Source organism: Thermobia domestica, chromosome 13, assembly GCF_964235325.1.
Source record: "Thermobia domestica chromosome 13, izTheDome1.hap1.1, whole genome shotgun sequence".
Classification (NCBI taxonomy): domain Eukaryota; kingdom Metazoa; phylum Arthropoda; class Insecta; order Zygentoma; family Lepismatidae; genus Thermobia; species Thermobia domestica.
The window spans coordinates 137,749,671-137,979,136 of NC_137466.1; the positions used below are offsets into that span (position 1 = coordinate 137,749,671).

General features: G+C 35.4%; 7 protein-coding genes across 11 annotated transcripts in view; 4 read left to right on the top strand and 3 right to left on the bottom strand.

The window, feature by feature from the left end:
* LOC145668560 (cytochrome P450 6k1-like) overlaps nt 1-338 on the top strand; it is a 27,036-nt gene extending 26,698 nt beyond the window's left edge. For both annotated transcript variants that reach the window (XM_081736549.1, XM_081736548.1), the window contains exon 5: nt 1-338. This exon is cut by the window's left edge and continues 100 nt beyond it. In XM_081736549.1, coding sequence (XP_081592675.1) covers nt 1-76 — 76 coding nt within the window. In that variant the 3' untranslated portion in view covers nt 77-338.
* Nucleotides 339-9,912: 9,574 nt separating this feature from the next.
* LOC145667773 (protein GVQW3-like) lies at nt 9,913-10,371 on the bottom strand. Its single transcript, XM_081735212.1, has one exon. It carries the CDS (start codon nt 10,369-10,371, stop codon nt 9,913-9,915), a length of 459 nt encoding a protein of 152 aa, XP_081591338.1.
* A 12,233-nt stretch (nt 10,372-22,604) lies between these two features.
* On the top strand, nt 22,605-31,682 carry LOC145667774 (cytochrome P450 6k1-like). Its single transcript, XM_081735213.1, has 4 exons — nt 22,605-23,292; nt 25,536-25,760; nt 29,762-30,013; nt 31,480-31,682. The coding sequence occupies exons 1-4, from the start codon at nt 22,605-22,607 to the stop codon at nt 31,653-31,655; spliced, it is 1,341 nt and encodes a 446-aa protein (XP_081591339.1). The 3' UTR covers nt 31,656-31,682.
* A 10,105-nt stretch (nt 31,683-41,787) lies between these two features.
* On the top strand, nt 41,788-64,348 carry LOC145668561 (cytochrome P450 6k1-like). Its single transcript, XM_081736550.1, has 5 exons — nt 41,788-42,268; nt 48,118-49,088; nt 54,475-54,699; nt 57,845-58,096; nt 61,920-64,348. Exons 2-5 carry the CDS (start codon nt 48,164-48,166, stop codon nt 62,093-62,095), a joined length of 1,578 nt encoding a protein of 525 aa, XP_081592676.1. The 5' UTR covers nt 41,788-42,268; nt 48,118-48,163; the 3' UTR covers nt 62,096-64,348.
* Nucleotides 64,349-84,871: 20,523 nt separating this feature from the next.
* Nucleotides 84,872-116,698, bottom strand: LOC145668562 (cytochrome P450 6k1-like). Of its 2 annotated transcripts, XM_081736551.1 has the most exons (5): nt 116,477-116,686; nt 100,342-101,300; nt 97,691-97,915; nt 95,792-96,043; nt 85,349-86,708 (listed from the first exon to the last, which is right to left on the bottom strand). In XM_081736551.1, exons 2-5 carry the CDS (start codon nt 101,273-101,275, stop codon nt 86,536-86,538), a joined length of 1,584 nt encoding a protein of 527 aa, XP_081592677.1. In that variant the 5' UTR covers nt 101,276-101,300; nt 116,477-116,686; the 3' UTR covers nt 85,349-86,535. The 2 variants fall into 2 exon arrangements, with proteins under 2 accessions (XP_081592678.1, XP_081592677.1); XM_081736552.1 differs by lacking the exon at nt 95,792-96,043 and having other exon boundaries at nt 84,872-86,708; nt 116,477-116,698.
* A 1,574-nt stretch (nt 116,699-118,272) lies between these two features.
* LOC145668564 (cytochrome P450 6k1-like) lies at nt 118,273-147,760 on the top strand. 2 transcript variants are annotated; one of them, XM_081736555.1, is made up of 5 exons: nt 118,273-118,459; nt 130,224-131,187; nt 133,841-134,065; nt 137,528-137,779; nt 145,145-147,760. In XM_081736555.1, the coding sequence occupies exons 2-5, from the start codon at nt 130,266-130,268 to the stop codon at nt 145,312-145,314; spliced, it is 1,569 nt and encodes a 522-aa protein (XP_081592681.1). In that variant the 5' UTR covers nt 118,273-118,459; nt 130,224-130,265; the 3' UTR covers nt 145,315-147,760. The 2 variants fall into 2 exon arrangements, with proteins under 2 accessions (XP_081592681.1, XP_081592682.1); XM_081736556.1 differs by having other exon boundaries at nt 137,648-137,779.
* Nucleotides 147,761-149,791: 2,031 nt separating this feature from the next.
* LOC145668563 (cytochrome P450 6j1-like) lies at nt 149,792-206,631 on the bottom strand. Of its 2 annotated transcripts, none has more exons than XM_081736554.1 (5): nt 205,986-206,631; nt 198,901-199,564; nt 164,509-164,733; nt 157,092-157,343; nt 149,792-151,677 (listed from the first exon to the last, which is right to left on the bottom strand). In XM_081736554.1, exons 2-5 carry the CDS (start codon nt 199,541-199,543, stop codon nt 151,508-151,510), a joined length of 1,290 nt encoding a protein of 429 aa, XP_081592680.1. In that variant the 5' UTR covers nt 199,544-199,564; nt 205,986-206,631; the 3' UTR covers nt 149,792-151,507. The 2 variants fall into 2 exon arrangements, with proteins under 2 accessions (XP_081592680.1, XP_081592679.1); XM_081736553.1 differs by having other exon boundaries at nt 198,616-199,564; nt 205,986-206,621.
* Nucleotides 206,632-229,466: the final 22,835 nt, after the last annotated feature.

Below are 229,466 nucleotides of genomic sequence, written 5' to 3' on the forward strand. Positions count from 1 at the left end.
TGATCCCAAAAATTTTCTGACAAGTATGAAAGGAGGAACATGGGTGAAATTCGTCCATAGGAACACTAACAAATGAGCTGACATTCTCTTCATATTATTAAATGTTTATTTATTTATACTTTTGTGCATTTTATTTTATTTTGGAGACGTTGAAATAGTACAAGGAATGTGATAACTATTTGCAATAATCGTAGGTGTTGTTATAGAGTGCGCGTTATTGCTTGAGCACACCCACCTCATTTTGTAAAGCCTGTAATAGCAATGAATAAAGACTTGAGAAGAAAATCATGTATTTGTCTCAAACAATAATTTTTATGAAATAAATATCATGCATTCTTGATGTGGCATTTTATTAATGGGTCATTATTACATCCAATGACTTACTAATTACTTCAGTGTAATACTTATTTGACACTACTTATCTGAATGCTTTGAGGATACCTTTATCAACGGATGAAACTGTGTCTATGGCAATAATTTGCTTATAAAATTTCTTGAGGATTTTTCTGATTGCAGTGCTGACTTAAGCTAACTCCACAATATTATTGACTTATAAAAATGTTTAAAAGTGACATACTCAATAAATAGATCTCATTAAGCTAAACAGAAGTACAATGTGTGTTCTAAAAAAGACTGAACCTTTTAAATAGCGGGCCAATTTCTGCGTGTGTAATGCTCCGGCTACCATGTGAACATAGCGATATACCTTGGTAAAAGATCGTTGTTTATTAGGTTCCGATCTTTACATTAGTTGTCAAGTAACAACACGTTGAGAGACGTCATGCATAAGCTGCTGGTAAATCTTTCACAGAAAATTCCAAATGCTTAACCATGAGAAGAATGACTGAGCCGAAAACACTACTATGGTTTAAGCGTTTTACTATGGGCAGAAGTTTGGTTCCCGAAGTCCGGTTGCATGAGCGATCTACACCTAAGTCATTCTGGCGCAGTCTTCATTTAGAATATGTTTTCTGCCTACTTCATTAATCTTTCATGCAACATTAATCTTTCATGTTATATCATTGCTTTGAAATTACCTGTACATAAAAATACAATGTAAACATTTCATGTTTCAATAACAAAGTAAACAATAAATTATTAAGCACTTTAAACGGTGAACATAGATGCTCAAAAAATCCAGAGGACAATTGATACTCTATATAAATGATATCTATACACAATATTACGTGCTAAAATAATCAAATTAGAAAGAGAAATAGCAGTTGACTTTTTAGAGTTAAAATAGCCTGCTATGAGTTGATTGCTAGGTATTTCATTTACGTCCAATACTTTACAGATTAAAGTGCTTACAAATTTCCAAACTGGCTGAACAAAATCGCATTGATAAATTATATGTAATCCTGTAAGCGGGGCAAAAAACACACTTCGGACCATCTAATTTCCTTCATTGATACAATCTTTTAAGGGGTTGGTAGACGATCTTGAAAAAACCTCCATAAATTCTGAACATCATATCCAGTTGAGGGAAATCGGGATATTTCAGTCCATGGAATCCTTTCATTCGTCCAACGACACTGATTTGTAACTAGGTTACGAGATAATAATCGAACAAGTACTCATCGATATACTATCATTTTTAATGTTGTTGGGAATTGTATAGTATCGTAGTATCGTTTGTTCCAAACCACAAAAATGTATATTCAATCTTATTTGATATAGATATATATAGATATAGATATAGATATATATATATAAATATAAATATAAATATAAATATAAATATAAATATAAATATAAATATAAATATAAATAAAGATATATTAATAGGCTTCCGAGAATCCAACATGCATATAATTATTTATTAACATCTCTTTTATGTATTCTCATTTATTAAATTCTTTAGTTCTCTCCAAACAGAACTTTTAAATTCTTCCGTAGACTAAGTTTTAAATTTATGCATAATATTACATCTTCCATAAATATTGTTCTCTCATCTTTTGCATTCATATGCAAATTTCCTGCTTACAAATTGAGTCGTCATTGTAAGTAATGTATCCTCTAATATAAACATCAAAGAACGTTCATATAGGCTTACGAAAAGAACAGCGTGAACATGCAAATTTTCTTTTTCTAAAACTGTGATTAACTGGTTGCCAACTAATATCTAACAATATTATCATTTGATGTATTTTCACATTTTAAATAAATAATTTATTGGAAAACAAGCATTGAAAATAATATTTAAATTTATTTTCTTACCGGAATTTCCTAATTATATGATGGTCTATTACAGAGTAAAGTAAAAAATATGAGGCATTGCACTAAACTTCCTCTCTCCAAATTTTTAAACTAAAACACGTTGTGCTGCAGTTATTACTGAAACATTTATTTGTGTATTTCAAATAAAACTATGAGGCGTATTTGGGAAACCTTATGGCAAGAATACACACCTAAAAGTAAACTAACCATTGTAAATATTCTTATAAGTAATTTGCGTAACATTATAGCTAATTAATGGCATATTTATTTATGAAATAGAATGAGAATCATTTGAATCGGATTTTGAGAAAAACTTCTGAAAAATTCACCCCAAGAATTAAGTACTTTTGTGAATTTTCTAGGGATGCGCACGAGACGAGTCGAGACTGGATTTTCCTGACAAAATTCGAGTCGAGACGGAGCTTTTGAATAGAAAAATATGCAGTTTTCGAGTCGAGACATCACTTTTACAGCACATTTTCGAGACGAGACAGCCACAAATCTTGTCTCGTGCGCATCCCTAGAATTTTCTCGTTAAAAATGAACTATCCCTTATTGCGAGCTTATTAGTGAAACATTTATCAGATGTGAACAAAATCAACTGAAACGTTTTAAAGAAAATCGCATTAAAATAATTCATCCCCAACAGTAAAGTACCCGTTGCGTTTCTTTTTAGTACAAACGAGTTATGCCATATTGAAGGTTATTAATGTAATGTTTATTTAGGAAATATGAACAAAATATCAGGTCAATGATATATTTATTTATGAAGTGCGAAGGAAATTAACTATATTGTTTGTGAAAATCGTCTGGAGAATCTCCCACTGAAGAGTAAACTGGATCGAAGGGAAGTCTCTAGATGCAAGGGCTATCTGCGTAAATATTGAATATGCAATCGCAGACAGACGACTAGGGTAGTCCTATAGCTAGAGGTTTGGCATGAAGATAACAACCTCATCCCATAAAAAGGACATTCAGAAACGTTCACAGAAGCCACAGATTAGGACTCATAGCTTGGCACGATCACAGCAAAGTAAAAATGAATACGAGATTTGGAACATGGAATATAAAAAGTCTTTATAGGTCAGGCACATTCAAATGCGTAGGAAATGAGTTGGAGAAATATAACATGAACCCGGTAGGAAGTTAGGTAGGAAGGAAAAGGGGTGATGCAGACCAAATACTTTTCTTTCCTTTTACATGCCCTATGCCCCAACAGAAGATAAGGAGGAGATATGAAGGACAGTTTTTACGAAGAAGTAGAACGTGTATTTGAGCAACTCGTGCGATGTAATATGAACATGCTATTAAGAGATTTTAAATGCGAAGAGGGACGAAAGGGTATCCTCAAATTGGTTATAGAGAACGAAAGTCTACACTAGGAAATTATGATATTAGTGTTAGACTCGTGTTTTTTTCAACGTCTAAAAGCCTTGCCTGATTCGATCCCAGGTTACGTTAAGGGTCTTTCTGGCATACAAACACCATGTCTGTGATTTTCTTACTGTCCTCCCGTTTCCTCCCACTTTCTTCATTCCACCATTTCATACATTCTCATTATCACATTCTTGAGCGACGCGATATTAAAACGGAAATATGTCAACTTTTCTTAGTTGACACGAAATATTTTCATTTTGGAATCACTTTAGAAATGGCTGCTTGTAGCCCAATTACTTGAGATGCATGGATATCATTGTTTTCAAAATTCAGCAAACTTTCCACTAATATGATAGGCATGTGTTACGGTCCAGAGATTTGGTGGAATTCAGGAAACTTTTTCGCAACTTTCTTGATAATTTTCCGGAAATTTCCCTGAAAAAAAGATATATTTAAAAAATCTCGTCCCTAGCGATGCTTCGGGATTAGGCCCCTTCACGAAAGGAACCCCAAACATTTTACGTATCTGAGAATACATATGTACCAAGTTTCATAGAAATATGATTAATAATTATGAAATTATAAAAGGTTTTCTAACCAAAGACAGCAGTTTTTGTAGTAAATATTGCTATTGATGAAGAGTGGGAAATAAGGGGTGGAAGGAAAGAGATATGGGGAGAGAATATTTTAGTGTAAATGATATAGCCTTTAAACTTATGAATAAAATGAATGGCAGAGCATGAAATAACAGCGTAATTAAAAGTACATGTTAATACCAGTCAAATGACATCGATTAGTATTGACCATGAGACGAGACGAAACGTGAAATAAGAATACCTCCACGAAATTATTTTATTATGAACCATCTAGCACGAAAACAGTATCTGAATATAAGACTTGGGTAAACTAGTGTTACCCGCTTTACTCTAGAACTTATCGTTTTGCCCCGATTCTCGTCTCATTTTGTGACGAGAATTCTAATGTTTCTAGTCTCGATACTAACATCTGTTCATAATCCAAAGATTTTTAGAAAGGGAAATTGCATTAGATAATTTAGAATTTAGAAAGTTCCGTTGCAGATCTGCTGTACTGTAAAGAGATACAGACATAAACCTGACATTATCACATTGATAGGCATTGAAGTTTGAATAGTAACACACAAAGATCATATATTTTATACTTAGCGTGGTACATTCTATCCGTCTGTATATCATATAGGTCGTTTGAATTCTTTCTTTACCGAACCCTGTCGACAAGAAACAGCATGTGAGATTTATTGTAGCTTCAGACTTAGCAACATACTTAGCAACACTGATATATTCTAGCATGCGCAAAGCGTACTGTAGCTTCTGAAGGAGTTCTTCGGAGCTGCTTCTATCTCTCTCTTCTGTGTTTGAACATCCGTTTCTGAAGGCTGAGTTGTATATCAAAAATAACATGAAATAGTGAATTCTTCGAATCTGGTCGTACTTAAAGAGAAGAAACGTCTGATAAGATTACATATATAATAAGTGAATGGGTTAGATTAAGTGATTTTTTGTTGCAAAAAAAAAAAAAATGCTATCAAGTGAGTTTTATCTCTTATATACATCCTGGATATGAAATTGAAATCTTTGTGACATTTTATTGAAGTTTAGTACCATTAATTTCTATTTCTAAAGAAAAATCAAGGGATATTGTTGCTTCAGAACTCCATATTGTGAGTATTTCCATATTCTAAAATATTTTATATTAGAAATCAACTGCTAATATCATAATACTAAATAGCTCTTCTTGCTAGTCTTTTAGTGACTATCGCGCGTGGGGGTGTCTGTGGTGTACGTGGTTGCGGGTTAGATTCCGTCCCTGGTGCGAAGAATACATTTAGTCTCCGACACTTAAGTCACTCCTAAAGCCGCATGTGATGGAAATACTCTACAACTTCCTGCTTCAATATTGATCTACATAAAGCAAATACCCGGCAGGCATTGTGGCTCAGTGGTCGAGCTCTTACCTCTAGTCCTTGGTTCGATCCCCGGCCAAGTAAGTTTGTGTGGACGACATCATGCCCATGAATTTTCTCGGGGTATTCCCGTTTCCTCCCACTTTCTCATTCCACCAATTCTTTCATAATCATCATCATCATTCACTTGCTTTAATCTTCGTCTCCCTTAGCCTAACGGGCATAATCGTGGAACGTTAATTTCAAAGGTTTCATTTCATTTCATTTTCATTTTTAAAGCAAAACCGGTAACAAATAGTTGAAAACAGTTTCTTTAATCGATTTGGCGTTCTAAGAGTATGTGAAAACTTTAACTTTTCTCTTAACTTGTATTCCAACCGGAAGAGCGAGAAATCAACCACTTTCGGTTTTAACGTTAAACACTATAGACTAAAAATGATAATATATAGTGAGAAGCTGTTTGTTTCAATCAATTGAGCGTCCCAAGAGCACATTTCAATATCACTCTAATCTCCCCACTAAAACCAAAAGTATTAAAAATCTCTACCACTTATGGTTTCACTATTAAGTGAGAAAATAACACAGCATACAAACTAAATTCCATCACGCGTGAATTGATACTGAATAGAATTGCTGGTGAATTGAAATTATAAGTCACTGCTGCCTGTTTAAAATAGAAAGCTTCCTTCGTCGTAGCCCACGAAGTGTTATGCTGATACAGGATCAGTTCAACTCCTAGGGCACTATTTCTGGCTGTCTAGACCGGGAGACGCTATCTCTTAGTTGAAGTAGCTCTGTGATTGTCTAATGATAAGGGCAAAACAAGAGATGCTGCACAGAAATCTAAGTTTGAACTACGCATCTTTTGTATATACGCAGACAATCTTATCTATCTATCTATATATCTATATCTATATCTATCTATCTATCTATCTATCTATCTATCTATCTATCTATATATATATATATATATATATATATATATATATATATATATATATATATATATATATATATATATATATATATATATATATATATATATTGTGGTTTCAAAATTTAAAGATGTTGTTTCACATATTGTGAGAATCACGGACTTAAACTGGTTAGATAATCATATTTGGTAATTTGGTTTGCTTTGAACTCTAGCGTCTCTTTCAATAGTAAGGCTATATGAGACCGTGGACCTACAGCATAACATGAAATCCAAACCACATGAGCTCCTACCAGAATCGAACTCGTGTCTCCAACGGCAAAGACACGTACACGTTCGGTTATTCATGTAGATGGTTGTTGAAGAGAGATGTTTATAATAGATCCCATCGTTTAAGAATTCTGCCCGCAAAACTGTCCCATATACTAACATAAAGAAGTTGAATAAATTTTCGTTACTTCCTGGTTGATCTGGTCTAGGGGTTTCATTCAGTTCAGCTTTCACTGAAATTGCGAAACCTAATGCAATGAAAAGTTTTGCAAAATATCCAAAAATAAATTATAACTACTATGGATATTATTGGAAACTAAAATGCAGATTTTTCGTTGCATTGACGCAAAGCCTACAGTATGAACCCCAGAACAGTTTGAACCGCATTGAGCAAATTTCCATGATGTTAGCGTCAGGTTGGATTTGTTTACTCAGTTTAATTTTGCATCCTAAATGCATTTATCAAGTATATTAAAATAAAGTTGCACCCACTCATACACCCCACATATATTTATGTATAAAGGTCCATATTCACAAAATAAACACATACATTATCCAGACACAAATAGATTAGGCCATTTTCAATAAAGGGATTTTCTTTATTAGTTAATCACTAGACTGTGCTATGTTACTTGACTCAACATCATGTATTGTTGGTTATTCGAATCTGCTAATTCAAGTAATGTCACTCAAAAAACTGCAACCTTGTATAAAGTCATATTGAATCGTATATAATATGATTACTTTAAGTTAAAAAATAAAGATTTATTTTAATAACATGTATTACAGTTTCGGCAATATATCAGTGCTTTCATCAGACACATTATGACGTTACAATCGATGGCTCTCAAGCAATCTTTGATGAGGACAATGATAGTTATCGAAACAGTAACACAGGTAATGAATATAAATATTGGTCAAATTTCATTGTTTTCTAAGTTATACGTACATAGTTCAAGATTAAAATGATCAGCACCCTTAATATTCAATTTTAGATTTAGGGAAACGATGAAAAATTCAAATAAGCGAAAACAAAATGGTAGCCAAAAAATTGAAAACTCAATGAACCGAAGGAACCCCAAAATAAGGAAAGAGTGTCCTTAAGAAAACCTACAAAATAGGTTATTAACAAAATATCTCGTAGAACAAAGATAAGAAAACTTCAATAAGAAGACTGTGTGAAAGTCTGTTAGACTGGAAGCCAGCACGAAATTTCTTACATCATAAATATTAACATTTTTCACCTATCCATCAGTAAATAGACAAACGAAAGAGAAGAAAATAGTAAATAAATAACTTTATGTTATTGGTCAGACAGGAAGCTTGAACCAATTACGTGGTGAGCTTTGACTCCCAAATAAAAAAAAATACGTCATAAGATATATGACTAGATTTGTGGCATTGGATGCGAAAGTCATTTCAGAATGCTTCTTATTTCTTTACCTTATAGTTGATATTTTATCACTACAGACACAATGTAACATTTTACAGTTAATTTTATCCTTATATCTTGTGACGTAAATTGTGGTGAAATTTTACGAGATAGGGAGGGTGCTTTATTCACAGATCTTCTCATTATTTGGTCTTATTCGTTACTGCAGTGATCAACAACAATTTCATCATCCAAGTATCACAAACGTGGTCATATATCTTATCGCTTTTTTTCTTTTTTGCCGAATTGAGGTTCACAGAATAGCACAATCGGTTAAATGTTTGTGTTTGTCAATAAGGTAAAGTTAGTTTCCTCACTTTCTTTTGTCAACTTACTGCTGGATAAGTAGCAAAAGTTTTTATACTTATGACGTAAGAAGTTTCGTGCTAGCTGCTGCTTTAAGTACTCAAGGATGGGCTCGAACCGGTAGTTCTCTCATTTTTTGTCCCTTTTAAACCAGAACGTTGTAGAGGTCCAGTTTATAAAAGAGAAACATGATACAACATCACGCTAATTTCTAACAGTAGTCTCGCAAATAGATGTCACGGTTGCGCTGCCTGCCTGTCTGCCGCAATAGATGTTGATTCCGAGTAGGACGTTTGCAGCTTTAAAACTATTGTGATCAGTTAATTCCACCTTAAAAAACTAGTGTGTCAATTTAATTCTAACAAAAATTATTATGAGCATTTAATTCAAAGTTAGATATTATTTTGAACATTTAATTCCAACTTAAAAACTATTGAAACCATTTAATTCAACTATAAAACTATTGTTATCATTTAGTTCTAACCTAAAACTAATGTGACCATTTAATATCAAATTTAAATTCATTGTGACTATTTAATTCTGACTTAAAATGACTATTTAATTCCAACTTGAAAAGTATTGTGACCATCTAATTTCAACTTGAAAACTATTTCGACCATTTAATTCCAACTTAAAAACTCAATTGTTTCAATGTAATTAATTCAAGAGAAGACATCAGCATATTTACATTTGAGTATTGTTTTTTTGTGTGTATTTCTACAAGAATATATTGTGGGAATTTAATTTGACAATTTAAAAACTACGTTGTTCCTATCTAATTGTTTGAAAATTTATAGTAATGGTATTGTGGTTTGCTGTTTCTTGTTAAGAGAAGGACCGTAAATACAGGAGGATTAAAAACTAATGAGCCTTCGTTCAAAAAGACAGATTTATTGAGCTGATCAGTACAGCTGACTAATAGTCTTCAAAATAGTCACCTTCTGCATCAATGAACTTCTGTAGGTGGCTTCTCCATGACTCAAAGGCTTCCCCGAAGGCCTGTTCCGGGATGGCTGCAAGGTCTGTCTTGACATTTGCTTTGATGTCCCCGATTAAGTCGAAACGTTTTCCTTTCAGCGCTGATTTTAAGCGCGGAAACAATAAGTCAGGAGGCGACAAGTCCGGACTGTAGAGAGGCTGGGGTACCACAGGAACGTTGACTCGGACCAGGTAGTCGGTGACAATTTAAGGCGGTGTGGCTGGGGGCGTTATCGTGGTGAAGCTTCCAGCTCTCCTTGATGTCCCTGCGCTTGCGCGCGACGCTTCTTTTCAGCCTTTTCAGGACTTCCTAGTAGTTGCAGCGTTCACAGTCTGTCCGGGCGGGACAAACTCGTAGTGGACGATACCCGTCTTTCCGAAAAAGGCGATGAGCATGGTCCGTCTTCAATTTGCTCATCCACGCTTTCTTGGGACGGGGTGAGTTTGAGTTTGCTACTCAGCGCTTTGTAATTTCGTTTCTGGATCGTACTGAAAAGTCCAAGTTTCGTCCCCGGTTATCACTTTTTCTAGAAAGGCAGGAACGCCTTCGCACAATTGCAGCAGTTCTTCGCATCGGAGCACTCGGTTCCGTTTCTTTTCTCCAGTCAAAACTCTCGGCACAAGTTTCGCGCAGACTTTCTGCACGTGCAAGTCCTCGTCAACAATGCGTTGCACCGTTGTCTCCGATAAGTTCAGGGCTTCTGCTACTTGGTAGAGACTCAAACGCCTGTCCGTGTTCAAAAGCTCACGCACTCGCTGCAGATTCACGTCAGTACGGGCCGACGACGGGCGTCCAGACAGGGCTTCCCGGCCATCGTCAGTCATCCCTTCCCGGCCATCACGAAAAGTCTTGTGGCACTTTTTGACTTGAGAATAGGGCAGACACTCAGTTCCAAACGCCTGTTGAAGCATGGCGAATGTTTTGGAAGGAGACTTACCCATCTGGAAGCAAACTTTGATAGCGTAGCGTTACTCTAACGAACTTTCCATATCGCCGTGTCACTCACCACCGTATAAGGGCTACTGTTAAGGCCGATGCTAGACCCGCATTGCGCTGTGAAACCAACCTCCACCACCACCTTCGCTATCAAGCGGAGCGCGCTGCATGGTGCGCACGCGTCAGTATAAAGTGAGGCTCATTACTTCTGAATCCTACCCTGTATGTTTAGTTTCGAGCATAATATTTGTCTAATATTTGTTTTATTTCTTCCTTATGACGTTCTAACTCTCTTTCTAACGTGGTATATATGTTCCATATTCATATTCATATTCTAATTATTATTCTCTTGATTGTTCTTTTCCTCTACCTACCTTCCCCAACTTAATATTTTTTAGTCCCAATAATTCTTCCTGACAACCCTAAAATCTGAATGGAAAGTCAGAATTTTATCTTATCATTCAAAATAATGTTTTACTATAGGAAAATATGCAATAACTTCTACTATCATTATGTTAGAGTATTGTCTATTAATTTCACATTACTTAAATAGTATTAATCAGAAGGAAAATAAATATGATTTTGATGGTACGACCGTTTAAAGTAAAAGCAAACGTAATGTTTAATAATTTCATACAGCGTTCTCAGAATAAGTTGCATTTTCAATATAGTTATAATTTCTTTCTCTCTTTTAAAAAATACAGTAGTACTCTTTTAGAGTTGATCTTTTTAAGCTGGATTTTTTGATCAAATGATCCACTATATTTCAGTCAAAAATTTTCTTGTAGAGAACTTTCATATAGCGTAGCCAAACCCAAAATATCACTTAACTCAGTATCATGTTGTTATTCGGTAAAAAATACGAAAACTCGATCTAGGAGCCAACGAAAAAGTTTGTGGCCCCTGATCCAATTTTGGGTCAAAAGATCCATTATATTTCAATCAAAAATTTTCTTGTAGGCCTTACATGTGGAGAGCTACATATAATGTAGCCAATCCCAAACTATCACTTAACTCAGTATGATATGCATACGATTCCGTAAAAAATAAGGAAATTCGATTTAGGGACCGTTCAAAACTTTTGTGGCCTCTGATCCAAAAACTAATTATTGGCAAAGATCGCAATCTTTGATCCATTTTTGGATCATTCCTAAAATTCTTGTTAAACTATAAATATTTACGCACATGAAATTCCGTTAAGAAATTGACCTACTATTTACTATTTTTTCTCATTCATCTGATTAACATGACATGAAGTTATTATATGCTAACTGTTCTGAATTTGATAATACTCTTTCTTTTTCTCTAGAGAGTGGATAATATCAACATTCAACAATCAAGGCATATCGCAATTTTAAATTTCTTTTAGAGACAGCAAATTCATACACAAAATGCTATATTACTTAATGTTTTCCATCACTACAGCTCTCATAATTATCGCAAGTAGTTTCTACATATACCGATACAAATATAGTTATTGGAAAAACAAAAATGTACCGTATTTGGAACCATCTTTTGTGTTTGGTAATATGAAGAACGTCGTTTTACAACGCGTAACCATAAATATGGAAATGTCGAAAGTTTACAATGCTTTTGAAAATCATAAATTTGTAGGAATGTATCCTCGTCGCCATAAGTGCCTTTACATCGCAGTGACGGGTATGTGACCGCGCAGTACTCCAAGGAAGGGATGGTTGTATAAGAATGTTTGATTAATTTTGAAGAGTTTTTATTTTGACTAGGGAATTAACATAGGTATAGGGAGTAAAGACACAGATTTGAAGCATCAGTGCACGAAAAGATTCGTATTCTCAGTTTTTCTATTTATTGTTTTATATGTTAAACACCACAATATGTATCACTGATATCGCAGATCGTATTATTTTGTAAAATCGTGTCTGTAACCTATTGTCAAAACATTCATCTCAAGACATGATGTAGAGAAAAGAGAAAGAGATAAGACATCTGTAATATATGTATAATTACTCAATAAGTAATTAGAAGTAAATTAGACTCAATAAGTAATTGTAGAAATTAGTTAAAGGACACGTAAGAGAGCGAAAAGGAGGTCTAGAAGTCTGAACTTTTTAGAAACGTCCTAGATAGGTGAAAATATAGTTAAAAATTTCAAAAGGTATCATGTAATTTATCTTTCTTTTCTTATATCCTAGTATACTTTTTTCTTTCACATCCAAACATCTCTATTCAGAATTACGAGATGTTTGTGAAGAGAGGTGAAGAGAGAAACATTTCCATCTCAAGAATTATATTAGAAAAAAATCTTTTGACTTAGGCGAGATTCGAACTCGTAACCCTTGAATCCATAAGTCTGCGCTCTACCGATTGAGCTAACAATTGCTGTTGCAAAAGCCTGATTTCTACAACTATCGGTTGCTAAATGGTGTGTATTAACGAAATTGGCCGAGATAATTGCTTCATATAGCTATTGCAATAATAATAATAATAATAATAATAATAATAATAATAATAATAATAATAATAATAATAAAGAAAATGAACAGAATTTAAAAAGTCGCATTGTTAAAAGTTTGGTGTGCGAAGTTAGTCCTAATATGAGATTTTATTAATTATATATAATAAATGTAAGCGTGGTTTATTCGTGCGTGCTACTCAAACTGCGCAACTCATAAGGGTTGTACGCGTATGGTACAGTAGTCTTGCGTCCTCCAACCGTGAAGAAAGATTCGGTTTTGAACCTATGCGTGTCCTAAGAGGAAGGAAGAGATTCAAAGAAAGAAAAATGGTTTAGAAATTATGCAAAAATAGAATATCTCACGAGGTGAGGTGATATAGAGTTCAGCGTGTCTTTCAGCTGTGACTCTATACAAGATATGCATCTATGACGTAACGTGGAACCCGAACCACATGACTCCTGCCGGGAATCGAAACACATATCACCTCTAGCTCTATCATGGGAGACACAGGGACATGTAAAAATAATCGAAAATAAACGATATTAATGTTAAATCCATAGTTTTCGAGGTCCTAAAAATTCCTAATTGAAAGATATGAGTGTCTATTCAATAGTTTTCGGGGTCGCTGAAGTGAATAATGACACTCCCGATACCATAAAAGCCCAAGTTTTTATTCTTCGTTAGCGGCAAGTTAATTAATTTGCTCCTGCTGGAAATGGATCCGTACTATTTCATTCCGATTCAAATATGTATTCTACTGGGAAAACTAATCTCAAATATATCTTTGAAATATAAACCTATTCTTCCCGTGCAACGCCGGGTATTTCAATTAGTAAATAAATAATTTAAGAAAGAATGAATATATTTAATGGAAACAGACATATGTATTTTTGAATGTTGTATATGAATTGCTAATTCATACTTTATCTAGTAGAAAATGATGCATCCATTATATATTCTGAAGCAATAGGGAGAACTATTGGAGGTGTATTTTATTTATCTACTGTCGAATTTAGTGTGGAATAATTTCAAATAATTTATTTCGAAACTATCGAGACGAGACTGAGACCGCTATTTGTCGGTTGAAAGGAGACTAATACTGTAAATAGTCTCGTATTGTCTCGTTTTGATACCAGTCCTACTTTGGGGTTTGTTCTCTAGTAACTGGTTGCGTAGTGCACCTACAGTATATAAGACGTCGTATATTTAAATGTTAGAACTTACCCCACCTCCACTTGACGGATCGTTCTAACTAAAACTACCAGACCGTTTATGTAATTTTGCGTTTAAGTACAGGTCCTATCCTTATGTCAATTATTTTCTTGCAACAGAGAATGAAAAATGTAACAGTTATAATGTTGATCGCGCATAATCCTGTATAGATAAAAGGCACTTTATAGAGTGTCGAACTCCGTGGTGTAAATACAGTAGTTATTGGCTTGGTAAGTTCATCACTGAACGCGTTTCCGTCATATCGTGCAATGACGTCACCTTTGACACATGCTCGGGACAGGACCACAGCAGGAGTAACGCTGTTGTTTGCTTACTCGGTGCTGTTTATTCTCTTTGGAACCTGATGTGAAATTACTGCTTTCTCCTTACTTTCAGCTGTTTTTGCTATTTCTAATTTTGATGTCTATTATATTAGTGGAATTTTATTCCATCATGGAAATATATTTTATTTCTTTTTAAATGTAAATAAAAAGAAAAGTCTATTTGGACAAGTTTCCCCACAACTCTAGAGGTATTGTCTTGGGTGCGCTTTTATTTTCTTTTCGTTTAGGGCCGCGGTCGCTCAGTGGCAGAGCTTTCACCTCTAGTGCTTGGGGCCTCGGATTCGATCCCAGCCCCCGCCAATTGAACTTTGTGGCGGACGAACACCGTGTGCGTCGGTTTCCTCGGGGTTCTCCTATTACCTCCCACTCTCTTCATTTCATTCATTACTCATCATCACCGTCTCCTTTAGCCTAACCGGCACAACCGTGGGACGTAAAACTTAAAGATTTCATTTCATTTCTTCAACACAAATGCAATTAAAACCTGACTCTGAGAGCGCAACAATGTTATCTTGTTCGAAGGGTCAGTGATTTTGTGTCGAAGGTAATGTTACGCGAAGAGACAGGCTGCGCGTGGGCTTACCTCGTCTTACGTTTGGCAACATTGGTCTTGGTCAAGTGGCCTATTGCTTATGCCTTTAGGTATTTGCCCTAAAGCCATACAACGAGCTGTGTGCGTTCTGTTACTCCCTCCCTGCCCCTCGCGGTGTTTGCGAAAATATTATTTGCTTTTCATGCATTGAGATAAGGGGTAAGACATACCTTGGGACAGGAAGGGAGTCGAGGTCGCTGAGATGATTAGGCGTAAAGCTATCAGCTATTTTCTGTTAGTGGTTTCTTCATATACGTCTACCAAGTTAACGAACCTTGACTTATCCGCGTACAGTAGTTGGTTAGTGTGTCCTCGATGGCTATTTTTACTTTTTCCATGATCATCCCATACCATACAGTATTTTTTATGTTTTGAAAAAGCTTGATTTTATCAATTCGTTAAACAACAATGTTTCTTTTTTTCTTACCATGTTTCTTAGTATTATCCTCTTCATTCTAACTAATTTAAATATTTTCAATAATTCAGAATTTTGACTAAAAAATGTTACAATGATCAAGATTTGTATAAGAAGAGGAGCCTTTATTTCTAATCATTGTCATAAACGGAAGGGAAAACTTATAAAAAATTGAAATAACTTAGTAGACGTAGAAAATCGATAGAAACAATGAACATCAACTATTAGTTGACTCTTAGAAGTATAGTAGATATAGTTCTCAACCCAAGTAGAAGATGCACTCTTTGCTTCATGAAAATAATAAACATTTTTGAAAAATAATTACAGAAAAGTAATTTGAAGACATTTACTGAGCGAACGAAGGTTACTGGTTAGTGTTGACGCTTCGTAATTGAGAGTCTCCCGGTTCAAATTTCGATACGAGGCATCCTGACTAGTGATTTTGCAGTACCACTGGGCGAATACCAGGGTACCTTTAATACATAAGCTTTGGCAAATTTTCTTGAAATCTTTGTTCTTATGTTGTTAATGTTTCAGTGTGAAATGGCATTTTGCTGCATGGAAAATATTTTTAGTAAACAAAATATAGTAGATTAATGGTTAGTGCAAGGAACTCCTACTTGTATGTCTTAGATTCAAATCCCGACTGTTCTTATTGATTTTTTCTTTTAGCTACGCTCATATGTTGCACTCCAGAAGTTCAATTTTGAATTAAATGTAGTCGCAGCTAGTTTAAACTGAAATTATTTTCAAAACTATTTGCTATTACATGTTTTTGTTTTACTTGCGATGTTTCAACTTTGATATTAGATCTTAGAACCCTAATGTAACTCATTTCCCTACGTCATATGATGAATGCTTTCACAACAACGATAGTCGGGCGGTAATACAGAATTTCATTGTTACTGCAGGGCCGGATCTTGAAGCCTGCGAACTACGCGTTCGCAGGAGGCGCCAGGTGAACAGGGAGCCAAATTAGAAAAATGAATTTTGTTTAAATGTAAATATTTATTTAAATAAATGTTATGATGAAAAATTTTCCTCATATAGCTTCAAATAAATATTGTACAGACTGAGATACAGACAAAATACATCAAAAGGACAATAAAGTCGAATCTTTGCGTGGTTGGCTGTAAAACACCCTTTACAAATGAAATGGACTCGTACATCAATTGATGCCAATACCACACGCACAAGTGATGCCAGTTTGAGGAAAATTTCCACGGCACAGGATAGACTTTTTAAAGAGGGAAAAGGGATATTTTACGAATATGAGGTAAAATGAAGGTAAATTTAGCTTTCCAATAGATGTTGTATTAAACACTATGACCGTAGAGCTAAAGACAGTGGTATAGTTTCCACAATCCCACCATATGCACAAAATACAAATATAACAGACTCTTCATTCCTTCCTCAACAATCCTTCCGACACCTTGCAAGAGAATATCATTGCCAAATATGTCTTTAAAATCCGAATGGATCAACAAACCTAAGGAATTCAACGCAAGTATTGTTTATGGATTGGGTGGCATTATCACAGTAGAAAGAAATGTCTCCAAGGGTGCTCCTCCATCTTGTCTTAAACAGTGTTTTCGCATAGTACTTTGGTTCAATGACCTCAGTTAAGGGTTGAGAAAGATCACCGTAAATGAAATTCACATTATAAAAGTTGAAGCAAGCATGGGCGCCCAAAAGGGGACGAGGGGGCCGGGCCCTACCTGGCTTACGACAAGTATAATATATATGTATAATTTCTTAAGATTTTCTTAATACAAATAAAAATACCAAACGTAATATACCAACCAGGAAGATGACCCCTCTAAAAAATTCTTCGGGCCCCCATGGAAGCAAGTAGGCTTTTCTTGTCCATTCGCCCAGGGAGTGGAGCGAATACTAAGAAAACACGGGCGGTACAAATGGAATTTTTTAAAATCATTTCTGAGGGTAATTTTAACTTAAGTTTCTAATGGCTCAAATCGCTGTCCACTGCTTAATGCTCACTTGGTTTAGTATCTATTAGTTCATTTGTCGTTCGTCAAGATTTTCATTTCTATCCTAAGTCATTTCGTTTTTGTTTTATTTTTTAAATTTATAATGATGTGTGCTTTCACTTTTTAATAGTACTTTGTTTTTCATATAATAATAATGAGCAACGATATAAAACCAAGTGAGCATTTTATCGAAAAAAAAAAAAAAGCTACAAAACATGAAAGAAGATAAGAGGCAACCGAAGGCTCTAAAAGGTTTCTTTCGCGTTCTGGACAAAATCATACAAATGTTGAGGTGGGGAGTTGTCAATACCAGTCACTGTTAACGAAGCATTTGCAGGTCGACATTCTTTTGAAACTGTAAGGTTATTTTACCTGATTGCAGTAGTTTAATTGTTGAATTAAAATGGGACGATACGGTCATTTCTGTTACGGGTCTGAATTAAATTTCATGTATTTCAAAATATGTTTGAATACAATTAGTTTTCACGCGGCATATAAGTATATAACTTGAAAGGATATAATCGAAAGCGATGAAAGGTCATTTGGATGACAAGTAGTTTTTTTTCAGTACTCTCACTTTCAATCACAGCAGCATATACAGATGCTTGTTTTATTATAACAGTATAACAATAATTATTAATCCATTCTCTGTTATTAAAGTTAGATGGAGCGATATTTTAAATTAGTAATAATTCTAATGCAAAGTAGAGTTTTTATTATTAGTTACTTGTGTTCAGGGATGCACCGACATAGGTGCTAGGGATGCGCACGAGACGAATCGAGACAGGATTTTCCAGACAAAATTCGAGTCGAGACACGGTTCTTCCAATAGAGAAATATACATTTTTCGAGTCGAGACATCACTTTTACAACACATTTTCGAGACGAGACAGCTACACATCTTGTCTCGTGGGCATCCCTAATAGGTGCAGTGTTTCTTTCAGAAAAAAATCTTCCGGGGGGGTACACTTAGTATTCAGAGGGCCACTGCTGCTACTCTTTTATTTGTTATGATATTACAGACGTATTATTTTGATCTCCTCCCGGGGGAAAGTGGCCCCCTAAAAATATGTGTGGACGAAACACTGCACAGGTAGTCTGAGAGTCTGGATCCTTCAATTAGCACAATTTCAGGGGCAGATACACAAAATTATTTGCATTTGTAGGCTATTCCGAAAAATCTTCGAACCCGAAAGAAAAATCTTGGGTGCATCTTTGCTTGTGTTTACATTGTGTTACTGCCTGATTTCGTACGTTTATGTTGGAAAGAAACATGAAAGAATTGAATTGTTCTATAGGCCTAAAGGGCCCTGAAAAGAATTTTTGCAAAGGAACCTTATTTTAAAGTGCTGCCACTGGATCGAGGACAAATTAAATATCAATTAAGACACACACTTTTGTCATTTGTTGTGTATTGAACTAGTTTAACTAAAATTAATAAAGAATTATTTGAAATCAAGTATATCTCAAGAACGATTAAATGGACTAGCTTTGATGGCCATTGAAAATTACATTCTGAATGAAAGTGATATTGATGCAGTAATAAGAGATTTTGCCAAATTGAAAGCCAGAAAAGTGTCTTTATAACATGAACTTTACAGTAAAAAAGGAAAACGAGAAATTAAGCTAACTACCATATTTATATCACTGGAAAACACTATTTAAATATGCTTTTAATGAAGTGTAAGAGCATATCTCTTTGTCAAAATCAAACCTGTGATAATGTTAAACTTAAAGCTCATTAGTTTTATTCTATTTCGACTTTTATGTTTCAACTGTATTTGTCAAAATACATCTTAGGTATACATTTTAGTTGTTTCCTGTGCTTATTTAATAAAAAAAATATAAAATTATTAAAACTGGAACTTTGGTCATGTTTCATCCACAGTTAATTAGGTTTAATTTCGCCATTTTCCTTTAATACTCACAGGAAGACTGAATTATTATATATTGAAGAAATTTGTAATTGTAACAATTATCTGAAGAATTTTTGTCCATTACAGCATTCTATTCTTTTATTATCATTTAGGCGGGGGCGACTAAATATTGTTTATTTACACTTACAAAATGTCTACAACCGACCCTGTTACTGTTTTATATATATTCATTCAAAGCATATTCATTAAAAGCATATTTAAATAGTGTTTTCCAGTGATATAAATATGGTAGTTAGCTTAATTTCTCGTTTTCTTTGTTACTGTAAAGTTCATGTTATAAAGACACTTTTCTGGCTTTCAATTTGGCAAAAACTCTTATTACTGCATCAATATCACTTTCATTCAGAATGTAATTTTCAATGGCCATCAAAGCTAGTCCATTTAATCGTTCTTGAGATATACTTGATATATATATATATATATATATATATATATATATATATATATATATATATATATATATATAGAGAGAGAGAGAGAGAGAGAGAGAGAGAGAAAGTTTTGATTCAAAAAAAGTACAGTTGAACGTACGATGCAACATGAGGAACATAAGGAACTGTTCTGAAATCTTCACCGGTTCTCTCCTCTGAAACCGCATGCGAATGGGGCCAACCTTGGTCATATACCACATCTGGAATATTACCGTTTATGTCAGAGATCCCGAAAAATATATATTCGACAAAAATAAAGGATGTTTTCGATTTTATTTTATTTTATTTATTTGCCTGTCACCCTCCCACTCTGACCTCCATGCCAACCAAGGCTTAACTTGAACTTAAGCAACATCGACAGCGTCACTATTCATCTGCGATCACGAAATCTAATACCATAACGATTTCGATATTAATATTGTTCATATTGAGTACTTTTACATGCCACTTGCCCCCTTATTACGGATGGCTTCAGTGTCTCGCCCCCACAACTATGGAGCAATTTCAACAATCTTACGTATAGCTATAAACCACCACCTGTAAAATAAATGTGCGGGTGACCTTTTTCGGGGAGGAATTCATTAGCTACTTTTCCAATATCAATATGGTGGCTTTTTTCTCTTTCCATGCTAAAGATTGCCGAAGAGCTCAACTGCATTTGCACCACTGTCCTATGAATATAGATTTTAATGGCATTTACTTTACTAAGTGCTTGCTTAGGTGTTACAGGAAAAGTGAGATTCTGTTATAAATGAGTAGGGGTCTAAACAAATACGGAAAACTATTAGCAATGACACTACTCGAAATGAGTTTTCGCAATATAATGGAACAGTATTTTATTCGAATGTGAAGGAAATCATTGCATAAATTGGCCCTTCCCCTCCTTAGAAGTCTAAGCTAAAATACGTATCTAATAATTTTGAATTAGAAAAATATGCATCGAGTTTCATATCCTTAACTTTAAGGTCTCCTGAGTTAAGTAAATGAATAACCTTCCTGCTAACGAAAGAGTAAAGCTTTGGGCTTTAATGGTATCTGGAGTGTAATTATTAATTTCAGCAACCCCGAAAACTATTGAATAGACACTCATATCTTTCAATTAAGAATTATTAAATTTTCACCCCTCCCATTAAACCTCCATGCCGATAATGCTAAACTTTGATGTGAACGATATAGAAGGTTTCATAATTCATGTACTCAAAAGCTATGGATTTAACATTAATATCCTTTATTTTCGATTATTTTTGCATGTCCCTGTGTCTCCAGGGGCGCCCATTAAGGGAGTAAGACGGAGCGATTGCCCCCTCTAGAGGAAATTATACTTTGCAAGATCGAAAACCCAAAAATTGTTTGAATATTTACCCCAAAATTTGGAACTATATTTCAAATGTCGCTTATACTTGCCCCCTTTGAAAACCACAATATGGGCGCCCTTGTGTGTCTCTCATGATAGAGCTAGAGATAATATGGGTTTCGATTCCCGGCAGGAGTCGTGTGGTTCGGGTTCCACGTTAAGTCGTAGATGCACATCTTGTATAGAGTCACAGCTGAAAGACACGCTGAACTCTATATCACCTCACCTCGTGAGATATTCTATTTTTGCATAATTTCTAAACCACTTTTCTTTCTTTGAATCTTCTCCTTCCTCTTAGGACACGCATAGGTTCAAAACCGAATCTTTCTTCACGGTTGGAGGACGCAAGACTACTGTACCATACGCGTACAACCCTTATGAGTTGCGCAGTTTGAATAGCACGCACGAATAAACCACGCTTACATTTATTATATATAATTAATAAAATCTCATATTAGGACTAACTTCGCACACCAAACTTTTAACAATGCGACTTTTTAAATTCTGTTCATTTTCTTTATTATTATTATTATTATTATTATTATTATTATTATTATTATTATTATTATTATTATTATTATTGTTGTTGTTATTGTTATTATTATTATTATTATTATTATTATTATTATTATTATTATTATTATTATTATTATTATTATTGCAATAGCTATATGAAGCAATTATCTTGGCCAATTTCGTTAATACACACCATTTAGCAACCGATAGTTGTAGAAATCAGGCTTTTGCAACAGCAATTGTTAGCTCAATCGGTAGAGCGCAGACTTATGGATTCAAGGGTTACGAGTTCGAATCTCGCCTAAGTCAAAAGATTTTTTTCTGATATAATTCTTGAGATGGAAATGTTTCTCTCTTCACCTCTCTTCACAAACATCTCGTAATTCTGAATAGAGATGTTTGGATGTGAAAGAAAAAAGTATACTAGGATATAAGAAAAGAAAGATAAATTACATGATACCTTTTGAAATTTTTAACTATATTTTCACCTATCTAGGACGTTTCTAAAAAGTTCAGACTTCTAGACCTCCTTTTCGCTCTCTTACGTGTCCTTTAACTAATTTCTACAATTACTTATTGAGTCTAATTTACTTCTAATTACTTATTGAGTAATTATACATATATTACAGATGTCTTATCTCTTTCTCTTTTCTCTACATCATGTCTTGAGATGAATGTTTTGACAATAGGTTACAGACACGATTTTACAAAATAATACGATCTGCGATATCAGTGATACATATTGTGGTGTTTAACTTAACATATAAAACAATAAATAGAAAAACTGAGAATACGAATCTTTTCGTGCACTGATGCTTCAAATCTGTGTCTTTACTCCCTATACCTATGTTAATTCCCTAGTCAAAATAAAAACTCTTCAAAATTAATCAAAAATTCTTATACAACCATTCCTTCCTTGGAGTACTGCGCGGTCACATACCCGTCACTGCGATGTAAAGGCACTTATGGCGACGAGGATACATGTTCCAAAAGCCTGCTTTAATGGTACGAGATCCCGATCTCATTAGAACTATATTAATAAAACACTTTCATAACTTCGAAGATCATATCGAGGTTGGAAGCGAAGAAACTGCTCCACTTAATAACAAAGGTTTGTTCCGTTTAACTGGCCAGAAATGGAAACACATGAGAATTAAACTAACACCAACTTTTACATCTGGAAAGATGAGAAAGATGTTCCAGTTTGTTTGTGAGTGTGCCCAACATTTGCAAGACTTCTTATCAAAGCCTGCCGCCGCGGAAGAAGACATTGAGCTGAAGGATTTACTTGCACGGTTTACAATTGATGTTATTGCTTCTTGTGCCTTTGGGATCCAAATTAATTCTGTACAGAATCCCGATGAAGAATTTAGAAGAATGGGGAAAGAAATGATGGATCCTCCAAATTTTATCAAAGCATTGAAAATATTTCTGACATTTGCCTTTCCATGGATTACTAAAATATTTGATATGGCATTCACACCAAAAATTGTAGAGGACTTCATAAATGCTATTAAGGGCAATATGGACTATCGAGAAAAGAATAATATTATTAGAAACGACTTTTTACAGTTGTTAATGGAGTTGAAGAAAAAGGGAAAAGTAGAAGATGATGAGCTTGATATTGAACAAGAATATAAACTTCAGACTGACACAGTTAGACCTACAGGTAAGAAAATTATAACTTATTTACTTACATACCTTCTCATTATTTAAGGAGATAGTACAAGGTGGCCTAAAAGTAGGTATACAGTCTCGTACTCATCAGCTCACTGTATTTTATATCGTATCTTATTGTTATCAAACAAGTAGACCTAGTTTCTTTATTGTTTGTTCTCAACGTCTTCTTACTTATAACTTCTTCTTAACGTCTTCTTACTTAAATCCATAAACTAGAATGTTATACTTGATCAATGCAGGGTATGTATACCTAGTTTTTTTGCTACCCTATAAATAGGATATTACCTTTCTACATAACTGTTCACATCTTCGTGATGTTTCTTACTGTCCACTTGGAACAGTCCTAACTTCTGTGTTGTTACAAGGTTAAAATTCTTGGACAGAAAGTGTTATATTTAAATGTAATAGCCGTATTCAATTAAGTCTAACTGTATAATTCATAATGCAATGTTTTTCTAGTTAATTTTTGGATGAATTAATGTATTATTTATTTCTTTTCAATCATAGAATGTTGTGCAGATGTTATGTTTGTTGTTGTTAAGACTAATAAGAAATTTACAATCTTTTATCTCAAGTAAGTTTAGATCAGTTCCACTATGGAGAACTTTTGATGTTTTGTATATGCAAAAGCATTTCTGTATGCTTTCTGTATTCATCTACTAACTAAAATGTCCGTTCTTTGCGCGGGAAGGATATAAGCTTTATGCAACATATTCGAAGTAAAGAAATGGGTGAAACTAATAAATAAGTACATACATACCAAAAATGTTATAAAATAGAGAAGTTGCCTATACAATAAAATCGTTGCCTATACAATTCACCTAACACTAATACAAATAATAGCAATGATAAGTATCTCCTTTAATCAAAATAATCTGAATCGCACAGAAACCTCTTCGATGTAAACGATAGCTCGCCACCGTCACTCTGCCCGCTCCGCCCACTGAGATCGCAGTGTTTTGAGCGAACATTCATGGCAGAAACGAGAGTAGTCAGTCAGACGTGCCGATGCTCAGTTGTTTTTTGGTTTCATTAAATTAATAGGATGGGCAGATTCTCGATTTTATAACATCCTTGATACATACATACATAAGGAAGGAAAGATAGAAGAGCACACACAGCCTTCGGCATTTAAGCTGTCAATTCTCGGGTCATCTGACATGTCCTTCTAGCCTAACTTTGGGCCTAAATGTCATCTGAACTGTCACCGATCAGCTTAACAATCTCGAAAGCTATGGATTCAACACTAATATCGTTCATTTACGATTATTTTTATCTCATTCCCTCTGCGTGGAGTTAAAGCCTGTAAATAATAAGGTAGTAGATTTTATTTCTCTCTATTTCTCTGTATTCCCTTTTTTTCTTTTTTTTTTAGGGTTCATGATAACTTCTGCAAAATTCGTTTGATATTTTGTATTTTATGTATACGTTTTTAAACATTATTTTCAGTAATCCTCAGTGATTGGGATTCAAATAGATCGAGATTGAGATATGAACTACTCCTCGTGTGAAATGGATTACTCCTCTCTTCAGCGCGCCCGGATTAAAAAAAAAGAAATATTATCCATGGCATATTTCTTCAAGATATTACATTCCATGTAATATAGCGGACATTCCTTAAGGCTTTACAATCGTTCCCAGTACTTGCATTTAATTTAGTGAAAACGAATGAGTAGACGTATCTCCACCTCCCGCGGGTTTAAAAAAAAATACGTTGTATGATAGATTTTAAGACAATCTGGTATGCGTTTACCGAGGTTATCACAGAATATTCTATAACTTGGAGTTGAAATCATTCAAATACGAGGACTCAATTACTCGCCTCTTTCCCTCAGATTAAAAAAAAAAAGTTTTATGATATATTTTTTGAATTGTTTTTGATCGAATATGGTATAATTTTTACTGTGAATTTCCAACCGCCTGCTTTGCTTAGAGTTGAAATGGTAAAATAATGAGAAAGAGAGCTTTCTCTAATTTTGTAGAACATATTTCAGGCGGGTATTCATTTAAAACACTCATATTGTTTATAGAACATAATATGTACTTTGAGATTATAGATTGTACTCTTAGATATACTTGTATAGTTTTGGAGTTGTAATTAGTTGGAAGAACAAGTACTAGCTTTAGCAATGCATATCATTACTAGTTAGTCATGTTATCTGAAGTGGTAGCTTATTGTTTCGTGCAATTTACTTATTAATCATTTACTTTACTTAACGTTTCTTTCTCAAGAACTTAGTGATGACGATCTGGTTGCCCAAGCTTTGTTTTTCTTCAATGCTGGCTTCGATACCACTTCAACCTTACTTAGCTTTGCTTTGTATGAGCTCGCTTTGAATCCAGAGGTTCAGGAACGTTTACAAAACGAGATTGACGAGGTACTGGAGAAGTATGAGGGTAAAATGACATATCAAGGTGTGGTTCAAGATATGACATACCTCGACAAAGTCATTTCAGGTAAATACTGAACATAATGTTTGGAAAATGTCATGCCTTCATTACTGTCATATAAACTATTTGTTGAGGAAATAAGTTAAGGAAGTATAGGGCCATAAGTTTTCCTATTAAATGTATGTTGAAGAGTTTTCCAAGTAATAAACTACCTGAAAATTTGGAATTATAAACTTAACGTTATCTAGTCTGCGAATTTTTCGATGAGTCAAGTACAGTACAAAGAATTAATGAATAACTGGTATAGTCTTTATAGAGGAACTCACACCACTTCATGGCCGACTAACTAGCGTGTGGTCTTGTATTTGATTCTTGATGAAATTGTTCTTTGCCTCGGAAGAAGAAGAAACGAGTAGTGGTTTGGTTTCCAATTAAGCACTGTACTGTAAAGAAATGTTACTCCCAAAATCAGTCAATAATTAAATGTTAGTCTTTAAGGATCATGTTGTAATTGTATAACGGATTTTATAAGTTGAGGAGAGAGGCTGCAACATGATCCACTTCAGACATGATTTTTCTTCTTTTTCAGTAGGCAAAATCTGAGTTATTTTTCGGTTATGAATTTCAAATATTTATAGTATTACTTGTATCCATATGTTTTATGCAACTGCAGTGTTTAGAAGTTATGCAACCATCAGAGTTGTTTCCTTAAAAAGAAATGAAAAAATGAAATGAAATGTTTGAGTTTTACGTCCCACGGTTATGCCGGTTAGGCTAAAGGAGACGGTGATGATGAGTGATGAAATGGTGAAATGAAGAAAGTGAGAGGAAAAGGGAGAACCCCGAGAAAACTCACGCACACGGTGTTCGTACACCACAAAGTTCACTTGGCGGGGCTGGGATCGAACCCGGGACCCCAAGCACCAGAGGTGAACGCTCTACCACTGAGCCACCGCGGCCCCTTCCTTAAAAAGAGAACCAATAATAGGTTTAGTATTTTCACCATGTTAAAATATAATTTTGTGATGATAGAGATATAGTACTTTAAGAGTGTTTTGTATTCAAGTCAAAATAACGAAGAATGGGGATTCTATTTGTAAAACAATAATTTTAATTAAGTTTGTATTTTAATAGGAACAATACAGAAAAACTAATTTCTTGACTGATAGAAGCTCAAACTTTGAACTTAGTTTTATAGTATGGTTACTCTAGCAATAAACCATATATAGCAATTACTTCTCCAGTATTTTCCTACCCACTACTATCGTCTGAAAATAAAATATTTTAAATTTTGGACAAAATGATCCGTACATTTCACTTCTTCATGCAAATAATTATTTTTATTCAAAGCTTAATAACGATACATAATTTTAGCATGTTTACAGATCAGTGGATTATCTATACAAATTATATACGTACTGAAACTATGCAGTTATTGAAGAATAAAAATTTGACTGACAAAATCAGGAAACTTTTTCCTTGCTGACTATATCTCTCATAACTTAATTGTAATACATACATTCGAGATACGGGAGAAATTCAGTGCAGTGAACCAATGTATTGATCTTATTCGAGGACTATTTCTGCAACCTCCGTTAAGCTATCAGTGAACAGCAAGTCTGTCTGTTAGTATGTGAGATAGGCAACTTTGAATGAACAGCTTTGTATTAGCTATCTCCATTTCGTTATCTCACATGACTTTCCTCTGGTGGCTTAACGGAGGTTGTAAAAATAACCCTCTTATATATACAGCATGTATCAAAAAGGACTTTACAAATTTGAAAATCGATTTATTTATTTATTTAGCTTACAGACATGGCTCTTGTATCATTTTGCAGCAAAATACATGAACTACTTTACCTTATACCTAAAGAGGTTCAAAGTCTCACTTGCTCTACAACGTCTTCAGACGTACGAAGACGACCGGAAGATTTCTTGTGTCTTACTGAACATCCAGTTTCAATAAAACACTTATGCCACTGATAAATAGTAGGCCTACTGGGAGGATCTTTACCACACTTTGTACGAAAATTACGTTGCACGGTTGTCGCAGACTTGGATTCTTCAAACTAAAACACACAGCTAGCACGCTCAGAACCAGTAAAGGCAGAAATAGTCCTCGAAATAGTCCTGCCATCTTTGCTGCAACTGCCGCTAGCGCTTGCGGTGGCTGGTTTCTGAACTAGTGTACTACCTGAGTCAAAAGTTGATGTACAGGGTGGCTCAAAAGTAGGTATACAAATCAGCATCGATCAAGTATGACATTTTAAATTACTTATATAATGAATTCATTTGCTTTAGTTTGTTCCGAGCTTAAGATATAAGTAAAAATAAATTAAGAAAAGATAAGGAAGAAACTAAGTCAATACCTGTATGGATAACAATAAGTAAATGAAATATAATGTCATGACCGATCAGTACGGGACTGTATACCTACTTTTCGGCCACTCTGTTTTGCTACAAAATGACACCAAACCGATGTTTGTAACATAAACGAATCAATCAATATGACTTTTCAAAGTTGCAAAGTCTTTTCTGATACACCCTGTACATTTTAAAATAGTATCATATCAAATATTCGTTATATTCACTTATTGTTAGTCAAGTAGAATTCTTTTATTCTTCCAATTCTTTCAATTGAAGCGCCTAGTATCAAAATCCTCCACATCCACTTCGCTTAGTTTCGAGTAATCTTGTAAAACGTGCAGTGAAACTCCATATACACGCGTATGAAGACGCATATTTGAACTAGTTTTTTTTTTTTTTTTTTGTTATGAAATATTAAGCTTTTAAACAAAATTCTGTTTCCATGGAATTCCTTTAGTCAAACATATAACAAGTGATATATAATTCAATTTCGGTTAAAAAAAAAAAGGATTTGGTGGCTTTTGAACAAATTTTAAATTTCGAATCCCTTGTTAAGCTGTAGAAACCGTCTCGTGCAGTGCCAGTGTTGAGACGTAAAACTCCCATAATAATATCATCTCATACATATATATTTTTTTTTATTTTTTGATTATTAGCAAATTTACTTTTACTGCACTAGTGTAGAGTTTTTAACCTACTTAAAAAAAGAGGATCTCAGTTTGACCTGTACGTGTATATGTGCATATGTTCGCAATTACATCGGGAACCATTGGCCATATTACGATGTAAATTTCACGAATCAAATAAGCTATTTCCAAGAAAGTATAAACCATCTGACAACTACTAACAATTAATTTATTTATTATTAAGAATAATTAAATAATTCCTGCAACGCCTGATAAAAACAACTTATCCTGAAACATTAGACAAACAGTTAATCAGCATAGTAAAGTGGGTTGCATATAACCAAGGGGCAAAGAACAGAGTTGTAGTAAGCTTTTCCCAAATGATTTAGTATTGTTTGATGATAGATCTTTTTAAGTCATTCGCATGCTAGTTTAGCTTGACTTTTGCCCGAATATCACCCAGTTTTTTTTATGACTGGTCACGCATTACGTAAAGCATTTTAGACATCCAAAGTGAAAATGAAACAATTTGTTTTTAAATATTGATTTCTAAAACGCACTGAAAAGCAGAAATTTAAACTTTTAGAAAGAATTGATAGCATAACTTTATAATAATAATAATAATAATAATAATAATAATAATAATAATAATAATAATAATAATAATAATAATAATAAAGTGATTAAAAGCAGAAAATAAGTTATTAATAGGTTATTATCTATAAAATAATTTAAGTCGTGTCGAGACCTAACAAATTAATGCCTCATAAAACCATCATTGAAACAATTTTATATTAGACATTAATTTGTTCGACTTGGAACAATTTCAAAAATTTTTTTGTAGATAATTGCAATCAATCATGTTCTACTTTTAAGCATTTTATTATTATTTTATGTTTTTACCGCTTTTATTATTTTCTGTTTTTAGTGCGTTTACTAATTTTTAGAAGTTTTATTTTCTTTCTACTAATGTGTAGAGCCTGAATAGTATTAAGTATTTAATTGACCACTTTCTTTAGATATCATCTGTGAATTTCATGCGCTAAATATACTATTATCTACCGACATTTATAGAAACTCTAAGGAAATACCCACCACTTGGATTTCTGGATCATGTTTGCAAGAACCCATATACTATACCAGACACAGATGTCACCATAGATGCTGGAACAATTATTTGGATTCCTGTTTACCCCATTCAACATGATTCAAAGCATTATCCAGACCCAGTAAAGTCTGATCCTGAGAGATTCAGTGGTGATAGTAGACAGCAGAAATCTGGTAGTACTTTTCTCCCCTTTGGAGATGGTCCTAGAATGTGTATTGGTAAGTTATTGTTTGTTTATTATATTGTAAAATTGTTAAAGATACGACTAGTAATTTAGATTGAATCGACATAGAGCAATACGTAATAAATTCAATAAAAATTACCTTCTTGGAAATATAAATGTTTCAATCCTTACTTTAATCTATTTATGTCGGCCTATTAAAAAAACACCAAATTTTTACTTTTCTGTAAAATTATTTTAAAATGGACTAGTATTTGAAGCGTATATTCTCTTTCGTAATTTTCAACATATCACTGATCTTCATATTGATTTAATGTAGCCGCGATTACTCTCTCTTTTCTTTATTTTTAGATATCGCTTACTTAAATATTCCTGACGATTCAACAGGGTAAATTGTAGATGGATGCCAGTGATATTCCTCACTTCTCCGAAACAACCAAAAAAAATTACAATGATTATATTCTTCTTTCCATAGGCGGGCAATGTGTGAATCCACCAGAATCTAAATTACATAGAATTAGACTTGGATGATATCTAGGATAAATTGGTCGGTTTGCACATTGATAGAAAGCACAAATTCTTTGCGTTTCTTACTAACTCACTGAAACTTAATTAGAATCACTTCAAAGTGGCTATAGGATTGTTATATAGTGGATATTAATAAAGCAAAAATGATGACTCTCCTTCCATATCATGCAACTTTCAAAATTCCCTTTCATACTACTTTGCAATATTCCAGTACTACGTGTTTCGAACGAAATACTCAATAAAGACTAATTAAATAATCTAACGTTTTAGCTGTCACATCAGGCAAAATACGTAATGTTCACAGTAATAAATCAAACTAACGTTCCACACAAATAAATATGTACTTATGGTGAAAGACATCCAGGCTAAACAGGGTTTACACACAATTTACGAATGACATTTAGTGGAACAACTAATTCTAGCAGACTTGACGGGCAAAACATGACATGACCCAGTGAGTGAGCTTTTACAGGTAGACAAAAACGCAGAAAGCAAGTTTTTGATTAGGTTTGTAACGTTAGATGACCAAAATTACTATTTCCATTTTTTCGAATTGACGAAGAACGCAGTTCTTGGACTTGGAAAAGAAAAGTAGAGGGTAACAAAATAATGTTTACAATTCCACGCACAAAAATTAGTAATGTCTATAGAAGAAACAAAATTGAAAGTTGCCTTATATATATGTAGCCTCAAAATTAACAGTTCCGTTATTACAAGCGTTATAAAAATAACAATTTAACCAATTACCTTTCATAATGTCTGCTGATTGTGACAATGAATCTCAGGCACATTCTCCAGCCAGAAACTTGACCGTGTACTTCTAGGAGAAACGTATCATAGTATGTAACTTTCGATTGGTTTAACATAATTTCATTTCATTGAATATTTATGTTTGTAGAATAATATATAAATATTGATAATTTTAAAAGATGTTGATATATAATTCCAAATAAAAATGCACTTGTTCTGTTTCAGGTCAACGTTTTGCATTGATGCAAGCTAAAGTTGGACTTGTCGCAATGCTTTCCAAGTTTAAAGTACAGCCTTGTAAGAAGACTTTAATTTCGTTAGAATTCGATCCCAAGAATTTTATGACAGGCGTAAAAGGAGGAACGTGGGTGAAATTTGTGCCAATAAATACTAACAAATAAAGTAATATTCTCTTTGTACTAAAAGCATTTATTTACTCATTATATATTTTGATTAAATCATTCAGAGGACTTGAAGACAGGAGGGGCTATAGATGTGTGATGATGCCTTCAAATTTTACAAACACCGGCACTTTGTGACAATATTACAACTCATTCGCAAATCTACAATAACGAGTTGGTTTAATTGATTATTTCAGAAATACAATTGTACAAATTAGAAGTAACCTCAGTCGAAATCTATAGTACTTTTTCAAACCACCAGCTAGTGTAATGCAGTTTAACTATGTTTCTTTCAATGTCCCCGACAGAGAATAAAATAGGTATACTTTATTGTGTTCTAACTAGTAGTTGACAATATTGATTTTCCATTCGTATTTTAATTTGATGCAGATCCACTACTCTATTGCTCTGTAATTCTAAATTCGAGTTTTGCTGCATTCACATCTATTCAGTATTGTGCAGCACTCAATTGTATGGCCCAGTACATTTATAATTGCTCACTTACATATAAGATATCCAGGATGTATCGTGGATGTGACAGCTATTCTAGATATATAGTAATGGCTTGATACTTTCCAGATACACAGTCGCCGTGAGTTTCCTTACAGTACTCCCAGTTTCTCGCACATTATCAATCCATAAATTACGTCATCATTAATATATTCACTTCCATTAATAATACTTCCTTTTTTTCCTAAGCAACATAAAACTAGAAATTTCCTTTTTCTCTTCGGATACATATATTGATTGATTGATGTCCCAGTATTATTCAAACATCATTGAAAGATACAAGACTGAATAAGACATGATTGATTTGCTAAATTAACATGCAAATTGCTACTTTGAGGAAAACATCCCGCTTGGAGATCGTACTGGGAACATGCACAAGTAAAACATGCGTGGTTTCGGATAACCATTTAGCCGCTGAGATAATCCGAGCTTTCTAGGCAGAGATGGTGCTTAATTGATCTGATCAACATGTATAATAATTCACGTTGTGTGGTTATTGCGTTCCAGAACATTCTGCTTCGAGGTCTTTCATTGTATCTTTGTTATTTGAAGATTTAAGATTACGAGTTCAATCATGCTGCCCGCATAACCTCAAGCCACAAGCAGAAACGCCACGGTAGCACAGCTGCAACAGCATCAGCATGTACTTAGCCCCTCTCATTTTATTTTTTGTAAATAACTGTCAATGTTGGATCGTCGTTTGATCGAATTGTTATCAACCATAACCTTTGATCGACCTTATGAACAGAAATATAGACTTTTTTTTTTGGTAAGAGAGGCCTAACTACACGCTAGCTTTTTCTTACATCAGCTTCAAACATTCTTGTTATCAATTGTTACCAGATCTGATTAACTACTTTCAACATTTTATCTCCATTGGAACATGAGATATAAAGCATTGATAGGAAAATAGCCACCTACACTCGGATTCAACATTTCATCACTTCAATCGTTAGAATGTTGTTTGTTCAGATTTGATCAACCATATCCTTCGTTTGATCGGTATTGAAACTAAGATATAAAGCGTTGAAAAGGTGAGCAGCAATCTGTACAACTTGGATTCAACATTTCATCACACCATCCGTTAATTAAACGTTTGATCAAATATGATCAAAAATTTCAAACGTTTGATCGACTTTACTTACATAAATATAAATTATTTTCAGTGCGAGGCTTGTGTGCAGCTAACCATTTTATACCAGTTTCAAAAGTTCTCGATGTAAATCGTCTCATCAGATGTCATCAACAATTTTCAAAGGTTGGTTGGCTTTTGAACACGAGATGCAAAGCGTAGGGAAGATTTGCTCTTTCCCTTACGCATCGAATTTAACACTGTACATCTTGATATGAGTCGTTTAATGATATTTGGTTACCACTTTTTAGTGATTGGCTAGTAAAAATACATATATAGTTTTTTAATAGGAAGGGACTTAGTGGTGTTAAATTGGACTTTTAACCACTATACCGTTACAGATAACTGAAAAATTACTATTACATTACACCATACTTAACTTCAGGCTCATATAAATGAAAAGTTTATCAATGTTGATATTGAATTCAGTATATAGTTTACGTTTTTTTAATGAAAAAATGAATCTAAAATTAAAATTGATCCCTTAGATTGTTTAAGTAGTCACTAGTGTGTTCTTAGTGATTAATTTTTATAAAGTGAAATCTGGACGCATTTTGATAAAAGAAAATAAATTTAAAGGGAAATAATTGTTTACATCATTAATATAAGTTAGTATATAGCTTAAACTACAAATTTATTTGGATCGGTTAGTCAGCTTTTGGTTGGGAATGTATCGTTCACGTTGAATCCTAGTATCCTGCTCCACAAAATTCTCACAGTTTTATGAAAGGTAGAACGAACTACTTAAGCTGGATTATGATGGGAAGTATTTCAGTGAAACATATACCACAATTCTACAGATCGGCAATATGACAGGCATGAGTACACTAGAGTCTGTTGAAAACCATTTCTGCATACTCATGAACTTTCTTTTCGCAGAATAAAGAAATGTTTAACGCTAGAAAAGCGAAATCTAGTACTATAGGAGACTTGTTAGAGTACCTTTTCCTCGAAGGAGAATAATAGATTTATTAAAAGTATTTGAACTTCGTTTCATCTCCCTTTAGGATACGTATTTGAATCGAAAAGAAATTTTTAAAAATCCAGCTCCAGGTAAATGCTAAGTGTGTGCAAAATTACATTTGGAACGGTGCATCATTTACGCTTTGCGAAAACTTTTACCCTTCCTTGTTTCGAATAATAGATTTAAATCGAAGTGTAATGATTAAAACTATGGTCCACTAGAGATTAAACTATATTCAAAATGTCATTTTAAACGTTTCATAAGGTTCTTCACTTTCACTACCAACGAAAAGTGAAAATTTAAAATAATTTAGAAATTGTCCCCTTTCCTCTGTAGTAGCAGAATTTTCGAGAACACTGGTGTCATGTTTTAACATGTTTTTCATAAGAAGTTTACTTTCAGAGTTTCACCCCCTAAAGTTTGAGGGACTCATAAGGGAAATTCTATTTTTACATAAATTTGGAACCCCTCCCCAACTCAAGACACATATTTTAATGAAAGTTAAACGTTAAGGTGTATCACCACTCGTAAGTCAATACATATTTTAGCTCATTCCTTTAATTACTGCGTAATGAAACGCTACGTATTATAAATATCGTGCTCTAAGGTAGAGTTATGTTTCAGCTACAACACAAGATGATGATTCATTTCTTTGTGTTTTCTGATATCGAAAAAGATAACAAATAAAACAAAATATTTGATTAGTTGTACAATGAGCACCCAAGATGGCACTCGCTATTAGATCTTGCTAGAAGTGCTCAGTTTTATGAAGTGTTTATTTGTGTGTGTAAAGTATTTAAAAGTAATGATCTTATTACGAAATAGACGACCGTTTTTCGTGTTATGTTTCACATTTTATTTAAATATTAATTTACATTTAAGGAAATAGATTTTGATAAGAAACTTGCGCAGTACGCCATAATGCGTTGTTGCCAAATTTGAACGTGTACTGTCGTATTCACAAAAAGAAAATTCCTGGATTGCAATTTGAGAAGCGGAACTTAGCTGTGAATTGCGGTAAAGGTTGAAAACTAATTTCTCCAGGAATTATCCAAGCAGAATTCCATCATTACTTTCTTTATTATCTGGCGTCAGTAACACTCTACACTATCTGGTAATACTTCACTATTCAAGCAGCCTTTTAGCATAGCACCGAGAACACCTAGTGATCCACCTTAAGAATCCAGTTTGAGTTGTTTGTTATTATGTTAAAAATACATTTCAAAGTGTTCAACCGTTTTCCAGTGATGTGGCCGCAAACAAGATCTTAATTTTAATTATATAGAGATCTTGAAACATATAACGCGCAAACATCATTTGACAGACCTAAATTTGTATGCGAGTTTTCAGGAGCGAGTAGTCGTGTGATTTTTTTGTTATATTAATACGCATTTTAGAAATATTTTGCAAGATCTTAAATTTTATTTAGTGGAGCCAAGTATACATTCAAACTAGTCTATAGTTTTGCTGTGTTGAAAACTGTAGATCAAATATGATAAAACAATGATCTCGATTGGCATCAAGAAATTTCAAAACTGTTGCGATGCTGACTACCTGGAATTCCATTGCTAAACAAACTCTATATCCATCTTATCATCTCTATCTTTCTTAGCTTCGGTGCGTAGTCGTGGGATATTAAATTTTAAAAAGTCTATGTTTCTGTTAGTAACACCAATCAAACGCTGGAAATGATTGATCAAATCTGATCACACGACGACGTAACGATTGGCATCGAGAAATTGTGCGTTCAAAGCACAAGGGAATCAAGTCTTTTTTTTTTTTTTTTAAATCTTTGTATAGGTATATTTCAACGTTATGATCTTCATCTGAAACTCCTTTCAAAGCTTAAAAGAATGGTATTATAGATAGAAGTGCAAGAAAATCGGCTTTTGGCATGAAGGTTAAATTTTCTCCCGTAAAAAGCTAGTTTTAGGATAAAAATAGGAAATGTTCGCTCTTGTTTTTGAATATTTTTTACAGTTTTCTGATTCAAGTGTCACTTTTTATTTCCTGTAGTGGATCATACAAATAAACAGATACATGTACAACATTTACTATGTACAGTCCTGAACTGGCTATCTTTATTGTTTTTCGAAATGGCATTACATTGGCAGCCAGCAACCGTATGTTATGCAACACACCACATCACAAAGGTTATGTTGGTTGTTTAAGCACCTTATAAAGTTCCTGAAACTTATCTATTGTCAAGTGAGTTGTATGGGTTGCCTAAATTCAAAGTGCCAGACAACAAAATATGTATATGTTTTGGTATGTAATTTTGCTTACGTCTTGTTCTTCGTTCGGTGAACACTTTGTTGTGAAATTCAGATACTGTAAAGCTTAAAACAACTTATTTTGGTTTGACGTTAGCTGGACGGTAGTAAACTTTCATTTACAGAATTTATTTTTACTTTCTTTCTTTCATTATGTTAATAAATGTGAGATAAGAATTTTGGTTATGGCGTTTTTAACGTTCTCCCACTCGAATCTTAAGCGGCTTCAATAGATCTATGTATGTAGATAGATCCACTGGTTCCGCATAACCTCCTGCATACGAGGGCTATTGGATAAGTTTCTGCAACCCGCTACTAATAGTGGTGCTAGTGATCCTCTGTTATGAAATTCTGAAGAATAAATATTTCAATATTTAAATTATCTTTATTTGTTTAAGTCTATTCGTTTACCTGTATTTTTCACAACAGTTTGAGGAAGTACCTCAGAAATCACTGTTCGGAATGCCTCAAGAGCTGATTCAGATGATACAAATTAGGGAACATGTAACTTATTTTTCGTGTGTGAAAACAAAACGAAGTAAACGAAGTCATTAGATGTTAAATCAAGTGAATACGGGTAATAAACCAGTAATTTGACACATTTACTTGCAAAAATAAACAGTTTAATGTGCCAAGTGGGATTTGGCGTTGTGTAGGTTCCATAAAGAATGATGCGAAACTTTGGGGTTGTTTTACATAATTCATTAATAACCTCTGGCAAACAAACTGAATGAACAAGTTTAGTTAGTTTAGGCTTATTTATAAACACTCAAATAATGGATTGCTGCTTAGTTTCAAGTTTGTAAGAATAGATCAGAGTTTGGTTTCCTCTAACGATGTAGTACTCCAAATTTGACCTACCTTAGTTGAGTGTATGAGCATTTTTTTTTTTTACACCAATTAACACGAACCTGATTTTGAGCTTCAGCCCATGTCAATGTTCAAAGATGCCTGAATCTTACAATATGCCACATGCCGATCTCATTCAACTATTGCACGCATAGCATCAGCATCACTAGCAACAACGGACGTAGATTGATAACGATCACCTTGTAATTCGAAAAATCACTTGTACACAGTCCTATTCGATCGTACTACATCCCCTAAACCAAAATGAGGTCTCTTATTGCATTGTTTTTGGTGTGAAATAGCATTTTAAATAATAAGAAAGTCATTGGCCGAAAGTATTCACGATAAATTCTCATTTCTCACACACTACTTTTTTCAAACTGCTGTGGAAAATAAAGGAATAACTTTAAATAAACAATCAAAGCTAATTTAAACATAGAAAGGACTACCCTTCCGAATTTTATAATAGTGAAACAGTAGCATAAACGGTAGTAGTAGTTTGCACAGACTTTAGTTTGTAGAAAAATGTATTTTAAATAATATACAGTTTTAGTTTATGCATTGATTCGAAATGGTACCTTTATTTCACAAAGTGTAACTACTACATTTTCAGAACAGTTTTGTAGCTAACACTATTGAACTATCACTGAAACATTTTTTTACGTACAACATTACTCTAATCGATACACAAACAATTTATTCGAACAGGATAATACACTACGCCCACCGATTTGCCCTTTTCCCTTTCTATTGAGTGGTCGACTATCCTTGGTTATTTGACTATTTTTAATGTTTTATTTTTCTTCTGAATGTAGTAATTAAATGTTTTTTCCAATTTATAACGAAAACAAAAAGATATAAGGTACTGTTATTTTCTTCTTTTAAATTAAATTCCAAAAGTTACAAGGCAAAAATTCCGTGAAAATAAACAAATTTGCTCAATTAATAAACTCGGTCGAGATATTACTCTCTGTTGCAAGAAACAAATTTTAAAAATTTGCTTACATGTATTGGATATGAACTGCAGATAGCTGGCATTTATGGGATATGGGATACACATAACCACCATTAGAAGTTTCTGACTGTTAACAAATTGATTCCACTAATAAGCTCGGCCGATATAATCACGCTAGTTACGTATAGAAAAAAAATCAAAAGTTTGATTGCATTTATGTGATATAAACTGTAGATAGCTACCGATAATGTAACCGCTACCGTTAATACATTAAAGGATTTACTTCATTAACGAGATAATCGTTCAAGTTATATGTTTAATGTATTTTTTTTAAATGCTTATATTTATGGGATAGAGTCACTATTGAAGTCTCCGTTATCTACTAATATGGTAACGGATTGACGTCATGAACAAATTTGGTCTAGTGGCCCCGAGTAGCGTAGTCGCTAACGCTCTCGCCTTCGGTGCGAGCGGTCCCGGGTTCGATTCCCGGTGGAGCCACTCGGTCGAAAAAGTGTAATACGCTTTTTCAGGCCAGCCACCCTGAGTGAGGTTTTCCTGTGTTTTTTCCTCATTCACACCAAGCAAATGCCGGGGTGGTACCTAACTTATAGGTCCCAGGCCGCTTCCTTCCTTCCCCAATCCTTTCTTCCTTCCCTTTCCCCGGGTTGTGTGCTCGCCGAGGGAGTGACGGGCTAAATTGTCATAAATATCGAAAGCCCAGAAATCTAAAATCCTAAATCCTAACAAATTTGGTCTAGATAATTGCTTTTGCTATCTGTCTAAAAACATAATTCAAATATTCGTTTATATGTATCAGATATGGGCTATATGCAGGCATCGATAATATCGCTATTATCCACTAATATGTTAATGGATTGACTTCATTAACGAATTTGGTCGAGGTAATCGCTCTAGCTACGTTTCGCAAACAACAGAATTAAAATATACACTTCCATTTACGTGGTATGCGGTATTGGTATCGGTATCGGTAAACGAATTGATTTGATTCATATATTCAATCTAGATAATTACTCTGGTATCTATTACAAAGGATAACATTCAGTAATTCAAGGACATGAGCTATAAATGAGCACCGTTAAACAGAAACCTTTATGTAGAAACTTTTCCGTCTGCCCTCGTATATAGGGAGTTACGCGCTTTATCTGTTAATCCGTTAACAAATTTACTTCATTAACGAACCCAGACAAGATAATCACTCTTGCTATCTATTACAAAAAACATAATTTTAAAAAATCGCATTCATTCAAGAGTTGAGTTGATTTTGTGTGTAACGTAGGCTATTTGAAACGGAACCTACTGATTAATGTGCAATCCGAACCACATGAGGTAGCGCAGGGAATCGAACCCGGGTTTCTCACGCCAAAGGCGCGTACGCTAACCAGTTAGTCACGAAAGAGATCCTATTCATTCAAGAATTTTCGTGTGGGGTAAGGGACGGACAATGAACGTACTAACAATCAGTAGCGGATCGTAGTCTGTACAAGCACCGGTTGCAATGTTGCAATATCAAAGGTATGTAGGTACGCGCAAGTGTTCCCCTCCCCCCTCCAAATATTCAGGAAATATGAAGAGGAAAGTCTTTTAAGCTCTATTTGTATATTATTGATTAAATTGTTTCTCTAATATTGATTTAATATATAAGCTATTTCCTTTTTTTCAAACAACCACTATCAAGGTACACTCATGTCCAAAATTATTGTCGCAAGTCTATACATACGTCGTTGTAGGAATATAATTGGATAACGAATTCGCCCGGTATTTCTTATAATGTTAGCATGTGTATAATCGGCAAAGACATGAACGTGACAAATTTCATGTCAAAAGAGCAGTAAACAACAACAATAAAACGAAAATAAAACTTTCTTGTCCATTTAGCAACATTTTGTTTTACTCATTCTAATTTTCGTGTTTATAATTCTTTTCCTATGAAATTTACCACAAATATACATTTCCCGATTATACTCATAGCATCAGTATTAGAAGTACCCTGTAAAATAATTATCATATTATATTCTTCCTAAAAGACAGTTATAGATATGCGACAATCATTTTGGACATGAGTGTACATTTGAACACTATTTATATACAAAACCTCTACACTCATGTTATTGAACACGAGATAAATCGAATATATAGTATGTGCTGTAAGCCATGAATGATTGCCTTAATCCGAAAAGAAGAAAAAAAAAGCAAGACAATTGCATGCACGCAGTTAAATAAAATTATTTAATTATATAAACTATGCATTATATTAGAATGGAAGGTCTTTCTTCGATCTTTTGGGCTTCAAATTTTTCTATGACTATTGAAATCTGAAATGCTGCTCGCCAAGTTTCTCTGAATAGAAAGCATCGCTACCGCAAATATTTTCTTTAGAGTCCAGAAACACCTCTCTCCGACAATATGCATTTTGTTAGCATTTCTTTGTATAAATATACGGTACAAAAAGTCCATTTTCAGAAACCACGTATTTTTGTCTGTAAAGAAGCATGAAATCTAAGATGTTTTCCTTCGAAAATGAAAAAAAAAATAGTTTAATATTCCAGCAAATTAGGCTAAAGAAGACAGATGAGTATTTGAAGTGAATGATTTGATATTAATTTATGCTCTCCGCCGGAAATCGAACACGAAATCATGTGCACGAAAGACACAGAGCTAGGAATTAGACCAGTAGTAAGACATTTTCTTCTTCGAGACTCGATCGTCCTCCCCCCTTCCCCAAAATAGTTTTTTTTTTTAAATAAATCTTATCCCAAGAATTTTCACTTTTGTATTATAAATGTTAAATAAAATCTATTGACTTCGAACGACCGCCCCCCAAACTTTCAGCTTGGATCCCACCCTGCTACCACCAAACTTATATTTGTTCTTTGCGAGTTTATGTTTTGTGAATAACTTCTTTCTTCCAAGCGTCTGTATCTCCCTCACCCTATCAATTGAGTCAAGCGCTGCTAAGCGGAGGAATTCGTAACTATTACAGAAGCTGACCAGTTGCGGAAGAAAGGCAACCGCATGAAGGCTATACGGGAAGATAGGAGCGATGCAAGAATAAATCCACTTCCACATGTTAAGAGATAGGAGCTTGCTGCCATATGCTCAATGTTACTGCTTCCAGTGGCAACGTTCGCTGCCACCGGAAATGTAAATCTCTCTCTTTCTTTCCGTTTTTTAATTGACATTTTTCAGAAATGCATCAATACTGTTTTGCGCTCAAGAGCAGTGGTTTATTTTTTACTGATACACTACTTTAATACTTAAAGATAGTTTTAGTATTAAAAAAATATCCGGTTGCACAGCCATGCAACATATAGTACCAGCCGCCGCTGCTAACAATACAATATCATACATCTCTACGTGACCCTTAAAAAAAAAAAAAAAAACATTTCAGAGTCACTGTGGACAAGGGAGTGGAAAGGGAATACAAGGAAAACAAGAAGGAAAAAGAAGTGTTGTTAAGGTTTACGTGTATAATACACAAGTTTTGCAACTCTGATTCAGCACTGTGTACGCAAGAGGAAACCTCATTATCTAATCATTGGACATTCTCTCTGCTTTTGTGTCCGTACGTCTACGTTTAAACAAACTTTTTTCAAGGCCACTGATGGAAACCATGCAAAATCGAGTGAAAGGATGGGTGGTTGTTGTCAAATACGGCTGGGAGAGGCAGTATTCAGTGAACTGTTGATAAGATTACATCTTTCATTACATGATTGTGTTTAAAGCTACATTATTTTTTAAGAAAAAAAAACTGTTATCATGCGAGTTAATTCATATCTTCTTGAAATCTGAAGAGGAATACGAATGTTTGAGACATCGTAACTCCCTTTGTGCCATTAAACTCTGAGTAAGAAGCATATAAACTTCTTTAAAATCGACTGTTTATTGTTGAAGGATATCACATTGTACGTAAGTATTGCATACAAATGTTTTATATAATAATCTTAATAGAGTATGTTTCTATATGTATGTTTGCGCGTATGTTTTTTTCATAACATTAAGAGCTAAGAATCAAATTATCTATATATTAAAAATACTAGGTTTATATGTATATCTCCAAAGAAAAATTTATATGTTTGTTTTCAATCCGTTCGACAATGAGATCTCGAAAACCACAAGTGCTAGAAACGTGTCGGTTTCGCTGGTCGATTCCAAATTTTGTGCATATTTGAAATTTTAATTGGGCAGAATTGTTCAAATTTTAATTGAATATTTAAAAAAATGTGGCCATTTTTTCTTTATTACATCTTTTAGGGTACACTGGAATGGTTGAAATTTTAAAAAATAAAGCATCGTATCCTACGAGTTATACATTCCAACACAATACAGTTGTATACAGGGGTTGCATATCTCTCAGGCGTTTGTTTTATGACCAAATGATAATAAAAATGAAGGATAACCCTTTCTCCTGACTGAGATGTATCTTTATTGTTTAAAGTCTTTTGCCCAATGAACGTCATATATCAATGACATTATAATTAATCATGTGTGTAATGTATTTGCTTATTACATACTGCATGCAAGACGAAGTAAAACATTGATCATACATGAATTAGAAACTCCAACCGGAAGTAGGCTTAATCTTGAAAACGGTACGATATATTGAAAAAAAGTCTCCCCTTTATGGTATCCCTTGCCGATTTTTATCAACACGTTTTTTCACTTGTGTCTGTACAGTAGCGTAACGTAAGACTATACGAAGAAAATTGTGATGCACAGCTATTTTTGTTTCGAATTTCCATTGGTCGGGTTGCGGAAAAGTTGCCTCGAGTTAGTGATAGTCTACACAGAAAATTTGGATTGTTTTGGTCATCCCCTTCCTTTGCCTCATGGGACTTGAATATTTTATAGTTGCAGCTAATCAACCTGCACGACACTACGAAGAAAATTGTGCTGCACAGCTATAACCTTTGGTTCTTTTTCACACTGAAGCATTCTGAGGCTGAATCTAAAACGCAAGATAAAAGTGAGATGCACTATTGTTCTTATGTAGTTAAAAATTATAATCACTTAGACGAAGAAATTGTATTGATGTTTTCAAAACACATTATGACTATAGGTCATGAAAAATTGTTGATAACCTTGTATCCCTTAGCTCGTCTTGGCACATACACTCCGAAACTCCCCAGAACCCACCACGAGAAGGTGGCTGCAAATTGAGTATAACCCACCCACCCACTTGCTTCCGTGTTTTGACTCATTTACATTTGATAGTCCTGCTGGGAGTTCAATTTTTGCATTTTTCCTTCGAGACTCTAATTTTGCTATAGCCGTCTCTTGGATCCGCTCCACACACTAATGCTGATGCTTCTGTAACTAGGTTTATCATCCTCCCCATCGCTTGCGCATGGCACGGTAAACATCTAACTTCAGTGACGGCTAATGTTAGTGTTGCAACGTTGCGCAACGACCAAAGTATTTCAAGGAAAAAAATAGTATTATCAATAGTAGTAAAGAATAGAAAAATTACTTTTTAATACTTGCATATACAGTATATACACTTTAAATAACATACTTTTTACTTCTCTAACTGTCCGTTCCTTTAATCCGTTTTAAAAAGAGAAAAATTCTCTAATTTATATTCTCCGTCACAGATTCTCTAATTTATATTGTGTTGCAGCGAGCATACAACGACCAGATTCCTTCAGCGCGGCAATTGGAGCAAATGTTAAGTCTCCTTTCCCCTATCTCAGAAGTTAAGGGACTGGTCGTTGCAGTGCTTCTGCAACACAGCACGGCTTCCAGTGAACGAGAAGATTTTTCACGTTAAATAAGATTTCTGATTTTCCTTTCACTAGCAATTAACAAATGGAATTTGTTTTTATGCATTCATATTTTTAAATTACAGGGCCATACTGAAGCAAATCAATATAATGAAAATTTTAAAAAGTGGAATTTGTTTTTGTGCATTCATATTTTTAAATTACAGGACCATACTGAAGCAAATCAATATAATGACAATTTAAAAAAAAGTGATTGCAGAATTACAAAATAAGAAAGAAAATATCTAGTAGAGGAGAAAACAAATGAAAGTAGACCCGCATTTACAAGTTAATTCTTAGCTTATATTGATAATGAAGGCTCCTTCTACAATAATTTGTGAATCAAATATTAATAAGTCAGTATGTAGAATCGCTCCCCTCCCCCTTCTGTGGATAGTATTTTAGTATAAACATATTTCTTTTATAAAATAAGTATATTTTATGCTTTTGATAATTTCCACGTAAAACTGTATGGTGGGGAACGCCACATTGAATTTGGGACTAGTTAGCAATGCTCAGCGGCGTAGCCACAAGGAGGGTCCACCGGGTCCGGACCTCCCAAAAATTTCGAAACTTGACTAACATTTGTAGACTTTCTTAACGAACTATACTTGTTTAACAGAGAAATGATTGATGTAGGCTAAATATTTTATTTTACGCCTCATCATTTACTCTTCTTTTGTTATAAAAATAATCGTTCTATCATTTTTTGTAAAAATATAGATGACAGTAAGTAAGAATTACTTATCGTTTTTTTCGGGTGCAGAATAAGACAGGTTCCATAATATGTAGACGTATTGGACCTCCCTCAAATACTTTGGACCCTCCCAGTTAACATTTCTGGGTGTAGAACTGGCAGTGCTGTTTGTTTTTATGTTCTTTGATTTTTGGCTTCTGTTACATGCTGATCCTTCATCTGGCGGGTTTCGAGGTTTCCTTTCCAGAACATATCACATTGGTAAGCATTGTTTCGCCTCATGTGGAAGTATATTGTGTTCATCGTGCATTGCGTAACAACCAAGACGGATGATTTGGAATGTAGTTTTTTCTTTTACGCACATGTGTGTGTGTGTTGATGCATGAATATGTGACATTCGAAATTCATATACCAGTACCTCTTTTGTATCAGCTGTTTTGTTTTTTAATTATTAGGTTTAATTTTAGTGTGTGTGCTTTAATTCTGTAAATAACCTACAAATTCTGAATGAATTGTATACCATGACTTCTGTAAATAACTTACCAAAAATATTGACCAGCTTTCAACTGAGGAAAAATTTGCAATTAAGGCTTAGACAAAAACAAGCAAAGGGCAATTCAGGAGAGTGTTCGAAAAAGAAATCCAGTTTAAATTTACAGGATATCTTATTTCAGTAGTGTTGTTTGCACCAGATACATTTCCTCAATTTATTTTAAATTTTCCTGGATAAACTGTGAATAAAGTGTGTTCAATGCACATTTTTTTTAATAACACTAATCTCTGCTACGAACTCTCTTCAATCAACGCTGAAGAGGAATTCGGATCACTGTCAGGAACTGAGTTTGCTAGAATGAATCGTTCACAATAATCTAGAAAAAACATTTAGTGAATCTACAAAACTTCTGAAATTAATATTAAGTGTACCTATGGCGTCAGCAAAAGACGAAAAGTTTTTTTCCACATGAGAAAGAATTGACACTTTCAAGGAATTGAATGTCCCAAGAAAGGTTATCACCATTGGTTATGCTTTCCATCGAAAGAGACCTGACAATAAGAATACCAGAGTTCAACCAGCATGTATTAGACAGATTTGCTCCAATCAAAGAGAGGAGAATGAACTTACTAATTAATTAAGGTGATTAATCGGATAAAATGTTCTGCATTTTTTAATTTTTTTTAAAAAAAAACAGAATTTTATTTAATTTAACATGTCACATAGCATTTGCATCTAAAGTTATGCTGATTAGTCAATGAGTCAACTTTATATCTTCTGTCTCTTATCGTTCGTACTGCAACACCCGAAACCACAATCCACCAGCCGCCACTGTCTAACTTCCTCAGAAGCTGTAGTCAGCGTTATAATATTTTCTTCTATCTGGCTCGAAGAAAATTCTCTTGTTAATGGTGGCTTGGTGATATCCGTAGAGAAACAATCGATCATCTCATGATATTTACTTGCGTTAGTTTACGTAGACTTGATCTCTTTTTTTGTCAATACTTTTCTTTATTCTTCTTCATCCAAAAACTTGGAGGTTCTGGTTCCTGTCGGTGATTATTGCCAACAATAAGTTTTCCGGATGGGCAAAGTAAGCGCTGCAGCTAATCACAATATATAGGATTCTTCTTAATTCATCTGGAAGAAAGGATGCAGATCTAGCGAGTAGCCACAAGGGTCGCGTCCCGTTGGTCACAGAAAGAAGAATTTCGCTTTATTTCAAACCAAACTTATGTAAATACTTTGCTGACATACTATGCAAGCTAACGAAATGCTTCTTCGGGATCTTCTGTGCAAATAGATAATCGGAAAATGCGAGAAGCTGTCATCAACCATCGGGACATGACAATTGGTCAAGGCTTTTCCTTCAGAAGGTCTGGCAGACACAACCTTCTGAAACGGTTCGACAAATGTCCAAAAGGTATTGCTGATCACTACCCAAATCTTTTAACACCATTTTGTCAGGCCGCTATACTGTGTATAACATAATAATGTTTCCGACTTATTATAAAACAATGCTTTACGTATTATTACTATAGTCGTGTACAACGTTGTAGGTAATATATTTTCTATTATAGCACAACCGATTTCAAAATTACTTGATATCAGATTACTTGTTTAAAATTTTCTTTATAATATAAACAGGTCTAAAAGAAATTGTTCACGATATACATTGTTCACGATTGGAAAAAGCTGAAATGTAAGGTTGACAACATATTTTTCACGCTGTATATGAAGAACATGAATTGAAACATAAAAATACAATTTTTCATCTAATTGATTATAATTTGTAACCACGTAGGAACAATATTGCATCTCACTTTTATCTTGCGTTTCAAATTCAGCTTCAGAATGCTTCAGTGTGAAAAAGAACCAAAGATTATAACGCTCCCTTTGCTGCACAATTTTCTTAGTAGTGTCGTGCGAGTTGCATACCTGCAGCTACAAAATATTCAAGTCCCATGAGGCAAAGGAAGGGAATGACCACAAAAATCCAAATTTTCTGTGTAGACTATCACTAACACGAGGCAACGTTTCCGCAATCCGGCCAATCGAAAATTAAAACAAAAATAGTTGTGCAGCACAATTTTCTTGGTAGTGTCGTGCGGGTTGCATAGCCGCAGCTATAAAAATGTTCAAGTTCGATGAGGCAAAGGAAGGGGTTCACGAAAAAAAATCCAAATTTTGTGTATTGACTACCACTAACACGAGGCAACTTTTCCGCAACCCGGCCAATCGAAATTCCAAAAAAAAAAGTTTTTTTCGGCTCACCCTAGTGCCCATGTTCACGCGTGAAGACAGTGTCCCCCTTTTGCAAAACCAACCCGGTCACATATTTTCTTTATTCCATAATTCAACCGTAATGAAATGATACCGCATCAGTATGCACTTCTTACCAGCCACAAACTGTCATAAATAACACACAATACTCACATTCGCGTACATACAAGCATGTTACTATTCCAGGACACTTTTCACAAAGCCCCTAAAATGACCATACTTTTTAATATTTTGTCAGGGTGCTTATCTCATTTTCAAGTTCTAACGTTATTTATGGTAAACCTTATATTTATTATCCATTCTCATTCTGCCAGAAATCTTTAGGGATGTTCTTTGCAGATGTTATACTACCATCATTGGTATAAAACGGGACAATATCCATAAATAAATTTGCAAATATTCTAAACCTCACATTATGGCCTTTTAGTTTTCTAAAGATTTCTAAAGAATTTTTCTGAAAGTTTACAGATACCTTCTTTTTTATTTAAACGTCATTGTTAAAGATATTCGTACCTTTTTACAGATGGTTGGAGATTCCAAGAGGACAGAACTCGTTTAGATTAGGCAAAATGCTATACTATTTATTGGTTTTCATCGTGACAGTTCTAGTGAGTGTAGGAACTATTTTCTACATATATGCCACGCACAAGTATAATTATTGGAAACGAAAAAATGTTCCTTATGTAGAACCATCACTTCTTTTTGGCAATATTAAAGAGTCTATTTTGCAAAGAATGAATATAAATGTAGAAATAACAAAAATTTACAATGCTATGGACGGTCATGATTTTTTTGGGTTTTATACTTTACAAACGCCCACTTTAATGATCAGAGATCCCGATCTCATTAGAACGATCATGATAAAAGACTTTCATAATTTCGAAAATCATGTTGAATTTGGTAGCGAAGAGTCTGATCCACTTAACAGCAAGAATTTGCTCCGTTTAACTGGCCAAAGATGGAGACACATGAGAAACAAATTATCACCAACTTTTACGTCGGGAAAGATGAAGAAAATGTTTCAATTTGTGTGTGAATGTGCTGAAGAGTTACAGAACTTCTTATCAAAACCTGCAGCCATAGAGGAAGACATTGAAGTAAAAGATGTACTGGCGAGATTCACGACAGATGTTATTGCTTCTTGTGCTTTTGGAGTTCAAATCAATTCACTAAAAAATCCCGAAGAAGAATTTAGGAGAATGGGAAGAAAAATGGTGGAGCCTCCAAATACAATTACATCAATAAAGATTTTCTTTATGGTTGCCTTTCCATGGCTTTCTAAAATACTGAAGCTAACGTTCACACCAAAGGTTGTAGAGAACTTCTTCAGAAGCACTGTAAAAGGTAACATGGACTATCGAGAGAAGAATAATATTGTTAGGAACGATTTTTTGCAGTTACTAATGGAGCTTAAGAAGAAGGGAAAAGTTGAAGAAGATGAACCAGATGCAGATTATGAATACAACGTAGAGGAGGACTCGGTCAAGCCTACAGGTAAGAGACAATGTGACGAACTGTAAGTTCATTTAACTGTATATATATTTAACTGTTATAGTTATCGTAGCAAGTTTAAGCAAGTAGTTTAGATCCAAATTAAACTACTCGCTGAGTAAAACAATATGTTTATTTTAAAAATTATTAACATTTAATAGTTTTTACTTGGTTTATTCACTTGGTTTCTTCAGACATTATATCAGTCTGATGTGTCTGATATATGTATCTTGGCTTGATATAGAGTCTGATGAAGCGAAGTAGATAGTTGGCGAAACTGTTACACGTTAATAATTTGTTGCAATAAACGTATTGTTTTGCTCAGTGAATAGAGATTTAAATCTACTAAAACAAAGCTTCTACAACGAAAAATATTAAAGTAATTTAGACTTCTTTAAATACGCTCCTTAAAATAAGCATAACATCTGGTACTTTTTGTATTAAATTCAACGCTTTAATTTGAAAGTTCCATCGTAAAAAGTCATAGTATTGACATTTTTTACACATCAAAGAACTGTAAGCAGTAGCGTATGCAAGAGTTTATCACGGGATTCAAACTCCCAAGTTCATATTATTCAGAGTACGGTAAATGTTTACTTTTTATAATTCAAGAGTGAGGTTAAAGCCCTCTTCTTGCATACGACAGTACATGGAAGTGAAATATAAGGAATTATGTTATTAGGAAACTATGAAAATGTTGATAAGAAATGGACAGAGAATAAGACTCAAATCTATGTTGTTTTAGCAGTGGCGTACGCAAGGGAGATTTGGGGTTTAAACATCTCCTTGAGGAAAACATTATGTAACGGTAAGCATTTAACATATCTCCCAACATTTAGCATTTAACAGTTCTGAAAATATATGAACTTGGGAGGTTGAACCCCCCTTTGACGAAATTCTGCTTACGTTACTGGCTTTAACTAAACATCACTCGCTCAATTATCTTCTTTATTATATGTAATCAATGCACTAATTCTATTTTCTTTTCTACCTCCTACATTAAGGTAATGTAATAAGTTGCACATCATATTTAGCTTTCAACCAACAATGTAAGACTCACTATATCCCTAATCCTATAATGAATTAACACAATAACAAACTTCTCACAGCTATCTTAACATACTCTTTCATCCACATTACCAGTAACTGACACTAATGCTTTCATAGTAGTTACCCAGAAACTCTATGTGGCCTAAGTTAAAAAAAAAAAAGTGTCAGAAGTCTCGCAATATTCCTGGTTGGACTGTGCAGCCATTTTCATGCCAGTTCCTCGATTTCACTTCGATACCACGTCTTGCACTTAGAGGCAAAGAAATCAGTCATTACTGTTTCCTGCTCCTGTGGTTGTGAAGCATCATGATTTCAGGAAGTGCGTCATAAACCTGAACAGGTAGCAATCCGAAGGGGAAAATCAGGATTATATCCCGAGTATGACATCAGTTTGTTGCCATGAAGATCCTGAATTTTTTGTTGCATTTTTTATCCGAGTTTGGTTTTTTGTTGCAACAGAGTGCCCTTTCGGATATTTCAAGTGCGTATTCAACAATGCAGGATATTTCTATCGTAATGCAGCATACATCCAGCCAAACTGCTCGAAATAAAGGTCGCATAATAGAACGACCGTAGGAACGAATTCAAAGTAAATGACTGCCTCATAGCTCCACCACACACTTTATGCTTGAAACGAGCTTGTTTGACGACCGGTATTAGAAGTTGGCCATTGCTCAACCTCTGTTTTTGCACATTTGGAACTAGGAGGAACACCAAGTTGTCGTCGCATGTGACAATTCGTTTTAGGAAATGCACATCTCGCGGATTTTGCACCTGTTCTTGACACACATTCACTCTAATCCTCAGCTGGACTCAATTTATATGTTACAATGCGGTAGCTTCTAGTAGTTTTTTTCGAGTTCATAAGTGTAACAGATTACAGTGGACTGGAGCATGTCGAGTTGGTTTGATATTCTTCGTGTCTCTTGGATGACTTTTTCTTAATGACGTGCACTATGACCTCAGAATCTGTTACCCTATGGTGGCCAGACGTTGGCTGATTTTCGACATTTTTACAATATGCGAAATTTCTAGAGCTTCTGTGGTTAACTGCACCTTTCCCTATCGCATGACAAATGTTTCGTATTGCTGCCGTAACATTATGCTCGAATTCTAACTCAGATTGTAACAGTCCACTTTGACACGTTGTTGAGCACTACTCGTCACTGCCACTAAAAGCTGACTGAAGATACTAAGAGAGTGACGGTCTCCGTGTTAAATATTCCGGTTGACACAGACCTCTTGGGCAAGCTTAGTCTTGACCTTACTTTATCACAGTGTCTGCTGTTTGGGTTGCGTAAATGTTGCAAAACTAATGACTCATATCTCTATGCTTTATACTTTATACTATATGCTTTGTATTTAAATGTTATGCAGGAATAAATATCGCTGTAATTGGACAATACAAGCATGTTGTGTTCTTTTATAACAAATAAATAAGTACAAGATGTGGAATTAAGATACAGAACTTTAAAGAAAACTAATTATCATATAAGTAAGATTAAAACCCGCAATGCATAATGTATTTCGTTGTTTGTATTTCAGTCATTTTCGAATACAAAACGGCAAACATGAGTAAAAACGTAAATTGTATTGTAATATTTAATAAAATATATTTAGTAACATTCTAAATAGAACTGAAAGCATTACGGTAAAAGAGGATTAGATTTATACGTTTTAAAGATAATAAAGTTCAAGTAGCGTATTATGAATGAAGGTTTTCTAGGATGATTTGAAGTGTGAAATAGAATTTCGAAGAATATAAGGGAAGTAACTCCTGATTGGAAAGAGTAGACCTATATCAACTATAAAAGTAGAAAGTAAACTTCCTTGTGTCTTAAATATGGTAAGTGTATTTTAATTCGACGCAGGAGGCCCGGATCTATTCCTGGAGAGGGGATACAGACAAAATCTCGCGGCCGAAACATCGCCGCCCAAAATCTCGCGTGGCCAAAACCTCGCCGCTCAACACCTCGTGGGACAAAATCTCGCCGGACCAAAACCTCGCGTGGCCAAAACCTCACCGCCCAAAACCTCGCGGTACAAAATCTCGCAGGGCCAAAACCTCGCCACCCGAAACATCGCGTGGCCAAAACCTCGCCGCCAAAATTCAGAGTAGTATAACAATATCTGCTGCTTTTCTTATAAGTAAAAAGATAAAAAAAAAAAGGAAGGAAGAGCTTGGTGTGGTAAGCGTAGGGGCGCCGAATTCTACTTCGCTCCGGGAGCCGAAATCTCTAGCTACGGCTTTGTATATATATATATATATATATATATATATATATATATATATATATATCCCCCTCCCCCTCCCTTTTGTTGTGCCGACAAAGTGAAATTATAAAAGACATCCTAGGCTAGAACCTCACCTATGTTGAAAATTTGATTGAGATCGGTAGGATGGCTCAAGAGGTATAATGTAACAAACATAGTCATTTATTTTATATATATATAGATTTCCAAAGCATGTATTAGAATTTTTCTTGTCATTATTTTAATGTAATTATGTGTTATTACTAAATATATACATATAGTAATATATAGAACATTCTACATTGAAGAAATCGTCGTGAAGAAGTTTTATCCTGACGACATTTCTTCCCAGGCCACACTATGTTTCGCTTAATTTAGACCAGGCGAGATTCTGTGTCGCGAGATCATTAAAACGAGGTTTTGGTCAGGCGAGATTTTGGGTATGGCGATATTTTGGGGCGCGAGGTTTTGGAAGACAAGGTTTTGGCAAGGCGAGGTTTTGGCCTGGCGAGATTTTGGCCTGCGAGGTTTTGGGCGGCGAGGTTTTGGCCAGGCGAGATTTTGTCCCGCGAGATTTTGGCAGGCGAGGTTTTGGTCCGCGAGATTGTCGCCGCGAGGTTTTGTACCCAAACCCCTGGAGAGAGTTCAAGTGGTTCAGGCTAGCTGTAGATCCACTTCTCATATTTCCTCGATGCTGAACAGGATTCTAATCTCTAAATCAACCAATCAACCAGAAAAGTGAGCTGATACTTGATAGGATAGGTATATGACTAGTTTCAAGTCCCAGATTGAGCTATTAAATAATTAAGATATAAAAATGTAAACTCGAAATGAAAACAAGACTTGAAATGACAAAAGAAGCCTACAGGAAAAGGAAATCTTATTGTGTGTAAGCAGATAGCTTGTCAAATACGTGTGAAGTATAATCCACTATACTGGAGAAAAACACCATGCAAAAATAATTTAAAACAACTAAATTTTTCGAATTGCAAATAAAAAGTAGAGTGCAGAAAATTACCTGGGTCGAATGAAAAATTGTTGGAAAAGTGTCAGGAAAAGGGAAGAAATGAAAAAGATATAATTAGAAAGAAAAAGTAGAAGTATTCTGAAGAACATACTAAAATGATATGGTGGAGGAAAGCAAGGGAGAAAATATTTGCGTTGGTGGACAAATACAAATATTGAACTCGTTGGTATAATAAACAGAACTAATCTTATAGCTTTCTTATTCTTCATAATGTTTATGAGAGTTACATTTATGAATGTTATTTGACTTTGAAGTTCTAACAGTTTAGTTGACTTTAACACATATAGTATTAATCCTGAATTTTCATACCGAAAATTTGTATCAGATTCCAATTAATTTATCAATCAATGATGTTTATAAAGATTGAATATTGGAAAAATATGAGCAATTATTCATGGTTCCCACACCCTATTCAACAAACTGTTGAGAGTAATCCATTTTATTCCATATATAAAGTTTATTGTATTTATTTTATTTATCAATAGACGCAAACTTCTAAGTTTTGGCTTCTGTGTCTTGTTTCAAATAAATGTAAACATGTTGACTTAAAATTAAGCTTTTGTATGTATAGGGTATCTCAAAAGTCCCCTGACTTATTGTAACTCTGTTATTATCAGAATTACAATAAAATATAACGAGCTGTTTGGGCTGTACACTCTTTATGCGCCCAAAATTAAATAAAAATGCAACTTAGGCATTTACCTGAACCCACAACATAAATGAATGAATTTACTGTCTTTTAAGCTAACATGTCGATGATCAGCCCCCATTACAAACATTAACTTCATTCAATTTATGTTGTGAGTCCAGGTAAATGGCAACGTAGCATTTTCATTTAACATTGGACGCATAAAGAGCGTACAGCCCAAACGATTCATCCGATTTAAAAAGTTCCTTCACTTTAGATTGAAAACATCATGTTTGGAGATGGTTTCCCTCTGTTGTAACTCTGATAATAACAGAGCTACCCAATGTCAGGAGACTTTTGAGACACCCTGTATATTGGTATTTCCAGAATTCCATTCAATGGAATACATTTCTCTCTTTATTTTCTTTAAGAATTGACTGATGATGACTTGACCGCACAAGCTTTGATTTTCTTCCTTGGTGGTTTTGAAACATCTTCAACATTACTTAGTTTCGTTCTGTATGAACTCGCTTTAAATCCAGAAATCCAGAAGCGTTTACAAGACGAGATCGATCAGGTACTGGAAAAACATGGCGGTAAAATGACATATCAAGGTGTTATTCAAGATATGGTATATCTCGACAACGTTATTTCAGGTAAGTATAAATACAGATTCCATTAGTTTAAATCTATAATAACTGACTTCATACCGTACTTAATTGTACTTATCAACAGTAAAAGTTTGGGGAAAATGTGTATTAAATTCATTCTAGTAACAAATAGCTTGCTTTTAAATTTAGTAATTTTGACATTTAATAAGAAAAATAATACATTTTCAAATTCACGTATATACAGGTATAATAATCAGAAATAGTGTTGATTTCAGATACTTTAAACTCTGGAAAATACAAATTCCTGTATATAACTAGTTCATTGTCTAAGTTTTCTTCCGGTAGTTTGAAGCGATAAAGGCTTAACCCATATATGCCCAGAATATTTTTTTGGCACGAAATTAAGTAATATTGTAAACATTAGTAATAGGGGTATGTAAGAACCAGAATTTATAATAAAAAACATTTTACGTATTTGCACAACTTAACGAAAAATGCCTGTTGCGAAAACGCAACACCGAGATCGTTATGTTGCGAAAACGCAACTTTGGGCATATATGGGTTAATTGTTACCGACGTAATTTTCCTCAAGCGCCCCCTCTAATTAGGAGATATATTTCTATCATTTGTGCTATTTCTTCATGCTTTATTTGCTTAAGATACTACATCTGTCAAGTACACTGAGTATAATAATAATGATAAAAACTGGTGATACGTAAGTAAAATGCTAATATGTGCCATAGATATTTGATAATTTAACATTTCTCTAATAAATTACATGTAAATTGATCATGTAAATAAAATCTTCAATTTTCATTTCTTTTGTGACAAATTATATAAAACTACCCAAATAAGTATGATAGATTATTAATAATAATAATAATAATAATAATAATAATAATAATAATAATAATAATAATAATTATAATAATAATAATAATAATAATAATCATCATCATCATCATCATCATCAACATCATCATCATTATAGGTATTCTGCGTTTATTGGCAGGTCACTTGCCGCAGCTGAGAAGCTTCCATGCTCCATGGTCCTCCGCTAACCTCTTCCTCTTCGCGTATGATCTTTCTGTTTTAATATCATCCATTAATTGTAGTCTCTTTCGCTCCCTCCCTCTCTTTCCCGCCACCATACCTTCTAGGACGTCCCTCATGATACAATCTCTTCTTAGGCAATGTCCCAACCAGTTTCTCTTTCTCTTCCTAATACTATCTAAAAGTGTTCTTTTCTCACCCACCATTTCTAACACTCTCTCATTCGTTTTCCGCTCGACCCAACTAATTCTTTCCATTCTTCTCCACACCCACATTTCGAAGGTTTCCAGTCGATTTTCGTCACCTTTACGTAATGTCCACGTTTCCGCCCCATACAGTACAACACTCCACACGAAGCATGTTATGAGTCTTTTTCTCAACTCTTTATTCAAGGTCAGACTTTTCTTCCTCCTAAAGGCTTCTATCCTTGCTTTTATTTCACGTTCGCACTTCATGTCATTACTAAGAATACTACCCAGGTATCGAAAACTATTCACTTGTTCTATTTTCTCCCCTCCTACTTTTATATTTGACACAGACCCCTTCGTTCCAATCACCATGGCTTTTGTCTTTCTAACATTTATTTTCATTCCATATTCTTCAAAGCCCTTTCTCATTTTTTCTAACATTTTATTGATTTTCTTTTCAGATTCTGGAAGAAGCGCCATATCGTCTGCAAATCTTATACATCTAATCATTCTACCTCCTACCGAAATGCCATCATCATCATGTAGACTCTTTTTCACTATCTCTTCTAGATAGACATTAAATAGTGTTGGCGAGAGGCAGCATCCTTGTCGAACTCTCCTGCCAATTGCGCTCTCTTCCGTCATTTCTTCCCCTATACTCACACTTACTTGTTGGTTCATGTATAAGTTTCTTATAATAATAATAATAATAATAATAATAATAATAATAATAATAATAATAATAATAATAATAATAATAATAATAATAATAATAATAATAAGTGTATATTAAAATTGTGTAAGTTAAATAACTCATTTTAGGAAAGCATAATATGCTTTCTAGACAATTGATTTTGACGAAACAGAGATTTATAGAAACGACATCGAGTTAGAAGTAGATTGAGTAAACTGAAACTGCATGCATTTTATTTTTATCTGTAGTTCCAACATAAATCGGTGTAAAAAGAGAATCAATGACGCTAATATAAAATAACATCATCATTAATCTTTTCTCAAAATAAGAACTGTAGTATTATGCCTAGAAGGCAATCGTAAACGTAAATAAGATAAGATAAACAATATTTCAAAATGCAAATAATAAATGATGAGGCACAGACAAAAAAATGATCTTAGGTTTAAAACTGAGGTGATTAATTCTTTGCCAGAAATTCTTTAGTACTCCGCATTTTTGTTTTTTTTTTTTCATTTTGAGGGGGGGGGAGATAAACGTTTCACAACTATGCAAGGAGGCTAAGGGAGAGGGTGATGGTAAGATAGATGATAATAGTCAAATGACAAAACGAAAGAATCCTCGCACACAGTGATTGTCCACCACAAAGCCCACTGGCGGAACTCGTGGGTTCTGGGATCAAACCAGGGACTTCATACGCTGGACGTGAGCTCTCTATCACTGAGCCACTTTCGTTTGTTGATGTATCACATGAAAGACTAATGACTGCATTTATAATAAGGAACTAAATAGTAATGACATGCATACACAAAGATGAATGCAAAATATACGATTAACAGCAGTTTCGTTAGTACACAATCTATCTACTTCGTTTCCCTTGATATACAAAGCAGATTAACAACTTTACACTGTTGAAATAATTTCGAATTCTTTGCTACTGTGGATCTTTAATATCATAATATACGAAAACATATAAAGCGTTCAGTGTACAAGAGAATGAAGTCCTCTTTTGGTCATCTTAAACATACTTCATACTTAAGATCACAGTCTGAAACTCCTTCCAGAGCTTAAGAGATTTATCTCCATATATTGTAAATAACTCTTATTTTGTCTCTGTTTCTCACAACTTTGGTAATGAACTTGATTCCATTGTGTTCTGAATGATTCATCCAGTATATAGCATTAGTTTGTTTGCCTCCTTTCAAATAACACCTACGTATTAAGTTTCTTAAACATACCTTTGTCTTGCTCTTAATAGAAACTCTACGGAAATATCCACCACTTGGAGCTACGGATCGTGTTTGCAAGAACCCATACACAATACCTGGTTCAAACGTAATTATAGACGCTGGAATAGTTCTCAACATTCCTATTTACTCCATTCAACATGATCCAAAGTATTACCCAGATCCAGAAAAGTTTGATCCTGACAGATTTCAGGGAGATACTGGACGACAGAAATCTGGTCGCACTTTCTTACCGTTTGGAGATGGACCTAGAATGTGCATTGGTAAGATTTTTATCAACATTTGTTACCTTATATATATATATATATATATATATATATATATATATATATATATATATATATATATATATGGGCTTATAACCCGTAGTTTCGATTTGTAGCCAGGAAGTCGTAAGTTCGAATTCAGCAATAGAATTTCTGACTATAGTTTCCTCAGGTTCTTTCAATTTCACTAGGAAATGGTGGGATAGTACTTGATATAAGCTTCAAAATATTATTTTTGAAATTTTCCTAGAAGTTTAATCTCGTGATGTTTCTAGTTTTAAGTAAATGCATTGTTAGATATACAATTATAAAATATGATCATGATTGAAGTTATGAGTGAACTAAATGTGTAATGATCACATCTCAAATTACACTATCTAAATTTACAATTAAAATTTGATCTTACTGAACATTTGAAATCACGTAGAAAGAATTTTATATTGGTTTAAACTTTCTAGATATATTATTTTGTTTGAATGTTATATTGTATTATTCAGAACAAATAGATATTAATATACTGCAATAGTTGTATAATTGATTCAAACATTCTTATGATGATATTTTAAAATAGAGAAATACAAAATAAACTATTTAGTTTATCTAGTGTAAGAAAGTTCTCGAAACCATCCGTTACGTCTTAGGCAATGTAATCATTAGTGACGAAATTATGCCAAAAAAGTTACTTAGGATATTTTAACCTAAAAAACACAATTCCGTAATTCTGAATTAAGCATACTGTTTCATTCATAAAAACCGAATACTATCTATTGTTGATTGATACATTGCGTCTATTGTTATATTTTTTTTAATTAAGTAGCATATTACTGTTTTTTTAAATATTTTACTGAATGTCAAATATTATAATGCTTTGTAAGTTTAGAGTTTTTTTTTTTTTTACGTTTTCAAGTATCATTAATCAAATTTTAAATATGAAAGTCTTTTTCTATTTTAGATTTTTGCTTTTTCTGTAGCTTGCTTAATACACTGATTTCATAGCGTGAAATTGATATTAATCAAATGTATTCTTAAAACAACACTTAATACTCTAGTTTTAAATTGAGGTGTCTCGTGGCTAAGCGGTTAGCGTACACGACTTTGGCGTGAAAGACACGGGTTCGATTCTCGGCTGTAGCTCATGTGATGAGGATCCTACGTTAAACTATAAGTCCACGTCTCATATAGCATTGCTGCTGAACAGGACGCTAAACTCACAAATGAAAATCAAATCTAGTTTTAAATTAAATTGTTAATTACATGACATTCGTTGTTATTTGGTGAACAAGCTAAGTAGACATGAAAAATCAGGTAAAACTTGCCATCACATTTAATTATTTGGATATATATTTTAATATATTTTGTATTCAGTATAATATCTTCTCGATTGATATATAGTTCACTTTGTTGTAAGTTATTAAATAATTTTAGTATATTTTTGAATATTATTATGAGTATATATTTCATTAGCACAACAAGAATTTTAGGAAACAAAAATGGATCTAAAGATTACGATCTTAGCCAATAATTAGTTTTTGTATCAGGAGCCACAAAATTTTTGAACGGCCTCTAAATCGAGTTTTTGTATTTTGTACGGAATAAGCACATCATACTGAGTTAACTGATAGTTTGGGTTTGGCTACATTATATGTAGTTCTCCAGATATAAGGCCTACAAGAATACTTTTGATTGAAATATATTTGGATCTTTTGACCCAATTGGATCAAGGCCCACAACATTTTAGAACGGTTCCTAAATCGAGTTTTCGTATTTTCTACGGAATAAACACATCATATGAATTAACTTATAGTTTGGGTTCAGCTACACTATATGTATTCTCCAGATATAAGACCTACAAGAAAATTTTTATTGCAATATAGTGGATCTTTCGATCCAATAATTTTCTACAATGTACTGTACATAAAAATATTTTTGTATTTACTTACGCAAAAATATAGGTAAAACCGAATATATATCAAGAAATATTCCCATTTAGAAACCTACAATAATTTGAAACATGTTAAAAACAAAACACTTGGTTTGATTCATACTAGAGCATAGATTTTGTTCAATATTAGTTATTTATTTTACTCATTAGTAGCGGATGTATTTAGTCCAGACTATATACGTATGTTTCATCCATCCGGGTATTTAAGTGTTTTATGGGAAAATATCTCCTTTATCTTTTCTGTAGCATTTTCAATATACAATAATGTAATGAATTGAGTTGAAATTTGGTCCTTGTACAAACATCCGAAATTATTAAGAAACAAGGATCCAACATTACTACACTATTATGCACCGTATCTTTTAGAAATAAAGGATACATCTCAGTTTAGAAAATTGGTTACAGAAACTTATTCTTAATGGAAGTCTATAATGGCAACGAATAAGTGTTTGTGTACTTACTATGAAACAATTGTTGCAATAACGTGCATGAATGATGACAACTGCAAACAAAAAAATCTCCTCTGCCACCGTCATATGTACTGGAGTAAATGCGATGTAGCAGTGCAAGTACTTCCAACCGTTACCTCCTTGGAAGGTTTTAGAAATATTGACTGTTTTGAACACTATCAGCATTAACTTCATATCTGAATTTTCAATAATTTCACGGTAGAACATGTTAAACGAAACTGAATTTGACGGGTTTATAAAAATTGAAGCATTTCATATTTTATAAACATACAAATGGCAATTTATAGCAGCAAAAACTTCGTACATTTTAAACTTTATATATTAACTGAACTTCGCTCATATTAATGCCACTTACTTTTTCTTAGTTTAACATCCTACTATTATGCTCCGATGATAAAGCATGACAAAGTGGGAGGAAACGGGAGAACTTTCAGAATATTCACGCACACAGTGCTTGTCTACCACAAAGCCCACTTTGGACAGACTTGGATTAAACTAAGAAAGGATTTACTAAACAAACGTGCTGTCATTCTATTGTTAAATTGTAAGGATGTTTTAAATTATACTGGAAAAACAGTTCGTGTTGAAATGTTAATTATCATTAATGAAATAATTATAATAAGAAACAACCACTATTCACGATTATTTCTTATTTTAATAACAGCAATATACCTATTACACATAGTTGTAAAATAACAAGTATAAAATGACAACACAACTGTCAAACATAATTTGTAATTTTATTTAGACGTCTTAGAGTGAATAGCCATTATGGGCGGGGAACCTACTTTGTATGTGATCATGTCAGTTCTATCTTCACTTCAAAGCGTAAATCATACCACACTTTCTGCCGCATGCACATCTTACTTACAGCATCATCTCTCCATGCTTTACATTATTATGCTAATTTGATGTGGTGATTTACCAAGTGACAAGCTTATATACAAAACGTCTATTTTGGAAAATCAGAAAAAAAAACAGTTAATTGTGAGAAAACTTCTCTCGTAGCCGAAATGCGATATTTGATGTGAAATAAAATAAAACTTTATCAGTCCGCTAAAATAATTTAAAAAATCACATTATCAATATTTTTTCTGATTTCCCATTAATGCTGTAAGATGAGCAACAGATGTTTTGAAAATAAGTTCGTCAAATGATTATTTTCGGTGATATAATATTTTAAGAGGTAATAATAATAATAATAAATTCCTGACAGAGATTCTGATCATTTTGTTTTCCAGTAGTTCACTCTTGATAAATTCAAAATTTTCATCATCCTTCCTTGATCCTTTATTTTCAACTTGCTCATAACTACTTAACAAAAATTGAAGAGGTTACGAAAATGTTGAGCCTGACCCATCTTGAAAGGTACCAAATCTTTATTTCTTTCTTCTTCTTTATCTTGCAGGACAGCGATTCGCATTGATGCAAGCTAAAGTTGGAGTTGTGGCAATTCTTTCAAAGTATGAAGTTCGACCTTGTAAGAAGACATTAGTTCCATTGGAGTTTGACCCTAAAAGTTTCTTCACAAGTATTAAAGGAGGAACATGGGTGAAATTGCTGCAAAGAAGCTCTAACAATTAACATTATTATGTTCTTTTGTGCTAAATGCGAATTTACCACAAATAAATCTTATTTTTTATTTCATCTTATTTTACAGACAGTGCTGCATGATAATGTAGCCAGTTATAGTTTCATAATGTGTATACGAGGTTTAAAAAGATATCACATTTCTCTCCCAAAATTACTGGAAGGTTTTTGATGTTATAAAGACATATTGACAGAGTTTGGCCTGAGTTGGTTTAAAACCCCAGCTAAAACTTTTTACGCAATCAACAATATTTTTGTCTTATTTTATAGTATTAATGAACTTCTTCTATAAACAGCGAGATCAGCAATTTCCAATCTTTTATACGTACATTGAGTAAAGTATTTTTTCATAGATTTTACTTACACTAGGTGAACTATCTTTATTTAACAGTTATCCCTATGTGTAATATCACAAAGTAAACATTTCTAAATAAATATTATAAAACCAATTCTAGTAGTGAGACACTTTACATAAGTGAGACAGTAGTGAGACAGTGTATTTTGTATGGTTTACATAAGAAGAAAGTACTTTTTTTTACAGTGGGCGCATCCCACTCTCCTGATGTGTTACATGGGGGTGACATGTCTACGCACAATCAATGTCGAGAGACAAATTTTGATGGTGCACTATGTGCACGAGGACAAATGTCCAAGATAAAGAAATAACAGGTAGGGTGGTTAACGATACCGGCCCATAAATTAAGCCAAAAGGCCGCAGCTAGTCGCGGTGTGACGACTGAAACGTGGCCGTAGACCGCTCTCTATCTAATGTTGGCAGATACCTTTCGGGTGTTTATAATCACCATACATAGAAATTCAATAGTCAGTGGAAATTTGATACAAATCTTGTTACAAAATATGTTCAATATGAATGTACTTGTCAATGCGTTAACTTTCTCAGCTACGTTAATGAATTGTAGGACAGGAATTTGGAAACATGAATTAAAAATACATCATTTAAACAATAAACATCAATAAACGTCCATAATCAAGTTGCCGAGGTTATTAATTTGAAAGATTAAATAATTATTGAATATATATATATATATATATATATATATGTGTGTGTGTGTGTGTGTGTGTGTGTGTGTGTGTGTGTGTTGAGATATTAATATGTGTGGAGTATGTATACGTTATTGAAGTAAAATGTATAAATATTGTATTGAGTAGATAAGTATTTGTAAAGGGTCTTAGTACCTATAAAATAAAACGGTTCCTGGTTGCCATAGTTACGAAATATCCGATAAATGTCCAATGTAAATGTTAGAAAATACCGCCGCATGTTAGATATTCTCTTCAAACCGTGTAAGGTTATTAAGTAATATATGTAACAACTAACATCATCTGTAATATATTAACTGCATGTAGCATGGAATTTTGGCAGGTCATCGTAACCTTAATGTGTCCTTAAATCAACCCTCACATTAGTAAACTAAAATCCTTCTGTAGAACTACAATTCGATTTCCATTTCTCCCATACGAATCCTCAAACTTCACCAGTGTTTCCACCTTACTAGCTGTGTTTACAATAACAACGAAAGTCCTTCTGAACTTGTAAAATTCTCGTGCATACATATACATAGTGGAAATCTAACGAAAAATGTGTGTAACTAGTAATACAAAGCGGTAATTTTTTTTTAAGATAGTGAGTATTCTAGTAAGGAAATGACAGAATACGTAACATAGTCATCGTGTCACGAGTGACGAGACTTTGATCTCTTAACCCCCGAAATGGGAGAAGTGTATTGATGAATACTTTTATAAACTGGGTATGTGTTGATTGTGATTAACACATATACAGTCTCATGTGCGAATATAAGAAATGCAAAAAAAGTGAAACGTGTGGACACCAGAAAGCATATTATGCATATTATTATAGCTACTCTGAAAGTACGAGAAAGGACTCGTTTTAATTACTTTCAAAATGCTCATAAATGAAATAATGACTCATTACCAACCCTCATTTTAATATTTTTTTTCTTTCCATTCATCATTTTGTATATTAAACTTATTCACGAATCTATATCATTTTTACCAAAAGCTAAATAAAATATATTTTTTCTTTCTTTTAAGCTGTCTATTAATATATATATATATATATATATATATATATATATATATATATATGTGTGTGTGTGTGTGTGTGTGTGTGTGTGTGTGTACTATTACATTACTAGTATTCACTTTCATGTACGAATTGATACGTTTATATGTACACTTACTTCATGTTTATAAAATTCTGTGTTTTAATTTTCTCAGTAAATGTAATAAATGTTCACTAAATTGTAGTTAGATGGTTTCTCTTAAAACTACTTGTATTATCACCCATGCCAATACGCTGTCCTGTATGTATGTGAGAGTGTATGTATGAATGATAATTTTAGTTTTAAGTGGTAGCATTTAATATTGATTTGCTGTGATAGTGTTCATAATAAGTGTATAATAGCATATTATATATATATATATATATATATATATATATATATATATATATATATATATATATATATATATATATATAAGTGTATGACGGAGGTCAGGAAAGATAACCAATTCTAAAGTAGTTTAAATCGGCTCTGGGAGAAAGGCCAAAATAACAGGATGAGCCAGAATAACGACAGTCTTCTCAGAAGTATCAAATATCTATTAGTGAAAAATGTACACTTTGAATTTTTTAGGGGGCTGATTCAAGTGTGTCCGATCTCCATTACAAAAATGCAATTACTGGATACAGGTCATTTAACATTTCGAAATAATAGACAAACAATTAAATTAAAACTTCTCGTCACCTGGGCTGGGTTAAGGTAACTCCCACTTGTGCAGTTGCCTGGATCCAGGTCGGGATAGTATGAGAGAACATGTGTCTTTACGGGATCACTTCAGAATTGATCCTCAAGTAATAACTTTCAAATATGAATCACCTTTTTTAATAACGATTCAGGTTTATTTACAATATTTCCATAATTATTCAGTAATCCTTTATCTCTAGTTCCTTCTTCCTTTCTCCTACCTTTTTTTCTTCCTTCTCACTTTTTCTTTCCCTCTTTCTAATACAACTGAAGAGGGGTTGTGACTGGAAGTTGTCGCTATAGACACGGTCATTAAATTGTTTTGATGTTTTTCTTTGGAAGTCCGATATGAATTAGTTAATCCTAAAACGTATATAAGAATTTTCAAGAATTCATTAATTTATTTTAATTACATATTTGACTAAATTATTAAAATTGCAAGAAATTACAGTTCAAAAAATAGCGTCTTCCCACTCACGATTGCTTATTTCAACGTTACTTCCCTATAGGCTCATTGGAACAAAATAATGATTTAGTAATATTAGAAAACAAAGTGAGCAAGTGGGTATCGTTTCACATTGTGAATCTAACACTTCCAAACTATGCGAATTCAATACTCAAACTTGAAGTAGTGCTTCTATAACTACTAGTTGCAATAGAAAAATAAAATCAAAGATAGAAACTGTTCCTCGAACATCGATTCTATATCAAAAAGCCATTATTCGCTATCGCTACAGTTTTTGTTCGATGACGATAAAGGTTGAAACGAAAAATCGTTTATTTCAATCACTTCCGGTTTGAATAGATGGATAAGGGACAAAGCAGAGCCTATTCTTGGGCCACTGGTCGATCGCATAAAGCTGTTGCTCTACGTAAATCAGTTTTGAAACCGAAAAAAATAGTAAATTTGAACTACTTCTGGTTTTGGTAGTCTTATGAATAGTCATAATGTGTTCTTCTTAGACCTAAATTGTTTTAAAAAACGCTTCTCGCTATCTATTACCGTCTTTGTTATGTGGCGATAAACGTACAAACCGAAAATGGCTAATTTTAAACTTCTGGTTTGAATAGAGCTTCAACGGAGAAGATGAAACCTATTCTTTGGACGCTAAATAGATTGCAGAAAACCACATATTGATAATATTTACCTTTTTTGCTCTACGTAAATCAGCATTGAAACCGGAAGTAATAGTAAATTTGAGTCAATTTCGGTTTCGGTAGAGTGTCTTGGATAGTCGTGATATGTTGTTTTGAGACGCAAAATCGTTTATAAAAAGCAGCTTCATGACATCTGTTACCGTTTTCCTTCTATAACGATAAACATAAAAACCGAAAATAATAGTAAATTTGAACCACGTCCCGTTTCCATAGAGTGTTGTGGATAGTCATGATATGATGTCTTGAGACGCTGAATCGCTTGCAAAAAGCCGCGACACTTCTTGTTGTCTGTTACCATTTTCGTTTTAAGCACTGCCTGTTTGAATAGAAAATTACCGGGGAGATGGAACCTATTTTTAAGATGCTGAATCGATTGCAAAAAACAGCATCTCGATATTTCTTATCGTTCTTAATCTGATACCTCTCGACAGATGGACGGAAAAAGCCGATCTACAAGACTTCCGACACTTATGCATAGCATAATTTAGAAGTCTAATAATCTCCATGTTTAATACAGGGCTGTTACAAAGTCCTTGCTATGAAATAAATACTTATAACCTTTTTCAAAGTAATGATATTGTACCTAGGTAGTGAAATAAATGTTAAGATCTTGATTCAGACTTACATTTTGTATCATCATCCATAAATACACTGCTTCCATCATCACCACTCCTCCAGCTGGGATCCGTTGACATCCATACATTCCTGCAACCTGCGGAGAAATCCGTGAATCTTATTCAGTTTGGTGTCGTCAGAAATGTAATTGATCACTTCACTAATCTTAGCTTTCAGGTCCTGCAATTCCTTTGTTTTTTTCACATACACCTGTGTCTTAACGTGACCCCATAAAGCAAAATCACTGGCTGTTAAATCGGAGGACCTGGGAGGCCAAGGGGTGAGGCCTCTGTACCCAATCCACCTGCCGGTTAAGGTAACCAATTTGGGCATTAGGAAATTTTTAAACATTTGAAGGTACGTCTACCTGTCACAGTGTTTTCGTTAAAAAAAAAAAGCCTATGAGACGGTTCATTGATACGGCACACCACGAATTAGCTATTGGGCTGTCCCTTTCGTGCATTTCATATGCATGAGGCTTTTCAGTTCCCAAACAAGACAGTTGTGCCTGTTTTCCCTCCCTGAAAAACATGGTATTTTGATCTTGATCTTGATCGTGTCTTGATCTTCTTCTGTCAGTTCAGGCACAAATTTAATCTTGTACTATTTGGCTTTCAAATGTTTACGTATTATCTTGTTCATTGTTGACTCATTGAGCGATCGCCGCGGAATCAATTTTCTTGGGCTTCTCTAAAGGCTGTCTGCAACCCTTCACACCGTGTTTGGGCTCATTGGCAGCCAATCCCTTCTTTACATATCACAAACACTCCCGTTAGCCATAAACTTGCTGCGCCAACTCTTTATACTCCTAACATCAGGAGGTACGTTTTGTACACTCATCTGAAGGTTCGCCAAAGCAACACACCTGATTTCAATTATGAATTTTCAATACACACACACTGTGCATTCTCTTGTACCGTCGCCATTTTGATGAACTTTGTTGTCAGCAGTGTTGCCAACCTCATCAGGGACCCCACCGAAAGGATGTAAGCGCTCTACCACTGATCCCTTATTGCCTCCAAACCCCCAAGCCTTCTGTCCAAGGTGAGTCTTCCACTTTTAAAGCGAGAACTGTAGCCATTTATTTACGACCGAGGAACATCATCTCGCTGGCAAATGCAATGAAAGCCGCTAAGGGTCGATTTTTTCTCTGGATGTGTTTCCTTGACGTAGTAAAAAAAAAAAAAAAAAAAAAAAAAAAAAAAAAAAAAAACTTCAGTTTAACGTCCCATGATTATGCCCTTTAGACTAAGGGAGACGGATGATTAAGGTAAGTGGATGATAAATTAAGAATTGATGGAATGGAATGTGGGAGGAAACGGGAGTATCCCGAGAAAACTCACGGACACAATGTTGTCTGCCACAAACTTACTTGGCCGGTTATGGAACCAGGGCCCCACACCGGATGTCAGACTCTAGCACTGAGCCGGAGCCCCCGTGAATAAGAAAGAGAGACAATTTAGGAGAAAACAAATCAAAGTTTTCAATGAGGATTGCATCCAGACTTATCAAAATACGAAACTCGAACGCATTCACTTCTTCAATCATCCAAGAAAACAACAGCTTTATCACTTCATATCATTCGTTAACTAGATATATTTTCTCTTGTTAACACACTTTATAACTAGTCGAAGAAGCTAGTTCTTTGATATTGTACATGACAAACCCAAAGAAAAACATAGAAAACAAACATTTTCGAAACCACAACCAGAGTCGAAGAGGAAAGAAGGACACACACAGCTAGTTTATATAGCCTAACAGGAAGGCAAATGCAGAAAGATACAAGCAATACATGACCCTCTCTTGCATATCTTCTGAAGCTCTTACTCTTGGGAGCATACAATATTCCCAAACGTATTTTGAGATGAAACATCTATTTTTTCGAGTGTAGAATAACTATTTTATTATCACCAAGATTCAAAACAAAGTATTTGACTTCGAAAGAAACTCTAAATATATCGTAGAATTTTACGTCGATTAAAAGTTATTGTTTCATTTTTCTTTATGTGACACGATCATAAACCCATATTGCCAATAGTTCTGAGCGTAATTTATGTTGCAGACACAGAACATGTTTTCAAATATTTCCTAACATATGAATATCCCATAAACGTCAAAGCAGTAATGTAAACTTGAAATTACATTAAAAGTTAGAGCATAAATAATAAACAAAATAAAGAATAAAATTTAGGAATAAACAGTAAATTCATCTGAAACATCAATAAAATCTGTAATGCACTGCAATAAGACATTACACTTATGACTCAGTATGTCTACTAGCCGCCTCTCAGAGACCTTCGTAAAATACCGTGTGTGCTGTGCTGTATTCCTTTTCGAGTAATTAATTTTAGCAAAAGCCAGGAAATGTGATTATACCCTCAGGTTGGCATCACTGACTGGAGAAAAATAAAAACAGAAGAAGAAAAACACTTAAAATGGGCTTCGCAACATTCTGGCTTGCACGCGCAACAGGAAGCATGCTTCTATAATCATTGGTCTCTGTCATGTCAGCTTTTGTGTTTCAACCCTAAACAACTGTTTCTCAAGGTCAATATTGGGAACCGTTTACATGAAAAGTGAAGGTGTTAGTTGTTGTTGTAAACATAACCGGAAGAGAACATTCAACTGGTGATAATGGTTGTATGTTACAGATTTATTTGATTTTTTTCTTCTATTAAAATTGTCATGCGAGTTTTATTAGTGTCTTATTAAAACCTGAAGTGGAATCTAAAATTGGAGACTTTTTCAACCTTGTGGCATTTGACTGTATTTTAGAAGCGTCATTAACATTTAAAAATCCATTGTTTATCATTGTAGGTAATCACATTGTACGTATCAGTGCATTTATTCTTTTTTTGCTGTATTTAGCACTTAAATGACTTGAATAAAGCGACATCCACTGGAAGCGATCAGTGGTTATCCACTGATAACCACTATCTGCCAGAGAGATATAATCGCAGACATTAATGTTAATAGTGCTACCTCGATATGCCAACTAGCTAATCATAATACTGCACGAAACACATGATAATCGATAAATACCGGTAATACCAACCTCAAGGTGACCAGAATTTTTACTTGCGAAAACGGGACGCATACGAATCGGCTACGGGGGGGAGGGGATATCGGACTTCCAGATTGCAGTTTGGGACTCAGCAGTGTTCTCAATTTACAAAATACACAGGTAAGAGTGATAAGACACCGTTTCTATCATTACGTACACCGCACAACAAATAATGGTTCACGATTGCAAGTTCTACCCACCAATTCTTTTAACTAGTTGAACACTCAGAATTCCCACTCAATTCCCACTTGAACCACGAACACAGAATTCCCATTTGAAAATTCAGAAGTTCTAGACACGGCTGAACCTTGGCAACAAGTGTTGGTACGGAAGAGAGTATAATTTGCATTGAAGATTTATGTTTTGAATAATAATTACGGGACACCTAGGCCATTTTTACTTTAAAACGGGACATTTAGGCGTCCCGTTCGAGAATCAGAAAAAACGGGACAACGGTGGGTAAAAAAGGGACTGTCCCGGCTAAAACGGGACGTCTGGTCACCTTGACCAACCTACAAAATAACAGGTTCTGTGTGGGGTGTTCATCGTTTGATCCATGTCAGTTTGAGGTAGATAACGTCGTTTCCGTAGATTTTCTCGATATTCTTCTGTTTTCCGCCATATTCTTGTTCCATCAATTGGCACCGGGAGGTCATGAAGAGCTAGACCCGTCATTTGAGTGTAAGAGGTTAAAGACTAATTATAGAATCAGTTGTTTTAATACTCATCATAGAACAGATTATATTAAACGATTTGAATGACATGCTTTAAGTAGGTTTGAAAATAAATATATGTGCAAGACTGAGTGATGGTGTCCCCCACAGCAAGAGTGGGGTTTGAGGGTATAGAATACCCCCAAGCAAAAGCGGGTGAGTTGTGAGTCTACGCTGGATTTTTTTTTAAAAAAATAACACTTTAAATTGGTAAATCAGATAGGCTAAATTATAACCTAAATACTAAAGTGAAATAACACATTAAAATTTCATATTTCGTGGACTATTTCTTCCTCCATATTCAAGTACAAAATAACTGCTATTTAATCTTTTGAACTACATTTTTAATTAACACTGCAATAAACTAAGTGACCTACGTTACATCCTCATTTACTATTAATATTTTGTTAAGAACTGTTTAACATACTATAATCAAACCTTAAAATTCTGTCACAGCTCACGTAACACATATCGTATTGAAGTAATAACTAACACTTCTGACCAGAGTATATACATTTATTTCTTAAAACTAAATTACAGGAATAAAATACAGTTTCCACACTTAACATTACCTTCATCAGACACTAACAGAGTTAGTATCTGATAAAGATAACGTTAAGTTGTCGAAACCGTTACACTGAATCGTATTGAAAACAAAGTAAACAAATAATTCACCATTGTAATGTTCTACAAATTTGCCATGGTTGAAAATAAGATTGCCAACATCTTCTAATACAACATAACACTACTATGTAAAGTAACTTAATTATGCAAAATATAGATTAAATATTTTTGAAGATAGGATCGTATCTATTATTTATATTAGTTTAAGGGGTAGTAACAACGATGTATGTAGTTACTTCAGTAAATAGCAGACTTGAAAGCAGAGAACATTTACAAAACTGTAGTAAATTAGAGAACATTATGTGGGTTTGCTCTCAAAATTATACAAAATAATTAATTTCATTGCATTTTTTTAGCCATTACCGTTTTTTTCCGCCCTTCACCAAAACGCTCACGTATGTGGTTGTACACGTCGTGTATGTTTCAGGCCGATCCTGGTGTAACCTCTCATTTACGGACAAATAATCGTGTCACATTGATGTCTGTTTTTCAGCAGATGTACAGTTTAATCATAATTTTTCACTATTATTATTATTATTATTTCCTGTAGTATTAGATGTTAAGCTACTGATTTGTAACCCCTATGCTTTCTTGTATCTCCGAGGAATGTAAGTCGATACAGCGACATTTCTAGCATATATATATTTTTTTTTTTTGTATATTTAAAAAAAAATATTTTCACGTTTCAGAATTTTAATCAAATATACGTAACATCCCTTGTCCTTATGTTTTCTTTAAGAGTTTACTGATGACGACTTGGTTGCACAAGCTCTAATTTTCTTCCTTGGTTGTTTCGAAACATCTTCAACATTACTTAGTTTTGCTCTGTATAAACTCTCTTTGAATCGTGAAATAAAGAAACGATTACAGCAAAAGATTGATAAGATACTGGAGAAGCAAGAGGGTAAAATGACATATCAAGATGTGATTCAAGATATGGTGTATTTCGACAGTGTTGTTACAGGTAAATATCAATACAGAATTTACATATTATCATTTTATTAATTGAGATCTATAGTTACTGACTTGATATGGCTAATCCTAAATTTCATTTAACAACAGAAAAAGTTTGAGAACATTAAGTGTATAATATACATTCCACTAGCACTGAAAGTTTGCATTCAATAATATTAATAATTGTGAGCTTTCATAATTTTGAAAACTATTATTTTTTTAAATGTTGATTAAATAACCTTCCAGACTAGACTAATACATTTATTTCTTAAAACTGAAATAATGTGCAACAGCTTAAACAACTTGACGTTCTCTTCCTCAGACCTCAAATTAAAAACAAGAGAGAAGGAAAAAAGAAACATGATAGGAACCCAGATATATAAACAAGCAAAAGTGAAAATGAAGGTCCAGCGTCTACTGGTTTGTCTGGAAGACCACCTATTCTTTACAGGTTCCCTGGCAACAACCTGTAAAACTATGCCTCTCTTTCCAATGTATTTCAGGGCTAAAACTTAGGGAAAGAATAAAACAAAATAGAGACTATGTAGGGCTGAAGAGAGAGAACAATGCTAAAGAGACGGAACATGAAATAAATTCTGAAGGAATTCAAGGACCAGAAAGGGTGAGCAGTACAATGATGAGAAAATGGAATGAAGCATTATGGTTAAAAAGAGCAGAAAATGATACAATAATGAATTGGACAAATGGACTGGTGATAAAAGAACTAGAAGTTAGGTGCTGGAATGAATAGAAAGAAGTAACAAAGAATAATACTTATTTGTAGAAACTTTATATATTGATATTACAGTACTTTTGTTATCTAGGCCTGTATTTAGTAACGTTAGGGAGGTGAGGCACAGATTTTCTGATTCACTGCAGATGTGCAGTTTTACAAGTGGTACCGGGGAAGGTTGTAATGTGACCCTATTTCATAGCTGTACCGAAAGCATCACAGGTTAGTATTATCTTGTTTTTTATTCATTATTTTGTTATTTATTCATTCATTTTTAATTCTGCGATATCAGTTAATTCTACACTGAACAGAATTCCGGAAGTTTGTAAAGTTTCGTTGACTTAGGTGACGTAGGTGGCTTTACTTTGGACCTCAACATTTTGATCGAAAAAAGAAAAAGTTTTAAAATTCTTGAATCAAAACATACACTGATACAAAAGAATTCTATAATTCAAAGTGTGTTCTAAACAGTATTTTCGATTGTTTTTACCATGATTCCTAAAGAATACTACCTGTCAGAAGTCGGAAAGAGAAATTGCAGCAACAGCTAAAATAAAGATAGAGAATTAAGTATTTGTTATTGTGGCAGAAACAGTAACTAACTATGATTGCTAATTTCAAACACTAATTCAGGACTCACTCTCCCTCACCCCCTCTCTACTCTGGATTCATCTGCCACCGTAAATCCGTTAATTCTATAAAATTAAGTAAACTGGAATATAAAATATAAAGAAACTCATCAAAATTTCATCTTTCGTCAAACTCCAAAATTCTATGAATTAAGTATGTCAAATTGGGATTAAACCAGATAACATTTTCAACATGTCCCCAAAGATAGAAATTAGGTGACATGAGATCTGGTGATCGGGTAAGTCATTCAACTGGTCCACACCGAGCAATCAATGTCCCAGGGAATTGTTCATCCAAGTAGTAACACATTACGATGCCACAATGGAGGGTGTGGCCACAGGACTACCATCGTGTTCGGACTTCGCAGATGGAAGTATCTGCTACTGTAACACCACAAAGTATCGTTTCGCAGTTACATTTCCTGAAATTTAAAAGGGATTGATTATTCGTGTTTCCCATATGCCTGCGCACACCATAATCGTCTCCGTACTGATCATTTTGGAGGGATCTGTTCAGGCAGGCCTGCTGTAGCTGTTGTTTCCTCCTTATCTGTCTGCGATCATCCGTCCGCGGTCTCCTCAAATTCAGTTAGTAACTGACACTGCAACATGTTACACAGGATCATGTTGTGGATGACTGGTTAAAATCGGCAGCTGCTGCACAGACACTCCTACCCCATAGTTTGATTATCCGGATGCATTCTTCACGTGGTAACAGCATGAAAATGAAATTGAATCTTTAAGTTTAACGTCCCACGGTTATGCCGGTTAGGCTAAAGGAAACGGTGATAATGAGAAATGAGTGAAATGGTGGAATGAAGAAAGTGGGAGGAAACGGGGGAACCCCGAGAAAACCCACGAGCACGGTGTTTGTCCACCACAAAGTCCACACCGCACGAGCTGGGATCGAACCAGGAACCCCAAGCACCGGAGGTGAACGCTCTACCACTGAGCCACTGCGATATGCATATCTTGGTGTGATATGCATCAAAGTTAAGCATATGTAATATAAGAAAAATGTTTCATGTAATCTTCCGGAGGAAATTTTAGTCTTGCTGGAGAATTATGCAATCCATTCCATATTCTCAAGCCACCATTTACGGATTCTTCACTAAGCGGAAAGTAAATAAACAGTATAAAACCAGTAATCTTACAAACACTTAAAATTATTTGGTTCATCATCTCCTTTGCATTATACTTTCTGGGTACGGAAATTATTGATCAATTTTCACATATTATTTCCTCATGCTAGTAAACCTTATTCTCTGAAACCGCGAAATGACTAATATTATTTTGTTATAATTGTTGATTTAATTTACACACATTTTAATACATTGATGTTTTCATGTTAGATGTATCGTCTGAACTCTAATTTAGTTTACCATACGTAAATTATTATTATATGGTATGTTTTAAATACACACCACTTATTGAAATCAATACAATAAAACATTTATCGCATATGCAATGGAAAACACATCATATAAATATTTAGTCACATTTATATTACAAGTTCATATGATATTCATGTATCAGTACATCAGTAAGTGGACAACAGACTATTACTGAATGTATTTTGAAGTCCATGCTGTTAGGTATCTTCATACTACACCACTTCACCCAAAAGCTTTCCTTATGCATTCTATCTATATTCGTTGATCGACGTGTTTTCATAAATGAATAGTATTTATCGGCAAATAAGGCACTGAGGTTTAGTGTTAGAACACACATTTCTAGTCTTTCGGAGTTAGGATTTAGATTTCTGGGCTTTCGGCATCTATGGCCATGTTAGCCCGTCACGTGTGAGAGATGACATCCTCGGCGAGCACACTATCCGGGGAAAGGAAAGGAAGACAGGACTGCGAAAGAAAGGAAGTGATCTGGAACCTGAATGTTAGGTACCATCCCCGAAATTTACCTGGTGTGCATCAGGAAAACCCGGGAAAACCTCACTCAGAATGACTAGCCTGAAAAAGCTTTTTACACTTTTGCGACTGAGCGCCTCCACCGGGAATCGAACCCGGGTCTGCTCTTACCAAAGGCGAGAGCATGGTGCAAGAGCGAGCTACGCAGGGCCACATCTCTAGTCTTTGATTGGATCTCAAAAAGTGTGAATTTGTGGAGAACAACATCGTGTTCCTTGGCTTTCTCGGATTCTCCTGCTTCCTCCGGAATTTTCAATCCACCAATTCCTTTACAATCATTCACTTTGATTAATTCTTCATGATCTTTAACTTACAAATCATAATAGTGCGACGTAAAACCAGAAACTTCACACCATTCATTAACCAATGGCGGACATTGGATATCAAAATGTGATGCTTGCTGTGTATCTTCTGCTTGTGAATAGTTACTATTTAGAGCAGTAGTTAGTTTTGTGTCTCAAGTCTGTTAACTATCTAGAACTTAATTATAGCGACCCTGTATAAATTTTACTTAAATTTCATGGAAAATCTTCTAAAATTATATTATTATTAGTAGTAGTAGTATTTACAGTAAGTTATGTATAATTTTTACATAACAGATAATTGTTGTGACTTAAATATTTAATAACGGTATTAAATTCTCCCGTGGCTATATGGTTAGCACTCGAGCTTTCGGCACGGGAAATCCGGGTTCGATTCATGATGGGAGCTCATGTGTTTCGGATGCCACGTGAATCCATGCCTCATTTAGCCTCAGTGCTAAATGAATATTAAACTCCAAATCAACTAATTGGTAACGGAATTATGTATTACATTTATGATGAATTTTACATTGTTTCATTAATAATGAACCATTTTTTTTTAAATAACGTGTATTAAGTTTCTCTGTTAAACTAGACACAACCAGATACTCGCGCTCGATGATGTTCATTGTCTTGATGTGGAGTAAAATTTGTGTTGACTCAACTCCAATAACAACTTCATAGTAGGTCCACAAATTATATCGAGTGGTCCCCCTCCTCCAATATTTATATAAGTGGTTTGAGTACCATAAATTTGTCTACTATGATCCAGATTTTTTTCTGAAAAAGTTAGATTGCGGGCAGGTAATCAGTAAAATGTTATATGCGAGTAATAAGCACATAGAATACACATAGTACTCATGGATGGCATTGCACGTTGCCAGAAAATCAAGAGGCTTGAAGCGGGCAAAATCAGGGATAGATGCTTCTAGGTTTAAATATTGTTGATTCCTTTATTTGGCTATGTGAAATAATTCCAAGAGAGCAGAAAAGTGCAGCAAGAGATCCACAATGCAATATACAGTCCTATCACACAGTTTCATCACCAGCTCGTCTTAATCTAGGGGCTGTTGGATTTCAGTACGGTAGGATAGTGTGCTGTTCATGAATGAGTCTCACCAGGGATGATATCAAAACTGCACCTTGAATTGGGAGACATTCTATACATTTCCTGATAGGACATCTCGAGCAAGTTCCGAAACAGGTGTTCGTTTCTTGCCCGGAAGTGACCCCGCCTTTGCAGGGGCTAAAGGGCTAAAATATATAGAACATTTTGACCTATTTTCTATAGCAGGTGTACATAAAGTACGTTGCTACCCCTAAAAGTTGAAACCTATGCTAAAACGCCAAAACACCTGTTTCATCATTGTAAAATAATAATTTAACGAAGTGAAAATATTTGCCCCAGGGTCTCCGCAGGGTCCCAGGTGGGGTCCAACTCAAAATTTGCAATTGAAAAGAGGGGCAAGTAGCATATCGTTTGAAAGCTAGTGTTAAAAGAAAAACGACAACAGAAGTCTCACAGCTCTAATCAAACTCTGTGCGAAATGGCGGAAGATTCAAAATTTGAAAACAGACTGCAGCTAACAGTGCATGGCCACCACTAGAATTCCAAAACTGTGATACAGGTGTCAAAATTCTAAAACATGTGTTTCATTATGTGAAAAGGTCTATTTATCGAAATGATAATGTTTACTCCAGGGTCCCCGAAGGGTCCCAGGTGGGGTCCAACTCAAACTTTGCAATTGAAAAGAGAGGCAAGTAGCATATCGTTTGAAAGCTAGTGTTAAAAGAAAAACGACAACAGAAGTTTCGCAGCTCAATGCGAACTCTGTGTGAAATGGCGGAAGATTCAAAATTTGAAAACAGTCTGCAGCTAACAGTGCATGGCCACCACTAGAATTCCAAAACTGTGATATAGGTGTCAAAATTCTAAAACATGTGTTACAGTATTTAAAACCTGCAATTTATCTAAATGAAAATGTTTGCCCCAGGGCCCTCGTAGGGTTCCACGCAGAGTCTACCTCGAAGTTTTCATTTGGAAAGGCTTCAAAAAGTATATCGTTTATAAGCTATCGTTCTTCAACTTTCCGACGACGCGTCTGGTAGAAGCAGTCTAGAAGACATGGCTCCGTCGAATATTGCGGCCAGGGTTGCTGTATTTCTAAATTCGTCATTGCAAACGTTCAATGTATAGAAATGAAAACGTATGTACTGGAGTTCCTATATGCGGGCAGCGGCCAAACTACACATTTTCAAATGGGTTAAATAGTATTTTCTTTCAAAGTTTCTCTAAACAGACAGCGTATGGAACCAATCTTTCGTCTCTACGCCAATCCTGTGTGTTTACACTACGTCTACATGCTGAATCTTAAAGTTCATGACCACCCCTTACACCTGAAGCTTTGAAACAAATTTCGAACTATTTGGTTCTTCACATCAAAACGACACTTGTAAATGCAAAACAGCCACGTGGTCTAGAGGTTTCTAGATCGCTTCTACCAGACGGGCTCTCGGTAAGTTTTAGCGGGATAGCTTTCATACGATATGCTACGTGCCCCTCTTTTCAATTGCCAATTTTGAGTTTGACCCCACCTGGGACCCTGCGGGGGCCCTGGGGTAAACACTATCATTTCGATAAATAGAACTTTTCAAATAATGAAACACGTGTTTTAGAATTTTGGCACGTGTTTCACTGTTTTGGAATTCTAGTGGTGGCCATGCACTGTTAGCTGCAGTCTGTTTTCAAATTTTGAATCTTCCGCCATTTCGCACAGAGTTTGATTAGAGCTGTGAGACTTCTGTTGTCGTTTTTCTTTTAACACTAGCTTTCAAACGATATGCTACTTGCCCCTCTTTTCAATTGCAAATTTTGAGTTGGACCCCACCTGGGACCCTGCGGAGACCCTGGGGCAAATATTTTCACTTCGTTAAATTATGCTTTTACAATAATGAAACGGGTGTTTTGGCGTTTTAGCATAGGTTTCAACTTTTAGGGGTAGCAACGTACTTTATGTACACCTGCTATAGAAAATAGGTCAAAATGTTCTATATATTTTAGCCCCTGCAAAGGCGGGGTCACTTCCGGGCAAGAAACGAACACCTGTTTTGGAACTTGCTCGAGCTGTCCTATCAGGAAATGTATAGAATGTCTCCCAATTCAAGGTGCAGTTTCGATATCATCCCTGGTCAGTATAGCTTGAAGAGTTTTGTGTGATGGATAATAATATATGAACAAACCAGACTCACCAGCTACAGGAATATGTCAAGCATGAGAATATCACACATCTCCAGTGGTCTCCAATTTATTGTCAATGTTCTAGTGATATGCATTCGGTAGTGAGTAAAAAGATTTAAACTTGTGCTTTGCTCAAGTTGTTTCAGAAGAGTTTTTTTATTTTTTATTATTATTATTATTATTATTTTACTGGCAAAAGTATGACTTTGGAGCACACGTTTACGATCAGAGGAAAGAGAACATATTGAGCAAAGGAGAGGAGAATACGATGCACTAGAAATGAAAGAAGCAAATATTGCAGTCTAGTCGTAGAACCACGAGTGACAGAATATTGCCTGCAAAACTATTGATTACGTTATTTTTCTCAAAGCCATCATATCTGCCTTCTTCTCTCTGTGTGGTTTACTGTGAAGGAGAACAGCAAACTGTGTCCTCACAGAGTATTCTGTTGGAAATGTCTGGTATAAATATGTGAAGAAGATGTATCAAGTGGTACAGTAGATGGATACGGTAGGTATATGAATGTACGAGTAAAAAATATTCGGGAGATATAGCGATAAAGTATCACAGGCACTGCTAAAACTTGTCAGGAGCAGGAAAAGATAATATGTTCATATTATAAATCGGACTATAAAAGTCTTATATTCTCAAAATAGTGCTGACACTTTGATCCAATCTACCTGTTAGCGTTTACATCTCGATGCGGGTTCAGTATTGAAACAGGTTGACTGCCAAGGTGATTTGAGGGTACTGCTCCCAGGAGGCCATAAATTTCTTCTTACCTTTGGCTGAATTATGGATAGTCATGTCACATTTTTCTCGCTATATTTTGCTTCTCCCGAAAATGTACCAATGGGAGCCGAGCACCATATGTCATGCTCATGGTCTCACAGTAATTTATAACAATGAGCATCATATATGATGCTCAAGACCCTGAATAGGTTAGTAATTTGTGATATCGAGCATGAGCATCATATATGGTGCTCATGGCCCCACAGAAAAATAAGGTGAGCACTACATATGATGCTCATGACAGTCAACCTGTTAAATGAAATGAAATGAAATCTTTGAGTTTTACGTCCCACGATTATGCCTGTTAGGCTAAAGGAGACGGTGATGATGAGAAATGAATGAAATGGTGAAATGAAGAAAGTGGGAGGAAACGTGCACCCCGTGCACCCCGAGAAAACCCACGAGCACGGTGTTTGTCCACCACGAAGTCCACACGGTGCGAGCTAGGATCGATTTTCTTCCTTCTTATGAAGATTTTCAGTAAGATATTTCTTCAGTTGGCAATAATGACAGTAAATATTTACAGTATAATATAATTCTATGAATTACACTGACCTCTAATGTTATCAATATTATTTCCTTCCTAATTCTCCTATAATCTTAAATGACCTACGGGCACTAGTATGATTGCAATAATATTATGATGGATAATTCTCCCATTTGGCACAGATTTTGTTGCGGCTGGAATAATCTCCTAAGATATCTGCGAATATCAGTGTCTAGTCGTAGTAAGTTACATAAGCAATTTAAATATATACATAATCCAGTCTTTACTAGTTTTAAAAATTAAAAAAAAAACAAAAAAAAAACTGACCTATGGAACAAAACTGTAGAATTTATTTTATAAAATTATTTCAGTGTCAAGGATATTAAGTAAATATATTATTATGAGTAGAAGGGAGGTATCTTTCTCTGTCGTTAAAATAAGGAAAATAAGGAAAAGGTAAATATATAACAATGTTTTTCTTTATTTCCTTTATTGTAACTTCTCGTAATTACTAGCAACTCAGTCCTCGCAAATTGAGAATCTTCAAGTCTTCTTTGAATGAAATGAAATGAAATCTTTCCGTTTAACGTCCCATGATTGTGTCATTTAGGCTAATGGAGACGGACAGTGGCGTATTTACAATTTTGTTTCGGGGGACTTCGCTAATTTTATTCCTGGAAATGTGAAAATTCTGCACGGTATTCAATTTACTTTCAAATGGTTTATTGAATTTCGTGGGGTTGGCTTAAGCATGGAAGTCCCCCCTTAAATACGCCACTGGAGATGGATGATTAAGGCAAGTGAATGAGAATGGAAGAGTTGGTGGGATGAGCATGTGGGAGGAAGAGGTAGTACCCTGAAAAAACTCACGGTTACGATGTCTCCACTGCAAACTTACTTGAACGCGGATCGAACCAGGAACCCACATACCGGAGTTAAGCGCTTTACCACTGGATCTTCGTGCCTCCCAGCCTTCTTTCAGTTGACGTAAACATTATCATTTTTAAATATTTTTTTTAATCTTTCGTATTCTACCTTCTACATCTTTTATCGTCAATTGTAATGCGATTTCCTATAAAACATCCAAACCAATTTCATTTTCTCTTTTTAATATTTCCACTAGTTACGTATTTCTAAAATTAACAGAATGTCAAATATTTCTTCTATTTATTATGAACATTAAATAGTACATGAGTTACATGTAGAACAATTTGAAATATCATTTCAATTAGCATTTGAATTAACATTTAATCTTAAGCACAGGAGGATAATCGGACTTTATGCGACCTATTTCCAAAGCATATTCACTCTAAAGTGGTACCACTACCACCTGTTATTTTCTATCAGATAATCAGCGTTATTGATCATCATCTGACATCACAATCTTCACTACAATAAATTACACTGGAACATTCGCATAAAAACTTATTTCCACCCCTCTCTGCAGATCAGAGAGCCCAAGGTGTAAATGCTGGTTTAACAGTTCAAGTTATTAGAAATCCATTGGGCTGGTTCCAGGATATTTTGCAGAAAATGGTTTCCTGCTTCATGTCATGATAAACCAGAAAGTTGGATCCACGTCTGTTTCTTGTTGGCTCTCTACAAACGAGGAATGTCTTCCTGATAATTCAGGGTCTTAATAAGTTCTTCAAAGTAACCAGGATTCATCTTCACATTTTTGTCTACGTTCCTTCAACTTTCCGCGTAACCGTATCCAGTGACTATCATAATTCTCTCTGAAAAACTTTATCTGCACTGACAGTAAAACTCAGTATGTCTCTTACGAGGAGTGTCACGGTAGGAAATTGTTCGAAAGTTACCATTACGTGTGTGATAAATGTATGTCTTATCCAAAATGACAACCATCTTTAATTTTTATGAGGCCCTCCCAAAATGTATAGTTTGTGGGAGTTTGACATGACGTGACTGACTGTGTAATGCACCAGATTTAAATTTAGGCCATGTCACGTTTGAGTGGTGGATGCTCTTGGCCTGTCAGTCGGCGAATTCCATTTCGAAACACATCAGACTACACTTTCGCTTCTAACCTCGAACGGATCTCTTTTGTAGTCGAATGTTTCTGCATGAACAACATTTGTCTTTGACTAGTCATCATAATATTGGCTGCAGTAACTGTAATAACTAAAATATTTTCTCGGCGCTGTTTCATTATTCGGTTGTACGAAAAATGTGCGTGTAAAAGAGCCATGATGGATCTTTCTCAATAACAGTTTACTTTCAGCGAAGTTTTCAGTAGCTCTAAAATAACATTCTGGAATTTTCAAGTGGACATACCACACTGAAAACGACGCACGTGTCGTAATGCTCACATAACAGTAACGTTGAAAAATCGGTCGGATCTAAATAGCCTGTACTGATCATTTGTACATTTTTATTTCATAATTTATGCCAAAATACTTTTTTAAAAGTGAAAACTGTATATTTTGTAGGCTCACAGCAATGTAGGATGTAGAATTTTAGATTCCTGGACTTTTGGCATCTATGGCCATTCTGCCCGTCACGTTTGAGGAATGACTTCCCTCGGTGAGCACACTATCCAGGAAAAGGGAAGGAAGGAAGCGGCTTGTTAGGTACCATCCCGGCATTTGCCTGGTGTGAATGAGGAAAACCCAGTAAAACCTCATTCAGGGTGCCTGGCTTTACACCTTTACACTTTTTAGACCGAGTGCCCCCACCGGCTCACAGCAATGAAAAGAAGCACTCTTTTAACGGTAACTAGATCAAGAAACTGAACTCGAAACCTTTGTTGGAATGTTGATTATTTGCAATAATTTTACCGGCCTTTCTTTTGGTGGTTTTACAATGGATCTCTTCTGGAAGTTACAATTGCAGGTTGAGTACTTTTCTGAGCAGGTTGGACATAGTAGACAAATCCATTACAATAAGAATCAGGTAATAAGATTGCCTGCACTCTAGAGCTGTATTTCGATCTGTTCGAGAACACATATGATATTGATTGTAAGACTGTCAACTTTCACGCCAAATTGGTATCTAAACTGGTGATAATAATGGCTCAACTTTATGGCATGGCTGTAAATGCGTTCCCCATTGCGAAGCAGGAGATCAATAACACATTAATTAAAAGTAAGAATTTGCATTAAATTAGTGGATCCATTGTTGATATTGTTGTATGAATTTGCATATCTTTTAGCTAATACCTGTAGTGTTCGTAATTTGTTCTGTACCTCTTGGATTCTAATTTGGGTCTACAAGCTTCAATGCAACTGAAAAGTATAATACATGCTTAACTCGTCGTTAATTGCTCAAATACTTTTCCTAAGAAGCTCAGTAGAATGATCTATTAGTCAGTGATCACAGGGTCATTCTTCAATGTTTTGTTACCGAAATGTCACAAACTAACGGTCTCTGATACATTTATCTCTCCTCCTGGCCTATTTTTTCGCTGCTAGATATGCAGAATTTCTCAGTTTAAAGTTGTAAAGGAAAGTAACTCGCGAGAGTTATTTTAAGGTGCAATTTTATCCGACATGTTAAACAACATGCTGCCTTCTAGGCACACCAGAGTGTTCCCTGAACATGCACAGAGTTTGTGATGTCAAGCGCATGACCTTGGTCCATCCACTAATTGCATTACAAAGGGTGGTTTCCCACCAAACTCTGAAGAAGGCATTTGAAGGAACGAAGTGACTGTAATGGGGCTGTTGGACGAGTAACTTGAACCAGTATCATAATAGCTTTGGGATCAAAGATTTTATAGTTAGTTTGGTTATGAACGAGCCTGTGAACCATTCTAAGTTTTGCTCATTAGGCGTATAGATCACACAGTTAAGTATGCATATAGTGTCGGAACTTCTAAGACAGAAATGTAACTTTAAAACATAATTTGTTTGCTTTTTAGCATTTGCTCTAAATGTGCACCAATAGGAAATGGTAAACTTGATTTCCAGGAACTTTGTTTTGATATGGTAGTAGTCAAAATTCATAGTATCGTTTCTTAATAGTTTCTGTGATGATCAGTAAGTTATCGTACTCTCTTCATCACCCCCTCATAGATGCTAGGCCTCATCTTCTTTTCCTGACTTCCTGCAGTTGAGATGGTAACCTTTGTGGGTGTTAAGACTCTCTTTCGATGACGGCGCATTTTGTTTCATATCTTGCGATTTTCTCTGGACATTATGCAAGTCAATTAAATTTGTGTTAGTTCTTTTATTTTAAATTCACAAGCGCAATTAAACGAGGGTTAATTGTATTGGCGATTGCAGAAAGAACCTGAATCCATTTCTTACGAGTTTGTTTTATGGATAACTTCCGATTTTCCAGGGACATACGCAGCTTCCTATATAGAAAAGACTACAGTTGAAGGCTTAACCATATTGCAAACGAAGCACTGAGTTATATGTGGGTAGAATGCAGAAACGTGACCACTGAAGAGATTTAAATACTTTTTTTTTCAATATCTCAAAAACTGTTCTAAATGGATTCAAGTCTTTTCTGCAATCACCGATTTAATTATTATTATTACTAGTTTTCTTTGTCAGTTTTCTAACGAAATTTATAATGCATTTTTTTTTTAAGAAAATAGAATCATAGCTTTAAACTCTTCGCCGCTATGACAGGGCCATACACAAGGAAACTGCTAATTCATCTTCCGTGAATAGTAATGCAGGTAGCAAGGAAGATAACCTAAAACAAAGTTCTAACAATGATTTTTGTAATCATAATCGTGGGTTTGCAGTTAAAACCATATCATTTATTAATTTTTCTGTAAATACTTTCATAAAATGTATATAAAATATATTTGTATTAAAATTGAATTTAAATATGTAGGCTAATGTGTATGTATCTCACCCAATAGCTCTGTTAATGGACATATGGCTAATATATGCGGTTTCACTACGGGTCATGTGGCTGGGATACCACGTTGAGCTATGAGGAAAGTTCGCACAGTCCACTATAGCCTTAGTGTATGAATTGAATGATACAGTGAAAACCACAGAATTAAAAAATAACTAAAGTACCTGGGTGCTCAAGTTCAGGCGTAAGACAGTATTTTACAATTTATTGAAATTCTGAAGTCCCACAAAACCCTGTACGAAACATAATATAATACAATCTGTAACGAATCCAAAAACAATGACAATTTTAATATTTAGAATAATTAAGATGGTTTCGGTGGTGAAACACTAAACCTGATACTATTTATTAAATATATATACCTCCCCCCTAGCTGTACTACACTATAATTACACTAAATTTTAATTTATGTGCGTACAGACCTAACACAACTGTAGCAGTAAAAATGTTCTCAGGTTCAATGTTGAAACTATGAAGTCTCATACAGTTGTATCAATGTTGAAATTCTGAAGTCTCATACAGCTGTATCAATGTTGAAATTTTGAAGTCTCATACAGTTATACGAATGTTGAAATTCTGAAGTCTCATACAGTTGTGTCAATGTTGAAATTCTGAAGTCTCATATAGTTTTATCATTATCATAAAAATTTTAGAATTAATGATTTTATTTAACTTTATTACGAAGGAATCCATATTTTTAAAAGGGTCAAATATCATGGTGAATCCATGAGGTCCTTTTATTAAATATATCAAGAATAGACGCCTTTGCAGTACGGTAACACTTCCAAATAAAAACTGAATTCCTACTAAGGAGAAATATGGTAATAAATTCTATATTTTTGGAAGCATATCGACCATTCCTCAGTAATGAATTAAATAAAGTGTATATGTGTGGCAACATTTAACTTATTTCTTGATCAACTTCTAATTTTTAAGGGAAGAACTGACAGTATCTTTACAGGAAAAATAATAGAAACATCTTTTATTTCCTTTTTTGTATTTCTACAGTATACTTGATCCTTCTTTGTACTACATAGTAAATGACAATTTCTTCATGCGATGAGCATATTGGTAATATTTTCAACGGTCTATTTGATTCGTCTTTACAGTACATAGTAAATAATAATTCGTAGAGCTTGAATCGTAGAGCATATTGGTAAGATTTAACGGTATCCTCGTAAATATAATACATCCTGCTAATTTCATCGTAGTTCCGACACAACTTGCTGAGTCATTATTGACTTCGTGTAAAGAACACAACAACTTACCAGGAGTCTACTTCTAAGGTCTAGCGTTTCGCAACAGCATATATATATATATATATATATAGATAGATAGATAGATATAGATATAGATAGATAGATAGATAGATAGATAGATAGATAGATAGATAGATAGATAGATAGATAGATAGATAGATAGATAGATAGATAGATAGATAGATAGATAGATAGATAGATAGATAGATATTTCATGTGAACAGCTTCGTAAGACAATCATAAGTTAGTTACAGAAGATCAATTCCTACTGTATACCTTAGTATATTGTACTTGACCCAACGATATAATAATTATTTTATACATCAGTCCTGTTGATAATTTTCAACCATGTTCCATGCTTGCTACAAGTCATAAATGCTGCCGGATCTTGTTCGTATGGAATTGTAGTCTTCTCACACAGATGGAATTCATACTTTGACATTAAAGATGCTAAGCACACTTTTGCCTGCATAAGACCAAACCTTTGTCCTAAAGAAATAAAGTTACAATTATATTAGTAATTTATCACATATTGATTTAGAAATTATAATTACAGATAACTATAATAATGTGATTTGCAATAATTGACGAAAATGACATTGTATGATATGGAATATGTTGTCTCTGTCATAAAATGAACCGTAAAAATGAAATGAAATCATTCAGTTTATCATCCCACGATTATTCTTTAGGCTAAGGGAAACGGTTGATTAAGGTAAAGGAATGAGAGAATAATTGGTGGAATAATAACGTGGGAGGAAATGAGAGTATCCTAGAAAACCCAGGGACATGATGCTGTCCACCACAAACTTACTTGACTGAGGATCAACCTAGGGACCCCACGCACCAAAGATAAGCGCTCTAACACTGAGTCACTGTATCCTCATAAACTGAACAGGAAGGCTATGTATATCATAAGAGTATATACACTTCCTCGTGCACACTAACAACTTGTTCATGAAACAATTACTACTTATATTCATAATGAAGTGCTCATATTGTACCCCAGAATGAGACTGGCGTAACTTAAAATAAGTTTTAATTGTTATCAATTTTTAATGTGCAATAATTGCACATGTACTTTGTAGGTATTGAAGAAAAAAATCTCTATAATAATTAAGTATATACATATTGAGAAACGTTACAATTCTCAAAAACAAAAATGATAATCAAGTTTCTTCAGATCATTTTTTCGGGGGGGGGGGGGGTAGTGAAGATGGGAGGTCATCCTGTAAAATTGGATTTTTTCAGTTGCAACAGCCTTATTCTGGGACTGCGATATGTTGCCAAGTAACTAACACTGTGGTAAACGTGTTTCAGGGTTCGATTCCGTAAAGTGCACAACATTTTGATTTTTGTCTGAGCTTCACGTGACAATTGAGGATCCATTTAAGTCAAGGAGTTTAAACCGCAAACCATAGTAATACAAGCTCATGTTTTCATCACAATTTACCACATTAAATTTACTGTTCCAAATTTCCTGTTAGAGCTTTCATAAGGTGCAAAGCCAACTATTTTTTTATAACTATTACAAACTTGGTGCTCACATAGACGTCTGAAAAACTCAAGTGAACATTTAGAAATGTAGACACAATTTCATTAATTACAATAAACTTTTAATAGGAATTGGTATTATAAGAATTTTGTAAAATATACCATTATTGATAAATTATATTGGCCCTCCTAAAGTTTTTTTCTATTTTCTTTGGCCCTCCGAGAGAACGTTCACTTCACTGATTTAGATTATGTATTAATTACACTAGTTAACAAAGGTTTTGTTACATAAAAGGAAATACCTGTTCTTAAAGGAACTTTTTGCGCTGAATTCGAATATGCACTCGGTTTCTCTCCATCACGTACGATTTTCCCGTAACAGAGGGATTTTCGGGAAAATCCCTCAAAAATTTCCCTTTTCGTTTATTTTACACCCCAAGATCTTGTCCCCTTGCATATACTAACATAGAAATTATACCTAAGTATACTTTGATTCATATTTAACAAACCCTCCAAGTTTCGTAATAATCGCTTTATTCTTTCTAGAGAAATAAATATGTTTGTATGTATACTGTGTGTACTGTTTATTGGACCTTATAGTAATGCTTTCAGATCTCTTAAGTTGAGGTAAAACGTTTTGCTTTATTACCACAAACACATATATAAAATATAATACAATATAATTTGCAAGTGTGACAATTTACAATAAACAATAATACAAATGTACCAAAAGGTCATGAAAAGACAATCAAAACTATCACAATATATGAAACTTCCATTGGGTTACAAAAACGTACACTACTTCCTTCTTTTGTAAGAAATGTTGCATTCTCTAAGAAGACCCCAACAATAGTCCTCCATCATTGAAGGATCCCATCGTCCCTGGTACCTTTTCTCCATTGCCATTATATCTTGGTGGAATCTTTCCCCCTGTTCGTCGCTGAGAGCACCTAGGTTAGCAGGAAAGAAGCTGAGGTGGGAGTGCAAAAAGTGGATTTTTAAAGACATCCTACAACCCAACTCTTTGTATTTCTGTATCATGTCCTGTACGATTTCTGTGTAACTCAGCTTTGTTATTGCCCAGAAAGTTGCGCACAACACACTTAAATGCTGTCCAGGCAGCTAGCTCAGCACTGTTTAACTTGCTGTCAAAGCTATCATCAAGCATTAATTCCTAATTTGGGGACCAATAAACACTCCCGCTGAAATCTTAGCATCACTCAGGTTAGGGAACTTATCTCGCAAATACTTGAAACCTTCACCAGATGTGTCCCTGGCTTTGACAAAGTTTTTCATAAGTCCTAACTTGATATGAAGTGGCGGTAGTAATATCTTATTAGGATCTACCAAAGGAGCGTATTTGACGTTGCATTCTCCAGGTACGTAATTCACTCTAGGTTCCCATTCCTTCACTTCATAATGTTTGTCATCAGCTCGGCTATCCCATAAACATAAAAAACATTGGTACTTCGTGTAACCGCACTGCAGTCCTAATAAAATACCAACTACCTTGAGATCACAACATATTTGCCAACAATGGTATTTGTAATTTATAAGATTTAGCAAAGTTGACATGGTGTCATAGGATTCCTTAATTTTCACTGAGTGTGCAAGTGGTATAGAAGGTTTTTTATTTCCATTATGTAAAAGGACAGCTTTAAGGCTGACCTTTGACGCGTCGATAAATAACCTCCATTCTTCTGGAACGTAAGGAATTCCTAGCTCCGCCATCAACCCATTTATATCCGTACATACGCACACATTATCTTGCATTGAGAAATAGCTTGAAAATTGAACATGCCTTTTCCTGTACACTGATATGTTCGTTTCTGCATCCAATAAGTTCCACTGCTGGAGCCTTGATCCCAGAAGTTCCGCCTCTTGTTTTGTCAGGTGCAAATCACGGACTAGGTCATTAAGTTCACATTGCCGGATGAAATGTGGCTCGCGAACACAGACAGGGATGAACGTTGGATCCTTGGATGTACATGTTGATGTCGATGGTTCATCAAGGTCATGATCATCATCAGAGTCTTTTGGCCATATCTCTTCCCAATTGGTAGGGGGCTCGGGAAGTGGAAGTTCTTTTGCATTCTGTTACATTTGATAACAAATATTGATAACCATTTCATGAACAAAACGAAAAAACTTGGAGAATTGTATATATATGAGATGCGCTTTGACTAGATTTAACTTAACTTCCAATCCTGTATGGAAGTTTCCAATCCTATACGGAAGTAGCCACTTTTGAAATGTACTTTGTACTATGTTTTAATATATATATTTTGATTTGCCTGGGTCGCCACCACGCGTTCTGACGTGGAAAAGTCTTCACAGAAGATTCAGGTAAGTGTGGAGATACTAAGTGTAACAGCAACCTGGAAACAATCACATCGCGCGGGCACTGAACACCGCGACTTCGCTATTTTCTGTGGATTATATATGTATTGATTTAATTAAACGTTTTTTTTTTTTACATGGAATCAAATTTATGTTCTAATGGAATTACAATAGCTTCTTGTAGGTGAAACAATACACATAGAACTGAATAAGTTGAAGCAGCATAGACAAAATTACACATAACTGAATTTATATATATATCACATCATCCTGAACGCTATGATAATCCAACGTAGTAATTAGGTTAATTTTACAGAATCAATATTTATCTTCGGAAGGAATGGACTATGTGTAACGAAGTTAGCTTAATGACTCCTGGACATGACAGTTTACTTGTAGAATGTCGGCCATATAATGGATTTGTTCCTTATCTCTGGATTAGGCTACAACTTCATGCACAAGCACTAACTGATATGTATTTAGTGTTATTTTTATTCTTCCTCAGCTTTAGATTCGCTTTCATACTAACCACATTGTAAGAATCCGACAGTCCGGCAGAAGACAACTGTATATATATTCCCTATATTAAACTTCATATTAAATACATTATTTCAATTACTCTTAACACATTAAATTGTATAATTCAATATCCTTATTATATAATTATGTATTTTTATCTTAATAAACCTTCGCCTATGTCGTAATTACTCTTACTTTGCCGTAAATTATACAATGCATAACTTCATAACTTCGTAATGCTGCATTAACTGGCTAATCTTGAGTTACTCAACTCCTATAAATCATATTAGGTGCTGTGCTACTGAATACCATTATCGACATTTTTCATAAAATATTTGGCCATTAACATATTAGCTTCACTAACAATGAAGGTCACACCAATAGCATATATCATATCAGATTGTATATCCTTCCGAAGACATTCAATTTTAGAGAAATTGTCATTGCGAAATACTAAAATTTTGTTTGCTTTGTATTTGTTAAACCATATTTTAACTAAATCATATTTATCTGGTGCCACGGCGATACAGAAGAATAAGGGCCTAAGCCCCCAGAAGAGATTATTTAGCTACTCATGTTGGTTATTTTCAGGTCCACCATTATAAAATATCTTCAATATTCTAATAATTTATCTAATTTTCTGTTATTTCAAACATTAATAATTCTTCTTTTTCTACATCATATATTTTTCTTCTTTTTTTAAAACATTTTTAAAGTACAAAAATCTTTTTTTCTCTTCTTCTTCTCGCAATATATACTTCACATTCACTAATTAGTGTATTAAATAGGTAAATAGTAATTTTGGTGCAGGTAAATAATAAAGTAGCCAATTAAATACAGTAGAAAATTATGACCTTAGAAAATTAAACAAACGACAACTATTACGAATTGCATAACATAAACACATTAACTTATAAACTAAGTCTGTGAATAAAATAAACTAAGTTACAAGTAACAAATAAAAACAGAACTGTTAATGCCAGTAGTGGGGCATAACAGTTTTCCCCCCTGCTGACAAAAAAAAAATTTGGTCAATTTTTTTTTTTTTTTTTTTTTTTTTTTTTTTTTTTTACACTTCACATTCATTATTTTCCTATGATTCATGTGGATGTATCCTGTAAAACGACGAAGAACACCATTACTCCACAACTTTATAACTAAATAGGAGCCAACTAAGTGTGAACATCTATATGTAATTTCAAACAAAATCAACTTCTTTATATTTTCATAGTCTTTTCTTCCTGATAGCAACTTTCTTCTTGTTCTTTTCAAACTATTAAAAGTTATTTAAATTTCACAATTAGATATCATAACAATTTAAATTAAATTTTGAAATAGCATTTTTTTCAGAATTTTGTTCTTATATTGGAATGTGAGTATGTAGTTGACAATTTATTAAAAATAACAAACAATGGAACAATAATAACGAAAATGGAACAATAGTAACAAAGCAACAAGAAAACAAATATGAAACGTCATCTATATCTCACCGTTTTTTTCGCCTCTTTCTACGCCAACTGAATCTTACTTTGTATGTCTTCTGTCTTTCTTTCCTTCTCTTTCGATTTCTTCCAATTATGCCTTTCTTCACCTTTTGTTCTTTCCTCCTATGATGTTTCCACATCTTATTGTATTGTGCATTCTTTACTTTACTTTTTCGACTTTTCCACAGTTTTCTTCCTTCGGGACCTTTCCTTGTTTTCGTTTTGTTTGCACCGATCAAAATTGTCATAAATTTCAATTTTCTTCTCTTCCAATGCATTAACTTGCTCTTTCGGTTTCCTCGTTCCTTTCGTTTTTTTTTTTTTCTTTCTCCAAATCATATTCTTCTGATGATTAGTACTGCTATCTGTTTCTAGCGCATAAACCCCTTTCACATTCATTGCTCTCAATTTCATGCAAAATTTTAATTTTTTACTTCTCTTATATTTCTTCTTTCTTTTCCTCCAACTCCTATCTTTCCAAATTGTCATACCTCTTTTGTTGCACAACTGTCGAGATTTCGCTAAAGGCTTAAGGAATCTTTCAGGTTGCCCATTCGGAGTTCTCGCTCTTTTACATGCTAAAACTTCATCCTGTATTCTTTCATCAAATTTATCCGTATCTTTGATATCATTGGTTGTCCTCTCAGTAGTGTTCTTCATACTTTCTTCTTTCCGCTTGTGTATTCCTTTAATCTCTTTACTCACATCTTCAACGGCAGAATTTAAATCTTTCTTTATTTCTTCCTTTAATTCTTTTTTGAAATTTTCCATGCGATTAGATAGCGTGTTAATACTATTAATTATCTCAGACTTACATTCCGACAGTTGCTGGATTATCATTATTAACATTTGGTGATTCCTCAATTCGGTTGTTGTATTAGTTGATTCTTCGGAGTCACAAATTGCTACGGATTCCATTAACACACAAATACCCTTTTCCGTCTCCTTATCGGGACAGTCTTCTCTTAACGGTGAATCGTCTTCACGTATTTCAATTGTTTCTTCTTTTTCATCCTTTTCTTTCTTTTTATTTGCTTTTTTGGTTATCGTAATTAATTTATTCACCGTTTCCTTATTAGCCATTGCTATATCATTTCTCCAGGGACTAAGCACCTTTCCTCTTATCGCAGCACACCAGTATACATTTACACCAAATTCATAACACTTCGATAAACAGCTTACTGAAACACAATTATTCACAATTACTTAAAACAGTTTACATCCACAGACTAACTGATATTTGGTGCAATTACATCTTATTATCTCCAACATTAAAATCCTGGCCTGGTTACGCCAAATTTGAGATGCGCTTTGACTAGATTTAACTTAACTTCCAATCCTGTATGGAAGTTTCCAATCCTATACGGAAGTAGCCACTTTTGAAATGTACTTTGTACTATGTTTTAATATATATATTTTGATTTGCCTGGGTCGCCACCACGCGTTCTGACGTGGAAAAGTCTTCACAGAAGATTCAGGTAAGTGTGGAGATACTAAGTGTAACAGCAACCTGGAAACAATCACATCGCGCGGGCACTGAACACCGCGACTTCGCTATTTTCTGTGGATTATATATGTATTGATTTAATTAAACGTTTTTTTTTTTTTTACATGGAATCAAATTTATGTTCTAATGGAATTACAATAACTTCTTGTAGGTGAAACAATACACATAGAACTGAATAAGTTGAAGCAGCATAGACAAAATTACACATAACTGAATTTATATATATATCACATCATCCTGAACGCTATGATAATCCAACGTAGTAATTAGGTTAATTTTACAGAATCAATATTTATCTTCGGAAGGAATGGACTATGTGTAACGAAGTTAGCTTAATGACTCCTGGACATGACAGTTTACTTGTAGAATGTCGGCCATATAATGGATTTGTTCCTTATCTCTGGATTAGGCTACAACTTCATGCACAAGCACTAACTGATATGTATTTAGTGTTATTTTTATTCTTCCTCAGCTTTAGATTCGCTTTCATACTAACCACATTGTAAGAATCCGACAGTCCGGCAGAAGACAACTGTATATATATTCCCTATATTAAACTTCATATTAAATACATTATTTCAATTACTCTTAACACATTAAATTGTATAATTCAATATCCTTATTATATAATTATGTATTTTTATCTTAATAAACCTTCGCCTATGTCGTAATTACTCTTACTTTGCCGTAAATTATACAATGCATAACTTCATAACTTCGTAATGCTGCATTAACTGGCTAATCTTGAGTTACTCAACTCCTATAAATCATATTAGGTGCTGTGCTACTGAATACCATTATCGACATTTTTCATAAAATATTTGGCCATTAACATATTAGCTTCACTAACAATGAAGGTCACACCAATAGCATATATCATATCAGATTGTATATCCTTCCGAAGACATTCAATTTTAGAGAAATTGTCATTGCGAAATACTAAAATTTTGTTTGCTTTGTATTTGTTAAACCATATTTTAACTAAATCATATTTATCTGGTGCCACGGCGATACAGAAGAATAAGGGCCTAAGCCCCCAGAAGAGATTATTTAGCTACTCATGTTGGTTATTTTCAGGTCCACCATTATAAAATATCTTCAATATTCTAATAATTTATCTAATTTTCTGTTATTTCAAACATTAATAATTCTTCTTTTTCTACATCATATATTTTTCTTCTTTTTTTAAAACATTTTTAAAGTACAAAAATCTTTTTTTCTCTTCTTCTTCTCGCAATATATACTTCACATTCACTAATTAGTGTATTAAATAGGTAAATAGTAATTTTGGTGCAGGTAAATAATAAAGTAGCCAATTAAATACAGTAGAAAATTATGACCTTAGAAAATTAAACAAACGACAACTATTACGAATTGCATAACATAAACACATTAACTTATAAACTAAGTCTGTGAATAAAATAAACTAAGTTACAAGTAACAAATAAAAACAGAACTGTTAATGCCAGTAGTGGGGCATAACATATATGTATTAAGATATACATATACTGTACGTTTAAAAAAAAATATACGTTGGAAGTACATTCTATTTTTATACACGTTTCTAATTTACAGAGAGCAATACAAGTGTGTTGTTGACTATTCTAAATATTCATTTTTATGTCTGTGTTTGTAGTAATAAAGCAAATCGTTTTTACCCCAACTCAGGAGATCTGAAAGCATTACTATCAGGTGCAATAAACAGTGCACACAATATACATACAAATATATTTATTTCTCTAGAAAGAACAAACCGATTTTTACGAAACTTTTAGGGTTTATTAAATATAAATCAAGGTATACTTAGGTATAATTTCTATGTTACTATATGTAAGGGGACAGGAGCTAGGGGAATAAAATATCTGAAAAAGGGAAATTTTTGAGGGAATTTCCCGAAAATCCCTCTGTTACGGGAAAACTGTACGTGATGGAGAGAAACCGAGTGCATATTCGAATTCAGCGCAAAAAGTTCCTTTAAGATCAGGTGATTTTTCTCATGTAACAAACAAAAAGTTTAAATTTGTTAACTAGTGTTATCATCACAAGTTTTAGTTTGAAGTAATGTTACAACTTTGTTATCGTAATATTCAAGAGAAATCTTCGAATAGCTACATAAATACATTTTCTAATAATTTCTTCGTGTGACTCAAATATACATTTTACAGAACAAGAAACGTAATATGATCATTGAGTAATGTTGTATAGCCTATCTTAAGCTTAGATCTTACCTATGCACATTCTTGGTCCTTCACCAAACGGTAGATAAACGTAGTTGGACCTCTTTGCCTTTTCCTCTTCAGTAAATCTTTCGGGATCAAACTTCTCAGGTTCTGGGAAATATTTTGGATCATAGTGAAGACCAAGAATTGATACGTTTACAATAAATCCTGGTTCCAATGTGATATCAGTGTTTGGAAGCGTGTATGTTTTAGAACAAATTCGATCTATCACAGGCAGAGGAGGATATTTCCGAAGAGTTTCTGAAACATCGAAAAATCAAAATTTAGTAAAGATCACTATCCCCGTTATGAACATTATTTCACTTGATGAATATATTTCTGACACAACCACCACCATTAAAATATACTAAGAATTTCATGTAATTACATTGGTATTTCAAAACCTATTCCTTTAATGCATTGTTCTAAATTAAAAGTTCGAGTTTCATGTTCCACGATTATGATTTGTAGGCTAAGGGAAACGGATTGCTAATAAAAGTGAATGATTGTGAAGGAATTGGTGTAATGAAAAGATGAGAAGAAACTAGATAACCTGAGAAAAATTGAGGACATGATGTTCTCCTTCGCAAACTCACATGGTCTGGGATCAAACCCGACTCCCCTTACACTAGACAAGTTTTCTCTACCATTGAGCCACCTAAATCTTCCATATGTTCCTTCCATTCGCCTCTCATCCAGTCCTTTACTCTTATTTTCAACGGCGTTTAGGAACGGCGGTTCACATGCTACTCATTTTTCTGGATTTCTCCCTCTTCTCACTTAGTTCTGTAGCGTATTCACTGAGTTTCTGTCAGTTTCCTTTCGTAATTCATTAGCTAACTTCCGTTTTCTTCTATTTTTAAGTGTTACTATGCTTTCATAGCCTTCTTTCCTACATTTTCATCCAAATCACTACTGTCGCTCAGAGATATTATCTCTATTTTCACCGTGACACTTTATATCTTCTTAGGCTGTTGAATGCAAAGTTTGACCTACTTCACCTCCTTTCGGTCCCTGTTTCTCAATTTATGCATTCCTCTTCAAAGTTGGAGGTCAAGCGCCATAAGGAGGCTAGGGCTCTGCTCCAGTATGTAAACAATTTATCAGCTTATTTTCTAACATTTATTTTGAAGCATACAACTTTAAATATGAATATCCATTTTTGCTACCGCACTCTAAGACAAACAAAAGTCTTGCATGTACATCACATAAAGGAGCTTGGTTTCTATGGTTTGATATTTTCACAGTTAATAATATTGAAATCGGAAGTTGATTTCTACCATTTCTTCCGGTTTAGTAGAAAGGTTAGAGTGGACGCTTAACTGATTGCAGAAAACCGCTTTTCGCTATCTATTACCGTTTTCACTCTATGGTGAACAAAATGTTCAGACCGGAAGTGGTTGATTTCTGCTCTTCCGTTTTGAATAAAGTGTTAAGAGAGAATATAGTACGTATTCTTAAAACGATAAATCGATTATAAGACACTGCTCCTGGCTATCTCTTATCATTTTTGCTCTATGTTCGAGTAGATCAATTCCGAAACCGGAAGTTGAAGTGGATTTCTGTCACTTTCGGTTTTAGTATAGAGTTAAGAATGGAGATTGACACTTAATCGATTGCAGAAAACTGCTTCTCGTTATCTGTTATCATTTTCTCTGTAGTTATCAATGTTAAAACCAGAAATGGTTGATTTCTACCGTTTCCGGTTTCAATATGAGCTTAATCAACGAACTATTATTCTATTTTTTGATACTGTACATCCTAGCTAAAATTGATGGTGATCCAGTAAGTAGTTCTTGAGAATTTTTGTTACCTGTACGAACGGACACATACACACATGAAGAGACAGACTAAAGGATTTTGGTAAACCAAACCAATTAACAAATAAAACAAAATAAAATACCTCACCTGCCACAACTCTGTCCAGATAAGTCATGTCATGAATAACACCTTGGTATGTCAATTTTCCTTCATATCTCTCTAAAGTCTGATCTACTTCCTCTCGCAGCTTTTGCTGTACGTCCTGATTGATGGCCAGCTCATACAGAGCAAAACTAACCAAAGTAGATGATGTTTCAAAACCTCCAACAAAGAATACAAACGCCTGAGCCGCTAAATCGTCTTGAGAGAGCTCTGCAATATAAAACATTTAGGAAATTATAAATACGAAGGTGTTTCTCCAAATAGATCAATATATCCAACCAGTGACATCTTTACAGTATTACAACACGAAAGTCACATTGGTAATGGCGTGAAACTGTTGCAAAATCATCCGCGGCTTTACTTTAACGGACTTATTTTTTAAGGCATTTTTAAAATTCTGATATTAGCTAGAAATATCACAGGAAAAATTTGTCACTGTATAACCATTTTCTATAGGGTTATGGCGTACATATAGACTTATCTAACTTAACTTCACATGCTTTATTCAGTATAAAGAAATCAAGCTATTCAAGAAGTGAAAAACAATAGGTGTTGCCAATACTAATTAACCTATTTTATCAATTGAATATTCTCAATCAATACTATAAATGAAATGAAATTTCTACCTTTCCGTCCCTAAATGAAACGAGTGAATTGATGAAACTGAATAATCTAATATTTGATGGATTAAAAATGTGGAAGGAAACGAGAGAACTCTGAGAATATGTGCGGACACAATGGTATCCTCCACAAATTCATGTGGTCGGTTATCAAACCAGGAACGCCTGGCAATAGAAATGATCGCTCTACCACTGCCCCTTCCAATCTTTCAATCAATTCTGTAAAATTCATTCCGTTACATATCCATTAACATGTACCGAAAAGTGAAATTGGAAACGGATACAAAAACTAAGTAATAGTGAAAATTTAATTATGTTCGATTCCCGTATATTTATATTTATTAATTTCTAGACTATTTATCAATGAAACTTCTGTGGTTTCTGTTAAAGAATTGTGACAGGTATTTTTCGCAAGACTCATTTCAAACTAATTAAACACTATTCAGCATGTTCTGCAGAGACCGAAACAAATAATATTTATTAATTTCTAGACCGAGCGGCCATGTTCTTAACACAATAACAGAAAGAAAATGGAGTATCAAACATCAAACTCTCATTATTACAGAAACATTATATAACCTTATAGGTCTAATATGAAAGGGCAGAAGGTAGTACGCACCTAGCTAATAGAAATATGAGAAGTTGCTGATAATTTTTGACTTTCCTCTTATGTTAATATTTTAGTTACTTTAAGTATTCATTAAAGAGTAATTATCGTATAGTTACTTCAGATAAAATGTCAGTTTCATTCCTTAGGCAGAACTTCCTTATTTCCGCTCAACATGCCAAAGATTTGGAAACTCGGATAGATTCCCGCTATTTTGAGACCGGATTATCCTAAGTTCACTGAGTAAGTTGGTAAGTAAGCAGTTGGCTTATAGATAAATATCAAAGTCTATCCTCCAATCTCAATAGTGCAACTGAATCGTAAAAATGAAAGAGATTCGAATATTCATTATCACATTATCACATTACATCATCTTTCATTTTGTGCTTAAGTGAAATCAAGACATCCAGTTCAGTAAACACGAGATCTTCGTCTTACAGCGATAAACTACTATAAATGTCCAACCATGGAAATCGAATACATAAACTGGAGGCGATAGGCCTACAATTTTTGATTTCAGCAGAGAGATAAGATGAATGTGAAACCTGAAGTGACAATTTTACCACTTCTGGTTTCAACAAAAGGAGAAGGATGGACAGGAATTTTATTCTTGGAATCCTGAATCCATATTTTAAAAACCCATTTTCCTCTGTTGATTATTCTGTCTTTACCCTACGGGAACCCAATAGTAAAACCCTAAAGTGTGTATCTAACACTTCTGCACACATGAGTAATTACTGTAGTTTTTGGACTTAACGTTCAACAAACGTATAACTGAAAACCCATGTTTTATAATACTCTCCGTATAAGTGTTCCATCTAGGAATATAGTGCTTTCCGTATGAAACAATATAGACGGTCAGGTTCTCGCATGCAAATGGACGTATATAACACATAGCTGAGGAAAGTAACATAAGTATATGCATGTGATATACGGAAAATTGTTAGATGTTAGACATCCCGCATGATGTAACATCTAAGGGCAGTGAATATGTAGCATACGGATAACGTATATTCCATACTGATTTATGTAATTAACAAGAAGATACCGTATATTTGTACAATATACCGATGTCCGGAGAATGGGTTTTTGTCAATGTGATCTTAATAGAAACCTAAAGGGGAATATGATGCCCATTGTTGAGACGTTGAATTTATTGACCGCTGAACTTTATTAACCGTAGAATCCAAAATCCATTAAGTCATGAATTTTTTATGTACGAGTTAAACTTTCAAGAATACAGTACTCTGTATATAATGTCTAATATTAGACAAAATGGTATTACCAAAAATTATCAGTTCCTAACGAGATTATCTCTGATATATGTGTACATGGTTCAAACAACAGTTTTAGCCATAACTTAAAACACGAAATGCGGTTTCCTTTAAATAAAAAAGTAAATAGATTACCTTGAATAGTATCTGTTTCCTTGGCATGCCCATTCCTTCCTTCTTCATTGTCATCATCATCATCGATTTTACCTTTCTTTTTCAACTGAAGAAGCAAATCTAAGAAGTCATTTCTAACAATACCATTAGTTTCTCGATAATCCATCGCTTCCTTCACAACGTTACTGAAGAACTTTGTAACTTCAGGACTAGTAAAAGTAACTTTCAAATATTTAGAAATTTCTGCGTTTGCGGCTATCAGGAACATTTTCAAGCCTTGTAGAGCAGTTGGAGGATCCATTATTTTTCTACCCATTCTGCGAAATTCTGCATCCGGGTCCTTTAGTGAATTTACCTGAATACCGAAAGCACATGAAGCAATAACATCTGTAGTGTATTTAGCAATTACGTCCTTCATTTCCAAAATTTCTCCCTTGCTTGCAGGCTGTTGCAGGTAATTATTAAGTTCATCTGCACATTCGCATACAAGATGGAACATATTCTTCATTTTACCAGAAGTGAATGTTGGAGTCAATTTAATACGCATGTGTCTCCAACGTTGATCTCTAAGACTGAATAAATTTTTGGCCTGAAGTGGATCGTTCTTTTCTTCAACAATAATATTATGGTTCTCAAAGTGGTGAAAATCTTTCACGAGAATAGTTTTGATCAGTTCTGGATCTCGTACTAGTAAAACTGGACGTTGAAAGAAAAACACACCACCATATTTATGTCCTTCGAGTTGCTTGTAAAGTGTCTTGGCATTATCACCAAAGAAGGCCTTCCTTAATGTAGCGTCTTTGAAATTGCCAAATATTATTGAAGGTTTCACATAAGGGACTCCTTTGGTTTTCCAATATTGTTGTTTCCTGACAGCGTACAAATAAAATATACTAATGATGCCCACAATAACAGTTGCAGCATATGCAAATAAGTAAACGAAGATGGGAGTCATGGTTGATCACACGGCGACGTATTTCCTACAAGAAAAGAAATTAAGAAATATAAATATATGTTATTACTAAAGTGCGGCTTCTTGCATATTTGAATGTTCTTCTGATATGTTATCGATATGCTTACATAGTTAATGTTTGTTTTAGATGCCAAGAGTTCTATACGCGAAGTTTCAGAGCACATATAATTGTATATTTTTTTTAAAAAATGAATAGTGCATATTGAAGACATTATTGCATATACTGTAAGTGCTTATTTGAGAGAGATGATTATTATATGATTATTTGACTGGAAAATTTCATACTTAATATGTAATTTTCAGTCTTCTGGCAATGATTGGAAAACTAGAAAGAAGTGAAAAACTTCTTTTCGGTTTAAACATCAGTGAGGAATTTCCAAGGATGGGCAAATAAAGCGATTGTCCTCTCCTGGATTTATCTCCTTCGAGATAAATAAATCACTGCAATTGCAGTAATATTTAAATATCATCCATTGGACCATCATAGTTCTTTGGAAAGTTGTTTAGTAGTGTCGAAGAATAAGGATGCCGAAGGAGAAAATCTGGACGATTTGCAGTCTTAGGCAATGGGATAAAAGATATTCAAGCTTGTCTACAGATAAAAAGATTATGCTTTGCAAAACATATATCAAAAAGGTAAGCATTATTTTTAGTGTACTTGATGTATTTTCAAAGAAAAAGAAAATAAACACAATTTCTTCTTGTAGTTTTTAAGTAATTAAACGTAAAATTCGGTAGGTTCTTGTAAAAAAAAAAAAAGTTACAAATCTCCTGTAGATCACAAAGAGGAGGAGAAGGATTTTCTTAAAAACATTAATCGACTATTAGGATTGGGAACATGAAACATATTACTGCACATTTTTTAGGTTGTGTGATACTATAATATCAGCCTGTCGTTACGTTGGCTATTCGGGTAGTTTAGTGTTAGCGAGAAGGGATTCCCAGTAATGGATTATGTGCATTTGGGGCTCTATGCAGAATGTGAGAAAGGATGTGCAAGTTACACAAAGACAAAACACAAATTGTTTGTGAAATATAGTTGCATGCGCAGTACGTTTTAAACTAATTGTTCGTTCCATACTTAAGATACATATATACACACATCAGTAAAGGGGTGGAAATCTCTTAAAGAGAAAAGCTTACAAAAAATCAGAATTATTGTGAAATATAGTTGCATGCGCAGTACGTTTTAAACTAATTGTTCGTTCCATACTTAAGATACATATATATACGCATCAGTAAAGGGGTGGAAATCTCTTAAAGAGAAAAACTTACAAAAAATCAGAGGTAACTTCAGAGGTAGGCGTGGAATCAAAATAAATATGGATAGATGTTAATACTAAGAGATATAGAAGCTTTAGAAAATGTTAACAATTATGGTGAAGTATTCGGCATTAACGCTCTTTGCATCAACAAGGGCGAATAGATAGGGTTGACCTTACAGTTTTACATGGTATCCGAACCACAAAGGTGTCGTCTATGGAAAGTTTCAGCTTCTACGGAAACCGAATGTGTAACCAAGGAACTTCTGCACTAAGGATAAGTATACCACCGAACCGACTCCAGATCTTTAAGAAGTAGTAGGGAGATTGAGACTCCATACAGTCTTTTTCTACAGAGTCAAAAAATATTCGTTCTAGATATCACCATCATCATCACACGTATTCTGCCCTTATTGGCAGGTCACTTGCCGCAGCTGAGAAGCTTCCATGTTCCACGGTCCTCTGCTAACCTCTTCGTCTTCACGTATGATCTTTCTATTTTTATATCATTCATTAATTGTAGTCTCCTTCGCCCTCTCCCTCTCTTTCTCGCCACCATACCTCTAGGAGTCGCTCATGATACAATTTCTGCTTAGGCAATGTCCCAACTAGTTTCTCTTCCTCTACTTAATACTATCTAAAAGTGTTCTATTCTCCCCCACCATTTCTAACACTCTCTCATTCGTTTTCCGCTCGACCCAACTAATTCTTTCCATTCTTCTCCATACCCACATTTCGAATGCTTCCAGTCGGTTTTCATTACTTTTACGTAATGTCCACTTTTCGGCCCATACAGTACAGCACTCCACACGAAGCATTTTACGAGTCTCTTTCTCAACTCTTTATTCAAGGTCCCACATAATAGATTTTTCTTCCTCCTAAAGGCTTCTTTCGCCATTCCTATCCTTGCTTTTATTTCACGTTCGCACTTCATGTCATTACTAAGAAAACTCCGCAGATATCGAAAACTATCCACTTGTTCTATTTTCTCCCCTCCCACTTTTATTTTTCATACAGACCCCTTCGTTCCAATCACCATGACTTTTGTCTTTCTAACACTTATTTTCATCCATATTCTTCGAAGCATTTTCTCATTTTTTCTAACATCTTATTGATTTTCTTTTCAGATTCTGCAACAAGCGCCATATCGTCTGTAAATGTTATGCATGTAATCATTCGACCTCCTACGGAAATACCGTCATCATCATATTGGCTCTTTTTCACTAACTCTTCTAGATAGACATTAAATAGTGTTGGCGAGAGGCAGCATCCTTGTCGAACTCCCCTTCAAATTGTACTCTCTTCCGTCAGTTCTTCCCCTATCCTAACACTTACTTGTTGGTTCATATATAAGTTTCTTATGAGTCTTCTATCTTTCCATTCCATTAGAACTCCAACAACAATTCCGAATTCAAGCGGTCAAAAGCCTTTTCTAAATCAATAAATACAACATACAGCTCTTTTTTCTATTTATATAAATCTTTCGCCGATCGCCCTTAATAATCCAATTTCATCTCTTGTGCCTTTGCCTCTTCTGAACTCGAACTGCTCTTCCTCAACGTCTTCATTTGTTTTTCCATATAACCTTCTGTTCAGTATTCGGAGCAGAATTTTAGCTGCATGAGATATGCGACTAATATTTCTATAATCCTCACATCTCTCTGGGTTCGATTTCTTAGCCATCGGTATCATGATCATCTTAGATATGATACCAACGTATTGTTCGGTGTAGAACTGTTTAGAAAATAACCATATATACTTTTATTTTTAATGCAAATGTATTTAGGTGTGAATGCAGAAAATAAATACTTGTGGAATTAACTAAATTGTTATGGTTTCAAATACGCTGTGGGAAAAAAAGTTTCAAGTTAGGCAACAAATTAAGACAGATACATATACTGTACATGTAAAAATTTAAAACTGATACATTTAGGCAACAAACAATAGAGAAATCATTTAGTACAGTGTTTCTCAAAGTTTGTGTATCAATGGGTCGCGGGCCGTTTTTTGGTGGGTCACGAGGAGTTTTTCCTTTTAATTATGAAAATTTTATTTCGATGCAGAAACATATAGTGTAAAGTAAGTACCATTCAGAAAATGAAAATTGGAAGCGTTTCTTAATGAGGTGAAGAGTAAGTGGTTACTCAGAGCCTTGCCCTGTTGTACAGTCAGTAGAGATGCTGGGTTAGGAGGAAAGAGAATGGATAAGTCAAAATCTCTCATGGAGTAGAGCACTGCGTGTTAGCTCTGTGTTACTTTTCTATATATAAAAAAACTAGAAATATGAATCACAGAATTTAATTGATTTGAAATAAATCACAATTACGTAGAACGACAATGTGTATTTGAATAAAAGTAGGTGGGTCATAGAATACATTTTATATTTAATATGGGTCGCGGTAACAACAAGTTTGAGAACCACTGATTTAGTAGATATATCATTGAGGAATAACACGAATAACCATTTCTCATGTTTGTGTGACTCCAAGGACAGTCATCAACTCATTACTTCAAGAGTTTCTTACATTATATTTTCAAAACCAAAATCCCGATTAATCAACACTAAGGAAGAATTATACTGACGAACTAAGTTTTCATTGTATGTAGTGCACATCACACGTAACATCAGATGTTTTTGGTCCTTTAATCTTACTTTCACATTGATTGGTCGTTGACTTCTCACATTACTATTAACACGTGTTAATAACTATATTAATTTGTTGTGGTTGATTGTTTTACTGATTTGATTGCATACTAAGTTTTCGTTTTACGTATTTCTCACGAAGATTAATACTCTTTACATTGTATACTTCTCCGAAATATACTTGCGCGCCTGAAGTTCTCTAAGTCCCTTAAAATAGAAAGTTTGGCAACAGCCCTTCGAAGAAGGAAGAGTCGAAGTAATGAAGGATTCCCAACACACTTCGATGTTTCCCGTACAAAATATTCGCCTTTTATTTTGTTACTTAATGCAATTTTACTTTCGGAACAAAATAGTACCTTAGCACATGCAGAAAACTTCGTTGTAGTTAAACAAAACACACACGCATTTCGATCAAAAACAAAAACAAAATAATCATGAAAGACAAGGAGAGTTGCTAAGGAGTTTCTTTGCTATCAGTACAACTGCAAGCTAGTTTTACAGTTGTTAGAATAGTGTGCCTTCTTTGTGTTACGATTTAAAATTTTTGAACATGGTTCGAATTCCACTGAGAGATTTTATTTATCTATTTTTTAATTTTTCGCTGTCCTTGGCTTACAGTTTCTGATTTTATGATTCATTTCCTTCTTCTTCAGGAGAACACACGGTTTAGAAAGTCGACAACATTGATCACCGTTTGTATCTAACAAATTCCCGAACACCAAGTAAACGATTAAACTGAGCACTTTTCTTTTTCCTTTTTAAGTGTACATAGATGCTACTAAATTATATTGAAGGGTGAATTTTTCCCAGTGTATGGATTGACGGGGGATACTAGGGATTCTCCCCTTGACAAAAATTATGCCTCCTTGAAGAAGAAAATTTTCATTCCTGGCTAGAATAACTTTTCCCCCGCTAGAAATTTTCGATTGTTCATGATGATAGAAACAGGTATTAACTTTTATTTTGTAAACAAAGGAACTACAATTAGCCCTTTAACGCATGCCGTGCCATATATGGCACATTCTCTTTTTTCACTTTAGCTTTTTTTGTGACTTAGCAAAGGCAACAAATGACTGTTTTGTCTGCTGTGTGAGATATTGATGTGTATGAATAAAAGATTTTGGTATCATCTGGCATGTTGTTTGTGAATTGTAACTGTGCCATATATGGCACTTACTTATTTCTCGTCGGAATTAAGTGAAAAATCTAAAATTCAAGTTTTAATTCATTTTTCAAGTTCCCATATGAGGATTTCCAATACTGATTTTTCTTTTCTTTGCTAAAAGAAAAAAAAATCATGCAGAAAGGGGTTAGGAATATATATATATATATTTGTTAAGGAGATTGGTTTACCAAAATTTCGCTATATGTGTACTCTGTTCTGTGTGTCCGTCCATCCGTGAGACGAAACAATCTCATGGATTACTTGGTGGATCACTACCAAATTTAGTCAGAATGTCGAGGGTAGATACTGTAGCTAGGAATCGAGTTCCCTTGCGGAGGCAATATTCAAACCGGAAGTGATATAAATAAACCATTATCAATTTTTATGTTGATCAAGATCCAGCAAAAATGGTAATAAATATCGAGAAGTGCTTTTCTGTAGTCGATTAAGCGTCCCAACAGTACATTTCATCTATATCATTTACTCTCTACTAAAACTGAAAGCGGTAGAAATGTACAATTTTCGGTTTCAATATTGATCTACACATATAAAAACTAGCCAGAGGTAGCGAGAATCCTTTTCTTAAAATCGATTTAATGTTCTAAGAAAAGGCAGTATCCTGTATCTTAAACCTCTATTGAAACAAAACGTTTCGGATTTAAATCTCTTTCTAGTTTAACGTTGATCGCCATAGAATGAAAAACATTAATAGATAGCGAGAAATAGTTTCCTGTAGCAGAAAATCGAGGACTTCCGGTTTTAACTTTGATCACTATAGAGTAAAAACAGCAGTAGATACCAAGACGTGGCTTTCTGTACTCAGTTCAGTGTTCCAAGATTATATTCATCTTCACATTAATCCCTCTGTTACCACCGGAACTGGTAGAAATCTACTACCATTTTCGGTTTCAATACTGAGAAAATAACACGCTATACAAACCACTCATTGATGTTGTATACGCGTGCTACTTTATATAGATCGAAGAAGTAATTGCATGATGTTCAACATGTAGGCCTACCGTTAAAAAATTTAACTTCTGCATTTCTATTGGCATGTTAGATCATTTATTTGAAAAAGCTGTTATACAGAATCATGTACTCCTTATAAAATGCTGTTAATTGTTTGTGAAGTCTGGTTAAATTGCATGATTGTTTGTCAAACTCAGTAGCACCACACATTATAAAACAAATAGCTGTGACATGTGTACACCACGCTAAGGAATGCTTTCTGATGCCATATATACATAATGTGTGATGGTTGGATACATATATGGATGAATTTATTCCACCTGGGAAAAATATTCAATTAGCATACTGATTCTTCGTCAATTTTAAATACCCTAAAGTTATACCAAATAGTTGAACTTATAGCGAATGCTTCATCTTTATCTCAATCTTTTTCACGTTTCAGTCCCACAGTCATTGCTGCTGCCTTAGTTCGTGAACTTTGTGTCGCTATTCCTTGGTGCTACTTGACAAGTTTGAATAGGCTCAGGGGCAGTGACGTATTTAGGATTTTGTTTCGGGGGCGCTATGGACAACACGTGAATAAGAACTTATATTTTTCCTTTTGGGTATCGACAAATTTTAATGTAGTCTTGCATATAATAAATTTATTTTGGGGGGCTTGAGCCCGATAGCCACCCCCCTAAATACGCTACAAGGGTTTAGCAGTGTTTACTAGCCTAATGAAGAATGCCAACATACATACATATAACGCTTATAACAAACATACACATGGGCGCCAGTAGTGGATAACGTGTAAATAAAATACATGCGCATGGCGTTAAAAGTGCTAATACACTATACGATGACCAGAGGAGAGAAAAATAGGGGGAAAAACTTTGATAAGAACCGCAAATAAGAAGCGTCAAAGAAAAATAATCAGTATACATAAGAAACCATCTTCATTTTTCTCTCCTCCCGCCTAAAAAGTAACGAATGAATGAAGAGAGTAAACCCCTTTGGGATAGTTGTTGAGAGATCAGACAAAAATGGGTTCAGTGGAGTGTGCCAATAATGGTGGTGTGAGTAGTTTTCGAATGAACAACAAACATAAACCTAATGTAATTTACAATTATAAATGCTTCTCTTACCTGATATTTACTCTTATCCAAAGGAGTTTGCATTCGACTGGTTTGCTTACAAATATTTAATGATTTTATTTTCCTATGAAATGTACAGTCTTGTTCAAAAATCTTGACCACCTTCTCTGCTTTAGATCCAAATAAAGATGGAAATTGACCAAAGAGAGTCAACATTTGTTTGATTTAATTCCAACTGAGGGACAGTTAATCTCAGAGTGGATAGGGAGACGTGGGATCCAAACCACATGAGCTTCAATCGGAGATCGAAGCCAGGTTTCTCCAGCTAAATGTGTGTACGCTAACCCCCTAAAGACACATTCCTTACGTATCAATTAAATAAAAAATTGTCCTTCACCTCAAGTAGAATATTATTATTATTAAATATAAGTTCTTCGAGGGCGCCTTAGCCGTTAGCATGGGATAATTAAAATATCAGGATACTATTACATGTGTGTATATAATACATTTTAATCTTATATACCAATGTAACAAACGAAATATACTTAAAGTGAGATCCGAACTACGTGATACATCGGAGTTTGAATCTAACCCATTTAGGGATTCAACTTCAGATAGCGCTTAGTAACAATATGTTAGCTGTTAGACTAGGATTAAGCTAGCCATAAAGTTGCAAGAAGCTTGAGTTATAAACCGTTAATTAAACTCGGAAAAGTATAAAGGCAATAATAAGACATTTCCTCTATTTTAAATATAAGTACCGTATGATAGCATTGTATAAATATTGTCTACCTCCAATATTTGTTAAGATATTGTTTGCGTGATTCTCTGTGCTGAACGCAACAGTCAGTAAATAATGTAATGGATAATAATAAATGCAAAATCGTAAAATTTGCATTACTATTCAATTAAATAAGTCTGGTATGTGGTATTGAATAACACTGATTTAACAGGAAGGAAATAAACTAGTAAGGGAGACTGTTGTTCCTTGAACATAGTGTACCTTGAAACATTCCCTTTTTATCTCAAGTGCTTCAACTTAGGAACCCTGCGTTCAGCCCCGTGGAAGATCGTTGTTAGCAAAGTCGCCAGTTTGAACAACAGTGTGTCTGAGTGAAGTGGGTTCGTGTCATACGTGAAGGTGTAGTTAGATACTCCCAAACATTATTTTTGTGTTCCAAGAGAAAGATGGAAGAGTTTATGTGTTCATGACAACTTAATTTGGATTAATTCACAATCGAAGCTCTGTTGTTCGGTAATCATAAGCACATCTTGCTTTTAATTGCAATTTATGGTAGGGTAGGGGGATGGTTATATTTAGTGCAGTAGCACACCTTGTGTATCTTGGAATATACATTAGGCCTGTAAGTTGCATCAATGATTTCCGTTTTGTTGATTTACAGTAACCCTACACCATGCCTAGGAGCACAGATAGATACAAAAGAAATAAAATCGACTCTACAGTGATAAAGGAGTCCTTGGATGCAGTTCACACAGTAGATCAGAACAAGAAAATGTCATATAGACAAGCTACGAAAATGTATAATATAAGCTTGGCTACATCGTCAAGAGAAGCAAAGAAATATAAAACCAGCGGGGCAAAAAACTATCAATATATGGTGAACTACGCAGTGAACAACAATCCAGTGAGTCTGAAGAACCTGCTTTGGTGAACTATATACGAAATATATCCAGAATGCAATACAGTTTAACGAAGCAAAACGTAAGAAAGTTAACATATCAAACATATCAATGTGACATTGTTTTAAAAAAAATCCAAATCAAACAACTACCAACCCTTCATTTATTAGTAATTCATGTTGTTAGTTACCGTTTTCTTTGTCAGAGTAGGCCTATATTTTGCTCATTATCTGTAGTAATTTTTGTGTTTTATGTTTCTTTCTTTCGTTTCTTTTCGTTTGAACATTAATATCTACTTTGTAGATTGATCTTATAATACACAATTGCAGAAACTAGGCTTGTTTTATTTTAAAATACCCCTAGAATTTACTATGTTCCAAGATACAAGAGCACGTTGTACCTTGGAACATCTTGAGTAATTACGAAAATAACTGTTCTTATAAATGTTCCACGTACTTAATGCAACGTAGGTATTAAGGATGCAGCACCTACCTTTCAATTCCAAACAACCCATTTCTCTCCAACATATTTAATTACCACTTTTACGGTATTTTCGGAAAAGTGCTCCTAGGTACAACGGCTTTTCCTATTGAAATTCAGCGTTTTCCAATCATTCTGAAGTCACAGATGGATTGTAGCAACTATTAAATCTCCGTTGGACTCGATGAAATCAAAAATGATTTTGTAAAAATATGCATTACATATAAAAATTAAGTGATAATTACTACGAGATGTGTTATTAATGACAATGCAATACTGTTGTAAACGAAGATATTCGAAAAAGTACGATCCTACAATTGGGCCTAATGTTATGAATTCAACATTAATTTATCACATGGGTGATGCCATTTTCAGGACACCAACTTTTGTATATTTGAAGCAAAACTAAATAATTTCAGACGTAGATCTGTGATAGATATGTTCCTGTGTTTGTTTTTCATATGTACCAGATGAGAAAATATCTCACACAGATATATTGTGGCAAATGCAGCAGATATCTTAGGGGTCTTTTTAGCAAATACAACAGAGTCCTTTTAGGGAATTTTAGGATAAATAATCTTCGATTGATACCAAAATTCTAGTAACGATAACGAAGCATTTTGAACGTCAAATCACAAGACAGGTCGATAAATTGTTCTTCTTCGACAAAAGGAAGTTCATATTCCGAACCTAGAAAAGGATTCTATTCTAATCATTCCATAAGAACAAAACGAAAAATCCAGGTTTACTTGAGATGTCGATGATCAATCATAGTTTCAAGAACATTACTAGAAAAAAAAAAATCACTGAACTTAATGAAGTCGCTAGGTATGTTAAAGGAATCACATTTTCCTTTCTCCAAACGGATAAGTTAAACATTTGGTAAACAATTGATTGTTGCATGTACTTTGTCTTACACAGAAAATACACTGACAGATATACCTTGAAGAGTCAAATTAAAAATGTTCAAGATGATAAAGTTGTCAGTCAAATAAGAATAGACGAGAGGCATGTGAAATCGTTAAAATTGGGTGTTACTCAATTTTAGAATTAATGAGGAACAACCATGTTAGAACCTTACCCCGAGGCAGATAGTGAATTTCTGTGTATAATAATAAGAGTTTCTGATCACTTTCTTCATCATTACAAAGAATAGAGAATAATAGGCAATAATAAAAAAGGATCACCACGCGTACGGACGTAATATGGAGTTAACCTGTTAATGGTGCACCCTTTGGAAATTTGGGAGGGGCACCTTGACCCACCCCTTTAATTTTGGAAATCGTCGAATTTAAAAATCCGGTATAGTAGTATAGGACCCTAATAAACAACACTATACATTTGGATAGTCCGTTTCGTTTCCTTTCATGGTTAAAAAATTGCCAAGAAATCAAATTTTATAAGTTATTGATCCAATTTATTACCTTTGATACGGTTTTATTACTTTATTTGATGATATGGGCATATACAGGGGTTCATTCTCGTTTATAAGACATGGGGGGTTCATTTTCTTCTATAAGATATGACTTTAATGAGTCTTTTATAAGACTCATCCAATTCCGATAAAATTTGGTTACATCGGGGTTAAAACGTTAACCTCTTAACCCCGTATGTAATTAATTTTGTTACGTTAATACGCGTGACGATCAAACGATAAATGTTAGTGATCAAACGCGAACAAACGACGATGAAACGATCTGACACAATTACGATCAAATTCGGTTGCATAGGGGCTAACAGTTTAACCTGTTAGCCCCCTTTACATTATTACTTGTAATACGTCAATACGCGTGGCGATCAAACGATAATTGTTGGCGATCAAACGCGATCAAACGACGATCAAACGATCTGACCTGATTCCGATCAAATTTGGTTGCATGGGGGCTAACAGGTTAACCTGTTAGCCTCCCCTATATAATTTCTTGTATTGCATCAGTACGCATGGCGATCAAACGATAATTGTTAGCGATCAAACGTGATCAAACGACGATGGAACGATCTGATCCGATTCCGATTAAATTTGAATACATGAGAGGCTAACAGGTTAACCAGTTAGCCACCTTAAATAATTATTTGTATTTCGTCAATACGCGTGGCGATCAAACGATAATTGTTGGTGATCAAACGCGATCAAACTACAATGGAACAATCTGACCCAAATCCGATAAAATTTGGTTACATGGGGGGCTAACACGTTAACCTGTTAACCGCCTCCATAATTACTTGTATTACGTTAATACGCATGGCGATCAAACAATTATTGTTGGCGATCAAACGCGATCAAAGGACGATGAAACGATCTGACCCAATTCCGATAAAATTTGGTTACATGGGGGGCTAACAGGTCACCGGTCCATATTTACAGGCATTTAAAAGACTAAAAGTTCTATATACAGAGTATGACTTAAGAAACAAATGTCCTGTTGCCAGGAAATACCAAATCAAGAAACTAAAATTTTGAAAAAAAAAAGTGAGGTGAGTATAAATAGTTGGGTAGATAAATTATATATAAATAATGAAGTAACATGATATATAAAAACAACGACAATTATATGGGCGTAAGCTTGTTACATGATAATAATATTTCGAACGGTACCTAAGGCATATACTTCGATCTTTCCCCACAGGTTAGGCCTTGGTTTTACATGCAAACTCATATAATCGTTAAAGATGTAAAGGTATTTGGGAGCATCATTTTAAGAAGTCATAAAAGCATTACAATACACTGAAACAGGTAAAACCAAATACGACTGCTTCTTGAATAAGAAACCGTGATGACCAGTAAGCCCGTTCTGGCATTCGACATTTAATTTCTTCGTGGATATGGCTTTGCTCTGTTAATATTGATCCTAGATATTTGAAATTATCTACTTTGTTGAAACTATTATTTGATATTTCAACGCTTCCATAATTTGTAGTATTAGGATCCCAACGAATTTCCATGTATGATTTTATCGGTATTTACTCCTAAAATCATGTCCCTGCAGGCGTTTAATAAAATTGTTCTCGAATTATCCCCTTTTAGGTTGACATTATCAGCATAAACCATAATTTCGTAAGTGCATTCAGCTTTAGGCCCTGGGTGTTACCATTTTTCCTCAGTGTATTCGAGAACAAAATACGATAATAACGGGGACAATGTATCTCCTCGTTTCAGGCTGTTGTCGACGTGAAGGCTTGTGACCAAATATTTCACTACTTGGGCCTTATCTCGGGTTTCATTTAAAAACTCTTTATTAATCTATTTTTTTTATGTGTACCACAAAAGAAGAAATGCTTCGATAATTATTATAATCAGTTTTGTTGTCTTCCTTGTGAATTGAAACCAGGCTTGTAGCCAGTCTAAAAATGTAGGGAGGGCTGAAGCTAGGGGGGTCCTATCCAACCATATTATAGTTTATCATCGTATTATAGTTCATTTGCAAGCCTACCGTGAAAACTTTAGGAGAGACAGCGAAAATTTAGGGGGGCCCCGGCCCCCTAGGCCCCCATGGATACGGGCCTGATCGAAACTATGATTGAATCTTCCCACTTTTGTAGCAAATTCCTTCTTGTTCCATATTAATTGAATGAGTTTGTCCATCTCTTTTCACAATTTTACACTTCCATCTAAAACTAACTCAGCGGGGATTTTGTTTTTAGCCGAAGATTTGCGATTCTTTAATTTCTTTATAGCAATTTATATTTCCGATCGGTTAACCACTTGAATATACAATTCTTCTGTATGAATTGCACTTACACCACAAACATTGTTTTTTGGCTACGCGCGTAGCGAATTCTCAAAGAAATCTTTCCACCTATTTAAAATACTCTCCGTGTTCGAGAGATCTGTACCGCCGACTTTCTTTAATAAATAAGTACGAGGTTGATAACCTTTCTTAAAATCGCCAATGCCTTTATAGCTACATGTTTCCAATACCTTTCTTTCTCATGCTATCTTAAAGTTCAGTAACTTTAGGTTTCAAAAAATCACGTTTCTTTGTTCTATAAGTGTTGGACGCTTCCCGCCTGATGTCAATGAAATTTTGTGCAGTACTATCGCTCAGATTTTGTAGCCAACGCAGTTTTGCCTGTTTTCTCTTCTCTAATAGTATAATGTATTCCTGGTCAAACTACCATTTATTCCTATATATTTCCGCGTGCTCCAGTTTTTACGGATCTTTGAAATCTTTGAGTTTTACGTCCCACGGTTATGCCAGTTAGACTAAAGGAGACGGTGATTATGAGAAATGAATGAAATTGTGGAATGAAGAAAGTGGGAGGAAACGGGAGAACCCCGAGAAAACCCACGATCACGGTGTTTGTCCACCACAAAGTCCACACGGCGCGAGCTGGGATCGAACCAGGGACCCCAAGCACCGGAGGTGAACGCTCTACCACTGAGCCACCGCGTCTCCGACCAGTTTTTACGGAGTTTTATACCATCTTTAATTTTAACTCATTTAACAACTTTAGAACATAACACATACCATTTCAAGGTGAAAAATCAGTAAGGAATAAAACTACTTTAGTCTTTGGAGTTTCGGAAATGCCTATTATATTTTTGGATCGAAAAATCCATTATATTTCAGCCTACGGTGTGAGCGGTCTCGGGTTCGATTCCCGGTGGGGCCACTCGGTCGAAAGAGTGTAAAACTATTTTCCAGGACATCCACCCTGAATGAGGTTTTTCTGGGTTTTCCTCATTCACACCAGGCAAATGCCCGGGTGATACCTAACTTATAGGTCCCAGGGCGCTTCCTTCCTTCCCCAATCCTTTCTTCTTTCCCTTTCCCCGGATAGTGTATTCGTCGCGGGACGCCGTCCGTCAACCGTGACGGGATAAAATCGCCATCGATACCGAAAGCCCAGAAATCTAAATCCTATCCATTATATTTCTGGAAAAAAATTTCTTGTAGGCCTTATGTCTGGAGAAATACATATAGGATAGCCAAACCCAAACTATCATTTAACTCTGTATGATGTGCTTACTCCCTAAAAAATTACGAAAACTTGATTTAGGTGTCATTCAAAAATTTTGTACCCCCTGATCCAATTTTGGATCAAAAGATCCATTATATTTTAGTCAAAAATTTTCTTGTAGGCCTTAGCCTATATCTGGAGAACTACATATAGTGTAGCCAAACCCAAACTATCACTTCACTCAGTATGATGTTCTTATTTCGTAAAAGATACGAAAACTCAATTTAGGGGCCGTTCAAAAATGTTGTGGTCCTTGATCCAAAAACTAATTATTGACCAAGATCGCAATCTTTTGATGCATTTTTGAATCATTCCTAAAATTCTTAGCCAAGATCTCAATTTTTTGATACATTTTGTTTATCATTCCTGAAATTCTTATTGTTTATATTTTAAAAATAAATGTTTAGTAAGAACTGCAACATGATTTGGATTAATTTAATAAATTGGAACAAAAAAAGTTTAGTGCAGTGGTCTGTAACTTTCATTTCTTTTTAAATAGCTTCCTCACATTTACCTTGGTTAAAGGTTAAAGGTCAGGTTAAAGGAAGAATAGTTTAACATTTGGTGCGAAAGAAATTGTGGTAAAAAAAAAAAAAAAAAAAAGAGGTTGGTAAACAAAATTAATAGTTCCGTTACACTACTACTATAAAAGAGGCTGAACTAACAATATACATGCCTACCTACTTCAATAAAGAGAAACCATTATAGGAAGCTTCTCAAACATCCAATGGGACTGTTTAGTCTATGTTCATATCACACAGTATGAATAATGGATTTAAAAAGTTTGTAAAATATTCTACATTATCCTACATAAGTTCCATAAGGAAACAGAACCCGGATTTATTGTAAGACGGCCCAATGGCTATCCACTAACCATATATTTAAATATCGCACTATTCACACTGAAAATGAAGTTAACACAGATACGTCACTAAGTTTTCGATACTTACATGTACTATTTGCATATTTTTATAAAGTACTTACCGCCGGAAATAGTATAAAAACGTACTTCCCCCCACCACTGATAGCACATAAATAGTAGTTACTACGCAGAAGCGATAGGGAAATTGTAAACAGTGACACACTTTTCTCTCTACAAGCAGGCTGTTATCGGTCAAACGCTGTGAGACAAGCACTGTATTAGCACTGAGCAGCTTGTGCAATTAATAACGTCTTGCTCCAATCTTGCTTAGAAAGGAAGACCTTGGAAACGTTGTAGCACAATACAATATTTGGTGAAGTACGACTGATTTGAAAAGCTATGGAAAAGCTTGTATTACAGTAACTTTACCAAGAAAAACTACTTTACTACTACTACTTGTATTCCCACATTGCTTTGTGCAATAATTAATTTGTTTCAAGATCAGCTGTCTTAAATTACACACCACTTCTGTATATTGTGCTGACAAGGACATCAACCAGTTCTCATGTGTAGAGAAATCCCCCTAGTGAGGAATAACGCCATTTCAGCAAGTTTACCCAGTGATTTTCTATTCTGTTTATACTTAACAGGGATGTTTCAATGTCTCAAAAGTCAATTGAGATACTTCATACTAAAGATGTTTTATTTTAGATATTGCTAAGAGACTTGATTATAGGACAGAAATGATACAGAAAAATCTTTCTCGTCACATTACCCAGCATCTTGTTCATAAGTTGAATATAGCAATGGAGATAAAATACGAGCAGAATTTAAACTGGACTTGTGTTAGTCAGTTATAAGGACGTTAAGAGGTAGAAAATTTTTGTCAGAAGATGGCAAAATTGGCGTGCAGACAGATTTTCCTAGGTTTTCGTCATCCATCATGCAAATATTGGGATAGTACCTAACCAATAGTCCCAGGTCGCTTCCTTCATTCCCCATTGCTCTCCACTTCCCCGGGCATTGTGACCTCCGAGAGACGTCATCCCTCATACGTCACAGGCTCACATGGTCTTAGATGCCGAAAGCTCAGAAATAAAAATGAAATCTTTAATAATTTTTACGTCCTACGGTTATGCCGGCTAGGCTAAAGGAGACGGTGATGGCGAACGAAATAGTGTAATGAATAGAGTGGGAGGAAACGGGAAACCCCCAAGGAAACCTACGTACATGGTGTTTGTCCACCACAAGGCTAACATAGCACGAACTGGGATCGACCCAAGGACCCCATGCACCAGAGGTGAACGCTCTACCACCGTGGCCCCGCCCAAAAGCCCAGAAATCTAATTCCTGACCTCACCTTGAACACATAGCTACAGCAAACTCAAGAGAACCTCTTTCATGGACAAATTAGTACTGATTCATACAAAGATCTACATTGATCGAAGCATTATATTGATTATTAGGAACTCCAAAACATTCTATTAATTATTACGACAGATATTGTTACGTTTCATTCGGGTATTCTACCAGGGGCGGATCCAGGACGGACTTGGGGGGGTTGGTTATAATACTGCTACTTAGAGCTACTTTTAAGTGTTCCAAACCCTGGGATGGGTTTTGTTTATATATTTAAAATAAGAAAGTTCCCTCTTCTGGGGGGAGGGGCAATCGCCCCGATCGCCCCCTGGATCCACCTCTCTATTCTACACAATAATAAGAGAGGCGAATTCACGATTTACCAAACATGTAAGAACCGGTAGTGTCTATCAACCTCATTCCTTAGTAGCAACTAAGGTTTTTCTGAAGTAGATCTTCAAGGAAAGTGAGTGTAGTGTTGTAAGTGTTGCAAGATTTTTGTCAGATATTTCATTCACGTTGTTGCTTCAACCGCCTCAAGGATATGGGAACGTTCGCCTGTAAATAAAAGCACGACCGGAACGACTCCCTACAATTTGTATTCTTTAGCTTGTGACTGCGCAAGAAAGTGTTTACTTCTAAGCGGAAGTCCCGTGACATTTATCAGATGATTCAATTAATTTGTTTTATTTGATTAATTACATCCAGTGTGGTCCTGATAATTAGTATATCCTTATCATTACCAAGTAAGTCAAAACTATATTATTTCTATTTATTATTACTTTCAAGTAGATTTTAGCTTTATTCATTTATTTATTTCTAAACAGCACTGCGTTCTTCCACTTTCTTTCTCACTCTTTGTAATGTAAACAAAACCGAGCTGGCCAAGGCCGGTGGATGCCACTGGCAATAGTGGAGTAGCAAGTTTCACGATGGCTCAGTGATACAGTGTTCATCTGGTACGTGAGGTCTCTAGCTCGGTGGGTAAAAACGATATTCGTGGGTTTTCTCGACACTCACCCGGTTTTCTCCCACTTTCTAATTCTGTAATTTTATTCATTACTATGGCGGATGGCGGTGAGTGTAGTCTGAGTGGTCTAAGGTGCTAAGCTGTCGATCGTGAGTTGAAACCCATTAGGGGTTCGATAGCATGGTCGGATCTTTAGTTGTCCACAATGTTCCTATGTTCATGTCCCTGTCGATTCTACTAGTCTTGGAAATAAAATCAGGAAGACTTTACAAAAATAAATAAATAAATAAAAATTAAAATAAAAAATAAAAAAAACATAAAGAAAAGAAGAAAAAAAAAGGAAGTGATCTCGGGGGTCCAGCTTCGGATCCCGAAGGGCAATCTATTGTGGGTTCGAGTCTCACTTATAAGCAAGGACGCTCGCAGAATTTCGTTTTTCCAAAGTGGGAAAAGGCCGACATTCAAGCACAGTCGAGAATATACTCTACACATATCTTAATGCACACATGTAGTAATACGTAATTAAAAGAATAATTATTATTAACCATAATAAAAAATGTTAGTTAAAACATATTAAATACTATTGATTGTGAGTATGCAAATCTAATATGTTTTGACATATATGTCCGTAATCTGAAGGGTTTTTTTTTTTTTTTTAACTCCATGTGTGGGCAATTGCTCAACCCTGCGGGTGGAAACGCTCAAGAACATGAGTGTATATAACTATTCTCCAACTTTCTGCATCTGTGTCTCGATAATAGGTGTATAATTGGGCGAGGAACTGAATAAGAGTAATTATAAGACTATAGACATCAATATCCATTTTCATCCAACCAAAAATTTCCTACTTCTCCTTCTCTCCGTGTTGTTTACTAGAAAAGGAACAATAAACTGTTACATCAAAGAGCATGCAGTTTTAGAAATGATCGTTATAAAAGATTCATGATATACCGTTGTTAGCTCTATTAAGTGAGTTTTGAACCAGTATCGAAGTTGATTTTCGAGGCACTGGGGTTTGAAACTATGCCCTAGCACATGAAATGAAAACACTTTCGTTACAAGGAAGCTCATCTTCGAGTTGTTTTAGTTCACTGTGTATATTATAGTTAATTACTGCTTACAGTAAGTTAGTTTTAGACTTAAAGAATTGAAAGCTGAATTCAAAGTCGAGAATATTTTCATTCAATCGATTATAGGAATTCATCGAAACTGTTTTTCTAAGGGAAAGACTATGTGATTCCACTGTTTTCTCAACAAATTTCAAAATTACTGCAAAACAATAGGCAATATTATCATAAAACTTACCCATAGTTCAAATCGCTCTAGCAGCTAGAACGAGCTCTATTGTTTTTTTTTTTTTTTGTTTTTTTTAATTGCGACTATTTTTGAGACGTTTTTAACAATTTCTTTACTGCATAGTTTGAAAAAATGAAATCTTTAAGTTTTACGTCCCACGGTTATGCCGGTTAGGCTAAAGGAGACGGTGATGATGAGAGATGAGTGAAATGGTGGAATGAAGAAAGTGGGAGGAAACGGGAGAGCCCCGAGAAAACCCACGAGCACGGTGTTTGTCCACCACAAAGTTCACTTGGCGGAGGCTGGGATCGAACCCGAGACCCCAAGCACCAGAGGTGAACGCTCTACCACTGAGCCACCGCGCCTCCTGCATAGTTTGACCTCCTACTATATAGTAAAACTACTTTATTTTATGGATCTTTCTACTTAATAAATTACTTTGAAGTCCAAATTAAGTTGATGTCCTTTATTCGGAAATAACTTTGAAACTTGTGAGAAGAACGCATGCAAACTTTCACGAAATGTTCATAAGCGTTTATATGTACGTCTATGACTAAGTATTTTGGTTGAGGCCAGGTTCTAGTCCACTTATGAAAACGAACCTGAATAGGGAAACTAGCTATTGTAGTACAGCAGAAGCAGAGAGAACAATCTTTCCTCTGTCGTTCGAAAACAGTTTGTGTAAACCGGAAATTAACAGGTGCATTAAATGAATAGCTTGTGAAATAGGTTGAGAGATAGGTACGTTACCGATATAAAATCTGCATTTATGACTTCATTATATAGAAGTGATTTATTCCTCAGATAGAAAGCAATATTATATATTAAATGGTGCGTTCTTTACATAGGCTATCCCAAATAAATAATATAGGTAGCATAATAATGCATTCAGAAATACACTACACGAATATTATTGGGTTTTTACATATAAAATTGGTTTATTATTGGGTTGCCACATTGAATTTGGCATTATTCGCAACATGTTCCACACAAAAGCACTCTATTACAAAACTGACCCAAACTTGCTTCTCCATTCGTACAAACATTGTTAGCTTCACATGATCGTCCTTTATTTTTTATTCTTCGACTAGCTGAAATACCTGGTCTTCGCAGGGGAGGATAAGGTTAATACAATGTATCATATTTAAAAGTAAAAAATGAAATAAATAAATAAATAAATAAATAAATAAAGATCAAGCCTCTGTCAATACCAGTGAAATGAAATGAAATTTTGAGTTTTACGTCCCAGAGTTATGCCGGTTGGACTAAAGGAGACGGTGAAATGAGAAATGAGTGAAACGGTGGAATGAAAAAAGTGGGAGGAAACGGGAGAACCCCGAGGAAACCCAGGCACACGGTGTTTGTCCACCACAAAGTTTACTTGGCGCGTAGATTAAATAAATAATGATTCCCCAAAATTATGGAATTGACACATCGACCATTTTGAACATGTTAATTTTCACATACCTCCGCATGACGATGGGAGCACTCCCAAAAGCTATGGATTTGACACTAATATTTGCCGGAAGTTCTCTCATACTTACATGTTTAACGGGCGCACTTATAGCGTGGGAGACCTGGGTTCGATTCCCTGGAGTAGCACATGTAATTCGGATCCCGGGCTAAAGAGTAAATTCGTGTCTTATATAGCCTCTTTGCTGAAAGGGAAGCCAAACTCGAATCCACCACCACTAATGACAGTTGTTCCGAGTATTTATTTATTTTTATTTTTTTGTTTTATGCATACATATCCACACACTCAAAATTCGACTTTTTTTTTAGCCGAAAATCGAAAAAAGGGGTTTAGTAGACGATTAGATCTGCTGAAGATCCTGTCTGTGTAGAAAATTTGGTGACTCCAGATGACTAATTTGTATCAGAAAAGCTAATGATAGATACACTAACACACTATTTTATTATTAACCCTACAACCACACCGTGCTTTTATTAGGACATGTATCACACCGTGGGGTCATATACGACCCTAGTCTGGAGAGTCGTTTTATTAGGCTAGCTACTGTTATATTATGTTAGATTAGATAATATTAGGTTAGGTTAACTTAGGGTAGATAGTATGTGGTTTGTTAGATTATATATGTTTATGTAGGTTATGTATATATGTGTATATATGTTAGATTATATCTATATGTATGAGATTAGGTAAAGTAAGGCTAAATGAGGTGAGGTTAGGTTAGGTTCATTAGGTTATATAATCTTTTACATTTCACGTATCACATTTTATATATGTTGAAATAATTCGTTTCTTTACCGATTATCCAATTTGTCTAAAATACACGAGTTCTACATTATAACAACATTAAATTTTTTCATTGGGTTTCAATTGTTTGATATTTCATTGTTTTACATGGAGATAAATGAAGTAGTTTCTATTGTTTACCATTGTTTACATTTTGCAATGCTCGCAAATGTTGTGTCGGTGTTCAGCACACACACTTCTCTTACACAAGTAACACACTGCTACTCCTTTTCTGTCTTTCTTCCGGCTACAGAAATCAGAATAACTTTAATCCCATATTTATCGGGCTTGCTGGGAATGTACATTTTGAAAGGGCATCTACCCCTGAACCCCAATAATTGTTCATCTATCGTGACATATTCTGAAGGAATATAATATTCAGAGCAGTGACGCACTAAGATATCCCACACTTCACGGATGGCAGCGTATTTGTCTATAGATTTCCTTTGGTCCCTTGTAGCTTTATCGTCAAAGCGCAAGCAGTTTATGAGAAATTCAAATCTATTTCTTGACATAGTGCTCCTAAATGCAGGTGGACCAAACGCTTCAGACCACATATCACTTACTGTCAGGTGAATTTTTTTTAGAACACTGGCTAGATAAAGCAAACCAAATAAGGCACACAATTCAATTTTGTCAGTGGGGGATAGATAACTCTGATCTGATTTGAAGACACACTTTTGTCTTTCTATTTCTTCATTGGTAAAAATCACAATTGTGTTCAAAATGTCATCTGAAAAAAACAGTAGTCAAATGTCCTTTGCATCGGTTCTTTGTTTCGCTTTCTTCCTGGACCCTGGGAGATGAATAACAATGTTTCTTTTAACGTTCTAGTGGATTTTTGATGGAAGGGTTTAGTGTACCACTTTCTGCCATTCTTCCCATAAATGACTTTACGTTGTAATAAGTCGACAATATCATCGTTATCAACATCAGCTTCAAATTCATCCACCGATTGATCATCCTGCCCCTCATTATCCTCATTTTCACTTAACAGTTCATCAGCATCGGACAGATCATCATCTGATTCTTCTAAAATGCGTACAACATCTTCCTGGTTAGTAAACTTCCTTGCTGCCGCCATTCGTAAAAAAAAAAAAAAAAAAAAAAAAAAAATCGCCAACTTGCAAATGATTTGTTATATGGCTATTCAAAACAAACTATGTTTCATTTATCACACCGTGGGGTCATATATGACCCGAGCACTCAAAATAACACAGAACTTTCCGCACCAACACAACAATGCAACGTCCAGTGTCAACGGCATGCTCCGAACTGAAGCTAGACGAATTGTTGTGTTTCCCCCTCACAACGGCGCTGTCGCAGAACGCATTTTATATGCACTGGGGTCGCCGGTGACCCCACGGTGTGATTGTAGGGTTAATAAAGATGCACCTTAATAAAAGTCTATTCCTTTCTACTGAAAAATTTAATAATAATTGCCATTTCTTTACAAATCTAAAACGTTGTATTCTATCTTACCAATTAGTTGGTTAGTTGATTTGCAATTTAGCGTCCCGTTCAGCACCGAGGCTGTATGGGACATGGGCCTACAGGCTAACGTAGGGTCTCAATAACACGAGCTTCGATCGGGAATAGAACCCAGATCTCCTGTGCCGAAGACCCATACGTTACCCATATAATCACGAAGTAACTTTTATACAAGTGTTATCGTATATCTTATGAGTTATGTTTTGGAACTATAATCACAGTATTTTTTCTGTGTATATTTGTATACAACGCGCTCCATTTTTAAGGTCTATTTTAAGGGTACATATTTATAACTTATATACAAGAAAATACGATGTATTCTTAGTTTTAACGTCCCATAATATCATGTATGCTAAAGAGAACCGATGATTAATGAAAATGATTAAATGAAGAACTGATAAAATAAAAGAAGAAAACCCATGAATAAGATATAGTATTATTAACCATAATCTTACTTGAAATTGTATTGATTGATCGATTGATTTGTATTCATATCCTCTGTCAACAGCGAAGGTATATAGTGCGAGCCATAGTAATGCGTTCGATGCCCTTCTACCGGGAATCGAACCCAGGAGGTCACCAAACGGACACACGTTGGTGGACGTTGAACACTTTTACTAAACTCTTACATTCTTATCTAATGTCGGATCTCTTATCACCATCTTGCGGTATTTTAGTGCATAATCCAAATATGTTTGCAACTTAAATTTACGTATTTGTTTATTTATATATATATTTCTGTGCACTATCAGCAACTATGGCCTTAAACCTGTTACGTATGAGTGAGCATACTATCTGAGGAAGTGAAAAAGGAAGGAATCGCCGTGGGACATGTACATAGGTACCATCCTGCCATTTGCTTGGTGTAAACTAGAAAAATCCATTAAAAATCTTCCTCAAGATATCTGTCACCTGTTTTTCTACCGACAGGAATTGAACCCAAGACTGTTTTTATTAAAGCCGAGAGTTTTAGGGGCCACTGGAACTTTGATCAAGTGAATTGTTTTTTGCAACGTAATCCACTTCATTGTTACACTAAATTGAAGGCTGAGAATCTTGCGATGAAATTATTTTTACACTAAATGATACTTTATAGTTCATTTCGTCCACTACATAAAATAAAACTACAGTCTCTCTTTTCTCTCTCTCCTGCACAACACATGCAGTCATATATAAGTATGATAGTGCTAATACTATCACTCACACTGTGATATCACTTACGCTGGCTGCAAACTTCACATAACATGAATGGAACAATATACGTATTTAATGGAAAGCAGCACATAAAATGAGCAATGCTCGTAAAATCTTTAATTGAGATTACGCTACAGCTATAGCAGATACATTTATCGTCAATCATGAATTTATGAATGAAAAGACTATCTACAACTAACAAAAGGAAGAATGCAAATTACTAATACTGTTATAAATAGATCAAAACTCTTCTAAATGAATTATGCATACAAGTGTAAGGCTTTGTGTATATATACCTTTTAAATGAATAATGCATATAAGTGTATACATACACGGAAGATGCAGCAATTACTTGTGTACTGTACTGTATTCTATAAGCAAGAAGTCAAGCAAGAAACTGCACTTTTGCTGTACATTTTCATTAAGTTGCCTTTCACCTTGTTAGTTTGTAGTTACAAATACGATTAACTTACCGTGATGTAATGTGTCCAATATACACTTGTGAAGTTAAACTACTATGCTTTGAAATATCAATAGCAGAATCCAAGAAGATGTTGAGTGATAACCTATTTATACGGGAAAACTAACAAAAATTGATTGATACGTCATGTGATATCAGTAATGATAATCTAATTCTGTAGAGATTTGATTTGGTAATTTGCGTTCAATGACCTATTATTATTACTACTTTATCAGTATTAGAAAAGAGAATATATAATACATGCTACTTAAGTTTATTATGTAAAAATATAGAGGGTCATTGACCTTCGTAATATTGAGTAAACATTTAATTTCACGAGAAAAATGAAAGGTAATGACCTCAAATATCATTATCAGGTTATGTTTTGGACGTCTAGCATGTTCGGATCTCTCCGGAAGTCCATTGAACTCAAACTCACACTGACAGAGAGAGAAATTTCTGGATTACTTGAAATCGAACCAAGGAACATTTCTCGCTTACAGATTAAAGTCCGAAATTAATATTTGATTTATCTTCAATTGCAAATATTCTTGTTACGGTAGAACAAAGACACACCTGCGCCCTTAAGTGTTGTAAAACTGTACAGAATTGCTATCGAACGTTCACCCTTCAACAAATTGAACACTTCAACACTATTCTTGTTTCTAAGTCTGAAATGACGGAATAACTCAGCTATGTGATCTTTTTGGCCACCTCCTTAATGACAATGCTTCAACACGTTTATACCCATATCCTCAGATGCTGCTAGGGATTTCTGAGACGTTTCATAAACACATAACCTCATACTGTATATCTACATCTACCTCCAGATGCTTCCTAACCTGTTTATTGCGCATTGAAGATTTTTTACTTCATTTCCGTCGTTGATTAGACTTCCAACCTATCCTTTGTATAAGTGACGGAAGTCTTATAGAACGACTTTGTCTGTTTGTTGGTTTTTCAACTTGTATCAGAGCAAAAAGGGTAAGATATATCGAGGTGTGGCTTTTTGCAATCGGTTCAACTGGTTCATCATACCAAGAATACGTAGATTACATCTCCTCCGTTAATTCTCAATTCAAACAGGCAGTGGTTCAAATTATTTATTTTCGGTTTCAACGTTTATCTTCATTGAACGAAAACGGTAATAGATAGCGAGAAGCGATATTCTGCAAACAATTCACCATCTCAATACAACGAACTCTAACCTGCTTGAATACTCTAACAAAACCGGAAGTGGTTCAAATTTAATATTACTTCGGGTTTGAATACGGATTTCCACAGAGGAAAAATGGTAAGATATATCGAGATGTGTTGTTTTGAAATCTATTCATTGTCCCAGGAATAGGTCTCATCTTCTTCATTAACCTTCTATTCAAATTGGAAATGGTTCAAATGAGCCACTTCTGGTTTCAACACTTGTCACCATAGAACAAAAATGGTAATAGACATTGTTTTCTTTTTCAATCTATTCAGTGTCTCAAGAGAGAATATCGTCACAATCCGCAACACTCTATCAAAACAGGAAATGGTTAAACTTTAGTGCTACTTCCGGTTTCAATACTGATTTCCGTAGAGCATATACGGTGAGAACTATCGAGATAGAGTTTTTCAATCGATTCTACTTCAAAACAGTAAGTTCTATCTTCCCACTTAACCATCTATTTAATCCGGAATTGGTTCAAATTAACGATTTTTGGTTTCACTCTTTAACATCATGGAACCGAAACAGTAAGACACAGCGAGTAATGGCTTTTTGATATGGATTCAGTGTTCGAGGAAAAGACTCTATCTTTGATTTTATTACTCTATTGTAGCCAGTACTTATAAATGCACTACTTCAAGTCTCAGCATTGAATTGGCATAGTTTGGAAATTTACCGTAGTTTCACCTTGTGAAACGAAACTCATTTGTTTCAGAGTGACCTATATGGAAAAACGGTATTGACACGAATACCTTATACAGTCATCTCTCATTCTAACGGTCTTAAAGGTGTCAATAGCGATCTGATGTCGATTCTCCGTTAGTTCCGACACTAATGCTGCTGTGGCTAGTATGCTTAATTACTAGGAAAGAAAAAGAAATGATACAGTGCTCTATTTTTAATCAAGCACATTAGCTTATTTGGTAGTCCAAAATACCTGGGGCACTGTAAATTTTAGGGATGGCCGAAACATTCCGGAATCCGGAAATTTTATTTTCCAGAATCCTGAAAATTTCGTATTTTGGAAAAAAATTTGGAATTCGGAAAATGTTAGATTGCAGGAAAATTCTGGAATTCGGGAAAACCGGATTTGGAAGATATTCCAGTATTCGGGAAAAAGTGCTGTTTTATGAACACCGAATATAGAACCATAAAGTTACTTTTCGACATGTCTGGACGAAAGATAACACAAAGACTGGTTGTATAAGGAGAGATCAATGAAGAGATTTTAGAATTGCTCATATGGATAACATTACTAGCACGTCTCGATCCAGCACACACATTGGCTTGTATAAATCATTTTGGAAACCCTAAATAATTACTTATCATTTTAAAGATTTATACGAGTATATGCCTGATCCTATATCGATCATTCCATTCAAAATCCCGTAACTTCAAAAAATATCCATGAAGTCATGTATCCGATTTATATATTTTTTTTTCGTCGATAGGCATCTATCTATGTGGTAAACAGAAATTATGCTTTTAAGATACAGTTTTAACATTTAGGCTATAATACAAGTCTAAAATTATTTATTCATGTTCTCGAAAAGTAATGCACCTGCGGCATTATTATGCAGAATACGTGAAAAAAAGAAGAAAAGATACATATAGATAAGCCGAACGTTCTTGATATATATAAGCATGACAGGATAATGTAAGCAATATGAAATTAAATTTAAGGTGTTAATCCGTCGCTAAAATGTATTCATACCAGTGATGGGACAGGCCAGAAAGTTCATGACCCGTAACGCGGAGAAAATCGGACCCATAAACCACTAGACCCGCTCACTTAGACAGACACATGACCCAGAGTGACTCGGTATTCCGAATAGACTCGTTGTTATCTGGACAAACACAGTGTGAGACGCAAACGACGTAATATTGTCATATACATGAGGAATATGTGCTGCTAATGTAATTCCAACAAATAAGATTCTCTCGCCCCCCTCTCTCTGTGTTTTCTTACTAAATTCATAATTTTATTTTTTGTGTACATCTCTCTCTCTCTCTCTCTTTCCGTATGTGTGTGTGTCTGTGTTGTGTATGACTATATATCCAAGCATTGCACTGAAAGCTAACTACAAGTTTTATCAGAGCACAAACTCGTGAGAAACACAGAAACGATATATGTTTCACTTATTAAGGATCATCCAAGTTTAATCGAGTGAACCTATAAAACTGTAAGGGAAGGGCAAAGGGGAGTTGACCAGAACCAAGTCATCACCAGTATTATTACAGTGATACTGAAAACTGATTACGGTTGCATGTTGTATATTCCAATCGGGATCTCCAGTTATGCGAAGTTTTTTTTTTTTTTTTTTTTAATATTATAAGAAGAAAAAGAAGATTTCAGTGATTTCAACAAACTTACTTCTCAGAAGTTCTATCTTTAATTCTTCATAAGATTTCATCAAATAGTTACGTTCTAGAACTCTTCCCGTTATCATACGTAGGTGTTCAAATATTAATGAGCTTTTGCTTAGCTGGATTTTTAGCCCTCACAACTTTGGTATGCGTGGTCTCTAGTTGTATTCCCGGTGGAAGCACTGAAATTTTCTGGTGTTGAGGCAATTGAATTACTATCTGAATTAAAAGATATTGAACTTCTGTCCATAAAGCCAGAAATAGTGGCATCTGGGAACAGATGCACTGAACATACATATATGCCAACTGGCAGGCAATTGCCCTTCATGGACTGTAGCGCCAGGGAGTTTAGTACTTCTTTACATCTGTTAACTAGTTTCATCAGTATTTCAATGTCGTATAAAGAAAGGAAACTGAAAAGAATTTGACTTATTTATTATTTGTCTCTCCTGCATTCGACCTCACCTCTGTACACTCAAATAAAATACTAAAAAGTATAGCGCACGTTTCAGCTTTAGTACCGACGTCATATTTCTGACCTTTTCTGGTCATTATGCAGGTACAGTGTCAAATAATGTCAGAAAGTCATAGAAATGCGATGCAAATGAAAACTTGGATGGGGAAATACGATCTATAATTATAATTTATTACCGAAAAGAGCTACTTTCTGCCACAAAACATCTTTTCCTTCATAATAGTAGATTTCTGTATTAATCTGAATCTAGTTATGATAAGTATCCCCCTCGTAAACTCAGTTTAACTGTTATAGTCTCTTACATTAACAATAACACAAATCAATGTGCTATGGACCACACATCTTATTATATGGAGGCTATGCGCAGAATTAACGACAAAGATTCCATGTGTACTTCAACATTTTACAGTATTGGAAATAAAGCATTTCAATGGGCTCTCGAATTGCAAGATTTCAGTTTACCTTTCGGAAATTAGGTTACTAGCAACAAAAACAAGAAACAAGAAGGTAATGCGACGTTGCAGAGTGGTAAAAAGGCGCACACACACTATAACGTAAATAGATGAGCAGGTGTCAGATAAATTGGCTTGAATGTTTACGAAGATGTGGGAACACCGCAGCCCTCTCATTTGCTAACAGCGTTTAAAGGGAAGTCGGAACCCCGGTTTCAAACGTCACAAACATCTCCCTCGGCATACTAGTGAATATTAAGTCGACTGTATCATAATTAGAATAATAATTTCGATTCATTTTTGTCTTCTTATTCTTATTATTTATTTATTTTTGTAATTTACAGGTAAATTTTAAACGAACAAGAAAAGGACCAGTAGAACCTAAAATGATCTACGATCTACTAGTAATCGTCCTTAATATAATTATCAGTGTTGGGACTCTTTTCTACATTTACGCCACCTATAAGTACAACTACTGGAGGAAACTTGGTGTACCTTATGTCAAACCTTCATTATTATTTGGTAATGTGAAGAATTCAACTTTACAATACCAGAATATAACTTGCGATATAACGGACATTTACAATGCTCTTGATGGTCATAGATTTGGTGGATTTTACATATTTCAAAAACCAATCTTGATACTTAGAGACCCTGAACTAATAAGGACAATACTTATAAAAAATTTCCATCATTTTGAGAATCATGCTGAGTTTGGGAGTGAGGAAACAGACCCTTTAAATGCCAGAACATTGCTGAGACTGAGAGATCAGAAGTGGAAACACATGCGAATGAAACTTACACCCACTTTCACATCAGGAAAAATGAAGAAAATGTTTGAATTTGTTTGTGATTGTGCTCAAGAGCTACAAGTTTATCTCTCTAAAGCGGCATCTGCTCATAAAGACATTGAAATAAAGGACATTTTGTCGAAGTTTACAACAGACGTCATTGGCAGTTGCGCTTTCGGAATTAAGATAAATTCACTGAATAATCCTGATGCGGAATTTAGACGAATGGGGAAGAAATTAATGGAAGCCCCCACCTTTCTTCAAAGTCTCAAAATACTTATAATGGTGTCCTCTCCGTGGCTATCCAAAGTTTTGAATATAACTTTTACACCGAAAGACGTTGAAGATTTCTTTAGACGTACTGTGAAAGAAACTATGGAATATCGAGAAAATAATAATATTCAAAGAAATGACTTTTTGCAGTTGCTTATTGAACTGAAGAAGAAGGGCAAAATTGAAGGTGATGTGGATACAGAACACAACTACAATTTTGAACATGATGACAGCAAAGATATAGGTAAGTATATCTTTATACAGTTTATAGGAAAAGTATATAGTTTGATACCAAATAGATTCACATCTACGTAAAGAATGTCTTTTTACATAGCCAGTATTCCCTGTAAGCTACGCAAATAATGACTTAAATGGGCACCTAATTATTAAATAAATTTTAAAAAACACTTTAATTTTAAACTAACTTCTTTAGATCTTCCCTACTTACCTACTACCTGATATTAATTTTACAAATTTTTGAAATATTTAATTTTAACAAGAGAAATTGAAGATACAGATCACTCGTTTATGAAGAAATCAAAATACAAACACTAAAATGATGTATATTTAAAGATGAAAATGTATTTTTTAAGTTTATATTTAAGTAAATTCTCCTCATTATTTTATCCAGTGATCGTATATTCAACCAATTTAACAGTTAGTTCGCAATAGGGTGCACCAAATGGAAGAGGTTAAGGTATGTCATGGATAAGTCTGAATCAATTTACAATGAGAAGTAAAACGGAAAGTAGGTCCCATCTTCACCAGGAAACAAAGCCAAGCCCTTTAGTTGGTTTGTAGTTCTTACCAATTACTCCATTACATGCACACATTACACCTGTCTCTTGCATTACATTACAGAAAAGACTATCATGGAAGTTATTATTGTGAAACATTATAACACTTTCAGCATTTACATATGCAATCACATTTTACGCATGTATTTTATTGCTTTATTAAAATCTCACAGTTAAAAATTATTGATTGATACATCTCCTGCGTATATCTTTATTTTAGTGGTATATTTGTCTTTTAATTTCATTAAAAAGAATTACCGTATTTGACTTTACTTGATTAATTTGCAGTTCACCTTACCATTCAGTTCCGATATTATATGTACACTGAGAAAAAAATCTATGTGGCGTACGTAAAAAAGTAGGTGACATGTGTAAATCCTGTATTTTTTGGACTTAGCATACAGCAAACGTATAACTGAAGAAGTATATTTTATACGTACTTTCCGCATAAGTGTTCCGAATAAGCGTACTTTCCGTACAAACGAAAGAACTGTATATAGGTGATCAGGATCTCAAATACAGATGGACGTATGTAACATATAGCTGACGTATGTAACATACGTATATGTATGTAATATCCGAAAGACTGTTAGATTTCAGACATCCTACAACGATATGATATAACATCTAAGGACAGTACATATCTAGGATATGGATGATCTATTATCCGTACTGATTTCTGTAGTAAACATAAGGATTATGTATATTTGTACAATATACCGCTGCCCGGATAACGGATTTTTCCCAGGGTGACATAAATAGTTTAACCCCTTTAGGACCATAAGAATTGTAAGGAAGAAGAAAAAATATTTTTTGAAGTATTTAGGTTAGAGCTGACGTATATGTTCCAAAAACAGTTATCGCAAGTTGATCTCTTGAACAGTTATTTAGTTCTGGTTTCGAAAAACATATGTCTGAATGGTCAATAAGGGATTACTTATAAACAAATGCGCGTAAGTATTAGAAGTTACAATGTTTATGTATGCCAGTAATAGTGTTTCCTATATATACTACTTCATAGATCCATAAGTAACAAAAGAAACACTGACCAAAGGTTTAACACATACTGTATTTTAAACTATAATGTGTAACGGTTTCGGATATCTAACATATCCTTCATCATAGTGTCTGATGAAGGACATGTTAGATATCCGAAACCGTTACACATTATAGTTTAAAATACAGTATGTGTTGAAGCTTTGGTAAGTGTTTATTTTGTTTCAATATCCAATCCAAAGCCATGGATAGCCTTGTTATCCATAAGTAGAAGGTAAAAGTTATACAAAATCACGAAAAAGGATGATTACAAAACTATCAAAGAGTAATTTTGTATTTGTATTAATTTATATTCCAGCTTATTTCAGTAGTTCCTGTATCTAACACGCAATACACGAAAACTGAAACCTTTTAAATAATCCAATACAATTTCAGAACAATTTAAAGAAAGGGATAAACATGCCTTTTGGTCGTGAAAGGCTTAACGGTAAGATTCGAATCTCATGAGCTCTCACTGAGAATAGTACACAAGTCATATAACCATAAGAAGGTTCTATAAAAATGTAAAGTAAACAGCAGTGGAAATATAACCTTGCAAAACTGAATGATTAATGCCAAAATTATCAGAATTGAACTTTCATAATGGGGCAGATTTAATAATAATAATAATAATAATAATAATAATAATAATAATAATAATAATAATAATAATAATAATAATAATAATAATAATAATAATAATAATAATAATAATAAAAGGAGTTCCTGTTTTATAGTAGTTGTAAAATAATTCTTAATACACCATATGCACCATGTGTGTATATGATAGGTGTGGAATGACATAACTATTTCAGCATTTTTTAAAGGTGAATTTGACAATACATTTAGCTTTTTAAGGCCTCAATTATTTAATTTATGAGCTTTTTTAGTGTTATTTTTTTAAATACTTAAATAAATATATACTCTACATTCCATTACTTATATTATAGAAAATTCTTGTAAATTTTAACATAATGTTTGTAACATTTCTTAAGCATATAAAGTAATAAGAATTGAGATCGTCTAATTAACTCTGACATATTTGAAACATTAAACTATTTCCAGAATTGAGTGACGATGACTTAACAGCCCAAGCCTTGGTATTCTTTGCTGGAGGTTTTGAGACTTCATCAACATTGCTTAGTTTTGTTTTGTACGAACTGGCCCTCAACCCTGAGATCCAGCAGTGTTTACAGAAAGAGATTGATGAGATTTTGAAGAAAAATGATGGTAAACTTACCTACCAGGTTGTTATGCAAGAAATGGTCTATCTTGATAAGGTTGTTTGTGGTAAGTAGTTGCCTTTTTTTTTAAAAAAAAATGTTGTTTTAATATAAAGGCTCTCAAAGTGAGAGATATGAAAAACCAGCAAGATGGGTGCAACTTGATAAAATAGTGTGGACCTACTGTATAGGCTAAAGCATATGATGTTAAATAGTTAAATGCGAGTCCATCTGGCAGTAGCGTACCCAGGAATTTATTTCGGGGGGGGTTCAAACTAAATATGAAGCTATTTTATATTAAAATTGCTAAAATTGCCCCTAAAATTAGGCTAAATTTTTAAAAAGTCGAAATTTCGGGGGGGGTCCGGACCCCCGTGTCCCCCCCCTTCCGTACGTCCCTGCCATCTGGAATATTATTTATAATCACAGGCATGAGAGGCATAAGCGTATATTAACTCAACTAACGAGGTGAGTTGTAAGATTTGGAGTTAAGGCGGCTCTATAATGTAATCACGAAGTCACATTCTTTCAGAATTAATACGAAGTAAAATAAGTAAGTAGAAATATGCAATTTTTTTCCTATATACGAATGAAGAAAAAATAACTATTTTAATATGGAGTTTGCAACCCTGATTAATATCTATGATAGATTTGGCAGCATAGTGTAAGCCACGACGCTTTATGTTACTCACTATCCACGTGTTCTGACTTGGCTTTCTCTAGCGATAAACTGCCTAACAGACCAACCCTTTAAACGCTTGCCGTTACGTAGAATGTAATCACATATTTTTTGTGACTGAAAAAACTGAATCTGTTTCGGTCGCCACAGGAGAAGAGAAATAAGGCGGAGATTAAGGCTTGTGGCTGTGCTGACACATTCAACCCGAGTGAAGTGATATTTTTTTCTCTTCTTGCACACACATAAAATAATGACTCATAGTGTACCAAGATGCGAATAATCCAGAGTAGAATTTAGTATCATTGTCTGCAACGCTTATACTCACATTATTATGAAGGTTCTTAGTGTACTTTACAATTTCGGAGTTTAATAACACCTGATATTTACGTAACTTTTATTGCAAGCATTTATGAAGCTAATGAACTTTCTTCAACTATTTTAAATTGATTTACCACTAGACTATTACTGTCAAAGCAAAGATGCAAAGCAACAGACAAATATATAAGTGCTATACACTTGTAATTAAAAATTGTAAAATAACAATAAATTGAGAATAGTCAATTGTCAAGTCATGTAGAGTAGGTTTATGGCGGACAACACTCACGGGGAAGAGGTCAGTAAATTCGGTCCCATGAAGACTTGCGGAGCTTCGTTTATATTTTGAAGCTTTCTCCTACGGATATGGTTTGCAAACGCAACTTTCGGATGGTATACCACGGATCGATTCTCATTAGGAACACACGGATCCAAAGTCTACTTTAAACAGTTGGTCTACGACTTGGTGCTGAAAATAATAGTCGAATAAATTACTCATTTAGTTTAGAAATGATCCAAGTTGAATGTATACTTATTTCAATGCGTCATGAAAATATGATCGTGTCTCTTTCAGGTAAACAAAGGTAGATAATGTTTTACTATTACTTAATTCAAACATAAGCAGCGGCGCAAATCTGTCTGCAACATGGGGGGCGGGTAAGATCATTCCCATATTATTTTTAAGCCATGTTCAAAATATTTATGAAGCTGAGAAGCAGTGCTGTGGAGGATCAGGGGAGCAGAGTTATCTTCAACATTGGGAGGTGGGCAGATTTGAGGCTTATTCTAGGGGACATCAATTTTCTCTCACTTTCTTTGGTAGCAATTGGACACAAATCATCACATTTCTCCCCAAAAGCACATTTCAAATCGGATTATTGGGAGGAACAGTTCCCCCCCCCCAGTTCCAAGATTGGAGAGGACATGTTTCCCTCATCCCTCCCGGGATTTACGCCAGTGAACATAAGCATATATGTTGATGCGTAATTATATGATCAAATGACTTTCACAGAATCGATTTAGATGGGACACGGTGACTCAGTGGTAGAATGATTATCTTAGGTGCGAGGGGATCCTAGGTTGATCCCTCCCACAAAAGTTCGTGGTGGACAACATCATGAACATGAGTTTCCTCCGGGTTCTCCCTTTCCTCTTACATTTTCATTTCACTAATTATTTCATAATTCACTTTCATAGATTCATCCGTCTTTCTCAACCCAAAGAGCAGTATCAGGAAATGTAATTTATTTACAGAATTGATTGAGAAAATTCAATTGATGAAATAGGTTAAATAGTGCTGACAACACCAATTGTTTTCACTTCTTGAATAGCTTGACTTCTTTGTGCTTAATAAAGTTTGTAAAGTTAAGTTAGATAAGTCTATATGTAGGGCATAACCCTATATTGGATATATGGTCATGCAGTGGAAAACATTTCCTGTAATATTTGTAGCTAATATCAGAATTTAAAGAATGCCTTCAAAGTAAAACATCACTGAAGACCCCAATGCTATGGGCATTATTGAATCAGGGGAACTTGGTGCAAAATAATGTTTAACACGTTACAGAAAACAACAATAATTTGTATTAAACATATTAAAGGATTATGAAAATCAATAACCAAAAATCTGTAAGCAAATCGGGGCAGTCAGCTTTATACTTCCAAACTATGCTATGAATAAGTGTCGGAAGTCTTTATAGTATGGCTTCGACATGACGGCGTTATTAGTTACCGATTATTGACCTCAACACGCTGAGGCCAAATTGACTTAACCAATAATTAATATATCTGATCTCTTAAAATTTATTTGGAGGAAAATTGGTTCAGTGAATTAAACCGCTATGCTATAGTTGAGACGTCTGAGGCTTTTTGACTATCGTGAGGAAAAGCCTCTCTGAAAAGCATGGACGTTTTTAAATATCCCTGATATTCTACGTTCGTGTGGGATTCTACGTTCGTGTACCTGTCGGGTGTAAGTAGTCGGGTACTTATGAAAAGTGTCAGACAGCGAAATTAAAAGGCAGAATGAGTTTTAGAAGAAAGAAAAGAGGAAGAAATGGTAGAATGCTAACTTCTAATATGGCGCGAGGGATTACTGATTCGATTTCAGTCCATGTGTTTGTGGTGTACAACATCATGTCCGTGAGTTTTTTCAAGATTCTCCCATTTCCTCCCAGATTCTCATTCCACCAATTATTACTCTGCACGGTTATAAGTATAGGACGCAAAGCTATAAATTTAATTTCTTTTCTTTTCTTAAAATTTCATATCGTAATTTGAAATATTAAAGTGAATTACTACTGCTGTTTTTTTTTCTTTTAATTTACTATAATAATGTATATATTCTTAAATATTCTTAAATAAAATCCTTCAAATTATTATATAGACACTTTTGGAAATATAGTTTTAAAAAACAACAAGGAATTGAACAGATAATACGTGAAAATAAACTTTTAAAACTTAATTTTTTTTATTTTTTATTTTTTTTATTTATTTTTTATTTATTTATTTATTTTTTTTTTTTGCAATTTTCAGAAACTTTACGGAAATTCCCGCCGCTTGGATTAACAGATCGAGAATGCAAAAAAGCGTTCAAGATTCCAGATTCCGATGTTACAATTGAACCTGGAATAATAGTGCATATACCAATTTTAGGTATTCATCGTGATCCCAAATACTATCCAGAACCAGAAAAATTTGATCCTGAAAGGTTTAACGAGGACGAGAAACGACAGAGATTTGGACGCACTTTTCTACCTTTCGGAGATGGACCACGAATGTGCATTGGTAAGAAATTTGTATATATATATATATATATATATATATATATATATATATATATATATATATATATATATATATATATATATATATATATATATATATATATATATAACAAAATTAATGTTAATCAGCGTCTCTTATTTTCTTTTCTATTAGTTAAACATAAATTTCAAGACACCATTATAGCCTTTCGAATGTCAGTGTAAAACAAAAGTAAGATAAGGAATAGTGTGAGATAATCATATTCAGGAAGAAGAAATTAACTGTCTATTTTGCGGATTTTTGAGTAAAGAATTTTAAAAAAATGGACAATGAAAGGTTTTGTGTCCAGTGTCATATTTTGTTGGTCGGAAATATGGACGCTATGCGAAAGTGACAAAAGGGGGAAAAAAAGAAAGACTGAAGTTTTTATAAACGAGGAGCAGTCAAAATGTTCCCGATTATAAGTACATATTTACTTAATCGCCATCAAAGAAGTTACCTTCGGAATACACACATTTGCGCCACTGCTCCTGCCACTACTGAAAACACCAACGGAAGTCCTGTTTTGATCCTTTCTCATTAGTTTCGATCTCTTCCACGGAGACGAAACCGGTACAGCTCACAGATGACGAGAAGAACCCTAGCAGAAGTAGTGTGACGTAAGTATGGGCTCGCCCACTTTTCGCAAGGGGGTTTCAAATGACACTACGGAATAGCACACATATAACTTTACCCGAAGTAGCAGACGACATCTAAGTTTAGACCACACCTCAAAAACCAAAAATGGACTTGACCGTGTCGTTGACCTTTCCTCGCTATCCCCGTTTTAGGGTTGTTCTCGTCATCTGTGAGCTGTACGTTTGAGGGTCATTTCTAGCTTCGAAAAGAGACAAAAATCCGATGATGCTAAACTGATGTTAAGGCTATCAAAGTCTCGGAAGAAGATTTTCCCAATTTCAACATTAACTTGATGTTTCCACGTTGCTCGAATTTCGACATTGCACCGACTGATTACCATACACTCCTCTGATCAGCCACACTGCTCATACCCTCCCTGTTATGACCTACTCACACTTGTTAAATTCATAATTAAACAACCTAAGGATTGTACTGTACAAGATTCATTCTTATTGCATCACAAATGTCAAAAGTACAACAACATACCGGGAAGTTTTTTGAATGCCCCTCGTATACTATACTAGATATGGAGAAGAAAGGAGAAAATGAGCTGAATCGAACAGAAACCAATTACACATGTTAGAAATAGAAGAGGAGGAAACAACACACAATATTAGATACAATTAAAAAGAGGAAGGTAAACTTATTGAGACGTTATCTGAAATCGAAATGTATATTGAGGGATTTAATTGAATATATAGTAGAAGGAAAAAGAGGGAGGTGGGTACGTTAAAGACGAACAGATTCACTGAGAACTGTGCTGCATTGAAGCTTCTCCGTTTGCAGAACTGGCTCGCCAGTAATGGCAAAATAGGTACGATGATGACAGTGATTATAGTCACCAGTGACTTACTCGACAGACTTATTTTACATCCAAATTCACGCTAGACAATGGAAATCTTTGCCCTTCATATAATCTTAGAAAAAGAGGACAATAAATCTGGACCAGTGTTAGACTAGTATTTGTTCATGGCTCCGATCAACCGTCAAGAAGATACTGATTTCAGGAAAAGATAGCAAAGTGTACACGAAATCCTATAAGGTACTGATATTCAGCATAAAGCAACGATCTACGGAAGAATTAGGTTAATAGGAAATCTCAATAGACCAATAGGAATCTGGTCATTATAACCATAAAATGCACAAAATGTGTCATTTCAGACATGAAAAAGTTGAGAAAAATAGCAAAATATTTGGTCTAGGAATTAATTCGTGCGGTTGGTACGCACACATTGAAGCTGTAGTACAAACACAAAATACATAAATACCTTAAGAAAAATATTGTCCATCGCTAGCCACCACTTTCGCCCATCTGTCAGGCAATGTACGGATTCCGTGGCGAAAGAAGTCCTCATCCTTGGAAGCGATCCAGTCAGAGACCCATGTTTCGATATCTTTTGAAGAAGTAAACCGCTGTCCAATCAAATCGTTGTTCATGCAATCGAACAAGTAGTAGTCCGAAGGAGCAACGTCTGGTGAATACGGCGGGTGGGGTAAAACTTCAATCCGACATTTTCTAAATAGGTTTTGACCGGTTTTGCGACATGTGGGCGAGCGTTATCATGTTGAACAATAAGTTTATCATGTCTGTTCTCCCATTCTGGTCGTGTTCTGGCCAGAGCTTGCTTCAAACGCATTAATTGTCGTCGATAACGTTCTCCATTCATAGTTTCACCCAGTTGCAGCAGCTCATAGTACACCACACCTTTCATATCCCACCATATGCACAGCATAACCTTTGCACAGTGAATATCTCGTTTTGGTTGTGATGGACCTGGTTCACCTGGTTTCACCCAGGCCTTTTTTCGTTTAGGGTTCTCGTAATGGATCCACTTCTCATCACCCGTAATAATTCGATGCAGAAACCCCTTTCTGCTCTGTCGTTGAAGCAGCAATTCGCAAATGGTTTTTCGTCTTTCAACGTCTCTGTCTTTCAATTCATGTGGAACCCAATGTGACATCTTTTGAATCATTCCCATGGCTTTCAAGCGTTTGGAGACTGTTGTTTGATCAACACCTAATGCTGCTGCAAGTTGTTCCTGCGTTTGACACGAATCCTGCTCGAGCAATGCTGTCAATTCTTCGTCTTGAAATTTTTTTGGCTGTTCAGCTCGCTCTTGGTCTGCCAAGCCGAAATCACCACTTCTAAACCGTGCAAACCACTTCTGACACGTTCGCTCAGCTAGAGCATGGTCACCATACACTTCCACCAAAATACGATGACTTTCAGTCGCACTTTTCTGCATGTTAAAGTAATGCAGCAGGACACCCCACAAAAACACTTTATCAGGCACAAATTGCGCCATGTTCACTTAACTACAAACTGGTGTTGTTGACGCTTTAATCCACTGCCCTATACTACGAACGATACGCGATGACAGGGGTTTGCAACACATGTGTGGATACACGGAACTGTGGGACGCTCCGTTCGTTGCGCCATCTCTTGTCCACCCGCACGAATTAATTCCTAGACCAAATATTATTTTCTCTCTATATATTGTCTATTTACCGAACACGAAAGCATAAACATTGTGTACCTACATACATGAGTAGTTGGAAAATTAAGAACAAATGTTGAAATAAAATATTAACACCAAATACAAATAGGATATGAATATGTTAAAGTATGTATAATTGAAATTCTAATAACAATATTGTCCATAAAGTTAAAGAATCAGGATTATAAGCGGTAGAAAGAAATGAATTATTTAAATACAGATATGGGTGTCTGTAGGACAAGTGGACAAAGGTGTAGTGTGTGGAGTGAAGACTCCCTCAAGATACAGTATGTAGCGAAAGCAGTTGCCTTTTCTGCATCCGTCGTTGGTACTTGGCCAGCACATATGATGGGATATTGTGGGCCGTGTTTCTGAAATGTGAGACGTTTAAAGGTATTCCAGAATTTAGTGAGATTTGTTTCTTGGAGCAAAGCATTACAGGAGATACGCCAGTCTAGTTGTTTGCGGGCTACTATGTAGTTCTGTACCGTCCGTTGGAATTGACGAGGTAGAAGAAGAAATCGGCGGTCATTTGTGCGACGAATCTGTTAAATACTCTTATGAGTGTCGGAGAAGATCGATGGCGCGTGCTGGTAAACGAGGTCTAGACAATTCGCTGGCCATTTAGGAACTGCGTAATCCGTTGCATGAGAGACTATGTCAGTCAGAGGATATGAGAAGGTTTTAATAGATGCAACAGTCGTGAAAGTACGTGCAGTAGCCGGCAGATGTTCGGTGATATAAGTGCTGTACTGATCCCACCGAGCTTTGCTAAAGTTATATTTGGGTGTGCGTGGATGCAGTGGATTTTAGACGTGAAGTTATAGAGAGAAGTATTGGGCGATGATCACTACCTATGGAACCAAGGACATCAATAGTAGTAAGTGGTAAAAGTTTATTGGAGATGAAGGCCGAAACATACGGTGTTAGGCAAAAAGTAGAGAAGTTACGTATGACAGGTTGACTGACATTGCAGGCGCTTTGCTTTGAATGGCAAAAACTATTGATGCTGCCAACTTCAAAAAGCTCAAGAGACGCAATAAAGCGCACTCGGACGAATATGGATTTATTTTTTAAAAAAATATTTCCACTTCATATCGTGTTACTTCTACAAATTTGCTACAAACTCACTCCAACATCTATACATAGCAATTCACTTCCTTTGTGAGTCTCCTTATCCTTTACTTGTGAGTAAGGAGATATGCACAGTGATAAGGAGATTCATGGTCATAACAGAACGATGCGCTGAGTAGACAGCGCAGGTTCAGCTAGTAATGTTTTAAAGACGTTTATTGTTTTTAATCCGATTGCTACGGACGACGATAGCTTGTCAAATCTATGGAAATACTTAGACATATTTTTAGCAACTGATGAAAATGTCCCACATCTATTTGCACAATATTCCATATCTATTTCTTTACCCAGTCATTTTATGGGCATTTTAAGTAGCTTGCACTAATAAAGCCATTTATTTCCAGCTAGTTATAATGTGACGTCAAAGTTCGCTGCTCCTCTGTTCAGTAAAATACACGGAGGGACGTAGGAGCAGGTAAGAAATCTGACGTTGTGAAAGAGCAATGGTGACAAGGAAACTATCACATCTACAGTGTAGTCATGCCCTTATAGGTACACTACTTCCGAATTGTATTCTCCTACTTTATCTCCTTCCCTCCTTTGCTCTTAAACGCCACGAAAATTGTTGTTTTTCTTGTATTAAAAAAATAAAGGACTGCAAGAATCGCAATATCTGTACACAGAATAAAGTTACGTCTATTATCTTGTATTCATAACTGTGTAAACTTAGCGTTAAATTTAGTGACTTGGCAATCCTGTACGGAAACTACTTCATAAGTATAGGATTATTATTATACTTTTTTTCTTAGGAAGTTCATTTGCCTTTCAATAAGGCCAGACAAGGAAAAACGGAAAATATTAAAAAAAAAAAAAAAAAAAAAAACTTGTGTCGTGAATTGCTTATAAACACAGTAATTTGTATCTATGACGCAATATGGTTCATGCCAGTTTCATCACGCACTCAAGCCTGAAGACAGTATATTGTAAGCACGTGTATAAAGACCTTGAAACCTTTCTTTTTAACGTCGTTTGCCGTTTGTACCTATATTTTCACAATATCGATCACGGAATACGCAATAGCCCTGGGTAGTTGTTTGGATTTGTGTATTTTCCAGAGGCATAACCAAAAGGATGGAATATTATGACATGTCACCCTTTCTAGGCAGTGCACCACAAATAACATACTTATACAATACATACAGCGTTTCTCTTTACAAAAACAAAAGATGTTGGTACGCTTCAAGTAAAATCCATAGCTATAGGCAGTGGCGGATCTAGAAAGTAAAAACTGCGGGGGGGGGGGGGGGGAGTACCCAGACTATGATAGGTATATATAAACTTTCAAAAATATATAAATAATAGCTTAAATTATTTTGTCACTGAAAAAACTGGGGGGCCTAGCCCCCGACCCTGGCCTAGATCCTCCACTGGCTATAGGAAACATTTTAAAGCAGTGTTGAATTCAGATTTTTGTACAAGGGGGGCCAATAAGAATTTAAGGGAGGCTCTGTTATAGATTGCAATAGAGCAGTAGTAATCTGTCGCAACAAAACTCGCGACTTGTTATTGTCTGATCGGTTACAATAACCAACATATTGCCATTTCTCCCTAAGTAACGTTGTAAAGCGTTTGTGTGCATTTGTATCTAATTTCCAAGTTTTTATTTAACTTCGACTTTATATGAGAACGCTCTTTGTTACTTTGAACAATTAGGTTAGGCGAAAGAAGAAACTAATTTTCTTTAACAAACAAAAAATCTTTGGTTTTGCTCAGCCCCCCTAGGGGTGATATATATTCTAGGGGTGGCTCAGCCCCCCTTGAACATGCCTGAATTCAACACTATTTTAAAGCCTACGTTTCACAAAACCGTATGAGCTCCTGCCGCTGTTCTATTGGCTAGCGCGTGAGCCTTTGCTTACGTAGTTCCGGTCACGATTACTAGTTCGAAGGCATTACAAATTTGGCATTACCCAAATTACCCATTGCGGCAGTTCGGATCTCACCTTTAAACTCTCGGTCTGTCCTCGATAATTGACCCGGAATCAGGCACTCCAAAAACTTGCGAGGTACGTATTCACCTACATTTTAATTAACAATGTTAATTTCATGTTTAAAAAATAATCACCTTACGAACATAAATTATTTTTAGCTAGACATTCTCTTCAATTTTTATATAACACATAACCCCGTCTTAGTTGTAGACTCTATAAGTACTTGTAGTATTTGTAAAAATACTAAACGTAGCTATTACGTATTTATTTATATACCAGTTGCAAAATGCATATTGCTCTTCTTGTCATACAAACGAATCTTCTTATGCAGAGTCTTCTAAGAACGTCTTAAGGTTTGCAATGGGATCAGCGGTACTCAATAGGCGGGTTATTTGACAGCTGGTTGTATTCATGAAATATTACGGAGGACATAATTTTTCATTGAAAATGGTACAGGGGTGTACGGTGACTCAGTGGTAGAACGCTTACCTCTGGTGTGTGAGTCCCTATTTCGATTCCTGGCCAAGCAATTTTGTGGTGGACAACATCATGTCCGTGGGTTTCCTCGGGGTGCTCCTGTTTCATCTCACATTTTCAGTCTACCAATTATTCCATCATCATTCATTTGTTTTAATCACCCGTCTTCCTTAGTCTAAAGGGCGTAAGTGTGGGACGTTAAACTTATAGATATGTGAAAATGCTACAATCAAACAGGTGAATACTATATTTAGGGAGGGAGAAAAGTAGTATACATTTGGATAGGGCAAGTGCTAAATTGGGGGGAGATAAAATGGTAAATTTTCGGAAGTTGGGTCCGAGCCCTTGGGTAGAATGGGCACTTTTAACATACGTGGTTTTTATAGCATTCAAGAGTTACTGCTTTGAATTTTAAATTTTAAATTTTTCTCAGTTGATAGCGTAGGTGACTTTCAGAAACTGTATTTATTGATTTATTTATTTTAACTTGTTATAAGTTTATGTTATAGGTATATATTTTCTTACAAGTTAATCTTGAATTTCTGAGATACTTTTTTTTTTTTAATGTAGATACTTTATATACAATAGTATACTTGAAAACACTTTGAAAGAATGTAACATAGCCTTAAAATACGTATTTACTTTATTATTTTGTTTATTATTTGCAGGGTTACGTTTTGGATTGATGCAGGTTAAAGTTTGTCTAGTGTCTCTTCTTTCGAAATACGAGTTCATGCCCTCTTCAAAAAGGAAGGTTCCTTTTGAATTTGACCCAAAGTCAATATTTTTAAATGGGAAAGACGGAACATGGATCAAAATAGCACGAAGAAACATTTAAGTATCCTACTATAATATACAATATATTACTGTGTTACTATAATATATATTACTTAATTTTTATGTATAGGAGTCTGTACTTTCAATGGTAGTCATTATACAGTGGCCCAAAAGTAGGTTTACACCCCTGCATTGATCAAATATTCTATAACATTCTAGCTTATGGGTTTATTTGCCACGGCTCTTCCGAGCTTAAGATATAAGTAAAAAGGCTTTAAGATCAAATAATAAAGAAACTAAGTTTATCTGATGGATAACAATAAGAAATTATATAGAAAACAATGAGTTGATTAGTACCGGACTGTATACCTACTTTTGTGCCACTCTGTATAGGGTAAAAAAGGCAGGAAAGATTGCGTAGTACACTAGTTTGTACGGGGCTAGATAAAGGGGAGGAAAAAGAGGTGGTTAATTGTAATGAACAGAGAATTGGTAACTTTGCAAATAGAGTCAAATGTTAATTGCATGTATCGATATAGAGACTGTTCGCTGATGTTCCATGTTATGCATGAATGGTATAAACTAAGTGCGTACATTTTTTTAAACGTTCAGTATAAATTCATGGGAAGTTTGTAGTAAGAAATACTCAAAAGTAATGAAATAATAAATGAGTTAAATTATTGTCGGAACAAGCTACGCGAAAACTCTTATATAGAATTTGTTTATGCTTAGATTGACCTCCTCCATCACATCCCAAAATATCTGCACTTCCTCACCGGACACCCTGTATATACATATACGATGGAGAAAATTGAATAAATAGGAAGTTCTTCGTAAACAAGCTCATTCCTGTAAGACGAATAATATTTATCTACTGTTGTCAATTATATCGTGTTGTCTCTTTGTTACATTTTAACAGATGGTTTGAGAGTGTTGCAAAATTATGTTATAGGAAACAGAATGTTTAACGCTGCTTTTCCGTTATTATTTATAATTTTTACAAGTTTAATTTTATATTTTTATATTTATACGTGCAACTAAATACAAAGAATATCTAAAAATATAGTTAATTATACAATAAAATATACATTACATGTAACCTACGGAAGAAAATCCCGGAAGTTACGAGTCACTAATATACAGATTTTTCAAATCAAATATTCAAACAAGTTTTAATTAAATTCAGAGAAAAATATATTTTTTAAAAAAGTATAGAACATTAATAATTAATGAAATTGAGTATATTATCTCCATTTGTTCGAAATGATGTGAGAAAATAACACAAATATAATTAGAACACAACATTATTAAATATGAAATAATTCAGATACGACACTAACAGTATATAAGTGTAAATGCAAAATCTGAATTCACGAATTTTATTTATATGCATTATTAATTAATGGGGAAACAATAATAAGGAACGTAAGTGACTTGGATTGACGTCTGCATCTCAAAACTGAATATAGAACGTCATAGACATGGAGAGGAAAGAACATGGTTGCACTCAGTTTATTCCAAATATACGACATAATATGGAAAAAGATATTGCAAATACACTGATATAGTATACAACAGTGAAGGAGCATGAGTAGTACACAGTAACGTCTAAACAAAGTAGAGAATTATTGGCAGTTCAATTCAATTGTGTTTGTTTGTGGTTGTAAACAATCAGCCAACATTATTTCTGCAAATTAATCAATTACTGGTACCGGGTTTTCACTTAATCCCATCCAACTATCTATTCGATATAAATAAAAGATGAATTACACAAATTATTACTAATTGTTACTTTTAGATGTTGCATAAATTAAAATTGTAATTCTGAGTGTGTATAATGTGGGAAATAGGTAATATAACAGATGTAATGTATATTATTTTCAAACGTAATTAATTTATATTTATTAAAAATATCTATAACATATTGTACAGACGATTGTTATAAACATTAGTTGAACATGCTATTGAAGTAGTGTAAAGACATAGAATAAAATAAGCACCAAATTGTTTCCATATTTGTCTGCCAACAATATTGGTCACAGCTTAGAAAGAAAATCACTAATAGAAACTGATGTTATATTTACGAGTACATTAAAAGCGTAACGAATTTGAAATTTAAAATCAAGGTTTCCTTTTGTTTATACCCAGGGACATCTCGCAGGTTGTAAGCGTCCGGGGCGAAAATTCCTAGGCGCCCCCTCCTGCCCAGTGTGTTATGAAAGACAACCAGAGTTTATTCTGTACTTCTAGATTTAAATATGGAATGTAAGATCATGCTGTAAGATAAAAGAAGTTGGTATTGTCAATTTTTAAAAGTGAATGGGTTTTGTAGTTAAAACATAAAAGTTAATGAAAACATGGTTTTGAATTATTGAAATCGAGTGCTATTCTTGTTTATTTTGAACTTAATGCAACAACATAGTAATACCATGGAATATACAAATAACGATACAGATATTAAATTCCAAGATAAAAAAAACGCCCCGATCGCCCCACTCACGCGACAGCCCTGTTTATACCTTTACTTTTGTACATACCATATTATTAACATAGCTTCTGAAGGTGATCTTCACTTGTTTATCATCTTAAGAAGGTGTGGAGAGGAATGAAGAAATTTAATTAGGTTAAGTAAAAAAGAATAATAATGAACATTTGCTATGAATAGTTGAGAAATTTAAAGAAGTGGAAAAACTGTTTGGGACATTGTCTGAGAAGGAAGTGCGTCCTGAACAAAGGATACAAAGTAGGGTGGAAGAAAAACTGCAAATAAAAGGGGAGAATGGAAGAGAAAGAAAGAAGTAACGCGTATTAGTGGACAGTTGATTGCTATGTCAAAGCGAGAAGAATATGAAATAAAATAAAATTTCTCGTTTAACGCCCCACGGCTATGCGCCGAAACTAAAGCAGGCAATGATGAAAATGAATGAAATAGGGAATGAAGAGAGTTGAACATAAGTAATGAAAGTTTGAAAAACCGGAAGTACACCGATAAAAGCCACACCGCACACGGTATGTTTCTCCTTCACAAAGTTCGCTTGGCGCAAGCTAAGATCGAACTAGGGGCTCCACTCACCAAAAGTGAACACTCGACCACTGGCCCTACGAGAAGATTATTTGATGTAGAGTATTTCCATTTCTGGCAACTGACTTGTCAATAATTGCAGAATACTTACGGTTAAAAAGTTATATTGACAATGTGAGAAACTGTTATTACAATTATGTATGTATTGCGTAACGGTACTTCCATGATATTATTGAAGTAAAGGATCATTATTATTAAAGTTCTATTGATCACTGAGAAATTAACTTGTTTATTTGAGTTTAATTCCTTTCCAGCACCAAGGCTGTATGAAATGTAGATCTTCAGTTCAGCGGCTTCCAAATTGGTAGTCTCAATTGGATCGAACTCTTGCTTTCTGTCTACTTAACAGAAAGAGAGTTACGGAATCCCTAAATTCTTTCTGTCCTCATAAATTATGGTGAATAATGATTCAAATGACGGAATATACCCGCCTTTAAATTTAATATTGGGTCCTGAACTTTTCGCTCAGCCTCTATTCTATATAATCCCAAAATGAGAAAGTTAACAATTTCACTTCCATTGACCTCATTTATAATTCCGTTCGTATCAATATAGGGACGTTTCCTAGATAAGAGTTTTGAAATATATAAAGAAAAAATAAAATTTTTAATTTTAAAAAAAGTGAGTTCGAAACTTTTTTCTGTGAAATATTAACCCAATAGTTAAAAATAAGAAATATAGCGTTTGTAATAGTTACTTGTTACCTACAGAAACAAATGTCTAAAATTTAAACTCGTTTACTTGGTTACAAAAAAAGGGGGGAAGTAGCTTAACACTTACTCTCCAAATCTAGTTATTTTACAAGTAGGAATACTATTCCTAGCTCCAGGAGCATTCTTTAATATGCATCACTTCACCTATCTTAAACATGTTTTACTTAGGGACTTACTTTTTTCTTTCCTTCAAGCAATACACAAATTACTTTGCAAGTTGTGAAAATAGGAGTTATGGAGAAAGGAATAATACACTAACATGAAACTATTTCTTTTGAGAAATAAATATATATACAGATGAATTGATTAAAGGTATGAATGAAGAAAAACACTCTCCTTGTGGTCAGTCATCAGCCATTTTAGAGAAATGAAGAATTTTCGAAACATTTTAGCCATATTAGCCAGAAATGGTACGTTTTGCTTTCAGTCCTCACCCATTGGAATACTTTTGATGTCCGTTGGTTGAAAACTGCTGTCCATTCTTTGGCATGTACAATTTGTAGAGCACCGAAAGTACGAGAAGGTTGATTTATGTCTGGTAGTTGTAAATTTGATAACATACAGTCGACACATATTGTTCCCTTTACTTGTGAATTTCGTGTATCGGTATCAGTCAGTGCCAGTTTGATATCTGTGGACTGTGTTGTCAGTAGTAGTTACAGTTCGATGTTACTATTTCGTGCCGTGTTACTATTGGTATACAATACAACCTCCCAGAGAGGTTACTTTTTGTGAACAACTCACTGCGAACTCTGAAAGCTGCTTTCGCTGCATTATGTAGCTACAGTGCACAGCACAGGGATAGTAGACTATTGAGAAGTTAAGGTCGTAGGAATTCTGCTTGGACTTCAGTCTGGGTTCACTAAATTCCCTTGCCTCTTACTGGGACAGGCGGAGCACGTCCAAGTTCTGGGACAGGAAGAAGTGGTTAACAAGGACAGTTCGTGCCTGGTGACAAGAACGTACTGCGCTAGCCTTGTTAGACCAGAAAAAGTGCTTCTACACCACTACATATCAAACTTGGTCTCATAAGGCAATTTATTGTGACCCTTCCCACCGACAATGCTACATTTCTATGGATTTTCATGAGATCCATAAGGCTGCAAACTTTGAATAGGTCTTTAGAAGATTGGGTTGTAGAATGAGCGTTGAAGTCCATTTTCTACACACCCATACCTCTTTCTTCCCTGACAATCTTGGCAAATTCAGCAAGGAACAAGGTGAACGTTTTCACCAAGGCATTAAGACAATGGAATTCCGATATCAAGAGCGCTGGGGTGCATCCATACTTGCTGACTGTTGCTGATGCTTAGAGATTCCACTTCTGAGCCTCGAAGAGTCGCCAAGTTTCCTGTGCTCAAGACTAGGCATAAAGATACTGAATAAAAACAGTGAAGCCATTTTACTTTATCGTATCACCCACGTAGTGGGAACTTTGAACAATGTTATTATAGTATATTATTCGTGTACCAATGGAATATATAGTGTTCTTTTACATTATAACAAAGTTAGAACCTGTATTTTGTCCTGTGGAGACTATCTTGTATTTTGTTTGCTATATATACAGTAAAATTTCCATATTTTGCATACAATTTTATTTTTGATTTTACATAAAAACTTGATATGATATAGGAAAACAGTTTTCAAATCTGTGATCAGCATGTTCCAATTGACAAGCAATAGGTGGTTTTCTTTCCGAAGCAGAAAAAGATCCAGAAACGCATAGCAGTGATATAGGAATGCATATTTCTAGGACAAAATGCTTTTCAAATAAAGTGTCTTTTTCTCACCACCCCCAATTTGGTAATGTTTTGCCCATGTGTCTTATATTTCTTGTAACAAATAACGTAGTTTCCTAGTTTTGAAGCATCACCAGTACAAGCAACAATATTTTAGACAACACAAGTTTCCATCGACTGTTACTTTATTTTGGAAATTAATTTCATTTATTACGAGAAATGTACATACATACATCAAAAATGAAAACAAATATGACATTGTTATTTTGAAAGTAAATCACAACATTAGAAGTACCTTTCGTGCTTAAAAAAATAGGATTATTTGTAAATAGTATTATTTTAACCTTACTGTTTCGAACACTTTGTCATTTACTTTGTGTAGTACCTAACTCATTTTCACACTCTTCTTCATAAACTCTGCACAATTCAAAGTTTCATACTTATTTCTGGCCGTTCTTTGAATGACCGTGTTGTCTATGTTTCTACTAGCTTACTATATATACAATTTGTAAAACATACTTAGATTAGCACCATAATAGAAAAAAAAGCACTCTTGGAGAAATATCATTTCGACGTCTCCTACGTTCACACAGAGAGGTTATCAATGAGTGCAACAATTATGAGGAGTTGAGTCCATAACGATTACTTCTGAATGTTGCTTTGAACATCTTTAGTACTGTAAACATCATATGGAATCACTTATAATGGTTAGCCTTTACCTTAGTCATTTCTTTTAGTAATTCTCAACCAGGTTCCATGTTTACTGTTAGTCATGAAAGCTGCCGGATCTTGGACATATGGAACCACACTCTTTTCACATAATTGGAACTCATACTTGGAAAGCAAAGCAGCTAAACACAGTTTGGATTGCATGAGTCCAAATCTATTCCCTAAAATAAATATATTAAAATTATTTTAATATTTTATCAAAACACTGTACTCTTTAATGCACATAATTTACTCTGATGTTGGTCTTAAGTAAAGTAAATAAAATCCTAACGTTTTACAATTTCCTGATCTATTCATAGAAACTATACAGCAGCAGATGACCTATTATATCGCAGAAAATTTCTGTATATCCGGCCAAGATCGCATGGCTAACGGTGTGCAATAAACTCATGGTCCAGGGTTCAACTTCCAGTATAAGTACTTTCCTCGGGTGTATTTAGTCTCGCTGCTGGAAAGCGATGTTTAACCATGACTATTAATAGACGACCAAATTTCTATGTCAATATGTTATAAAGGGGTTTTGCAGTCCACAAGGCTTAATAGAATGATGTATGATTAGAATGTTGATTTCGATTTCCTCTATTTTTTCCACTCAAAAAATTGAGCTTAACAGCACAATAAAACCAGAAAATTACTTATTTTAATTTGTTATTGTTTTTCTTTCTTTCTTTTTCTTTTTTCTTTTCTTTTTTCATTTTTTCTTTTTTTCCTTTTTGGCCTATACTAATTTGTATTAGCCTATAGACATGACATATGGTATTTACTCAAGGGGAAAAGTTATGCACGTCCATCCATTGACCTCATTCCGTAAGAGTCTTCGCAAAATTTGTGGATCGGAGCGCAATGCAAATAATGCAATAAGTAATTATAACTGCAATGCTGACTATAACAAACTAAAATGCAAATTTTGTGTTGTGTTGACGCAAACCGGTACAGAATAATGCTCTAAGTTTCAATTTGTTCATCGCAAACTAGTATAAAGATTATAATCTATCCCATGTAAATTTGGAGTTCAAGTGGCTAAAGATACGATTGTCATTCCTTGCATCCTCTCTCTCACACACTTTTTATCTACATACTCACCCAATTTAATGGAAACAACCGGACGGTCAAACGGCAACTGAAGCGCCGGGTGTTGATAGTGATGTGTTAGGGCAAACTCCGCATTACGTGATAAGCAGTAGAATGGCAGTGTACAATGAATTTAGTAGACGGTGATAGCGTAAAATGGGCGAATGGGGAGCACGGTGGCTCAGTAATAGAATGCTTACCTCTGGTATGTGGGGTCCCTGGTTTGATCCCCGGTCAAGTAAATTTATGGTGAACAAGAGCGTGCTCGTGGGTTTTCTCGGGGTACTCTCGTTTTCTTTCACTTTCTTATTCCATCAATTCTTCCATCATCATTCGCTTGCTGTGACTGTCGTCACCCTTAGCCTAACAGGCATAATCGTGGAACTTTAGAGTCAAAGGTTTCATTTAATTTCATTTGTAAAATGGGCGAATTCTCTGATTTCTAAAATGGGAAAAAAATTTTGGCGCTCAGTTATGTGGCGACAGCATAACGAAAGTGACAAGTGTGTTGTGTGTGTCACGAGGGACAGTGTCCAAGGTGATGGCGGCCTACAAAACTCAAGGTAAAAATACATCGATGAAAGGAACATTGGTCCGAAGAAAACCTTCATAGACAGGACCCGCCGAGCATTAAAGCAGAATCTTAGACCCGTCGTACGACAGTGGTGCAAGTGACAGAGAAACTAAAAGCGTACAGCCAACAGCCTGTGTCTACAACCACAGTACGGACGTTCCAAATCACTTATAAGAGACCACAACGCTTTAGCACGACACCAATGGTACCGCGAACCGCTGATGACTGGAAATGTGTAATGTTTTGGAGGAATCATCGTTCAATTTATTTCAAACCACGGGCCGCAATTTTGTTTGACGGATCCCTAAAGAAGCGATTGATCCTCACAGTCTCTGCCGAAGTGAAACATAGCGGCGGCTGTGTGAAGCTGTGGGCCACAATATTCTGCTTTTCAGTTTGAGATATGCTGACAATTACAGGTAGCACGACTGCTTGTGACTATGTCGTCATTTTAGGGCAACATGTGCATCCTATGGTAAGGACATTGTTCCCAGGCAATGACACTGTACTCTCAGGATGATAATGCGCACATTCACATAGTTGGAATTGTTGCAACGTGACTTGAGGAAGATCGAGATGAAGTTGAACAGCTCCTATAGCCCGCCCAATCTCCAGACCTGAACATAATTGAACATCTGTGGTTCGTTTTGGAGACATGTATCCGGCACAGATTTTCGCCTCCATCCTCTCTTACGTAACGGACTGATGCACTGTACGTGAATAGTGTAATGTTTCACTTGCTGCCATTCATGACTTCTATGACTCCCATTTCATGTCGAATGAGAGATGTTCTGAGGGCAAAAGGTTGTTTAACGCTATAATAATCTGGTGAGCTGCAATTTTTCAGGTTTTCTTTAAATTGATAACTATAGCTCACATTTCTATGACTTAAAAACTTTAAAAATATGCATGTATTTATGCACTAAGTAATGACAAAAACGACCTAAACTTTAACCTAAAAGTAAAGGAGTCTTTGAGACTGAAGGTGAGAGAGGGGAGGGATTCATTTAATGATCTCGTATAAATAAATGGAAAATGTGTCTTCCCCTTCACCCTTCAAAACAATTGCTCAAATAATACTACTGCTAAAAACCACTTAACTTCACATTACTAGAACACCTAACTTTAGGTATCTTCAAATTCACTGATACCAGGTAATATGACAAAAATCCTTGCAACCTCTATTAAATACCCCTCATACTTGAACAATATATCTGTACGTTCAGTGTGAAGGAAAAAATAGGGGTCTTTGGCGATGATTTCAGGAGGTAGCCCGAGGGGTATTCTCCTGGTTTCATATCTCCGATCGTGCTCAATGGATTATCAACATTCTTAAAATATTACTTTTACCTTCAATGTATTTAAAGTCTTCCAGGATGTGAACGGAAATATTTTTCAACAACATGCTATAAAGAAATAGGATTTCAAGTATCTCTGAAAGAGAGAAACTGAGACAGAAGCGGAAGTGACGATTTCTCATTTCAAAATGATTCATGCTACACCAGGTGAATCACGTAGACTCCCTCACACTGATTTCTTCAAATCTTGTTACACATAGCCAAATATTTTTTAGAATAAACGTTCCATAAAATTTTATTGCCAATGCTGGAAATAGCTATGTTTTTTAGCATTAAATGAAATCCTCCTAAAATACTACTAAAAATTCGCTTTTATATCACTTAGGCCCCAAATAACTAACCTAACTATGACCTAAAGCTAAAATAAACGTTGCAAATAAACTATATATGACCAATTAAGAACATATTTTCTTGTTGATAAAATCAGAAAAGTATATATACCGTATTCATTTAGATATGAAGAAAGATGGTCAGGATGAAAAATATGACATGTCATAGAAATCCAAGCCTTATTGATAACTATCAGGTTATCATTAGAAATTGAAAGAGAATTTTCAGTGGGAAACAAAAGCCAGTTTAGATGGAAAACAAAGAACATTTAAAGACCTTAAATATGTGCAAGAGCGCCGATTTCTCTGTAAATTTGGGGGTCCCATTCATAAAAAAAATACATATTCATAAAAATACATGAGGCCCAAGTGAGCATTGGGGGCCCAGGCCTTCCAATATCGGAGCCCTTGAATATGTGTAAATTTTCAATACAAGAAAATCCAAACTAGAACCGGTATGTATAAAAACAGATACTTGAATGTTTAAAAATAGATATCAGGGAAAATCGGACTGGTTTCAATAAAAACCTAAAAATATTTTGAAGAAACCGAAAAACTGTTTTGATGAAAAACCGAAGTGCTTTTAAGAGAACACTGTAATTGGTTTTGGAGAAAATAGAAATGTGGATATTTCTTTCTTGCTTGCTTTTTCTTTTCTTTTCTTTTTTCTTTTTTTTTTTTTTTTTTTTACAAATATTTCCGGTTCATCTCTAACAAAAGATTGAAAATTGTTGAGTAATTAGTAGTTGTATAGTATATAATAGGTAGTGTTAGAAATAGTTGTCACATATAGGTGAATCGAAAAATTACTGTAGATAGTCTGTGGTTGGATTTTAGAGTTCATAATGTACCCACACTTCAGTTAGCTAATCTGAAGATTTAATTGGGAATTTATTTTCTTATATGGTATGCGTTTGAAGCATCATAGTGTATAGTGATTAGGCACTTGTGAGGTTGAAGTAAACTAGAAATTATGTATAGAATTTCTACTGTTATTCACTAACATATATAGACCCTACTATATTATTTAATCTCAGTCACTACTATTCGTCCTTATTTTTTGAACTTTTGAATTATTAACCCAATATTAAATTCCATCATTTCTCTCTGTCTTATTTATAATAATTTAGCGAAATTTAGCGAAAAAAAATCAGTATTGGAAATCCTCATATGGGAGCTTGAAAAATGAATTAAAACTTGAATTTTAGATTTTTCACTTAATTCCGAGGAGAAATAAGTACGTGCCATATATGACAGTGGCACACTATGCAGTAAAGTAAACTTTCCTAGAAGTGTGCAGGAAATGGATCTTGCCATATATATCACTTCATGCAGTGATATCTATACTATACTATAAGGCTACAATATCTATACTATACTCTCAGTTCTTTGGGAAAAGTGCGCACAATGTATCGCAAAAACATCATTTTCATTGACAAAAATTCACTGCTTCACAAAAACCACATGTCAACGTTTAACCGCCTAATACAAATCGCAAAGAACATGCCAGATGACAACAAAATCTCTTATTTATACACGTCAATATCTCACACAGCAGACGAAACAGTCATTTCGCGTCTTTGATAAATCACACAAAAGCTAAAGTGAAAAAAGGGGATGTGCCATATATGGCAAGGCATGCGGTAAGGGGTTAAGATGGAGACAAACAAGCTCAATCAGAATGGCCGAATGTAGGATTCAAATCCGGAACGTTCGGATCAAACTAACTTTCTAACCGCTTTATCTTAAAATATCAAAGTCTCAATTTAACGTTAACATATTTTTAAAATGTTAATAATAAACACTGCTTTTCAGGGTTAATGCGAATTTACCCACTTTACCAGTGATAATCTTTATGACTACATGACTACTACTAATTTTTAGTGCCAGAAGTAATCAATCAATCAATCAATCAATCAATCAATCAATCAATCAATCAATCAATCAATCAATCAATCTATCTATCTATCTATCTATCTATCTATCTATCTGTCTATCTATCTATCTATCTATCTATCTATCTATATCTGTATCTATATATATATTTCTTATTGGATATCATTGACTCATGAACCAAGCGCTTCAATTTGGGTCTGACTGAATCAAAAGAACAAAACTCATATTCTCTTACGATTGCTGAAAGATCCTTTTGCTTTTACTGCTATTAAACTAATTACGCTTTATTTTTTTCTCCAAAAATTTTGTATCCATAAGACACATTCCAAAATGTGAAACATTCTTACCTATGCACATTCTGGGGCCCTCTCCGAACGGCAAGTAACAATAATGAGGTCTCTTAGCCTTTTCCTCTTCACTGAACCTCTCAGGGTCAAATTTCTCAGGGTCAGGGAAGTATTTGGGATCATAATGAAGTCCTACGACTGATACATGTACCATCAATCCTGGTTCCAGAGTTACGTTCGTGTTTGGTATTGTGTATTCTTTGGTGCACATCCGATCTATCCAGGGTAAGGGAGGGTATTTTCTGAGGGTTTCTGTAAGAGACAGAAGAAAATTTTGATCAGTTGTTTATTCAAGAGAAACCAGACATCAAACTACTCTGAAATGTAAATTATTCATTACATTATTATCCTTCACTAGGGAAAAAAATATCCCTCGAGATAAAGTGAACAAAAGTACCACTTTCCCTTCTCTCTATTTCGAAAGCAAATCTTCAGAACCTACTGTATTTACTCGAACATCAGCACTTTGCGTATATAAACGCCTTCTTAAAATTTGCGGCTGTTCTTGAATCCGTTTAATAGAATCTCACAAGGAAAGGACATGAACCTGTCAACGGGACTTCCTAATCAAATCTAGTCCATTCGATCAACATAACAAAAATATGTTCATGCACAAAAAATTAGGTGCCATAGACAACGGAGTAAGTCCCTGAGGCCCATTGACCCTGTTAGTATAAAGAAAACCGTAGACTCGCAGTGAAATAGCTATTGCATCAACACTGTTCATTGGAAATTCGTGTTTTATAGTTCATTCTCTTCAGCATGATACAAGTTTTACAGAAGTGCTATGTATTGGGGCTCATAACGTACTTGAACAGGGGAAATTGGGAGAATGTCTAGAAAATTCCCTCCAGAAATCCCTCCAATCAACTTTGAACCCCTCTAGAATAGCCTTGGATAAAAGCAAACAATCCAAATGTATCTCGAAAAATAGTATAAGGGATAAGAAATGTGTACCAAGTTCTGTATCGATAGACGGAATAGGTATGAGGAAAAAGCTTGCATACCAATACATGATTTCGCCTCATACCTATTCTGTCTAGCATGAAACAATGGTGTGGCTAATATCAAAATCCTGGACCACATGGTTTCAGTTCCAATTCCCCATCCTTCTTCCAATTCCCCGACGATTCTTCCCCATATGAAGTCACCCAACTGTTCTCTCCAGGTAACCCCGCCATGGCCGGTCCCAAGCCCGTGCTGAGAAAGAGGGAAGGATCCTCGCTGGCTTTGTTCCCGTGGCATGCATTGTGGCCACGGTGTGCCAGTGGGGGAGATTGGAATGTCTCTTTATACCGCGTGTCTCTTATTATAGTGACATGTATAACAGGGAGACAATAACGTACCGGCGGAGGTGAGCCCTCGGGCATCCTCCGAAATGGGCGACCAACTCGTGCCATTGGAGAGTGCCATTGGCGACTAACTCATGTTTGGGAGAGTATGTGTGACCTCGTCACGTCCTCAGCGAGGTAGGTGGCCTTCGGCTGCCGCCCTACGGGCGGGGATGAGCCCTTGGGTATTCCCCGAAATGGGCAACTAAGCCGTACCCTTGGGTCCGGGTGATAAGTTTGCGTGGTACCCCAACACGCTAAAAAGAGTGGGTAGCTGGTGTGTCCAAGAGTGTGGACGGATCCAGCGCCCTGCCGGGAGAATGATGTAGGTACTGCCCTCAAAGAGAGTGTAATGCATTCTCTTGGGTTTGGGATGGGATACTTTCTATCCTAACGCATACTGGTACCTCAGGAGCGCTGAGGTAGTGGGTCTCTCCTTCGTCGCAGTTTTTGCATCTTGGCTGGGTGCAGGAGCCACGACCCTACCAGAGGAGCCGCCGCTCCCAAATGGCCATTGTATTTACAGATAGAAGTCTACATCAGCCATTGGATCTGGTAATGTACGCTTAACCTCTCTCGTAAGAAGAGATAGTTCCGTATTGTTTGAACGTCCCTACCGAAGGAAGGGTGTGGGTGCCCCTCCTAATGGTGGTTTACACGTACCATTGGGATTCGGACAAGTAGCTTTGCTACAACGTGTACGTGGTACCTAAACACATTAAAGATAGGTGGCCCCGTATTGTTTGGGCGAGACTATAAGGAGAGACACGGCTCCCAATAGACAATGTCTGCCTTGAGCAAACGGTCTACATCAGTCATTGGCTCTTGTAATGTACGTCCCGTATTGCTTGGACGACCTTACCGGGGGGAGTGTCGGATTCCTGCCTGCCGGGGAACAAAACGGAGGTGGGGAGGGGCCAATCCCAGGAATCTGGGTAATGGTTCTGATCCCGCTAAAGGGAGGAAGCTATAGGATATGAGCCAGCACCAAACCCAAATGGTGAGGTAACACGTACCATTGGATCCGGGATGAGATACGGGAATATCTCGACGTGTGTGTGATACCTCTACACGACAAGGCGATTGCCAGTTGAACGATAAAGGTAGGTAGGGCCGGGATTGAACAAGCCCCCTCGGGCATTGCCTGGAGCCCGAGATTAGGGTTGGACTCTGCCGGGCTGTGGTCATACCGTGAGATTCGGTAGCTTGTGGGAGCCAATCTCAGTAATCTGGGTAACGGTGAAAACAGGCGGGAGGTGAGCTTGCCTCATAACGCTCGGGCGCCATGCCTGCAGAGCATGGTAGGACTGGCTCGCTAGCAGGCTGCCTCAACCAGTAGGTCAACTGGTAGGCACTCAGGACTTCGGTCTGGCCGCGCAGTGAGCGTATCTCACTCCTTCAGAGAAGGGGTTTACATTGCTTAGGCGAGTCTGGATTAGGGGACAAATCCTGACGGCGCACCACGTACAGGAGGATACAATACCAGTATCGAGGAACTACGGGCGAGGTGCAGAGTTAAGCGGTACCCGTCCATCAAATAGGCCGAACGGTCGCGGGCATGCTCCCTATGCATGCAATTAAGCGTGGCAATAGTAAACCACTAGCATCAACTATGTTCTCTCCGGGCAACGTTATTGTGAGTAACAACATCATAATGCACCTTAACAGTTCTTTGGCTGACACACATTCTCTCGCTGCTGTTATTTAGTTGTTTTGTGCAAGTGAAGCAGATCTATGTGGTACTACAGTCACGCTGACGTAGCGTCATGCAACGTTTTGCTCCATGTGTACGTACATGTAGAAAACCACTGACAACATGTTGCCTGCATTCATTCATTTCCACCTACTACGAAATATTTTCTATCGTTCCCACTACCTCGTCCTTAAGTTTTGCACAGCAATGTACACACTAAATGTACTTAACGGTTTACTTTAAATTAACATTTAGCAGGTTTCCTCCATGTATTTTACTTGTTTCTTGCTCTAGACAGTAATTAGTGATTGCTTTCTGTTCTACGTCCTAATTCCGAAATTAATAGTTAATACTTTGGTTATTAAAGGTTAGCACAAATAAATATATATCAGATTCTTAGTAAACAAGTTAAGATTTACCTCGATGCAAAGCTTGGTTAATATCACACGAACTCTTTCTCTCGCGCATGACATACTCGTATGTATATAGTATTTGTTATTTTATTGATTTTACAGGCACAACACAACAGGGTTAATGCTCAGTCACAATGTGATTTATATAACTATCAAAACATGTATGTTCGTTTAAGTGGAAGATTTTATATATCATTTGTTTTGAACATATTTTCAGACATTCTGAAAATATCTATACATGGAATTTAACTATTTCGTTATCTGAAGTACATGTTCTCCTCAAAGAAGTCTTATATAATAAAGGAAAGGAGTTTTGCTTTGTTACAGTAGAATGTTGCTGTGTTTGACATTCTAGTTTTACCTGTTGGTACACTTAAAAGCAATTCTAAAACTAATACTAGACAGTCAATTTTATTGCTTAATAATTTATATAAGAACCTAAAATCAAATAGTATTCTTTATTTGATAGTTTAACTGGTTTTCATAATATACATACTTAAGAGTCTTCATCCCGGCGAAATTAAAATACCGCTAATTTTACAGTAATTATGTGATATCTTCAAATAGATAAAAGATAATCGAAATGTGGAACAAGAGTGCCCTAGACAATATTATTTTACATAAGAAACCGTTATCACGACTCACTTATCTGCTTTCGATTTTGAGCCATTTTGAAAATCGGCATTTATTTTCGCGTTTCTAAACAGCTGAAAACGGAAAGCCACTAGGTGACTTGTGATAACGGTACCTCACGCAAAATAATATTGTCTAGGGCGCTCTTGTTCCATATTTCAATTATCTTTTATCTATTTGAAGATATCACATAATTATTATAAAATTAGCGGTATTTTAATTTCGCCGGGATAAAGATTCTTAAATTAGAAACCAGTTTTCTTATGTGCAAGCATTTAAAGAATAATAAACAACGTTTTCTAGAGTATTCAGAGTATTTAATGATGTTTGATGTCCAAAGAGTACAGGGTGTCCAGAATGGGACTCACGGTTTTTAAAAGTGTATAGTTTTAATATGGTCAGAGATACAGAAGAAAAAAATCATATTGAAGGAAAACTCAAAAAGTTTTGTTCAGCAAATTTTCATACTTGAACAACTACTGATGACGGCGCTAGTGTCATTGCTAAACAGAAATAGCGTCGGCAGTCGAAAAGACGAAATGCGTGTGGTGGGTTGCACAGACAAAAAGTATTGTTCAAGTTCAAAAAAACTTTCGACGTGTTTACCACAAGGATCCTCCATCACGCAACAGTCTCCAAGGGTGAAAGGGTCAATTTTTATCAACGGGGAGTGTAGTGGAACAACACAACGGTGGTAAATCGCGTGTGTAAGAAGAATATGTGGAAACAATAAGAGTTTCTCCCGTAGCCCGAGGAAGTCATTCGCGCAGCGAGCAGGCAATTGGCAATTTCCAAAGTCAACAGTGCACGATGTGGTACACAAACGATTACGATTGCACGTTAATAAGGTGCAATTGTTGCAAGAAATTAATCCCAACGATAAGCCAAATAGAACATTTGCTACTGAAATTCTGGACAGGATTGATTATGACCATTATTTCCTATTGAATGTTATTTTCTCTGATGAGGCAACTTTTCAATTGTCTGGCTATGTTAACAGACACAATGTTAGGATATGGGGATCTGAGAAGCCGCATGCGTACATAGAAAATTCTAGAGACAGTGCCAAATTAAATGTTCGGTGTGCTTCAACACATAATCCAGTTATACAGGTAGGCTCCTTTTTCATAGAGCAAACTATAACAGGAAATGTGTTCTTAGACATGCTTCAACACTTTGCTGTTCCCCAGTTATAACATTTGCAACCTCAAATGATATTCCAATTGGATGGTGCCCCACCATATTGGAGCCTACAAGTGAGGGAGCACTTTGATACTGAATTTCCTGGCCGTTGGATGGACGAATTAGGTGGCCTCCACGCCGGTGTATTCTGGTGATAAAGTGCGTAACCTTGATGAACTGAAGAACCGTATTAGGAATGTGATTGCTTCCGTAACATCTCAGATGTTACAGAATACGTGGAGAGAGATTGAGTACAGGTAAGATATTGTAAGAGTTACAAATAGAGCTCATGTGGAGTTAAACTGAGTTAGAATGACTTGTAAGTAAGACCAAATAAACTTTTTTGAGTTATCCTTTAAAATGCGTGTTTTTTTCTTCTGTGTCTCTGACTATATTAAAACTATATACTTTTAAATACCGTCAGTCCCACTCCGGACACCCTGTATAGCAGTATTCTAATTTTGACCTCACATATGAGGAATACAACTTCATGAATGTTGATACTTTGTAGAAACCCTGTTGAAGTTTCACAAAGTCATCAGTAGAACTACTATGTGATCGAAAGTATCCGGATACCTGACTGAAAATTTCTTACAAGTTCGTGGCACCCTCCATCGATACTGCGGTACTGTTGGCCCACCCTTAGCCTTGATGACAGCTTTCACTCTCGTAGGCATACTTTCAACCAGGTGCTGGAAGGTTTCTTGGGGAATGGCAGCCCATTCTTCACGGAGTGCTGAACTGAGGAGAGGTATCGAAGTAGGTCGGTGAGGCTTGGAACGAAGTTGGCGTTCCAAAACATCCCAAAGGTGTTCTATAGGATTCAAGTCGGGACTCTGTGCAGGCCAGTCCATTACAAGGATGTTATGGTCGTATAACCACTCCGCCACATTCCATGCAGTATGAACAGATGCTCGATCGTGTTGAAAGATGCAGTCACCATCTCCGAATTGCTCTTCAAAAGTGGGAAGCAAGAAGGTGCTTAAAACATCAATGTAGGCCTGCACTATGAGAGTGCTACGCAAAACAACAAAGGGTGCAAGCCCCCCCCCCCCCCCAAGAAAAACACGACCATACCATGACTCCACCACCTCCAAATTTTACTGTTGGAACTGCACACGCTGACAGATGCCGTTCACCGGGCATTCGCCATATCCACACCCTACCATTGGATCGCCACATTGTGTACCGTGATTCGTCACTCCACACAACGGTTTTCCACTGTTCAATCGTCCAATGTTTACGCTCCTTACCCCAAGCGAGCGTAAGGCATTTAGCTGCGTGATGTGTGGCTTATGAGCAGCCGATCGACCATGAAATCCAAGTTTTCTCACCTCACGCCTAACTGTCATAGTACTTGGAGTGGATCCTGATGCAGCTTGGAATTCCTGTGTGATGGTCTAGATAGATGTCTGCGTATTACACTTTACGACCCTCTTCAACTGTCGGCGGTCTCTGTCAGTCAAGAGACGAGGGACCACCATCCACAGTTTCTCGAATTCGAAATAGGGCCTCTTGAAATTTGGCTTTTTCGCGATTTTGGACAGCCCTAGCTCTGAAACTATGCACTTTTCCCCACAGGTCCACATGAACTTTTTCTTTTCTTTCGATGTAAAGAATCACCTCTTACAGTTTGTCGATATAGTTCATTAACACCCTGTATATTATTTCCAAATGCTCGAATGTTGGAAGAGGAACTTTATTGGTCAGGCAATATAAGATACGGATCTACAGTTCAAACTGGAATTCTAACCACCGTTATGCGTTCATTGTTTTTAAATCTCTTCCATAGAAAATCGAAACCAGAATCCCATGTACCAAAAGCGCATGTGCTAGCCAGTACAGCATAAGGATTGTTAATAGTACAAAATGTTTGACTAGCTCTGGACCCCTCATTTTGATTTATAAAAATCGAAACTATTGGTTCTAATGTTATGAAATTTGATACGGACTCTTCTCCTGTTGGTGTATTGACACCGTAATACGTTAGCGATCCTCGCAAAATTACAAAACAAGAATATTGCATTTTCAGAAAAGTTATAAATTATTTATATATGATAATAAATGTTTATATATAACATTAACGCGACACTTTTCATAATGGCAGTTTCTTCCTTACTCAGACACATTATGTATGAATTATTTTAAGCAGTTTGTAATGTTACCTGATACAACTTTGTCCAAATACACCATTTCGTGAATTACGCTTTCATATGTCAGTTTGCCATCGTTTTTGAAAAGGAATTGGTCCACTTCCCCTCTCAGTTTCTTCTGCACATCTTGGTTGATTGCTAACTCATAAAGGGCGAAGCTGATTAACGTTGATGACGTTTCAAAACCACCGACAAAGAAGATAAATGCTTGAGCAGCCAGATCGTCAAGAGTAAGTTCTGAAACAACGAAGAATAATGTTACTTTTTTTGTGTGTTTGAATTTCATATACATTAAAACCTCTTGTTAATAGCAGTCAACTATATAATACAGACAAATCTTTTTGCCTTAGCAAAAATTTATAGGTATATCATTACGGGATAGAACCATCTCTTGTACAGACACTATCAAAAATAAGAAGACGCCAAAATTTTAACGACTTCTTCACAACGGACAGGAATTTCATGCGTACTTAGCATAGAATATACTTTCTGCAATTTAAATATATATATATATATGCAAGTTTCGATAAGAAACTATTATTGGCATGACGTATACAGAAGACAATTACTGTAGATGTTTCCCCAAGAAATCCATTAACCATCATAATTGGTAAATTGTGTCTACATTATCAATATTTAACAATAATATTACATGTTCTTATTGAGGCTACTTTTAGTACAGTCAGTAAGTGAATTAAGTAATTTTTTACGGGGATATGATATACACAGCTCTACATACCGTATAGTTTGCAGTACACGGCCATATAAACATACTCCATAGTCAGGGACCTATGCAGGAGGTGGGTCCTGGGGGTCCAGACCCCCCCCCGAAATTTCGACTTTTGTGTAAATTTAGCCTAGTTTTAGGGGTAATTTTAGGAATTTTAATATAAAATACCCTCATATTGAGTTTGGACTTCCCCGAAATAAATTCTTGCGTACGCTACTGTCCATAGTAATAATTTTGTTTCTTTACAAAGGAGGATTACCCCTCATTTAACGAATAATTCGAGCAGTATTTAATCTTTGTGTTAGTCTAAATACTCATAACTAATACTTTTACTATATATTACGTACAATTACAAAATGTGTTATGTGTAATTGAAATTTGTGTAACCTTCCTATAACGGATATTTTTTATTTATAGAAAAATAATCATGTCTCATCGGTGTCCGTTATTTAGAGGTAATACTTCTAACATTTTTTATTATAATATTTCTGATACTCACTGTACAGAAATATTAGAAAATTAGGAATGCTCTCCACATGTATTACGAAGGTGTTCAGTTTCTAACAAAAATGTTTCGTAAGTGAACTTGTTTTTCAAAATTCAATACAGACATCAATATACACGCGTGTGCATAAGGGATAGCCAAATTCGGAATTTTTATTTTATAGCTTCCGGAAAGTAAAAAAAAAAAAAAAAAAAATAGGAATTCGGAAAAATTTCGGATTTCGAAAAATTCTGAAATTTGAATTACTGAAAAATCAGGAATTGAGAAAAATTCTGAAATTTGAAAAATTCCGAAATTCATAAAGGTGTTATTAGAAATTCTGGATCACGGTTTAAAATAGCAACCAAATAGTAGAAATGAGCGACAGGCTTTTGTTGTTGAGTTTTTGAGTTGAGATACCCGTAAGAAGAAACAATACATATAGTGCTCGTACAAAAATCATAGTGAAATAAGTCTTATGAAAAGAGATTAAGTAGTATCTTTTTCTTTCTTTTTGTTTTTAATAATCAAATTGACGTATAATTTGACTACTATTATTTACGTATGAGAGTTCCTATTATACTGTGTTTGCTATAGGCCAATGATCGCCAAACCGTCGATCGCGAGCTACTAGTAACTCGCATTAACGCTCCAGTTGGCTAACCTTGATTCCTCCACTGACGCTAGCGACAGGGGGCGCTGACGACAACAACTGCTTGTTTCTCCCGCACAATTGCCATTGTCAGTCTCATCTCATAGTTGATTGTATACGCGTGGGGTTGTGCATGTTGTTTTTTGTGTGTATATTGGACATTTGCAAACTTAGTTTGATTTCATTTTTACTTGAAATTTAAATTTACAGGCAATAAACAAATGTAAGATTCTTTAAAAAATAAATGGTAGTTATTTTGGTTGGTAGCTCACAGTAGGATTTAAAAACGATGCGGTAGCTCAAAAACGTCATAGGAGTAAGTTTGGCGACTACTACTATAGGTCATTCTCTCGTCCGTAACTATATATAAAAATGAGGTTTGTTTTCCAGTATCCTTTTCTTACATGGCTATGTAGGAAGAAACGAATTTCTCCAGATATGATAGAAGAATGCAATCTCGAAAGTATTAATTCTTTGCAAGAAAGACAAACACCGTGTGCATGGGCTTTTATCAGGGTTCTGCCGTTTCTTCCCACTTTCTACATTCCACCATTTTTCATCATTCTCATCATCTTCGTTTCTTCACAACATCACCAAATCGTTGGTAGTGTTGTGAGAACAAGAATTTTTTCCATTGTATTAGGTTGATGTGAATGAAATCCGCTCCAAGTACGTTATTTCCAAGGTTTAAAAATTGAAAGATACGATTACTGTTTAATCAAAATGATCACCGTATGCAACAACAGATTCTTGACATCAATCAGCCGGATGCATATTTGCGGATCCCAAACGTTTCAGATATCCTCTGATCTGATTGGCCGATATAGATACGGTATCACGAGTCATGATATACATATAGCACAAAGTAAACCGCGAATGTTGTCGGCTCTGCTAGCCGAGTGGGCTAGCCGGTGGGTGTAGCCGAGCGGTCTGAGGCGTTAGGCTGATGGTCGCGAGGTGAAGCCCATTGGGGATTCGAGTCCCTCTGAAGAGCAAAGGGTGGAATTTTAGCTGTCCTCGATATTTCTGTGTTCGTGTCCCTGTCGTGTCTAGTAGTCCTGAAAAGTGGTTGAAGTAGAAAATAAGTCAGCAAGTTTAAAAAAAAAAAAAAAAGTGGGCTAGCGCAACATGGTAGTGAACAAAGTCGTTTTTGGCGTGGGTTCAAATCCTGCCTACGGAAAGTTTTTTTTACTATTTTTAAAAAATTTTATAACACTTCTTTCGTTAAAATAAGATTAAAACTAGTATTCAAAAAGTGATTTAACGATTATTTTTTTTAAATTTTCATTAAATTTCTTTCATTAAAATAAGTTTGCCCTTGTACTATATACATCCACAGAAAATGTAGTAGTAGTAGGTTTGCCCTTGCACTATATAGATCCACAGTTAATGTAGTAGTAGTAGTAGTAGGAACGGGTTAGAAGAACCGCAGGGGTTGTTTGGGTTCTGTTCTCTACATCAAATTGTCAAGAATGCTGAAACATTTGGGATCGGCACAAATGCCAGCCAGATGGCGAATTGCGGAATACAGTGGATGGAATTTTTCTTTTTGTCAATCAGCTTGGATATTTATCTCATTTAGATAACAATCACCGTGGTGACAGGTAATTTCTAGCAAACAATTTATAATTTTTATAATATGTTCAACTTTGTTGTCATTCTAACATTGAGACAATGACATAATTAAATTCTGGCCCTCCATTCGGACTCATATAGGTCTGCAAGTATGCAACCTAAGGCCAGACAGTGAAAAAAGATAACCAATTATTGTTGATGCCCTCGAAGTTCTAATGATGAGCATTTCAAAGTATACTGTGCCACGGTTAAACAGCTATGAGTTGAATCAATAGTTTGTTAAACTGCGAGGTATCATTTATTCACACGCAAATTCAATGCGAGGGATCTGGATTCGATTCCCGGCAGGAGTCTATGTGGTTGAGATTCCACGTTTAACTGTAAGGTAGGTGTTGGCACTGAAAGAAACGTTAAAATCCAAACTAAGTAATAGCACCGTCGTCTTTAACACACTACTGTTATGATGATGTGTTGGTTCTGTTTTTGTTCTGAGATTGGCGTAGCAATTATGTACACTTTCTTTTGTGAAATCGTAATTGAGATCACTTCTTCACTCTCCACCCAGTATTACAAAGTTGGTTCGGAGTCCAACTCCCTTTTAGCCTCGGTTTCGAAAACGTCGTCGGCTTACTGGTTCGAAGATGATGAGAAAATGCACTAAAGTGGTAGAGCTTGGTACTAGAAATCGAAACCCAGGTAACACTTGAAGACTGTGAGTTGAATCTAACTAGGTGGGATAGCTTGACTGAATCAAAGAGACCATTTCACTTTACTTTTTATTAAAAAAAAAAAAAATAAAATAAGAATACAGATCAATTTAACAAACTCGGTTACTTGGAGTTACAACTTGGAAGTTTTTCTACATTATTCAAGTGGGAGCACAACCCCATAATACTCAATGGGTGCTAGAAGGTTTTTATGCTAAACCGCGAGTTATTGAAAATAGTAAAGTGTGAACTTTGTACATCGCAACTTGCATTGGCCCGAAAGGAAGAAATGTTAAGTCTCGAAGAGGGAATGTGGTCTCAGATTGATGGAACTTGAAAATAAAACTCATATTGATCACTAAACAATCTCAAAGTGCTCTTCCCGTGTGGAGGGGGAACTTAGAAAAAATTAGCACATACCTGATTCTTATGAAGAGCGTCCCTAACCAGAGCGAAGTTCACTGTTAGCCGTCCGTCCGTAGAATCACCCGGTGCGGCAGACAAGCCTCGTTTATATAGGCGCTTCGTCCCACGCATTTCTGCCTTTTCTGACGTAGCTCGAAGGCAACGTCACGAGCCTCATCGAGCATGGGAGAGACTTCTTCACGCGCATGCTCAATAGTGGTTAAGACTTCTAGGTTTTTCTATGATTTTTCTCTATCACGCCGGGATTGAAATTCCTATTTTACATTTATTTTTATAGTTTTATTTTATACCTAACTCTAACTACACAATAGATTGCATGTATTTATCACTTGCGTGGTATTCCCTAAATATTACATCTAGGACCCGGCTCTGTGACCTGAGTAAAATCAAAGCCAGGGTCATACCACTATTACATGCGTGTGGATTGGTGTCAATGAGGCATCAGGTCACTAATTCAATCTGACCCTCAACTGACTCCGGTCTCCCTATCTCTCTTTTGCTTTACTGCACACACAATTTGAAAAGCGCGGGCATCTCGCCCTATAATTTGAGTCCGGCTTAGGACTTCGAGGCACAACTGTGTAACAGTTATCCGCCGACCTCGGTAAAAAAAAAAATAAACACAAAAAAAAAATGTCAAAAGTTATCTTTCTGGCGTTTTATTCAAGTACAGAAACGGTTGTCCAAGGCAAGTTGCTGGGCGTTAAAGGGTTAATATAGAATTGGCCTTACGTTAGGCGCTAGGAAACTAAAAACAATCTTTCTTGAGGGATTGAGAGAGTATGCAAGACTAAACTGCAAGAGAGCGGGATTGTAAGATTTCATGCGTCTTAACTAACTATAGTACTTTTAAATGTTACTCAATTCCATTAATAAACTAGTAGATTAAAATATGTAGGATGAAACCTTACAATCTGGGAAGCCTTCTAGCTGATAATTATCAAAGGTTTCGTGGGAACTCACAATAGTATCTTTGTTTTGTTAAACCAATTCCTACCCATATTATTAAGCATGACTTCGAACCGATTATGAGTACAACTTCTAGTATTATAAAGAAACTTAAGATTTTGTGAGTCCACTGATTTGCTAATTACAATTGTATTTTACTGTACTGAGTACGATTTGAGTTATGCGTGTTAAATGTGCTTGTCTCAGGCTACTAACTTGTACTCAATTATAACTGAAGAAGTTCAACATCAAATACACTCAAACAAAAAAAATAGCGTGAAGCGCTTTAAAGTTTGACTGTGATGAACGATAAAATTACAAGAGTAGTTCTCATTGTTTATAGTATAAGCCAAATGGGATAACATGTAATGACGTAGACTAGTATACTCAATTGTGTTGCCTGAAATTTTATTTTTTTTTTTTTTTTTTTTAATTTATTGCGGGGTTGTGCTTTACAGTTTGTGAACAACATTTCTTATGTTGTTTCTATATACCAGTTATACTTTATAAATCATAGGCTAGACTCTACTTTCCAGAATCAAGTGACCATTTTATAACCTGTAATGTATTGAAAGTATTGGAGTACTCCCTTGAGTACACCTTTGAAGATATTTGAATACTCCATTACATATTTGGTAATATATTTGGTAATATATTTACTTGTAGCGTAGAAGCGATTGCATACTAAATGATTAAATCGCATATGTAAAATAACTTGAGTAATTAACAACTAGCGATTACAACAGTTGCTGAGTGCTTAATAAATGTTAGAAATGCGTCTATACGCATTTTATATTAAACTCATCCTATTGTTATCAAAAATGCATCTCACATTATTAGTTATTGCTCTTTATATTGATATTGCAATAAAAATGTAATATATTTCAAACTTACTGTATAGCTCTGTTCCATACAGGGTAATCATAGTATGTACATGTGTGTTTCTAAACTTCTACTCAGCTTGATTGCTATTTAGGCCTCGATTTGGTTTCTCTCATCCTGTGTGGTATGCATTACGCTAGACACATTGATATTCACGTATACTGATAACGTACAGACATTACAATCGATTAGCGCATTTTAGCACACCTAAGGATTACATCTAACAACTCTAGACTTCTTTTCATGAATCCATGAGAGGTTGTGTTAGCAATGGGAGATTCTGAATGGTTAAAATACTGACCCTATGGTTAGTGTGTTAGTTTATGCCCTAATGGCCTATGGTAATATCAGAACAAAATCTAATAATCAGGGATGCAGTTACATTTGCTATACCCAAAGACAGGTTTCTTGCAGGGGATTTCATATCGATTCCTTATAATTGGAGGGAAACGTCAGTGGGGGTTAGTATTGTTAGTATTCCTATTCTTATTACTTTAATAATAGTATGAACGTATGTTATGTCTTCTTTATTTAATTTTTTTTTTTTTTTTTTTTTTTTATAAACACCGAAATCGAAAGGGATTTCTTTGCGGTTACAAGGGGAATTTTACGAAGTCAAGTTACATCATGTTTCATCGTGTTAGTGGGTCTTGTTGATTTATAGGATAGATTTTAAACGCAAAAGTTAACCACAACATAAGCTATAGTTGATATGTTTTTAAAACACACCGGAAGTATGATCCGTTCTTTCTTTTAATTCTACTAGCCTTGACTGATAACGGGCCTCGGTTTCCGTTGTGGTGAACTTTTCTGTTTTTAAATCTTAAATGCCTAGTGTAAGGGATATAGTTATGCGGAGAATAACTCTATATGATGACGTCACGGTGAACTGTTGTTGGGCACAGTTAAATACAATGTGCAATGGATAATTTAATAAAGTACTTCCTTTTCTTTTTCGCTTCGATGTTTGCCAAAAGATAGCTATACAGAGGGTTCCAAAACTTACGGTCTTTAACATGGTGGAATGAAAATGTGTAAACTCGATTACTATACTCACATATAGGCTTCTTTAAATGTCTAAAAACAAACCTGTGCTGGTACATGACCAACAATAGAACTTTAATTTTAAATTTAAACAATAACTTTCCATGGTTTTCTTTCTTGTTTTTGGTCCGTTAGATCGTGGATATTACAATGAAATTGAGTTGTTTCATATATGGAGAAATATGTAAAGTCTCTTGATATTTGTTACAATCTTCTTATGATTTTTCACAACGCTGATTTGAAAGGAGTTTATATTCCTTTTAGTTTTGAGTCTTATCACTTGTCCAAATTTTGTGTTTGTACTGATACGAGAAGAGTTTTTCACCTGTAAGCAATGAACTGAGGTAAGTCAATGGAAGTCTGTCCATAGATAAACGAGATTTCCTTGTCACTGCAGGATTTTATAAAATTTTGTAGCACAAAGAAAGTTCTGGATCCGGATGGAAATTCAGATTTTAGATCACTGTTGCCCATTACTAAACAGTGATGGATCGATCAATAACAGTAATCGATTACCATATCATCCCTCTGGATCAGCCCTGGAGGGGGCTGACAGGTTGCAATCTGGATCCTTGGGTACCTCCAGATACCAGGGGGGGGGGCCTTACTCTAGACATCACACTGGGTAGGCAATGGATATGGCTCTGCAATCAGAGAGACTATTAGACTACATAATCATTAATGCGTTACATAATATCCTTGTCTTATGCGAAGTACTTGTTTACATAGGAAGTCCACCGAATTCCTTTTTTAATTGTTTATTATATATATTTATTCAACGGGGCTGACCACACATCAAATCTAAGAAAGATATAGTAATCAATGGAACCTGCAGGGGTTACCCAAAAATGAGGCTATTCGAAGGTGAGATTCGAATCCAGAATGTTTTTCCTCCAGATGTCCTGAATGTGCTGACCACACATCGTCAGCATCTAGGTATAGAAACCTGTTTAAATATTGTATGTGATTGTAGTAATATTACAAGAATCAATTTTGTATCATTGAACAAATAAACCAGAAGTCTAGAATTGAGTGTATGTGCGCTGACCACACATTATTGTTAGGATGCCGCTTGTGTTCAAGCTGTGACTGTGGATGAAGATCGAACAATGTCACGGTAAGACAAGTTCTTCTCAAATTGATTGATGTACCTAACTCGGCTTGTTTCGTTGTGAGTGGAATGATAATGATGGAGGAAACTGCATTGTTAAATATTCTTTCCACTTACTGTTATGATTAATGGGTGATGAATCATATGGTGAGTAAATCCAAGGTACTTTACAAGATGGGTCAAGACCTAGTGTGTTATGACACGTCAGGACGTAATGGCCATATTGACATACATTTGCCGTATCTTTTGTTTCAGCTGTAGTCAGGTTGAGAACTAGAGTATTAAAAGGAAGTTTGAATTTAGCCAGCGTGGCGGAAGTGAACTAATTATACAGCTTGGTATACTGACAAATGGCTTGGTAAATTATCAGCTCAGCTGACGAATGTTTGGAGGGAGAGAGGGGAAAAAGGGGGTTTTGCATCGCAACTGAGAGATTTCATCTAGTATACTGTTACAGAAGCCAGCTTCAGACCAGTGACATCTCAGCATTGTCAGATAAGTATATTTGCATTGTTTTTCTAATTTAGAAGACAAGAAGTGGTCAGTCGTTCAGATTTTCATGCATGAGTACAAGAAGTCTATTGTATACAATCTTTTATACCTTGGAATGTTAATATTATCTACCTTTTCTTTATTTATTTATTTTTTTTTTTAATTAACTATAACAAAGATTGTGAGTTTTGAATCTAGGTTACTTCGGAAACCCCAGAACTATTAAACAGAGTTGAGATTCAACAAGATTTAATTAAATTTAATTATACCATTGCAAATATGCTAGTTAAGAAAATTAGTTGCAAGGTATCATCAAAATTTGTTAATGAATTTAATTAAAAACAAAAATTGTAACTTATCTAAAGCAGACTGATATAAGTTTCTGGCAACTAATTGAACTAAAACACACTCAAGAAAAACGGATATAACTTAAGCATGCAGGATTTCATAATTGAACTTTAGTACTTTTTAGTACTTTATTGAAAATTTTCAATTAGATTAATCAGACTGCTATGACTGACTGATTTGTCTTTTTACACATTATTACAACTGTGTGTATCCATAGTGTTCAAGATAAGACGTATCTCACAATGGGGCAATCCAGCACTTGAGAAATGCTCAGTTAACGTGCATATTATTTTTTCACAATTGTAGTGTCTCGCTAAGTCTCTAATAATTTGTTGTCTCAATCGTTATAGGTTTCTTAAAATAATACTGTAGGGTTTTTAATTCTATAAGGTTAATTAAGATAAATGAGTCCCTCAGAGGAGGCCGTCTTATCTTGGGCACATGGTGATTTATCCATTATATTGCATCCTTTTTTTTTTTTTGTAAGTAACTTAGGAAGAATAATAAAGGAAAATGTCAAATTCCCTTGTCAAAGTGAATTGACAATCAAGTGATTAAAAATAACTATCTTTTAACAAAAATATAAAAAGGAAAATGAATACTCAGTTATTTCCAAGGAGTAGGTCCTTTCACTGCTTTCACCCTTACCCCTTATTTCTGGGCAGGTTCTGCTACTTCGACTTCTGTAAGGAAAAACCTGAAACGAAAAATTCTCACACCCACACATAGCATTATAGATTGGACGCGGGGACCTGCAGTTGAGTGTAGTGTCCCGGCTTCTTATGAGCCGACAATTAACGAACTTGGCAGTTGGGGCGTGACTAGATTTACCTAGTAGTTTCCTTTGTCTAATTTCTAACTATTAAGTATGATGCCAATTATTGCACTGTGTTAATTTATTAAGTATGATAATCAACGAGTTTAAATAAGATCTTAACTTTGTGGTTCATATTTTTTCAGCTTGTTGGAGTATTCGTATCATCTGTTGCTCGGAGAACGTAAAAGAAGGAGAAGGGAAGACTCACGTCTCCAGAGACAATAGGGGAGGTTTCTTGGTACAGGGTAAGTACTAACTCCTTGAATTGTTTCTACTAGTGAGTGTTAACATAGTGAGTGCTAACTTGAGTGCAATGAATTCGCAGTTCATATCCTGGGAGTATCCCATACTGATTTTATTACTACTGAATTAATTGAGAAAAACAAGAGATCATAATGAACGAGAGTGACCTAAGTTACAAGGTAACAGTGATTATACGAAGTGCGGCTTGCATTACCTGTGATTTTTGTAAGTGATTCCCTAAGGATAAACAATATCGTTGCTTAGTGTGTGTCACTCATACCAAAAAGTGCGTGAGTCGGGACTCGATCTCCGACTTATCTGTTTCCTTTCAACGTGAGATACAATTGCGTAACTGCCAATAATTTCCGGTAATTGAGACCATGTTTACAACGATATTAAGTTTGAATTAAATATTTCGGGGCCCGACTCAGGACCTCTAGTGTAGGTAGTGATGATATGCGATTCACTAAGTGTCCATTGAAAGTATTAGATTCTAACCTACTTTTACACAACCAATTCAAATACAAACTTGCGCTCGTGAGGAGCGATAATTTAGATATAGGATAAAAGAACTGATCCATTAGGGGATCGAACCAGGAATCGCTAAGAATCAATTGTTTATCTGAGACTATGGGTTATCCCAATCGTGATGATTTATGAGGCAACCTTATTATTATTATTCATTTCGTTGTGACGTCATTTCCCTATTTTCTTACTTATCTATTTTCCCGTTATAAATGTTGGTGTGTATAGAAGCTACACGCAACAACATCCTGAGTCCTTGTTAACAGCTGGACTCACTTCCGTCACCCGATAAGAGGTGATTTGCTTTTAGTTTTTAAGGCAGAATGAAAGACGAGTGTTGAGGAAGTATCTGTGAACATTATAAATATTTGCATCCAAACAAAATGCTATTCGATTAACTTTTAATTTTTAAAGATTACCCTTATGTTTGTTTATTTTCACAATTTATTTCACTTAAAATTTTAACTACTGTCACGTTCATATATTTATATCCTAAAGTTCGTGTACGCCATGCACTGTTGTGAAGCAGTGTTTTCCACCGACTAACAGGGCCGCTTATTGAGGGGGCCACCGAATTTTGAAAGTCTTTTGAATTGTAGGTTTAAACCTTTTGGCGGGCATAATCATAAGTTTTATTCTGAATAGCATTAAGTTAGTTTACACCAAATTTATTTAGAACCAGTTGACAGAGCTCGTGTATCCTTAATATGTGTCCCTTGATTTATGGGAATCTCCCAATATTCGAGTATCGAACCCAATTACGAAATGATGTACACGTACTCATTCGCTTCCAATGTTTTATTATGTTTATTATTATTATTAGTGTTATTATTATTATTATTATTATTTTAATGTACCAATGATAACGTGATTTAATACCATTCTGCGGTATATTAACAGCGTTATGTGCCTTTTACTTCAGACTAAGCCAAGATTTTAACTTGTATGACGGCAGTTACACAAGGATGAGTGAAAAACACGAGTATAGTGGTGTATTGGTAGGACATCATCTGGGAAGTTACTGTAGCCCATAACGATGTCATTGTTGTAACCGTTACTGTACATAACATGGCGATCAAGTTAGTGACAATAAGCGGGTTCTAGCCCATTACCCAATGGTGGGAGGACAGAAAAAAAAATGGAGGGGGCTCGATTTACCCCCAATATTCGTACGAAATACATATGGTAGCCTTAACACTAACTTAAGTTTAGCTTGCCACAATGAAATAATGATACCATATGATACTATCTAGTAATTTGATAAACATAACCGAAAACATTATTCTCAAATGAGCATCACTGTTAACACTTGATCTTAATCCAACATGAATATAACTAAAGGTAATGTAATCTTACTAACTTAAGGTAGTAAAGTAAAGTACACAAGTAGCTATTTACATTCTTTTAAGAAAATGGAAGACATAATGTTACATTATGTACAATATGCGCAGTAGGCACGTACATTGCCGTAGTTTGCTAATAGATTGGTCCTTGCTAAGAGATTGGTCATTTTCACAACAGCATAAGGTCACTTGTGTTCACCCAGAAGGGGTCGCAGACAAATTTCACTCTTATCTATGGATAGCAGCAGTAATAACAGCAGAAAACAACATGTCAGCGACTAAGGCGTATTTCTCCATATTTCATTTTCTACTTTATTGTATTTTAGTATATTTTTATTTTTTATTTTTTTTTTTTAAATTGTCTTGCCAATATGCTTCCCGCCCGAACTACGCGGAAAAAAAAAATAAAATAAAAATAATAATTGCTCAAGAAGAAACAAATGGGGTAGGCATTGTGTGGAGTAACCTATGTAAATATCTGGTGGGGGGGAATTCCAGCTTCCCTTTTCTCTCTTTTTTTTTTTTTTAAACAGGCAGATATCCTGGGTCACAGGAAAAACGTCCCGTAAGCATGCGTGTATCCTCAATAGGCATAAGTTTGTCGCGGAACAACCCAGAGCGGGCAATATTGACTCTGCTTTACTTTCCAGGTTAACGCATTCCTAGACACGAGGAGGGAGAGCGGCTAGTTTCACTTTTCGAAACAACAAGGAAGTAAAATAATCAGGCGGCGGCAGCGGATGGAATCCGATAAGGTGAATGAGGAGTTTAGTAGACCATTCAGGTACACTTGTGCATACAACTGTTTGTGATCACTGACAACATTTTCTCTTTCAGCTACGACGACACCGGTGTCTCTTATATTTTCCCGTGTTCGACAGCATATTGGGAGTCGTATAGAAGAGAAAGAAGGGTAACTCATTCGTTGCCGGCAACATTCACACAAAGAGAGAAAAAAAAAATACCATAATTGCCCCAATATGTTGGCGAAGGATTCCTTTAAGTATCAACTCGACATAACCTTTCTTGTGACGCGTCAAACTTTTACCGCGGTATAGTAGCTATGATAGGGCCCTGATTCCAAAAATGACTTATTTGCTCCTCTATTCAAGTTTAGCGCCGCCGACTAAGATGAGTGCCTATTCCCATAGTAGGCCATGGGTATCTAATGCCTGTTACAACATGGAAGAGGAAAGGGGAAATGGATCCCAGGAAGTAACCCTTAGTTTCTGCCTGATGAAGAGTTTACGACAATAGTTTTTTTTTTTTTTTTTTAATTTCACAACGTAGATTGGCTCTATCTATAGCCCTGTACGCAAGTGTTCCGGTATGCCAGAGGTCATGTGTGACTACATGTACTCCACTTTTTTGAGGTTTATAAGCTTTATGAGACAAGCTCTGCTATATGAGACATTCTATACACGCACTAGTTATTATACGTCTAGTCTTTTATTTTTCTTCTCTTTTTTTTTTTTAATCCGTCTCAATTGAGGCGACCGGGTCTCATGAGCGACCTAGATATTACGCTTAACATTCATCGTCCTCACTATCGCTAGAATCTTCCGGCTCGCGTAAGTTGTCTCGGGGAAAATACTTCTTTAATCTTTCAATAGTTACAATCTGAGTGTGGTTAGGATTTTCTACGAGTTCAATTTTACAAGCATTTGTGGGAGAAATACTCCTTAAGTAATACGGTCCCATATACTTGGGTGTTAACTTTGGAGAAATATCCTTCTTAGGCAAATAATCTCTACATAATACTAAGTCACCAACCTTTAATTTAATAGGTTGTCTAGTGCGATCAACGCGTAATTTAGTCTGCTGCTGTGCATGTGTCATAGCCTTCTGGGCTAGTTTACGGATTAACTTTAGTTGTTTCTGATGTTCCTGTATTTTCGTGAATTGATACGGGGTGTCCAATTGAGTGGGAAATCTGGCCTTTTGACCAAAGACAATCTCATATGGGGAATATTTCCTAATAGGGGAGGTTGATATATTATAAGTATACGCACACAAGCGGACGTATTCCGCCCACTTAGTAGGCTGTTTAGCCGTGTACTTAGTAAGGAAACTTGCAATGACAGAGTTGAATTGCTCACACAGCCCGTTCGTTGACGGTTTAAATGCTGCGGTTCGAACATGTTTAATGTCAAATAAGTCATTCAATTCGGCCATTATCGTTGATAAAAAATTACTTCCTCTATCCGTCAGTACCTCTTTAGGAGGGCCAAAACGCGTGATTAACTCGTCCAACATGGCCCTAGCCACTGTCGGGGCTTTAATATTTCGTAGCGGTACTAATATTGCGAAATGGCTGAGATATTCTATCATAACCAGGATATAGCTGTAGCCTGCGCTACTATGTAGCGGGCCAAAAATATCTAAACTCCAGCGGGAAAACAATTCCTCTTCTACCGGCAAAGGGTGAAGAAAACCTTGTTTCTTTTCTCTAGGGATGTTCACCCTCTGACATTCGTCACAAGAGCGTACGTAGTCCTTAACTATTTTCCCCATGTTCGGAAAATAGTAACGTTCGTTCACTTTAGAGTAAGTGCGAGAAAATCCCGTATGGCCTCCACACAGCGGAGACGAATGGGCCTCTTGTAAAATGTCGGGGATCGCCTTTTCTGGTATCACTAGTTTCTTATCTTTGTTCATGACTCGATATAACACATCGTCAACCACAACATAGGGTTTTAGAGCACGATCAGTAGGGTTATCTTTTTTCTTTTGTATTAATTCTCTAATTTTATCGTCCTCTTTTTGCATTGTTTTGATATCTATTTTGGGACATAGTACTAGGTTGCACACTTCTGCACAATCTTCTTCTTGACCAAATTTGGAGGGTAACTCATCCTTTAGCGGACATCTTGACAAAAAGTCGGCGGTCACGTTATTGCGGCCCCTGATGTGTTCGATTGTGAATTGATAAGGTTGTAAACGAATTGCCCAACGCATAAAACGAGAATTTAGCATCTTATTGTTTCTTAGATAACATATACCGTGAGCATCAGTCCGCACAATAAAGGGACGGTCAGCCAATAGGAAGTGGAAATGCAAAATTGTCTTAGTAACACCTAGCGCTTCAAGCTCAACCGTAGAGTAGTTGAGCTCCGCTGGGGACAAAGATTTTGAAAAATAGGCTATTGGGTGTTCTTTGTTATCTTCTTTAATTTGTGCAACGTATCCGCCTATTCCGTCTCGACAGGCATCCGAATAGACTATGGCGTCCTGATTCGGGTCAAAGTGGGCAAGGACCGGAGCAGATATAAGACAAGATTTCAAAGTATCCCATGCTTGTTTCTCAGTTTCTCCAAACTCGAATTTGGCATTCTTTTTAGTCAATGAAATGAGTGGTTTGGCAATAGTAGAAAACCCTTGGACAAAAGCTCTGTAGAATGAACAAAGTCCAATAAAACTACGTATTTCTTTGACTGTAGTAGGGTATGGTACCTTTGCTATAGCTTCCGTTTTTGCGGGATCTACACAAATTCCTCGTCTACCGACGATGTGACCAAGCACAGAGGCTTCTTCGTAACCAAAGTAACATTTCTTAGGGTTGAGTTTTAGGTTGGCCTCCCGGAGTCGAGATAAAATAATTCTCGTTCTTTCTATTAAATCTGAGAAAGAAGGACTAGGACAAACCAAATCGTCTAAATAACAAATTACATACTTCCACATAATGTCACCAAAGATAACGTTCATCATATTTTGAAAAAGAGCCGGGGCCGTGCTTAGTCCGAATGGTAGTCTCAAAAATTCGAATTTTCCACGGCTGCAGATGAATGCAGTCTTCTCTATATCACACGGACGGATTAATAATTGGTTATAACCGTTTTGCATATCGAGCGTATTTATGTATTTGGTACCATTCAGAAATGCTAATATATCATCTATACGCGGCACTGGCGTATAATTGGGCCTTAATATTAAGTTCAGTTTTCTGAAGTCGACACATATACGCGGGGAGCCATCTTTTTTAGTTACTATCACAATTGGTGCAGAATATGGGCTTTGACTTTCTCGGATAATATTGCTATCTAACATTCTCTGAATCTCTGCCGCGACTATCTCTCTCTGTTTTGGTGTTTCTCTATAGGGTGGATGAGAAACAGGTATATCTGTAATGACCTCTAAGGGGCACATAAATTTATCGGTAGCCGCAGTCAGACGAGACTTGTCCCAGGCTACAACGTCCCTAAATTCCATCAATAAGTCCAGTAATTGATTTCTTTCTTCTGGGTTTAAGTTTGGGCCAATATTTAGTGCTTGAGCTAATTCTTCCTTTGTTTGGGGGACTTTCTGGGGTTGTTCAGGGACTTCCACGTCATCTGTTTCATCTTTGTTAGTAAGGTGTATGATCTGATTAACGGCCTGTACGTTATCCTCCGTTTCGTCAGTTAAGGACTCGGCCTGGGGTACAAGTTTCCCTAGGTAAAGGTTTTTAGACAAAGATCTGGTTCGATCTGAACTATTGAAAATAGTCAGAGTAATATTTCCATTGTCAGTGAAAACTGGACCTCTCGGGATCAAACAGGAGTGCCAATATCGAATTCCTTTGGACGGTAAGAATTCCCAAATATGCACGTTCCCGGTCGGTGCGGTAATTTCTATGTCATATGAAGCCTTGGACGGCACGCGGACATTTGTCGGAAGGTGTACTTTGTAGGTAGTGTACGGATAGATATCAAAAAGTTCGTCGCCTAACCCCAAGGGGTTTGGCACAACCTTTTTCGGACTATGATCCTGGGCAGAACTCTCTAGGTCAGGGAGAGTTGCTGGATTATTTTCACTTCCTTGCGTTATCAATTGTTTTTCTAATGACTCTAACTGACCACTGTCTGATTTTTCCTCTACAGGCTCACGAGGCGCCTGGGAGGCCAGGGGTGGCTTTACAGAGTGTTGGTTCTTTGTGTTATATCTTGTCGCATAAGACGCATTCTCTTTCTTTCTCGGTATAATCTCTGTATCCGAACTATCTGTGGAACTAACTGCAGAAGTTCCACTAGGGCCTGGCTGAGGGTCAAAGTTGGATAGGTTCTTTTCCTCTGTCTCTAAGTCAGGCGAATTGGTAAGTTCCAGCTCAGGAGCACTGGAAGACACCTTGCTTTTCTTAGTTCGTTTACGTTTTGCATTCCTACGTCTATTGACTTTCCCATTCGTTTTATTCGTAGGCTCCGAGGGAAATTTTGTAGTTTCCCTGGAACACACGAATACGCGGGACGCAATTTCTTCAGTATGAAGTTTTTGTCTCTTATCGGGTACGCTAACAACAGGATTTATGTGATTTCCGGTGACCAATTCTGGAGACGGATCCTTTTTCTTATATGAGAGGTTCCGTTTCCTATAAATTGGTTTGTTTCCATGAGGGGGGACAGAGTAAGCCGTTTGTCCAGCATTACCGTTCTGTCTTGATTGGGAATCATTAAACGATCTTTTTCCTACTGATGGTGGGTATCGTTTAACATGTTTTAAATCTAAGGTATGAATCACACCATGACGATTTCCATATGTACTTTTTGGGACTGTGAACCATAGGTCTTCAACATGATTCCCGTCTTTATCTGCTAATTCCATGTATTTGGAATGAATGGTGGTGACATACTTGTGCAGAAAATCTATCCCCAAAATAACGTCATAGGCGCAAAACTGTGGGTCAACTATAGCTACGTCTAGGAATCTTCGTTTGGTTGTTTTCAAGTGATCCTTGAAACAACACGCTATTCTCACCACAGGAATGTAATCTGTGGGGTGGGCACCGACGCCGCGAAGCTTCACATAACCCTTCAGTCTTTCCGTTAGTGGAAATTTTGGAGGTAAGAGGGTTTTTGAAGCTATCGAAATTTCAGAGCCAGAATCGATAAGAGCTTGCGCCCAGCGGTCTCCTATTTTTATCTTAACTGTACAAAGCTGTGCCTGCCCATGGCCAAGGCCATAGGTATTTTGGTGATTGTTCCTATACAATTTGTAACCCGGTTCTGCTACTACTTCGTCTGTGTAACAAGAACTAATCTGTACAAATCCTGGTTGGTGTTGTTCTTTAATGCTAGACCAGTCCAAGCGGTCATTTTCCCATATTACGTCATGGCTAATTCTCTGACTAACTAATCGTTGCGCTGTGTGAAATTTTCTAAGATATTGTAAGCACTGTTCGAGATCATCGCAATCATCCACTTCAAGCATCAGCTTATTTAGGATGTCTGGCAACAAACTCATTCTAAGTTTACTCATCAATTCACTTTCATTAACCCAACCTCGCAAGAATTTCAAATCCTTTATTAACTTATAAATGAACGCTAATGTACTTTCATTGGGTTGTTGTTTTCTTGTATCAACGTCGTATTCTAATTTTGCAGTATACTCAATACTAGGGAAGGCTTTTTTAAGTTTTTCCTTCATCTCGTTATAGTTTAAAGGTGAAAGGTTTGCTAGGTCTACTAAATAGAAGGAGAAAGCTTCCCCTTTTAGACAGTAAGGAAGATAATTTACTATTTCTAAGGTTGACCATTCGTATATGCTAGCCACTAATTCATATTCTTGCAGAAAAAGTTCCACACACTCATGTCTATTACCAGAGAAGGAGGGAATTTCAACATTTGGATAGATCTTGAATGCTTGTGGTTTAGCACCAATAGTAGAATTTTGATTGTCACCCTCGGGAGGAGGGTTGCTAACTTTGCCTGTTACTACTGTATCCGTAAATTTAGGTTTCTCAAAACTATATGGTATAGATGGCTCGGTAACCGGACTAGTTTTAATTTCTTGCTCAGATTTTAAATTTATACGAGGCTTATCCTCAGGATCTACTTTTAAAAAGGACGAAAAATTTGATTTTTGCTTATTAGAGGTCTTATCTTCACTGGATGAGTGTGAGACGGGCTCATCTTTCAGATCTAAGGACCTGTCTAACGAAACCGAGGTGTTGAAATTTTCAGAAACGGACCTATAGTCGGTATCAGTTACGCTTCTATTTTCAAACTCAGAGGTTTGTTCTGGGCTAAATTCTGAGATATAAGATCTATCTTGTTCGCTGAATGCTGATTTTTCTGTCTTTTCCCCTTCGCTAAACTCTAATTTCTCCATGGGGGCCATGGGTGTAACTACGCTACTAGGTGGCGAAATAAACACTATCTGTAAGGGATTTAACTTTTCCTCTTGTTGGTACTTTTTCATTTCTTTAGTCGCAGGTGATTCACTAGGTTCATTATAGGAACTCAATTTAGAACTAGTACTAGCTGACGGTTGTAAACCACTATTCTTATCCCTATCAGTTAGTTTGTTAGACTCACTTTGGGTGGGAGAGGTTGAGGAATCGTTTCTATTTTCTACTTCATCCAAACAAATTACAGACGCACCAAATTCCGCGTATTCAAAGATTTTACCAATGTTTTCGTTTATTCTACTTTCAGACCAGGAATCGCTATTTTCTTTTTCTTCTTTCTCAATTTGCTTCTGGTGGTCAGAGCAAACTGAGGGAAAAGCATCATCACTTTTCGTCTCTTCGCCTAACCTCCTCTCAACTGGGGCAGGGGCGACGAGGTCATTTCTCTGGTCAGCGTCCTCTTTGGGAGGGTCTTGATTCGTTACTCGGGGAGTAGAGACCGTGGGAGGATCCCAATGGTCATATCGGAGTTCTTCTTCGGAGTTCCACGAAGGTTTTGACTCATCCTCCAGGGATGACGCAGGAGAAGACTCCGGGTTGTCGTCCTGTAATTTCGCTATTTCGTCGTTTTGTAATTTCTCTAGTTCGTAACCTAACCAATCGTCTTTCAACGATTCGCCCCCATCTGAATCTGCACTACTAATATCTCCGTTTGACCACCTAACTTTACTAACGACACTGAGTATGTTATCTATACTGTCCAAATATTGCAGTTTCTCTTGGAGGGTAAGGCTATCTTCAAACATGACAGGGTTGGTTTGGGTAGCTGTTGTCCGAAGAACCTTAAGTTCACGGTCTGTATCAATTCGGATCATTTTAGGAAACTTATATTCGGTCTGGACGCTAACATCTTTCTTTTGAACATCGTCGGTCTGTATTTCCATATCAAAATTTCCAACTACATTTTCCTCAGGTAATAAATCTTCAAAGGGGGCTGAGGGGTCCGCTTGAAATAAAATACCTAATTTCTCTTCTTCGTCACCTTGGCGACGAACAACTGTGACCTGTACTTTCTTGTTTCGTAGTTGTTTAGTTAAAGGTCGAATTAAGTTTCCTACTGCTGGGGACAGTTCTGTTTGTAATGAATGCTTAATCTGGTCTAATAACGCTTCATCGTTAGATTGTGACAAAGAGCGCGATTCATTTTCATTATTCTCGTCAGGGTTCTCAATTTTCGTTTCCCTTGGTTCGGTTCCTATATTTGCATAAATTGGCTCTTTATTCGTGATTGCCTTGGGTTCGAGACCAATATTTTCGTAGATTGGCTCTTTACTCATTGATGTTCGTGATTGAGTATCTAAGTTAGCATACATGGTTCTAGGACCGATCTCGGCATAAACCGTTTCATCACTACTACCAGCATAAAAGGATTGAAAGGTGGGTCTTTGAATTTCTAATGGCGTTCTAGGATCTGACAGTTCGTATTTTATAGGAAAATATAGCGCTACTGGGCTATCTGGTCCCTTCGATACACCAATATCTTTATTTTCTACACTTAACACTAAATTACTTAATCTATTGTCCTTATCATCTAACTTATTATTATCTAGGGGACTTTGGTTCGAGGGGACATCAGGTATTACACCTGCTGTTGTTTCTATCTCAATTGTTGCCTGAGGCCATTCCTGACCTGCAGTTATTAGTTCGGCTATCTCTAGTTCATCTTTTAAATTTACATCATTCACTAGAGTTTTCGGATCTACCCCAGGTGGGGTCTCGTCCGTATCTGAATTTACATATATCGTCCTAGGAGCTGGCATTGGTTTTTCACTTGAACCAGCACTTTGTATTGCTATATCATTTCTAGTCGGGATAGGGCTAGACGCGGCCAGCGGCGTTAGATCGCAGCCACTCGCCGGGGCATCTGGAGTATGAGGACTAGCGGTCGTTGGTTCACGATATCTGGGCTGACTCCAGGTATCCAAGTATCTCGGTAATGGATTCTTTTTCCAACGGCCAAATTCAGGAGGAGAATGCCCGTGTACTTTTATTTTATTGCACTCAATACAATAGTAATTATTCCACCGATCTAAAATATAACGGTGTTTGCCCGTGGGTGTCTTAGGACAATGCGATTGCCCTAAATCTAATAGCTTGTCTTTTAGTTTCTGCGCGAAACTCATTTTTGATAATAAATCTGTTTTTCTTTCAAGTCAGTGACCTCTTAAACCAGGGCAGTGGGTAATCAACCTATTTCCTCTGATATGGTAAAAATTTAATCACTGATAGCTACTTCCCTCGGAAATGCTACGTCAAAATTTCTTACGTATTTTGCGACTTATTATTATTTCAATATCTTTATTTAACTTCCTTTGAACTTGATATACTCAACTTCCCTTTCTTTATAAATTTTGCTTTACTTTTTTAGAACGGGAAACGGAAAGTGACTAGACAGCTGTTTTTAACAGATAATACCTATTTGTTCACTTATGAGAAGTTTTACTTTTTACTTCTATTCTTTAACTTTTTTTTTTTAAACTTCATTTTTTTTTTAACTACAAAACCTTTTGCTTTTAAATTCACAAGGGGGACTTCGATCATCCAACCATTGGTTCATGTACTTGCATTTTAATTTTAGGTATTGCATTTGCATAAAGGTGAGTTTTAGGCAGTTATTCCCAGGCAGCCGTCGGGCTTGCACCCCTAGTACAGAGGGGCCCTGCTGGACCTGGAGAATAAGATACCTGTGACCCCCAAGCTTTGCATGGGAAAGGATTTTAGACACTTATCGCCAGACAGACTAGTCGAACTTTCATCCCGTAATACGGGCGGTTCTGCTGTCTTAGAGATAAACTGCCTGTGATCCTCCCCAAATAAGTGGTAAAGGTATTAGCCACTTATCGCCGGACAAACTAGTCGAACTTTCATCCCGTAAAACGGGAGGCTCTGTTGACCAGGGATAAACTGACTGTGACCCCACCCAAGCGAGCAGAAGCATAAGCAGACTTAAAGTTTTGCAAGTACATGAGACAAGAGCTGAATTCTGTATTAACACTCGCGTCCCGATTTCCATTTCCCTTACTACACAAGAAACGTCGTGAGGTGAACTGAGTCTTGCTCTGCGGAACCTAGCAACTATTCCGCTGACTTATAACAAATTAAAGCGAGAGAAGTTGAGAATAAAAACTTTTTCGTCGCTACTTCACTACTTGTGACACGCACTATTTAGAGTAGACAAAAAATTATATTTGTATATCAGAGTCAAAGGCTGAACACCGCCTAGGCTAAGTACGCCACTGAACTTTACTGACTTTACATATTATCGATTCACCACTTGACTAGTCAAAAGAAAACTTCGCGTATACGTTTCACTTATATCTATTGGAAACTCTTTCGATAAAAAAAAATCACTCCCGATTTGCAAAAATCGCGTTTCAGGCAATTGAGATATTTGGTTCCCCTATAAAGTGAATGAGCACCAGAGATTTGTTTAGAGATTCAAGAACACACAGTTGGTTACCCGGCGAACACCGAACACCATAAAATGTTATGATGATGTGTTGGTTCTGTTTTTGTTCTGAGATTGGCGTAGCAATTATGTACACTTTCTTTTGTGAAATCGTAATTGAGATCACTTCTTCACTCTCCACCCAGTATTACAAAGTTGGTTCGGAGTCCAACTCCCTTTTAGCCTCGGTTTCGAAAACGTCGTCGGCTTACTGGTTCGAAGATGATGAGAAAATGCACTAAAGTGGTAGAGCTTGGTACTAGAAATCGAAACCCAGGTAACACTTGAAGACTGTGAGTTGAATCTAACTAGGTGGGATAGCTTGACTGAATCAAAGAGACCATTTCACTTTACTTTTTATTAAAAAAAAAAAAATAAAATAAGAATACAGATCAATTTAACAAACTCGGTTACTTGGAGTTACAACTTGGAAGTTTTTCTACATTATTCAAGTGGGAGCACAACCCCATAATACTCAATGGGTGCTAGAAGGTTTTTATGCTAAACCGCGAGTTATTGAAAATAGTAAAGTGTGAACTTTGTACATCGCAACTTGCATTGGCCCGAAAGGAAGAAATGTTAAGTCTCGAAGAGGGAATGTGGTCTCAGATTGATGGAACTTGAAAATAAAACTCATATTGATCACTAAACAATCTCAAAGTGCTCTTCCCGTGTGGAGGGGGAACTTAGAAAAAATTAGCACATACCTGATTCTTATGAAGAGCGTCCCTAACCAGAGCGAAGTTCACTGTTAGCCGTCCGTCCGTAGAATCACCCGGTGCGGCAGACAAGCCTCGTTTATATAGGCGCTTCGTCCCACGCATTTCTGCCTTTTCTGACGTAGCTCGAAGGCAACGTCACGAGCCTCATCGAGCATGGGAGAGACTTCTTCACGCGCATGCTCAATAGTGGTTAAGACTTCTAGGTTTTTCTATGATTTTTCTCTATCACGCCGGGATTGAAATTCCTATTTTACATTTATTTTTATAGTTTTATTTTATACCTAACTCTAACTACACAATAGATTGCATGTATTTATCACTTGCGTGGTATTCCCTAAATATTACATCTAGGACCCGGCTCTGTGACCTGAGTAAAATCAAAGCCAGGGTCATACCACTATTACATGCGTGTGGATTGGTGTCAATGAGGCATCAGGTCACTAATTCAATCTGACCCTCAACTGACTCCGGTCTCCCTATCTCTCTTTTGCTTTACTGCACACACAATTTGAAAAGCGCGGGCATCTCGCCCTATAATTTGAGTCCGGCTTAGGACTTCGAGGCACAACTGTGTAACACTACATTCAATCTTTCACCTTTTACCCATTTCTAGAACATTCTCAAATCAAATTTTCACTTAAATTATACAAAATATATTCAGCAATATTTCCCTATTAACTGTGTTGAATACCTAGAGTTTTCTTTGTTTTTTCTTTTTTCTTTTCTTTTTTTTTTTTTTTTTTTACTTCGTTGATTATATACGGGGAACTACTTTCGGTAGGAGACGAGTTATACGATTTTTGATATTTTTACTTCAAAATTAATGTTATTCGATTCTACACGTCTCACTTAGTCTACACACCAAATTTCCACTTGCGCAAACGAAGGGATAGAAAGTTATGGGGTCAAAATTTTGCCAAAAATATAGTGGGTTATAGGACTTTTAATATTTTGATTTCAAAATGGATGTTATTCGACTCCACACTCCTTATTTAGTTTACACAAGTTTCAACTTACTTTCTATTTGGTTTGAAATGAACAGAAACTTTGATTGTGTGTTTTACTGATGTCTTGTTTGCCCCCGTTGCTTCGCGAAAATTAAATTTTGTGAAATATAATTTTAGTTTCTAACAATCCAGTTAAATTTAAGGAATAATATACAGGTATATAATGCAAATTGTTTTTTTAAGAAAAGAGAGTTGAGTTGAATTTCAGTTTAGCGTCCCTTTCAGCATCGAGGCTACGTGAGACGTGGACTACTGATTAACGTAAAATCCGAACCACATGAGCTCCCACCGGGAATCGAACCTGGGTCTCCCGCGCCAAAGGCGCGTACGCTAACCTCTTAGTTTAAAAAAAAAGAGAGAGAGAGAGTCATTTGGTAAACTAAACTTGAAGAAGAAGTTAGTGAAATCACATCATTCATATCATTTTTCAAGTAAATCAGAGAATATTTCCCTAATAAATATAAATGGGCTGAAACATAAGGATAGCTACTCAATAACGTCAAATCTATTTAGCTCTTTATTCAGTGGCGTATTTAACGCGGGCTTCCGGGGCTTAAGGCCCCCGAAATTGTATTTACTATATTAAAGTAAATGAAATATTTTGCAGAATTTTCACATTTCCAGGAACAAAGTTAGCCAAGATCACCCCCCCCCCGAAACAAAATCCTAAATACGACACTGCCTATATTTATAATTAAATTAGCAAATACTAACATTACAGTAGCAAGTGCTTATACAACAATAGAAGTTATTGTTTTATTGTTACTTATTACAATAAACCAATATAAATCCGTAAAAGAGCAACAAAAGAAACTTTAAATCACGTAGCAGTTAATAGAAAATCTTAATGTAAACAATTTGTGTGGAAAATATAAAATGAAAATTTCATCAAAAAAGTGTAAATTTAAAAGAAAATGTTAATACAACTAAAAGTAGCCTTAACATATAACATATAATTAGAATTTGAAGACTGGTTCATGTACTCAAAAACACAGAATAAAATTAAACTTAATGCATTATGGTAATGAAAATTAAGGTCTACATCTACAGAAATCTACAATGGCAAAAATGAAAGTATATTATCCATCATAATGCTATCTGTCATCACTATGTATATGCAGCACCATTGCAATAATAACAACAGTCCAATGAAAGATTAGAGAAAATTTGAAATAGTCATAAGTTCATCACATATGGAGGAAACTGAGGAATCTGCCGTTGATAACACCGACTCAAAAGTAAAACCAAAATTAGTACATGTTGACGCTCAATATTTCCTGAAACAGCTGAATAACCAAATAGATAACTTAGAGAAGGAACTAGGTGATCGCCGAGAAGATTTGCAAGATGGAAGAGACGCTTGGTACTATGCAATGCAAAACAGAGGAAAAAAGAAACTTGGTGAAGACGACCAAGATGAAGAAGACGAGGATGGTGGTGGATGTGCTTGTTCACAGAAAGGTAAATCCAAAAGATTTAGTTGTAGTACATGTCCTAAACCTTTAATATGGGTATCAAAGAACGCCAAATCAGCACGTATAGGTAAAGCTATAAGAGATATTTTAAAAGGAAAACAACAGAATGGAAAGTGTTCTTGTAACAAAAAAACATGCACTTGCTTTATAACTAAACTTGCTAATGACCGAGTCCCTTGCTCCCCACCAAAACCAACAGTTGAAATTCCTTGTTCATGTGAAGAAGAATCTGGATTCAAAAACAACCGTAGTACGCGTAGCTATGGTTGTAGTGAAGGAAAAAAAAGTCGTATCATATTTCCCATAGACAGAAGTAAGTGTCATTGCGTCGACCCAAGAGCTTTAATATATGCTTTTCTCAAACTGGAAGTTGAGGAACAATCTGGGGTATGTAACTGTCTTGCTGCTGAGGATGAAGAACCTACAGCAACTGTAGCAGAAGAAAGCACAGAAGGAGTTCAGTTGGAAGGAAGTACAGAAAATGGTCAAACAGAAGAAAGCACAGAAGATGCTCAGGCAGAAGAAAGCACAGAAGATGCTCAGGCAGAAGAAAGCACAGAAGATGTTCAGGCAGAAGAAAGCACAGAAGATGCTCAGGCAGAAGAAAGCACAGAAGATGATCAGTCAGAAGAAAGCACAGAAGATACCCTGTCAGAAGGAGAAAGCACAGAAGATGCTCCGGCAGAAGAAAGCACAAATGATGCTCAGGCAGAAGAAAACACAGAAGATGCTCAGGCAGAATCAGAAGGAAGCGCAGAAAATGCTTCAGTAACAGAAAACAGTGATGGCAATGAACAGTCCAACTGCGCAGCAAACAAAGTTTGCACCGGCTCCAGTAAGAAAACAGTAAAATCAGTCGAACATAAAGAATGCAATTGTCAACCAAAGATTCCAAGACTATCAGCAACGCAAATGAACAGAATAGAATTTCGAAAAAAGACCTACGACGTAATTGCAGACATTTTTTCAGAATTAGATGCAATTCCCAAGAAATTTAAGAAACCTGACATTATCAAAAGATACAGGAGATTACGGCCTTCGCTGGATGAGATATGTCCACCTTCGAAACCTAAAGTACTATCAAAGAAAGTAAAAGTATGTTCACCGTGTTGTCATGCTTCTAGAGCAAAAGGAGGACGTCGTCGTATACCTGGTGCATGTGGTAGAGAAGTGGATCCTGCTTGGTGTAGGAAGAATGAATGTTTAGGAAAGCCAAGTGAACAACAGACATCAGAATCATCCAAACCTACTGCAACAGAGGAACCGCCACCAACAGAAGAGTGACATCAAATGCTACGTAGGCTTATATTAAAACCCTTTAGAAATATTACCAAATGTTGTTTTTCAGCACATAACAATCTAATTTACTCACACTACAAACTGTAGTAGAAACGTTAGTGTTCAACCCATTTTAAAAATGCCTCGATATTTCAAGCCGTCTGAAGTAGCTAAATTTAGGAACAAACATGTTAAGGGTGTGTTATAGCAGTATATATGCCTACGGTAAGACTACAAGTAGGAAGTTATTACAAAACGTTAGTGACAGAATCATAGCAGTAAATCTAGATACAAAACCAAGCCATTTTAACATTATCCATATATATACATGAGAATAATCCCAGGAGTAAGGTCTCCGAAGCAGTAGGGACTCAGGCAAACTGTTCGTGCGACTGGTGGCAACACTGTTGTGTTTGAGCTTTCCTCTGCTCTGAAACAAACCGCGCGCCCTGCGCGCATCTTACTGGGACGCTCAATCTTGGCTTGGCAGCAGGGCCGGCCTTAAGCCGATTGGACCGATTACTCCAAATCGAGCCCCGCGCCTAACGGGGTCCCTCGCTAGTGCCGTGTACTCTACTGTCCAGTCTAATCTACTCTCCAGTCCCGTTTTAACAACATATTAGGCCCCAGAGCAAACAAGTGTGTTGTGGTCCCTATGACTAAATTTTGCTCCTAATACATGTAATTAATACATGTCATTGTGTTCGTGGGACACCCGGCCAAGTAGTTATGGTATCGTTAAGATGGCTCTGCTACTCTCGATTGTCAGGTACGCACAACAATATTATTACAATACAGGTACATCCATGGACTCCACACGGGAGGGTATGACCTCTCCCTAACAAGTAAATGAATAGTTTGTATAAGTTTTCGAGTATAAGCAAATACTTTTAGAATTTAATGCTGTAGTAGTTTCTTTAGTTTTTACGTTTACAACTTCTGTTGTAAAAATATATATGCCCAGGGAGTATTCTGCACACCCCTAACACTTCTCCAAATTTCCTTACACACACCTCTGGGAGTAAAAATATTGTTTTCTTTGAATTCGTGTAAAAATGTATATCATTATTCTGGGTACACACCCTCTTTTATTTTGAACACCCCACTAAGTAAAAGTTTCTGCCGTTCTTAGTTGTTATGTCATGTGATACTACCGTGAATACCGAGATGGTATCAAATAAATCAGTTTCAGTCCGACTTTTTTGCATATCCTTTCTCTTACCATAGCTATATTAAAAATACAAAACCAGAGGGAAAACTTTGCCCTCTCCTGCGAAAAATCCCGTCGATGTTATTTTTTTTTTTTTTTTTTTTTTTATCAAGTCAGGAAAACCAATATACACTAGTGCGTACTGAATAGGTGGCTGCTTATGAAGGTTTGTCTTCTAACTCAAAGAATGCAATGGAAAATATGTAATCCATCTTCCTTGAGTTCCTTAAGGTTTGTGATCGTCTTATCTCCATTTCATTTTGTTTGCAGTCGATAACGATTTCAACTGATTATACCTTTCATAAATAGCTACCTACGATATTTTCACTAGCGCACATTAGGGTATCCTGACTTGAATTCTTTTCAAAAAAATCCAGCAGTTAAGAAATTTAGAACCAACGAATTCATATGAATGTGCATTTCATTATGCCTTACAAATATAAATTTATAGAAAAACAGACTTCACCATTACATTTCTCGTAAAATTCTATCCATATTTGATATATTACATGACCCTCTTCCTATTTTAAAGCCGACCGAGATACAAGATGGCCGACTTCAAGATGGCGGCCATCATAAGCAACTCTCAAGTAGATGTCTACTTCCTTCCGGTGTCGTCCTACAAATAAAATGAAATTTTCAAACTTGAAGCACATTGTTGTGACTTATTCTGATCAATCAGGTTTCTGGCCACTGCGGAGGCACTTTAAATTTTACTTCGCTTCTTAATATTCCATACTTCTCTACCAAGTATGGTCAAGAAACTAGATTTCGACATCGATAAGTTTACTTGTAAGAGAAGAAAATTATGAAATATTGGTAAAGAACCTTCTTGAAAGATTGCAAAACACAAGGGTGTAAAGAAAGGCGACAAAACTGGTTGTAATAATTATCGAGGCATTTCTCTTCTGTCAACATCCTATAAAATCCTTTCAAATATTCTATTAACAAGATTGACCCCATACGCAGATGAAATTATTGGAGATTATCAGTGCGGATTTAGACGAAATCGATCAACTATCGACCAAATATTTACCATTCGCCAAATACTCGAAAAGAAGTGGGAATACAATACCCCGGTACATCAACTATTTATTGATTTTAGAAAGGCGTACGACTCGGTTAGGAGAGAAACATACAACATTCTTACGGAACTTGGAATACCGAGAAAGCTAATTAGATTAATTAATATATGTTTAAATGAATCCCAAAGTAAAGTCCGGGTAGGAAAATTTTTGTGCACGAGCTTTTACGTCGAAAATAGCCTGAAACAAGGAGTTGCGTTCTCGTCATTATTATTCAACTTCGTTCTGAAATACGCTATAAGGAAAATCAAAGATAGCAACCAGGGCCTAGAGTTGAACGTATTCTTATACTGATGATGTAAATTTAATAGGGGATGGCAGGAGAACAATAGAAAGAAATGCAGAGATCATATTAAACGCTTGCAGGGACATTGGTTTAGAAGTAAATGCAGAGAAAACTAAATACATGGAAGTGCGTCTGGACCGTAATACGGCAAATTATGGATGCGTTAGAATATTAAATAATACTTTTGATAAAGTGGATACTTTCAAATATCTAGGATCAATATTAACAGACGAAAATCATATTCACGAAGAAATTAAATCAATTAAATGTCGACTAAAAGCAGGGAATTCGTGTTGTTATTCAGTTCAAAATCTTTTGTCGTCGCGAATTCTGTTAAGGTATTTGAAGCTTAAAATATATAAAACGATAATCATGCCTGTTGTTCTATATGGTTGCGAAACATGGTCGCTGACTCTGAGAGAAGAACATAGACTGAATTTGAGAACAAGATCCTGAGACGAATATTTGGACCCAAGAGGAACGGAAATGGAGAATGGCGGAAACATCATAACGAAAAACTACATAATTTATACGGTTTACCAATCATTGTTAGGGACATCAGGCTTAGGTGAACAGGTCATGTAGCTAGAATAGAAGAAAGTAGAAACGCTTCAATGTCTTGACTGGAAGGCCAATCGGAAAACGACCATTAGGAAGCCCTAGGCGCAGATGGGAGGACAATACTAAGATGGATCTCGCAGAGATAGGAATACAAAGTAGAAACTGGATTCAATTGGCTAAGGACAGAAGTCAGTGGAGCGCTTTTGTGAACGCGGCATTGAACCTCCGAGTTCCATAAGGCATAGAGTTAGTTAATTTAGTCTGTATTTCTATTTGGGTTAATTCTCTGAAAAATTAGCTGCTATGAGCAAGGAACAGAATAAGAATTTTCAACAGAACATTTTGCAGATGGAAAAACGTTATAAAGGAAAGTGGGTATAACCACTAGACCAGCAGGGAGAGTGCAATTATATACAGGGTGTCTCAAAAGTCTCCTGACATAGGTAACTCTGTTATTATCAGAGTTACAACAAAATGTAAGAGGGAAAACCATCTTCAAATATGACGTTTTCAATCTAAAGTATTTTTTTTTTTTTTTAAAGTCGGACGAGCCGTTTGGCCTGTACACTCTTTATGCCTAATGTTAAATGAAAATGCAACGTTGCGATTTACCTGAAGCAACAACATAAGTGAATGAAGTTACTGTCTTTTACGATAACGTGTCGATGCCATCCCCATTTCAAACATGCTCCCAATCACTTTATGTTGTGGGTCCAAGTAAATGGCAACATTGCATTTTCATTAATATTGGGTGCATAAAGAGTGTACAGCCCAAACGGCTCGTCCGATTTAAAAATTACTTCATTTTAGATTGAAAATATCATATTTGGAGACAGTTTCACCTCTTATATTTTGTTGTTATTCTGATAACAAGAGAAGAAAAAATGAAATGAAATCTTTAGTTTTACGTCCCACGGTTATGCCGGTTAGGCTAAAGAAGACGGTGATGATGAGAGATGAGTGAAATGGTGGAATGAAGAAAGTGGGAGGAAACGGGAGAACCCCGAGAAAATCCACGAGCACGGTGTCTGTCCACCACAAACTTCACTTGGCGGGAGCAGGCTTTGAACCCGGGACCCCATGCACCAGAGGTGAACGCTTTACCACTGAGCCACCGTAACCCCCTAAGGCATTCTTGACAATGTATACGTGTACGAAAGAATCATGGGCCAAAGATCTATCAACTATGACAAAAATGCAATCAATCGTTAATTGTTCGTCTGCTAACGTAAGAAGTAAGAGGATTTGAATACACTAGTAGTCATATTTATATCACTAAAGCGGCTTGAACAATCGATGTGTCCAGACACGTCCAGTTTCGTTGTGGATGCACTGGAAAGGAACATCTGCGATAAACTTTCTCTCTTTACAATCATACATACCAACGATATATTACTAAACGTCATGATCTGTGCGAGCGGTAATTCAGTGGAATGATTACCTTACTTCTCACATCAACTCTCGTATACTAGTACGCAATAGTCTTTTAATTACACTCTGTAGACATTCGCTTTTTCATCCTTGCACTGTACGTACATACAGTATGGGTCTACACGATGGATTTGCACTTAAAACTGTTTATTCTTCGTGTCGCTCGACGACCTTAAAATTATTAGCAGTACGAGTATACTCTCTATAAACACTACAATCAGCTTGCCCTCTCCTGTGCATTAAGACTTTCAAACTAAGAGCAGCATGGTCCCTAGAGACACATTCTCAAATGTGAATTTCACTTGAATCGAACGATTTATACGCAATATTTCTAAATGCGTTCCAAGTATTCCGATGACTAAATAATGACCATGTACCTAATAGAATGACGATCTTGCTTTCTCCTTTCCTACAGCGTGACAACGATGTAAGGAGATGTGTTTAATTGCTTGCTAATCTAACCAATGAATCTACGTGTGTTAAGGCCTTCAATCTCGAGGTGGATGTGTGTATGGGTAATAGGGGGATCTTGAGAGACTAGACGATGTTTACAGGAGCTCAACGAATTAGTGATCAGGAGAGGTGAAGTCCGTGGATGATGTTGGATGGGTGTATTGTATTCCTTGAACATTCCTGCACAGTATATTTGGTACAGGAAGATGTGTTTCCATCTTAGAGACTTCATATAAAGAGCTAACGTCATATAGTCATAGGTAATGTGTTTAGGAGGTACGAGTGGGTAGAGTTAGCTGTTTACAGTGAGGCGCCTATAAGCCCGTACCTCATCCCGACAATCAACCTAGCACACTTCTATGCAATTTTCCTGATAGTTTGTCATTTATTCCAATTAACACCTCGATAAATTTTGATAACGTTTTGCCACACTTGCTTTCGAACATTCTGTTAGTGAAAGCTGTTTGCGCAGTCGAAGCACCAGCACAACATTGGTGCGTCTTGTCGTTTACCCATCATGTGCGAATTGTTAATGGTGACTGACTACATTTTCCATAGTTCTGTAATACCGATATGCGGTCGGATCCTTTATTGAAATTCAGTTACCGGTGGGCGCACAAAGATATAATGTTGGTGTAGCACCAAAGTTATGAACGAGCTGGTATATATCCTGCCAGAACGCATCTTAATTCCTAATAACGCAGTAGAGAACACAGGATATCCCATGCTAGAACTTCAAACTCCAACGTGGTGAGTCATAAGTTGTGACACACCAATCACATTACGCTCAATCCAAGATAAATTCAGAATTAAAATAGCCATTTAATTTTATTCAACACCAATCTTATTCATTCTATTGGGATCAACTGAAATACAGACTATGTACGTATGTTTATCGTATCCTTTATACCATAATAATACTCGATTACTATTTTAGCTAAAATATGCTTAAAATTTGTATGACGACATCTCATAAAATGTTTGGAATATTGTGGTATTCGGTAATGTATATACAACATATTAAGCTACAGAAAAATGTAGCAGACATATTGTGTTTATGTGGTTGTGAATTTCCTCCTGATGTCACCATGAGGTGGATTGAATATTTAATATATCTGGAAGACGATGAAATGGCTTTGAAATCTCCTTCAAATTTCAACGTCCGTAACGGGGTGTGAATTCTAACGGGATAGGGAGAATGCCACAATTAATTTGTTTTCAATAAAACTTTCCCCATTAATAAGTTACTGGGGGGGGGGTAAAGTGACACTACAGTCAGAAATTTGCAAATTTAATTATAATAATTCATATGTAGTTAACATGTATTCATTTGCAATTAATTGATGAACTACTGGTATGCGAAAACAGAAAATAACTAGAGTTTATCATGATCTGCCAAGTTTGCAACAAAATAAAAGGAAATGGTGAGGTAGTAATTTCTCATAATTCCACGTAGTTTAATAAAAAAAAATGTTCAAATATGTGAACTCTCTATGTTGAACCATTTCACTGAGATGTTTTCTTTTTCATCCCTATCTCTCACCGGACACTCCCCACTTCGACTTAAATGATTTAGCATTTTGAGTGGTAGGCTACCACATTTTTTCGTAGTTATTCTGGACATTCCAAATATTTTTTTTTTTTTGGTGAGATGTACCTATTTTTGTAACTTACCTTCATTGAGTTCACTTGTCTCCAATAGCTGTCCATCCTTCTGTGATGTGTCTCCCTCATCTTCATCCACTTTACCTTTTCGTCTGAGTTGTAGAAGTAAATCTATGAAGTCGTTTCGAACAATTCCATATTTCTCTCGGTAGTCCAATGCTTCTTTAACAACCTTTCGCATAAAATGGGTAACATCTATGGGAGTAATTCTGAGACTAAAATAATCCGCAAGATCAGGGTTAAGACCTACAAAAAATAATTTTAATGACTGAGCGAAGCCTGGAGGATCCGTACCTTTTTTCCCCATTTTTCGAAACTCTGCATCTGGGTTCTTTAATGAGTTCACCCGCATACCAAAAGCACATGAGGCTATCACATCTGTGGTGAATTTTGCTATTATATCTTTAGCTTCTATCATGTCAGCCTTATTTGCAGAATCTATCAGAAAATTACAAAGTTCGTCTACACATTCATGTACAAGGTGGAACATTTTCTTCATTTTCCCCGAGGTAAACGTTGGTGTTAATTTAATTCTTAAGTGCCTCCACTTCTGTCCACGAAGATTAAATAAATTTCTAGCTTGTAAAGGATCACCCTTATCGTTTGTGATAGTGTTATGGTTTTCAAAATGGTAGAAGTCTTTTAAAAGAATTGCTTTGATCAGCTCTAGATCTCTAACTAATAAAGCTGCTCGTTGAAACACATACGTTCCTAAAAATTTTTCATTGTCATACTTCTTATACCAATTTCTTAATGCATGACCAAACCAAATTTGTCTGAGTCCTACATCTTTATAATTTCCAAAAATAATTGAAGGTTCAGGGCAAAATACACCTTTCTTCTTCCAATATTGCTGTTTGCGTACCGCATACCAATAAAACAAACTTACTATGCTCACAAGTACAGACACAATAAATACGAAAAATTCCATCATCATGGTTGTTTATGTTGTTTCAACCTAAAGGAAGAAGGAAAAGATAGAATATAGAAATCAAAATAAGATAAACATTTCAAAGTGAAATCTGAAATTTATTTCTATCATTAGCTATATGAACAATACTGTTCACATACTAAATAAATTAACTAAGCCCAGGATGGTTGCTGAATGTTAAAGCTTACCGTCAAACAGGACAAATGTGTCCAATTTTGACATCTCTGCTCTTCTCTGGAAAAGTGTTTTAGAAAACTACCAGAAATTCATATGGAAGCGAAATGTTATACTTTGTGAATGCTCTGAAGAATTCTGTACATGTTCTCCTGTATTATGATTGTGAAATATGTATGTTTTATGGTGATGAAGCAACCACCGAAGTACTAATTGAGTTAACTTAATCTCAATCCTAACTATATATAGAACTACATGAACTGACATAAAATAATGGGCACTTTTGGTTAAGGTGAAAAATTGAAATTTGGCATGATTATAGCTCTCCGGAACTAATCCACAGAAAAAATTGCCGAAAGTTAATATTTAGGGGGTCTAAAGAGGGGATGAAGAAATTCCCCATGTTATTTAAATGTTCTTATTTTTGTTGTTTTACCTATAATCTCATATTTTAGGTGCTTGGAATTGGAATAAAAACTTGAAATTCGGTGTGCTGGAACGTTTTCTTTGGTGCTACCTAAGTAAATCACTAAAATGTGTGTGTGTTTTTTTTTAAATCAACTTTAGAGTGGTTTTATAGGGAACTGAAAAATCTTTCCCATATTATTTATATGAGACACCTTTCACACCTCAAAATTATTGGGCACTCCCTGTAGGACTACAATGATCAAATTTTGCATGATTGTAGCCTTCAGGGCCTAACCCACAGGAAAAATTGCCGAAACGGAATATTATATATGAAACTGAATAGTCTTATATATGAAACTGAAAGTTTGTATGTTTATGTGTTTGTTTGTTCATATACCAATCCTCAGCATTGATCCGTTTAAATTGAAGTTTAGAACATAGTTAGTACGTATTTCGAATTGAATTTTTATCATGCCACTTTGATTAAAATACTTTTTCTAACATTTCAAAAGTTATGGCACAGGAACCCTCAAAGTAAGGAAATGCAACTCCATAGATAAAATTCCTTATTTTAAATAATGGATGCGTGTCCCAATATATCCGAAAATTCCACTTCTGAGGAACGTAGCGGGAGGAAGGGCGTATATGAAATGCTGTGAAAAAGAGCTGCAAGTTCTTATGTTCTGTCCAAGTAACATTACCTAGATCATCAGTTTGTATGACATATAATAGAAATGGTATAATGATTGTGTATGTATATACACCGTATTTGTAAAAAAAAAAAAAAAAAAAAAAAAAAGTGTTTTGGAATCTTTTACATCATATTATACACAATATATGAAAGAAGATTTCCTGCATCCTGCAATTAGAATTATTTATATATCATGGAAAACTATGTGAACTATGTCTAGTTTCAAAATGACAGTCTTTTTTCAGACAACTTTACCAACGAAAGTAAGCACGTCCATCTAACTGGCACAGTGAACCAGTTGACTTTCTATGTCTATTGTGCTACTGTTATCATGCATTGAATAGTAATTACGTGATTTACATTCCAAACTAAATGCAGAGTAGATTCATCCGTCTAATATAGTAACTGCGAAGAAAATAAACTCTAAGTAAATGTACACCGTATTATTACAAAAAGAAATTTCAGTAGAGACTTATTGAAGCCGTGGTAGATTTTCTACAGCAAGTGGGGATGACAATAATGGGAAAGTTAGAAACAACTCACTCACTGAGTGCTCACTGACTTGCAACCACCTACCTAACACTTTGTTAGTCAGAGGACGGTCTGGTTACGGCGCGGCATGGATTCTGATAGTCGCTTATGTTTTCGATGGTGCAAGAGTTATAGTGCGAAGAGTTCGTTCCACAACATCCCATAAATGTTCTATAGGATGAAGATCCGGTAAGTTCAAGGGCCAATTCATGTACGGCAGCTCCGTGGAATGTTCCTTAAGTCAAGCAAGTAGTCCTGGCTTGGTGGTACCGTGTATTGTAGTCCTGGAAAATGCCGTCTTCGTGTGGGTAGAAGTGTTGGATTGTTGGGTGCACATGATCCTGTAACACCTGCAAGTACACAATGAATGTCCATGTAGAAAACAAAAACATTCCAAACTATACAGCCGCACCCACCTGCCTGTACAGTACGCACCACGCACGAGAGGTCCATAGTTTCTTGCTGTTGAACATATGCACACACCCGTCCGAGAGGAGTAACACAAACCGTGATTTAAAGAACCAACACACTCTTTGCTAATCATCCATGGTCCAATTAGCATGTTCCTGTGCTCAAGCTCGACGAAGTCGGCGGTGACGAGTCGTAAGGAGTGGGTGACGATTTAGTTGTCTACTGTGGAACATCATGTATGCCAGTGTACGCCGTATAGTTGTGTGGGATATGGGTGTTGTTCATCCATCATTGTATTGGTCACGTAATTCCTGGGCACTGATGGTCAGTTTGGCTATCATGAGATGTTTGACGCGACGCTCACCCCATGTTTTGAAATTCTGTACGCCTCTGCAGTTCCGTCTCTTGAAGACTGTTACCCCATTTTCTTCACACTCCTTGTACACCTTCACTACACAGGAACGGGCGCATCCAACAAACAGTGCTGTCTGGATTATTAGCTCACCTATCGCTCGGGTGCTCACAATCATACCCTTAGGAATGCCGATAAATCCTACCCACCTCCAATTATAACAGTGTGCTGTCTACCAACATGTAGCCTCGAGTGTGGTTCTTTCTCTGCAATACTACCAGTCAGAATGGCCATGTGATCAGCTCTGCTGCTGGCCATGCTTTCTTCTCTGGAGGTGTGGTCGCAATTCAGTGAGTACTCAGTGTATATCATGGCCATGAAATCAATGGCTACAACTCTACGAAAACCATTGGTAATGCAAGAAATAGGGCGTTCAGTGTACAAAGAATTCAAGTCAACTGTTTGATCATTTTGGACATATTTTATATTTAAGATCTTCACCTGAAACTCTTTTCAGTGCTTGAAAGATATTGTTAATAGGTCTTATAGTGTAAAGAAAAGAAACAAAACAGAAAGAAAAATTGTTCACTTTTCTATGTATTTAAACGGAGTGTAAAAATTTTGTGGTTCTTCTTACAATTTTGTTAATTGGAATTGTGCTGTGAACAATCCATATATTCGCGCAAGAAATGAAAATTTCCTTAGTAAAAAAATCTAGTATTGCTTAATTCCCTTACAAACACAAAAGGTTTCATTTCATATTGTGTAATTATGGTAGATTTCCAAACTATGAGATTTCCAAACTAAGCTGTAGATCTATCACTTACAGAAGATAGAACAATGAGGATAGAAATGGAACCTGTTCTCGAGACACTGACTTCTTACGAAAAAAAAATCTTCAAACATTTTACCATCCTTCCGGTAAGAGGAGTAAACTTGAAAACTAAAGTTTAAGAAATTTCTAGAGCTTCCGTGTTTTCTAGAAAGATAGGCTTAGAGGGTGGAAATAGAACTAATGCTTGCAATATTGAATCAGTGCAAAATAATAATAATAAAAAAATCATTATTATCGACTTGCTTTATGGCCATCATTGCTGAAACCGGAAGTCGTAGATTTCGACCCTTTTCGGTCTCAATAGGCTTACAACACTGAAGATTAAACTTATCCATCGATTGCTGAATCCGTATAAGATATAATTTCTCGCTATATCTTACCATTTTTTGCTCTATGGCGATCTATATTGAAATTAAAAATGGTACGAATTAATACATACGAGTGCTGTCCAGAAGGTAACAGAGTTTTGAAACAAAATAAGTAACAGAATGAACATACTAAATGGTATTATATGCATTTGGAAGGTACATTCTTAAGCTATTTTTCCATTTAATCGCCATGTAAATTAAGACATTTATTATTCCGTGGCACAAGTTGTTTCAATACCGTCACCGTAGAAATCTACCGCGTGCGATTTCACCCCTGGCTTCCACCGGCATGTAGTTCGGCGTCAGTATCAAGTGATTGTATAGCGAGCCATGTCATCATCGCTGGGAAGAGATGCTGGTCGCCCGGTGCCAAATCCGGGCTGTATGGTAGGTGATCGAACACCTCTCATCCAAAACCATCCAAGAGCTCTCGGGTACGCTTGGCCATGTGTTGACGTGCGTTGTCATGTAAAAAACAACATATTGCCTCACTCGACCTTCACTCATTATTCCATGTCCGTATACTTCTCATAATTGACGATGGATTTCATTTGGCTTGTGTGTGTGTGTGTTTTCAACAAGAACGTAATCACAGAACGCACCTTACAAGAGGCGGGCTATAACACGTTACAGAAAGCACAGTAAGAACGTCACAGTCCTCACGTTACCACAGCTGAATGCATACTGACTGTGGCAACATTCTGACACTAAGATGGTGATTCTAGACTGGCTCGCTGCCGCGATAGGACAAAATGTCTGGGACCTTCTGGACAGCCGTTGTATTAGGATTTAAACTGCGTGACAAACATCTTGGCGTTTGAAGGCGGCGCTCCAAGTTCCCTTTAAATGCTGCTAGCAAATGAGAGGCCAGCGGTATTGCACATTTATTTTGTACACGTTCACGTCTATCCCCTATCACCTGACCGCGTTGTAGTTTGTCTGCTTAGCCATAGCCACACCCCTTTACCACTGGGCAACGTCGTGCCAGAGCTTGCGTTTTATTCGTTTAGCTGAAATGCCAATATGTTTGTCACAGGCTTTAGTAATAGAAGAGTAAGGGTGAAGACAGAACCTACCCCTGGGACACTGAATCCACTTCAAAAAAATACTCTTCGCTGTCTGTTATTGAGTGATCAACACTGATATTAATGACTGTTTATTTTTCTACTTCCGATTTGAGTAGAGTGTTAAGAAAGAAATGAAATGAAATTTTTGAGTTTTACGTCCCACGGTTATGCCGGTTAGGCTAAAGGAGACAGTGATGATGATAGATGATAATGAAGAAAGTGGGAGGAAACGGGAGAACCCCGAGCAAACCCACGCATACGGTGTTTGTCCACCAGAAAGTTCACTTGGCGGGAGCAGGGTTTGAACCCGAGACCCCAATCACCAGAGGTGAACGCTCTACCACTGAGCCACCGCGGCCACCAGTGTTAAGAAAGAAGATAAAACCTATTCTTCGGACACAGAATCTATATCAAACAACTGTTTATCGCTATCTCTAACAGTTTTTGCTCTGATACATGTCAACAAACAAATCGATGGACGAACAGACAGACGAAACAACATAACCGTCTATAAGACTTCCCATACTTGTGCATAGCAGAGTTTGGCAGCCTAAAACTTACATAATTTCTACGAACATACCGTAATAATGAATTCTACGATTATCTTGTGGTTCACGTATTGAATGGGTATTGCATGTATATGCAACAAGATTTCCTAGGTTCTGTTTCTTGAAAGAAAGAAAAATGTTCCTGCCATAGAACAAATTACGGTACATTAATGAACAACTTTTAAACGTTCAATTTATGTTTATTTACTATGCCCACTGGAAGCTAATTGGCATGTATTATGTGTCCGTATATAAACATCGGTAACATAGGCTTGATCAAGTTCTTATTAGTTCCAAGAAGTTAAATGGACGTGTTAGATATGATATAAACAACAGCTGTTGTGTGAGACCTCTTTCGTGGTCGTAATTTCTAAACAAAGCTCTAACTAACACAATAAATGGATTTCCATCATAGTTTTAGCTTTACGTAAATAACCCGTGTATCTTTTTATACCCACCCTGCATATAGTTTGTTTCGGCATTTTGTAGTGTTGGTGTAATATTTGATTCTGTTGGAAACATTATTTGCGTTTGAGTTAGCAATATGTTGTATAGACATTTGAGCCATGCATATAAAAAAAACACAATTGCTTCTAAAATCCCATTTATAAACTTCCTAAAAACACTTTTTTTGCAGTAGCATAGACACATGTTTCCACATTTGACAGTGACAGCAGAAACTAATATGTGCAATTTTGATGTAAAAACAATACATTCAACATTGTTTCATTTTTAAAAAAATAGATACCTGATACTACGGCAATACAATACAACAGGATCTATTTCTCAAAGCAACTAGTCCTGTGATATGATTTTATTCACAAGTCATAAAACATCATAAGGCAGAAACATTAGAATAATAGTGAAAATGATGTCTAAATACTATTACTAGTACCTCTAATTTGTCATGATTTTATAATATAAGTAATGGAAAAATGTTTGATTTTGAAAAATGCCATGCTAGTATTTCTCATTGACTAGTAAGTTTGAGAAATATGCCACAGAAGGCGCTAACACTAATATCTGATAACTTAATATACTTTAAATTCACAATGCTACTCACCAGTATTTGTTTGTCGACCATGAAAAGAACTGTATTCTCCTCGAACTCCCCCACGCATGCACTACAAAAATTCTCTGGCTAAGAGATTGGCAACACTGCACCTCATATAGTAGTTACTGATGATAGGCAGGCGAAGGACACTTTTTTCCTCCTCGTTTAGTTTCACGACTGTATTCTCGGCTGCAGTGTCAATTTATTCCTCTTTCTTCGTACGAGACCTTGAAGAACTGCGAAGAATTTTGCTGGACAGCTCCAGCGTTACTTCATAGATGACGTAATTCGGAAATAAACAAACAGTTCACAGTGTTAACGTCACAGACTTGGGTGGTTTGCTAGTAATACAAGTTGAGGTTGTCTTTATCAGTCTTCTATTGACAATGTTATATAGGAGATAAGATAAAAAGGAAGAATCGACGTGTAATAATATGTATGCTCACTACTTCACCTTGATAATAACTCTACTTACAATTAAATACTATTAATTACTTGCAACTTCTTAAGAGTAAGTGAAGTACGAATTTCAACTGAAGTACAAAGTTCAACCTTCTTCATCAATGTTACTCACGAGACAAGACGAGACGAAAAGTAAGGTTTCCTCGTTTCGTAAATCATGAGCAAGTCTCGTATAGATTCGATTTTCGAAGAATTCTTTCTTGTCTCGTCTCGATTCTAGAATTCTTTCTCGTAACGAAAATGTTCTCATCACATTTTGTAAATTAATGTTTTTATACTATGCAAATGCAAATAAATACTCTTTATTTTAAAGATAGTATAAACTATAAATTATGGAAAAATATTTATTTTTAGGTTAACAACATTATATATATATATATATATATATATATATATATATATATATATATATATATATATATATATATGTATATATATATATATATATATATATATATATATATATATATATATATATATATATATATATTAAAATGCCAGGTTTATATGTGGGTGTACAAGAAAAGTTTATATATTCGTGGACGTTTATATGTTTGTGGCCAATTATTTTGACAATGATATCGCAGAAACCACATGCCGTTTTCACTGATCGATTGTAAATTTTGTGTAGATTGTTTATTTCAAATTGAATATTTTAAAAATGGCTGTTATTATATTTTTAGAAGCCGTTGTTACATTTTTATTACATTTTTAGAGGTACACTAGAAGTATTGAAATTTTGAAAAGTAAAGCATCATATCCTACGAGTTATACACTCCAACACTACACATATGCATACGGAGTTAGTATATCTTTCCGGCGTTTGTTTCATGGCCAAATGATAACGAAAAACGAAGGATAGCCATTTCTCCACTCTAAAATGAATCTTTATTGTTTGGAGTGTTTTGCCCAATTAACACCATATATATCACTGACATTATAATTAATTGTATGTGCAATATATTTGCTTATTAGAGGAGACCGGGGTCAATTGTAACAAATTTTACATTTTATTTTTTTCCTCTCATGTTTATATTCCGATAAGTCTGAAAATTACACAATATCTTAAGTGAGCCTTTGTTGCTCTATTCAATTTCTTTCCATACATGACAATTTCTAATATAGAAAGATACGATGCATTTTATGACAGCATATATTTGGTTAAATAATACTGATACTAATAATAATGACTGATAGGTTTAACAACGGATGGGGACAATAAACTAAGAGTATAGACTACATCCTCAAATTTAAAAGTAGACCTGTATAAAAATATACAATTTCCACGCGTCAACTGGATGCATGAATGATGAGTTACTTGTAACAATGGCGTTTGGCGTCAGAAAGGGAGCCTATTTGACGAATGAGACTTTTAAAACTTATAGGCTATTTAAAGACAGAAGGGGCATATTGAAACATTAGTCTATTCTAATATAACATCGAAAAACAGTGATCCGCAGCCAGCTACAAACATTTGTGGGGGTGCATAAAGAAGTTAGGGGAGGCCCTATAATGAAATATGCGGTGAAAGTTTTTTTCCCTACAGCAATCATAAATATATATTATACACTAAGGCCGCCAAGGTTCTTGGGGGTCCGGTCCCCCCTACGTACTCCCATGCGCAAAAAATATTGCGCGTATAGTGTAACTCACGATTTTTCGCAATTATTCCATTTTCCTTATGTTTATGGGTAAAATTCAGTTATTAGTATGTGGAGATAATAGAAAGCAATCCATCTAAGGAGATATTTCCAAAAAATATAATAAAATAATAAAAATATAAGCAAAAAACAAAATTATGTTCGGTTTTGTGTATACTGGCAATAATGTTTTCGAGGGATTTTTTGCAGTAGCACAGCACGATTGCAGAGGGAATAACTTTAGTTGAATCAAGGAACTGGAAAGTGGACTAATATATTGCATTTATTGGCTTAAATCTAGGGTGTAAATTGTCTACCAAATATAAATTAGCTTCTGTAACCAAGATGTTATACGGAAGTATAGAAACAAAGAGAAAAACTGTTGTCTTAAGTTTGGAAGTGACATGCTCTATAGCCATGAGCATTTATTTGTTAAGAAAAAGACAGGCAACAAAAGGTAGTCTGTGTGGTCAAGTGGGTAGAGTGGCGGACTAGTAACTCTTATATTTTTTTGACACCAGATCGAATCCCATGCGATCCCATCCAATTTTTTCTTTAAAAAACATTGTAGAAAGTGTATAATATTTATGTTAATAAGAACCGAAACAATATAATAATGAAATAACTTTTTGTTTTTTCTGATGACGTATTTATTTAGAATTAGTGTATGCTGTTGTATAGCTTCTGTTATCATCCTCTTTTCTTGAAAAAAAAAATTGTCTCCAATAAAGTATGAAAAATATATATAGACAGAAACAGACATCTTAGTATCAAACGTGATTAATCGTGATGAATTAAACAAGTTTCCCGTTGTTAAAAAAGAAAACTATAGAAAATTATTGAATTTGGTCTTTAGGTTTTTAGCATGCTATATATATTCTTTATAAGACTATACTTTATAAGGGAAGATGTGCGATCATACCCACAAATTTAGCTAGTGAGTGAAAGATGTTTTCGGCACAGATATTTTACAGGTTTAGGTGCATGAAACACCAATACGCCATGGTCTCGACCTTCGTTTATTCCACATTATTATCCGACATACCATAGCAGGTAAAAAGCATCATCAATTGGCAAGAAGAACTGCAAGTTGTGGTCTGTTTTCGATGCTCCGGACTCGATCGCCTAGCACGCCCGTCTATACCATGACTCATACGTCTATCATTCAGTGCAGGCACGTATCCAGCTTTTCTTTTCGGAGGGGGCCCAACACGAATTCTCGTAAGCATGTAATTCTAATGTTTCAAAAATATCAATAATAATAATAATAATAATAATAATAATAATAATAATAATAATAATAATAATAATAATAATAATAATAATAATAATAACAATGCAACAGTTCTGTATTTCTCTTAAACGTTTCTTACTTTTCATTTATGAACCGGTCAAACTGCATTGTAACACAAACGAAATCAAAAAAATATTTTCTAGAGACATGTAAGGAAAACTGTCTGCTACGTATATCACATAAAAAAGTAGCAAATGGCTATGAGTGTAGCGTTCTAATACAGTAATGTTATAAACAAAACGGAAACGAAATTATAATCCCATTTAAAAGTGTGCTTTAATTCCACCTGGTTTCAATGACATTACGGTATATTCTTACAAGTAACACTCCGATTTTGATAAAATTTGGCAGGTAGATACTACACATAAAATAAACGAATACATGTTTCTTTTTTTCTGCGGAAAAACGATTTTAGGGGGCAAAAGCCCCCACCCAAAGTTTTGAAAATTGACGCCCGAAAGGCAAAAACAAGTGGACCAAAGTGAACGAAATTGTGCACAGATATGGCAGACGTAAAATGAAGGAATACGTGTTTTGTATTTTCCTGGAAAAAACGGTTAGGTGGGGCACAGACTCCTCCAAACCTTTGATCACGAAATATCAAAAGTGCTAGTAACAATATGTCAGATGTGTGTAAAGGACGAAGAATTCCAACGACACTTTGTGTATATACGATACGCATAAACTAAACGAATACCTGTTTTTTTTTTATTTTCTGGTGAAAAAATGGCTTTTGGGGGCAAAAGCCCCCATCCAAAATTTTGAATGTTGATGCCCGAAAGGCAAGAAAAAGTGAATCTAAATGAAAGAAATTGTGCCCAAATATTGTAGACGTAAAATGAGGGAATACGGGTTTTGTATTTTCCTGGAAAAAAGAAAAGAAAAACGTTTGGGTGGGACACAGACCCCTCCAAAACTTTGATCGTGAAATATCAAAAGTGCTAATAACAGTATGTCAGAAGTGCCCAAATTTACATGAAGAATTGGAACGACACATTGTGTAGGGACAATACACAAAAAAACAAACGAATAAGGTTTTTTTTCTGCGAAAAAATGGTTTTAGAGGGAAGAATTCCCCACCCAAAATTTTGAAATTTAAGGCCAAAAAGGCAACAAGAAGTGCACCGAATTGGATGAAGTCGTGCACACATATTCTAGACGTAAATTGAGGTAATTGTGTTTCGTATTTTCCTGAAAAAAAAAAAAAAAAAAACGGTTGAGTGGGGCACGGATCTTCTTAGTTGGTTATTACGAAATATCAAAAGTGCAAATAAGTATACTTCAGAAGTTCCTAAAAGTATGGAGAATTGCAACGAAACTTCGTATAGGGACAATTTGCAAAACAATAAATGAAATGTGTTTTAATTTGTACGGAAAAACAGTGTTGGAGCCTAGAGCCACTCCGAAAAAAAAAAAATATTACCGTAAAAGTGCAGGAAGGAGTGGACCGAAGCAAATGAAATTGTGTGTAGATATTGTATAGACTGTATGTAAAATAAGGACTTTCGTGTTTTTAAGATGTCCCTATCAATTTTGGCACATCAACAGCAAACAGGAAATTAATCAGCACGTGTTTTTGTTTATGCGGAAAATCATTGTAAGGGTTAAAGTTGCCTCGTGAAATACTATAAAATACGCTATACTGTTTGTGATTGTTGTTGATCTGCCAAATTTGAATAAATCTGATGGAGACACTTGTGAAACAGGAGAGGCTTTATTTATCATATCCAATATCTATAGACAATTTCATTGGCTTCGGTCCACTCCTTCCGACACTCAACACCACGGTCCACTCAACAGTATTTTTCTTTTCAGGAAAATACGAAACACGTATTCCCTCATCTTACCTCTACAACATTTGTGAACAATTTCATTCAGTTCGGTCGATTTCTTCCTCCCTTTCGGGCGTCAAATTTCAAAATTCTGGGTAGGACCTTTTGCCCCCTAAGACCGTTTTTTTTTCACAGGAAATAAAAAAAGCCGTATTTGTTTATTTTTTGCTTATTGTCCTAACACAAAGTTTTGTTCCAATTCTTCATGTAAATTTGGGCACTTCTGACATACTGTTATTAGCACTTTTGTTATTTCATGATCAAATGTTTGGAGGAGTCTGTGCCCCACCTAACCGTTTTTTCCAGGAAAATACGAAACCCGTATTCCCTCATTTTTCGTCTAAATTATCTATGCACAATTTCATTCACTTCGGTTCACTTTTTCTTACCTTTCAGGTGTCAACTTTCAAAATTTTGGGTGGGGGCTTTTCCCCCTAGAACCGTTTTTCCGCAGAAAATAAACAAAAACCGTATTCGTTTATTTTTTGCGTATTGTTCATACACAAAGTGTCGTTGCAATTCTTCATGTCCTTTACACACATCTTACATGTTAGATACTAGCACTTTTGATATTTCATGATCAAAGGTTTGGAGGTGTCTGTGCCCCACCTAACCGTTTTTTCCAGGAAAATACAAAATACGTATTCCCTAATTTTACATCTGCAATATCTGTGCACAATTTCGTTCACTTTGGTCCACTTGTTTTTGCCTTTCGGGCGTCAACTTTCTAAATTTTGGGTGAGGGCTTTTGCCCCCTAAAACCGTTTTTCCGCAAAAAATAAAAAAGCACTTATTTGTTTACTTTATGTGTAGTATCTACCTGCCAAATTTTATCAAAATCGGAGTGTTACACTGGGGAAGTGTTACTTGTTAGAATTATAACAACAACGCATTGCCCACAGTTTGAACCAAAGTAATCTGATATAAAAGAACCTCAAAAGGAAAAAAGTAGGTTTATTAAAAAGTGTTTGAGGTTTGGAAAGGGACAGCTTCCAGGACCTCACGCTGGATACGTCCCTGAGTCAATGCATTATATTTGTTTCTTGCAAAACATGATTATTAGATGAGTAATATGTAAAATTATATCATAGTTTGACTTTTAATAGGTCTTTCCTTAACACACCCATATTATCCGGCATTCTGCCTGTCTGTTTTATGTCGGATAAACGAAACTCTACTGTATTTTCAAAGATAGCATATACACAGGGGCTAGCGGTCTGCACGGGCCGGAATTTTTAGAACGGACCCTGCCCGTCCCCTTTAATTTATAATCTATAGGCATTAGCGGATTAAGGGCGGAGCCAATGGAGCCCAGGCTTCGGGACCCCAAGCTCAGAGGGCTCTTTAAAATCCCTCTGTTTAACAGTAAAATATAGTAATCAACTTATATTATAGGCTCCAGACCGATGCTAATTTTTTTCCGCTCGTTACGCTCGCGGTATCGCTAGATTTAAGTCTTTCCATCAGCAGCATTTAACTGTTAATAATGAATGCAATTATTTAATTGTTAATAATGGATTTAACTAAACTAATTATTGTAAACTTGGAGCACATTCAAATATTACAGCATAGTTCTCGGTAGTTCCATAAACCTATGAGGCTGTGGAAGGCAGCAAAGAAAATTTATGCACTGGAACTATTCTTAACATAGGGCCCCCTTAAAATAGTCGGCTCTAGGTCCCCAAAAGCCTTAATCCGCCCATGTCTATAAGCAATATTTCACGAAAAGCATGTATTTTTTAACAAATGTATTTGTCATCAAGTTTTCATAAAGTAGTCCCTTTCTCCTTTAAGCAATTTCAGAGGCCACGGTGTTTCAGTGGTAGAGCGTTCTCCTCTTGTGCATGGAGTCCTTGGTTCGATCTATGCTCGCGCCAAGTGAACCTTGTGCTGGACACTGTGTGCGTGAGTTTTCTCGGGGTTCTCCCGTTTTATCCCACTTTCTTCATTCGACCATTTCATTCATTTCTTATCATCACTGTCTCCTTTAGCCTAGCCGGCATAACGTGGGACGTAAAACTTAAAGGTTTCATTTCAAATCATTTCAATCAAAAAACAGTTGTAGGAAGTATGTAATTTCGAATAAAACAAACTACTATATACAATTCTGAGTATATTATTCTTTTATGAAATTTTCGCGAGCCTTATTTCTAAATCGAAGGGTAAGAAGACTAAATTCACTCTCTTATTGTTATAGATCCATTTCAATTGAAGCAGTTGGAATAGTTGGAAAAAATTAAAAAGCCATACCCTATATTTCAGTGTGGCACAATTGGTATAACGCGGCACACTGGTGTGTCTAGCAAAGTGAACAGTGTGACGCAAACTGTTTCCTATTATTTGCAAGAATATTTGTCGAGTTTCTGTTATTTATTATTATTATTATTATTATTATTATTATTATTATTATTATTATTATTATTATTATTATTATTATTATTATTATTATTATTATTATTATCAACGATTCTTCCATGGACAGCTGTCTGTATACGGTTAAGCAACCACAAGTATCACATTGAGGGATAATTTAAATGTCTATTTGCTTGTATATTCTATCGGGAATAACTGCATCCGTCTAGAAAGCTAGGACTAACAACAAAGGGATCCGATGTTCTGACCGCACACCGCCCCAAATCGTGAGTGCTACAAGTTCTCTTCTACGCCTTAGCACAATAAGGGCTGTTGCGTTAAGGGAGAGAGAGAAACAACTTAATTCCAATGCAGTTATATGCTTATTAAATGTTAACTTATGTTTATAAATTATGTAAATGATCGTATCGTTTTCTGTTTATTATTATTATTATTATTATTATTATTATTATTATTATTATTATTATTATTATTATTATTATTATTATTATACATTTCTTAATAGGTTGATTGCCACGTGTATGGAATTCCATACACACGGCTCTCCTGTGCAGCAGAACGTGATGATTTTCCATACGCAAACAATGTAGATATTCCAAGTTTGTTGTGTTCGTTTTATAGGTGTGTATGTAATTAGATACATATGGCGTAGAAATCAAAATTTAATATCCATGCCACGTATATGCAAAACCATACACAAAGAAATTTATGAACAAAGACATTGAGTTTCAGTTTATCGTCTCGTTCAGCAACGAAGCTATATGAGACTTCGGCCTACTGATTAACGTGGACTCTAAACCACGTGAGCTCTCGCCGGGAATCGAAGCCGTGTCTTCCACGCCAAAGGCGCATGCGCTAACCGCATATCCACTAAGGAGCTCATGAACAGAGACATTTATGGGCTAAAACAAAGGCGAAAACAAAGATTTTTTTTTTTAGCCTCCACTTCCCCCTGCCTTGAACGATTTCTTTCGGACTTATTTATGGCAGACGCAACTGCCTCTTGCCTTTATTTCTCTCTCTTATACTTTGTTGTTTCTTTATTATCTCTCTGTCTTTTCGGCTGTCAAACCTCAGCAGATTGAGGTGAGGCATATTTCTTTTCAGCATGGCACCTAATATTTAAAACCATGCCCTTATATTTCTCTCTATCTTTTTTTTGTTTTTTTTTATTAATTTCCTTTATTTATCCTTTACATGCAGAAAATAACCTGAAAGAAGAAAGAAAATAATTGATTAGTACATAAGATAAATGAGTGGAAAGCAGCACATTCCCCACCCTGAAAAGTAAAATATTAAAAGAAAAATAAACAAAACACAGTGTAAAAAACATATTCTCATTTGGTGTTAACTGTCTTGTAGTTTCTTCTTTCTTCCATGATTCTCTATACTTTTATCACACTGTTTTTCATATGCGTTTATTACACTAACACGCACTACACTGACACACACACAATGTTGATAGAGGTTATAGAAATAAAACGAAATAAATAAATAAATAAAAAGAAACGTAAGTTTGCACTATAGTTCTGGGTGTTTGCCAGAACTTTAAAATTGTTTCTATTAGAATTTGATTTTTTTTTATTTGTATCTTTTCAAAGTGCCATTTGTTCAATTACCTTCTTCGTTGGGTTCGTTCATTCCATAGGTTTCTCACTACATGCTCTGTTATTTTTTGAAAATTATCGAATTTTGTTTTATCCTGCCGTAAGCTAGTCCAATCTTCATCACTAAGTTCATCTCTGAAGTTCCTTATTTCTTCACTAGTTACGTAATTTTCACAATTCCATATTACGTGTTCAGGTGTTTGGATTTCTCCACATGAACACATTTCGTCATTTTCAATATTTAGTATTTTCAAGTGTGTTTTGAAGGGTCCATGTCCCGACAGTGCTTCCATAGTTTCCTTCTTTATTTCACCAATTTCTTTCCTTACTTTGATAGTTGGTATGTATTCTTTGAGCTTTTCTCCTTTTGTTGTGGTGTACCATTCCTCCTGCCATTTTCTTTCTATCAACATATTTAGTTCGTCTTCGTTATTCGGATTTGTACCTAGAATTAGTGTTGTAAAAAAACGGTTTTTTTTTCTGTGAAGTTTTTTTTTAATAAAAAACATCGTTCTTTTTCATGTTTTTTTTCAAAAGTCTGTTTTTTTTCTGGCAACTATTATTTATTGATTTATGTTGCAGATTATTGAAATAATCAACAGAACTTGAGTCGAAGCCCTCGTAACTTACAAATCGTTTGTTTCTTTGAACCTATACGAGCAAAATTGTGTGATTATTCCTTTCGGCCCCAGGTCATTTTTGGCGTTTTCCTACATTTCCAGTTAGTCACTTATTGAACAAAAACTATTCATTCCATTGATATGGTTAAGGCCTTGTTTTAAGAAAATGGATGTGGTAAGTTGTATTACAGCGTTGCCAACGGGTGGGAAATTATTGAGGGAAATGTAGGGGTGAAAATTTACAAAAAATCCCTAACCGAATTTCAAAATTTTTTTGTATCTAGTACCACTGCTGCTATATGGGTTCAAGTCACCTAAACAAATCTTTGGTGTGTTGACAAGGTACAGTGAAATCCTGAAGTCGCTGGCTTCCATTCAAAGAGGGAAAGAAAAAATTCTGTCATACACATGAAATTTTGACACTTTTTACGCCTCAGAAGCAAAAATCAAATATGCCGGGGTACAGCTTCTCTAATTATCCTATTGAAACTTTATATGGTGCGTTCTATAGGGCAAAGAGGAAGCTTTCAGGTAGTGGTACGTTTGTTTCAATGTAGCCAGTAAGAGGGTAATAATAGAGGGGAAAAGGGAAATTTTCCGAATTTTTCACCTAATAGCGGGAATTAATTGTTTTGGCTGGAAACGCTGCCATCAGACAGACGAAAACTATCTGAAAATAAACCGTAGTGCTCCAAGAATATATCCTACAAGTATCATGGCAATATATAACAAAGTAAGCATGAAATTAAAAAAAAATCTCATTCTACCTCAGAAATTCACCATTTTCTTACCATTTCCAGAACATGTTTTATTATAAACCTCAACTGTACTTCCCCTAATTATTCTAGTAAAACTTTTTATGGTATGCTGGGTAGGCTAAGGATGAGGCTGTTACACACTGGTACCTTTGTTTGAATGTAGCCAACAAGAAGGAAATAATAGAAATAAAAAAGGGAATTTTTCCCAAATTTTGCCCCTAAAATCTGGAATTAAAATTTGTTGTAGTTAGCAATACTATTAACAGACACACACAAACTATCTTAAAATAAGCTTTGGTATCCCTCTAATATATCCTACAAGTATTGTGACGATATCTAATAAAGTAAGCATGTCAATTAAAAATATCTCATTCTACCTTTAAAAAAATCACAGTTATCTTTCCAATTAGAGGACAAGGTCCACTGTAAACCTCAACCGTACTTCCCCTAATTATTCTATTGAAACATTCTATAGTGCATTGTGTAGAGCAAAGACGAGACTTCCAGACACTGGTACGTTTGTTCCGATATAGCCAACAAGAGGGAAATAATAGAGACAAAACATATAATTTTTCCAAAATTTCCCCCTAAAATCTGGAATTAAAATATTCTGTAGCTGGGAACACTGCTACCAAACAGACGCAAACTATCTTAAATCAAACATTGGTATACCACTAATATATCCTACAAGTATTATGGCGATATTTAAGGAACAAAGCTTCTAATTACCAAAAATATATTACGGTAAACAGAAAAGTAAGGGAAAACTAGAAAAATCAAGGGCTAGAACCTAAATACGAATTTTACGTGCGCCCCCTAATTACCCCATTGTAACGATCTGTACTTTCGTTTGTTAAGTAGGGACACATGTTTGATTGGCGTAAGTTGACTTGCACTCGGACGTACAGGTACGGATTTATAAACAAAAATTTCTAATTTTTTGCCCAAATATAGGAGAATTTTAATTTTCCTAAATGGCAACACTGCGCGCAGGCCCGTCCAATTGATGTCAACAGTTAGGTATCCACCCAAGGTATCTACCTGGTAAGTCTTAAGGATGTCTTTCTACAACGAAGGAAGCTACAGGAAAAAAAATTAAAGGAAATTGGAAATTAGAAAATTCTCGAATTTTTGACTGGGGTGAAATTTGAGAAAGAAATTCGACACCAGAAGAAAAAGAAATTAATATGATAAACTATAAACCAACCACATTTTGCAAGAATAATATCCCGATATCTTAATTAGTGTCCACACTTGAGCGGATTAAACAAGTGACACACCTGTGTGTGCCACTTTGGCCACCTGGGCCACCGAGTATACATTTGATTACATTTTTTGACTACTAACTCGTGTTGTTGTTGTAGTTATAGTCTCGACTAACAATAATATCGTTGTAAACAATAACTTTATAAGGAAAATTTTCTCTCCTTTTTACATCTTAGTTCCAACACTGTTGGTGAGAAATGTAAGGTGTTTCAAAATAAATTTTGGGGTTTTAAGTCTTCGTAGTACTTATTACATTTTACGTACAATTATAAGCAATGCATCAAGTAAAAGAGCACCTCAGACAGTTTTTGCTACAAGTGTTCAATGTGAGATTCATTCGTCACACGGCACACATCTAGTCGATAGGCGAGAAAGGCCCATAAACTTTCCGCCATATGGCACAAAACACATTCAATTTAGGGGAGTTTCGTTTCAATTGTACCATCTCCTGAGGATTTGCTGACGGTCAGATGCAAACATTATGAGTGTTCACATTAGCTCTTAGGTGAAAAGTCGATTTATCACTGAAGACGACACGATCCAGAAAATCTTCATTGTTATGCAATAATATTTCACTTGCAAAATTGGCACGTAAACCGTAGTCTGTAGGCTTTAGACCTGTAGCAACTGCAAACAATAAAGACGTAGTTGCAAGCGTCTCCTTAATATTCTTCACACAGACGGTTGCACTGTACAGGTTCTGTCTTTATTAAAACACAAAAAACTTTCTGCTCTCTAGTCTCCATCTTTGCTGCTTGCTCTTTCTAACGGCAGACAGAAGACATGCGTGCGTACAAAACTGTTTGAGTTGCTCTTTCATTTGATATAATATTTATAATTGTAAGTTAATTGTAATAGATACTACAAAGTTTCAAAACCCTAATATTAATTTTGAAACACCCTGCATTACTTCAAATTGAGTCATCCTATATTCAGGTCCTAGTCAATTTGTCGCCTCGTGCAATGGCATAATTTGTCGCCTCCCCCTTTCTCCAGAAAGAACAAATCTTAGAAGTCATGATTTTAAGTATGCTACTCCAGCATGAACAACAAAGGTGAGGGTAAGTGCAGTCGCGCTCAGAAAGGCTTAAATACTTACTAAAAATGCAATTCCGTGGTCTGTTTTTTTTTTCTTTAAATGTTAATCTATTATGATAGTGAAAGATAAAGCAAACACACCTGCAGAGCAAAGATGGTAATCCTTTTTATAGAATTCACTATCGAGCTTCAATCTCGATGTATCAGTTTGCAATTCCAGTGCAACTAGCTCTTTTATCTTTATTTCTTGATTTTTCTTCTACATCTTCTAACATTTAAAAAAAAACTTGTTTCTATCTTCAATGATAAGGAACTTGCTTTTGACAAAAACAAGATTACTTTCATATCAAAACTGTGATAACTTACTAAATGGAACAGATATTCACTAATATTCGTGAATTGAATTCTTGCATTTGACAACAATCAAGCAATTTGTGCTCGGATTTATTCGACCATTTGCTTTAGCATTGTCCATGTGGCCTTAAACTAATGCAACCTAAACATAATTTATGAATGTTGTATTCAAATAAAAGGTCAGCTTAGTAAATGTAACTATCATCATCATGAAGTCTGTTTCCAACAAGAAATATTTAATTTAAATAATATACTTATAACAGACTTTGTCGGACCATTCAAGCTTGCCGTTCCACGCAAATGCACGTGTTGCATATATACAGTTGCGTATGTAGGGGGGCTTCCGGGCTTAAGCCCCCCCCGAAATCTTACTATAGTAAAGTATATGAAATATCTTGCAGAATTTTCACATTTTCAGGCAAATGCCCCCGAAAGTTAGCAAAGCCTCTCCCGAAGCAAAATCGTAAGTACGCCACTGCATATGTGGTAGAGCCGGCTCTGCATATCATATATATCTAGTCGACAAATTATTTATATATGACATTTAGAAAAATACTATTAGGCAAATTAGTATTAGCTTTTATCTTTAGTCAAATTATTGGAATTTTATACTGTTCGTGACATTATTTTCGTACTTATTAAAGGCCTGCATTCACGAAAAAACAAAATTCCATTTCTACTTTTATTTCTTAGTTGATATTGATGAAAACTGCTGAAACCCGAATTGTTAATAGGTATGGTATTCATGTAAATTGTAAAATATTTGTAGCGTATCAGTATCTAGCGTTTAATTTATGTTGCATTTTACGGTGATTACACCTACATAAAAATACTTCATACTTAAATAGACGTAAGATGCATTACAAATGACTATTTGAAAAAAAAAAACGAAATTTAGAAAAAAAACGAGAGGCAATGTTTTTTTTTCTAAAAAAAACGTACATTTCTGAAAAAATACGAACCGTTTTTTTTCTATTTACAACACTACCTAGAATCTCTATTATTTTTATAGTTTCATTATTTGTTTTCCATCGTTTTATTGCTTCTCTCAGTATTTGGTAGTGGATTGGTTCTTCTAGTGCAAGCACTTGTAAGGATTCTATCGGTAGTGTTTTGATTATTCCTATTGTTCTAATTATAACTCCTCTCTGAACTCTGTTTATTTGTTCCCTTAATTTTTTATTTGCAAATATTCTGTGAGCCCAGATGCTGGCACAGTATTTTACTGTTGGCATTATTACAGCATTGTTGTACGTTTGTAGGGTCTTTTTGGGTATCTTATAGTCTTTCCTTGCAATTGTGAGTATTTTATGTGCTACTTTCTTTCCTTTGTCAGTTACGTTTTCGACATGTTTAGCATAGTTCAGTTTATCGTCAATCCATACTCCCAAATACTTGAATTCTTTCACTCGTTCAATTTTTTGGTTATTTATCTTTAATATTGGATCTCTTTGTATAGATTGGCCGAATATCGTGTATTTAGTTTTATTTCCTGATAGTTTCAGTTTATTTATTTCGCACCATTTCTGAAGCGTGTGTAAGACTTGGTTCCCTTTCCTCTCAGTTTCGTCTCTTGATCGTGCTGATACGACTATTGCGATATCATCTGCATAGCCGACTACTCCTTCCGTGTCTTCCGTAATTTCCAGTGTTTTTAGGCAGGGTTCGATAACGATGTCCCACATCGTTGGACCGCATATGGATCCCTGTGGACATCCCTTTGTTGTATATGTGGTAATGTTATTATTTGGTGCCTTGTAAGTGACCTGTCTTTCGTTGCAGTATTCTAACATTAGTTGGTATAGTGATTTAGGTACTTTCATTTTTTTAAATTGTTTGAAGAGTGATGGCCACCACAAATTGTCAAAAGCTCCACTGATATCAACATAGATTACTACCTGGTACTTGTCTATTTTTCCATTTTCTATTAATTCTAAAAGCCTCCTTATAGCTGTCTCCGTACTTTTCTTCTTCCTAAAGCCATGCTGTAGCTTATCTCTTTCTATGTTTCGATATTTGCTAAGTCTGTTAGTGATTACCCTTTCGAATATTTTTCCTATTATATTTAAGAGACAGATAGGTCTATACGCCTTAGGGTCGTCATTTCTTTTATCTTCGCTCTTTTTTATTATTACTAAGTTTGAGTGTTTCCATATTTTAGAAATTCTTTTCGTCTTGAGGCATAAATTGTAGAGTCTTGATAGATATGGTGACCATGTATCTGCATTTTCCATGAAAATTTCTGATTTTATCATGTCTGGACCTGCTGCTTTCTTCTTTTTTAACATTTTTATGTAATTACTTATTTCTTGATTGGTTGTTTCTTCCATAATTTCGTCGTTTATTGGTAAAATTTTCATTTCTTCCCTCATTTGTTTGTGCACCTCGTCATCGTCTTCTTTTTCGTCCTTGGGTAAAAGTTTTTCCATTAAAAATTTTATGGTGCTTTCCCATCCTTTAGTAAAACTTCCGTCATCTTTTCTTAAGGTTGAGAGAGTTGTTGGCTTCTTTATTTTCTGACTAATTATTTTATATGGTTCACCCCAAATGTCTAGGTTAGTATTTTCTTTAAGGTAGTTCTTCCAACTATTTACTTTCATTTCTTTCATTTTGTTTTCATATATTTCTTTTTGCTCCCTGTATTTTCTTAGTCGTATTTGTTTCAATTCTATTTCCCACGTCTCTTGATATAATTTCCTAGCTCTTCTCGTTTTTAGTTTTAAGTCTTTTAGTTCATTATTCCAAAAGGAGTTGTTTTTATTTGATTTTCCATTTAATGTTCGTGTTTTAGTTGAACTTATAATTGCTTTAATTATTTCAGTTTCCAATGTTTCAGCTATTTCATCAACATCGCTATCGTCTTCAATTTGTGGCAATTTAATTGTCTCCCAAAATTTAGTCCAATTTATTCTTTTTGTGTTATATATTACAGTTTTATCGTTTTCATTTAGATTGTTAGAATTTGTTTTGCTGCTTATCTCGAATAGTATTGCGTTATGATCACTTAGGGTAGCCGCGTCTAGTACCCTCCAATTTGTTATTCTGTCGCTGAGTTGCAATGTTGTTAGTGTTATGTCTATGTTTGATTCACCCCCTTGTCTACTCCTGTACGTGGGCGGATGACCTTCCTCATTTATTACTACCAGATCATTTTCTGCTATCATTTCTTCTACTTTCTGTCCTCTGTCGTCTGTATATCTACTCTGCCAAATTGGAGATTTAGCATTCGCGTCGGCGCATATAAGTATGTCCTTGTGTTTGTAAGTGTCACAAAATTTTGTCATGGTATTTAAAAAAGGTTCTATATCTAGACAATACTGACAGTAACAGTTTAATATCATAATATCTCCATTTTGTGATTTAAGTTCTATACAATTTGTCCATGGGTCACTAAACTGTGTTAGATTTAGAATTTTGTAGTTTTTGTTTCTGTTTACTATCACTGCCATAGGTTTCTCTCCAATGTGGTTTGAGTTTGGCTTCCCTCCTCGTGTGTTTTGTTTTTCACCTGTATTGTTTATAGGTTTCTCTCCTGCGTACACTATTTCTGTTTTTCCCACTACCGTTAGTTTTTTGTTTTTAGTATAGGGTTCTTGTATTAAAATTATGTCTATATCTTCCTTCTCAGCGAGTTCTTTTATCTCGTCCATTACTGTAATTGACCCACCTGCGTTTATCTGCATAATTTTTATTCTTTCCTCCTTCCTTGGTTCATCCATGCTTGTGGTCAGGGGTTATATATTTTAACGTGGGTGTGTGGCCACTCCGCTCTGTGGTCAAATACAATACATCCATACAGTTTGGCAAATTCCCTATATACTTTCTCCAAGTCGAGGGTCTTCTTTCTCCTTTTGTAAACTGATTTCACGTGTTCAAGCAGTTGTTCTGGGTCTGAGGTTATCCCGTTCGTTTCAAGTTCGATTTCGTCTACGTCTTCGAGTTGTGGGAAGGATATCGTTTTTCCTTTCTCAATATGGTGCCTAACCAAGAGTCTTAGAGCCGTTGTCAATAACTTGGTTTCCTCTAATCTTCCTAGGATCATTTGGGTTTCTATGTTATTGTATAAATTTTTAGGGTCCTGTGAGGCTGTATTTTCACTTTTTCTTGCTCTTGTTAGTAGCCTATCCATTTTGTCAGTTTCTCTCCATTCTGTTCTCTTCTCCATCTCTTTGATATTATCTTCCTTAATTTTGGTTTCTGGATGCTCTAAATCCTGTTTTTTCCTTCTTTCCCCATAAGCTACCGTTTCACTACTTTCTTTCTCATGGTATTCTAACGTTAATTTTGCTGTATTGAAGAGTTGTTTATCTGGTATTTTCATTTTTAAGGTTAGTTTCTTGGAATTTCTTATTACTTTATATATTCTTTTTATGACTTCTTGCGGTTGTTTACCCCACAGACCCATTGACAGTGCTGGAGCTGTGATTTCTTTCCTAATTTTATCTTTACTTAATGTAACCGTTTGTATATATTTTAGTACAATTTCCAAATCTTCCATAGCTTCTTGCTTTCTCGATTTTATATGCAAAAAATTTACTTGATATTTATTTGTGGAGTAATACACTCTGACCGCGTTGTTCGCTTCTTTTATATCTATGTAGTTCATTTTGCTTAAGTCAAAATTTTCATGTGTTTTGGCCACTTTCTCAGCAAATCCTTTTGGAAATGTCACTAAATCTGGGTTTATAAGGTGCACTATGCATGTATTTGTATCTTCTAAATCAATGTAACCTTCCTCTATTGTCAAAACCTTTTCGATGCTACTTATTGGTGTTGATTCTTCCAACCAAATTTCGAATTTTGTTTTGGAGATCAGATTTCTTCTAGCTTCAGATCTTTCTTTATCCCTTAGTTTATTCGACTGGCTTTTCCTTTTCTTCTTTGTTTCTTTTTCCATATTATTTTCCTGTTGATTATTGAAAAATCTTTTGGGATACTTATCCATTAAAATTCTATCCTAGAAATGGTCCGCTCGTAAAACATTTTATATGTAGCGCAGTCCTTCTCATTTTTTGCATCACACTTCTTTTTCCTTCTGCTACATGGTATGCATACCTTGCTCTTATTTTTATCTTCACAGGTAGCACGTTCGTGGCCTTTATTTCCGCAATGAGAGCATATCTTTTCTTCTTCCTTGCAGTGTTTGCTTACGTGTGAATAATCTAGGCATAAAGTACATTTTGGTATTGTGATGAAGTCCTTGACTCCATGAACTTCATACATAACGTACACTCTACCTTCAGATATTAGTTTCCTTCTCATTGTGGCCGATGTCTCAATCACTAGATGGCATTTGTCTTTATTCTTTGGGCCGGTTCTAAATCTTGGTTTTATATCTTGCTTGGCTTGTTCTATTTCCTGTTCTTCGAAGTTTTGCTCAATTAATGTTTCAACTATCTCTTCGTTCTCAAAATCAGCTGGAACATCGTATATTATTAGCAAAGGTTTTCTCTTATTTGGCTTTTCTACTTTCACATTTTCATGTAATTTCCGGTTGTTCATTATTTTTTCCATATCTGTGATCGATGCTGTTTCAACAATCAGAGTGTTTTTCGTTTCCTTCAAGGATGTGATTTCAATTTTGTCTTTTGATGGATTCACTGATTTAACAAAATTTTCTCTGACTTGTTTAATGTTCTCATTATTTTTAGCCTTGAGAAACAATGTTGGTTTTTGTTTGTTTCTAGTATTTTCTATTATTTGTGTACGTTTTGTTATTTGTTTCTGTACAGTTTGATCTTTACTTGCGATAGTTGAGTACAGGGGTTTCTCTTCCGTTTTTGTTTCTTTTTGTTGTTTTGCTTTGTCTAATTCTGCTCTTAATTGTTTATTTTCTTCCTTCAGTTTCCTAACTTCTACTTTCAATTGACTGTTTACTTCTTCAGCTCTAGCCTGTCTGATAACCCATCCTAACAGATGCTTGTTTATACTGCGAGTTATAGCTGAGCTAGCTTTACTCCTTTTTACGACTTGCTCTACAAAGCTTAATGCCACCTCGTATTCTTTTATTAAATCTTCCTCCATCTTTTTGTTTTGTTCATCGTCATCTCTACCATCTTCGTCATCGTTTTCGAAAATTGAACTGTTATTTCGGTCTTCTTCTATGTTTATAGCTAACCCTGCTGGGATACCTTGCTTCTTTTTCTTGTTATCCTTTGAATTCGGCGACTCTCTCAACCTTTTGTCACTTTGTGAAAATGTTTTTCCACTCTCTTCCCTTGTTTTCTCTTCTAAATTTACTCTGCTCACATTTTGTGATCTCAAACTTGTAGTTTGCCTTTGTTCCTCATCCAATTTGTCAAGCATGTCTGTGTAATTACTACCTGAGTATCTTGGTTTTCGTTCCATTGCTCGATCCATCTTACAAACAAAGATGTGTGATGTGATTTTGAGTTTATCGTCTCTTTCAGCAGCGAGGCTATATGAGACGTGGACCTACTGATTAAAGTGGAATCTGAACCACCTGAGCTCCCGCCGGCCGAAAACAAAGAATGTTCATTTCAATGCAAACCTATGTAGGCCTACGGACTTCAATATTCGCCCTCAAACGAAAGTGAAGACTATCCATGATTCGCAGTATTAAACTCTCTCTCACCTCTGTATTCTCCTAACATGTCTCCCAGCGATTACAACATTTTTTGGCGTCTCAATCACTTCTTATGTTAGTAGGATAGCTTTACCTAGAGGCCACTGATTAACCTGGCAGTATTTTTCACTTTTTTACCTTTGGAATTGACAATCATCGTTTGGACATTTCAGTCGCACCTACCTAATATTAACAATGTTTCTACGATAATTTCGTAACATTGTATTATTTCTTTGTTGATTAGCTTGGTTAGGCTTATTTAAACACTTTTTTCTTTGCACCGACGTGTAACATCTCTTGGACGAAAATATACTAGCTCTCACTGGAAATCAAATCCAGAACCAATGCACTTGAACCATTTGACCACAACAAGGCACATTTAAAAAGAGGTTTCGATTTTGTTCGGAAAATTGTGACTAGGTGTAACATTAAAAATACATTTAAGAAAGGGTACGGAGCAAACGCACTGTACTTTCTCGCTTGAATTTCTTACACTGACTCGTGTTAGGCTGCAACTATTATTGAAACATTTATTTGGGAAATTGCGAATAAAATAATATTTTGGGAAACTTTGCTAGAAGAAACTTCAGGCCCAAAAGTAAAGTACCCATTAGTCATATTTTGGTTAGAAATAACTTGATCCATATATTAGAATTATTAAGGATATAATTGTATGCGAACTATAAGCAAAAGCGTCTGAGTAATTTCTGAGAAAATCATGAAAAAAGTCACCCCAAGAATAAATTATCCTTTGTGGATCTTTTCAGGACAAACAAGCTATGCTATATTGTTAGTGTTTTCATAAAACATTTATTTATGAAATACGAACACAATCGCCTAAGTCGTTCTTGAGAAAATCGCAGGGTAAAACTTACTGTCAAAAGTATTATACCACTTCTAGATTTTCCGGATGAGGGAATTATACCATATAGCTAGGTTATTTATTGAGTTGAGTTGATTTTGAGTTTAACGTCCCGTTCAGCAGCGAGGCTATATGAGACGTGGACCTACTGATTAACGTGGAATCCGAACCACATGAGCTCCCGCCGGGAATCGAACCCGGGTCTCCCACGCCAAAGGCGCGTACGCTAACCGCTTAGCCACGGAGGAGCTCATAGGTTATTTATGTAACATGTATTTATAAAATATGAACAACAAACTCTCCTGAGTTGTTTTTAGGAAGGTCATCGTTAAAAGCTTACCCCCAAAGGTAAACTCTTCTATCTGTAATTTTGACAGTATATCGAATAATTTTTAAGCAAATCGTCGGGAAAAATTTCACTATCAAAGTAAACTCTCTCTTTTGGATTTTTCTTTTCGGAACAAGGGAGTTATGCATATTGTAAGAGTGTTACAGACAATATTTTTACTGAAATTAGAAGAAATTTGTCTCAGTTATTACTGAGAAAATTGTCAAAAAAAATTCAACCCTTGAGAAAAAAACTTCTTCTGTATGTTAACGGAATAAACGATTTATGCTGTATCTTAGTTTATTAATGAAACATTTCTTTACGAAATATGAACAAAATTGCCTGAGGCATTAATGGGAAAACCATCGGGGAAAGCTCACCCTAAGAGTAAACTACTCCTTCGAACGAGTTGTCATATTGTTAGGTTATTAATAATACGTTTATTTATGAAATGTGGTTGAGAAAATTGTGGAAAAAGAACGCATACCATACAGTAAATTACACCATATATATTTTCTCAGAAAAAATATTCATATACGGTGGATATTTGTTAATAAAATATATATTTATAAAAAGTAAATAAAATCGTCACAGCTTTTTTTTCTTGAGAAAATTGAATTATTTTAAATTTTAATCCTTCAGTAAATTACCATTACTTTTAGGTGTCGAAGGATATAAAATTCGAAAGATAGTATGTTATTAAAACGTTATGTCTAGAATTCGGTCCAGATACGTTGAACAGTATGGCCTCTATTTGAGTGCATGTAAAAGCGTGACGAACCGAGAGACGAATAGATGGACAGACATCGAAAAATAATTTTTTCGATATGTAGGAGCATTGTAGCTTGAATTCATTGAAATCTGGTATTCGGTTTTTATAATTATCACCACACTTTCTTCTTTCGTCGCTCGACTGTGAAAACGAATAGGCCTATACCGACACGTAAGGTGATAATTTGTAATCCCAAAAATTTAATTTGTTATGTTTAATGTTTTGTCACGCTAGAAAAAAAAGCTTATGCATGTTACATCATTTTATTATCAGTTTTTCACGCTACTGTATAATTCGGTATGATTATAATTAATACCCATGGCATCTTTTGGAAGCATTCGTGTTCCTAACAAATAGAGCTCTTAATTTAGCTTTGTTTAAAGAAAGCATCCTTTATTTCCTTACACAGACTTATGATTGCATTTGTTGCACTTGTGGATATGAAACAAAAGGAGAGAGAGAGAGAGAGTCAATACTCTAAAAAGAAACACACACACTGAAACACTAGAACAGTAATTTAACATCAGCTTTTTTTTTCTTCATGACAACGAGCTATCGCTGTGACTGTGTTCGCCACGCTGTGTGTAAGGCAGCAGGTCGCGCATGTTTTGTTTTTTTTACTGTTCCTGACTCACAGACACTCGCAGTGAGTTGAAGTTACTTCTGCTGACGGAGAGGGAATGATTAAGCATATCATACCAGAAACTGAAAACAATCGCTATTAGTAATAATACACTAATTCTAAATAAATACGTCATCAGAAAAAACAAAAAGTTATTTCATTATTATATTGTTTCGGTTCTTATTAACATAAAAATTATACACTTTCTACAATGTTTTTTAAAGAAAAAATTGGATGGGATCGCATGGGATTCGATCTGGTGTCAAAACAATGTAAGAATTACTCGTCCGCCACTCTACCCACTTGACCACACAGACGACCTTTTGTTGCCTGTCTTTTTCTTAACAAATAAATGCTCATGGCTATAGAGCATGTCACTTCCAAACTTAAAACAACAGTTTTTCTCTTTGTTTCTATACTTCCGTATAACATCTTGGTTACAGAAGCTAATTTATATTTGGTAGACAATTTATACCCTAGATTTAAGCCAATAAATGCAATATATTAGTCCACTTTCCAGTTCCTTGATTCAACTAAAGTTATTCCCTCTGCAATCGTGCTGTGCTACTGCAAAAAATCCCTCGAAAACATTATTGCCAGTATACACAAAACCGAACATAATTTTGTTTTTTGCTTATATTTTTATTATTTTATTATATTTTTTGGAAATATCTCCTTAGATGGATTGCTTTCTATTATCTCCACATACTAATAACTGAATTTTACCCATAAACATAAGGAAAATGGAATAAGTGCGAAAAATCGTGAGTTACAGTATACGCGCAATATTTTTTGCGCATGGGAGTACCTGTGGCCCAGGAAAAGCATACTTAAAACGCACATTGCTTTATTAATTACATCAATTGTGTCATCTTCGGTCATATCTAGTTTATTTTCATAACGGCTCAGTACAACTTTGTCTGAGACGATTGTAACGTGTTACAATCGTCCCCGATCGCCATGTTACATTTGTACTCGTTCAACGGTCAGTGATACATACCATAATTTCTCATAATTATACTGAGTCAAAGATCCAAACACAATATCCACATTGCCAAGGGAAGAACATAGATTAC

Excerpts from the sequence above, each read along its gene's own strand:
- LOC145667773 (XM_081735212.1), bottom strand. The coding sequence starts at position 10,371 with ATGCTTCAACAGGCGTTTGGAACTGAGTGTCTGCCCTATTCTCAAGTC.
- LOC145667774 (XM_081735213.1), top strand. The coding sequence starts at position 22,605 with ATGTTCCAAAAGCCTGCTTTAATGGTACGAGATCCCGATCTCATTAGA. Across the intron at positions 25,761-29,761 it reads CCTCGACAAAGTCATTTCAG|AAACTCTAAGGAAATACCCA; the intron begins GTAAATACTGAA and ends CGACATTTATAG. Across the intron at positions 30,014-31,479 it reads TGGTCCTAGAATGTGTATTG|GTCAACGTTTTGCATTGATG; the intron begins GTAAGTTATTGT and ends GTTCTGTTTCAG.
- LOC145668561 (XM_081736550.1), top strand. The coding sequence starts at position 48,164 with ATGCTATACTATTTATTGGTTTTCATCGTGACAGTTCTAGTGAGTGTA. Across the intron at positions 49,089-54,474 it reads GGACTCGGTCAAGCCTACAG|AATTGACTGATGATGACTTG; the intron begins GTAAGAGACAAT and ends ATTTTCTTTAAG. Across the intron at positions 58,097-61,919 it reads TGGACCTAGAATGTGCATTG|GACAGCGATTCGCATTGATG; the intron begins GTAAGATTTTTA and ends TTTATCTTGCAG.
- LOC145668562 (XM_081736551.1), bottom strand. The coding sequence starts at position 101,275 with ATGACTCCCATCTTCGTTTACTTATTTGCATATGCTGCAACTGTTATT. Across the intron at positions 97,916-100,341 it reads GGAAACAGATACTATTCAAG|AGCTCTCTCAAGACGATTTA; the intron begins GTAATCTATTTA and ends TTTATATTGCAG. Across the intron at positions 96,044-97,690 it reads TCTGGACAGAGTTGTGGCAG|AAACTCTTCGGAAATATCCT; the intron begins GTGAGGTATTTT and ends TCGATGTTTCAG.
- LOC145668564 (XM_081736555.1), top strand. The coding sequence starts at position 130,266 with ATGATCTACGATCTACTAGTAATCGTCCTTAATATAATTATCAGTGTT. Across the intron at positions 134,066-137,527 it reads TCTTGATAAGGTTGTTTGTG|AAACTTTACGGAAATTCCCG; the intron begins GTAAGTAGTTGC and ends TGCAATTTTCAG. Across the intron at positions 137,780-145,144 it reads TGGACCACGAATGTGCATTG|GGTTACGTTTTGGATTGATG; the intron begins GTAAGAAATTTG and ends TATTATTTGCAG.
- LOC145668563 (XM_081736553.1), bottom strand. The coding sequence starts at position 199,543 with ATGATGATGGAATTTTTCGTATTTATTGTGTCTGTACTTGTGAGCATA. Across the intron at positions 164,734-198,615 it reads GACAAGTGAACTCAATGAAG|AACTTACTCTTGACGATCTG; the intron begins GTAAGTTACAAA and ends TCGTTGTTTCAG. Across the intron at positions 157,344-164,508 it reads TTTGGACAAAGTTGTATCAG|AAACCCTCAGAAAATACCCT; the intron begins GTAACATTACAA and ends TGTCTCTTACAG.